Here is a 287,552-nt window from a genome sequence, read left to right as displayed (position 1 = left end):
CACAGGAGTTGAGTGCCATGCTAGAGGAAGAGGGAGAGGAGGATGAAGTGGCCCGTCAGCAGGCCATGGAGAATCTGGAGTTCTGCAACTACACTGTGGAGACTCTCACACTGGAGCAGCAGCAGTTGCGAGGTAACTTGATTTAGTGTATATCCCTCTTTCAGACAATACCATACATATTTCAAGCATAAAATACAATACACATATCATAAAACACAATACAAAATGATACAATTAAACAAGTATGTATTTGATACACTTTAACTCACTGCTGATCCAGTGCAGTGCTGATATGATTCAATTCAGGCCCGATCCAGTTACAGGATCCATTACAGGAAAGTCATCAGGACAGAGAACTTTGTGCTTTTCAGTTTCTTATTAACATGAAAAACTTTATTTTTCTCTTAATAACCTCAAGAGACAGAAATGAGAGAAGTTGGTAGTTGGTAGAACAGCAACAATAGCTCCTATAACATAATTAATTACAGGGACTAATGGTTTGCAGACATTCTACAACATCACATATAACCATAAACTGATCAGTATTATGACATATTGTTCTTCAATCCCAGCATCTTGTCTGTAGGCGACAAGAACATCAGTGAAACAGTTTTGGGGTTGTTTATTGCCTTTACACACACACACACACACACACACACATGGACAAACCAGGGAGTGTGAAATGGTTTTTAATGGCAGTTTTTTTAACCAGTTTCCTTTTCAGTTCAAACCAATGACTGTTTTCAAATTTTCAATTTTCTGATATGAATAGTGTAAAAAAAATAAAAAATAATTTTTTACTCCCCTATGATAGTCAGACCATAGATCTATTTATCTATCCATAAAGGAAGTCATCGAGTCCAGGTTTAATATAGCAGCTGCTGCACTCTCCCCCACAATATTAATAGGTGACCTGTACAGTGTTCACTACCTTGTTAGTTCAACATAGGTCAGCTTTTACTTTAAATAACCTGGCACTAGGTGGGGCTGCATATTTTGTGGATGGGAGAAAAGAATGCTATCTTTCTCACAAGTTGTTACCTGTAGCTCAAGGTTCTCAAATATTTGACACACTTCATATGTCAGATGGCAAAAAACTCTTACTTTCATTCTCAGTCAGGAAGCGTCAGTCAGTAAAATGAATCCATTATACATGTTTTGGCTCACTTGCATATCCTCTATTTTGTATTATGAAAATGTTATACACCAGAACAAAACTACACAATTACAACTACTGTGACTGGCTTGGATTTACTGGCCCTTATTCAAGTTGCTTGAAAACCAGCACAGATTTGAGCTCACAAAATACAGTACAAATTAATCTGTGTTGTTTTATGAAACTGTCATATGGCATCAAAACTAGAAATTATTTGAGCTGATGTATCAGTTTCAGATGAAACAACCTCTCACCAATATATGTCATATTCATATAACTCACCCCAATTCACCCTACATGTAATTTGCGTGAAACATGTCCTAATTCCACAGGCTACAGTCTTCCAACATCCAAAGACAGAAATGGTGAAAAATACATTTCGTTAAAGCCGAGTTATTGGTGTTTGTGGCTGAGAAAAAAGGATAAAAAAAGCATAAAATTTACTGGAATTAATGATATCATGTATACACTTATATGTACGTACACTCTACACCTGTTCATTCATGCAATTATCCAATCAGCACTACAATGTATAAAATCATGCAAACAGGTCAAGAAAACTGAGTTAATGTTCACATCAAACATCAGAGTTTACTCAAATGGTAAGTGGTGAAACTGTTTTTTTAGCCCTAGGACTTTTAGGAGCTTCCTAGTCCTGGAGCTCAGTTTCAGAAGAGTAAGCTGCTTTTTACAGGAATTACAAGATGAAGTGAAAGGGTCCAGCTCCCATGACCGCCGTAAAAGTGCAGTCAGGCTACACAGAATATGCTGAGCTTTTTTTGCATTATGCTTTTAATTATAATGTGAGAAAAATACTATATCTGTTAATGTCTATTTCAGTTTTTTGATAAAGTTAAGTAAGTAAGACTAAGAGATACATAAGATTGTTAAACTAAATCTTAATTAATTATTAATTGCTTTAAGCAAGAATATGTGAGCATGTAACTAACGTGCAGAATTACAAACCTTTCACACATATATACAGTATGAGGGCCCCTCTTGTTTTCCCTTTCATATGGGTAGAGATCTTATCAGTGTTGTCAGGGCTGTGTGAAGATCATGGCCCAGCCAGGGATCCGCCGCCGACTTTGGAGCTCTCTCGTGCAGCCTGTGATGCGTCTCACAGCCCTTTTTAGCCATGTTCTGTGGAGCAGGGCCACATATGTGCCAGGTAGGAAGATTGTTCGAAGTACAGGGAAATGTTCTGAATGTTCTGTCATGCTTTTTTAAGTCTAAAAATTACTTATGGTTGAGCTTTGAGATTTATTTTGTTGTAATAGTGGTCTGTTTTGGAATAGGCCGCTTTTTTTTTCCTTTCATTTTTTATAGTAGAATGAATGTTCAGTGATGTCTGAGTGTACCACACACATAGTCACACATGAACTGTATTCACACAGCTGTGTAAACACTTTGTTTGATAAGTGTAATTTATGCTGCGTATCCAAACCTAGTTACAAAGTGCAACCATTTAATAGAAGTCTTGAATTTATAATATCACTTATGGTAAATATTAGCTGAAGTTTTGTTAGCTTCTCCTATTTTAGGCCACTTTGACTGCCTCATACTGATTAGTAAAATTATTTGAAGTTAATAGTTGTAGGACTTATTTACAACAGTCTATCGTTCTTTTTATTTAATTACATGTTATGAATAACTGCTAGCTGACAGGTTTCTCTTTCCTGTGAGTAAGTGTGAGTATCAGTATGTGTGATTTTTTTTTTCATGTCGTATCAGGGTGTGTTTCCCTGCGAGGGAGGGACAGTAATGAATGCTTTTTGTTCAAGTGCAGGGTTGGAGTGTTCATAAAACCTCATCTAAATTCTTGAAATGGTGATAGAAAGATACTTGAAGTAGGTGAATGAATGAAGGAGAGAAAACAGAAAGAGAAAGAAAAAGGAAGAAAAAGGTAGCTGGATAATGAACATGGATAATGAGAAAAAGTTTAGTGGTTCATGAAAACATACCAAGGCAAGGGGGTGGAGGAATAGGATGACAACAGTCACAGGAGGAGGGGCGTACATGGAGAGGAAACTTGGAACAAAAAAGTAGCCAGTCCCAGAGTTGAATCAAACGCTTTTGTGTGATCTGGAGACTCTTGTGTTTCTGGCACGGCATTCTCTCTGCTGGGGCAGCTCTTCTCACAGCGAGTAGTTTTAGCATTGGGTAGAATTCTGACTCGGGTTCTGACAAAGAGAGAGAGAGTGTGTGTGTGTGTGTGTGCGTGTGTGTGTGTGTCTCTCTCTCTCTCTCTCTCTCTGGTCCACTCCAGGTGCCTCTTACTTGAACTTGTTAGGTCACTAATAAAATGCAAATGCTTATCTTGCTTCTGATCTCCAGCTCCCATCTTTTCTGTTCCTGTCGTACAGATGACACCCTTTTCAGTTTAATAGAGGCCTCTTTAACCAGTACTGAGAAATATGCCTTTGTGAAACCCAAGAGAACCTCATTAATGACACCTCCTTACCTACTGATGTGTTTGGCTGCTTCATGCTCTGTTGTGAACAGTTAGCTGTAATTAAAATGCATAAGCAAGACTAAATTTGAGGGATAATTCCAGGATAATCATAGTTAAACCTCTGGTAATTGTACATGGACAATTTTTTTCGAGGATTTACACATGCTCTTTTCTCTTAAGTCAGTGCCTCTCTGTCCTGGATGTTCTGTTAGAAAGTTTGAAACTGTAGAAAAATGACACTCATATAGCATACCATTCACCCAGCTTTTATCTACTTCATATATTCATTGGAACAGTTATAGCATTGCTTAAACAATGCTATAAACAGGATATTTGTTTAAAAGAATGTGTATTGTGTTACTCTCAAAGGGCCATGTATATGTAAATAAATGGTTTTCTACCTGTCATTACACAGCAGGAATGCTGTACCTGACCTCCCTGAACTGAGTTTCGGTAATATAAGATCCTCAGTGCTGATTAGACATCTTAAGTTTAATAGAAGAGAACAACACATACTTTCTAAATTGCCCAGCACAAAATGTTTCTTTTGTATTTGTTAACTATAAGAATCTGCAGTGCTAACACATGCACTTATCTTCTTTTTTATTTGCACTTTCTTGTACTTTCTACACTTCACTGTTTTCCCCAGATTTCTTTTCTGTAGGCAGCTTTAAAAAAAATACATTCCTAATCATTACTCCTTTAACTGGTTCAAAAGCAGGGTATATACTATACTGGAGGACATGAATAGCTATTTTTTTCCCCTCTCACACTAAAACATGCCAGAGATCAGGACAGCCCTCAACAATAGCCCATTGTGAAGTGTACAGGCACTTTAAACCACACAGCAGTCTCTGAAATAATCAGCCTGTGTCCAAACTTTCCCAGGTCATTCCACTGAAACATGAAAGCAAAGTTTCATAAAATCATCGGATTCATGCAAATGTGGGTCAGACAATTATCTGCGTGCTGCTTACATACTAGTGGGCACCTAGTGAAAGGGTTATGCTAATCAAGTCTAAACAGAAAATAATGGCATCCTACTTGAGATAAAAGCTGAATGTGTAAGTTTCTCATAGCTTCAACTCAGTGTTTCATACTGATTAAACATCTGTTAATGTAATATTATTGTTAGGTAAAGCAGTTTTGCAAAGTAGAAATTTAGGACTGAACTTAAGTATAAAAATAGCATGATCCTAAGAAGTGGAAGACGCAGTTCTGTTTGACAATGTCAAGTCTGAAAACACCTCATAGAAGTTTCTGCAGAAAAGGAGTAAGCCTCTCTCTGGTGTAAGCGCATTTCTGTGAGGACCAGCCTTTGTTTTTCTGCAAACAGAAACTCACAGCCAATCACAGAATTCCTGTAATCCACCACTCATGTGACTTCACTGAATAATTACCCTACGTTCCTCCCTCTTTCCTCCCCCCTTTTTCTTTCGTCCTCTGCCTCCTTCCTATTGGCTGGAAAGATGGAGGGAGTGAAGGATTGAGTTTCTCACAACTCAGCCAGCCAGTCCAGCTCTAGCAGCTGTGGGAGACTGAGAGTTAGGGAAAGAGAGAGTGAGCGTTTGGCCATGACCATGTCTGACAGGTGGACTCCTGTCTCTATGGCTGTAAACAGTGACTACTGGAGGAGCTAACACAGCTGGTTTTGGTGAAACAGTGATTCTTCCAGACGGAATGAATGGTCAAATGGCACTGGGACACCCTACGGTGTTTGCCCCAGTTGCCTGGGATTTTAGCAGAGCTCCTCCTCGGAGAGGAAAAAGTGTGGAGGAGTTGGTGAGTGACAGCTGGGAGCGGGAGAGGTACATCCAAATGCATATGCACTTTCAGCAACAGCAGCAGCTACAGCAGCCACAGCAGCCAATAATATGCCCACAGGATTTTGGGCCTGCACCAGGCTATTTGGAAAACCAAGCCTACCTCAAACAAGCCAGTGGTATGCACCAAACTTGCTGGGAATATGAGGACTGTGACAAGGTACCATACAGAGAGGGTCTTCCACAACAGAAGAACCAGTTCTTCTACCACACACCTGAGGCTGTCTTTCAGAAACCCAGGAGGCCACAGGAGTGGACTGGCAACCATTGCTTTTATGATCCTAAAGAAGATGTGAACTTTACTGACCACAGAGGGAATAGGGACCATGTCTGGAGCCCACAAACAAAGGAATACCCTAACCATATAAACAGGGACAGACATAACTATTGGGATGTGGATGAGTATTATGATGAGAGGGAGCGCTATAGAAGACGGGATGAAAATGCCTACTATGACCGAGACAAAAGGGATTATTATGATAAAAAGAGAGGCAATTACAGAGAAAGGGACCGTTATGAACGTAGAGACAATGATTACTATGATCATAAAGAACTGGATACATATGACCGATATAACCAGAAAGACTTGGATAATTATGACCATTATGACCACAAGGACAGCATGCGAAGGGATTACTATGACACTAGACAAAGACATAAATATGTATATAGGGATACAGAACACTGTGGACATAGAGAAAAAGAGTTCAGTGATCACAGAGATATGGATCGCTGTGATCGTCAACAGAAGGACCAGTATGACCACAGGAGAGTCGACCGTAATTACAATAGAGAGGGCGAGCAAGACCACAAGAAATTCAATCGCTATGCGTATAGAGAGAAAGACAGAAAAGATCAAAGAGACACTGACCAGTATGAGCAAAGAAAAGGGGATCGCTCAAAATATAGGGAAAAAGATATTGATGATCGTAGAAAAGTAGACCACTATAAATGCAGAGAAAACCCAGATGCTGAATACAAAGAAAAAGACTACTATACATGGCAGGATGATGACAAACTTGACCTTAAGGACAAGGATACATATGACTCTAGGAAAGATGGCAGGTACAAACTCAAGGAGATAGTCCAGTATGATCGTAGAGAAAAGGGTCTCTATGAACACATGGAACAAGGTCCTCGTGAGCAAAGGCAAAAAGACAGTTGGAGGGAAAAGGACCGCTACCAGCTCCGAGATACTGATCGCTATTATTATAGAGACAAGTATAACAGAGACCACAGATCTGATGACTGCTATGATAATGAGGTAAAAGACTATTTTGAGGACAGGGAATGGGAGGATGATCAGTATGAGCAGAAAAGCAGGAGCTACTTCAAAGTTTCCACAGAGGGATACAGCAGTGACTATGATGGTTGGAAACACAGTAAGGAATGGGAAAAAGATGTTTACCACACACAAACGGTTAGAGAGAGGGATGTGAGGAGCTACGAAGATCCTATCACTCTCACCCAATTTGATCATGAGAACACCAAGAATGGGGCACTCATTCGCCCATTCTCAGGAAGACTGGACATGGAAAAACAAGGCTGGAAAAAGCAGAAGGCGCTTTACGCAGGTTCACTGGACAGGAACAGTTTCTACAGAAGAACAGCTCCTAGTTCACTAAGGAAGTCTGAGTTTGTTGTCAACAGGAAAGAGAGGCAAGGTAAAAATTTATATTCAGGTATAAACAGTACCAAAACACCTACAGTACAAGGCAAGGCCAGAAAACATGTTTAGAAAAAATTGATGTAAAAGGATGACATGAAAAGCTGAGTAATGTGTATGTGTAAACCTGCCGAAACTATGTAGCTACATGAGTCCACATGGACAGCACCTTTATTTGCAGCCAGACTCTGACCTTCAGTCTCTGCCTTGTGCAGTATCTGATCAATTCAGGAAATGACAGAAGTGCTGATCAGACTGTCACCAGAGTAATTAGCCAGCAGTGTGTATGTGTGTGATTAGGTGCTCTGGCTCCTATTATGGAGCAGAGAAGGTTTCACTGATTCTCCAAGAAAGGTGATCTTCAAGGCAAGGCATGTAGGGTGGAGAGACTAGTCAAGCAGGTTTTGTGGCTTAATGTTTTTGTTGGCTCTCTGTTTCTCTTTTTCTGTGTTCTCTCATTTTGTTTCTACCTTGTAGTGTCTTACATCACTCCACTTAAACGTGTGGGAAACATGTTTGGGAAAAGTACATCAATGTGCAGAATGAACATAAAATGGCTTGTTTTATCTTGCAGGAACAAATATCTTGGCTTATCTTTTTTCATAGCGTGTTAGGTCATGACTTGATCCTGTGACTATGAGATCAGGTTCTGTGGTTAAAGCGGGTGAATAGGTAGGGCCTAGCCCTGCCATCATGGGGAGACAATCTGGGACTTTGACTTGGGCCTGGGTCTGGTGGGGACCCGAGGGAAAATAGGCATATTTGATCAAAACATGTTGGTTAAAAACTTATGTTTTTTCCTGGGTCCGTGTGTGCACGCATGTCAGGCTTAGGAGGATCAAATCTGTTACACAACTCTGTCAAATCTGAAAGTTGTGTTATCCACTCATCTTTCGACCCCCCTCAGTGTGATTACCTTTGTTAGTGAGCCGCTTGCGTTCATTGTCTAAGTAGCGATGGATAGTAGTGTAAGGTGAAGTGAGATTCCTTTGACCTGTGTTGTGTCTGACATAGAGCAGGTGGCCTGGGGAGCCCTGGGTAATCCTCTGAACTGCAAGGCTATGATTACCACCCGTTGGGGGAGGAAAGAGACTGGGAAGTCTTGTCTGGGACTAGGATGTGCCTAGCACCAGAGACCCTCCTTTATACAATCTGAGGGGAGCTGAAACTGCTCAGAGACTAGGGCACTCCTGAAAGGAGGATCAATCTTCCCCAGCTTGACTAACAGTCTGAGCTCAGCACTTTTGGGCTTTGGGGAAGCCTGACATCTCTCTATTTTGGCCAGAGTCAACTTGTGCTATAGATATGATACAGAGGTATGTAAATAAGTACAGAGATCTCAGCTACAAAGAGATGTATTCATGTTAATCTCATAAGCCAACAATAAAATTTGGCTTTTAAAAATCCCACATTTAACATGATTCAGAATGAGAAGCCAGCTTTAAGTGCACAGTCTCAGTGGTTGCTTATCTCAGAAGTCTGATTGGATTACTCAGTTTCAGGTCTTTTTTCATCTAACAGTTGAAGTAGGCTGCAGCATTCACCAGGTGCACTAGCTAATAAAAACAAGTAAAAAAATTTTAAAAGTTCACTCCGAGTATCAGAGGTCATTTGATAGCAAGATTTGACCAGCTGGTATAGTTAATGCTGCATGTGTCTATTGAGACACATGCTGCTGGGTTAATCCCTGTGCAGCTGCCCATGTGGAAGGTCTGGAGGGGGATTACACAGAAACCTTTAGGAAACGTTCACACAACCTTCAAATAACATTAAGCCTAGGGTCAGCTTGAGCAGCATCATGAGCCTTCTACAATATGTCTAGAGAAGAAGAAGTATTTATCTAATAATGTAGGTCAGCTACTCGGACACACAGTGCAGAAACAAATGCAACAGTCATCACACAAAATAACTCTTCACTACTTTACTAGAGAAAGATACTTTTCAGGAACGCAGACATGAATCTTATTGATCCATGTATTAAATTGCCATAGATGGCTGTTTTTTTTTATTTTTCTTTTATAAAAAAAATTAATGTACAGGTATACTGTGAACAGAAAACATTAAATAATTAAATGTAACTTGTCATTTTTTAGATCTTTGACACAAAGATGTAAAGGAGAGGATAATGTGTGCATTCATGTGTGTGAAGAGCACTAACTATTATAGTGAGTTATCAGTCAGCATACAGGCGCCCAATTTAGTGCTGATGCACCACAAGAGCAGCCTTCTGAGGATCGATGCCAGTGCAAAACCCCTTCTGTGTTTGACTGTTGAATGAGACCTTTCAGCTGTATTTTACTATTCTCTTTTGTCCTTGAATGTCTTGCTTTGTCCCATTGGAGCCCCAGATAAAGGCAGTAGACATGTGTGTATTTATAGCATATGTTTGTAATGCTAATCTGACTGTTTTTAGTGGATTACATACACCCAAATCACTTACACTGCATGGTTGGATGTCGAGACTTATCAGACAAGGGTGGGAAGGAGACTGAAACAAAATTTTGCCAAGGCAGCACTATTGGTTGCTTTCAGACTGGAAAAGATGGCTATATAGTGTGTCAGAATGTGAATGGCTTTATGCTTTTACCTCAACGTTGCAAAATGTACATTGAAATCTCAGTAAGGCTTGCACTTCACTTCAAGAAATCACAATACAATGGTATAGAGCACAATATTTAGATTAGCAAACTAGTGCCAGGAACCACACTTAACCTCTGAGTTTTTTTTTTTAAACAAATATTATTAGGTATTGTCTCTAAAATTGCTTAGATCACAAAAAAAAAACAGTTAAACAACTGGTAGACAAAAAAATAAATAAATTATTCTACCATCCAGTCAGAAGCTTGTTATGCTGAGTAATAAAGAACTCTGTACTCACTATACTCTCACAAATCATATTGCTCAGAGCTGGTTGTTTTTGTTGCTGTTCTAGAGCTGCACAGTAAATCATAATTTGATTGCAATTTAGAGATCCATGATTCAGAAGTCAAAACATGTTAATTAAATGTGTGACTCCTGAGACAGACAAGACAGTTTCAAGTGAATGCGGACTAGTTTCATGAATGCTCACATACTTTCGGCTCCGGTGTGTAATAGTGCAGGCTTCTCAACCTACACAAACTATTTGATGAGAAGTTTGACTAAGTCCAGAGGAAGTGCTGGAATGTGACCCCACTGGCTTTTGAACAATAGCAAGACAGACCTGCGCCATTCTGTCAAGAAAAAATGTTAAGTAGCTGAATATATTTCCTCTCTCAAATTTTGAAGATATTGAAGACTTAAAACACATTTGTTAAAATGTTTCTGTTAAATTTATTGTGTACTGTGTCTACCCTGGCATATACAGCAAGATTTGTGTGTATTTTCTTTGACATGTTTACCTTAGGCTTACTGTGGACTAATGCTGCGAAGCTGTATAAGTTGGACATGTGTTTATTGATTTGTTTGCCATTGTATTAGTAGGGAATAGTGAAAGTAATCTCATTTTTTCACTCCCAGTATTTGTTTGAACAGAGTATCCAGCTCCCCCACTCATTTTCAGTCTAGGTTTAATAGCAGAGGTCTACTAGTCCAGGTATCTATGGCAACTGTGCATTCTTGTGTGAACTTTGTGCGCAGTGCTGATAGTGTGTGACTTTAGACTGCTGTGATAGAATAGCTCAGAGGGCAGACTCTCAGCGTCAGCCCATAAACCACACCAGTTTCATGCTTCAAACAGAACTACCCACTCATATCATTGCTTTCAATTCTGTAACTGTCCTTTCGAGAAATTGTTCAGTGTTTTGCCTGATTCTAATTTTTTTCTTATTTGTTTCTTTTACTTTTGTATATGTGAGGCACATTATTAAGAGTACAGTAGTTTCCCACAAACATATATTTTAGGCTGTATATGGAGCTCAGATTTCATGAAAAGAGAACATCCACCTGCTTGCTGATATATCTGAACAAAGGAATGAGCACTAGGATCAAGAGAGGCCTCATTTTGAGAGATCCTTAAGATCTTGATGGAATTTAGATGAGTTGGACTTTAGAAAGGGATTGGTCACTGCGAAATCATGGACCAGACCTCCCAAAATCACTTGGCATTGGAGTTGATGACATTTGTGTGTGTGTGTGTGTGCGTGTGTGTGTGTGTGTGTGTGTGTGTGTGTGTGTGTGTGTGTGTGTGTGTAGGCCTAAGGACTCCAGCTCCAGCCTTTTGTGAATGTGTGCACCAGTGAGTGTGCTCACTCAGTTGTGTGTAATGATCATGGGTTCCCATGCATTCACATGGTAATGTGGGCCCAGAATGGAGCCTATGTCCCACAAATAGAGCTGTAGAGAGACATGGCAAGTTCTCAGCTTCACTTCTTCAGAATCAGCTTCTGCACTGCCCGTGACTTTGCCACTTGTGTGTTTGTGTGTGGTTGCCAGGGGGACAGGTGTGTTTATAGGTGTCTAGAGGCAGGCGAAACCAGAGGTTATATGATTAATGCCTTTAGAGTTAGTCTTACAATCCTGGGCAAGTGTTGTACGAGATCATTAGAATTACAAAATGGACTTTTGACTGGAGTGTCAATGTAACTGTATCATTATTGAATGAGTTTTGTTGTGTCTTATTCATTTTTACTCTTGCCATTGTACCTAAGTCTCATTAAGTTTGATCACTCATTTTTTGAAGAAGTATTTATATAGCAAGATTTGGACATGGACAAACATGGACAAACATGGACAACTTCCCTGGTAGTCTTAACCTATGGAGCAGTCCATCATCAATAATGGGGTATACGCAATACATGAAAACCATGCTTTGCACATCATGCTCTTTCTATGGAGCTTCATATAGGTAGGCAGGATGATTTATGGCCAGTGTCCATGCACTGTTGAAATGTTCTTTTCTTCGAGTTCTGTGCTCTGTTTACAGGCTCGGGGCTTTGACCAGTGTAGCCTCTGTACTGCCACCCCTGGGTGTGTGGGGGCTGCAGAGGAGACTGTCAGGACCAGCACTATGGAAGCTCAGACACAGTAGCAACATGAATTATTTCTCATGGATAAAAGTGAAAGAATGAGATGGGTAGAAAGAAAGAGACTTTTGTATATCTGCTTGGGATTACCCACTCAACAATTCACACAAACGGTTACTGTAAGAGCACACTTTCCTTTGAGTTCCACAGTCCCATTTACCACCCCCACACAAGAATGTACTTATAATGAATTATTTCACTCTTCTGGGGTGGCACAGTGGTGCAGCGGGTAGGTAGTATTGCTGCCCTACAGCTCCAGGATCACTGGTTTGATCCTGAGGTTAGGTTACTGTCTGTGCAGTGTCGCACGTTTTCTCCCTGTTAATATTGCCTGACTTGAGTGTGTAGGTAGTTGCAATTCACACGGGAGATTTTGCATGACTCACCTCTTGATTTCTCAACAGTTTTGTTGAGCTCATATATTGTTTAAGCAGAGCTGTTTGGCTGACTGCATTTATTACAGTCAATGAGTCATGACTAGGAGTGAACTTCCGGTCTGTTTAAGTTCTCATTCTCATTGAGATTCTTTGTACCTGGCTTTTGCTTGAATCTTTTTAAAATAGACCTGTGTCAAAATGTTCAAATTAAACTGATGTAGGGAAAAATCTGGAAATCCTTTTTTAAACAATGATTGTGCACATTTTGACCAAAGTATTTCAGGTTATATTGAATACATGAATATGTGTGACAGAGGGAGGAAGAGGTAAAGAGAGAGAGAAACATAAAGGGGAATCGTACTTGTTCATAAAGTTTATGAAAGTGTGGTGCGTATGCTGAATTGGACTCAGCTCGGAAGTGGGAAGTCCACGCACTGTTGAAATGTCATTGTTGTGAAATGTTATGTCATTATCAAGCTTGCTGCATTCAAGCTGCAAAGTTGAGTGAAAAAACATGGATGCTTCCATAAAAGTGTGTGTTTTGTTAGCAACAAGCTAGCCAGCTAACATTAGTGATCATACGTTTATGATGTATTTACTTTCTCAAAACAGTGCATTGTATGGTCTCTCTTATAGATCTCACCAACTAATGTGTCTGTGTTGATTGATCTAAAGTAAATACTACTATAAACTCATTTGGAGTAGTTCATTGATATTTTATTTACTGTTAATGGCATGAGTGGCCATGCTGACATGACGTCATATGTTGAACAAGGGGTTAAGGACATCTTCCCAACTTTCTGAGCAGAAATTCCAAGTTGAGTAGGCATATTCTTTGTTTTATTTGTTTTGTTCTAGTTAGAGGTTTATGAGCTTTAGTTAAACACAGTGTTAGTATGGTTGGGTGAAGCTGTGTAACCAGAGCTTGTTCTCCTTTGTGGCACAGTACACACTGACCCACATTTGATGCACAGTTTGGTAATGCATTCACTGATATAGACCTCCAGTAATATGGTGTAATAATTTCTACTATGCATGGCTGGATGAGCTGTTCTAGGTTTTTAAGGTCTAGAATAGTTTGAAAGGTTCAATAAATTATAATAAATTAGAAATGATGATAAAATGATAAAAACCATGACGTTTTAAAAGTTTTACTTCCACATTTCAGCATCATAAGGAGCATAGAATGGACTGCATTAAATTAAAGCATGTTTACCCATCTGTAGGCAAGTTTCTACATAAATTAAGTGGCATTTGGTTAGTAAGCTAATCTCTTATTGCTTTTTGAATGAATTAGCAGAGAATGAAAGTTCTGCGAATGAAAGCTTTAACTCAGCACGATGTCACTATGAGTTACATTAAATCTGGGAAGCACCAGATATTTTCAGGGCTTGCAACACATGACTGTTGTATGGACAGTTAAGCTTCTGGAGGTACACTAATTTCATTTAATGTAGCTGGTGTGTGTTGAGGTAAGTAGGAGCAAGTAAAACTGTAAACTGTGCAGTGCTATAGCCCTGGAATAGCCAGTTCCTGCTGTGCAGTGTTACTAAAGAATATCTGATTCAGTTTGGATTCATTGACTCTAGTTTCTAATCTCCTGCTGCCTGATAAAAAGCATCAAAGGGCTAGTTTGTAAGTAGACGCTGTGTCAGCTCTTTATGTTCTTACAAAGGTCCATTTTAGCCTTCATTTTTGGAGCTCACTGAAGTAGCAGTGCTGTCCTGTCTCCACCATTCCCACTGTTTTATCCAACCTAGCTCCAGAGGAGAGAGAAACAGATCAGAGGACAGTCAGACTGTGCCTTTATATCTTGAGCAACAATAAGTTGAAATAAAGCTTTTCTGTAGGAGTTTATCAGTCTCTCTGATCATTTTGAATAATTTTTGGCCCACTCTTCTTTACAACAGTTTGCTTCAGGTCATTGATGTTTGAGGGCATTCGTTTATGCACAACTCTCTTAAGATCCCACCACAGCATCTCAATGGGGTTGAGGTCTAGACTTTGACTTGGCCACTCCAACACCTTGATTTTTTTCTTCTTTAGCCATTCAGATGTCGAGTTGCTGGTGTGCTTGGGAATCATTGTCCTGTTGTATGACCCACTTTCAGCCCAGCTTAAGCTGCTGGACAGATGGAATATTTCATTATCTCAATGACTGCAAGTTTTCCAGGTCCTGTGGCTGCAAAACAAGCCCAAATCATCAACCCTCCACTACCATGCTTGACAGGTGGTATGTGCTGTTTGTGGTGATATGCTGTGTTTGTTTTTTGTCAAACATCTCCACCTTCGTCTCATCAGTCCAAGGGATATTGTTCCAGTACTTTTGTGGTTTGTTCCGATGCATTTATGCAAAGTCGTGCTGCCATATTCTTTTTGGAGAGAAGGAGCTTTTTCCTAGCCGCCCTTCCACGAATGCCATACTTGTACAGTCTTGTGCTGTCATGAACATAAACATTTAAAACATTTTAAACAGAGTTTTTCTTTATATCTCTGAGCATTAAATGGTCTGAGCTTGGACTGAATTTGATGGGGTGCCCACTTCTGAGAAGACTGGCAACTGTCTTGAAGACTCTCCATTTATAAACAGTCGTTATCACTGTGGAATGGTGAATTTCAAATTGTTTGAAAATGGTCTTATTACCCTTGCCAGATTGATGAGCAACAACAATTGCTTCTCTAATGTCATGGCTTATGTTCTTTCTTCAAACTGCCAAAAGGTCTGTTTTTATAGAGGTGGTCACACTTCTTGATGATTATCTAATCTTGTGCATTTCATTAGTAACACCTAGCTGCTAACTACTCTCTTAACGTTTGTGGAAGTAGAAAGGGTGTACTTATTTTTTTCCCACCTGGTTTATGAATGTTGGTTTACTTTTTGTGAAACTGGCTACATATTGGAATTTGTTGTGCTTTTTTTGTTGTCACCTGGCTGCATATTGTTTACAGAAGTTAGGGAAGACCACCCAATTGTAATTTATACCTTGAAAAATAAAAATATAGAATTGAAAGAGGGTGTACTTTCTTTTTCCCATGACTGTATGTGCTGCACAAAATGTTTTATTCCACTGCCCTATTTCTATTCAAGCAACTAATTAAATGATATATAACCTCCACAGTGTGATGAAAGCCAAAACCATTAATACAGGGTAGCATTTACTAGGTTTCTAAGTGTTATCATTTAAGATTTATTTTTTGTGTTCATTCAGAGATGACTCTACTGTCAGCCCAGCCTGAATCTCTAGAACCAGCTCCTGCCTCTGCAGCCACGACTGAGGATCCTGAGCAAAGGATGCTAGAGAAAAGGTCAAAGGTCATAGAGGAGCTCCTGCAGACTGAGAGAGATTACATTAAAGACCTGAACATGTGTAAGACACATATCATCCTACCCCTACAGAAAAAAGAGGTATGTATAAGTACAGCACTATGTAGTGCTATAAATGCTAGGACAGTGAAGAATTTTTGGAATTTGATTAGACGTGTAGGATACATACAATTTATAGACATAGAGTTTCTAATGATCTGGGGTTTTTTTTCTTAAATAAGATGCTTCCAAAGATTTGTATTTATGTATTCTTGGTTTTTAGCTTTTGTTCTTGTCTGAACATAATGCCTTTACATTAAGGTCCAGAATGTAGACTTTGATGGGCTCTTTGGCAACATCGAATCTGTAATTGATCTCTCCACACGTCTTGAAGAAGCACTTCAGGACACTGACTCGATAGGTAAGAAAAAAGATCTCTTAAGTTACAGTGTCGTTGCACATATCTTAATGTTAAAATCAACTGTTTAATGAATGTATCATTTGTTTCTTAGGAAAAGTGTTCCTGGACTTCAAATCAGAACTGGAGCAGGTCTACAAGGTCTACTGTCAGAATCATGATGATGCCATCGCCTTGCTGGAGTCCTATGAGAAAGATGAAAATATTCAGAAACAGGTGCTGGAGTGCCTGGAGAAGCTCAGGTTGGTTGGAGTAAAGATTTGCGCAGTTAGCCCACTGCATGGTGTTTATATATCTACCAGAGCATGTTTGAAGCATGACCATGCTAGTTACTGTAGTTGCTATTTAACGGTGTTGTTAATGGGTTGTTGTTGGTATGATACACTGTGCATTGCTAGTGCTCATGTTATTGTGCAGGAACTTTAGGCCAACACCCCCAAAACAAATGATGTTATTGATGATTCTCAATATATACACAGGGATGTTACTTGTGAAGTTGACCAAGTTTTTTTGTACAATTTAAATACGGAAGTCTTCCTTGTCATCTTGTGTTTAACTTGATAAAAGCAAATATAAGGTGCCACCTAAAGTTTATGAATTTGAGTAACGCCCAAGAGTTTAAAACGTTTGTCTTTTGGTTTTGCATTTTGCCTTATTTATACTTTGTTGTAATGTAGTGAAGTACAACCAGAGAACAGTGTGAGTCTCTCAATTTCACTCTGCTTGTCGGGCTTCTAGCGAACATATTTCTTAGTCTGCTTTAAATGAATCATGTGTTTATTTCCTATTTTCTCACCACAGTGTTTTTTTTTACTACTTGTACATTAGTGTGTTTGGCTGTTAATGGCGCTGACAGGGTCTCGCTTTATCTGGGCTTCTGTCAGTACAGGACTTGGCTCTCCCGCTGCGTTCCTTTGAGAGTTGTTGTGAGCCACGTGAGAGTTTGGGGCCATAGGAAGCTGACATTTAATTTTTTCGCTCAGTGGGGGGCTGTGTGGGGCCAGTAGTGCCTTGCTGGTTCTCTAAAGTGGGTCACTGATGCCACATGCTGCCTTGGCGACTGAAAGTTTATTAAACTAACTCAGAGTAATTTATTTTCTTTTGTATTTGTGATGGTTGCTTGCTTCTACAGTCTTGTTATTGCAGGAAGGTCAAATCACTAAAACTCATTTAACTGTTAAAGCAATACCAATATCTAATAAGTAATATCTAATGCTTTTTGTGATAGTTAGTCTAGCTAGTAGTTATGTAGTGTCTAATTTGCAAACATAGAAGCAGGTCCCTTAACCCGACATAATCTGTTTTGTCCCGTCTCTCTCTTTTTTCTCCCTTCCTCCCGACAGAGCGATATACCATGAGTGGTAAGTCTAAACGAGCTTCTGCATGTGAAGTCCCTGACAGCATGTGTGATGTTTATTAACCCTCATAACCTGTTTGTTTATGTGTGTGCAGCCAAGGGGATTGTGTACTCGGCTTGCTTTTTCTGTGTACTGTATTTTTGTGTTTTTTTGGCTATCTTTTGTTAGGGCTGTATTCTGACTTGACTTAAGTCTGCACTTTTTAGAACTGTGAGTTACAGATTTAACCTTTGCACATGCATAGTATGTCAAGTCAGAATTTAACCCCAAGTTAAATGTTGGCTTACTTTTTTTTTCTTTTTTAACTTTTTTATTTACTGGCAGCTGGCATAAAGCTGCATGGTGATATGATTTAAATATTAACACAGTCTCTAAGCAAATACCAATCCCAATTCATTTTGCTGTTTGTTTTGTTTTTTTGAGGAACTGTGGAAAAACAACTTGTACACAATTCTTCAAAAAAACGAAAACTGTGTCTGGTTACGCCATAACATTGATTTTTTTTTTCTTCTATAACTGAATGGAAAATGCAGTAAGATGCAAACAGTTCATCACCTTTGAAATGGGTTTTTCTTTTCATTCCACCAATCAGACATATTAAAGTGCTTAAAATCTCCCATTTTTAATAGCCTTGCATAACCACTCACCCCAGTAACTTGTCTCTTTTTTTATTCATACAGCTAATTAAATGCACATAATCTGATGAAACCCAAAAACTTTAGCACAGAAAGGTGGCATATACTTATTTATATATAAATAAGTATTGCTTGTGTTGTAATATTAGTTTTACTTTTCATATTTATGCAGAGATGACTCTATTGTCAGCCCCATCTAAATCTCTTATTTTGATTTATGATGTATCGTAGGTTGGTGTATGAAAAATGACCCATTGTAAAAGGATTACAATGAAAAGGGATAATGTGCGTTGAATGTAGAGAGACTTATAAAATTCTTTTCTTTCCTTTTTTGTCAGGGGGAAGACTAACTACATAAATCTGGGTTCGTTCCTGATAAAGCCTGTGCAGAGGGTCATGCGTTATCCACTGCTGCTCATGGAGCTTTTGAATGCCACACCAGAGTCGCACCATGACAGGAAGGAGCTTGCAGATGCAGTGTCATCTGTCAAAGAAATCAATGTCAACATCAATGAGTACAAAAGAAGAAAGGACCTGGGTATGTGCTTTTGTGCTGCAACCTGAACTTTTGTGCTCCCTGATTTCTTTGTGTGAATATATTGCAGAACATGTAGTTGTTATTCAGCGTTAATGCCACGCTGCCCTCTACTGTTTATAGTTGTGAAGTACCGCAAAGGGGATGAGGACAGACTCATTGACAAGATTTCCAAACTAAGCATGCACTCCATCATCAAGAAGTCAAACAGAGTGAGCAGCCACCTCAAGCACCTGACTGGAATTGCACCACAGGTATAATCATTTTTATTACAGCTCCACATCCACATATTGGCAGGCCATCTGGGAGTATTTTGTTGTTTACCCCTTTTTTGACCTTCTTCAGGTCAAAGATGAAGCATTTGATGACGCAGAGAAGCGATTCAGACTCCAGGAGAGATTAATCAAGTCCTTCATCAGGGATATCTCTCTTTATCTGCAACATATACGGGTGAGAATTCTTCTTCGACTAAAACTAATAATGGCACATTCAAACAACTCGACACTTGTTTAAATTGATTATACAAGCAGAATCAAGTGTGTCCTTGCCTGGTTAGGATGAAAACCTGCAGCCATTTTTGATATTTTCAGATAAAACTGGACATCCTTGATCTAGACATTTTTTCTGATGTTTGTCATTGTTGATTACCAGGAGTCAGCCTCTGTGAACGTGCTGTCAGCCATCAGCTTCTGTGATATCTACACAGAGCGACAACAGCAGTTGGATCCTGAGCGCTTCCAGAGAGCCCATCGGTGCATCAGTGACAAGCAGTTCACTGAATTTGTGAGTCTGGGCCAATAACATTGACATTTAATCACTTTACATAATTGCACAATTGGTATAATCAGTTTTGTAAATAATTCATCCTATGTGCATGTTGTCTTGCCACAACAATTTAATAAATTAAATTAAGGCAATAATAATAATAATAATAATAATAATAATAATACTTTTGTTTTAGTTATATTGTGCATTTCTGACATTGAGAGTTGTAACCAAAAAAAAAAAAAAAAACAATATTTTGGGTGTGTATCTGTGTGTGTGAGTAGAAGGAAAGGACGGAGGCTCTGGTCATCTCTCCCCTCACCCAGCTGCTTTCCATGTTTGCTGGTCCACACAAGCTGATCCAGAAGCGCTTTGACAAGCTGCTTGACTACGATAACTGTAAAGAGAGAGCAGAGAGGTTGAAAGACAAGCGCGTGCAGGAAGACCTGCAAACAGCGAGAAACAACTACGAGGCCCTGAATGCCCAGCTGCTGGATGAGCTTCCCAAATTTCATCGCGCTGCTGAGGAGCTCTTCACCAACTGCATGCGGGGCTTTGCCCAGGCACAGAGAGACTTCATATTTCTCACACTGGGAGAGCTCAGTCCACTCCTGCAGGTGAGGATAGGTCATGAGATAATGAGACACATGTACGACAGCAGTGCTGAGGAAAGATTACAGGGTAACATAGATAATTTTCAAAGCAAAACTGTTCAGGTGAGCTAGATGCCAGAAGTTGGATAATCTCTATGCACTAACTAGAAACACCATATCTCTACCTCAAGAGAAGTCACAAATGCTGTTATTAATGTTGAATTATGCTATAACATGTCTGTCTCCTAATAGCTGTCAAGAATAGGAGGCACAGAGGGGAACCTGGTGTCACTGTTTCAGGAAGAGCACAGCAGAGTACTCCAGCTTTTACAGAGCTTCAGCTTCTTCCCAGAGAACCTGCCCATGCCGCGCAAACCCTACGAAAAGAAAACCCTGGAGAAACAGACTTCTAAGAAGCAGCTTCTAAGTCCTGTGAGTTACACTCATTTGTAACAATCAATCCCAAACACCCCAAGTGTTAAATAGTATTAAACTCTCACCTTTCCCCCATTCTCTCATGTACAGCCAAACTGCATAATCCAGACAGATGAGCATCGGACAGGGCTCCTTGCTCTCTACGGCCCAGAGAAGCTCTTCCAGGCTGAAAGGAATTTCAATGCTGCACAGGACCTGGATGTGTCCATACTGGAGGGGGACATAGTGGGAGTCATCAAACAGCAAGACCCCATGGGCAGTCAGAATCGTTGGCTTATAGATAATGGTGGTAAGTATTTAAATTAAGAATGCAGTTTTTACTGTTATTTGTTTTATGATCATTGTATAACAAATGTTTTAGTTTTTTGGACTAACTCCTGTCCTTTATGCTTATCTCGTAGTCACAAAGGGCTTCGTTTACAGCTCCTTCTTAAAGCCCTATAACCCACGACAGAGCCATTCAGATGTTTCTATTGAGAGTCAGTCCTCCAATGAGTCAGGATATGGTGGCTCCTCCCCTGTGTTCTCACGGCAGAACAGCAACAGCACACTGACATTCAACCATGAGACATCTACCGTCAGCTTCTCTTCAGCCCACACTCCAAACCATGCATCACTACGCCTGTCTCAGGACTCTAACGCCTCCCACAGGATCTCCCACATCAATACTCCATCGCCAAACTACCCTCCAACCAATCAGAGTGATACCCTTGACTCCACCTACAGGAATTCCTCTAATCAGAAAGAACTGTCTGAGATTGCTGTTCATAATGCTGCCAATCATGGGGACTATTCGGAGCATTTGTACAGAAATCCCGCCAATTACAGAGATTCCTCTGATTCCAGGTACACTACACCAGCTAATCACAGAGACCCCTCAGACTCTTCAGAGACAGACTCTTGTTCCTCCAGTAAGAACTCTAGACATGATGCATCTCAGAGGCACACAGCCTACGTCTCTCAGCAGAGACAGAATGGCGAGTGTTCAGTGCAGAAAAGTAGGCCTCAGTACTCTGCTGATGAGTTCATAGAGCCTGACCACGAGCTGGATGGCCATCAGGTATACCATGTTTAATTAAAACAGATTTTGGCAAATGTGTCTTTGCTTAATTAAGAAAATGTAATAGGGAATGTAATTTTTATTTTCTTATTACTTACCACTATCTTTTTGTTTTACTTTTTCAGATATATTATGCTCTTTATTCATTCACTGCACGCTGCGCAAATGAGCTGAGCATTTCGGCCAATCAGAGAATTCGAATCCTAGAGTTCCAGGACATGAATGGCAACCAGGAGTGGTGGCTGGGTGAGGCCGGAGGACGGCGGGGCTATGTACCTTCCAACTACATCCGCAAGTCAGAGTACACCTGAGCATGATAGCTGTATGAGAGGCCGAGAGATATCCAGCTACCCCAGACCACCACAGATAAGCTGAGCTGCAGAGCCATGTGGAACAAAGGACAATGTTGTGCTTTTACTCTGTGAGAGATGGATTGATGTGGTAAATGAGAAAACTGATCATTGCTGCTTATGGGAACAAATGTGACTATCCACGACTGCATTTACTGACTTTATATTCTCTTTTACCTCTGATACCCTCATTGTGGCATTCTTGAAGAGCAATTAACACTTTGCATTTTGAGTTTGGAGAAAGAATGGGATGACTTGTGTAAAAGCATGGGTTATGTTCAGGTTTCTGAATGAACTATGAATGTCTGCATAGGCAGGAGAAGTCCAAAAAATTATGCTAGCACTTAACTGGTTTGCTAAAGGAAAATAGATTGTGAGGTAAGGAAATATAATGAAGTGGTAAAACCTGTGTTGGATATGTGAGCATAACACTGGCATGAACCTTTACTAAAGTAATGAGTAGTATGGGTGAATGTTCTCTGGGAGATAGTGAACAAAAGCAGTGGTGGAGCATGAAATTTTGGAGCATTTTGGAGACATCTAGACTTGCTTGTTAGACAATCAGACACATCCCTTATTCAAATGTGTATGTGAATGCAAACAATTAACAATTAAAGTGTGCAAATCTTTCATAGAACGAATAACAACATTCAGTATATGCTGAACAATATTTAAGAGTTCAAATAAAATGTGAGAGGTGTCTTTTATAAATACAGTACTTCCATAATTTTGTACTTTTTCAATTTTTGAATGCAGTGTTCCCTACAGTGACCTGTGAATAGGTTTTAGGAGCCAGAGCCACATAGGAGTTTGATCAATAGTGAATTCATCCATTGCTACCATGAGGTCCTAGAGGTCCTTTTGATGCATGCCACTTTAACATACTATTGATGACTTTCATCATATTCATCTCTGATGCTGTATAGTAACCATGTATGTACTGTACTCCAGTCACACGCAATCTATTCTTTTCTCATTTGAATAAAACATCCAGGAAAAACTAATTTAATGACTGAATGTATCTATACAATAAGGAGCCCATTTACAGATGTGTTTGGTTTCAAATGTATACATACATGTCTTCATGTATAAGCATAAATAAAGGTATGTTTAAAAAAAATAAACTGATAGGGAAAAAGTATTTGGAAAGTATTAGTACTAAAGTGTTAGTACTTTGTTACAAAGCTGTTATTGGAAATTACAGCCTTGAGACATCTATGGTAAGAAGTAATTAGCTTTTTGCCGACAATCAAGGATAGATCAGAATTTCAGCTTTCATTTCTTGATACCTAAGGTGTTAAGTTAAACAACTTAGAATGTGGCACCTTTGGTGGCACACCACTCAATTTTTAGGTGAGCAAAACTAGGAACTAGGAACAGATACTCTTAAAGTAAATAACACTTAATTTTTGGTTGTGAATCTCTTGCTTGCAACAATTGCATCAAGCCGGCAACCCACTGATATCACCAAACTATTGCGTTCTTCTTGTGTGGTGCTTTTCCAGGCTTGTACCACAGCTTCTTTCAGTTGTTGTTCATTTTGGGGGGTTTCTCCCTTCAGTCTCCTCTTCAGAAGGTGAAATGCATGCGTAATTGGGTTAAGGTCTGGTGACTGACTAGGCCAGTCTAATACCTTCCACTTTTTTCCCCTGAGTAAGTCCTATGTTGTGTTGGCAGTGTGTTTTGGGTCATTGTCTTGCTGTATGATGAAATTCCCCCAATTAGTTTGGATCCATATCTCTGTAAATTGTCAGACAGAATGTTTCTGTAGACTTCTGAATTCATTCTGCTGCTACCATCATGAGTTCCATCATCAATAAAGATTAATGAGCCAGTTCCAGAAGCACCCGTGCAAGCCCAAGCCATGACACTACCTCCTCCGGTCTTGACCGATGATATTAGTACAAGAGCGGTTTCTTTCTTTTTTAGGACATTGCAAATTTTTGTATTGGCTATGCCCAATGCGTAATTTCCCTCTTTTCTCAGCTTCAAATGGCTTGCTTTTCTCCCATAGACAGCTCTCTGGTCTTCATGTTGGTTTATCTTTTTAACAACAAATGCAGTCTTGATAGGCAAAACCCATCTAGATGTAAATATCAGGAAATAAAAGCTGACATTCTGATCTATTGTCTCATATTCAACTTTTGTCTTCAGCATATAGCAAGAACAATAGAATTGGCCTTTCTGTTCGTTGTTATAAGTACAAAGTCAAAAGACAAATGAGTAAATTTGGTAGACAGCAGAAGATTTTTAAGATCTGTTGATGTGAAAAGCAAAGATGAGTTCAAAGGGCTGATTCTGAGTAAACATGCCAACATGTGGACCTGGCCATTGACCTACAGGAGAGAGAAGTTTGTCAGAGCACATATCACACCGATTTCTAGAAATGAACCAGTAAATCCGTTCAAACCCATTTGACCCAAATTTACACCCGAATTATATCATATACACCAAGGAACAAAACCGGGTCAAAAGCTTCAAGTGCTAGTGTACACCCAAGACTGTAAACAGACTAAAGGGGGTGTGTGGTGCTTAAAGGGGCACAGGGTTGGATATGATTCCATGAAGAAATCAATGGACGAGGCTAATCATTGCCAGCTGGAGAGAAGAGAAACGGATGTATGATTCCTACATCCAAGAGCTGATCTGAACAGTTGGTGCCTACATTGTCAGGACATTGGTGAGTTCTTCCCTGTAATCCTGTGACCAGTACTGGTAGTGCCATGCTCCCACTATTGTTGTTACTGCTGAGCCTGCAGATTCTTAACCAGCCAGCAGCAGCAGCAGAAAGTGAGGTATGTAGCAAATTTAAAAATCACATTACCTAAATATTAAGTATGCATTAGACTGATGTTTTTGAAAAAGAGTACAAAGAGTGGACTCAGTTTGCGTAATGCCTTTTTCAATGTCTTTTCTTATGTCCCTGAGAAATAAATGTATTCTGCAAGCTGACACTTACGGAACTGCCAATTAATAGATATTACATTTCCAGGACCAAAGATGAAAATGTTTACTAAAATGTAGTAATTATATAGTTATACCCCATATCACACTGCTCCACACTGCTCACTATACTACAGTGTACCTTTGGGTCAGTCTATAGGTCTTTCTTCAGGGCCACCAGTACCTTTCACACTTGAGATGGCGCTGATTAATGCAGAATCTGTTAGAATGCTTATTGAATGTCGAAATTATGTACTCTTTCAGGGACTTTTATTGAAGGTCAGAGGTGGTATAGGTGAAGGTGAGGTTTATTATTATCTTATTTTAATAAAAACACTGACCCGCATTCATAAGCATCTCATTTCACTGAGCTTAAGTACCTTTCTTATTAACCCAGAGAGTTTTTTTTTTGGAAATTGTTTTAGATCCAACGCCAGTGACTAACGAGACCTCAGAAGACTACTATGAAGAATCTTCTGATAATGATCAAAATAATACCAACTCACAGTGGTTGTATGAATTCCTTGAAGAGACAGGTAACGATATGCAGGAATTTACAGTGCCATTTGGAATTATTGGAACGTGTGATGGATGCAAATGTAAAAAAGGGTTGTATGGTGGCGAAGTAGGTAGTGTTGTCAACTCACAGCTCCAGGGTTCTTGGTTTGATCCTGAGCTTGGGTTACTGTCTGGGCAGAGTTTCTGTGCATGTGCTTCTTGTGTCTCCATGGCATTCCTCTAGGTTTTCCAGTTTCTTCTCACCAGCCAAAATCATGTCAGTAAGTGGATTGGCTAAGATAAATTGCCCCTAGGTGTATGTGAATGTGTGTGGTTGGTGGACTAGCATCCCATCCAGGGTGTGTTCCTACCTTCAGTCAGTGTTTGTCAGGATAGGATGACCAGGATAAAGTGGTTACTGAAAGTATGATGCAAGAAAAAGACTCAATAAACAGTATATAAAAATACAGAATGTAACATTTACACATTTCCAGACCCTTTACTTATTAGTAGTATTTTTATAATTATTATTATTTTATTATTTTATTATTATTTTATTAGTATTTTGTTTAAGCCTCCCTGGCAGAGATTACAGCATTAATCCATCTTGGATATGAGACTACAAGCATGGCACCAGAATCTTCTCTGATTCTTTTTTGCAGAATCCCTCAAACTCTGTCAGGTTTGATGAGGAATGCTCTGGCTCTGGCTGGACCACTCAAGGTCATTTGCAGACAGTCCTGAAGCCACTCATTTTGTCTTGGCTGTATTTTTGGGGTTATTGTTGTATTGGTAGTTGAACCTTCAGCCTAATTTGAGGCTCTGTGTACTATTGAGCATGTTACCCTAAAAGGATGGCTCTGTACTTTGATCTGTTCATTTTTCCTATGATCTTCACAGGCCTTCCAGTTCCAGCTGCTCAAAAACATCCCTACAATATTATGCTGCTACCATCTTTATGTTGGATAAACCTGGTTTCCTCCAGGTATATCACTTTAAATTCAGGCCAAAGAATCTAGTCTTGGTTTCATCAGACCAAATAATCTTGTTTCTCATACACTGAAAGGTCTTTTAGCAAACTCTTTTAGCAACCAATCCAACTGTGTCTTTTGTCTGGGCGCTCTATCATAGTGGCCTGATTGGTACAGCAAACATTGCTGTCCTTCTGGATATTTCTTCCTCACAGAACCTCTGAAGTTCCATCAGAGTAATCTTAAGGCTCTTGGTCACATCTGTGACTAAAGCCCTTCTCTTCTGTTTGCATACTTTGGCTGGGTGGCCACCTTTAGCAAGAGTCTTGGTAAATCCAAACTTCCTCATTTAAGAATGTGGAAAACTATTATATTCTTTGGGACCTTCAGTGCTGCAGACATTTTTCAGTATCTTTTCCTAGATCTGTGCCTTGAGAACAAAACAGTGTCTAAGTGGTTGACAGAAAACTTATTTGACCTCATGGCTTGTTTTTGTTTTTCGCTCTGGCATGCAGTGTCAGCTGTGGGGCTTTACATAGACCAAGATGTGGCTTTCCAAATCATGGAAACATTTCTTAAAAAGACTCTCTCTCCCTCTCTCTTTCCTGTCCCCTGCTGCAGACACATTCAGCTCGTGCCCAAGTCTTTCAGTATGGTCAACAAGCTTTTTAACTAAACTGTATTTTTTCTTCTCTGCATATTTTTCTCCTTCAGTCTGCAAATCTTCTCAGTAGAGTGTACACTGATACCAATCCTCAAGGCGCTAAATCAATCTAGATGTTAAAAAAAATATTATGTAAAAATGTAAATATTTAAAAATATTTAACAAGACATATATCAGAATAACATAGCATTTTTATCTCTCTCCCTCTTGCTTTCTCTCAGATGAGTGTGAACCAAATCCCTGTTACAACAATGGGATATGTGAGAATGATGGTGATGGTGATTTCAAATGCATTTGCCCTCGGCCTTTTAAGGGCAAAAGGTGTCAAACTGGTTAGAGGCCAATGTTTTCTTACCATTCCTCCTATTTTAAAAAGATAAATAAGATAAATTGGTGCATTAGTTTATGAGTTTCTCTGTTTTTCAGTTATAAATGTGTGTAAGAATATCAAATGCGGCCGTGGTGAATGCGTTATTACTAAGGAAGAGCCCTTTTATGAGTGCAAGTGTACCGCCCCCTTCCAGCCTCCCAACTGCAGGAGACGTGAGTGTGATCAGTCTTTCTCAGTGACACTGACAGTGCTTATAAAAGTTCAATAAATGTTCATTGTTAATTCATTCATTAAAATCATTTTTTGAGAGCCACGCTGATTTTGCAAAGGAAAATTATGTGTTTATTTTTACTGCAAGGGTATTGTAAGGACAATATAAAAGCCTTTAAGTTGTTTTGTTTTAGCCTCAGCCTGTAATCCCAGTCCCTGTTTGAATGGTGGAACATGTGTAAAGGGTCGTACAAGGGCTAAATTCCACTGCAAGTGTCCTGAAAACTACAGTGGAAAGTTCTGTCAAGTTGGTAATTTGGCATATTATCATTCAGTCACTGTTTTTTAAAATTATTTAGTATCTTGTTTTCCAACATGCTGCTTATTAACTGTATTTACCTAAGGTCCTGATGATTGCTATGAGGGAGATGGGGCATCATACAGAGGTTTCGTGAGTGAAACAGTGTCTGGACATGACTGTCTGCCTTGGAACTCTCATGTTATAACATTTGCTGATGATGATACTGAGGTTAAAGAGGAGGATGGAATAGGGCCACATAACTATTGCAGGTCAGGTGTGTGTGTGTGTGTGTGTGTGTGTGCGTGTGCAAGCAAGCAAAATAAATGTAAATCTGATACAGTGCCTTACATAAGTATTCACCCCTTGAATTTTTCCATATTTTGAAGTGTTACAACCTGGATCTAAAGCTACACAAAATAACCCGTATATTGACACAGGGGGAAAACTTCAAAACAAGTCTTGGATGAAGGAAAAGTCTCTGGTATCAGGTCTTATTTACAAAAATATCCCAAATTTTGAATATCCCATGGAGCACTATTAAATGCATTATTTTTAAAAAATCGAAAGAGTATGGCACACCCACAACTCTGCCTAGAGCAGGCTGTCCATGAAATATCAGTGACATGGTAAAGAAGACAATAGTCTGAGAAGCCACCAGGTGGTAATGCTTAACATGAGGTTACCATCTCCATGCTTTAGTGTGTGGATGGTGTTCTCATGGAGGTGTGCGTTGTTGGGTTTCCTCCAAACATAGCGCTATGTGCAAGGCCAAAAAGTTACATTTTAGTCTCAGCAGAGAGCGGAAACTTCTCACACCTGTTTGCTGAGTCTCCAACATGCCTTTTCGCAAACTCCAAACAGGATTTCAAATGGCTTGCAACTCTGTAATATAGCACAGTTGTGTCCAGGCTATTGTTGTCCTGTGAACAGCTTCTCTCATCTGCATTTTGAATCTCTCTAGCTCCTTTACAGTTACCCATGGCCTCTTGGATGCTCCACTGACTTATTTCCTCCTTACCTGGTCACTGATATTTGCAGAACATTTTAGTCATTTTAGGATCACATGACAGTTTAATTGCACGCAGATATACTCCATTTAACTAATTATGTGACTTCTGAAGGAAAATAGTTGCACCAGATCTGATTTAGGGATTTCACAGCAATGTGGGTGAATCCATATACAATCACAATTTTTTTTTCGTAAATAATTTTGAAAACTACTGTATATTAATTTTTCACCACTTCAATACAATATTATATTATATTATATTATATTATATTATATTATTTGGTGTAGATTCATGGCATATAATTTCAATGAAGTCAATTTTAATACCAAGTTGTAACATTACAAAATGTGGCAAATTTCAAGTGGATAAATACATATGCAAGTCAATTTAAATGTTAAAGTATTGGACATTTCTTCATCCAGGAACCCAGATGGGGAGAGCCAGCCTTGGTGCTTCATCAGATACAATAACACATTGGAGTGGGATGACTGTAATGTAACACGCTGCCCTGAACCAAGTACACATTCTTCATTGTTTCTTTTTCTAGATAACACCCTCCCTCTGTCCACCCCCTCTACTACCCAGACACTCAGTTGTAATAACATTCTTCATATTCTTATAGGTTCAACCCCAACTGAGCCAACAATTGATGAAGAGGCATCGCCTGTAACAATTACCATGCCTGCTCCAGAAAATGAGTTCTCAGTGTGTGGAAAGTCATGGCCAAGTATGATTACATCGAGGATCTTTGGTGGGAGGAAGTCCAAGCCTGGAGCTCATCCCTGGCAAGCCTCATTGCAGGTGCGCCCCAGAAATAGCACTCAACCTTTCATTCATGACTGTGGGGGAATTGTCCTCAACTCCTGCTGGATCCTCACTGCTGCTCACTGCATGTAAGTGTTGCCTGCAGTAGCAGTGTTGCAATATTGAGACCTAGAGTTAAATATAACAATGAAACCTAGAGTTAAAATATAGAATACATTGTGTATGATGCAAATAAATGAAATTCTGTTTTGCAAATCTTGATACATATATATAAATGTGTGTGTGTGTGTGTGTGTGACTTAACAGACGCAGGACGTTTGAGATGCAGGTGGTTCTAGGTGGGGTGGACCTGGAAAAGCATGAGGCAGCAGATCAGACTGTGGCAGTTGAAACTTATATCATGCATGAGAACTACACAGATATTGATGATGTCCAGTACAATGACATAGGTCATCTACTAAAACATTTTTAATTTTTAATACACATATTACAATTTTAATACAATCATAATATTTAATATTACTTGTACATGTGTTAAATTGTGGGGAAAATGCCTTATATTAGTCAGGGTGGCTTTGAGATTCTGTGCATGTATCTAATGTTACATGAGTCAAAATGTCCATCAAATTTGCAGTTGAAATGGTTATATTTTAGTGTTGATCACTTTTTAATTAATGATGAAGCCATTCATTGTGTTTGTTTTGATAAATATCAGCCCTGCTCAAACTGAAGACTGTGTCTGAAGATGGACTTTGTGCCAGAGAGACCAGGTTTGTTAAAGCTGCCTGTCTGCCCCCTGGCCCTTTTCCTGATGGGATGGAATGCACTATATCAGGCTATGGAGTCACTGAGAAAGGTGTGGCTTTTCTCTCTCTCCTTTCCCTCACCTCTTACTTGCTTGATCATGAGCTTTCCTCTACTGGCTAAAATAAAATTAAGTCATGTTTTCTTTTCTTTTATACTTTCTTCGTTCTTGAAGATGAGAGTGGTTCCAGTCAGTTGCTGGACACAAAAGTTCTCCTGATCAACCAGAACCGCTGCATGGCTCCTAATGTTCTTGGTGAAGTGCTGGATGACAGCATGGTCTGTGCTGGACGAATGCAAGGAGGGATTGACAGCTGCCAGGTGTGTGTGGTTGTGATTAGACAGGAGAATAAAAAAAAATACATTACAGTGTAAGCTCATTACAGTGTAAGCTCCCTGGACCAATGGACAGGTCCAGATTTACCATCCGGTTAAAACTGTTAAAACTGCTGCAGTCAATAATAATAATAATAATAATAATAATAATAATAATAATAATGATAATAATAATGATTGTGTTTTTGTATTTGTATTTGTTGTGGTATGGTTGATATGACTAATGTAATCATTGTTAATTCACTGCCTGTGATATGTGGAATGATGCAGATTGTTTTGGAAAAGCAAACAAATAAAAAGCAAACTCGCTTTTATCTTATATAACAGCATGGCTAGAACATGGTTCAGCAAATCACATTATGTGGTTAGAACTAACTACTGTATTAAACTTAATATGCTGGCAGTTTTAGGGATATAGTGTGTCCATGTACTAACTGTATGCATAGATATTAGTATCATTTATTATTTCTGTAGTAATATTTCTGCCTTTTTCTCTTTATAGGGAGATTCTGGAGGCCCCCTGATCTGTAAGCAGAATGACACACATTATGTCTATGGAGTGGTGAGCTGGGGTGATGGCTGTGGCAAGAAGAATAAACCTGGCGTTTACGCCCGTGTCACCCAATTTCTTGACTGGATCAATGAAAAGATGCGCTCCACATAAAGCTGGGCCAGACTTTGATTGATGTATAAGTAACATATATTGTCCAGCTTTCACAAAACCTTTATTTTGGTTTTCCTGCCCATTAATCATACATCAAGCTGCTCAAACTTTCAGAGTTTAAACTGTCAGACATCTGTATTATAAAATCTCCACAATTCAGATCAGTTTTTCATTTCATCACTATTGTGGCAAGAATTAAAGTTTTGTTCAAGACAGCTCTCTGAAACCTGTTTTTTTATACACTACTATACAGAAGAATTACGTTTATCCCCTTGGGAATACCTCACCAGGGACCATATCCATAGTTAGGTTAGGTGTACATAGTGAGGATTTAATATGAGTATTCAGTATCCATTCAAAAAACCCTCAGAGCTGTGAAGTACATACAGGTAATTTGCATAATTTGCTGCACCAAGAAAACTGACTTAAACAGCTCATCTCTGAATGTGCATAATGTTCACCGTGTAAATATTGACTTTTGCTGTGTAACTTGGACTTAAGTCACCAACCCTATGTAAAACTGTTTAGGGAAAACAGTAGGTTCAAGATAAGTTGGACATGAACTTTTTATTTGTGCTTATGGCCTTGCCCAATCAGTTAGTAATATTTTTTTTCAAAACATTCCAGCTCACTCAGCTCACTGGTCAGAAAAAGAAAAATAGAGAGAGACTCCATAAATACACATGGGACAACAGTGCTAAGGTGTGCAACAGTATTCATTACCCCTTTAGATCATACCCAATCTACTCCCTTACAGAGAAGACCCATGCTAATCCACTCCCCACCAAGGGTGGAAAAAGTACAGAGAATCTGTATTTAAGTAGAAGTATGGGTACTGTGTCAAAATCTTACTCAATTAAAAGTGGAAGTCAAAGTAAAGTTCAGTAAAAGTCAACATATAGCTACATTTAAACATACTCAAGTATTCAAGAGTAAAAATAATTAGTTTAAATTGATTGAAAAATAACAATCCAGACATGGATTTTATTTAGATTTAGGATTAGACTTGTATAGCCCTATTTGCATAGCCTCATTATTCATGATAGTGTGATAGAAGTTTTGCTGATTGATGAATGAAAGAATTACCCATTGTAAAAGAATGACAAAGAAATCATATACATATGTGGATAAAAGTTATAAAATAAAGGTTTCCTATGTTTCCTAAACGTATACATGAAAATGAGATGTGGTTTTGTTTGCTTGTTTGTTTTTTTCTCTTTTGTTATATGCATTGTGTATTATGGTATGCTCTTCTGTGAATGGAGTTTATGGAGCTTGAATTAAACATCTGTAACTGAATTACTGTATATATATATATATATATATACACCATAATAAGGCCAATGTGATGGGCACCTAACACTGGGACTTAAATCTGATGCCCAGATTGTACCCCTAATAAGTTCTGCAGGTTGGACCCTTTGTTGTTGGGCAGTAGAAGATTTTATGGTCTGTTTATGTGTAAAGTAAAGAGTCCAAAGTGCTGATTCAGAGTAAATACACTGATACAGGCATGGCCATTGACCCAGATGAAAAATCATACACAGGCATTCAGAACTGATCGCACAGCAATCCTACCAATGAAGCATTAAATTCATTTTGACTTTCAGGCATAACAATGTAAGGAAAAACTACCCATGTGACAAATTGTACCAGAACCGCCTACACTATTAAATATTCAATGAACAAAAACAGTGGTCTGAAATCTCTAGTGGTAGTGTACATCCCAGACCATAAACAGACTAATGGGGGTGTGTGTTGTGTATTGGGGCACAGGGTTGGACATGAATCTATGAAGAAATCGATGTTGTGGGCTAATGATTGCCAACTGGAAAGAAGAGGTTCTGTATGAATATCCAAGTGATCTGAATGATCATTGCCTGCATTCCCAGGGCTGTGGTGGTTTCTTTCTTGTAGTCCTGTGACCAGTATTGGCATTGTCATGCTCGTGCTATTGCTGCTACTGTTGAGTTTCAACCAAGCAGCAGCAGAAGCAGAAAGTAAGGTATGTATCAACTTTTGCACATTTCGTTCAGTTATACTTTGTGCTGATTAAACATAAAAACCCTATTGGAAATCACATTTTGTAAACATTAAGTGATAATTAAGTTGAAGTTTTTAAAGAGGACGAATGCCTTTTTTTCAGTGTGTCCTTTCTGTTATGTGAATGTGTCGTGAGTGTGTTCTGCAAGTTAACTCATGAGACTAAATGCTTACATTGTTTATTAAATCCTTTCATATGCAGAATTTTTACTTTAATCATTGTTAAAACATTTTAGGATGGAAATTGTTTTTACTTTTTCAGGGACTGCTCTCGGACTTTTTCACTGACTTAGCTGAAGGTATAGCTGAAGGTATAGCTGAAGGTGAGATTTAATACTGTCTTCATATATATATATATATATATATATATATATATATATATATATATATATATATATATATATATATATATATATATAGTAATATCAATAACTTTTATTTTTATTTTTTATTTTTTGTGGAATCTGTTTAGGTATCATAGCAGCAATTAATGAGACAGACAATGAGTATGAGGAGGAATCTTATGATGATATACCCGAAATAAACCTTGACTGGCTGTTTGGCCTCTTGGATGAAGTAGGTGAGAAATCAAATACATTAAACACATTTTATTATGTAATAAAGAGGGGAAAACAATTTATTCTTTGATATCCTCAGAACATTGGACAATTCCATCAGTGATTGTGCAAAACATTTTTTGAATTTTTATTAATTCTTTAACAGAAAAAACTGATACCCTTGGAAAATGTAATGAAGAAAATGTTTCCAGTAATATGTGATCTAATACTGCCCTGGCACTCTAATTAAATAGGAGATCAGCACTTTCTGAAAAACTCAAACCAGCCCATCTTTTTTTTTTTTTTTTGCAATGCGCTGCTGCCACATGATTGGCTGATTAGACAATTGCATGAATGTGCAGATGTACAGGTGTCAGGTGTTCCTAATAAAGTGTACAGTGAGAACTCACAAAAATTAACAGTGACTGACCAAATTATATACACCAATCAGCCATAACATTAAAACCACTGATAGGTGAAGTGAATAAAATTGATTATCTCATTACAATGGCACCTGTAAAGAGATGGGATATATTGGGCAGCAAGTGTACAGTCGGTTCTTGAAGTTGATATGTTGGAAGCAGAAAAAATGCTCAGGATCTGAGCAACTTTGAAAAGGGCCAAATTGTGATGGCTAGATGACTGGGAGGTCTTATGGGGTGTTCCCGGTATGCAGTGGTTAGTTCCAACAAAAAGTGGTCCAAGGAAGTACAACCGATGAACCGGCGACAGGGTCATGGGTGCCTGAGGCTCACTGATGTGCGTAGGGAGAGAAGACTAGCCCGTCTGGTTTGATCCCACAGAAGAGCTACTGTAGCACTGAAAAAGTTAATGCTGGCTATGATAGAAAGGTGTCAAAACACAGTGTATCACAGCTTACTGTGTATGGGACTGCGTAGCCGCTGACTGGTCAGAGTGCCCATGCTGACCTCTGTCCACTGCCAAAAGTGTCTACAATGGGCACATGAGTATCAGAACTGGACCATGGAGCAATGGAAGAAGGTGGCCTAACGTTTTCCTTTACATCATGTGGACGGCCGGGTGCGTGTGTGGTGCTTAGCTGGGGAAGAGATGGCACCAGGATGCACTATGGGAAGAAGGCAAGCTGGTAGAGGGCAATGTTCTGCTGGGAAAAGTTGGGTCCTGGCTTTCATGTCGCTGTTACTTTGACGCGTACCACCTACCTAAACATTGTTGCAGACCAAGTACATCCTTTCATGGCAATGGTATTCCCTAACGGCAGTGACCTCTTTCAGCAGGATAATGCACATTGCCACACTGCAAAAATTGTTCAGGAATGATTTGAGGAACATGACAAAGAGTTGAAGGTGTTGACTTGGCCTCCAAATTCCCCAGATCTCAATCTGATCAAGCATCTATGGGATGTGCTGGACAAACAAGTCCAATCCATGAAGGCCCCACCTCGCAACTTACAGGACTTAAAGCATCTGCTGCTAACATGTTGGTGGCAGATACCACAGCACACCTTCAGAGGTTTTGTGGAGTCCATGCTTCGATGGGTCAGAGCTGCTTTGGTGGCACAAGGGGAACCTACACAATATTAGGCAGGTGGTTTTAATGTTATGGCTGACCGTTTTTTTTTTTGGGTGTGTGTGTGTGTGTGTGTGTGTGTGTGTGTGTGTGTGTGTGTGTATTCATTTTAAAATCAGCGTGTGACTTCTGATAATCTATTTATGACAATATTCAATACTGTTACATAAAATACTGGATTAAAACCTTTTTCTTTTTCATCATAACTGATATGAGTCCAATGGACATAATGCAGACACTCTCAATGACACTTACCTCTTTCACTTGTCATTCGGGATTGTTAACAACATTGTTAATTTTTTTTTCTCCTGTAATTTTTTTACACCCATCTCTCTTTCAATATGCAGACCTAATTAAGAATTGTCTTCCTGATGCAATTCTTTGGGACTATAACTTACAGCATTAGTGTCGATAGAGAAACCATTTGATAAAACAGTAATTTTATCAGAGAGTTCTTTATTTACATTTATTTGAGTGCTGCTTTGGAAGACACGTTTCACCTTTTTAAAGGTGTTGTGTATTGTGATATGCTCATCTGTTATTTACATTAATTTGGAATTAAGGATGCATGCAGTTTATTTAAGACTGATTTGTGAACAGTAATTTAAAACATATATGTTGTTCTCTCTCTCTCTCTCTCTCTCTCTCTCTCTCATCTCCACCCTCTTTCTCACTTCCTCTCAGATGAGTGTGATCCAAATCCCTGTTACAACAATGGTACATGTGAGAATGATGGTGATGGTGATTTCAAGTGCATTTGCCCTCTGCCGTTTAAGGGCAAAAGATGTCAAGATGGTTAGAGGCCATATTTTGTGACTGTTACTACCTATTTGAAAAGTAATTGGTTCCTGGGTCAATATTTTATGAATTTCTCTGCTTTTCAGTTATAAACATGTGTAAGAATGTCAAATGCGGCCGTGGCGAGTGCGTTCATATTAATGAAGAGCCTTTTTATGAGTGCAAGTGTACCGCCCCCTTCCAGCCTCCCAAGTGCAAGAAAGGTGAGTGTGATCAGTCTTTCTCAGTGACACTGACAGGAAACCAACAGTTTTTAGAACAGTCCTTACACAATTTCAATAAATGTTCATTGTTAATTCATTCATTCATTAAAATCATTTTTTGAGAGCCAGGTTGATTTTGCAAAGGAAAATTATGTGTTTATTTTTACTGCAAGGGTATTGTAAGGACAATATAAAAGCCTTTAAGTTGTTCTGTTTTAGCCTCAGCCTGTAATCCCAGTCCCTGTTTGAATGGTGGAACATGTGTAAAGGGTCGTGCAAGGGCTAAATTCCACTGCAAGTGTCCTAAAAACTACAGTGGAAAGTTCTGTCAAGTTGGTAATGTGGCATATTATCATTCAGTCACCGTTTTTTTAAATTATTTATTATCTTGTTTTCCAACATGCTGCTGATTAACTGTATTTGCCTAAGGTCCTGATGATTGCTATGAGGGAGATGGGGCATCATACAGAGGTTTCGTCAGTGAAACAGTGTCTGGACATGACTGTCTGCCTTGGAACTCTTACCTAATAATGCAGTTCGGTCCTTTCGATGATGATGAAGATGTAAAAGATGATGGAATCGGACCTCATAACTATTGCAGGTCAGACCTGCCTGTGTGTCTGTATGTGTGTGTGAGAGAAGAATAAGTAAGAAAACAAGCCAAATCCGATAAATATGTAAATATTAGACATTCTGTTATCCAGGAACCCTGATGGGGAAAGCCAGCCCTGGTGCTTCATCAGATACAAAAACAAGTTGCGATGGAATGACTGTAGTGTCCCACGCTGCCCTGAACCAGGTACACATCCTCCATCTTCCCCAGTCTCTCTCTTTCCAACCCTGCCCTTGTTTCTAACATTCTCAACATTCTTATAGTATCTCCAACTGAACCAACTACTGGTGGAAAGTCAGGGCCTCATGCAAAGGCGGAGTTCTCTGAGTGTGGAAAGCCATGGCCAAGTAGAATTACACCTAGGATCTTTGGTGGGAGGAAGTCCAAGCCTGGAGCTCATCCCTGGCAAGTTTCTTTGCAGGTGCGCCCCAGAAATAGCACTGATGACTTCAGTCACTTTTGTGGCGGGATTCTCCTCAACTCCTGCTGGGTCCTCACTGCTGCTCACTGCATGTAAGTGTTGCCTGCAGTAACAGTATTGTGTACCAATACAAATTGACATCTGAGCTGTAGACAAATTAAGTGGACACTGTAGTTTAAAAATAAAACACTGGATTAAGAAAGTACGTTTTAATATATTGCAAAACAATTAATTTAGAGTTGGTCATTCTTCTGCCTCCTGGCACCTGTTTTGTGTGTGTGTGTGTGTGTGTGTGTGTGTGTGTGTGTGTGTGTGTGTGTGACTGCCTATCTGCGCACATGTGACTTAACAGAGGAACCACATTGGAGATGCAGGTGGTTCTGGGTGGGGTGGACCTGGAGAAGCATGAGGCAGCAGATCAGACTGTGGAGGTTGAAGATTATATCATGCATGAGAACTACACAGAAACTGGCGATGCCTTATACAATGACATAGGTCATCTGCTAACACACCCTGCTTCCACATACCATTGATGGGCCAAGCTAACTTGCACTCATATTTTAGTGTTGATCACTTTTTAATTAATGACAAAAACATTCATTGTGCTTATTATTATTTAAATAAATATCAGCCCTGCTCAAACTGAAGACTGTGTCTGAAGATGGACTTTGTGCCAGAGAGACCAGGTTTGTTAAAGCTGCCTGTCTGCCCCCTGGCCCTTTTCCTGATGGGATAGAATGCACTATATCAGGCTATGGAGTCACTGAGAAAGGTGTGGCTTTTCTGTCTCACTCTCCATCACCTTACATATTATTTGCTTTGTCATGAGCTTTCCTCTGCTAGCTAACACAAAATCAAGTCAAGTTTTTTTCATTTATACTTTCTTTGTTCTTGAAGATGAGAGCGGTTCCAGTCAGTTGCTGGACACAAAAGTTCTCCTGATCAACCAGAGCCGCTGCATGGATCCTGATGTTCTTGGTGAAGTGCTGGATGACAGCATGGTCTGTGCTGGACGAATGCAAGGAGGGATTGACACCTGCCAGGTGTGTATTTATGTGTGGCTGTGACTGCAATGGGGACTTGTTAAAAAAACATTAAATATATATATTAAATATATAGGCTCCAATAATCAGTTATTTAACGGAATAAAGTTAATGTGTGCATGTGCTAAATAATCATATAAACATCATTAGGATGTGTAGTTTGTACTTTTATTTTGCTGCCTTTTTCTCTTTATAGGGAGATTCTGGTGGCCCCCTGATCTGTAAGCAGAATGACACACATTATGTCTATGGAGTGGTGAGCTGGGGTGATGGCTGTGGCAAGAAGAATAAACCTGGCGTTTATGCCCGTGTCACCCACTTCATTGAGTGGATCAATGAAAAGATGCGCTCCACATAGAGTTGCAATACACATTACATGCATGCATTATTGACTGTGTTTTATTAAGCTCATCAGACAATTGATAGAATAGCATAGTTTTCAAAAACCTTTATTTTTGGATCCCCTTGTCATAAATCATATATCAAGCATGTACTCTTATTTGAGCTTATATCTGTAGCTATCGGCATACTCAAAAAGCTGAACCTGCCAGGCATAATGTATACTGTATCAAACATCTCTTAAATATAACTCTTCTGCCATTTGCAGTCTAAAATAATAATAGTCCACCGGTGACATACAACCCAGCTATACATTTGACTTCCAGTGCTACAATGAAATAAAGTTTTCCAGCTATTTCAAAATAAATAAAGCTGCTTGTTTCATCTGTTAATTAATACAAAAAAAAAAAAGAAAGGCACTTGTTTTTCCATTACAGCAATCCTGACGCCTTCACAATTCCACCTGTTCTTACAGTTCATAACCTCCTCATATGTCAGTTAATAATACCTCAACAAACTGGATTAATACACTTTCATTACGTTTACTCTCCGGCACCTTCATAATTCTTCCATCGTTGTCACATTCAGATTTAATTCATTGTGTTCATATGAATATTCTTCATATTCTTCACTCCACTTCAGAATATTCTTAAATTCTCTCTATTAAATTGCTGGTAGAAAAGCAGGCGCTACATGGCATCACTATATACTGTTTTCTTTACACTACTGTAAATTATGAAATCATCACTAATTTGTAATGAATTTTTTCTCAGAGGACTGGTTGGTGAGGGACTGGTTTGTAGAAGAGTTAGATGTTACAGACTGCATTGTCATGGACTTTGTAGTTTTTGCCTGTTTGAAAGTAGTGTGGATGGTCTTCTTCCTTTTGACATGAAGAATCTCCATAGCATCTGGATTGACAGCAGACTGCTGGACTTGCTCTGTGGTCTCCTCCTGCTCTGAGGAACTGTGCTTCTGATTCTCCAACTGCAGCTGACGTTGGAGCATCTGAAGAGAAGAGAAGAGAAGAGAAGAGTTAAGCAGACATTGGCTACAAGCCAAATATCATGAATTAGAAATTGAATAATTTGTACATTTTTTCAGTTTTCTCTTTTTTGCATACAACATCTCCCTTTCATATTTGTTGCAATTGTAGATTCTAATAAGTTGTCTCACCATAAATTCTTGATACTTGGAGATGGCTTGCTCAGTGTCCAGCCCCTCAGCCAGGCCAAGCTCGGCAGCTCTCCTGGCCATTTCTACCTTATGAGAGCCTGGAGGAGTCCAGCCCACACCCTTTATCCAGTTCAGGTCAGATTTATACTTCACCTGCAACCATCCACATGAAATCAACTCCCATGTTCAAATCAGAACAGCTAATGAGATTCCATTAGTTCTGCAATACACCTGCTATCAAAAGCACAGATATTTCAAGCCCAAATAGTGACTGGAAAAAAATAACACAATAACAGTATAAATTTGCTTACAAAAATATTGGTGAATGTACTTTTTCTGTTAAGTGTCCTTAACGTTGGATGGTTCCACACACTAATCAAATCTTTTAAACAATATTTGCCATAAGGTATAGAAATATCACACAGAATGCAAAATATTTCACTCACATCACTCTGCAGCTTGTAGGCCTGTTTAGCATGTTGGACGTTCAGCTGCTGTGGGTCACATGTGTAGTTATGGAGATGCTGGCGGTATCTGATATCACTGGCCTGAGCCTGGCTCTTCCTAGCCTGCAGGAATTCTGGCTGGTCTGCATGGATCTTAAATTGAGACCGTGTCTCCTGGAACTGCTTCTTGTACTCATTGTCACTCTGCAGTTTGCCTACAGCCAGTGAATGTCTCATCTTGGGGTCATCCTCGACACTGCGGAGACCTATCTGCTGGCCCTTCTGTTTTACAAAGGCCTCCTTGTAGTGGAACTAAAGAATAATAAATAAATATTGATTTAATCTAACAGCTATTTGGTCAGAAAATGTAGTTTCTTTACTTTTATATAAGACTGATGAATGAGTAAAAGTTGTTGTTTAGACTTACATCGCTAGCGATTTCTCTAGAGGTCTTAGCTGTCTGGAAGGGGATAGCATCTAGTCTCAAGTCATAGCCTGCTGACTTCACCTGGTCTCCTGATGCCTTATAAACTTTCTGTAGAGTGAAACATAAGATAGAAAATGAGCCAATTATATCACATTTAGTAAATGAATACAGTACCTTTTTAAAACTTAGAAAAAAAAACTTCTGCCATACATCGCTGATCTGCTGTGCGTTGATCTTTGCTCTGATGAAGTCAGGGTGATCCGGGGGTAGGGTGTATTTGTGCATGGACTCAGAATCGCCAGACTTGTACAATCTCTGAAATACACAGTAACCGTTTATTATATTGTGTCAACATTTTTAACCTTATAAAACCTATATTGCATCTTTTTTTGGCATTTCTGTAGTATTCTCTATGCATCACATTAGTTGTAAACTTGCCTCACTACACTGCATGTAACTGTTCTTGGCATGGAGAATGTCAGGGGAATCAGCCACTTGCGTAAACTTCAGATGGCCAGGAAGCTGACGATATTTCTTCTGCAATAACAAAGAGAGGCTTATATTGTAGAAAACCAAACATTAAATTGCATAAACAGTTGGCTGATTTGTTTAATGCTATCGTGTTTTAGCTCTGATAGTTAAAGTGGATTTACATCACTGATTAGCTCTCCAGCTTTTCTTGCAGACTCAATCTGAGGTGCACCAACTGAGTCCCAGGCCACTCCTTTCATGAAGTTTAGATCTGATTTGTACAAATTCTGGGGGAAAAAATACACATTACTCAGTATACTCCATTTAAAACACAATACATACTGTTCTGTTCTTTGATTGGTAGACTCTAAGTCACCAGAAAAACTGTATATATTTACCAAACAATTTTCTCTCTATAATAAACTCTTCCCCAGGAAACTCCTTTTCTCTCACCTGGCTCTGCAGCTCATAAGCCTTCTTTGCCCACTGCATCTTCATGTCATCAGGCAATACAGTGTAGGAATGGAGGCGTTTCTTGTAGTCCTGGTCGCTGGCCAGGGCCTGGGCTTTCTTGGCATGAACCAGGTTGATTAGGTCTAGTCCAAGGTGATACTTCCCGCTGGTGGACATGGCATCTTTACGGTAGTCCTTGTCACTCTGCAGACGTGCCATCTGCCAGCAGTGTAGGAGGTGAGAGTCATCCATAATGCTCTGTGCTCCAATGTGCTTGCCCTTCTCCAGAACATGATTGTGCTTGTACAAGTACTGTGGAATTGAATCAATTCAGACTTTGAGGTTAGTAGTGATAATTGAAAATAGTAATATAAAAATTAATAATATTAATGCACAAGTGATATAAAGCAATTTGGGTGATGGAATCATTGTGCACTAACGTTACACACTACAGAGAAAATCGCTAGTTATGCCTGTAGCCTTTTACAGAATATGTAAAATTAGCAAGGATTGTCTTACATCGCTGGCAATGCCTGTGGATGCTTTGGCTGCCTGGAAGGGGATGTCCTGCATTGTCAGTTTATATCCCTGAGCTCTCAGCGTGTGCCAGGACTCTTTGTACTTGGTCTAGAACAAGAATGCAAAGGTAGGATTCCATAACTACATTCGAAAAGCCACAATATGACAATGCAATGAAATTAAATCAGAAAATATTGTGACTCATATAGTATAATATAGTTGAATATTCTAGAATATCAGTTTTAAAAATAGGGTTAAGTGAACATGTCATGAAGTTGGCATAAATGGCTTACATCACTGAAATTAGCAGCGTTAATCTTGGCCTGGGTGATCTCTGGTCGTTCAGCTGTGATGGTGTAGTTATGCCTGAGGTTCTCACCTTTCTCTTTGTATAGTCGCTGTTGAATTTGAACACACACATTAATTCTCCTAATTTGTTTCAACTGAGCTTCAGAAAAAAAGAAACAGTGAGGACATCAGATGCCAAAAAAACAATGTAACACACCTCATTGGTGATCTTGTTGCTGAACTTGGCATGAACAATGTCAGGGGAATCTGTAACAGATGTATGCTTAAATGCATACGGCAGCTGTCGATATTTTTTCTGTTGAATAAAGAGAAATTGAATTGTTAAATTGTTTTCTTTTATTTTCTTTTAGCAATTTTTTAGAGATTTCCCATTAGATAAGAACAATAAGACCAATATGCCATACCTCACTGATTAGCTCTGTTGCACGTTTGGAGCCTTCAATCTGTAAGGCACCAGTAGCAATCCAGGCAGCCCCACGCAGGTAATTCATATCAGAGCGGTATGCTTTCTATTACACACATACAAAGCACAAGTCAGTAATCGTTCAATAATAATTAGTCACTTTACATGTAAGTGCACATATCAGTACTACTGTATATGTCTCAGTTAACCTTTGTTACTGAGCCAATTATATGCAGCAACTCCACACACAATTTTGTAGCTATACAGTGCAAACAGTTTACAATATTCCATCAGTCGATTAAGGAAGTTACCTCACTCTGCAGCTCATAAGCTCTCTTGGCAGCTTGCACCTTCAGGTCATCAGGCAGAGCAGTGTAGTGGTGCAGGGTGAATCTGTAGTCTTGGTCACTGATCAGAGCCTGGGCTTTCTTAGCATGAACCATGTCTAACATGTCCATTGGGAGGTGGAACTGAGAGTGTCCCTTAGCAGAGTCTTTCTTATATTTAATCTATAGAGTGTGCATGAGTTAAATCAGTAAGTCTACCAAACAGATCTTTAAATGAATCTTATTTGCAGTAATAAGTACAAAATCAATGTTTTCAATACAGTGTACACAGCTGGTATACTCACATCACTCTGTAGATGGGTGGCATGCACTGAGTGGGCAATGTTAATGTCATCCTGCAATCCTTTCAGGCCAATCATCTTACCTTTCGACTTCTCAAACTGCTCTTTGTATTTTTGCTAAAAGTGAAAAAAATGTAGAGCCCTGTTACTTTGTCCTGATAAATAACAACATAATATAATACAAGATAGGATCACTCTTACATCACTGAGTATCTCTCCAGAGGATTTGGCTGCCTGGAAAGGAATAGCGTCCAAACGTAATTTGTAACCCGCGTCTCTGAGCTTTGTCCATGATTCTTTGTAGTGTGTCTTAAAAAAAAAACACACACACAGGAAGAACACATTAAATAAGTGGATATTAAGTTGAGGAGCAATGGTGGTACTGAAATAGCACAGTACATATTCAAAAATCTCACCTCACTGAGGTTCATAGCGTTTATCTTGGCCTGCACATGCTCTGGCAGGTCTCCTGTGAGTGTGTAAGTGTGCTTCTCATTCTCTCCCTTCTCTCTGTACAACCTCTGTATGATCACAAAGTATCTGATTACATCTACACAATTAGGAATGCTGAGAGAAATTATCTCATTAAATACAACCATAGTAATTAAATTGATCATTCCCTACAAAAATGTTAGAACTGAGAGTTCAGGTTCCACATAATCACCAAATTGTCATAGATTTACTTCATAAATGTATTATATGTACAAATATAATTCTAATCCTGATAGCTGTGGAATCTTCTTACATCTAGTGCCAGTTTGTTGCTGAGTTTGGCCTGCACCATCTCTGGTGTATCCTCCACACTGGTGAATTTCAGACCACTCGCATTCTGACGATATTTTTTCTGGAACACACAGGCAGCACATTGGTGCACAATTTGTTATCTACTGTGAAATAAAACAATATAAAATGATTTATGTTCAAAGAAAATGGCTCATGGGTACTGCACAAAGCTTATGTTTTATATTCCTAGGCTGATAATTGTAAACTATATTTAACACTTTTTCCCATTGTATACTTTCAAATGTGATAAAAAAAAATTATCTAATACATTCTGTTGATAAACTGATAATAAGATTGTTTAGTCAAATAAATCATCATACAGACTTTTAGATGCTCTAAATAAATATTAGTGCAATAGTTTGTAGATTATAATTGAATGAATAATACACTTTTGTGTAGTTTTTTTTCATAGCCCTAGTTTATAAATGTACATGTTGTACATGTTTTCCAAATTCTAAATGTGATCTATTAATTGCTACATGAGTTAAATAGAAATGAAGGAAATTACACTTTTTAGCTTAGTTCAGTTAGGAGCCTTTGGGGGTCTTACAAATGCTAGTAATGCTCAGAGATCAGACAGTTAATCAATACCTCACTGATGATATTGCCAGCCTTCTTAGCCTGCAGTACATCAAGAGATCCAGTAGTCTCCCAGCCAACACCCTTCATCCAGTTCAGATCTGACCGATAATTTTTCTGAAGGAGAAACCAGTTCATATATAGTCAACTGTCAACATATTTCAGTTTGGTTATACCTGTAGATCAGGCATACTTAAATATACTGTGTAGTTGTTGTAGCTGACTCTTACATCGCTCTGTTGGCCATAGGCTTTTTTGGCCCACTCCACCTTCATGTCACTGGGCAGGCATGTGTACTTGTGCAGGGAAGTTCTGTAGTTGGTCTCTGTAGCCAGGTCCTGGGCCTTTTTGGCATGACTGATGGTCATCATATCAAGTGACGCACTGTATTTGGTCTTACTGTCCTCATACTCTTTCTTATAGTTGCGGTCACTGTGGAGTTTAGTGGCCAGTGTCGAGTGGGCCAACTGAGAATCATCTGTCACAGTCTTCACCCCAATCATCTTTCCTTTCGTCATCTCATACTGTTGCTTGTATTTCACCTACAGAACAACAGATAATGGCTGTTAGTGAAACAGACACATACTCATACATTTTTTAAAATAAATTACATTGTGTTGCATAAGTATTCACCCCATTGCGCAACCAGTCACTACAAAATGTGGAAAAGTTCAAAGAAGGTGAATGCTTACGCAGCACACTACTCTGAATATTGTAGTTTCACGCTGCAGGTAAGTTTTTTACACTTATTGTACTTTGGTCACTCACATCACTGGCAAGGTCCCTCTTAGCTTTGGCAGTAAGGATAGACAGTGCATCCATGCGTAGCTCAAAGCCCTTGTCCCTCTGGGCCTCCCAACTACTCTTATATGTTTTCTGGTGAACATAAGTAGAATACAGCATTGGCTTATATTCTTAAAGTCCTCAATTATTTGCAGGGTATTTCATGAATAGGAGAGTGACACATTTGTGAATGAACTCATACATCACTGAGAAGCTCTGCATTAGCTTTGGCCTGCCTGTAGAGAGGTTCATCCTTGCTCGCAGTGTACTTATGGATGATCTGCTCTGTGCCTGCCTTGTATGCCAGCTGAGAAGAGATCAGTTAAAAATATAAGACTCACACTGTCAGTTGCTTGATTTAGAATGTTAACACGAAGTTAGACAAAACAAGTTTACAAAATTCTCTAACATCACTCTGTAGTTCCTGGCTCTTCTTGGCATGCTTGATGGATAGAGTGTCAGCTGCCTGGGTGAACTTCACACTGTCCACCTTTTGACGGTATTTTTGCTGCAAAATAGAGACGTAGAGTAAATACTCAACGAAGCTCAAATGTTCAAATCTTAGAACACATTCTCCTCCACACACAATTGACTTACATCGCTCGCAAGCTCTACAGCTTTCTTGGCCTGTGCAACATCCAGGCACCCATCAGCCTCCCAGCCCACTCCCTTCATCCAGATCAGATCAGAGCGGTACTGGTTCTGTTAGGATCAAACCATATAGCAGGCTCAAAAGGTGCAACAAAAACAAAAAACAGTTTTTGTAATCTTGTAATGTTTACTTCCACTTTTTCCTACATCACTCTGCAGGTTGTAGGCCTTCTTAGCCTGCTGCACTTTGATGTCATCAGGCAGGATGGTGTAGTCATGAAGCTTTTTCCTATAGTCCAGATCACTGGCTAGTGCTTGGGCCTTCTTTGCATGGTTTAGATTCACCATGTCCATAGACAAGTTATACTTGGTCTGAGTCTCCTTTGAGTCCTTCTTATAGGCAATCTAAGGTAATATGGAAATATAACATTTCTTTCTTTTCACAGCATATGCTCATATAGTTTTAGATTATAGTCATAGTTTTTTTTAATATCTTGTGTTGGCAGAAGGATCTTTACCTCACTGTTCAACTTGGCCACTTGTAGGCAGTGGAGAGTCTTCGAATCACTTACATTCATACCAACTGCTTTGTCCTTGTTCTTTGTGAATGTCTCTTTATATTTAATCTGCAAGATATATTCACAGTCACTCTATTGGCATCTCATGATGCTCTTATTTTGCTATTATATAGTTACGATCAAACACCAATTTAAAATATATGTGTCATGGAATTAGCAAATGAATGCATACATCACTGGCCAGATCTCTTGAAGCTTTAGCAGCTTTGAAGGTCAGTGTGTCCACACCAATGTCACATGCTTTAGACTTACTCTTCTCCCACTCCTCTTTATACTTGATCTATGACCAAGAAGAGTGTCAATAATTAAAAAATACACATCTCTAAAACTAGAAGAAAATATAAGTTTGATTATATTTTGTAATATATACTCACATCACTAATGAGTTCTGCATTGGCTTTGGCTGTCTTAAGCTGTGGTGTATCTTGAGCTAAGGTATACTGGGTCTTAGTTTTCTCATAGTTGGCTTTGTAGTTCAACTGCAAAATACATTACAGCTTATTTAAATCATCATTGTGCTTTAGAATCTAAAGTTTAGATTTTATACACTACTTGTCAAAAGTTTGGACATATTGAATAATGAATATTAACACTATCAAATAACAGATGCAGAATTAGGAATTAGACCAGGAAAAGTGTTAATCAAGACCATTTTAAAAAACTTAACATCGTCTCAGCCAGCTTTCCAAATTGGTCAAGAACTTGTTGTCTGCTTCTACTATGTTCTAAATGAATACTACTTGTTAGGGGGAATTTTTATATTCGTCTTAGATAAACATTTTAACCATAACAATAAATCAATATAATATATAATATATTCAATGTAGTTTTTCCAAATATTTACTAGTAGTCTATTATTTATTAACATAACAAACAACACATTTCACTGCTAGAGAAGAGATCAATACCTACATCACTAAGTTGCTGTGCGTTGATTCGAGCTTGAACAATGTCAGGAGTATCTGTCACCTGACTGTATTTCAGCTTGTCAATGTGCTGTCTGTAATTTTTCTGTGCAGGAAAAAGGTATATCTTTAATATGACTTGCTTCACAAGGTAATTGTTTTGCAACAAACTAATGCATACATAAAATGACTTTTATGTATTTTTTGTGCATTTGTAAATGCCACTTTCAAAAGTTTACATATTAGAAGACGCACATCTTTGAGAGGCTCCAGTTTCTTCTGGGTCTGATAAGATGGGGTGATTTCAGCAGGGTAGTTGTATTCGCCCTGCTCCTGTTCATACCCTGACTTATAAGAAATCTGAAATTGAAAAGATTAACTCAATGGGGATTTAACTCATCTATTCAAACATTATTTTCTACATAATCTGTTCATGGTGTTACATTCCTCATCATTTAGTTTCACTGTACATGCTAAATAATTCATAGTAGTTACAAAATAATCCATAGTAGTTACTATTATGCCTCAAGATAAATAACTGAATAATAATCCAGGAATTTCAAGTGTTAAATGACAGTCAGCTATAATGCCACACGATCAAGACACTATATTAGCAGTAAAGTAACAGCAATGAAGTCTTACATCACTGGCCAGCTTTCTGACTTTCATGGCATGCATAGTTTTCTTGTCAAGCCCAGTTCCTTCATAGTGGCCCTTCATGTGATTGGCATATTTCTCCTTATATTTATTCTGTAAACATAATATGATACAAAAGTATTTTAATGACAAAGTATGTAGTTAGATACACAAATGCATGTAGATATATTTTTATATTACTACAGATTTATTTTCCCAATGTCACTGTCTATGACTCTGTTTCTTACTGTGATTATCAGACATGAAGCAGTGTGACTTCTGCACAGTAATATCTCATTTAAATATAGAAAATGCTCTCACTCTTTAGGCAGTCACATAAATGCCATACTCACATCACTGGTATACTGGGCAATCTTGGACACATTTTTAAACTGTGGTGTCTCACAGTAGTTGATGCTGTGACCTTTTGTGTTCTCAAGATCCTTCTTGTATTCAACCTGAATGAAAAAGTGCAAATGGTGATCATGTATAGTGTAAACAACCATGATCTAATACCGTGGCACTCTATTTTAAACCTTTAGTGACCGTCACATTCTTTACACAAAAGCATATTTGCTCTTTGACCCCTGAACATAAATAAGGCTGAGATGATGATATGGTGTCATCAGGTATCAAAAAAGGCATTTAGACATGTCTAGGTTGCCAGTGGTCCAGTGAAATGATGTCACTTTTGTCTCCATGCTTTGTGTGAGGAGCTGAACTCAGCAGGAGAGCCATGAAAGATGAATACAACACAGGGTTGGTGCCTTTGTGTCTGACTGAGCTCATGACAGATGCCTTTTTTTAAATCGTCTCTGTCTTCCATAGCATGACAGTTTGTCAGCATAGGAACCACAGTCCATCCTGATAGCGCATGGCTTTGATGACACATGTCAAATGATGTTTCAAGAATGTTAAGTGTGCACTAGAATAGTTATGTTCTATCTGTTTAAATACTACTCCTAACTTTAGCATAAATAACTGTAGGCTGCAAATATGAGTCATATACAATGAAACATTTTTAATAAGAAGCATATTAAAAACAAGAGTTCACCTCACTGACGAGCTTGTTGATCTTGCAGGCATTCTTCAGCGCCAGGTTGTCATCGGGGGTCAGGCAATGGTAGGCAGAGGCAGAGCCCTTCATCTTATTCAGGTCCTTCTTATATTTCAGCTGCAGGTTAAAATGGGGAGAGAACATAATGCTTGTGCTACTCAAAAACAACAATATCCATGTCAGGTTGCATTCTCCTGGTGTGAGATAACACGTGTTCACACACAAACTCAGGTGGTGGCACTATATTGGTCTGCTGGGAGCTTTTGGAGTGACATCATTCAATTCCTGGGTAGGAGTCATGACAGTAAGATTGATTCCCTAACTAGGAATGAAGATTTCACCCAGAAATGACACATCAGTAATGAAAACAAGATGGCAGATAACAAAGTGTCTATCACAAAATTCTACTGTATTATTTACAGTAATAAGAGATTGTCAAAACTCACATCACTGGCCATGTCATTGGCTTTCTTGGCCATCTGGTATCCAGGAGTGATCATAGCAGGAAAGCTTCCTTTGCCTCTCTGCTGCTCATATTCCTCAGTATAGGCATGCTGAGATACAATAATCACAACCACAAAAATAAATGTACAGTGTTATAGTCTTAAGTCTTGGTGACTTATTAATAAGTGCTTAATAAGTGAACACAAACCCAGTCACCAAGACTTACTACTATTAGCCATTCAATATGACAAAATTACAAGCATATAAAAAATATTCCTATATATATATATATATATATATATATATATATATATATATATATATATATATATATATATATATATATATATATGCAGCATGCAGCATCTCCTTAGGTAAAAGCCTGAATTTTAATTCACTATGTTTAAATTTCTCTGAAGGGTATTGTCAAGATTTTTCCATGTAGTTAAATTATCATATTCCTAGCAATGAGCATGGCCAGAAGTAAAAGTTGAAGTAATTTTACATACAGATTAAATATTTAGCAGACAAGAAATTGTGTGTGCTTGCTTGGGGTAGCAATATGCCATTTAATTCATGTAAGTCATGTAACTGAATGAACAGTAACTTAAAATATGCTTAAATGTAAAAGGAATGAAGCTTGTTACCTGGCTGAACTTTTCTGCATTCTCTTTAGCCAGAGTGAACTCAGCTGCTCCAGCATCAGTGCTAGCTTTACCCTTTATCTCTTGTTCATACTTCTGCTGGTACTTCACCTACACAATATAAGCAATCAGCTGCTTATATGTGTCAAACTCTCAGTGTGAAAAGTATGCAAGTTAATAGTGAGCACTTACTTTGCTAGCCATTTCATTTGCTTTCTTGGCCACTTGGTAACCAGGAGTGAAGTGGGCAGGGAAGCTTCCTTTCCCCCGCTGCTGTTCATATTCCTCCATGTAGACAACCTGTTTTTTTTTTGTAAATAATTGATTACATTTCTAAGCATTGATTAGTCTCATAATTCTTTGAAATATATTAACAATGTCTAAGAGAGTTTATGCTTACATCACTAGCTATCTTTCCTTGACTTTTAGCCAGTAGCACCTCAGGTGTATCTGTCACAGTGGTGTATTTTGAAACCCTCTCCTCATGTCCTTTCTTATACTCGACCTGAAAATAAATTGTATGCATGCAAAATGCTGCTTGAAAAGTGTGTAACAACACATAGTATGACTATTTCAACATAATCAAATCGCAACATGTGATTTGGTCTACAGGAATCTTTATTTACATTGCTTGCAAGAGTGTTGGCTTTCTTGGCCACTTCGTATGCTGGAGTAAGCATGGCCGGGAAGCTGCCTTTTCCTTTGGATTGCTCATATCCCTCTGTGTATTTCACCTGTCAGTTAAGATCCAGAGATATGAAGGATGCTTTAAAACCACACTATCTATATTTAGGTAATGATAATGAGTGTATTTGCTGAATGCATTTAGAATGCTTTTAAAGCATTTCCCTATAAACCTTTAAATGATGCATCTCTACTGCTTCCAAAGCTTTATACTTTTGAGAAAGCAAAGATAGCATATTTCCTTCTGCTATGATATCTGAGCACAAAGTGCATTAGGAGTATCACTATGCAAAAGTGAAAAGAATGAGTATGAGTGTGAGTATGAGTATGAGCATAAGCATACATCGCTTGCCAGTGAGGTTCCAGTCTTAGCATGCAGCATCCCAGGTGTGTCAGCTACAGACGTGAACTGTGTCACTCGCTCCTCATGGCCACGCTTGTACTCCACCTAAGACCAGACAGACTTGTAGAAATATGCTTTCATGTTCCGCGATTAAAACCACCACACAATCACAATATTTATATAGAGCTCTGAGATTACTTACATCACTGATGATTTTCTGTGCCTGAGTCATGCGAACTACCTCCTGGCTGCTTACACTCCCCGAGTACCATATCTGCTGCTCTGAAAATTCAGATTCATAGCCCTATAGGACAGTTTAACACAAGCATAAGTTTCTTCATTTCACTGCTCCTGGATTTAGCAATTTAACAACTGAACTCACAGGGTTTGTTCCTTCTGTAAAGTGGGGGTTTAAGAAAGGTACTATATAAATCAAACCCCTTAATTATTATTATTATTATTATTAAATTTTTTATCTGATCTCCTACCTGGCTGGTCATTTGGCTGGCCTTGCGAGCCTGCTCTATCTCTTTGGACATATCATAGTGGAAAGTGGACATGAAACGTTCGCCATCCTCTCGATATTTAATCTGCAAACCAACATAGTGTTTAAGCATAGCTGGACCTGTACTCATCATAGTTTAAGCAATGTAAAACATAATTTATACAAAATATGATAAGGCAATGAATATAACCAAGATGTGAATAATCAAAGACCAACAGTTTCCAATGAATTGTTCTACATATTTGCAAAAACACAATGTTCAATCATGATATACACAGTGATACAACCCTCTTGTTCCGAGCATGTGGCCCGGACTTAGTTTTATAACAGGGTGCTTTTTATAACATTTTTATACTGGAAAATGGCTTGGTGATAATTCCTGGAAGTAAAGGAGATGTAATAGACTGTATACTACAACTCTAAAGAGTCTAGAGAGAGTACACACTTATGCACACTAACAGACATGAGCAGGTGGGCATCCTAGGATTAGAGAGAGAGAGAGAGAGAGAGAGAGAGAGAGAGAGAGAGAGAGCAGGAAAAGAAGAGGGCTGCTTTCCTGGTGCATAAATTTAAGTACCAAGTACATAAAGTGGATCTGAGTAGGGTGTCGAGTCGCAGTCACACCACCGAAATAGCTCAGAGCAGAAACTCAGTCCCCATTCCAAACCTGTAGAGTCACTACAGCCTCTGAACTTTCCTTAAAACAGCTTTACAACACTCATAAAAAGCACTATTATGACTTTTATTAGTCATCCCGTGGCTTATTCTTGATACTGTTGATATTACGTTAGAACCCATCAATAATTAAAAACACAACATACTGAAGATTTTGGAACATTATCTCCATATGATTATTGCTGTCTGTGTAAGCAATAATCAAAGCTATGGTGTGCTTTGTGGCATCTTGGACATAACTGTAAGCTCACCTCACTGACAGCCTGTGCCTGTTTCTTGGCATTAATGTTGACAGGGGTTTCATAGACACTAGTGAAGGTGTTGTTCTTTGGATTATGTCTGTAAATTGCACACAGGTCATAAGCAAAATTGATAGTTTGTGGCTGTGATATACATAGTTGCAAAGTTTTGTGTGAGTATCATTAAAGGAACAATAGATGCCTTAAGACAAAAATGTGTATTTTATATGAAATATAAAACAAAAATTGTCATATACTCACACTTGACAATATGGCCTCTTCTGATGACTTATATAATTATTGGCAGTGAGAACCATCTTACAGACCTCACAGTGAAAGCATGCTTTGTGCCAGTTCTGTTTATATGAGAAAGACAGATAGAGAAACAGACTGTCAATACGTATTACAAAATCTAAATCTACTATAATCAATTTTTTAAAGAGACCTAGTAGGCGATCTGTCTAAAATTCTTGGAAAATCTATAATGTTTGCTATTTTGTCTCAAATGGTAATGTGATTAATGTTCTTACATCAGCATATACTATGGAATTAGCTCACTTCTTTGGTATTATTAGATTAGTATTATTGTACAATAATCTATCTGAATATTTAAACAAAGAAAAAAGACTGAATGCCACAAATCAAATATGTATTCACATATTACAAACATCCAGACTTACCTGACCAATGAGATTAACCTTTTCAGCTGGATACACCACAAATCCACACCTGGCACAGTTTTGAATATTCATCTTTTCCCTATTAATTTACTCACTACAAAAATATATATATAAAGTACATATATCAAAAGGTTCTCCAAAATCAGTAGTCTTGGGCAGACCTCAGGGGGAAGGCAAAGCTTTCCAGACAGTCCCCTGTTCCCACTTGTGGCTTACTCTCTGACCTGTGTTAAACTGAGATCTGCTACAGGCCAGCTCTGTCTATTACATGTACTGGATGCAAGGTTCCACCCCTCTTTAGACACTGCCGGTCATGCAACTGGCTACCAAGCTGTCAGTTAGTGGAGAGGGGGAAAGAGATGCTACTGTGTTTATGTAACCAAACACTAAGTTTGCTGTTGTACATTTCGGGAGCTTAGTCACAGTGGCCTCAACATCTTTTAGTTGTGCTCAAAAATAGGTGAATGAAGTCACACTGAGCTTGCTGGTTGCACGTGTAATAGGTGTATTACAAATGTGCTTACTTTTATCATGCTTAGTCATTGTTGTCATTTCTTGAACCTGCATTCATGAAGAATAGTGTAGGCTCCAGATGTGGTTTTCAAAGTTTTAATTTTTTTAAATAAATAATTTTACACTTTGCAATAATCAACCACTATCATATCACTATCATATTATTATTATTATCATTATTATTATCATTATTATTATTATTATTCTCAAATGGATGATGTTTAACTCCAGCGTTCCCGGTTCAATCCACACTGTCTGTGTGAATTTTCACATGTTCTTCCTGTGTCTGTGTGGAGTTTCTCCCACTTATATTGTCCCTAATCATGAATGAGTCTGTGATTGTGTGTATATGCATGGTGACCTTCAATGGACTGGTGTCCCATCCAGGGTATAGTCCAGCCTCACGTCCAGTGTTCTTGGGTAGGGTCCGGATCCAATGCAACCCTGACCAGGATAAAGTGAAGATTGAAGGTTGAAGATGAATGAATGAATGTATGTATGAATACTGATTAGGTTGAACCTATATCTCAACTTAAAAACAAGTATAAATAACATCAACTAGTATTTAAGTGCAATTTTAATAAAACTGTTGAACTAGTTAATTAATCTGATACATAATATTTTGAATCTACAGTTTAATATAATATAACTGGCGTTCTGCACGTGAAAAGTTCAGGAATAAGAAACTCTAATAGCTAATCTAAATAAACGTGATGGCCTAATATGCCTCCTATTTCAAGAGTTGGATTATGTTTAAAAAATAAATCTGTGCAGTAATGATAAGAATTATAATAATTTCTGGAAATTATTTTACACTGGAAGGGGCTCCTGGCTGCATAACACTGAGAACCCCTGCTCTACACAACCTTATCATGATAAGCCTTGTACACATTCAGTGAGGTTTGGGAAGCCAGTGAATAAATTACGCACTAAATAAATGTCTTAAAATGTGGACACTGAGCACAGTCACTCTGTAAACATAAACTGTACTCTCACTGCCATTGACGTAGGAGAGTGGAGCATGTGAATTAATGTGTTTTAGTCATGAGGCTTTCAGATTGAAATCCCCTTATTAAAATGGCCAGGCTGAAAATAATTGAGTGAAACTGAGATGTGGCTATAACTGTCCTTCTCCCTGTGAGTGCCACCCATTGAGTCTATTAAAAACGCAGAAGCCTGTAGCCCATATGACCTTACTGACATGATCTTAATCTGACTTTACATAGGATTATACCTTTCTTGCTTGTGGTTAAACTCATTGGACAGTTTATCAGTTATACCTAATGTATTGGTTCGTTTTGTAGGTATACCATTACTAACTGTAGATCTTATGCACAAATTATCATGGACCTATGTCCACCACCGGATTATAGGACCACCATTGACCTGATTATTATTTAAGTGGTGGGTTATTCTGAATGTCTATGGTTTGGTACATGTATATCGGTTGCAGGAGGGTTGCTGGTGTTTTTAACCACCATTTCCACTTTATTAGACACACCAACCTTATTGTATAGTTAAAGACTGTAGCTCATCCTTTTCAATGTACAATTTATTAGACATCCTCTAGCCCTTCATCAGTGTCAGTTTCAGACCACAGGAGGGCTGTGGGCTGGATTTTTGGTTGACAGACTTTAGTGACATTATGATGTTTTTTAAAAAAAAAATCAATATGCTTGTACCAGCACCATGAACCCAGTACATTAGTGTCAGAGATAGCTATTGTGGTCCCAGGGCTACAGTCAGTAACTGAGTACCTACAAAGTGCACCTAGATGGCTGGAGTATGATAAAATCACTGATCAATGGGTATACAAGATAGCTGTACTTAATAAAGTGGCCAGTAAGTGAAAAAAAATATAAATTAAAATACAAGAATAGCAAGTAATTTTCTTTTTAAAAAATCCAATATATAGATTTTTTTTAATCACAAAAGAGTGAAAAGACTCTACTGTAACAAAAGTCAGGGGATTCTGATGTGTAGTGATTCCTGGTTCCTTGTTGTTCTGTCTAACATGTTCCTGTATCTTTAAATGATAATCAGCACAAGCCTGTTACAGCTCTTCACTGTAAACGGTGGTACTTCAGAAACTTTGCTCATATGGTCTTCTTTCACTTTCCTTCTCCTTAAGAGGCTCTGTGTAAAAGCGTTTGGAGTGCCTGAAGTCATTTCGTGAGAGAAGTAAGCCTTCATTCCTTCACTAACTCCAGTATTAGTCAGTCTTCAGCATAACTAGCTAGGTTAGCCAGGTTAAGCATACCTATGAGCTATAGGGGGTTAGCTAGGTTAAGCATACCTATGAGCTATCCAGCTAACCTGTGTTGGTGTCTAACGCCCTGTTTACTAGCATCTCAGTATTCGTGATAGGCGGTTAAACTGATGCGAGGCGTTGAAAATAATTAGCTAATATGAAATACATTGCGCTTTTAGGCTAGCTTGTTAGACGATTAACTTTGCTAATTAATCTGGTGCTGTTACAGGTAAAGTCTAAGGTTATATTGTTGTTGTTGTTTTTTGTTTGTTTTTTCTGTTTTCAGAAAGTTAACTAGTCAGCTATAGAGTTAGCTATTTCCGTATCTGCACCTCAAAAAGTGGCTAAGTGTGGCATGCACCACAAGTGAAATATAAGTTATAATATAGTAGTAAAATGCAAAAACCTTTAAGTTAACCAACTTGAATGACTTTGTAACATATTTGTAACATGTTGTTTACTTTCCAACAACAGTTGGAATCACTGATAGATATTTATTACACGCTGTCATCTGCCACATCTGTTGTCAATTTCGTAACAAATAGATGATGTGAGAATAGGCGCTAAACACACCCAGATAGACCACAGCATGGCCCCATTACCGTACTGTACACTTTTAACCTGCACAAACTTTTGGACATAATCATAATCACTGGGTTTCTTTACTGCAATAGCCACATAATGGATGAAGAAACTTTGCATGATAAAACTGAAGACTTTGAGGAAGAGAACTGCGATTCTGGTGACCAAACAGATGCAAAGCCTGATCGTAAAGCAAGATTTCTGCTCTTTGGGAGGTGAGTCAGTGTTCTCGTCACATCCTGTATGGTGTGGGGGGTAAAAGTGAAGAAGTTCTATATAGTTTTTATAACTCCTTTTCTCATGAAGAGATTGCATTTTCTGGAGGGCAAAAACAAAAATGAGAACAGAAAGAAAAAATAAAATGAGATCATAAGTCAGATACAGGAGTCAGGTTACAGAAATTCCGGCTCTTTGCAGTGAGTCAGATCATTTGGTTCAGTTCAACAATAAGAGCCGACTCTTTCGTCTCCCAAACGACTCATTTCCTTTTTTTTCCTAAACTGTACAAGATGTGCAATATTATGACTGTTGATGCTCTAATTTGCCTAGAATCATACTCTACCTTCTAATTAACAACATAACAGTGTTTATCATTTTATAAAATACTTTAGTAGTTGTTAATTCAGAAAAGAGAAAGAGTGTACTGATAAATACAGTAAAAAAAAAAAACGAGTCAGCTCTCATAACACTCATCTAAAAGAACCTGTTCAAAGAGCCGACTCTTTCATGAACGTCACTAATTTACAAGCGTAGGCCTGTTTCATCCACTAGGTGGCACAACAGTCATAGTGGTTAAACTGATCACTTAAAACTTGCCAAGTACAGTTACCCAGGTTGATCTGTACTGTAGATGCCGATTACAAACTACAGAACATTTGGATATTTATGTGATAGACATTTTTGTGGGTATTTTAATTGTCAGAACATGAACAGTGCGTGCTAGTGAGTGGCTATACATGCCTCTATATTGTATTTGCTAAGACTTGTGATTTGTGACTCATGTTTGTGTTTCAACCCCTTTATACCTACTTAAATTTCAGTATTCTATCTAGAAATAACATTTCATCTACACATCACCCAGCTTGTGGAAGAAAATAATAAACTTAATGAAAAAAGAAATCTCAGCCCAACTTAACAGATACTGATCATATCAGCCTGCAAGCAAATCACTTTTGGAGGTATTGTAAACAGGTTAAAGATAGTACAGTGCCAAAAGACAGAGTAGATGAACAAGTACATAGAGTAGATGAACTAGCCCGTAGGCCCATACAGTAGCTGCTTTGTGTGCCAGTCAACAGAGGGTCAGTGGTGCTCTGCATGACCTCAGCAGCATGGTTGAATGGACCTGTAGAAAGCTCTGGGGGCTGGTGTGGCTGCTGACTCAGGTAGCGTGCACCTTTCCTGGCCAGCACAGTCATTACTCAACTCGTTATTGAGTATAGAGCATGTCAGGATCCTAGCACCCACCACGTGCCAAGGAAAGAAATTTAACCGGAAGAGGTCACTTTTGAGGACAGTTTCAATGCAGAGTAGCGCAGTGCTAAATGATGAACCCAGGTAAGTTTGCACTCATGCCAGCTAAAAATCAGCTAATCATGTCTGTGTGTGAGGGGGATCACATGGAATATCTATGGAACAACTCTGCGGTGTGTGTTGGGGGACTCTGTTTGGAGAGATTGGCTAATGGGATGACCAGGCTCTTCTAGAAAACTTGTTCTGATTGTGTGTGCAGTGACCAGTGTGAAGAGGCCTGTCAGATGGATATTTGGAAACATGATAATGGAACCAGATATAATAAATCTGTTAGTGGCTGTTAATAGTTAATAATTATTCCTCAGGCATGTGTAAAACACTTGTACTGATTAATATATTATGTTAGCTTAGTACTGGACAGGTTTTATGTTAGTTTTTGTTAATCCTTTTAGTGCTCTTGTGTTGTTATTTGTTATCTAATTATGTAAATGATGGCTGTGGCTTTTTTCTATTTTTGTGGTGTTTAGAAACAGTTTCTGAATATTTTTATTAGGCTGAGTACCGCTGATGTTGGCTAGCTCCCCATTTTAACATTAAAAGGGAACTTAGGATATTCTTGTAGAATGTTAAATGTTTTCATGTTTGCCTTTGCACAAAATGCTGTTTTGTGCTGTATTTTGAATTTCTGTTGTTTCCTTATTCATAGTAAGAAGAACAAGGATGATAAGTTGCAGGAAAAGTTGCAGGAACAGGATCCTGAGCACCGCTACAGGATCATTTCTCCAACGTGCCAGTATAAGATGAACCACAAGCAAGTAGGAAAATGTATCATCATTAACAATAAGAACTTTAATCACGAGACAGGTATGCCTTCTTTAAATCTCTTACAACTGATAATAAAGTGGCAATCATAAGTATGAACCTAATAATAATGAAATTAATAGCAGTATGAATATGTTTATTACAGCTATGCACAAAAAAAATCTAATAGCCATTTCATTGTGTGGGTTTAAGGGATGAGTGTACGCAATGGCACAGATCGAGATGCAGGAGAACTGTTCAAATGCTTTAAAAACCTGGGTTTTGATGTTGTCATCTACAATGACCAGACCTGTGACAAAATGAAAGGGATACTAAAAAAGGGTGAGTTATTCAGACAGACAACTCTGCTGATTATATTATTGTTGATATGTTATTGTAATGATAAATATTTCTGTACAAGCTTCATAACAACAAAAGACTCTTTCTGTTGCAACACATTTTTATGCTTTATGGTACAAAAAAAATCAAGGTTCTTTGTAGTTTATAAATTTCTTTTGAACAGTTGTAGTTGTAGTTTATAGTACTATTTTTGCATAGCTCTAACCTACATTGTGATTAGCAATGATCACTATTGCTGTTTTGTTTGTCATCTAGAATCGCCAACGTCATTTTTGCCCTTTGTGTGTGTGCGTTTGTGTGTTTTTGCATCAGTGTCGGAAGAGGATCACACCGACAGCTCCTGCTTTGCCTGCATCTTGCTAAGCCATGGAGAGGAGGGCATGATATATGGAACGGACAGGGCCATGCCCATCAAGAACATAACCTCCCTCTTCAGAGGAGACATGTGCAAGAGCCTTGTGGGCAAACCCAAGCTTTTCTTCATCCAGGTAAGAGAAGAGGAACAGGACCTACATAAAACGATACATGTATATACGCAATTTTGTTTACTCAGCATGGTCACTTACCTTGCTAACTCTTTCTTGTCCGTTTGTGGAGGATATTAATGAGTTATTCTCACAGGCCTGTCGAGGTTCAGAGTTTGATGATGGTATACAGACTGACTCAGGAACAGCTCATGACAGTCTAGAAACAGATGCGAACCCAAGACACAAAATCCCTGTGGAGGCAGACTTCTTGTTTGCATACTCCACTGTTCCAGGTAACGTGATCTTAATTGCAGATGTGTTGTCCTCCATGTCATATTCCAAAAAAATTGCAGAAAAGTGGAAGTACTCTTTGTGTTTTATTTAGTAAGTAAGGGATAATACATGACAGGGTTTGCTGTTATGGGAAAATAATCAACATTGGGGTTGAGGATGATTATTTTCCTATAACAGCACATGCTGTTTTATTATGTTTTATTGTCCTTAGACCACAGCAATTTGCCAAAATATTCCAATTTTATTTGTTAAAAAAATTACACATTGTACTTTTTGTGGAATGTCGTGGAATGTCCATGAGACAATTTATTTCCTGTTATCACTTACAGCTATAAATAGTTTTTCCCCTCACCCACCTCTCTTTTTTCACTTTTTAGTAAGACAAAAATGCAGCTTGTTAGGTTACTGAAAAACCCCAAAGTTTAAAGTCCTGAAGACTTTCCCATGTCAGAAAACTTCCTTACCTCTGATAGAAACCCTCACCATATCAACGATTATATGTTTTTCTTTATTAAATTACAGCACATTTTTTAAATCAGTTTATTAGTGCTACCATATACTATATGTGCATCAGATGCTGAATGACACATGGTGCATTTCTCGTTCAGGTTACTACTCATGGAGGAATCCAGGCCGGGGCTCTTGGTTCGTCCAAGCTCTTTGTAACGTCCTCAGTGAGTCTGGCAAGCAACTGGAAATCTTGCAGATTCTCACACGTGTCAACTACATGGTGGCAACCAGCTTTGAATCCTGGTCTGAAGACCCACGCTTCACTGAGAAGAAGCAGATTCCCTGTGTTGTCTCTATGCTGACCAAAGAGCTGTATTTTAACTGATACCTACATGACCTCAGAGTTCCTTTATGGTCTTTGATTTCCTTTTTTTTACCCCCAAGTCTTTTTTAATTTTTTTCTTTTCTTTTTTTTATTTTATATGTTGCCAGCACACATTTTCACATCACAGTCAGTTAGAGTGTGACGACTGACGTACTGACTGACTGACCGACAGGATGTGACCACATGGTCTCAATATTCAGGGATGATCCAAACACAGCTAGAATTAGTGTTATTTGTGTGGGAAAGCAGTTTCTTTCTGACTTTATTCTGGACACTTAATAGATTCTTCAGAAGAGTGGTTCTTTAGTGGTGCTACATGTTAGTGCTGATTATTTATCGCTTCTGTTTATTCCATGGAACATTAATTATCACTGTTCTTTGTCCACTGGTAGTGTGAATTATTCATGTTAGGTTTTATGGCATTTTAGGTAAGGACCTGTAGCCAACAGAAGCATTTAAATATTCTTTAGTAATATGACTGTTTCCTATTTCTTCTTTTATCCTCTTTTATATAGAGCCAGATACGTTCACACCCCAAAGGCACCTCTTGCAGTGAAGAACTTGCAGGAATAACAATTGAATTTTATCCATCATAGCTACCACTATAAAAACACATTAAATAATGTGTAACTGGCTACAATGTCATATACTGCTATTGTCTATCCAGTGAATGCGGTGGTCAGTGGTTGGAGCTGGATCAGTAAATTGTTATGTTTTTATTATTATTTATAGTGTATCATTATTGGCTTATATTACTAGCTTATAAACATTTTTGTCCTTACTGTTCTTGAACCACACCATTGAAACAAATAGTACTTCACTGGCATCTGTGTTATCTGTATATGGTTCACATTGGGAAATACCTTCTTCATTAGTTGCCCTACCAGCAAGAGAAACAGGAAGTTCCTTATTTATGAAGATGATGATGCTTGCAGTAAAAGCACCAGTATTTTTTGTATTGCTTGTCATCCTAACTTTGATCAGTGCAGTCCTTGAAGTATTATTTGTTTTATTACAAATGATCAAATGGTTATGTGAAAAATTTTATTTGGAATTTTGAGAAAGTGTGGTCTATAATTTGCACCAAAACTATAAACCTAAAGCACAAGTGGCAATATATTGAATTTTAATTTATTTGAGGTGGGCTTCAACATCATCAGTGGGTTTGGAGTGAGTTAAAGCATTTAAATAGAAAAAATACTCTTATTTTTAAATTACTTTTAATTAAGATTTATTCTACAGTTCCTATTTGTGAATAAAAATAAATTTACAGGAATCTGCACACACACAGACACAACCAACAACAAACTTTAAAAGCAGCACATGTATTGTATGAAAGCTGTGATTTTGATTTTCATATTATGTTCTGTCACTTATCACTTATCTACAGAGGCAGCTACTGTATCATTAGCTGGAGGTTTTAATGAACTGTCCATTGCATAGAGAGATTTCCTATGATATACTATACAAGTGGAGAAAGTGTATTTTCTCCACCTGTGTTGAAATAAAAGGATTTCTGAAAGAAAACATTTTAAAAGCTTGACTGTTTTTAACAAGTTTATATTGTCCTGAGGACACATATGAAATGATTTGAAGCTATGAAAAAAAAAAGGAAATTGTATAATTGAGTATAAAAGTATAACTGATCTTGATATGAAATTTTATATACATAATTTGACTGCCACATGTTCTGCCCCCTTTTTTTATTTAGGGCCAAAATAGACTTAAATGACTGCATCTAAAATAATACTTTTAAGCATTCTGCTGTATTAAAACATAAATACTGTTTTGTGTGCCATGTAATTCTTTTATCTACATTTGACATCATTCAATCACACATTATACTGTACAAGGGTGCTTTTATTGAGTTCATTTTATTCAGCCTTGACGTCTCTGCCCTCTCAGGTTTTCCCATCACAGAGTGGGCGCAGACCTGGAGGCATCACAGATCAGCATTGGTTTCCAGTTGGTCCCCTGGTTGTCGTGGCCAGGACAGACGGCTTGATGAAGTACGTCTGTAAATGTGCCTACACAAAAGCTGTAGAGTGGGGTCATGGTGTCTGCGCCAAGGAAACACACCAGACCCCCAAATGAGCTTGAGAAGACCCCGATATGTTGGAATTGCCTCCCGGTTAAATGAGTGAGCTCATGGGGAACCCCATTGTGCCAAGCTGTGTAGTCACCATTAAAGTATTCCACACACCAGGACTCGGGTCCACGGCCCAGCCAGCATTGCTCCTCACGACCCTTCCTGGGGATGCTGGGATAGGTGAGTCCCAACTCCCAGTATGTTTTGCCACTGACCTGCACCTCCCAGTAATTGCGCCCTTCTTTGAAACCCTCTTCACTTATCACGTTCAGGGTGGTGTCAAAGCGGGACGGGTTTTCTGGAACTTCCTGCCAGGTGTCCGTGTATGTAACTGAGTCTCCTGCTGGGGAAATGATGAGTTTCGGATGAGCAGAATCAGGGTTCAGAACCACCTCTTGAGCATCTGAGACAGGAATACAAGACAACAAAGCAACATATCATTTCTGTATTCCTACAAAGTAGTATAATTACAGCGCTAAAGTAGTGAAAGCATACACTTGGTATAGCTTGAGGAAGAATAAGAATAAGTGATTGATGGGAGGCTTACAGCTCTGGAAGAGTTTCTTGGTAACAGGAACCTGTGAGCGGATGAACAGCAGTAAATTAATAGTTAAACTTAGCAACTGCTCGTTCTTAAACTCATCCATTTGGATACACTCTGGATCCGTCATCTTCAGAGTCTCCATTATCCTGCAAGAGAACAGATTGAGAAAATGAAAAAGATACATGGATTAGAGTGAGAATTCTAAAGCACTGTGAGAATGTGGATGGATTTAATTATGATTATTTTTCTCCTTTTCTTCATTGCCATCTTCGAGATGATTTTCTCACATAATTCACTCCTCACTTTTACTGTGCACTTTGATTTTTACAGGTTAACAACTCACTGTGTACATACCTTCTATCTGTCTCTGAAATCTGCATGGAAAAAAAAACAGATCAAGAATATGACTCACTGGAGGAAACAAGAAGTCACGTTCTAAATGAGAAGAAATGCTTTAGGATATCCCTTTTTTAGGCAGTACCTGGTCCAAGTTTTGTGCTTTGTCTTGGTCCAGCTGTTTGACGGTCTCAGACAGCTGCTCCAGGTCCTGTGTTAGTTGGTAGCACCTTTCAATGTTCTCCTCAGTGGATCTCTCCATAGCCTCCTGCTCCATGTCTAGCTGGCACATTGTGATTCGCAGGTCCTCATCCAGCACTCGCTTCATGTCATCATACTTCTTCCTAATCTTTTCTTTTAGTGCTGCTGTCTTTTCCTGAGATAGTAGATAGTAGACCAGTATAATGAACATAACAGAATTTTCTTTTTGTTGAGAACAAAACACTATTAATATAAAAAGAAACTGTGGATTTATGACTTACAATGAAATGCTCTTGCTTTGCAGACAGTTTTTTTATTCTGTAAGCAAGAATATCCCTTTGCTTTTTCAAGTGCTCCTGCTGTTTTACAGGAGTGTCCTTAAATGAAACATGTTAAGATACTGAAGATCATGCACTGAAACTGGTATCCATTCTGTGGTAATCATTTCGAATGAATATACAGCTGAGTGAGGCTTTTACCTGAGATTGAGTCTTCATAGCCACAATAAATCGTCAGCTCCTCAATGTCCAGAAGAAAGTGCTCCACAAAAATAGTCTAACATTAACTCTTCCTCTCTCCCACTTTACCAGCAAAGGATTCCTCATCACAAGCCCCCAGCCTCCAGCTTTTATATTCCTTTGCTGGCAGGCGAAGGCGGGGGTTTGGTTTTGTGGTGTCAGTTATGGTACCTACTGTCCTTGTGCCCTGGGAAATATTCCATTTCTGTCACTAAGGTCCGTAAATCTGGCCACATAGTAGTTTTAAGTGTTGTAGAGAGAACAAGCCTCTCTGAACGCTGCTGTCCAATTGTTCTTCCTTAGTGGCCATCAGCCAAACAGCTCTATTTATATCTGCCATTTATGCTAAAGGCCTTTGATGAAACTATGTGGATATGTGAGAACAGGGATCAGGGATCATAAATTGTTGATTGTTGTAAATGAGCTTGATAAGTGACTGTATCTGTATTTACAAATGTCTGTGTGTGTGTGCGTGCATGCATGTGTATTTGATTAATTCTTGACTGGTGTAACTACCCATTTGTCAGTCAACAGTCATAGTGCAGGTTTTTCCAAAAATAGCTTGTGGCCCTGACCTTCAGGGCACTTGTGAATGGCGTACACAAATGGTAGGAACGCGGGGTGTGCATGAGTGGAAGAAGAGAAGTAAGAAAGATGGAGCTGAAGTCCAGAAACACAGCCAGCATTCTGATAGAGTTCTGGGAGGCAAGATCAAGCCACACAACTGCTGACCCGATGTGTGCCACCAGGTTTATGGCTGTTTGACTGACACTACACATTTATAAGATGTCTGGAAATTAGGGCAGGGGTTCATTAAAGGTCGAAAAGATGTCCGGTAGCATTGTTGGTTCCCTCACTGTTTCCCTCCTGTGTGCAACACTAATGCGTTTAATTTCCTACCTGGAATGCACTGAATCAAATCATACAAAACAAGGAAGTACAGCTCTGTAAAAATGCCCTGTGATGAAATGGCTTTGATAATGTTGAATGTGAAAATGGTTTGACTAGATAATGAGGATGTTTTTTTTTTATTACGCCCTCTGACATCAGAGTGCAGGTTCAACATCTCACCAAACCACTTATTCCTCTGCCTCTTCTCCAGTGAGGACGATCACAACAGCGGGGACCACCTGCATCAGGTAAAGCAGCATTTTTAGCATTTTTTCTGGGGACTAAAAGAAAACCAGGAAACATTTTTCAGTGTCTGGAATTTTAGTGTCATGTAGCTCACTCTGTAGTTAATCCTGATGTTTTTCAGCCAGGCACATACACGAAATACTACAACACCCCATTGTTCTACAGAATTGTGAAATGGCATTAGGTAAGTATAAATTGTTGTATAGATTGAGGTGACTTTTTAATGCCTTTAAATCATCTTCAGTCCAGTAAGTCTAATTCTTACTGAAGATGCATTAACATTCTCATGATAAATATTGCTAGTTAAACCATTTCTTACAATGTAGGTGGAGAAAAGGAGGAGTTATGTGCTGGTTACCTGTACAAGTCCCCCCAAAAAAGCCTGTTTAAATTACAGGTAAATGTTCTCGACAAAGTTCTTTAAAAAGCAGAAGTGTAGAATTTTTAAGCTCTATATTACTAAACTGTACCAACTAATCTCTCGTTGTCTTTATCTGCTAACATTGCAGAAATCATGGAAGCGGAGGTATTTTGTTCTTCTGAAGAAAAGTAAAACTACGTGCCATCTTAAGTATTTTAACAGTGAAGAAATGAAGAAGAGTGAACCAATTGGAGCCATCGATCTGGCTCAGTATGTTCAGGTTTCCTATCACAAACTTTCTGAGAATCAACAATAAGTCAACAGCTATAAGCTATAGTGCAAATGACTTTTGAACATTTGCTGGCTTTCAGGGTCTCATTGATGTTTCTGAATCCTGAGATCCACTATATGTGGAAATGGGTCCAAGAAATTTTCAGATGCTCTCCATCCTGTGTTCTTTTTATGAAAGTGGCTGACAGAGAGTATTTTCTCATTGGGGAAACCAGGTATGAGCTGAACGAGCAACATTATTTTTCCTTGGTTAGATCCCTAGAAATAATCATATCTTTCAATCAGGCTGGTTATCAGATTGGTTTACTTCACAGATTTGTGAAATCTTAGAATCTAATATGATCAAAAGTAGCTTCTTCTAATTTAGCTGAATCAAAAGGTTTCAAATGATTAAAACCTCATTTATATTAAGCATCTACTGGCTAATTATATTTTGCAGGGTATTGTCTTTTATATGAATAAATGATAGAAGTCATATGAATAAAGTCAACTGCCAAACAGGTTAAATTCAGTGAACAGTATTCTGAAGCCTTCAGTATTCGAAAGTGTTATGGCAGTAATATCTGCTGGCTTGATTGATTAGGAGGAAGTCTATGCATGTTGATCTACAATGTTTTGTTTTGTTGTGTTTTTTTCTTTTTACCTCTCCCTGATTTTTTGCACATATAATGTTTCTCTTCAGTTCAGAGATTGAAAGGTGGTTCTTTGCCTTATATGAGGCTATGAATAATCGTCCACACAGACTGCTTGATCTTAAGGTAGAGTTTCCCTGGTCTTCAGAAAACAAAGTTCTGTTGTGCTTTTATTTTAGCATTGTGCTGTACAAATATTGTACACGGAGGCAATAATGTGCAAATGCTTACTGTCTCAACATAACTTTATGTAATTTAGGAAACTGGGAGAATCAGAGACATAAGTGCACCTCGAAATTCACTAAAGACATACCAGGTGTGTTTATTCTTCCTCTTTTTAAATGCTTTGTATATGTTATTGCAATAATAGTATAATATAGTATAATATAGTATAATATAGTATAATATAATAACATGACATACTGTATTGAGGTTATAGAGGGTTGAGTGGAGACTAGATGCAAGTTCAGACTCTGACATTCCCTCAAGCAAAGAAGATCAACATGAAAAAGAAGTAGGTAGGCACCATATACGAGCATACATTTGTCTTATTATCCTTTTTAGGACCTTCCATTGACATAATTGCCTAATTATTACTTCCTTTCAGGAGCAACTAAAGGGACATGAACAAGTACAAGATCATTTAAAGATCAAGATCATTCTGCTTTTTTTATTTTTTTTATTTATTTATTTATTTTTTTTTTTTTCTGGTGAAGTGAAGGCAAGCTGAAGAAAAGAGTCCCAGAAGATTCCCATGTGTGTACATGTTTTGAAACAATTTGACATTCTTATTTAGGTCACTGGGTTTAGCTAAATGGTTACAGCAATATTAACTATGATATTCATGTATAAGTAACTCATCAGTCAAATACTGTATGTTAGGGAATAAAAACTGGTAGACTCTCTCACAATGTATGACTATGAAATATATGTATTTATGTGTGGTTCTACTGAGGTTCCAGAACTGTTTGATGAACTAAGCTATGATCATGTGTATGATACAAATTCAAGATAGCATAAGTAAAAACTAGAATAAAAATTATTAGGATAAGATCAATATTGTCATGTATATATTAGATTTATTAAAATGTTGTTTGTTGTGATTGATTATGTCTCATATTCATTGATCTCAGTGTCTGCATCTGAAATGATAGCATTAAGTAATGAGTCTTACTGTCTTGCCCATTAATCTCTATATATATAATTAAGACATGCTAATGTGTCACCGTTGGACCATGTGATCCAGAATTGATTATACCCTACTGAAAAGTATAGCTTTGTCAGACCAAAAAGGCTTAGCTGTTCAAGCATTTATCACATCTTTCCTTATTACTGACAAATTGATCAACAAAACTTTGAGATTTTGAGATTTTCAGCTTGTTCTGTGTTTTAGCAGCTGGTAGCTGGTCACACTAACTGCTCACACTTTTTCATCAGGGTGCTTGCTTGTTTATTTTTATAAGAATAATGCTAGATCTCACCTACGTGATCTATTTTTTGAAACTTTTTTTAAACTGTTTATCTGTTTAAAAATGATTCACAACATGCAGCGTGAGGAAGACGTCCCTGTGTGTTTTTTTGGGTTTTTCTTTTTTTTCACTACATATTTGCTCTCTTGCCCGCACCTTCTGAACAGTGTTCGGAGATAACCCACAGGTTGGACCACACAAACAGGAAGGTCTATCTTAAGCAAATTCCTAACTGAGATCCAAAACAGAGACAGAAGTCAATGCTAGACATTACCGAAAAAAGAAAAAACAGTACTGTGCAGCAGAGATAGGAATTTAGGAAGTATGACTAGGCGACTTGGGTAAGCAGTGCTCAGATTGTCATTCTACACAGATGTAAAAACACAGGACTATCAGGACAAGTGTAATAATGAGCAACAGAAGTAAAGATTGATCGGGGGTGTGTGCTCAGGAGCAGGATGAACATTTTTCGCAGAGATCTGCTCCTTTTATAAGTGTCCTGTTTATTATTAAATGATTTAATTGCCCCACATACAAACAGGAAATGATGAGATTTCTAGTTATATGTAATGCAAATTATTAGTCACTTTGAAGAAACAATTGCATAGTTGTAGAACAATCTTTATAATTATAAATGTCTAGCTGACAGGTACAGTGCAAGAAAATGAAGCAATATGAAAAAGAACAAGCATATACCTAATTTACACTTAATGGTAATTTACAATCCTTTTCCTCATGGTACAATTCCCCCATGAATTCCCATTATATATTTGGGCTGCATACTGTTTGCCACTCCTCTTTAATGTTTGGTTCCCGGAGGAGGAAGTAATCTTTTGGTAACTGACTTCCTCCTACCATCAAGAGTTTAGAAACATGCACACATACCCATTCAAATATAAAAAAAAGTATAAAAGAAAACTGAATGTAGAAATATTTTTTTAATAGAGCTGAAAACAAAAATAAGTTGCACACATCTAGAGTGAATAGAAACGTCTGATTTTTACCTGGAGGGACTGCTTCCAAAGACTGAAGCCCTGCCCTGTAATGATGTCACAAGCTATAACTAAATGCCTTGGGCTTGTGCTCAGTGCCATCAGATGAATGTAGGGTGCAGAGGACCAACATCTGCAGAGGATCAATTTCTGCTTCAGGTAAAACAATGCTATAAGACAATTACTGAGAATTACTGAGCTTAACCTCACTGTAGATTACTGAGGAAATGCAATTCAGCACTGATTGCCAAATACATGAAAAAACTTGTAGATTATTTAAATAGCTTATCTCATTTACTTGGGTTACATCTGGATTTTGTTCTATCTTAGTTGGTTTATTTGGATTCAGTATACATGTGTGTAAAGTAGTCTTCACTGTAAAGCATGTTAGTCCCATTAAGTTGTGTGTTAACTTATTTCTTCTCTTTAACTCCAGTTGTCATGATATGTTTTGGATGTTGAACTCAAGTTTAGAAGTTTTCAATTAAACTTAAAGTAAAAATTAAACTTAAAGTAACTCACATGACTGTGAGTTGAAACAAAGGTTATCTTCAAGTTGAGTTTACTCACTTTTTAAGGCAGAAGGTGAACTTTTGTTTGCAATGCTTACAGTGTTTTAATGTAATGTTACATACTGAGGATTCCAGAAAAAATGTAAAAGTTCATTCCAGGTTTGTAAAAATAAAATATAACAAGTATGACACTGCATGACATAAGTTTTCAGCTAACAGTACTAGGGATGTTTTGTTTATGCACATGCTGCATTTCTGTAATCTTTGCGTTTATGATTATTATTAGTAGTAGTATTAGTAGTAGTAGTAGTAGTAGTAGTAGTAAGAGTAGTACAATAATGTTTCTATTTTATTTTTGCAAAATGTTTTGGTTTAAAAAGACACATTTTTATAGAACCAACTGAGACTATTTCAGTCACTGTAACTGATCCTGTAACTGTATATTGTTTATGCATATTTTCAAAAGTAAAGCCTCCGCTGATTAGAAAAGTGTATTATGAGATTACAAAATCACAAACATTGGAAATAAAAATGTGCTGTATATGCACTTATTATAGTATTCTGTATTATGTGTGTAAAATTTCAATGTTACCAGGTTATTATTTTTCACCAGGTTTTAGTATTGTGTGGTGTTATGTTCTGAGGAAATGTTAATTATTAAGCCATGTATTATTAATTGTTATGTCATGCAGTTATTAAATCACTATAGTTTCTTGTGTTTTCCATTCACATGAGAAGCAGATAATGAAGTAATAATTTAATAGTTAGGTGATAATTCTTAATTTCCCTCTGTAGGTTTCTAATAGCTTTGTTTCTGTTTGCTTCCTCTTTGTATTAGTTATATAAAACAGTAAATAGAAAAATAATTGAGCATTTGAATGTTGTGAATCCACTGTTATGCCTCACCACATATGAAACCGGACTGATTTTCGTTTCAGCAAAGATTACTACAGCGTCCAAATGTTCAGCAAGCTCAAGAGTTCAGGTACGTCTGCCTCACAGTTCAATGCTGAACTTAACATTAATCTTCTGGACAAAAAAGAAAACTGAGCATGATTATATTTCCCATCTAGCAAATCAAAATGCCAAGTTTTACGAAGGCCCTGCAAACATCGAAGAGGTGCAGTCTGGCTACATGTATAAATCACCCCCTCAGTCCCTTTTCAGATCCTTGGTATGCTGCATATATAACATAAGTCCTAACTTGGAATTAATCTTTAACACAGCTTTTCTGTAACAACTTTTCTGTGTGACTTCCTGCTTTTGTGAACTTCTGCAGAAATCATGGAAGCGGCGGTACTTTGTGCTCAGCAAGACCCCTGCAAATCATTACGAGCTGAAGTTCTTCAAGGACGAAAATAGAAGAGGGAAACATCTAGGACAAATCAACCTTTATCAGTATGTGCATACTCACATAATCAAAAAAACATTATTAATCAAACATAACTGTTTACAGCTGCGTATTCCAGTTTATCTAACCAGTGGATTAGTTAAAATATTTCTGTATGATTATCAGATCTGTTAACTAAATAAAGACCTAATAATTTAGTGATTTTAGGATCTTGAGCCCTAATGTTTTGACCTTCAGTAATTTGGATTTTTCATATTTTTTGGCCTTCAATAATTTGGATTTTTCATATTTCTCATACTTCTTTTTCATATTTGTATTTTCCTATTTTTACATAAAATTTTTTCCCCATTGTTTTTTTTTAATGGTGGTTTAATCAACTATTTAAGAGATACAGACTTGGTCAATAAGTGTAACAAACCTTTTTGCACCTTCTAATTCTAAAATTAGGTATTTAATATATTATTAGAAAACCTGAAAATCTAAAAGAATAGCTGTATCGGTGAGGATCAATACATAGTTATATTGTAATCATCACAATAACACAATGAATAGAATAAAACAAAATTAATAGATATATATTTTATGCGATTTGATCTTAATGACAACCAAATATTATTGTTAATATTTTTAGTAATTATTTGGCAGTAATTTATTTTTTTTATTCAACACAGCTTAATATGACTAGTATGCATACTGATCATTAATCTTTATCTTTAATATTTTTAATTCATTTTCTAATACATTCAAATACACCGTAGTATGAATTTAGTGCATGTGAAAGAATTAACAGATTTACTAATTACCATCAAATAAGAAAAAATAAACTAATTTTTTTTTATTACCATGCACATAAACATGCTCACATCCTGCAAACCATGCAAACAAGTTTTATGTAATTTTGCTAAAGATGAGATATTTTAAAATTCAGCATATTCACAAATACTACTTACAAATACAAATACAACTCGAACTTGCCTAATACAAAGGAGACCCTGGACTAGCCGGGCAGGTGACTATGGTGAATGTGGTTGGATGATGATACGCTGTAGATACCAAAGAAGAACAGGTCAAAGCAGATACAACATATATTTCTGAATATTAAACATTACTTTGGTGTAACATTTCACGCACATATCCAGTGGCTTGTGAATAACATAGTTATATCTTTAAAAACATGTCAGTTCATTCCATTAGCATTCCAAAGTCTCAATGTGTCTTTTGCATTCAGGGTCTCCCTGTTTTTCCGGCAAGCAGAGTCACACCCTATTTGGTTGTGGATACAAAAGAACTTTAGATGCTCTATATCCTGTGTTCTGTACATGAGGTTGCCAGAGAGAGAATATTTCCTCATTGGAGAAAACAGGTTAGTCATGATTTATGGCAGCAATCCATAGACCACATTATATTCCATTAAGCTTGGGAAAGTTGAAACAACAAATATAAAGCTGTTAGGGATAAATATGTTTAGCATAAAAATGAGAATATTGTTTTGGTGAGTCAAAAACTGCAAGAGGCAACAGTTAAGGTTTGAATACTAAAACAATACAAAACAGTACTTTTACTAACAAAGATCACGTTTTTATATATCTCCACAGTTGTGAGATTGAAGCCTGGTTTAATGCCATATTTAAGGCTCTGAACACACATCTCGCCCCACTGCCTGACTCAGAGGTACTGTCCACAATAAATGGCAAAAATAATCAGATCAGACATGAACTCTACTTTTCTACGAAGAAAAATAATTTTAACTGAAAAAAAATACCATGTAAAGATTTGCTGATTTGAATTGATTGTGTTTTTTTTTTTTATAGGAAATCAGAAAAAATAGGTCACTCTCTGAGCCAAGTGTGTTTTATCATGATCGAAAATGGTTTGACGACCAAGAACAGGTGAGACACTGAACACCACTAACCAGAGCATACTAATGCCTGAGAATTTGTTCCCACCATAGATAAAGGAAAACACTAGATGTCTCACTTGCCTTGATGCTAGCTACTGTAATACCTCAGCGTGTCTGCCATATTGCAAAAAGTCCGATTAAACTGTATCCCACTACTAGTCTATCAAGAGATGCTGGTCCAAACTGGTAAAACTGCTTGTATCTGCTTTATATTCAGTTGGGTCACTCCATGAAAACTGCAGCCAAACTGTGACAGCTTAAAATTCCAGAAAAAGGAATTTTGCACTTATGCTGACATTATTATCAGACATAATAGCATATGTGTCAAAAGATAACATCTCTCAAACATGAGTTATGAGGCATCACATTTACTGCATTGTGCATGTGACAAGGACACAAAAATAACAATGAATTTATCAATAAAATTTAATTTTAAAAAATAGGAAAACATTTGACAAGTCAATAAATAACATTAAAACAAAATAATTAACAATTTGGACCAATCTCAAGGTTATTAACTGTTAATAACTGTTACCTTGAATATTTCAAGATAACTCTTTAGCCTATTTTCAGTCCAGTCAAAAAGAAGGATTCAGAACAGTAGAAGTTGAGATTTTCTTGGGTACAGAGTGCATCACTAGGAGGTTAAGGTAAGACCATATCAGTTATTTTAGTTTTTATGATAATGTAGTTGCAATATATATTAATTGGGTGACTTCACTATACCCTGTACAAAACACTGTGAGTGAAACATGGCGTAACTAACGACACAAACATCACAGATTGTCAAAATGCTTGTGATCTGCCATGTTAAATAATTATCATAGGAGTTCCATAAGTACTCACGGGTGATACACATCATTCCGGTGGGGTCCGGTGGGAAATTCGAAGCTTGGGAATAAGGCTGCAGCTGTTTCGAGCGCAACATAGCAAAAACAGGACACAATAAAACTACAAACTTTAAAATGTTGATTTCATATATAAGCTAAAGCTGTGGTAATTTTCCTCTCTTTTTCAAATACAATAAATTGTGCTTGACTGACTGAGAGAGAAAGATTGTTGTTATTCATGGAAACCTTGTATTTATTAAAACAGTTTGAACGTAACCCATGCAGACACCAATGGTTACATTCACAATAACTTTTAAAAGACTTCGTACCCAAAACGGGCTGTGACCTTGAACAACCATTCCCATAGATAACTATTAACTTGCCTCTTTACCAAAATAAGAAGACTTTTATTACAGGACAGGGTAGGAATTAAAGGGGAAAAGGTAATTACTTTATTTGGTAAAGTAAGGAATATCACAATTTCCAGCACTAATTAATGGGGAGAATTTAGAAAGACATTGTGTTTTTACAGTACTTAGCAACAGGATGACAATGAAATTATCTTATGTATATCTCAAGGTGTAACACCTTAAATTAATCATGATATTTAACAATATTCACTGCAATGTTACATTTTATTGCCAATTATTTATATATATTTGAATGGCTGAATGGGGTGACCCAGTTCCATATACCACTCTCAAAAAAGCTCTTTTAAACAGACTTCAAAAATCGCTGCATATTTGCAGCTAATATACAATATATCATAAATATACATGTGGTTGATATTTTTGACTGAGACTAATTTCTGGAAAGCAGTGGTTTGTAAGTTTTGTAGGTGAATAAGCCAATATAAGTAAGCTTTCTTAGTGTGTTTAAATGTTATTCACACATCTGAATCTACTATCCACTATTTAAAATAGGTCTAAGCCTAATTATAATAATTTCAATTAGAGATCCCAGGACAGTTCTATTTTAAATCACTTAAGAGATCAGCAATAAAAGACTGTAAGTAAGAATTACATAAATCCACAAAGTAAGCTTTATGTACCATTATGCACAAATACCATTACAACATATTTATCATGAATGGATCAAATAACATACTGTAACTAATAAAGCTAATGTGATAGACATGACCTCAAGTTGACCTTAGATTGAAAAAAAAAAGTTCGAAAAGTCATCTTGTCAATCTGTTTCTGCTATATGGGTCTCTCTCCGTTCAGGCAGATAGGAGCCTGGTTATATATATATTACTGGGAATTTCATTTGCATTTTCTAATGGACATGTTGCTTTTCTTAACAGAAAGAAACTGATCCAAATCCATCATCCCTTTCAACAAGACAGTCTGCTCCTGAGTCCTTCAACTGTCAGTACGCTCATTATGATTATCCAAAGAATTACAAGATGACAGCACCGCAAGTAGGTTATATTTCACCTAAACACACACACACACACACAAATACCTACAATATTTTCAAAAAATCATTATTTACATAAAATCACAAAATCATTAACATCTTCTCTAAAGTATCTGGAAAGTGAAGACACTGAGGAAGATGAGCAAGATGAAATGAAGATAAACAAAGAAAGTGAACCAGAAGAAGACACCAGCTACTACATGGACATGGACAGAGTGTAAGTTCCTCTCTTTCTTTTTCTGATCATTTTTTTTCTGAAAAACAAAAAATACAGCTATTAATGCTCTTATTATAAACTTATGCAAAAAAGCAAATATTATTACATAAGAAATAAAACACAACGGGGTGTACTATTATAGGAAAGAATCAATGATGGAGTGGTGTAATGCAAAGTTTGTTTGTTTACAATAATCGCACATTCTCAAATGTTTTATTCCTCTTATACCACAGTGATTTTCTAACAATTACAGTTTTTCATTTCTGAAAGAGCAACACATAATACTTTTTATCCATTTTGTCTGTGAAACAGGTTAGATACTGTTATCACTTATAACAGCTATAAACATTTATTCCCTCACTGTTAGTAAGATTTTTTTTTAAAAAAAAAAGGAGTTTATCATGTTACAGAGATGTTATCTGCCCTGAAGAGTGTCCTGTGTCTGAATGTTACCCCTGACCGTTTACCCCGACACAATGTTGACACTGGAGACTGGAGACAAATGGCCTCACCATATCAGCAATTACACATATTTTTGTGTAGCTTCTGTCAAGTCCTTGTATAGGATGTTACTATAGAAATGATAACATGTCGGAATGAGACTATTAATATAAATCTAATAATATAAATATAGAAAATTAATATAGAAAATTAAGCAACATCTTCTGACCATTTGAACATTAAACAGTGTTGTGGTATAAAAGCAATATAAAAAAAAGTTACTTTTTTTATCCAATTCTTGTATCTATAACAATATAAGATCTATACTAATCTCAAAGCTGAGTGCTGTAAGTGTATTTAATGTGACTCTGAATTGACATATTTTTACATTTTCTTGAATTACCAAAATTTTCACAAGTTTTCATGCCCATGCACAGGAGAGAGGTGATGAGGCAGCCTCAGAAAGAAGATGTCTTGTATCCTCAAACAAAGTAAGTACAGTGTGATGCTCTTTTTTGTGATTGAGGTGACTACATTTTTTTTTATTCATTCATTTATTCATTTCAGGATTCATTAGAATGTTAATGATGACAAAACTTTGTCATTAAGTCAGCATTTTATTCACTGTTGTGAATGCAGTGCATTCTGTCTAATTGGTTACTGGTTCCATAAACACCTCTTCAACTTCAACTTCAACTTTATTGGTCCTCTAGGGGACCAATAGCTGTAATAATTTTTGCAGCAACATACCATGCCATAACCACATCACTACAAAATTTTAGTATTAATAAAAACAATTACAGTACAAATACAAAGACATAACAATATATACAATACAAATATAAAATTGCAAGTTACATAAGATAAGATCACCAACTTTATACAAAGAAATTATCTATCATCAGAGGAAGTAGAATTCAGTAACTCAGTGGTTGTTTTTCAGAGGATGTTTTAGCTGAAACATTGCCAGTTGTGTTTAAAGAGGGGATAGTTCAACGTTAACCTGTTCAACGAGTCTGAAAGCTGTATTCAATGATAGAAACTTGGCACTGAACTTGCATCCTCATACCTATGACATATTACACATTGTTTGCTTAATCAGTGCATCTATTTTTTATTTTTAAGGTTTTTTTGTAGATTTTACTCAAAAAGGCAAGGGGAAAATCCTTTAACTCTTTTGATTATTGGTTACCTCTAGGTAAAATGAAAATGAATTTCGTTAATGATTGTTGGTTTAGCTCAGTTAAGTCAATGGTTTAGCATGTTTGGATTACATATTACGCAGTACATAAGATTTATTAAGCCTCATAAACTGGCAAGGACAATCGAGAGCTCTCACATCACTGGTTCATGTGAATTCTGTTCAGTTCCATTTTATTTGTATAGAGCTTTTATCAACAGACGCTGTCACAAAGCAGCTTTACTGAAATCCAGATGTCAATTTAACTCCATAATGAGCAAGCCAGAGGCTAGATTGGCAAGAAAATCTCCCTGAGACGACATGAGGAAGAAAACTTGAGAAGAACTATCATAACAAGAAACGGAACCCATCCTCTTCTGGATGACACCAGATAGTGGGATAATAAATCATTACTCTTCCATAACCGTATACTATAACTGTGTTGAACGGATGTTAAGTATGACCACCATAGTCTTTATGATTACATCAGCAGTTCTTATGTACAAGTCTACGGTATCCGAATAAGATTATCCACTGAAGAATGGGTGAGATTTTGGGCATATTGTTATTGGGAAGTGCAAATCCTTAGGGGATTCATGCAGGGCTTTCTAAAGCAAGTGGAAAGGAATACTAAAACTTGAGGTCTGGTCACCTAATTGTAGTTAGTTAAAAGTTTTAATCACATTTTGCTGATATCAGTATTGAGATCTACATATAATAACATAAAAATTACAGTACTGTTCCCACATTGTTGCCATCCGTGAAAGAAGCAGGACCCCCACCTCGTAAATGTCAGTTAACCCCTGAAGATGATTCATACTAGTCTGGACTGAATGACTCAAATGCGTAGTGTCTTGTACAGAACTTTGATCAATTTGTAATTATATAACTGTTTTTGAGTTCAAGATCTTTCCTCTTAACATTCACAAATAAACACCAAGTAGTAATGACAGAAAATATTTTTGCTTTGCAGTCTGGAAGGAAATAATTTTTCGGAGAATTCATTCCTCCTGACTGGCGATGAAGATAGTGGCTCCACTGCTCTGAACAGGCAAATTTTACCAGGGAGGTGAGAAAAAAATGCAAATAACTCCAGATGGTGAAACAAGGAAATATTTCTCTGGCTTTACGAGAACAGTGTAAAATGTGACTTGGTTTCAGATGTTCAGAATGACAAGCCGTCTGCTAATGATAAATATGTGCATTCCTCAGTGAAACGTCCGTTCCTGTGGAGAAGGAAATTTGTGTCAGTCAAGACGAGCTGAAAAACAGTGTGATCATCTCAGAGGAAGCAGGCAGGCTATGGTACACAACTTGCTAAAAACTTCACACAGAGTTTTGATAATACTGACGGATCATTTATTTATCTTGACTATGATGCATAGACTCAAGATAATCTCCAAATCATCAGTTGCTGATGTCATGTCATCTGTTCCTCGACAGTGTGTCCAACTGGAGGCAGTCCTCTGGTCTGTTCCATGAGGGTGACCAAATCCTGGCCATTAATGACCTGCTTACAGACAGCCTTGCGGAGTTTCACACTTATATAAAGAGGCTTAGTAAAGACCAGGTAAAAGTGCATGTCAGATTAGGGAAGTTATTTTTTTTTTGTTACTGGAAGTGGCTTTTTTTTTGCTAATGGAAGTGTGCTTAACTTGTTCGGTCTCTCTTGCAGGTAAAACTGACTGTCCTAAGACAGCCAGGTTCCCAATCCTTAAGTGGATGATGCACATAAAGTGACCTCTGCTCTGATTCTGTGCACCTCCCAGCACTGTTCATTTGAAATACAGGCACCTGTTGGACATGTGGAAGATCAGCCATCCTGACTCTCTGCATTCGAGCAAGCAGAAGTGCAATATCAGTGCAAAAAAGGGAAAGTTGTTGTACAGTGCTGCTCAAGAGAATGTTCAAAATGATCATAATAGTTTGTTGATTTCTCTTCTGTAATACACCTACTAAATCTCGTCTGGGAAAACTGTTGAGTTGAAATCTTCGCTCTGATGAAGAAATTACCAGACTCCACCTGTCCAGAAGTGCAATTATACTGCACTCGTCTGGCTTTGGGAGAACTACATTATGAAGCCCTCTAGTGTGTCAAATGTTCAGATGAGAGAGATTTCAGATTGCACTGCAAGATAAGGCACTTAAATTTTCTGAATGCTGTGCTATTTTTCCTCCTGTACTGATCATTTTTCCAACTTACAAAATACACATGGCATATTACTTTCATAGATATACTGGAGATCCATAGGATATATTTTGATATAAACAAATTATACCTGCATTAAAACAAATTAAAACCATATAGCACAAATATAACTGCTGCTTTTCATATATAAGTCTATAAAAATGATGTTGGACTAATTACAATGAACCTTGGCTTAAACAATCTCCATGTACAAAGTAATTTTGGGGTCTCAGTGGAACTCAGGCTGATTTCCAAATATGAAATAATGGTCTTTACACCCATACATCTTTCTGTACCGCATAGACAATTTAATGGACTTCTTGCACTGCAGAACATGTGCTATTTGAGCACCTCAACACTATCTTTATGTTGATTGGCTTTCCTATGATCTGGCTCCATTAACAATTGTTTTCATTTTAATTAGAATATCAATGGCATGTTTCTTTGAAAAGCTCAAAACAGCTACAAAATACACAAACTTGTCTAAACATCAAGACTCATTATTTAAAAGATTTATTTGCACATATTTGCATATTTTAAACATTTAAAACATTCATAGACAATGATAGAGTTATGGCACAGGAAATGTATTGGAACAGAATAGTCCACCTCAGAATGAACCTCAGATTTAGTGCATTCATTACTAATTACTTTGACTGGTAACTTGAGATAAACAATGACATTTGTTTCTGTACCAGAATGAGGAATGGCACCAATGTAAAACTGCAAAGGCAACAATTTAAAAACACACACTAAAACCGTGGTTCCAAATTTTCTTCTGCATTGCTCTAAATGAGAAGATTATGCTTATAACCAGGCTTGCCTTTGGGATCTGAATACACAATTTGACTACTTGGCCAAACGCTGATCTGTGGTGAGGCAGTGATCAGTTACTATCTTGTACAGGAGCCTTTTTTATGGTCACTCCTTGGTCCAACATTTAGAGCTTTAACCTCTGCTTGCCACTCACTGAAGCAGTTGGTCATGGCCTTCCTGCTGCTCCAACTGCCCACGTTCACTGTGGGAATGATCTTCAGTGGCCGCAGCCACTGCACAAAGCGCTTCAGCTCCAGGTAGCTACTGTGTTCACTGTATGGAATACCTGTAATGGACAAACCATGATTAGACCGAAATACATTAAAAATACACGCCAAAACAAACAAGTTGGATGTATAATATGATTAAATAATTTGAAAGAAAGCAAAGCAGACATTATATGTTGAACAGTAATGCCTGGTTTCAGGTTGGGAGTGTAGCTATGACCCGAGAAGAACCTATGAAATAAGATGTTAATTTTGCTTGTGGCAGCCCAAGATCTGAAAATTAAAACCCCAGATTGAAAAACAGTAGGTAATCATGGCTCTATGACAAAGTGGAGGACCGCCAGGGCAGTTTCCTTCTAGAACTAGTGACGTTTTCCTGTGTGCTTATTTCCTTGCTGAGCTAATAGCAAAGTCACCCTCATCCTCTGGTCAACTCAACTGACCCAGATGACCTGGTCGTCCGCCGCTTGTTTGTAGAATGATGGTTACATATGTAACCTATCATTCTGCTGCCTTATGTTCTGGATCACTGAGGTGGTTTCTTTACATAACTAGTGGAGACTGCATAGCAAAGTCATGTGTTTAACACTTACTGACGCATTAGCACAATGCACTCCTTGGACAGTGACCAATAAGTGGACCAATAAGTGCCGAAACCTTTTTCTATGGTGAACGATGACCAGTCAGTGCTGATCTTGCACCCTCTTGTGGCAGGTTCTTGTGCTAATCGTTATTGAGGGTTAGATCCACAAAAGTGCTTAGAATACTTAAGTGCTGATACAGTTTCTATTGCGCATAGGAATCACTCAAGCACAGATACTCTCTACCGATGAGAAACACTCAATAGTGTACTTTACTGATGAGAATCTCTCAATCTGTATTAATACTGTACCCCACTGAGGATAAGAATCACTCAAGGTACTGCTAGGGCCATCTACTGAATTTGAGAAATCACTCAAGCACTGATGCTGATCTTAGTTGAGGCCAAAGTCCCATTACTATGCTCTACTGAGGAGGAAGTCATTCAGTGCTTATGCTGTTTTTTTTTTTTTTTTTTTTTTTTTTAAAACTACAGAGAATGTGAATTATTCAGCATCAGATAGTGTGCCTTACTGAGTACTCAAACTCCCCATAGAACACGTGTAATGATGGTGGAAAGTAAATTCCATGGTGCTGCTTCACAAATGAAGTCACAAACGCTGCTCTTAGTGCCACCCAGGAGGTGACCGTAGCACGTGTCAAATGGCATTTAATGTTAGAAGGCATCTCTTGGCACATATTCAAGTATGTGTGCTTAAGCACTTCCTTAAACCAACAGGCTAAATTGCCTAAACAGTGAGACCCTTTTATGGAGCTCCACAAAGCATACAAACAGCTGGTCAGTGACCCACAGTCTCATCTGCAAGAGCAGACAGGTTGATGGGTTTAATATAGCACAGTGTCAATATCTCTGGCAGGACTCTGGGCCACAGTGTGACATGTTTCCACTTCTCAATGCAGTGCACGCAATTTGACAACTTGCCTGGCCATAGTGATTGCCAGTAAATAAGCCATCTTAAATGAAATCCACTTTACATTGGAGTTCTCTATTGGTTTTCATAGCAAGTGCCTCTGATCCCTCGTAAACAGGCCAGTACTCTGGGATTCGCTCCCAGGGGACAGCAGGTCTGACGGGTAATGGACACACAGGGCCTGTCAATATCGTCAACAACAGGCAGAACTATAGCCTGTGAGAAATGTCTAGGGTTTCCTGGAAATGTTGCACCAAAAGACTACACAGCTTTCATTTTGAGGATACTGACATTCTGATATTGAACCTTGTTTTACTGAGCACACTGGAAAAATCCATTAGTTCCATAAAGAAACCACACTGGTGGTCCAGAACATAAGAAATTAGAACCACAGTCTCCCCAAGTCACATCAGCTGATACTGTTAACAGATTATGCAGTTTAGAAGCTGGTGAGAGATTCCCCATTTAGCAAGACCAAAAGTAATCCATACAATCAGATTACACGCAGAGTCTCTTACTCCATCACAGCACTGGTCAAAGGATTTAACACAAAGAGCAGCTACACCATGGCGAGTTAATGTTCTGGATTTCACACCATGATGTAAAAGCCTACTTTATACTTGATTGATTTAAAACATCCAAGATCACTCATGCTCCAAAAGAGTCATAAAAAGCATTGTTAGATTTTTCCTCCCAAGGAAAGGAAAAAAAAAAAATGATAGGTACACCTGAAAACCTGTCTCCTGTCATGCACATAGTAAGCAAGGACAATGAAGGTCTGAAAAATAAAACTGCATACCATAAATACTGATGTTGTCTTTGACCTGAGGTTGTATGTGCGCCACACCCACTTCCTGACTGAAGGTCCAGCCCGTGGGTTTGAATGCCACCAGCTGGTCATACGTACCAGAAAACTTGTTCAAGTATGTTTTTAAATTCTGTAAAAGGACATTCAGAAAATGTAAAAACGTAACCAACTACAGTTACTGAGAAACCTTACAGTAATTAGAGTAACACCATAAAATGCCCCCCCCACTCATTTTACTTCTACTTTTATCACCTTTCAGTAAATGTGTATAATTTGTACATTTATAAAGACTTCATGAATTTCAAACATTAACTGAATGTATCTAATATTTTATTTAGAATTAACTGAATTTATCCAACAATTACAATTAGCCTTAAAGAACACAACATAACCATAGCAGATTCAAGCAGAAATGCTTTTTATTTCCTTAAAACAAATAACCCTTTAAGAAGCTAGTGGTAGCTAACGTTCTTTATTTTTAGCCAGTGCATCTCACTGAAATAATTACAGCCCTATTCCAACAAATGTATGCTAATCATTAACGAATTATGTACACCCAAAACAAATGGTACATAAAAGTGTAGTTTTGTCACTGTTAATGCTACAGAAGAAATAATTAAAAAAAAAAAAAAAAAAAAAGAAAAACCCCTATGAACTAGGTCTAGCACATTTTGTCTCCTGTCTATCAGGGACATGACAGCATTACACTTTTTTTTTTTTTTTTTTCCTTTCTTTCTCCTTTAAAACCAGTCGAGTCAATGCTTACATCAGCATTTATATGAAAACTGACTCACAGCAGATTTGGATGCTGGAGCACAGCTCTTTTTATAATCTGGCACAGCATGTAAGTGAAAATGTCAGAATGTATCTGTGCACTGTTGCTGCATTTGCACGTTCTAATTTTAATTACAATCTGCCCAATCTTAGCACATTAGCATATTTTTAAAGATTTATTAAAAAAAATGTTTTGGGCATTACAGGATGCATACAAAATTGTCTGGCTATTAAATCCCATACAGACTGCAGCTCACCTTGAAATTGATCTGCATCATGGGAAGAACATGGATCCGAGCTGCCTTCATGTCTGTGGTAATACACTGGTAGATGTGCTCCGACTCTAGACAGCACATGGTTTTATAACGATCTTTGGACATATAGACCTTTGAATCCAGCACCTGAGAAATGGCTAATGGCAGATGAGAAGAAGAAATAAACAGAAATGCAAAGTTTAACTCAATCTTGCACAAGTTCAGTTTCAGAAGGCAGTTAAGGTAAGGAAAGTCTGGTCACAGGAGGACACTTTAAAGGACAGAGCTCCCAGCAGGAGTTCAAAATAGGCAGGAATAGGCTTGTAGACAGGAAAAAGGTTGAACAAGATGAAATTCATCTCAAGCCAAGAACACATCAGGAGAGAAAGAATTATCTTTGACATTTCCCTTTAATCCTTCCGTTATATGGCCCCGTCAGTTAATCAGCGCAGATGCTGTGTTCACTAAAGAGGATTCTTTTCTTTCCTGACAACTGCTGAGAATGTATAAATGCAGTGGCTGGGTACTAGAACAGCAAAAAGACATCACTCACCTAAGAACACCTTCTCCTTTCCCACAGAGTAGGTGCCACACACAATCAGCGTGCGAGGGTTGAGTGTGACCAGCTCAAAGGCTGTGTTAGCAGCAAAGGTGATCACTTCCTGCTGTGTGGGAAATGCATATTCTGGACTGCAGTACCTATGCCAAATAAATAAATAAAAAGATTAACACTCATTATAGAGGAGCAACGAGATTCAGTTTGAAAGTGCATGACCAACCTGTGGCTTATTGTTTAATATTTGCTCAGTATTGGATCTGTATCAGGTTCAGGTGTTGACAAACACTCAGATCTTATTGGTACCACATCAATAATGGGATTAGTGCATTAGTTACTAATGAAGGCTTGTGACATTCAAAACACAGCAGTGGCCTTCAGCTCATAGCACCACTGAATATCCTTTACTGCCCAGTGAGGCTTGCTCACTGTTGGACTGTGTAGATCTCAAGACCTCAAACTGTCTCAGTTGGTTCCTCGCACCGAACAGATGTTTGGTGGCCGAAGTACTCACGTGGTGTCCAGATAAAGTGTCTGAATCCTGACGCCCTGCAACTCCGGGTAGCGCTCCATGGACGGATGAGCCCGGAAGTCGCCCGTGTGGAGCACAGTCTGGCCATCTGGCAATAGCAACAGCAGCATGGCTGATCCTGGACAGCTAGACAACAAACAAATTGACAACTCATACAGACCCAGTCACGGACCAGTGCTAAGGTAGTACAAAGCATTTAAAAGTAAATGGAGGAAATCAAAAGCAATAAAACTCACTGATTGGCATCTAGTAGGATAACCTTTACACCATCGACTACACATTCCTCATTCATGGGGAGAGTATGGATATACTGCTCATCCACATGCAGTTTACTCTTCACCAGGTTGCCTGTTATCTACCAAGACAAATACATCAATCCACCCATGCATGACACTTCAGCAGCAAAACATCACTAAGAAACTCATTACTACTCAGGTGAATAATGAGAAAAGAAGGAACGATAAATGAGCCACAATTACGAAGCCAAGAGAAGAGCTCTATCGACTTCCAATTAATCTTTTGCATTTCTCCTGTACTCAAAGGAAAGGAACCCAGCAAAAAAAATGTGAGTTGCTCTAGAAATATTGCTTACATCTTTGAAAATGAGCATATGCATTCTTCCTCATGGCCAGTGTGCATTTATTTACACTTTGACAGATACTTACTTTATTACAATAGATAGGAAAAGTTGAGGTTTTCTTCAGTCCTCCGTAGTGATCAGAGTGGAAATGTGTGAGGAAGTAGGCCGTAATGCCTTTGATATTCCCATACTGAAAAGCATCCACAGCAAAACTCGTTCCTGGGCAAAGACAAACAATATCAAATCATTAACAGAATGGCAACAGACTCCATAAAGCATATACCTCATTAGTGCAACATGTGCAATCTAGTCATCTTAGCAATGATGTATGTCACATATGACAATTAAGAAGATGAATGTGGCCCCACTAAAGTCTTCATTCTCCCTCTGTACTAGGCTCTATGCTTGTAACATACACAGCATCAAGCCACTGCCCTTCAGGTTACAAGGTAGTGACAAAAGATGGAGGGCGAGAGTCACACAATCCGCCTCTGAACCTTTGTTGGGCCCTTGAGCAAATATGCAGCATTCATGTCAAGATAAAATGCCCGTTATTCCAACTTAAAAAACATTCAGGCACTTCCATATCATTTAATACATGAAATTAGCAAACTGGTTAAACATGAACATGTAATGAAACTATGTTTCAACAATATCCTCCTCATTCTTTAAAAAACTGGGGGGGGGGGGGGGGGGGGGGTGAAGCTTATCAGCTGTAATACAACATAAGCCGAAAGACAAGCTAAAAATTCCTAGATTAATTTTGTCCATTTATGTAAGCAGTTGCCTTACTTCTGCGTTTTCCCCTCCATATGATGCAAGTGCAACATTAGCTTTCAAATTATGGTTGAGCGAAATGAAAGGAGGAGGGGGAAAAAAGAGAAAAAAAAAAACCATCACGATACTAGAAGACATTTCCTCGATACATGATATGCATCATGATATACAGGTTTGTTAAACTGCAAGCAAAAAGTAGTGTTGCATTAAAAAAAAAATGTTGATACTTTATATCTCAATAAATTAATACTGCAAAGGAGGAGAAAGCCTAAAAAAAAGTTAACATTTTCAAAATTTGAAGATTTAAAAAAAACAATACAAAACAATCACATCAGCTGGTTTCCATAAGAGTTTGAAATTAGTTTAAAAAAAAAAAAAAAAAAGCTACAATATCTCAGAAAAGTATACTGTGACATAATTTATCAGAATATCAACACTGTATCATCAGATTGCCTAGCCCTACTTCAAATGCTCTACTGCACTGTTGGAGCGCATCCTGTTTCAAAGGTTTCTCTGGATAAAAGCACCTGCCAAATGACTGGAAGTATAGAATTTATGTCCTCATTGTTCATGCATTCAAAAGATAAAATATTAGAAAACTAAAGTTACATACAGAACCACCACAGCATTTCTGACACCATTCCAAGGGTACAGAGTGGTATTTTAAAAAAAAGTTTTTCACAAAGAACAAACACACTGAACAAATATTTCAAAGACATGAAAGGAATGGGGTCACAATGCATGCAAGTCAAAACAAACATTAACAATGCAACTAACCAGGGATTTTCTTGTAGAACGGGCATCGTTTGGGCTCTTCTGCTTCTCCATCTGTCGCTCTTGTTTTGTTCCACCTCTTCCTCCCCCATGCCCTCGCTCCTCGGCTGCCTTCTGTTTGCGTAGGCTGAGCAGCTCCTTCTCCTGCTTCTTCCCTCATCGTGGTCACTTCAGATACTGCCGTGTTCTTCCTCCGTCTAGTCTGTCGCTCTGCGGCTCCTGAGCTCTTCCCTGAAGCAGAGCTCACCTGGACTTTCTCTTCCACAGTTGTGCTAACTTCCTCTCTCTTTTCTTTCAAAGGCTTCAGTCCAAAAAAGACTCCAATATCAGTTTGCTTTAAACCAGATGCTCCTGCTTTGGTCTGGGATTTTTTGGGTGTCAGGGAAAGAGTTTGTTTCCTAGTGGCCAAGATTGTTTGAGTGGAAGACATTTCCTGATTCAAAGAATCAGACTTTACATCAACACAAGTAGAATTAAGACTTTCGAACTTTGCAGCAGTTGATATGCATTCACGAAGACGTTCCAGGACCAGATTTTGAGGAGACGGTAGCTGAGGATTATCTTCCCTTTCTTTCTTCACATGCACGTCTTTTGAGTGTCTAAAAGGGGAACTGGACTGAAGAGGTCTATCAGTAGGGCCTGCACAGCTGGAACTTGTCAAATGTTCATGTGACTCTAATGACTCTAATTGGTCACAGGTGTACAGAGACTCCTTAATGACTGGATCTCCTGGACTTCTGACTCTCTCGGTTTCATACTGATCCAAGACATCAGCAAACAGGTCATCACCACTCAGTGCACTATCATTGAACAATATCAGTGAATCAGAATGATCATCTTTCTCATTCACCTCCTCTAGTGCTGTACTGTGAAACAGTTTTTTCTTTATCTGCTTCTCTTCAGTCTCAGCAGGGAGCTCAGAAAGAGGAGAGTATGAGATATAATCATCATCATCATCTAAAGTACATGGTTCCTCTTTTACTTCTCTAGTCTGAACATCATGACTTACATTTCCTGCTTTCACTGGGGTTGACATCCTAATTTTAGCTTCCTGAGTTGAGGTGTGAGATCTAGGTCCTTTGGTAGAAGGGGACCAGCCTTTCTTTTTCTTAATATCCTCAGGCCCTGGTGAGCGCAAGAGCTGGAAGGCATTAGGACGGACAGGAGTAAGAGATTCTCTAGATCCATGAGCAGGAAAGGCACTCTGGCTGGATGCAGTGGACAGATTGACAGCACTGTCCACAACGCTATCTTTACTATAAATAATGGTATCATTATGAAACGTCTTCTGCTCCAGATGGAATCTAGGCGTGTGGCCCAGTATTGAAGATGCAGACTCTGTGGCATTTAGTGCTCGACTGTGAGCTAAAAGAGAGTGGCTGTACCACTTGTAGTGGTTTGGAATGGAGGAGGAGCACTGTAGGCCATCTGGACATTCTGGGATTTTCAAAGACAAAATGTGAAAATAATATCATTAATATCTACCATACAGGATACATTAAAGGGGTTGTGTTCAGTTTTGGGGTGAGAGAATGTTGAGTTAAGTACAACTTTATTTCAATGAGACAAGCATCCAAACCTTACAGTAAAGTCAGCAGAAAGATAAATTAAAAAAAGAAACCAAAAGAAACAAAAATCAAAGTTGTGTAATGGTCTTGAGACCTCTAAATGAGTCATACTTTGCAAAGTTCTAATGATGTTACAAAATATTACAAAAGAAGAATAGAGGAGGAGGGGCAAAATATTACAACTGAGAGGATCCTAAAGCTGTTCAGAATATATGAAAGAGACCAGAAGAAGTCTCCAATATATATATATATATATATATATATAATGTATGTGTGTATATATATATATATATATATATATATATATATATATATATATATATATATATATATACACATACATTATATATATATATACACATACATTATATATATATATATATATAATGTATGTACATATACATACAGTTGAGGTCAAAAGTTTACATCCCCCTTTCAGAATCTGCTAAATGTTTATTATTTTACCAAATTAAGAGAGATCATACAAAATGCATGTTATTATTTATTTAGTGCTGACCTGAATAAGATATTTCACATAAAAGATGTTTACATATAGTACACAAGAGAAAATAATAGTTGAATTTATAAAAATGACCCCGTTCAAAAGTCCACTTGATTCTTAATACTGTGTTGTTACCTGAATGATCCACAGCTGTGTTTTTTTGTTTACTGATAGTTGTTCATGAGTCCCTTGTTTGTCCTGAACAGTTAAACTGCCTGCTGTTCTTCAGAAAAATCCTTCAGGTCCCACAAATTCTTTGGTTTTCCAGCATTTTTGTGTATTTGAACCCTTTCCAACAATGACTGTATGATTTTGAGATCCATCTTTTCACACTGAGGACAACTGAGGGACTCATATGCAACTATTACAGAAGGTTCAAACGCTCACTGATGCTCCAGAAGGAAAAAACATGCATTAAGAGCCGGGGGGTGAAAACTTTTTGAATTTGAAGATCAGGGTAAATTTAACTTATTTTGTCTTCTGGGAAACATGTAACTATCTTCTGTAGCCTCTGAAGGGCAGTACTAAATGAAAAAATACGATATTTAGGCAAAATAAGAAAAATGTACACATCTCCATTCTGTTCAAAAGTTTTCTCAACTGTATATACATAATGTAACATCACTATCTATGCTCCTGGAATACTGACTGTCATACACATTTTAGTGTTTTCCCTGCTCTAACACAATCATTTCACCTTGGGAAGGGTGTAAATTAGCTGATTAGTTGAATCGGGTCTGTTGGGAACACAGAAAACACAAAATGTGCAGGACGGGGGGTACTCCAGGACCAGGGCTGGGATCCTGTGTCTTAACATACAGTGTTTGACCATTGCTTTGTTATTTGTGATAATGAACATCTGTCAAACACCAACACACTAAATGTCTAAGTTAAAACAACTTTCTTTGTCTCAAACATATACATAGTTTATATAATAAGGATTATAAGATCAGCTTATGGACCACTTAAACCTAATGTTCATTTTCAAGGTTATCTCTTGGTGTACAGTTATACCTTTACTTGTTTCTCCAGGGTTCTCCAGGCATTCAGCAACATGCCATTGTGCTGTCTGGACGACCAAAATGGAAAATGGCATTTGACAGACAGGACAGTAACCCCTGGACTGATCTGATGGCCCATCATGCACTTCGGCTGACTGTGAGCCGGATGGTAGGGAGGATTTGGTTAGTGGTCCGTCTGCATTGGTCACTTGAACAGGCTGACTCTGTGTACATAGTTTAGTCGCTGTCTTGGGCTCAGTACTCAATCTACCCCCTCTGCAGGATTTATCTGACTTTTTCTTTGACGCCCCTTGCTTTGCCAGCCTCCGTCGCTTTGATCCATCTTCACTAGATTTCGGAGTTTTGTCTTGTCTTTTAGTCTTCTTAAGAGATTTGTATTCCCAGATGTCGCTCTCAGACTCGCTCTGTGACATCAGTATCAGAGTTTACTCAAATTACTGAACACTGTTACACACAGGACCGAGGCGCCATGTATTGTAGAGGCAAAAGAAAGCTCTCATTCTCGTTCAAAGCTTGGCATGTCTCACGTAAAGTTTATAAGGCACAGAATAACCGCTTCAAAAGTGCACCTCTTTCATTACACACTTACCGCCAGTGCGGAAAGAAAACAAAGAGTACGTTCGCAATCCGCATTTTCGAGCACCGTTTCTTTTGCTCTCTAGCATAATTAGTGGTAATCTTTAATAAATAAATTATTTAAAATATAACTATTCTATTCACTAGCAAATACATCGTGAGATGTGCTAAGACAAAGAGTGAATAATTATAAGGCATGACGAATGTGCTGATACGGATATAGTCCTATGAATGTGCCTACTTCCGCTGCTCTTGTCGGAAACATGGCGGCGCACAGCAGTTTGACGGCTCTGTTTCCCATTCAGAGCCAGTTAGATTACGCCCTGGAAGACGCAGTCACTCAAGAAGAGAAGGAAAATCTGGTATATCAGTATTTACGAAAGTTGGACGAAAAGGAAGATTTGAAGATTCCTGATTTTGAAAAAGGTAAGGGTGTGTATTATGAATTATGATTAATCAGTTAATCAGTTTAGCTTATCAGCTAGCTAACTTTGTTTTGGGTGGAGCTTTTCGTTTTAGATGCTGCAGTTTGTGTGTGTGTGTGTGTGTGTGTGTGTGTGTGTGTGTTAGTCCTGACAGTTTAGGCCACACTATCATGTGTCCGACGTGTGTGTGTGTTAGTATTAGTGTTAGTCCTGGCAGTTTAGGCCACACTATCATGTGTCCGACGTGTGTGTGTGTTAGTATTAGTGTTAGTCCTGGCAGTTTAGGCCACACTATCATGTGTTCAGCATGTTCTGAAACCTACTATTCATTACAAGCAGCAAAGTGTGTGCATTATGGGAATTCTGTATATTTTAGGTTACACGTTGGCCACTATTCTATTGCAATGCATTGTGGGATTTCATCAAAGTACTAGATATTTCCACTATGCTTTTGAACAGATGTACAAAATGCCCAAATTCCCAAAGAAGTGCACTATATATTAAAAAGCGGTGTGGTTTCAGTCATATTGCTTTTCAGAATCCTGACTGAAATGAATTTGAAACAGTGACATGTTCTGTGGCTATACAGTGTGAATGTCTGCTTATTTCATAACACAGTAATAGAGAGAAAAAAAAAACAAATCTCTGGTGTACTGCAGGGCTGGAGTGGCTAAACACTGAGGGACCGCTGTCTCTGCAAAGGGAATTATCAGGCAAAGTGGTGGTGCTGGACTTCTTCACCTACTGCTGCATCAATTGCCTGCACATACTGCCTGATCTGCACCAACTGGAGCAGCTTCACACTGTTAAAGGTACACTTTCACATATGCATACCACCAATGTGGACACCACCAGTCTATGATTACCCCTTTTACCATTCCTTTTTGATGGTTAACTCTCTGTAATATAAAGGCATATCACAAGGAAGTATTAAAATATAAAATATAATGTAAAATTCCCCACTCATATGCAAAGTGGAATGAAAATATATATAATCATGCAGTTTTTTTGGGATTATGCAGTAATATAACCCCATATGTTTATTTTAATGAGGCATTTCAGTTTAAAAGACAAAACAAGTGGCAAAATTCAAGTTTAAAGAAGGAAACAGCTCCTCCTTTTTGCCACAAACTCAGCACAGTAGTGAGAATATATAATGGTGAAGAGTAGAGGCGCTGTTTCCCTCTTGACAATACCCATGAACTTGTGGGAGGAGGTATCAGTTACATGCCTGGCTATTATAAGGCTCAGTCAGATAAGTAACACAGCATGTAATTAATGGCATTGTGAGTCTGGGTGCTGTCTCACAATCTCTGTTGAGAAAGATGAAGATTGTGGACAGTGATAGCCAGATTTGTTCGTGCCTCTAAAATGAAAAGCCTCTAAAATGACCTTCCTTTGAGAAGGATGTTAATCACAAAGCCATGTGTAATATTGCTGACTCCCTTTAATATACTATTACTTCCACTTATTTTTTATTACCATTGTACAACAAAGCCACTGGCCTATAAAACATTTTTTACGTTAATTATGATGCAAGGTAAGAGAAGAAATCAGGTTCAGTTTTATGTATAAAGTCTACTGACCTCAGTTTTCTTGGATCTCCTGAGGGCTGTTCCTCCTCAGTCTCTTCACTCTGAGCTCTGGACTTGATGAACCATTAAATATCAGAGAGAGAGCATTCATCATGGCTAGACGCACTGTTCTACTGGCACGTGGCCTATTATAGCAGCTCTGTGAAAGGTGCTATCTGCTCTAGCTGTCAGTGGTCTATCATTACCCTCTTTGTAAGGAGGAAGTGGGCCAAGCCATGCAGCCTTTATCCTGCTTACTGTCATATCTCAAACTTTACAGTGTATCGCTGGCACAGCTTTTGGTACATTCCGTTACCAGTGATCAGAACATACCCATGCCCCATGCTGCCCCATCAGATCCTTTTTTTTAAACAGCCGTTTTTTTTGCTTGGAAAATGGTTTAAATATTGCAATCACAGCTTTGTAAATGAATCCCACATCACTGTCGTGCTCTGCTGATGATTATAACCATATTTGCCATGTTAGCTGGGTAGGCGGGTGCACAAATTTACATATGTTGTTTATTCATCTAGGTCAGATAAATTTCATGTTTGTTAATGAGAAGAAGGGAAAGAACCTACTAAACAAACCTCTTAATCATGGTTTGCACTTCTCAACTGACAGTATAAATAATATGCTGATGGGCATCCAAACCTGGAACATTAAAACTGCCATCTGTACATTTTATATATTGTGTAATGGCTGTATTTCACACCCTGAGGACAAAGAATGAAAGAATGTCACTTCTAGTGATAGCAAGGAGAAGTTCTCCTGACATTTCACTTCGACTGAGAGGGAACAGCCGAGAGAAATAAAATCAAGTTAATGTAAAGTAGAACCTTGGTTGTAATGGGATGCCTGAGGGCTGCATAGGAACTCAGCACAACATGTAGCTTCCCACTCATGGGTTTTGCTCTCACATTTGATATCACCCCATCAGAATTATTCACAAACTTCACTGTACATTGACTATACCTCTGTGTTGGCTAACATGTATGTTCCCTTATCACTGATCAAAAAAAGTATAGCTTCTCTTTTTTTCTGAAAAGTCTTTATTATTAAACAAGATACTATATAAAATACTAAAAAAAAGTGTTTTATATATGAGTGACAGCTCAATGATCAGACTTGGATAAAACCAATTAATTAAGAATCCCTCTTTATCTCCAGCAAGAAAGCACTTCCTGGCCGTTTGTCAGTTCTAAAACATGAACAGGTTTAGAATAAAAATAACCCTTAAATGCACAAAGACAAAAGCCATTTTAAAAGGCCGTCAACCAAGGAAACAATTTGACAGCTCAGACAAACAGGATGTATTTGTCCAAAGATTGAATAAGACATCCATCAACACATCACACATCCATGCATTGTTTGATGAGAGTCCTCTATCCAGCTTTGAATTTCTTTTTATCTACGAAGAACAAAAGTAATTTGTTGACAAAACGTCAAAGTAATGCTGCAATATTTCACTTATTACTGAATGAAACTTTTATTTTTCCTACTTGGTCACTAAAATACCTTTTCAAATATTTTGGAGACCCATATTTCTCCCTGGCTGCTTCAATATTTCATATATTAACCTCTCAGACCTACAGGCTTTCATGGGGAAATCTCATTTCTTTTGCCTTCACCTACTTTAGTACGAGAAGTGCACTTTAGTGCAGGGATCTAAATAGGCTATTGATTAAAAACTCATATCTTATTTTCTTTATAAAGTGTATTTGATAGTGATGGTGTTGTGCAGGATAGTAGCAGCCACAGTACCTGCATATATCAGCGAAGAAAAGAGAGGATGGTGTTTAAAATCTTTATAACAGTTTTACTGGTTATAAAGGTTATACTGTGGTTGTAGAGAGGAAGCTTTGGTTGCCTGCTGTGTCCTATTCTCTTTCCAGGACTCCTGAGGAAACAGTTGGCCGCATGTCAACACCAGCGTCACACTTTGGTTGGGTTGTAATATGATTTGCAATGTCCAAATTATCAGAAAACTAGAATTATTCTTCTTCACTTGCCTCTTTTCCTTTTCTCTCTTCTCTTCTTTTTTAGATGGCCTGGTTGTGGTAGGTGTTCACTCTGCTAAGTTTCCCAACGAGAAGGTTTTGCAGAACATTTGCAGTGCGGTGTTGAGGTACGGGATCACTCACCCAGTGGTGAACGACAGCGACGCTCAGCTGTGGCATGAGTTGGAAGTGTCCTGCTGGCCCACCCTGGTGATTCTGGGACCCAGGGGGAACCTACTGTTCTCGCTGGTGGGTGAAGGGCATCGAGAACGCCTCTTCCTGTTCACCGCTTGTGCTCTCAAGCACTATGGACAGCAGGGTTTGCTCAAAGACCATGCTGTGGAAAAAAAACTCTTCAAGGACTCCTTACAACCTTCCATGCTGTCATTCCCAGGAAAAGTGGCAGTTGATCCCAAAAGCAAGAACCTGGCCATTGCAGATACAGGACACCACAGGGTTCTGGTGGTGTCTAATACTGGACAAGTCCTCTACTCTGTGGGGGGTAAGAAGTGTTGAACTGTTTCACCTCACTGATTCAACACCAACCTTTATGTATCTGATGTTTGAGAACAGGCAGGCTGCTATACAGCAACATGGTTAATCTCTTTCTCTTCTTCTTTATTATGGCAGGGCCTGAAAGTGGAAATCGGGATGGGGATCTGTCTGAGGCACAGTTTAATTCTCCTCAAGGAATATTCATGAAAGGAGACACTGTGTATGTGGCTGACACTGAGAATCACCTCATCAGGAAGGTAAATGGATAATGAGCTCTGCACTGCAGCTGCAGGCTTTGACCTACTTCTCTGACTTCAGCAGACCGGTCATGCTGTGTTGTATGTCTTTTTCTCTTTCATCAGATTGACCTTTCAGAAAGAAGAGTTACAACTTTAGCCGGCGTCGGCATGAAAGGCACAGATATAGTAGGTGGAGCAATGGGACTCCAGCAGCCAATCAGCTCCCCCTGGGACATAGTCCTTGGTACAGCAGGTGAGGATTTTAACCAAACATTGTGCTTGGAGAAATTGCCGTATCAGTGGTTATTAAGGTTCTGAGCAAGAGATCAGAAGGATGACAGTTCAAATCCCAAGACTGTCAAAGAGCAAACTACTCAGATTTGTAAATAGCATTTGATGTAAATAGAATAAAATGTTACATTCTAGTCATCTGTCTTCTCCCTCTGACACACACTACAAGGTTTATTAACTCATATCTGATATTAAAATTGTGTGAAACCCCAGCTGTAGTGACAGATTTTTCAGATATTTGTCCTTGGTTATCCCGTAGTCATCATAGCCCCCACTTTGACAAGAACGAAACACCACACACGTTCAGATTATGGTGATCAGATGGTTAGTACCCTCAGGGTGCCAGCACACTACAGGTAAGGCCAGCCATGACTGGTCTGTGATTAGATCAGTGGAATTAAGGTTGAATTATACATATTCCATACCACAGGATGATCTGGGAAGCGAATCATCTAAGACCAGCCTGAAATTGGGACATATTTTGTTGATCATCAGGAGAGACAAACCACTTTAGAATAGGTCTGAGTGTCCTGTAGTGTAGGCCAGGCTTTACACTGTTCCCCACTCTCTGTGTTCTGTGTTCTCTGTGCCACTGGCTCACAATCGGTTTGGATATGCCATATTTTCTAATCTGATCCACTGACATATTTTATGCATTGAATGCTTGTTGTTTTGACTGACACAACACAGATCTGATCTCAGTGTGAATGTGCTTTGTTTTGTTTTTGAAAATAGAATGGGCTTGATGCAGATTGCAGTCTGTATTAGCAATGTAGATGGAGTAATTTAATATGTGTATTGTTTTCAATACTGATGTTGGCATTCATGTAGCCAACTACACATAATCAACAAAATTTTCCATATGTAATTAGTATTGTGGTGTTTTTTTAACATATAATTTAAAATGGCTCTTCATCAAAGCCTTCGGAGTAGACAGTAAAGCAGTAGGCTTCAATCTTATCTGCACAGGCCTGGTGTGGCTGCGGGCTCTCATTAGAGCCAAATTGGAGGCACACTTGATAGTTGATTGGAGACTAAGATGAACTGATTAAACAAGTGAAATTAGGTGGGGCTCCTGTTTGGTTGGAATGAAAGGCTGTAGCCACACCAGCCCTGTCTGGATAAGATTGAAGACCCCTGCAGTAAAGCGTGACCCCCAACTACAAAGCGATTCAGTGCATTTTCTTATAAAGTCATATGTTTCCATGCAACTTATTCATCTTTTGCTTTATTGATTTCTATTATTGTGCTTGTTTTTCTTCTTACTTTTTTCTGCATAAAGACGGGTGTATTCAATTTTTCACCACTAATTTACTTTACTGTATTACGAACCTTTTGTTTTATTGGCAAGAGAGATAGTAAATAAACCTGCTCTCTTCAGTCTCTTGTGATCAAGTGTGTTGATGCCTTATGACGTGAGGGTCACACGGTAGGTGGTCACGTCTTTTTCCTCCTGCGTACATTACCCATAGCTGTCGTTCATGGCTGTCAGCTGAGACATCTGAATCTGAGACGCCTCCTTTCAAGCAAAAGTATGTTGATGTGTAGTCTTGATTGGAGTTAGAGCACATCATAACCTGTCCCAGAGTAGGTTAGTTCTGGAGAGTAAATGGCCATGATTGAGCTGGCGAGATACTGAGCCGCCATCATGATACCATTAATACAGATTTAATCATGCTTTATGGGACAAAAGGGAACAGGACAAAAGCCTTAAACAGTCATTCTTAAGTTCATTGAGGGGATCATGTGGTGTTTTGAGGTAACGGGACCAAGAGGTCGTTGAAACACCCTGCCTGGTTCTTGCTTCCGCTGCTTTAATATTTCTTCTCTTTTATGTAGCCTTTCCTTGCATAGGAATTACAGTCACTTAATCTTTTTCTCGCAGTATTACTCATGAAATTTAATGTCTTGTATAAAGCCTGAGTTTATTATTCTGCCAGGAGCAATTTTATTCTGTTTTATGGTCTTTTTATTCATCTTATTCGCCGCAACGTTGTCTCTCTATCAGTCCCATCTGCCTCTTAATCATGGTTCCTGGAAGTTCTTGGAAGTTCTGAGTGTAGCTCTGGTTGTCGATACCATATTTGTCTTTCATGCCACTTAGTGGTGAGTGTAGCTCGTCAAAGTGGACCTTTGTTCTTATAGAATGGACTCTTGTTGTTTGGAGCAACCCACGAATAAACAGCCAGGTCTGCTGGTTACTAGCGGCAGATATTAAGATGAATGCGTTGTCTGGGCTGAGTTCAGAACGCGATAAGATCAAAAACGCTCGTGGGTGACCTGCAGCTTCAAACGGAACTTGTCCCACTTGAAGGACTGTAGCAACTTTCTTGAACAAACTGCTTGATTTATTTGGCTTGTCTAACTACCCCACACAGCATTTTATAGCATTCTGTCAGGCAACTAATCTTATGACCTGAAATGCAATGTTTTTACTGCTTTTAATTGAGCTAGCATTTTTTTTGTTTAGCATTTAGAAAACCAGTTGACAAGCAGAATCTATGATACATGGGATCAGATGGCATTCCATAAATCTTAAGTCATTGTTGTGGAACGAGATGAAATAACCAATGCATCTGAAACGTGGGCATTTGTGTTTGTCATGCTGTTTCCCAGACAATGAATACACAACAGATCAGAAGCCTTTGCAGTTTTCTGTGATTGTGTTGTGTAATGTCTGTGGGAATGTTTGGAGTGCATTCTTGGCCCCTGTGGTGCATGATAACTTGTTCCTTCTCCTCAGTCAGCTGCTTCTTCACTTCAGTCTGACCTTTAGGACACACAGTGCTCATTTTGGACGTAGTTCAGTGAAAAATTTGCATCATTTTCCAAATGTAATCAGGCATGTTTAGTGTGTGAAGTCTGCTTCCTTTAGCCACCAGTCTGGCATAATCACACATGTTTGCTGCATGGTGTCTAAAACTGTTTGGCACACTGTTTGGACAAAAGCACTGTATAAAAACAGTAGTAGTGGCCATCTTGAAACCAGAATCACTTTCCTTTTCTGCTCATAGTATGATTCAAAATTCGAAGGCAGAGTTGTACCTTAGACATTAGTGATTCAGATGGTCAGCTTTGACAGTAGCACCAGCTATAATCCAAATCACAGATTTACTCTATACTAATGTGCTCATTTTAATGTTATCATTTCTGTAGTGACAGGGACATGGCAGACACTCCAAAAAGTCCAATAGTAAACAGATTAAAAAGGTTTAATGAAAAATCATATAATTGTTGATATACTCTCTGTATGGAGATGTAAATTTAACATTTATGGAAGGGGGGGTACAGGAAAAGCTGTTCAGAGCTGTTATGATGCAAGTGATAACAGGAACTAACTTGTTTCATGAATGCTCCAGAACATTAAATGTCTCTATACTATAAACTGATTCCTTACTTATTTTGCTATTTATTTTCTATTTTATTACAAATTTTATTACAAATTATATTAATGAGCCAAACAGTGTCTTTGAGACAAGTGTGAAATGATTTAATTATGCTATTTGCACAATGCTAAACTGGCAGCTACAGTAGATATAAAAAGTCTACACACCCCTGTTAAAATGGCAGGTTTTTGTGATGTAAAAAAATGAAACCAACATAAATTTCATTTCAATTTCAAAATTCATGTCAGAACTTTTTCCACCCTCGATGTGAAATTACGACATATAAAAATTAAGTGAAAAACAATGAGAAACATTTTTAGGGTAAAATAAAAAAAACTTGAAATAACCTGGTTTGCACATCTAAGTGTGCACATCCCTAAACTAATACATTGTTGAAGCACCTTTTGTCTTTATTACACCACTCAGTCTTTTTAGGTAAGAGTCTATCAGCGTGGTACGTCTTGACTTGGCGATATTTTCCCAATCTTCCTTAAAACATTCTAGTTCCATCAAATTGTAAGGGCATCTCCTGTGCACAGCTCGCTTCAGGTCACCCCACAGATGTTTAGTTGGATTCAGGTCTGGGCTCTGGCTAGGTCATTCAAAAACATTGATCTGCTTTTGGTTAAGCCATTCCTTTGTTGATTTGGATGTATGCTTTGGGTCACTGTTGTGCTAATAGGGGAAATCCCTGAAGGTTTTGCACTAAAATTGACTGGTATTTGTAGCTATTCATGATTCTCTTCACTTTGATAAAAGCCCCAGTTCTGGCTGAAGAAAAGCATGATGCTGCCACCACCATGCTGCATCGTGGTTATGATGTTCTTTTGCTTTTTTTTTTTTTTTGAAACAAACATACCTTTTGGAATTATGGTATTATTATACCTTTTGGAATTGGTCTCATCAGACCATAACACATTTTGCCACATAGTTTGGGGTGATTTAGTTGAGCTTGGATGTGTTTGTGAGAAAAGGCTTCCATCTAGCCACCCTGCCCCACAGCCCAGAGGTGTGAAGAATACGAGAGATTGCTGTCACATGCAGACAGTAATCAGTACTTGTCAGATATTCCTGCAGTTCCTTTAATGTTGCCGTAGGTCTCTTGGCAGCCTCCCTGTTAAGTGTTTGTCTTGTCCTTTTATAAATATTGGAGGGATGTCCTGTTCTTGGTAATGTCACTGTGGTGCTCCATTTTCTCCACTTGTTGATGATGGCCTTCAGTGTTCCATGGTACATCTAATGCTTTGGAAATTTTTTGTACCTTTTGACAAAAACCCGCCATTTTAACAGGGGTGTGTAGACTTTTTATATCCACTGTAAAAGCATTAGTCTTGTATTCCAGTAAAAAACTAAAGAACCAGGCATGTTTTGTGTGGTTGGCTGCATTTAGGATAAGCGGAAAATTGTCATTCTATTTCATTTCTTGTGTAACTCTTGCTTTAAGCACATAAATCTTAAAAGCTTTCTTGGATAGCATATGAGATTGAATTTAAATGATGTTTATACAGTATATGTTTTCATAATGTAGGTCTATGTAAAACCTCCTTCAGTACTGCCATTGTCATTTTATTTAATACCTACTGCGAAGTTTGAAGTTGATGGATTTCTGCATTAAAGGTCTGGATTCATCATTTTGTCCATCCAATAGATGTCTTGCATCCTTACCTTTTATGTTTTTTTAATTATTTTAAAAGCTGCATGTGGAAAGATTTACTCTCAGGCCATTGGTTCCTCTCTAAATTTTTCTTTGCCATTAATGCATGTACTGGGCTTTGGGCCAGCTAAAATTGTCTCAGATAAACAGCACCATTAGCTGGCTATTGTTAGACATGAGTGCAATGGCCCTCATTGTCCATTCCTCTCATAAAAAACACACACGGTGTGGTCGTGGACATGGACACTGCTGAATAGGGTTTAGCTAAGGTCTAACTGGAGTGTGAGTGCTTTAGTGAATGACTGTAGAGACTGAATGCTGTCCATGTTGGGAACTGAAAAACATTCACACACTGTTACACTCTCAGTGCTTTGATGTACACGAACGCTAATAGTATAGTACTGAACACAGCCTAAATAACTGATCCCACTTGTGTGTGCTGTTGTCCCTGTAATTATTCCCCATTTCCAACAATGACTTGATGGTCAGTTTTTGACCAGTGGAGCCTAATGCCTAATTCATGTTTTAAGAATTCTAAAGGATATACTTTAAAAAGAGTGATTTGTTTGAAATTCTCTGAAGAAGAAGTCAATCATCAATCAACACTCAAGACAAAAATGGTTAATAGCCCTATAATGAGATAAATATCAACTTGTGTGTGTGTTTGTGTTTGTGTGTATGTGCGCGCACACGCACGCATGTGTTATCACAGGTGGTACAAAGGATAACGTGTTGTGGATCGCAATGGCAGGGACACATCAAATCTGGGCTCTGTTCCTAGAGGATGGGAAGCTGCCCAAAGGAAGGTAAGCTGTTCCCTGTCGGTCGACTAGGGACATAGCCACACACACACACACTCGTCACCAGTATGATGTCATTCTCTAGGGTACAGCATGCTGTGCTATAAGCTGTGATTATTTTCACTAATGAATTAAGCTAATTCTCTTCCAATGTGGTAGTAAGCGTACGCATTTGTAGATGACACTATTTTTGTCTTTCATTTTGAAATTCTAATGCATGATTAGCATGTTTCATATACAATGGTAAGAGGCCAAAGTTTGCATTCCCCATGATTTAATAATAGGGGGAAAAGAAAATGTACCTCTATTTTACAATTCAAAAATGTTAAAAATCTGGGTGTATCCTGTAACAAGAACACAATATAAACTTATTAGAGAAAATTATTCTAAAGAAGACGAAAGACAGGCGGATCCAAAAGCAGTTCAGAGGATACAAAAGTGGCCTAAAGTAATTGTAAAGGCAGAGGGTGGGCTTACGAGTCGATAGTACATATTATATCTCTTCAGAGAGATGTAAGAAGGTATCTTATATGGTTCTTTAGTAGCTGTGTAGCATTTACGCATTAACATCTGAGAAACTGAACATAGTCAATAATTTGTTATGAATTTTGTTTCCTTCGTTATTTTATCCTAAGGGTATGCAAACTTTCACACTTGACGTATATTCTTTGAAAGTTTCAAAAATGAATAAAGTTAATTTTTGTGCACGTGCACTGTAATAAAATATAAACACTAATCTCTCATTTTCCTCATTATGTGATTGCAGTGAGTATAAAAAGGGCGAGTGTGTGCGCTTTGCAGGCAGTGGGAATGAGGAGAACAGGAATAACGCGTACCCTCATAAAGCTGGCCTGGCTCAGCCGTCAGGTCTGACCTCTGCCCCTGAAGAGCCGTGGAGTTGCCTGTTCATCGCCGACAGCGAGAGCAGCACCATCCGCAGCCTTTCTCTGAGCGACGGAGCTGTCAAACATGTAGTCGGAGGGGAGAGAGACCCCCTGGTGAGACCTATTTTCAGCTTTTAAAGCATCTCTGTGTGATTCACTAAAAAGAGCTTGGCAAAGTTTGTGTATCTGGATAAACTTCAAAATTGAACAATATCAAGAGCCTGCAGTGCTGCTGCAAAGGGAAAGATTGTATCTGTGTCATTTAGAACCACGTTCCTGTGAAATGCAGCTTACACGCTAGGATTGAATATAATTAGAAAAGGGATTGAAGTTTTGCTCTGGGCTGCTGAGGGTGGTCAGATGAGAGCAGTGTGATCTCTTCGACTGTCAGTCCATCCGTTTCTTTCTAAACGCTAATCAGCATTGCTTTGTGCTCTCTGTCCTGCAGCACGTAGTGTTTTCCACTCAGAGAAAAAAAGGCCCACTTGTTCCCAGAGGCAGTTTTTTTAAAAAAAAACACATACACAAGATAAAGATTTACATTTTTGTGGCTTCATGAATTAATCAGGGTGCAAAGTATTATAACACGGTCTGTTAAATTTTGACAGACGGGAATGCAGATTTTTCACAGTGCTCTCTAACACAAAGACGATTAATAAATGAGGTCAGGAGCCACCATGATCATGTACTGAGCTGAGACAACCTAGTGGAGAAAGTACTTATTCCAGTTCCAACCTGAAAGGGAGACAGATCTGGGTAATTTCCCTCTCACGGTTTGTGTTTTCCTGAGAATTAGAATGGATCTGATTGCCCTGTTTGCTAGTTAGATTTGCGTGTAATTGTTCTTTCCTGCCTTGTTAGAGGACTTGATTGCTGAATTAGACGCGACTAACTGTGACTCCCATGGAGTGAGGTGACGGAGCAAGCTTGATTCTAATTTACCCTTTGCAAAGCCGCACTGCAGCGTGAACTCAATGGCCTGTATTTGTCTAGAGTACATGAAATGATGTATGAATGTATCTGCGTGTAACTCATGAAACTGTCGTATGACAAAAAATGAGCAGTGATTCAAGCACAGATGATGAATCAGCTTCATCTGCAGGGAAGCTTGCTCCCATCCATTAGTCAATTATTTGCATGTTGTATAAATATGGATATATGCATATACAGCTTATTTACATAATACATATTACATAATACATATGACTCTTACTTATTACTCTTATATACATCTTATTTACATAACACATACCCTAATTTATGCAGTTGTTGCAATAGTGAGCCAATAAAAGGAAAGGATTCAGAAGGCCAACCAGATCCAAGGGAAAAAAAAGAGTCCTTTTTGACTTTTAATTTCAGTGAAGCTGAGTTAGAGGTAATTTTGTTCAAATTTGCTGCAAATAAAAAGACAATTATGGAAGTGTAAGCTTTTTTATAAAGCCATTCATGGTCATAATCAGGTAAACCAGCTCTATGTATACCTAGATTTTATGTATTATAGATAGAAAATGTATATGAAGTCAGATTTAATTAAAGCTTCAGTGATGAAGCAAGTTTCCATCCAGAACAAACAAATCCTTATTTCTTATAAATGAAACACTGAAAGAAATTAATTTAAAAAAGATTAAATGAATCAAATTTAAATATGAAATAATAACTTAAAAAAAAACCTGTGTTGATCTGAGTGTCTGAGTGTTTGCCCAGTTCTCAGCATTCAGGTCAGTGCTTTGTCGCACCTCTTTTTCGCAAATGGCAACATTACTCAACTGAGGGACTAATTAGCTGATAAAGACTGACGAATAATGGCCATTATCTTGGCTTGGTTTCTTTGTACTGAATACTACATAATGTAAGATTTTGGAATTTGGCCCTCTTTGGTAGAAAAACGTTATTGCAGGTTTTTTGCAGAAGAACTTTTCTTAATGTGGGCTGTGTCCCAAAACTGCACAGTGCATACTAAATAGTATACCTAATTAATAATCACACAAATGGTGTAGTGACTATCATACTATTCAGTAGGGTAGTATGCAGTTATGTATTAACTAATACATAAGTTAAGTAAATGCCTTAACTATTCAACAAGAAAAAAGCCTAAACTCCATTAGTCCTGAATCCTTTACTCTCGCGCTCTCTCTCCCTTTCATGCTCTCTCTCTCTCTCTCTCTCTCTCTCTCTCTCTCTCTCTCTCTCTCTCTCCCTCTCTCTCTCTCTCTCTCTCTCATTTGGCTGTGGCTCCTGCCAGTCACTGTGTAGCTGGACTTCTGTTGTGCCTGAAGTTAGGTATGATAATGTTTTATATATCTGAGCTGGAGTATGATGTATGCGTATAATTTAGATCGGACACCCCTACACAGCACTGACTGTGAATTACTATGACAGGTTTGTCAGGGTGACTCACAGAAGCTCAGGAGCATATTATAGAGATTTTTTTTTCTCTCCTGATTCAATCATGTTTTTTTTTTTTTTTCATTTTAAAGAAAGAAAAAAAATCCTATGACCTGTAGCTTTATTGATCTAGCAAGCTGAAGGACAGCAGCACAGCCCACCAGTCTCAACTGTGTATATGTTTTCTGTTTGTTTGAACAGAATCTGTTTGCGTTTGGAGATGTGGATGGGAAGGGGGTGGATGCTAAGCTTCAGCACCCTTTAGGAGTGGCCTGGGATGCCAGTAACAGCCTGCTCTATGTGGCAGACTCCTACAACCATAAGGTATTTTTTTTTTTCTCAAAAGGATATCATTTTTTCTGCAACTTTTAGTGGAAGAAGTGCTCACTGGATTTGTTCACATTTGTCATGCGGTGACTAGACACCCAGTCTCATTATACGTATTAAAGCGTGACTTCCCATTCTAGATCAAAGTTGTGGACCCTAAAACTAAGCAGTGTAGGGTGCTGGCAGGCACTGGGGAAGCAAGCGACACATTTGGCCCAAGCTTTGCAGAGACTAGTTTCAATGAGCCTGGGGGTCTCTGCATGGCCGAGGGGGACACGCTGCTCTACATAGCAGACACCAACAACCATCACATCAAAGTGCTGGACTTAGAGACCAAAACAGTGTCTAAGGTCAGTGTCTGTCTGTCTGTAATCTCAAATCACTGATGATGGTTATACCACTTAATGTCTTCCTACAAACAGAGAATCCCTAACCCTTCCCTTCTCTCTACCTCCTTTTTATTCCTTCAGTTCCTCCTTTCAGTGGTAGAAGTTGATTCTTGCTTTGCAACCGCTCCTTCTACTGCTGCAGTTGTAAAGGTTCCCAAGCTCCCGAAGTCGGCTCCAGTGCTCAGCATGGCTACGCTGCCTGTGTCAGCAGGGCAGGTCATTGATATTCACCTCAGCCTGACTCTACCTGCTGGAACCAAACTGACCAAGGATGCCCCCAGCTTCTGGAGTCTCTCTGCTGAAGGTACTGAGTTGATGACTAAGTTGAGTTAGCAGGAAAGAAGGATTTAAAAATCATAGCAACTCTCTGGTCTCTCCTGGACAGCTCTCTTCATCTTGGTTTATCCTTTTTAACAACAAATGCAGCCTTCACAGACGAAACTGAGGACTCAAACCAAGAGTAGACATTAGTAGACATCAGCACTATTAATTATTTAAACAATCAATCTAACAGGGCTTCTAACTTGCCTTCTTTAACACATCTAGATCTAAATATGAAGAAATGAAAGATACAATTCTGATCTATCATATCATCTTTTGATCTCAATCCCAAATGTCTTGAGTGTATAGCAAAAACAAAAGAATCTGCTTTGCTGTTCCAATACTTTTGGAGGGTATATTGTTATTGATTTCAGGCTATTTTTTAATCTGTTATTTGTTTTTTTATTTTTTTTTTCTGTATGTGAATGAATCCATTCAGAATCCCTCTGACAACTATATACACACACACACACAAACACATGCACACTGCATAATCCTGGTTCATTTGCATGAAGCAAAGGTGTGCATTAAACAAAGCTGACGTTAGCTTGCTTCTGTGTTAGCCATGCAGAAAGACACAGATGCTTCTCCTGAACTGACATATGACAGAATGTACATTGAGATGAGATGGTAAACTTTACTGTCCCACAGGGAGACATTTTTCTTGGCCCTTCCAATCATCTGCTTTAATCTATATTGGCTCAAGAATAGCAGATGTCACTGATTAAAACCTGTGTCCTCCAACAGCACAGAAGCTGATTGTAATGCTGAAAACATTTATCTTTTTTTTTTTTTTTTTAAATTAAAAATCAAGGGTATGACTTCTAGGAAGGTTTTAAAGTATTTATTTAGCAGTAAAATTAAAAAAATCCTTATTTTTAATTTTTATAATTGTTACCTCATTACAAACCTGGTGTTAAATTGCACTTTAAGTGTAAAAAAAATTCTTAACTAGCATAAAATTTGCTTTGAGAATACCTGTAGACATCCCATTCGTAGGATTTTTGTCTATAGTAAATGCATCCTTGAGATAATGGATAGTGTTGGATTGAGGCATTGCTGCAAGAGACATTGCTGGAGTGCTTTGTTCACACATTTTCACCAGGCTGCAGGGACCAGCCGGCCACACTGGGACCCAGTCCAAGGAAAAATTCACAATTCCTCTGAGATTCAGAACACACAATCACATACTCGCTAGATCTCCCACTCCCTCTTCATATCCTCTCTCTCTCTCTCTCTCTCTCTCTCTCTCTCTCTCTCTCTCTCTCTCTCTCTCTCTCTCTCTCTCACACACACACACGCACACACACATTTTGTCACAATGGCGAAGACAAAGAAAGAATCAGTGCAGCTATCAAAGCAATAGCAATTTAAGCCTAGCTGTTTTTAATTCAAGTCCTCTGGTTTCATCCACTATACATATATGTTTAATTAGAGCACGTGTAATTTTGCTTATTTACAATAATTGCCTTACTCAGGTGGCTATAGTTGGGATGGCAGAGGGCCCCTAAAGACTGACATTAGTGAGCGTCCATAATGAGTTTTGTGCCTGCAGGACTCCGTATGGCCCTTGTTATTTGATGTAATTAAATGACTCCATAATTAAATGGGTTTACTTAGTGTTAGAAATACAAAGTGCTGCGTTCCTTTACTTACCCTGTGCACTTGTAAAAGCACAAATGTCAGATAAAATCATGGTACAAAAATCAGTACTTTACTTTGACTGTGTATGTTTTTAGTCTGGCTCGATTCCCTCCTGTGGTCCCATGTGTATGTAAATTGTGTTTGGATGCTTCCCTAATTCAGTTTGATGCTTGTCTTACTAGCATGCCCTTGGCTCAAGGCTAGTAACACACACACACACACACACACACACACACACACACACACACACACACACATGCATATAGGCACAGCACTGACCTCTCTTTGTTCAGATCACATCAGTCAGTTTATAAAGGTGAGAGCAGATGAGCTCCCCAACTGATAGCAAGGCTGTGGGCATGCTGAGAGACCTCACCAGCTGAGAGAAATAATCCACTGCGTGCACACACACACACACACACACACACACACACACACACACACACACACACACACATGCACACACACTACACTCTCAGTAGCCTGTCTTTTAAAAGAATCGTCAGGCAGTAATTTTAGGATAATTGCTGTTGACTTGCAGCTGAGTTCAGTGTGTTCCTGTCCTCTCCAGGTAATGAATGGTTACTGCAAGGACATGCTGTGACGGGAAGCATCGCAGATCTCTCCCAGCCGCTCTCCATTACCTGCACGATTCCTCCTCGACCGCAGACCCCTGACCCTGCACTGACCCTCAGTGCCTGGGTCTACTGTTGTCTCTCAGAGGGAGGAGCCTGCATGATGAAGGCTGTGTCATTCATACAGCCTCTGCACATTGACTCCACTTGCAAAGAAGGCGCTGTAGCTGTGACATTAGCACATGTCTTCTGAAACACACTCGCTTTTTCAGACTTTCTACGGACTGTGCATATTCAGTGTTTTCGCTACAAATAGCGCCAGTACAGATACTGTTACACGTGCAAATGCTTACATTAAAAGCTTACGTTTACACGCGTATACTGTAATGAATTGTAATGACAACATGGGTGCTTGTCCACTTGAAACATATGCAACTATGTTATTCTAGTAACTATTGTACTAGTAACTAAATTAGCAGCTCCAGCACAAGGTGCCTTTTTTTTTTTTTTTTTTTTTTTTTTTTTTTTTTTTTTTTTTTGCTCAGAAGCACTTATTACCTAACTGCATCAGTCCTGCTTGGCTCAAGGCTGTGTGCAGTCAGGCACTCAGATCTGTTTTTCTCTACATATCTGATGTAGCTTATCTTTTCAGCAGAAAAACTACTTCTACCAGCATTATTTTTCAGCAAATGATCGCATGTCTAAAACACAAATCTGAAAAGATCACAAATCTGTTTGGAGCATACCACTATATTCCTAATAGTATAATTTTGCAAGTTTATTTTAGATAAAAAGTTACATGTTTAACCCAATATAATGACTATATAAAAAGCCAGTATACACTGAGCATTGTTTTTTTGTTGTTTTTTTTTTTTTTTTTTTTAAGATCAGAGTGCACTTAGATGACGTATCTTGAAGTCTCAATATTATTAGTCATCTTAATTTGTGATTTAGAATCATTTAAACAGTTTTGAACTAGATACAAAGCTGCCCCTTGTTTTTTGTTTTTTTGTTTGTTTGTTTTTTCTCGGGGGGTTGTGCTTCCTTTTTTATACCCAGTACTTAATTATTAAAGGTATAAGGCAACACAGTATAAATTATGTGACATATAAGGTATAAACAAGTATTTCAATTTGTGTTGTTTTTCAGAAGGAGAAACAAAAAAAAATGCCATGATTGTTCATAGTTTAGCCCATGGATCATGCTTTTAGAGTGCTTAAATGACGTTTAATCCAGATTGAAGTTTGGCATCCTCATGGCAGTGGTAAAGACAGGAGCCAACGTGTCTAACTGGACCTTTGCATCGCTCAAATTTAGTGTGTTTTCTCATTCTCCTCCAAAGGCCGCTGTTCTCTACACAGCATCTAAATTCTGCACTTTAACTCACTGAAAGAAGTAATATAATAAACGTTATTTTACCAGTTTGTAAGTGTTCAGCATTTCTGCATCTGTTCTGCCTGCATCTGTTGTCTCTTCTCTTTTTACCTGTGCTGCTCAGAACAAAACTGCATATCATCTTGAACATAAAAGTCTAACTTGTTATGACCTCATGATCTGGTCCAAATGCACCTTGCACGACATTAGGAAGAGGACACACTGAGATTACTGACCATCTTCATTAATTATTTAAAACCTGTAATACCGACCACTCACATTATCCCTTTACCCTTGATAGTGTCCTTACAAAGCTTAAAATAGCCATGCGATTTCTTTCATTTTTTTTAAAGGTCTAGTATATTAGCTTACATTTTTTTTTACAAAATATTTCTAGCTATATTATGTGTTTCAAATTACACATCACTAAAACTAAGATCTTTGTCCAATTTAGTTTATTAACTTTTCCCCCCTGTATTTTCCATGTTGATTTCCAGATTATTAAAATATAACTGTAGTTATACTTTTAGAAAAAAAAAGAAGGGCTTCTGAAGGGGTTCTTCCTGAAATAGTTAAGCGTTCACAGTTTCCTAAGGGTTCTACCCGCAAGACTTTCTGAAAGGAAGTGTTATTGATCTACATAGAGGCTTTAAGGGTTCCCCAAGAGGAACAAGTCAAAGAGCCCTTAAGGGTTCTAGATTTAACCTTTTTAACATACCTTTTGTGTTCACATTTACAAATGTTGCTTTTAAAAATCACTGTGATCAAATCAGTTAACAGTGCAGCAGGGATTGAATGTTCCTTAAGTTTTCTTAAAACAACAAAATGATTTTCCATTAAAAGTTTTATTAATGTAATTAAGATACGTTAAGTCCATATTATTTCTAGTTAATCAATGAATAAAATGACTTTATGTATGCGTAGAACTTCACCAGCCCAACCACACGCCATGCTATATGAAACAAAACATAATATACACTCACCAAGCACTTTATTAGGAACACCAGTGCACCTACTCATTCATGCAATTATCTAATCAGCCAATCACGTGGCAGTAGTGCAATGTATAAAATCATGCAGATGCTGGCCAGCAGCTTTGGTAATGTTCACATCAACCATCAGATTGGGGTAAAAATGTGATCTCAGTGATTTTGACCATGGCATGATTGTTGGTGCTAGATTGACTGCTTTGAGTATTTCTATAACTGCTGATCTCCTGGGATTTTCACACACAACAGTCTCTAGTGTTTACTCAGAATTGTGCAATAAAGAAAAAACATCCAGTGAGAGGCAGTTATGCAGACAGAAAACCTTGTTGATGAGAAAGGTTAACAGACTGGCAAGACTGTTTCAAGCTGACAGAAAGGCTACAGTAACTCAGATAACCACTCTACACAATTGTGGTGAGCAGAAAAGCAGAATACACAACATGTCGAACCTTTAGGCAGATGGGCTACAACTGCAGAAGTCGGGTTCCAGTTCTGTCAGCTAAGAACAGAAAGCTGAGGCTGCAGTGGGCACAGGCTCACCAACACTGGACAGTTGAAGACTGGAAAAATGTAGCCTGATCTGATGAATCTCTATTTCTGCTGAGGCACACAAATGGTAGGGTCAGAATTTGCACCAACAGCATGAATGCATGGACCCAATCTGCCTTGTGTCAACAGTCCAGACTGGTGGAGGTAGTGTAATGGTGTGGGGAATGTTTTCTTGGCACACTTTGGGCCTGTTAATACCAATCAATCATAGTGTGAATGCCACAGCATATTTGTTTCTGACCATGTGCGTCCCTTCATGGTCACAATTTACCCATCCCAGTCACTGAAACTGAATCCAATAGAGCACCTTTGGCGTGTGGTAGAATGGTAGGTTCGCAGCATAAAAGTGCACCTGAAAAATCTGCAGGAATTGCATGACGCAATCATGTCAACATGGAGCAGAATCTCAAAGGAATGTTTCCAACATCTTATGAAATCCATGCCATGAAGAATTGAGGCTGTTTTGAGAGCAAAGGGAGGCTCTACCCAGTATTAGTATAGTGTTCTTAATAAAGTGTTCAATGAGTGTATCAATCTGATAATGTGGCTCAAAGGCACTATATGATTAAAAAAAAAAAAAAAAAACCACTGCAACAACCTGCAGAACATGAGGAATAAATGCATCACATTTTAGGATTACTTTACAGGCAATCTGCGAGGAGTTAGATAAAAAACAAAAGTAAGACCTTTGAAGCTAAGCACATAAAGATAACCTTTCATGCTAAGCTTTGTTGATTTCATCATGTTGATATGTATAGCGTGTGTGGGTTTTTTCATCACTTGAATCCACTCTGGTGACCCTGACAGCATCCCCATGCGTCTCCCCAGGCCATGCATGGTTTAATCCTGCATTATTGCTGTGTGTCTCTTGCAGCTTCTTGCAGTCGTCTTCGCTACCCTTCATGCTGCCCTACAGGCTGGAGCTTAAATCTGCTAATGTGCTGCAAAGCCCAGCCAGCCATCCACTAATCACTTAGCAACTGCTATTCTGAGATGTACTGTCATGGCAAGAGGGGAGACTCAGTTATAGTGTGTGTGAAGTGATTTTCAGTGTACAGCATATATATTAACTGAGATACATATATGTGGGACGTAAGAGCAATTTGGACACCTGTGAACAGCTGTGAGTGTACATTTGTCTAATGTATATGTGTGTGAAAACACAGACATGTTTTCTGGTCAGAAGTGACTACAGAGATCTGTGTGAGCCTTTGCTAATGCCTCAGAAAGTGTGCTATCTCTCATGATTTTAATTACAAGATACAATCATGTATAATATAAAATTGAACATATGGAATGTATCTCACATATGCTATGTTCGTAATAGGGTCAAGTGGCATTCTAGGAAAATGCAGGGATTGTGAACTATCACTACATATAAATACTTACTTAGTTCTGCCCAGAATTGATTATTTACTCGATAGGGTGTATATACAGTATATGGATTGGTCGCAAATCTCTTGGTGTCATGGAAAGCAGCACTGAAGCTCCCCATCAAATATTATATATTCAACCTCAGTCCTGGATGTCTAAAAGCATTATTTATTCAATTATTTACAGTGATAAGAACTGATTGTAGCCGGAAATTGGAGAAAACAGATAAATAATGAAATGAGTGGGTGCAGTCTATGGGAGAGCAGTGAAGGGGAAAATCAAAATCATGCTTTTTATTCTGCAAACGTTTGGTTGTTTGTCTTTATGAAATTTAATGGCGTGAACCTTAAGGTAATGAGATCCAGGTGGAAATTTAAGAGGCTTTATATTTGATCCTATAGAGTGTGTGTATATATATATATATATATATATACATATACATATATATATATATATATATATATATATATATATATATATATATATATATACACACACACTCTATAGGTAGATGTGTGATCATATACATATATATATGTGTGTATGTATGTATGTGTATATATGTATATAAGATAGCAAGATATATATATATCATGGTGAATAAAGCTTTAAAAGCTGCTGTAAGCAATTTTATCAGCTCTTGCTATCTTCTTCCAGATTAGGAAGCTTTACAGTGCCTGAATTGAATTTTTCGAATTAGTGAGGTTTTGGTTTTTGGGTTTCATCAAAATTCTGCAGCAGCAAACAACATTTACAGCTAAACTCCAGTCTAAGTGTTGTGTTTTTCTAGCTACTCGTGTAGCTAATATAGTGAGATATAACAAGCAGACTGAGCTATAAATGTACAGATAATGTTACTAGTTAAACATATCTAGCTAATTATGTCTTGTATGTTAAGTATTTGGGAGGGCAGCCATTCTTGAGAGCATATTAAACTGCTCTAGGACCTAAAGGACCAAAATAGTGCTTCATTTTCTGTTTGCATACAAAATTTCCCTACACATGCAAAATAATTGACATTGTCTTCTCCTTGAAGATCTATTTTCTTACAGAATTTTCTTTATTGTTTAATATAGCCTAAATATGTTGAAATTTTAGCTGCAGATTACACAACTCAGTCAGACATTTGTTTCCTTAAACCATCTATTTTGATGATAGCTATCAGTATGTAAAGAAAGTTTATAGGAGTTGTCCTTTATTGTTCTCAACAACACACATAACGACATTTTTCACGTTTAATTATTTTATTCAAATAGAGAATTATTATAAAACTTAGCAAGGCAGGAAGGAGAAAGGAGCGAGGGATTAAGAAAGAGATTTGACATTTATATTTGTCAGCTTACTTAATCAAACCTTTTAACGAGTGAAAACAAGACTTTCGGTTAATCAGTTATGAATTCGATGTGTAGCATTGCCAGGGTTCCTGGGTTTGATCTTGAGCTTGGGTCTGTATGAAGTTTTGCATGGGTTTCCTCTGGTTTCTCCAGTTTCCTGTTTCCTCCCACAGTCAGAAAGGTGGATTTGCTACACTAGATGTGAATGTGTGTGTGTGTGCTTGGTGCGATGGACAGGCGTCCTATCCAGGGTGTATTCCACCTAGCTCTCAGTGTTCGAGATAGTCTCCAGATTCACCGTGACCCAGACCAAGATAAAGCAGTTACTAAAAATGAATGAATTATGGATTCAGGAATAAATGTAACTCAATGATCTTTGGCCAGAATTATGAGCAGCTTTGCACTTGAATAAAAATGGAGATCCACGTGTAGGATTCATGAAAATGAGTGACAAGACAGGTGGTGGAAACTCATCACAGAAAATTACAGTGGTAGGAAGGGATTATATTAGATAGGATGGAGGAGTTTCAGTCGTAGTCTTTCTCCCAGTTATTGCATAACTCTGCTTGCCTCGTTTTCATGTTCAGTCCCTTATGGCTCCTGAACCTGGAAGCTGTTAAGATGATAAAGTACTATTGGCCTTTGTCGTATCCTCCATGCCAGTGCCAGCCCTGAGTCACCCACCAGACACAGCACAGTGCCATCAACCCTGCCTCAACAATATTCTGATTTATTCTCTTTTACTCACAGCAGTAAAAGACCTGGTTCAGTTCCTGGCCAGCATAAACTTAGGAGTGAAAAAGAGCATATGGATTTCAGTGTACACTTCTCAAACCTAAATGTCTCTTAGTCTTTCTCAGTGATTCATCTCTCATTCCTAAATGACACCTGGAGTTTCATAAGTTACAGCCCATTAGTCAGACTCTGAAGCACTTACACAACTATATACACATCCTGCAGTACAGCATGAATCCAGACAGCAAGACTGATAAAGAAATAATAAAGCCATTTTATTCACAGGAATCCCAGCACTTTATCACATGGATCAGTGATGTAATGCATACACAATCACTGAGGTTTTGCCAAAGCAAGCCTCAGACACACATATTACTTCATTATATTGTGTAATCTATCAAATTTTGAATAGCCAACCACCATTTATTTTTATAAATATGTTTTCCTCAGACACGTTGTATAGTGTGGTAAGATGAGAGCTGCTGGTACAGCATTTATGGTTCATAAGTGAGTTCGAGTTGTATGTGGGTCCCAGACTAACACTACTGGGGCCCAGTGTTGGAATGCAGATGTGAGTGAGACATTATCCATGGCTGCCCTGCCAGCCCAATCTGCTTGCGCCCCTGCTATAAGGAGCTGCAATTATGATCTTATCTACAGTAACAGCTTCCCGCTGCTGGAAAAACATCTCCCGTCGGGCTGTTTAGGTTCCATAAAGAAAGTAAGCGGCCTGCTGCAAGCTCTTTTTATAGCTGGGGTAGTGGTGATTTATCTTGGGAAAGTACTAGGGCATGGTGGAAATTATAGTTAACTGAATCAGGCATTGTGAAGTTTGCAAGGCTGCACCCTATCTGTACAAAAGCAAAGTAATTGCTTCGTTCTGTCTCGCCCTGCTGTAATGTGTTTCCCTCCATGTTGCTATGCCAATTCCAGGTTTGCTTCAGTGTGCCACTGAACCATTGATTAGTGTGTCAATTTGATTAGATTTTAATTTGATTTTCAGTATGCCCACTTTATGATCACAGGTTGCCAATAACTCCATAATAAGTACCGAATTTTTCAGTACAGCCAGTGGTACAATGTCGGCTCCTGATAAAAGTAGATAAAGGAAGCATGCCTAAAATTGTTTTCAACTTCACACAGATGAGCTTTATCAGACTTGTGATGTTGGGTTAAGCTTTGTCTTTTGTCCTGTATGTCCTGAAGGAGGAATGTTTTTTGAAGTGTCTCTTTTAATGATGGAAAGTACAGGGAATGCATTGTTTTACTTTTGTGATCTTTGTGCTAGAGGTTTACAACTGATTTCCAATTTTAGTTCTGTGTGTTTATTATTTTACAATTTCCCATGAAAGTAAGTTTATAACTGTAGCTCTCGTAAAGAATTTTAGTTTAACAGTTTCTAGTAACATTTGACATGTTTTTAATGTTTTGGTTTCTTATTTTCTCATTTTATTTGTAGTGGTCACAATAAAGTATCCAGACTTGTATGCGGTAAAGTTATATATACAATATAGCCTCTATCAGCGTGTTTTATGAGCCTTAGATTCTTTATTCACCTCGACACACCCCTACAAGGATTCTTCCAGGCTTTTGATAATTGAGTGTTTTTAGTTTCCTTTAAGAGCCTTGTCTGACAGGGAAACAATCAGTTGTAGGATGCCCTCTATGGGAACTTGAAGAATCCTTCCAGAGGAACATCTGAAGAACCTTTAAGGGTTATAGATTTAAATGTAAAGGTGTACAGAATAAGCAGCTATTAGACCTAGAGTTCAATTAGTATGCAAACTAAAAGAGCTTTTCTTTTTTCTATGCTTGTGTAATTAGAGTGATTATTACTTTAATTTCCTGCGTGCGCCCTCGTTCCATAGCAGGAAATAACGCCCAGGATTGGCTCAGCATCCACAGGAGATAAAAGCTTACTGAAGATGACTACATGATTTAAATGTATTTTATAATAATAATAATAATAATAATAATAATAATAATAATAATAATAATAATTTTGTTTGCTATGCTATTGCCTCTCACAGTCTCCGGAATGGGATGCACGGATATAAAACCTTTTTCACACACGAGGTGACCTTACAGATCCCACTGTACTGACAATAAAATGACGTTAAGACTCGTGTTGACATTTGAATCACAGTAATTTTGGTCTACAGTATGTGGCTCCATGCGTTGCAGCGGTGCGTAAAATGCGTTTCCATGGCTGTGCGTTACAGTAGACGTTTCTAAGCGAGCGTTATTTCAGGAGGTCGAGCGCTCGGAATGGGATCCGCAATTTGGGCAGCATGTGCGATTGGTTGATAACAGCAGTGACGTCACTGCGCCGTTTATCTTCGCGAGCGCTCCGGTGGCTCTGACTGGGAGTGGAAGCAGGAGCGGGATGGAGCGCGGCGCGTTTGGAGCCACGGCGCGGCGGCGCGCCACCGAGGAGCCGAAGTTTGGATAACTTACATTTGAAAACCAAGTTTCCTCACAGAGCCCAGACACACCATGGGGGACGGGTTACCGTCCATGAACTATACCAACGACACCACACGAGGACGAGTGGATCTTAACGGTCCGGACAGCGGTTTCTCGGAGCAGTGGGTCGTAGCTATGGGGATAGTCATGGCTCTGATTGTGATCATCACTGTAGTGGGGAATATACTGGTCATTGTGGCTATAGCGCGGAATCAGAGGTTGCAGACGCTGACCAATGTGTTTATTGTGTCTCTAGCGTGCGCTGATCTGATCATGGGATTGCTGGTGGTGCCGTTTGGCGCAACGCTGGAGCTCCGGGGCGCGTGGCTTTACGGCTCCTACTTCTGCGAGGTGTGGATCTCGGTGGACGTCCTCTGCGTCACGGCCAGCATCGAGACCCTCTGCGTGATCGCCATAGACAGGTACATTGCCATCACGTGGCCGTTTCGTTACCAAAGCCTTTTGACCAAGTCGAGAGCTAAAGGGGTCGTGTGCGCCGTGTGGGCCGTGTCAGCGCTCGTGTCGTTTCCGCCGATCCTGCTGCACTGGTCGCGCGACAGGGACGAGACGGAGTGCTACGATGACCCGGAGTGCTGCGACTTCATCACTAACCGCGCTTACGCTGTCGCCTCTTCAGTCATATCCTTCTACATTCCTCTGGTGGTTATGGTGTTCGTTTACGCCCGCGTGTACCGGGAAGCCAAGAAGCAGCTCCGGAAAATAGACAAGTGCGAAGGGAGGTTTTATAACAACCACGGCGTCTCGGCGTACAAGCTGAACCGAAAGCGGCCGTCCGGGATTGTGGCCATTAAGGAGCAGAAGGCGCTTAAGACTCTCGGCATCATCATGGGGACTTTCACGCTCTGCTGGCTGCCTTTCTTCCTGGTCAATGTCGTGCGCGGATTCTGCGCCGAGGCTGTGGACAAGGAGCTCTTCGTCTTTTTCAACTGGCTCGGTTACGCCAACTCGGCGTTCAACCCACTCATCTACTGCCGCAGCCCGGACTTCAGGAGGGCTTTCCGCAGGCTGCTCATGCCGTGCTGGCCGAGGCGCGCTGATCACGGACTCACCGTCAGCTCGTGTGAGCTGTCGCGCTGCGCAGTGGAGAGCCGCGCGCTCGCACCATGGACCGACTGCAACGGCACCCGGGACAGCAACTGCAGCCTGGACCACAGCAGCAGAGTGTCTCACACCGAGTCTCAGCTGTGACCTTCATATGCGGATTTATTTCCCATACAGATTCAATTCTAAATGTAAAGATGTGCGGTCATCATTAGCCTATAAATTAAATCAAGTCTTTTAAACATCTTCCATTTTTTTTAAAATATATACAAATATTTGCCAAAACCAGTGGGCCTCTTAGAACAACCACAACCTATACATATACTTGCAGTGAGGAGAGTCGAAAGAATACAAAAACACTCGTTTTGTTTTCAGCATCTTCACAGTATGAACACTTCTAAAATGCTAAAATGCTATAGAAATTGACATTTCCATAACCTAGAATGAAATTCCCAAACCCACACTGTTATTAACAGCTTTATTCTGTGTATAAGTGCAACTGTGCACAAAGAGACACTGTAAGAGTTCATTCCTAATTTATGGGTCGTTATTAGACAATAAATAGAAACATATCAGGTGTGCCATACAGCTAGGCTACTTACAGCAACCATACCTGCAGTGAGGGTTCTAAAATGCCAAAATAAAATGCAATAACTTCCCCAAATCCTCACATCTAGTTTATATATGAATCCAACTGGGCACAACTAAACACCACCAGTTAGTTCATCCACTGGTGTGAGTCATTATTAGACTATAAACAGGAAATGAAGAGCCAAGAGATGTTTTTAACATTTGCCCTACATACATGACTGTGAGAAGAGAAATTTGCATCTGTTGTGAGCACTGACACTGCATGAACTTTTTTTTTTTTTTTTTCATTTTTAGAGTCATTTTCACCAATCCATCATTTGTCATATTGTACATAGGAGTGTGTGACATTTGACTTACAGCATAATACAGGAATGTGCAAATTGTACGAAATGAAATTGTTTATATTAAACAGCCATATCAAACTGTACAGTATTTATTCAGTACCATGTACAGCTGATGGAGAGTTTTCAGCACGTGAGCATATGAAAGGAGCTGTGATTCAGTGCTTCATGTTTGCACCTTATATACCGTCTAATGTGAGCTGCTTCTTTTCTCGTTGAATATAATATTTAATATTTCAGTATGCTGGTCTGCCTGATACTGAAATGGAGGCTCAGTGATTTATTTACTGAGTCACTAATAGGTCTGGTCCTGTTTTATTCAGTCGATTTTCCTGCCCAGGTCCATATATCTAGATTTGTCATTAATGTACAAGCGCCTCATATAATGTATAAGGTGGTCACATTTATGAGTGTGCAATAAATTATCCAGATGTAAATGAATCCTCTATCATTTATTTGTTGTTGCAGTGAACTAAATACAGGCAATCTCACCAAATCATTTGCATTACCTTTACAGATATTTTATTTCCGACCTCCCTGACTGAAAATCAGAAAAGTCAGACAATATTTAATCTGTATTTGATTAAAAATTAATGCAGACTCCCACTACAGTCCAGTCTATCGAAGTGCATCAATTACTGCATCTCACTCAATGCATCTGAAATGTAGAACCTATTTTACAGTCGTAACCACATCATTAGATTGGTGAACTGAATAAAAATTGTGTTATGCCATTTATATATATATATATATATATATATATATATATATATATATATATATATATATATATATATATATATATATATATATATATACATATATATATGTGTGTTTGTGTGTGTGTGTGTGTGTGTGTTTCTACCCTATTCTAATACATTCAGGAAGGATTAAATGAAAAGATGCATGCTTAAACAAGCCTGTGGACAGTCATCTTAAATGTTCAAATATTACCCAAATTCACGAAACATTGTGAAATATAAAATAAATTTCCATGTTTAAATGCTTCTCGGTTTAAAGTAGAAAGTAGAAAGTAGTATGAGTATTAATTTTATTGGTCTGAAAATTATATTAAACATTCGTATAGACACAAATGATCAGATTAAAGGAATTGTTGTAAAGGTTGTAGGGAAGGCAGGTTACAGTGAATATCAGATGTGAGATAAAAAACTAAGCATTTTTCATTCCTCCTCACAGGCCATGGGACTTTTTCTTGTACTGCAAAACAAGACTAGGTGTGATCAGCTGTAAAGGCCTGCTGTTTTGAAGTGGCTTTCAAAGGAAACTTTTTTTTTATTTGAGCCCACAGCTGTGCACTATTAATCATAATGGAATTGGATGCTTTAAAAATGCATTAGTATTTTCAGTACTCCCCCGAGCCCCACTGAACACTTAAAGGTGATCTAGAAAGACCGAGTGGAATATGGCCATGATTTAGCACAGCCGACATCATCGGCACGCCTCTGGCGTCATCGCATTTTGTTATTAGTAATCATTGTTTGGCAGGAACCTTTATCCTGGCTGGTGGTGGGGATGCCTAAAACTAATAGTGCAAATACATACATGTGATATTTACCTGCTAGAAGAAATGTCATTCTGTCTCACTATCTTGGCTATGGTGTGTAGTGCAAAGGCAATTGGTAGGTATTGGTTTTGAGGAAAACTATTTGCATTTTAGTGAGGATCTTGGCACCATGCAATCATGCGTTTTCATCTAATATACACTTCATAGCCAAAAGTTTGTGGACACCTGACCATCACACCTGTAAGTGCTTTTTGAACATCCCATTCCAGATTTAGTCCCCTTTTCCTGTTACAATTATCTCCACTCTTCTGGGAAGGCTTTCCTCTAGATTTTAGAGCATGACTATGGAGCATGATTTGCTCATTTAGCCATAAGAGCATTAGTGAGGACAGGCAGTGATGTCAGGCGAGGAGGCCTGGGGTGCAGTTGGTGTTCCAGTTCAGTCAGAGTTCTGTTACTCCAACCTTGGCACACCATGTCTTCATGGAGCTCGCTTTGTGCACAGGGGCACTGTCATGCTGGAACAGGCTTAGGCCTCTTAGTTCCAGTGAAGGGAAATTGTATATCTACAGAATACAAAGACATTCTATACAATTGTGTGCTTCCAACTATGTGGCAGCAGTTTCGGGAAGAATCACATATGTGTGTGATGATCAGGTGTCCACAAACTTTTGGCCATATAGTGTGTGTGTGTGTATATATATATATATATATATATATATATATATATATATATATAAAGTTACAAAAATAAACTAAATTCTAGTCTTTTTGTATTATTATTTCAAGCTTGCTCTGTTGGCAGATAACTTTGTTTACTTCATTCTTCAAATTAGAAAAATCAAGAAATAGGCTTAATAACTATATTTATTGTAATATCAGAAATACTAGATAAATTCAACTGTATTTAAGATATTTTCACTTGATATTTTTGCAGTACGTAAAACAGACTTCTATTACAAGACTCTTGCCATGTTGTCTGGGTCAACACTAAGGTCTACACACATTTTTATTTCATCTGCTTGCTTCAATTAACACATGGAAGATGTGACACTGCTGTTTTTCCTGCTTCTGCTGACCAGAAGCCTAGAGGCACTATGTATATCTGTGATGAAATGATGATGATGAGAGGGCATGCAGAATGTGTTCCTGCATATCTGCCTCGCTTCCGAACATTTCTCAGTTTCTGAGATTCATTAGGCGACATGACCACAGTGCGCTGGTATGAAGGTTCATGTCAAATAAAGACCATATACACATTACTGAATGCTTAAAAGTTAAAACAGCTGTCATTAGATGTGTCATTAGATAACAGAACAATTGCAGTGTTATTTTGATTGAGGAATGGTATTATATTACTTACATAAACCATCTGTTTGCTACATGTCTTTTTTTTTAATAGTTATTCTTCTAAAACCTTTTGATATGCACAGGCGTATTAGTAATGCGCAGTGACAGTACTGGTGCTATTGCCAAGATAACCCTGATGGAGAAAGACATTAAATGTGGCTTATGAATTCTCTGAAGGTCCTCAAGCTTTATGAGTTTCATAGTGCCTTATCAGGAGGAACTAAAAATAGCCTGGCAGCTGGGTTTATGCAATGTCCCACTGGCACCATCAGCATGGACAGGATCTCTTAACCTGGCATATTTCACCATGTCTACTAGCCACGAAAATATCACAGAATTGAGCTGAATTTCAAACATTGTTCCCTCACTGATTCACTGACGCAATCGACTAATAAGAAGAAAAAGAGGCTGTCTGATCAATGACTTATCGGTAGAAGCTAACGTTTGGTTTGCCTTGACTGAGATGAAAATCCCTTAGTAAAAAAAAAAAAAAAAAGTAATCCTCCTTACCACTGATACAGTTCACATCCATTTAATGAGCTTTTGGAAAGTAGATGTGAAACTTTGCTTGCTGTTATCTTGGCAGAGCATCTTGGGCATTTTTTTTTTTAATCTGTTTCCACACAATACTCTTCCAAAGATATTTCTGTTTATACAAGTGATTTTTCAAATGACACAAGTGTGATAGTATCTGTTTTACATACATTCTGCCTGGTGTAAACATAACTATTTTTAGTACTGGCTGTTATCACACAGGAAACACACCAATGAAATGAGTTTTAAAAAGAGTGACCACCAAACATTCAGTGTCCTGTTGAAGTTTTGTTGAGAACATTAGCACCTGGCAGAGTGACAGAGAATTCCACTTGTATCAAAAGAACTTGAAACACACTGCATGGTCACTGAGCAAAGAACAGTGGTGCAGTGCTGCTCCCTACCGCTGGGATTCGATCGCGAATCTCACCTGTCTGAGAACGTCATTTGCTGCGTTTTTTCATGATGCAGTGCTACAGTGCAGGTGATTGACGATACAAGTGTTGCGACAAAAAGCAGCGTAAAATCAGTTAGGCCACACTGCGTGTTTTAATATTGCAAGAAGGTAAACATGACCCAGTAAAAACACTGATTTGTACATCACCCAAGCTTTGTTTTAATAAAGACTGTTAGCTGTTCCCAATCATTTTGTGTTCTTGTCATATTGACACTACTATTGTCATATTTATATATTTATTTACCTTCTCATACATTATGCTATCAAGCTGCTGTAACATTTTAATTTCCCCATGAGGGATTAATAAACATTTATCTTATCTTGGTAAGCACATACACTGGATATGACCTTTCCATAATTTTCATCAGGACATGCCATCTTTTCCATCAGCCCCTTCGTTGATCTGCTGACAAACTCAGCAGAGATTGTGGAAGCAAACTCTTGGGAAGAAACCCCATCACAGCATCCTATGTAGCTCAGCTATATTTAAACTCTCCCGGTATAAACACACTGACCTGCATAATTGAATACTTGCTGATGCTTGCCCCGATGCTGCAATTCGCATAAAAGGGCTCTGATGATTCACTAGGGAAACAACTAATATCCAATGATTTACTTGAACTATTTTGTGCAGTGATACAAAGAATGACCTAATGTAAAAAAAAAATAATAAAAAATCTGTTTCAGGGAGTCAGTTTTCATTTTTTTAATTCCTTGTAAGCACCATATTTACATGAAGGAATCCAGATTCATATCTTTAAAAACAATTTACCATTTACATCACTTCATATCTACAAGTTTGTATAATCACAGTCTGACTACGTTAATTGAACAGAGCACAGACGACAGATCAGCAAGAGATTCAACAGCATTTTTGCACTTCATCAGTTTTGATCACCACTCACATACACACATATTTCAAAAGATAATTCTTGTCATTTCATACTTAAGAGAATTTAACAAGGAGATTTATTATGAAACAGAGCCTTGAGCAATTATTGACAGTGTTTATCTTGGAGTTCAGGCTCCAAAGCAAATGTTCCTCTTTCTTTTTTTTTTTTTTTTTTGCAGGGAATGTCTCTGGTGTGTCTAGGATGATGGAGTGTGAAGAGGAAAGGTGAAGATCCCACCATTGGCCTCAAATTGTATTGTGGTACATGGTTCTTAATCGCTCTTTGCAGCTTAGGGGCAAAGGTTTACAACTCATATGTCTGGGCTTAATAATTGGAAAAGGCTGGCAGGTGAAGGCATGGTCCCTGTACATATTGCCACATCCCAAATAATCCTTCACTATTTACCTTCTATAAGCTTAAGAATAAAGACAAAAGGAGTCCACGAGCAGCAGCTAATGACATTTCTTTCTAACTCTTAAATATGCAGAGCAGAGATCTCTAGGCCAGCAACTCCCCAGGCAGTCCGAATACAGCTTGTAGAAAGCATACAGTCTGGCTTCAATCCACCAAAGGAATTTGCCGTCACAAATTCATTCTTTTTAGGGCCTTAAATGGGACAGTTGCTGTGGGGATCACAACTCAGGCCTGTTTTAGGGGAAAACAAGCCCCCCACCCCTCTCTGCCACATAGCGAAGGAAAAAACAGAATTGCACTTATTTCCTCAAAATACTAATGTTAATCTGCCTTTTCCACTGATCCCTTAAAATTGCCTCTTTAATTAAGCCTCCCAATAGCTTTACACAATACAACACAAACAGCGAGAGGGAGGAGAAAAGTGAAAATATAAATGCTGACAGTTTTTCCATATAACAAATGGCAGACATTGAATTCCTCTCAGTAGGTAGGACAAAAACATAACATTGATTTTATAAGAACTTAATTTAGACCAGGATAAAAAAGCTCACTTATCAAAGACCAATGCTAATTATATCCAATTATCCCCACTGTAGTTAAGATTAATCTGCTTTATACTGTACCAAGACACCTAATATTGGGGGAAAAAAGTGCATGCAGTGTAATATCTGGCCTTTTTTTTAAGTGCTTCAGTCTGCAGAGAGAAAATGGCATCCGGCTGAAAGAAAACCTTGTGGCAAAAAATGTCCCCTTTCTTAAGCCACCATGTGGGAGTATGCATTAGTGTCTGCACTTTACACACATTCAGTAATTGGCACAAAAGCATAAGGGGCCAGAAAAAGAAGTAGTGGCCCTTATGCAACAAGATAATGATGTGGAGCAGGTCTGAATATGTCCTCTGTTTCGAAAATGCACCATTACTCGCTGAAGCCTCTTTTTCTCAATCATTAGGGTCAAGCTCTTGGAAGTACCTTCTTTGCATACATGTGTGCTCAATCATTAATTCATTCATTATCCAGGCTTTATACATTTACAAATCACTGGGCTGAAGTGTGCAATTCTTTTATCTACAGTAGTTACATTCGATGGAGCCGCTCACATCGGACAGGTGAGTGATGATGGTAGGACAATCTGACACCAAGCAGATGGAGAAGACTCGAGTCCTCCAAGAGGTTGCTCACTTTGTGGTATGCCTTCCTCCTTTCCCAGCTTGTCACACTGAATGTGCCTGTATGTGCGTTTTTTCCTTGTCAGCCTCCTGGGTTAACCACAAACCCTGGTCCTTCAGAGCACCTGAACGCTTGTAAACTTCCACATTTTTGATGCCCTGTAGTAGTGACTCCACCAAGAGCACTACTGTCATTTTCTTCTGACACCGGGTTCAACTGGTCGCTGTTGCTGAATCAGTCTCTCAATCTCTGAACCCAAGGTCTGGAGATTCTCCTGTAGAGGAAGACATCACATTACTGTGAGGCATTTCTGTGCTACAAGCAGCAAAGTACGATTTCAACCCAGGCTTGCAGAAAGAGAAAGACAAAGGTAGAGAGATAGAGTTGAAAGAGAGAGGAAGACAGTATTGCTGCTTTACTCTAATGCCATGTATTCACTCTATATTTTAAGCCCTTTTTTAAAACCTGACTTGGGTGTAGCTGAACAATCTTCAGAGCTCTTCAGAGAGTGAACTGTAGCTGCAAAGTATAACTGCACAAATGAACTCCTCTGATTGAGCTGTCAGGCAACTGGATCAATGTCCAGCATGTATGGCTGTCTTGTAATGAACCAGTCTCTCAAAATCAAGATTTTCAAAATTTAACTGCACCTTGTGTGTCCAGCATGTCAGCAATAATAATATCATAATAACAGAATGTCACAGAGAGAGCTTGTTGTATAGGCATGGCATACGCACATGCATTACCCTATAACGACCAGCAGGAATGAGAAAGCATGTATAATCTGAGTGCGAGTAGTGTTTTTCCTGGGTGAGCAGTAAGCACTATGCATATGTTCTGACAGATCCACCGAGGCTGAGAGGAAAGCATATGAACTGTCGAAAACTGGGCATGTCCATTGGACTGATTATTTCCTTACACTGCATGCAGATCATAAGCTTTGGCTGTACAAGAATGGAGAAAGTATTTCTGATGATTCCAGTTACAACCGAACACGTATTCCTAGTAATCCACCTTGACCTTAGTGCTGATACATTTCCACATACAGCAAACCACTAGTCTTTAGTCTGTATAGGGTTGTGTCAAAGACATGGAGCTTTTCTTCTATGCTGCTGTGTCATGTCTAATGTTCTTACTTACAGCAGTCCATCCAGTGTGGGAATGTACTATGCGTCATTAGTCAATCACTGCTCAATGTGCTTTGTTTATGATAGCTATCGCCTTCCCAGCCACATAAAATTCTGCGATTACATCAGCAAATACCAAGAGGCAGCCGAGCGATATCAGTTCTCCAAGCGAACCATGTACAGGCAAATTACCACATACAGAGACATAATTGCATGCTACAAATCATGCATTGTGAGAACCAAGTAGACGAGAAACAAGTAATTGTTTAGGTTCCATGTAGAGTATGTGCACTGATTAAGGCTTGTTACCTTCAGTGTGATGTTCTTGAGCAGCGTGTCCTCCAGCACTGCCTGGAGCTTCCTGTTGATCTCCAGAGAGAGGTCAAGGGTGAGTCCACTGTCAGCGGGGTGTGATGTGTACAGAGAGGCCATGATGCCCCCTCTCTTACTCAGGTGGGCTTTATTAAAATCTGACGCCTCGGATGACAGCGCTCCAGACTCCTCCCTTAGCACATAGCTCTGGATAATTCTGCGGGACACATTATGGCAGAGAACGTCACCGCTCCGGTTCAGTTACAACATCAGAGCATATACATAAACATACACATACACTTGTTCACAGCCAATGATACATTATAAAAGCTCTGTGATGGCTGTTGTGCTACTAACACCTCTGAGGGAAGAGGCTAAGCTAAAGCCACTAATGAACCAGGACACAGCAGAAGTCACCGAGCATTAATCACCAAATCAATGTACCACATCTCTTTCTCTTCAGGACACAGAGCTGCAATAAATTGCAAGTAATCCAAGAACTCCAGGAAGCTATCAGTTTTTAAAATTGGCGAGCTCAGTCAAACCCACTATCATGATTAAACCCATATAGCAAGAGTGGCTTTCTAAAAGTGTTGTGATAGCAGGAAGCCTTGCTTTCCATTACACAAAGGCATAAGCCAATATATGATGAAAATAAACGCAAAGAGAAAATGCAATTTCTACTGAGGCTGTTTGTTTTTGTTAGACAGACCGCCCAGGTGAGAACTCCAAAAATAACCATCGCATCTTCTGAGTGCATTTTAATAAAAGGATAAAATCTTCAGATTGAATTATACCCTAAAAAAACTCAAATCATAAAAGCCTAATTTATTTTTAAGTGGCTCAATTTGAAACTGAATAGAGAGCAGCAATGTGCTGATGGAAATCTGAAATCATTATTGTTACTGCCATTATTGCTGACTTTTTAATATGTAGAAAATGAAGATGAAAAGCAGCATCTCTCCCATTTCTCCCTATTCCGAACCTTTTTTAACCGCAGTGACGCATGGCCCACATAACGCCCAATTCAATTTTAATGCTTTATTCAGACCATGTCTCGAGACAAGGACATTAGAGGGCATAAATGTATAGGGTGAACTCAAGTGATGTGGCAATGACAGAGTTTGCAATTAAAACACATAATCAGATACATCAGAGAAGATGGTGCTTTTCAGTAACCCAGCTATCTAAAACAGAGAGGGAAGGGACTAAGATTTCTTATTCCATAGCACAAGCTAAAAATGGGAAAAGCACTGATAAGTAGGTTGTGCAAAAACACAAAATTACATCAATAAATCAATCAATAAACCAATCAATAACTCACTCACTGCTACAAAAACAGATTGGCTTACCTTAAACTTATCTAGGGTCCATTTGGACCCAATTTCCATCACGGCAGTATTTAACAGAACAAAATAAAAAGAGATTAAATTTGGTCACGGCTTGTATGCACATGAGGAGAGAAGTTCATTTACGTTTAGTATAGTCAGGTTATCATCCACTTCATTACTATTTGACATCTGGTAACACTGCTTTCTGATGATAGCTCAGAACCGGTGGTGATATGTCCTGAAATTATTTCACTCTCTGTTACTATATAAAGCCAGGCCAGGATGGCACTGGCCTGATTCTCCGCTGTAGCAGTAAGAGCAGCAGGGGGAAAGCAAGGACAGCAGCAGGGTACTTAGAAGGAAGTGCATTTTAGAAACTAAACCACAAATATACAAATGACAAAATTTCTATTTTAAAAATTAAAAAAATTTGAAATGCACATGAAATGTGACTTTTATTTACATACCAATGGAAGCGGCTACATACTTATCATGATCTTTTACTGTGTAAAATATAAAAGCTATAAGAAGAACTTTCAGAAAAGATCTCATATATTATTCATGCCAATTTTTAGCCATTCTTCTAGCCTAGCATATTTACAATTCAATTTAAATGAAAGCATTTGCAAAATCAAATATGCCATGGAAGAGACTAATATCTAATATCTGACCCTTTGTAACATATCGTTAGTTTATCTCTTTGGAAAAATGTGGCACCATGAGCTGAATGCACTCACTGGGGAATTGAACCAAATCAACTGAAGTTTAATTCTATAATCAGTTTACCATACAGCTGTACTGCAACCAAGTACTTCAGTACACTCACATCTTCAGAGCTAGACACAGAAACAGGTACTGTGAAATATCTCCATATTTCTTTGTCCACATTTGAGACCCTATTCTGCGTTTTTAAAAGGTATATGATAAGGTATGAGGCATAATTAGGAATCTCTGGGATACATTATTTCCCCCTAACAGACTATATACACCAATACATATGAAGCAGTTCTGTGTTTGGGGAACACTAACCTCTCTAGATGTCACCTTGTTAACTCACGGAAAATAAGCAAGAGGAAAACGCACATAAATAGTGGGAAAACAATGTAAGAGTAAAATAAAATTCCAACAGCAAGACAAAAGGCTGTTTCAGTGTCTTATAGTAACAGGCAGAAGGAATTAGGACAGAGGAAAGCCTAGAAAGAGCGGAGCAGCTTTATCCATGTAAACATGTAAAGCCAAAGCTGTGAATGATTCTGACTTCTACAGAGCGGGCCAGCGGTTACAGTAGCAGTCAACCAATGCACCGAATGCCTGATTTATCAGAGCATCATCTGAGTCTTTCTAGCATTGACCAATGAAATCCCAGACATTGCTGGCCATGGGACACTTCATATAAAATTTCAGAACACAGAGATAAATGGCGGGGTGTTACTAGCCCCCCATCAACAGACAATTTATCTATCTTTTACACTTATTATCATCTTATATTGCAATAATTTAAATCTGGATTTCAAAAATAAAAACATTTTGTCATAAATAAAAACATTTTTCATAAAAACATTTAGTCAGAACAAAACTTCCCAAAGAGGTTTGCCTCTATTGAGCTAGTCTCTTTATTTAATCAAACATTCTCATCTATAGTTTCCAATTTTACACACAAAAAAGATGACACTTAAACAGAATATCACCATAACTACATAAACACAACATGCCCAAATAACTACATATCAACATAACTTTAAACAACACTTGGAAGACTGTAAACTAGATTTTCAGTTTGGTAATAAAATAAGTAAGGAACAAAACGTGACATGGCGTTCTGTTATAGGAAAATCGGAAGCGTTTTAATCATCTTATACCACAGCAATTCACCAATGATTACAATCTTTTTACTTATTAAAGAACATCTCATCATACTTTTGTGGTAACATTCCTGTTACCACTTGTCACGGCAGCTAAAAATAACCATTCCCTTACCAGTCTCTCTTTCTTCTCTCCCTTGATGATAACAAGACGAAAAAAAATGCAGCTTGTCATGTTACTGAGAAACCGCAAAGCATAAATGAAACAATGCATTCACTGGAAGCTGAATGATCAGTTAACAAAATTTCTACTGTGTGCCAGTGAGGCACGAGCCTCCACCAGTGAAAAAATGAGTGTACACTGCTTATCCAAAGTGAAAACTGAGTGTGTACCAGCAAAGAGCCTCCATGATCACAGCACTCATGACTTTACACTGCCAATAAAACAATCAAATGGAGTCATGTGGTTGGCATAAACAGGGAAATTAAAGTTTACTTTGCCATCCATGCATCTTATGCACGTGTCACAGTGGATTGAAAGGCACGTGGACTGTAATCTGCTGTGAGTGTTAAACACGTCAGAAACACATCCAGTGTTAATTGGTCTTTGATATAATCATTGACTTCCAATACCGAAATGCATCACCTAGTGTAGCAATCAAGTACAAAATGTTAAATAAGGAGGTGATGGAGAGTAAAGACAAGACAGGTAGAAGACTGAGGACATAAGAGAAGATAAGCCAGTATGATTTCTTCTCTGCTGCTACAGTAAAAATGTGGAATAAATACAAATTGTCACCATTATGAAACTATAAATATAAGCTGTAAATTGACTCATGATTATAATAAGTTTAAAAAAAAAATACATTAGACTTAGTTTATGGCCCTTCACAAAAAAGCCAACGTGCCCCTGGCAGAAATTGAGCGCAAGATCCCTAAAGGAAAGAGTATATAAGTAGAAGACACGTCAAGAGAAGTCAGTAGTAGTAACTGAGTGTACACGGCGCTCAGCTATCTTGAGGAAAAGGAGTCGGCAAGGGATAAAAATGGAAAGCAAGTAAGGGAAACAAACAGCTGCTGTGACATTTTGGGATGCTGTTTCGAGACTGGAAGGTGATTTGTTCACAACTATATTAGATTACACGCTATCTCACTCACTTTGTCTTTTTCCTGATCTCCTCCACAAGCTGCTTGATGTGGTCCTCCAAGAATTCGATTTTCTCATTCTTGCGTGCATGGGCTTTCTGCAGCCGTACGATACGCTCCACCAACACGGCTTTGTCCACCTCTGGAAAGCTGTCCACCACCACCACAGAAGAACCTGACTGGTTCTCAGGCGAACGATCGTCCATACTGCTGCCTCGAGCATTAAGAGAGCCTGAGAGACAGAGGGAGGAAAAAGAGAGAAAGAACAGAGAATGTCACCTAAAATGCACTGAGAAAGAAAAGAAACAAAGTCTCGCCGAATACACTCAAGTGACAGTCACACCATACGGGGAATAACAATCAGCCTCACACAGCAGATGGCAATCACTCACACCAAGAATCTAAGACCAGGATGTTTCAAGAGGTAGATGAAAGGCATACAGGCTCACAAGCAAAAAGAAAGAAAGATAGAAACAACTCTTATGTGAGCAGAATAACCCACAACTTCTGGACTTTTCACAAAAAAATATGACTTATACTTTGAGCATTATAACAGTGTTGTTAAGATTATTGGAAGTAGAAAATGAAGATGTACCTGAGGAACTGGAGCGACTGCCCATGCTGCTGCCCTCCCTATCACAGCCTCCATTCTCCATCTGATCCAGCTTCTTGCGTGCTATTACAGAGAAACAGACAACACCTCAAAACAAGCACGTGAAAATTTCCTCATCCTCCAAGAGAGAGAGAGAGAGACATTTTACTGCTCAGACTCTCATTCCCTGGAGAGCGAGAATACAGCCTACCATCACAACACACATATCCGCACCACAGTTTGAATACAATCAAATAATATACTTCAAGGTAAAGGTCTGGGCCTTGAGCTGAAGAAAAGTCAACAGGCACCAGAGAGAAGGAGCAGAAATAGAGCTGCTTAAAAATACCTTCACATTCTCCACAATGTCCTCTATAGGAACAAATCCCCAGACTCTCTAATGTTCCTTCCTTCTCTCTTGTTCTTAGCGAAGTGTGGTGTGAACATGCACTGTGGCCTAACCTAGCTTTTCCTGCAGTCACACTGAGGGATGAATACATTACCTCAATCTGTCTGATTCTGCAGCATAGCCCCTCCACCAGCCCCCTGAGAGCTCCAACATGGCTTTATAATTACCAACAGTGCCTCAGGAAGCCAGGGACTTCAGAGAAATGCTAATCCTCCATTAAAATAATGAACGAAGCACCATTAAAAAGGCTTCGTCTACAACGAAATTTATAAACATTCACACAGATAGCAATCTGTTGATGTTTTACGGTCTCCGTGTTTTGTGATTTTTTAAAATTTTTTTGTTTAACCAATGTTCTGGTTTCAGGCCTTATCACTCATTCCAGATAGTTTATTGCTAAGGCTCTTTCAACAGGTTTTCTCCCTGAACTCAAAATCTGCTTCCTACTTTGTGAAAATAAACACTTAAATAACAAACTTGTGATTGCGGGCATGAAGGCCCTGACAGTAATTAAAATAGAAACTATTAACACCCAAAAAGAGATCTCAAATAAGCCTAAGACTATTGTTATGGCAGCATTTACACAATAACACGGCACAAAAATAGATGCTTAAATTGGATTAAATTGGACTCTGTCTTTCTTAGTTTCATTAACGTCACATGACAGAGTCTTACTGAATTAAATATATAGTGGCCCAACAGCAGCATTAGAAAACTTCACATGTTAACTGTGATACCCTCCTCTGTGTCAAAATGCATTATTGGAAGTCTTTATAGAAGTCTTTGTCCTGGTTGAGGTTATTACAGTGGCACGGTTAGTCCCGATGTATGATCAGAGAGTTACATCACCCGGGCCTTTTTCAATAGTGATAAAAATACATATCCATCTATTATCCTCTACCTGCTCATTTATTTTACTCCAGTGCACTCCAGTGCTTCTCATCTCTTGCATCCAGTTGTGGCTTCTCAAAAATTTCCCCCTCACACCAGACTCACCTTAATCATTTCTCCACTCAGCAATGTAGTAAAAATCCTTTGCTTGTATAAACTGCTACTGTTGTAAACATTTTCTTAGCACACTTTTGCTACTTCTGCTGCCACTCCTAGCATGTTTGTAACTTCACCCTACACTATGGCTAGCAAACGCACAAAAGAACATTGCTGACCAGAACTAAACAAAATGACTGACTATTTTTGGCTGAGAGGCACTGCCACGCTTGTTTAATTTTTTTCCCTCAAAAATATCTTTCTAAGAAAAAAAAGAACAATTAGAGCATTTGATCTTTTCCTTATGGGTGGTTTGTACAAAAATTTTATGATAAACTTTTCCTTTATTTTTCACCAACAGCTTGTGTGTTTTTAAATGGTTGATTAATACCATGAAACCATGATATTTTTAGACTAGGTTATCATACCATGAAGATTTCAGACTAGCCATAGTGCTAGTATTACTTCGCTTCTATTACCTTGTGTGAGCTGCTTTGTCAGATCCTTGATGTTGGCTGCTTGCTTCCTTTTCTGTGTAACCAGCTCGTCTCTCAGCTCCTCTACTCTTGTCTTTAGCTGTGCAGTCTCTGCTTGCAATGCAGATCGCTCATTCTGTAGAGCCTGGACTTCTTCATGCAGTCGCTGTTCCTCTCTCTTCATCCTCGCCGTCTGAACACATGCACACACACACACACACAAACATCAATCTAATTCATACCCAAGAGAGGCATACAATTCATAATCATTAAATCAGTGTGTTCTTTTCTACCGAGTGAGTGATGAGGCTTCTTTTGTGTTGTAAAAATAGTTCAATTTAAAGCAGCTCTTTTAATGCAGGATGCACTCTCAGTATCGATTTAGGTAGCTGTGGGGCGGAATGGATAACAATAAAAGTATTTATACATCCATAGTTGGATTATGTGCTCTAATGTGATCACGTGTGAGCGCACCGTGTCTGTCAGGGCCCTCTCGGTCTCCTCCAGTCTGTTCTGTAGCTCCCTGGAGTTATTGGTCATGCGGTCGAGCTGAGACTGCAGGCCATTGCTCTCAGACTGTAGCTGAGCATTCTTACTCGTCATTTTCTCTGTGAAAGCTAGGAGCTCAGCCTCCCGCACTCGGCCACCCTGTACATCTTTGTGTAGGTCTGCAATCTGTAAGTTCAGACTCTCCACCTCCTCTCTCAGAGACTCCATCTCCTGCTCATCTCTGTTAATCAGTACACACACAAGAATACAAAAATGATAACAAACACATATGCAGATTTAAGTGATTTACTGTAATTTCCATTTCTGAGTCAAAGCCATAGTCAAAGCCATAAATAATTCCTAATAATTCCTAGAAGACATTGAAATGATGACACAATATCAACTGTCATATGTCCTAATGACTCAGTGGCAAACCCCCAGAGACTCACACACCCACACACACATAAATAATTCTGTTAACTCTAGCAGAGGCCCTGTGATCACACTCCAGTGGGCACAGAGCCACCCTTGCATCTCTTTGTTAGTAAGAATATAACCCACCGCTGAGAACTGACACATGGACAGGCTACATTAGCTGCATTTTTGATGTCCAGGAGTGTTCAACTGAATCATCATACCTGATGCAAAGCCATGCCCACTGATCTGTGATAAGGTCACCATCACATTTGAAAACTCTTTCCTAATGCGATCCCAATTTTGAGACACTTGCACCAGATTGAGACACTTGCACCAGATGGGAAAGTGGAATGCTCCATGGAACCAATACTACAGTAGCTATGGGCTTCTTTGAGTCATTAAGGGCACTGCGAGTGGTATGATTAATTGGTCTGGGTTAGTGGTTTGGGGGTGCCTCCGTTACCTCTGATGCTGCTCCTCTAATCTCTGAATGTCCCCCAGCTTCTCACGCTGGTTCTGGATCTCAGACTTCTGTCTGTTAATGATCTCTCTGTATTTACACAGCTCATCTTCCCATCGAGGCCTTTCATCCTCCAGACATTTTACCTGTATGTGAGAGAAGGAGACGTACAATAAATATTCAAATATTCACAAATAATTATGCATACTACATTTATACATAGTATATGTACTTAGTATATGATTTTTCTTTTTATCTCACCTTGGTTCTAAGCGTGGTAAGCTCATCCATGCCTTCTTTGAAGCTCCTCTTTAGATCCTCCAGCTCCTTAATCTTGGCTCGATGCATCTGTCAATCACAGTGGAGAAAATGAGCCTTCTCCAGAGCTAAAAGTCCCATTAGCCAATTGCTTCGTTCTGCCCTTTCTAATTAGCAAAGTGATGGCTGGGAGAACTTTCCAAGTAACGTTAAAGTTTATTAAACTTAATAAAGATGCAAATAATACAAATAATGCTTCACTGAAAAAACAGTACTTAACAGTGGATCTATTAACATGTCACTACTAGCAAAAGAAACAAGCTAATAGCTCAATATGGCCTCAGAATGTAAATATACAGTATTTCACAATTAAAACAGCCACAAAATTTAAGTAAAGACATATTGCAGTGCTACAAAAATAGAACCTTAATACCCTATAAAGGGTCTCAGGTTGCAGCACTGTTTTTGATGTGTTTAAAACCAGCCTTGGCGAAAGGTTGAAAGGGACAGACCCCATGAGACAGGTGTAAATTTAAAAAAATAATAATAAGAGTTCACCTCCAGCTGGTCTGTCTGTTCCTGCTTGTGCTTCTCCAGCTCACCCTTTGTTTCCCGCAGCTTTGCATCCAATTCATTAGACTTAATTTCCTCTGACTCCTAGACAGTGAAAGAGAGTAATTTAGTTGTGCATTAGAAACCTGAAGCAAAATAATTAATTTCTTCTTACAAATGATAAGGAACTCATGTCACTCCTAGCTTTATTTTGCTCTTACTCTTATAGCTTATAGATATAGATTTGTGCAAATGGGTGGAATTATACACATACCTAGACAGTATACTTTTGTACTATACATTCACATTATCAGAAACATATAGTGTTAGAGTTGCACATTTTTTTCAAAGCCTAAAAAGAATATATCAGGATATAGCATGTTCAGAAATCAAGGGCCCGCAAACTACACAACAGTCAATACTGTCCTCTAGTGGATATTTCAAACTCTCAAGTAGTGCCACCTGGTTAGCACATTTAACACACATTTTCCAATAAGCATCCTATTTAGACTTGCCTGATATGTACGAATCATGTCTTGGCAATTCTTGCGGATCTGTTCAGTCTCCTCTTTCGCTTGGGTCAGCTTGGCAGTCGTTTCTTTTAACTTGTCTTTTGTTTCCTGTTTAGAATACCACAAGATAAAAAATATTGATAATTGAAAATAGTACAATATATAAAAAAAAAAGACACAATAGACTGACAATAGGACTAGGACTGGGACATGCCGTATGTCTTTATCAAATTACACATGAAAATGTGAGGGTTTTTTTTTTTAGGTGAAATTTCCCTTTACAGAATTTCATCACTGTTAGCAGGATTATACAAGTTACCTTATGAGCATCCGTCTCACTCTTTAATTTGTTCTGGGCCCATTTCACTTTGATGATATGAGAGTTGATCTCATCTTTGAGCTTTTCCAGTTCCCGAGACAGCCTGCTCATCTCATTCTCCTACAGGAACAAGAATGAAACACACTGAATAAATGACAGAATTAAAAAAGTTCAGCCAGCCTTTACCATCAGCCAGCTTTTATATTTTATATCCCAAATAGAATAGAGTGTTTTTACTTTGGCATCATGTAGCTGCTGAAGCCGTCCTTTCTCCTGTGCCAGCTGGTTCCCCCTCCTGGCCTGTTTGTCCACCTCTGTTGTAGCCTCTCTGAGCTTTCTCTCTAATTGCTCCTTTTCCCTACGGAGGTCCAGTGCCTCTTTTTCCCCTCGCACATACTTCATAACCATGGCCTCCTTCTCCTGGCGTGCCTCCTCACACTTCTTACCAGCCTGAAGAGGGTAAAACCACATAATAATGCAACATCATAGGCATGTATAATTGCGTTGTTTATCATCTTCATCTACAATTTTTTTTGTAGAGTTGCGAGAAACCTGTCGTAATGTGGTGCTGTCAGTATTCAAGTTGGCAAGTTTTGGTGTATTTGAGGTTCCCGTTTGCAGGGAAGAGAAGAATGCTGACACTGTTGTGAGAATTTTGCATGAAAGAGAAGACCAGTTGGACTGAATCTTTCTATAATAAGTAACACTCATTCCACCTATCTACAAAATCTAGCTTAACATTAGACCTTGATAACTGAAGACAGGCTCAGAGTTAAACACCAGAGTGAGAGATAAAGACAGGCAACAATGCCACATTCTATTGGGAAATGAGACATGAAGGATGAGGGAAATAGAGATTGAGAACCACAGTCTAGTCATTGTTTAGAAGTAATTGATCCACTGTGGAAGAAAAAAGAGCTTTGTGTGAGAAAGGGGGAAGGGTGTCATCTTGGACGATTGTTTCCATGGTACCAGTGGCAGTGGTCATAGTGATGACCTCTAACCTGCTCAAGGCGGTAGGACATCTCCCTCTGCATCTGCTGAATGGTGTTTTTAGCTGCCTGGTCCTGGTGAACCAGTTTGTCCTTGGATTCTTTCAGCTCCTTCAATAGTTCCTCCACCCTGCTCTCAAACTGGTAAGACATAAAGAGACAGTTACATTGATAAAAAAAAAAAAAATCTGCTTAGGAATGCATAGGGCAAGGCTAATCATGAACACTCCCTGTATGACGACACAAAAGCTGGTTTGACCGGGCAGAGTTACTCAAAGATAAAGGCATTAAACACCCAGGAACAGCACCATGACTCAACATCAAAGACTGTGACCATATGCATAGTGAGAGTTGCGCAATAAGCACTACAAAACCCACAACAGACCATCTTCTAGCTAGTCAGTAACTTAATTTTTAATAACCTTGTAAGGATGGCTAAATTTATTACCTACAGCCTCTCTGTATCCATGACCAAATCATATGTGAGTGGGCTTGGATTTAAAGCAAACTTCTGCCTTTTTAATTACAAAGGAAAACACCTAAACAGCTGCCAGATTATTACTGTCCTTACAGACAAGAAAAACTGTAGCGGTGGACAGATAATAAATGTATTAGCTATCCCACAGGACACGTAAAAGCTCCTTTGTGCTGCCCAGTCCTATGTTTTGGTTGTTGCCCAGAAAATGAGTAGGCTACAATAAAGCAGCTGACATAAGATAATAATGTTGAGCTAGTTTGCTAGTTAAGCCATTTAATACAGACTAAGGGACATGGACAGATACATGAAATTTATCTGCTTCTAACAAAGCTCCTAATGTAGCACATTGTGATTGTGCCTTTGACAAAATGTCAGCAACATGGCATTCTGCTATGAGGTGTGGCGTTCTGTCCGCACATCACACCTAAAAGATGGTATTCAAATCTGGTTAGTATCTTCTAGGTATTTTTTTGCTGATGTTTAATCACAAGGTGACCGTATATATTATGACTGTGCCAATCTTTATTTTGCTGGGTTTTGTCAGTGTTTCCACATACCTGCATGTTCCTGATTCTGAAAAGATTGTCTTAAAGATTGTCATCTGTACAAACACCTAGTGAGAACTGTTCCACTGACAGCCAGTTTGTGTCTCGGCTGATGTGTGTGGAGCAGGCAGTGGGATTCAGAAGCATGTGCTGTAGTTACAGCATTGTGGAGAGTCGCACCACCATGAAGTGTGTTAAGTTTAAACATAGCTACACACCAAATGTTTTGTGAAAGTCAATAAGACGTTTTTCCACTTTTTCAGGTTTGTTAAACCTACTTCTCAAAGTTCAATGCTCAAGGTTCTTTATTTGTCTCACACATATAACATACATGTGACATATTATTTTCCTTATTGCCTCGTCTCACAGTGCAACAGTGATACATAATAAACAGAATATAGTAAAAGCAGAATATAATGAATAAAATATAAAAATAAAATAGATTAGAATAGAAATACAATAGCCACGCACCTATGAATAAAAAAATTGTTAGCCTGGACACGAAATCTGCTTGTCTTGGGGACACAGGTTTCTTATTTTTCCGCCCTCTGTGTCTGTCCTAAAGAATGACTCTCACTATCAAAAGTGGGTGTAAGAGCTTTATAATTGGTTTCGTTCATAGTGTTGATTGTTATCTGAGATATAGAGCATAGCTAAGATTGCATCTCTGTCCCTTGCTCTCTCTCCAAGGAAGGAGGTAGTTAATGAGCCTGATAAGACACTGGTGCGATGATAGAGCACAGATGCCCCTTCTAATTCAGCCGTGACGAGAAGCTGTGAAGGTATAGTATACACAGCAGTTTCCTGTCATTACCATGATAGCAGATTATTGCTCTTTAGACACAGCCTGCCTCCTGGGCTACTGTATGATTTGCGTTATTTCCCTCTGTGACAAAGGCCCCCGCTGGACTGAACTAGATTGCAATCTCGCCAAACCCATGGCTGGTCTCAAAGAGGTGTTCTTACTCAGCACCAGATGCAGGCTCTTCAGTAAACATGCACATTAATCAGTGAGGAGAGCCTGAACTGGCTATTCAGGTCTGCCATCTGAACTGGCACGAGCAGGCTTATTTAGCTAAACACAGTGCCGGTTACATTTATCAGTTGCTATTATTAGCCTTGTTATTGACCATGTCTCAAATAACAGTGGTCATTCTGGAAAAATAAATAGAGCCAATGGTAGTGTATATAGAGTGCAAATACACATTGATTATCATCACCAACATGCCACTTTATGTCAGAGCAAAACGCTGCGTACTGCTTAACTATAGCTTAATGCCGAGTGATACTAAGTTACCTTCTTAATCGTGCAAAGATGCTGTTTCTCAGTCTCCATCCTCCTCTTAAGCTCCTCCCTCATGTTGTCTTTCTCAGAGCAGATGCCCAGAATCAACTCCTGGTGTTTCTTATTCTCATCCAGCAACCTGTCACACAATTAAAGCAACTGATATTGTAACAGCTTTACAAACATCCCTTAGTTCCTGCCACTGATTTGGTCTACACCATCTGGAAGGGTTTCAATTTTAACAAGTATCCAAAAATGATTACTGATTAGATCCTAACACAGTTCAGTGCTGGACTGGCTCCAGTTTCTAGGCAAAGCAGGTGTTCATATGAAATTTTTTTTTTCCCCAATATGAAAGTAAAACCACAAGGCAATGTAGCCACATACAGTGCAAACACTGCAGATGATAAGACATGTTAATTCTATAATGACAGGGTACTTGCAGGTTTGGGCAAATTCAACAGAGGGTTGCAACAATAAAATGACAAAATGGAAATGGAAATGATTCTCCTTGCTCAAACACAACAAAATTAATTTAGCTTCTGAGGATGGATATTTTTTTATATTCAAGTCTCAATTTGAGAGACTTGAACATGGTTTAAAATGCACACAAGAGCCTCTCACAGCACTGAGACCTATTGGTCCATTGGTCTCACTAAAATAAAAAAAAAAGTGTGTGGAACCAGTAAAAAATGTACAGAATACTGAGACCATGTGTTAGTCTGGTTTGACAAAAGTGATCAACATACACAGTTGATAATATTCTTATGCCATGGCAGACTGTCTGATGAGTGTCAGTAATGTTGTATGGTAAATAGTGATCTGTTATTTAATTAAGCATAGTTAAGAGTTCTGTAGTCATGTCAGTTGACTGAAGATTTGGAAAATTTGTTATTCATTCATTCATTATTCATATCATTAGGCTCGACAAACGGTAAAAAAAAAAAACCCAAAGCACTGTACGTGAACGCAATATCTAGTCTTAATTGGATGAGGTCCACCAAGTCCAAGTGTTACCAGTGGGGTAGGACAAAAAATAAAGAATGAATCAAACAAACAAAAAACCTGAATTAGTGTAGTCAAAGCACCACTAGACAAAATAAAATTATTAGCCAGATTTAAAATACATTAAAATAGAACTATAACAAAAAATTTGGCTGTTGTTTTGGCATGTTATGTCTGCCTTTAGCTAAATATTCTATCTTTATTCTATATTCAGGGCAGTTGCCACCATGTTGGCTTTAGTAAAAGGATTGTGGAGATATTTCAGCTCTGTAACAAACCACAATTTATTTTATTCCTGGAGCACTAAGGTTTTTTTAATATAACAAAGCCATATAGTATACATACAACAAAAGATATATCACAATTGCAATATGTTATAATATGCCTCCCCATGATCTCATATACACAAAATATACAACTTATGAAATAACATCACATCTAAATTATGAATGGTTTGTCAAATAAGCATGAGAGAGGGAAAAGGAGGGAAGGGGAGTCTAACTGTGCAAATCAGGTATATCAGGAATGCTAATCTAATCTAACCTGTCTTTGAGAAACAACTGTTGTGTTGCTCGGCAACATTTTTGTCAGGTAATGGAAATTTTTTTTGTTTTTGTTGGTGGAGCAAAAAGATGATCCCAGCATACCAGAGCAGACTGATATTACACTGTTCGTCATCTGATCATCAGGGAAAAAAAAAAAAAAGTTTGTTACACAAACTTTGGTTAGACTACCTAAAGCAGGGCTTTATGAAACAAATCTGTGACTTTTCCATAACAAACTTCCATGACTTTTTTCTTATTTGTCAATAAATCTTCCAAAACTGGAAATGCTAGAAGTTAGAGCAGACGTACTGGAGGAATGATCCTTAAGCCCCTGTCTGACACATTTGTCCTCTAAACCAAATCCTACAGAAATTGCTTTTTTTTATATTAGCTACTTTAAAGTATTATGATAATATTGGGGCTAATTAAAATTTCATGACCTTTCCACAATTGATATTTTATCAAAACTTTACCAGGTCTGGAAAGTGAAATTTAATGTTCTGGTCCAGAATTTTCAGGACTCTGAGAAATCTGTGCTAGACAAACATAGAAATATTTATAACCCTGGTGAGGCATTTCTTCCTTTTTTTTTTTTTTATTTTCCCAAAATTTTACCTTCATTATGACTCACAGTGACACTGCTACACTGCAACCTCTCTCTGCAGCACCATGCTAACCACTAACCCAGTGATACACAGTAGAATATGTAAAAGATAAATATTTTCTAAATACTCAATACCTTTTGATGGCCTTTTCCTGTTGCGAGTACTTGTACTGGACGCACTTCTCGAACACAACCATGGAGCCCTGATCCTTGGGCAGACCGTTCGGAGGGCTCGCTCTGCTGATGCCTTGCTCCCGTACCTGACAGCTCAGCAGCTCTGTCTCCAACTCATCCAGCAGAGATTCCTGAGACACCGAGCGCTGGATCTCAGACATTAGCTTCCTGCTGCAGTCTGTATCATACAGGTTAGCACTGGACACGGAGTTGGAGTGATTAGCCTCATGCTGTGGCGAAACTGCTGAAACAGAGTTTGTCACTTTGCCAGTTTGACTGCTTAGACCTTGAGGTTTGGCAGCATCCCCTGATGGACTTACTTCATGTGAAGGTGTATTGTTTGACTCACAAGATTCACTTGCATCATCTGGAACACAAGAAGAGTCCACTTTTTGGTCCTCAGGATGACTGGAAGGAAGCAAAACCTCTACCGCCCCATCCAGAACAGCAGGTGCTGTCTCTACAAGTCCATTAGGAAGAGCGGGAGGAGTCCTGGTATCATCTATGGAGGCGGTTCCACTGTCACAGCTGCTGTTGCCATCTCCCTGTCCATCCTCTACAGTCGCTCCTTCCTGGTCTGGTGTGGAAAAGTCCAGTCTCAGCTCCACCCTCTCAGCACCATCAGACTGAATGCTGTCCAAGACACTGTCCTGTTCAGCTTCAACATCCTCCTCCATAACTTTTAGCTCCTGTCCAGTACCATCTCTGATGACTTGCGAGGACCCCGTGCATGCTGAGCTGACGTCTGTGCTGTGAGGAGGATCGGGACTGGGGTGCTGTTCTCCCTGAGAGTCACACTGCTCCATGCTCTCCTAAAAGTCCACACCTGAAAGGGGCAAGCAAGTATTGCCATGCACAGATCAGCACTACTTTTCTGCTACTTCATTATTGATAAACAGCATTACATTACATTACAACAATTCTTTAATTTGTCACGAAATGTGTTGCAAAAGGCCACACCGATGCAGAACTGATTTGCATTATCATACTTCCTTCCTGCAAAGAGGACAGTGAGAAAGTCACTTCCTCCTCCTTCTGACCTAGCTCAGGCTGTGGCACTGTCCTCAACACACCAAAAGAACGGAAACTTCCTTCCCTCTTTCACACACAGAGTCTACTGCTTGAGTAAATTTGAGCTGCTATTCATCACACTGGATTCCATTCAGTGACATACTGACACTGCAATTGTTCTCATATGAACTTGACTGATACTGCTATAGACATCAATCGCTTTAGAGGAAAATCACGTGCTACAAGTGCATATGAGACTTTTCTCTGAAAACAACACTCCCAGAAAGTAAGAGTGAGGGCAAAATTCAAAAGAGTTGAACTTTGCACGGAGTGCATTAAATCAAGATATGGCATACTGTAAAGTGACTTTAAGTCATGAGACTGTCTGGTACTCCTTGGAAAATTTAATACTGTGTATTATACACAGCTGAGTAATAAGAAAATATATGACAATATAAAAACTGATTTGATGTAAAGATTTTAATGCCCACAAAGGGAAGGACTTGACCATAGTTGTTATCCTTTGCTAATTGTTTGACGACACGTAATCTTCTTGTCTTAGGTGCCCGGGCTACCAAACATAACTGTTTTGATGACAGTTTAGCACCTAAGTATCTTGTTATGATTATATATATATATTCTAGGGGTCATGATGCACAGCCTCGGAATTATATAGGCTACACAATCCATTGCAAATGCATTGAAACATTCAAACATACTTTAGTATAAGCGTAAAGAACTAGACAATTAGGTTAGAACTAGACAAAAGTCTTTATGACTGTGCAGCAATAATTCTCACCTGATTTTCTAGCTAATATGCAAACTACACAGTTAGGCTACAGGTTCCCAGCCCTGGTCCTGGAGTACCCCTTGTCCAGCACATTGTAGTGTTTTCCCTGCTCTAACACACCCTGTTCAACTCAGGAAGAGCTCTTAATGAGTTGATTAGTTGATTCGGATGTGTTGTGAGCAGGAAAAACACTAAAATGTGCTGGATTGGGGGCGGGGGGTTGGGGTTTACTCCAGGAGACATATCCAATAGTCATTTTAATAAAACTGAATCACATGATTAAACAGGTGGAATCAGGTGTACTATTGAATAGTTTGAATGAAAATGTGAAATCTTAGAATTTTTGCAGATAAGATTAGAGATCCCTGTTCAGAGAGATCAGTCGACACTGAGCAAATTTTGTATTTCCAACAATGTGTTGGAACAGAGCTAAAGGAACTGTTGACGTTTATGAATCAGCTATTAATCAAGCTCTTTCCAGAACTTAGTTGAAATATTGATAATCCCACTTATCAAAATAATAAGTAATAAGGCTTGCTAACTGCTGATGTTGAAGATGAAGAAAATACCAAGGTAAATGGTGAGAGAATGAGGAAGAGAGAATTTATCATCATCACTCATGTTAGAAGTGAACTTGGGTTTCAGGAAATGTTGTGTGATCCTGTTTTATAACGTGCTGAACAAACCTGAACCTGAACAAAGTGGATCACTGAAATGGCAAAGTTTCTCTCCTGAAATTCATTCAAAGCAAAAGAACCAAAAGTCAATGATCTGGAAAAAGCTGACGATTAGAAGCTCGCATATCTTTGTTTGCACTAGCTATATGAATCATTACTAGCTGTATGAATCCAGAGGCTTCACAATGGGCTAAGAAAGTGGGTCTGATCCCAAGAAGATCAAGAAGAAACAAAAGGACCTGTGCTTTTGAAATCGATACCATGGATGTAACCACAGCTAAGCTACTGTACCTGTCAGCTGCATCCACAATCATTGACTTCTCCTAAATAAACAACTGGACATGGCTAAAGATAGTGGCCAAAGCCTGCTCTAACTAAAGCTTAGCTATCTTCGTTAAACCACGAGAGATTATAACATAACAGATCAGGTATGCTGCTAGAACAGAAGATTTATCCACCTAAACTAGCCAGCAGGAATCAGGAGTTAACGTTAGCCATGGACTCTGCTGGAAAACACCTGATTAGCCTGCTAGCTTGCTAGCTAACGCAGCTGCCGGAACTGCAGTGTGTCTGAAGCAATGCTTCACCCCAAAATAAGCTCTAACGTGACATTGAACTCACCCGTTATGTTAGGTCCATTCAGTACGACTGTTATAAAGGTAGTCCCAACACAGCTTGTCCAAAGTCCTTATGTTAGCTCCTGGTGAGGTGACACATCAACAAATATGGCCACTGCACTGAACCGACTGCAGGCAGTGAGACACCAGTGACTGCGCATGCGCAGTAAGCGCAGGCTTATTTTTTAATCTTTGCTGAAATAAAAAGTGAAATGGATGCATGAGAAATAGTAGGATTCCGCGGGATTTGTACTAACTTGCCTTGGATAGGCTAGGAGAAAACATGTGCCATTTGGTAAACCCATATTTCATTGCTGTTTTTTACTAGGTAAAATTAAAAAAGTATTTAAACACAATGGGACAAGTGGACACAGACATCTGGGGTAGTATTCACACTAAAACACTATCAGAGTAGGAATGTTGTGAATATACTGTATATTATGTATCATATGATATATTATAATATTCCAAGAGGAAGGTGTGTGTCTTGACTGGTGAAAAGAGTACTGAAAAAACACACATATTTCTTGGGCCATGAAATGAACAATCAGGGCCACTTCACAGATTTCACTTCACAGCCTGGACAATTCACTGACACACAATTCACTGACACATGAGCACAGACTACACTCCTGCAGGAGTGGGATATTATATTTCAGCAGGGATTTTCTAGCTAAACTACTCCCTCTTATGGAGGCAGTAAGACTTAAAAGGAAAGATTCAGTCATCTAGAGTACATTTTAACAACTAAAGTTATGGCATGTTATATCCAGCTGTCAGATCATTTGGCCTAGACTATCTGTAATTCTCTACTTTCCAGTCTCATTACAGTAAACCCACAGAAACTTACCATCATTTCTGAATGAATATAAACATGATGTAATCTGGAGGGAAAAGATTCAGATCTTATATAAAAAGTGTAAGTGTTGCAGAGATAAACTGAGGTAATCTCTTCATATCTGATTTGAGGGGGAAAACAATGTTTCTCCTTCCAAGCATTTGACCATGCAACAAGCAAACAAACAAACAAACAAACAAACCACTGGGTTTTTATGCTTAATCTGGGCACAGGAGTATTTTTACAGTCTCTCTCTCTCACACACATGTGTGTATATAGTGTGTGTGTATATATATATATATATATATATATGTGTGTGTGTGTGTGTGTGTGTGTGTGTGTGTGTGTTTGTGTGTTGTGTGTATGAATGAATGAATGAAGACCTTTACTGTCATTGTATATCTTTGTATACAGCGAAATTAGGAGCACTGCTTCTCTCTCTCTCTCCTCTCTCTCTCTCTCTCTCTATATATATATATATATATATGTATGTATATATATACACATACACACACAGAGGCAGAAATGACAATAAATACACACCCCACATGTTAATATTTATTTATTCTAAATTTCTTGAACAAAAAGTAATATTAGATTGAAGATCATGTTGGCTCTGTGTTGTGGAAATTCAGTGTACACACTGTAATTCTGTAGTCTGGTGAACTGATCTACAGGTATGATTCACACTGAAGTTCCATACTTGAGTGCCCTTGACCAACTCTTAGTTAAATGGCATCGAGTGCACTTGGAGAAGTAGCTTAATTAAAAATGAGAAAGGGCCTTTTTGTAGCGAAACGGTGTTCACGGGCTCGCCTGTCAATTGCGCATGCGCAGTGGTAACGTCTGTTGAATTGGTGGTCGCCACGTGCGCTCAATCTGAAATCATAATTATATGTGAGGTAAAATTTACTGAATTCTTCGAGAGAAACCAAATTCGCTGATATTTATAAGCGCAAGCTCAATGAGCGGGAAGTGCTTGACTGTGTTATAGGGTCAGAATGCAGTTTGACATGTAGCAAGCTGAGTTATTTTTTAGCTTGGGTTGCGTTAGTCTGTTTTCTTTCTCATTAGTTACTGAGCTAAGCTAGGCTCCAGCTGCGGCGGTGCTAACGCTAGTAGTAGTACTTCATTTCCATTAAATATAAAGCGTATTCGGCCCATTTTAAAGCAATTACTGAAACTAATGTGTTTAAGTATGTGGGAGTTAAAACTGGAGTTGTTTACTGGCTGTAACGAGCGGCTTTATGTAGCCGGCTGATGCTAATTTAATCGTCTTGACTTCAGCTAAATTGAGTAGCTCATGTCATTTATACACCTGGCTAAGAGTGGAAGAACATCTGTCTGTCTGTCTGACAGCTAAAATATTAATTCACGTTAGCTAATTATAATACAGAAACACAAAGTAGTTGTTTGAGGTTTTTCTTCTTTAGCACACAGTGGGAATGGTGGTGTTTCACTGATGTTCTTCAGTGCAAAAGCCAGTGCATTAGATTAGACTCACAGAAGCATGAGACTGATGTGAAATAAATGCACTGCCAATGTTTGTGTATGAAACTCACCAGATTTCTACAAGTGTAAATTTTGACATTTTTTTACATTTCATTATTAAAATTGGTATTATACTTTCCAGCTTATCATTTAATGATGTGTTTTAATCATTATTTGGATACCTCTCTATTTTAGAGATTGAGAAAAAACAAGTGGTTGCCGGTATAGTTACTGATGTTTAAATTGTTCTTCACAGAGTAGTGAGGAACGTCCAGGATGAACCGTGCCTTTTCACCATCGCTGGTTAGGCCGACCCTGCCTCTGAGAAGACCTGCATCAAGTCCAGGTTTAGTGACCCCAGGCAGCCTGAGCCCTGTAATTAACCACCAGGGCACCTGCGTACCCCAAGAACGGTCTCTGTTGACTGGCAGCTCAGACGGTATACTGAAGACCATAACAAAATTTGTATAGTGCTCTTAAATATTTAAAATATTTAATAACATCTTTATAATTTCAATTTAGCTCTCAAAGCTGAAGGGTGGATGCCTGCGAGAGACAACAGTCCTGTGTGTAGCTGGTCTTTTATTTATTTATATATATATATATATATATATATATATATATATATACATACACACACACACACACACACACAGTGCATTATATTTTTAAAACTCAAACAGCTGTTTATGTCTGTAATTTGTTGCCTTTCACAGAGAGCTGGACCCATACCTGCTCCAGTAACAGTGAACCTGTGTAATTACTGCAGTAAGCAAGGTGGATGCTTTTGTTTAAATCTACACGTATTTCTTCCTGCTTTGAAACGCCATTTAAAATGCTGTGCTATTTTGGGGTGTATATGTCTGTAGCACTATGCTGATACATTTGATCCTAGGTAATCTTAGGTGCACACGCTGCAAAAAGACTTGCTACTGCTCGGTAGCTTGTCAGACAGAGGACTGGAAGGCCCATCGCCACATTTGTAAACTGAGTGCTACTGAAAATAGTGCAAGGTATGATTTAGAATATAGAGCTGGATATGATTTTATTTTTTTTTTTTTATGTTTTTGATTCTGTATGTAATTATATTGTTTTATGTTGTTTTCAATCAGTGATAAACCAAAGGAGTCCCTGATCCTACCTTGTGGAGATGGAGCTAGTGTTTTAGAATCCAAAGTATAATTTATTTCAGTTTCTTATTGCATTGCTATGTTGTTAAGAACATAAACATGCATATGAATATCTCATTGCATGGAGCTTTATAAGTTTTATTTTTGGCCAGGTGAATAACAGTCATGTGGTTGAAACAAAGAGAGTTTTCCTGCGAGATTTACGCAAGAATAACTTCTCCAAAGGAGATGAAGTCCAAGTACGTTTTTAATTTAGTCTTCTACGTATTCCAGTGGTGTGTTTTGTGGGCTATTTTTCTGGTCAACTGGTCAATTCTGTCTGCCTTCAGGGATCTGTGGTGGAAATGAGGACCCCTGGGAAGTTCTTCATCCACATCCAGTCGGTGGAGATCTCTGAGATCCTGAAGAACATCACTCTGAATCTACAGAAGACCTACAGTGGTTCACTTGCATCTGCATATAAGCCTGAAATTGGGGAAATCTGTGCTGTGAAATTCTCTTTTGATCAGGTTAATCATATATTGTTGAGCTTTTAATAGTTTATATTAATAGAGATAATTCCTTACAATCTCATTCTAATTAAGTATCAAAACAGTGTCTGTAGATGGATTTCCTTCAAAACTCTCAATTCTACACAGTGTAGTTTTTTCCTAGCTAAAATACAGGTGATTTAGAATTGTAGCTGAAGCAGATTATTTAAAGCCATATTTCTGTAATATAGGAGATGATAACTGAGCTGTGCTGCTCTTTGTCTGCTCAGTTAATCTAGGACTATTTGGAGCATGTTGGATCTTAATACTATTAGCATAGTTTCTGTATAAACACAGTTTAATTATTTCTTGTCTCATTTCAGAATTGGTATCGAGGTGAAATAGAGTCTGTTGATTTGGATCACCACACTGCCAAAGTGCTCTATATAGACTTTGGAAATGAAGAGGATGTCAAATTTGACCAGACACGCCCCCTGTCAGCAAATATTGATGCTGCACCACCATGTGTAGGGTTTTCTGAATGTCTGATAGCACTTTTCATTCATCGATTGTATGATAACTGTCATCGTTCCAGCTGCTGTAATGGCTAACAGGTCTTATATATTATGAATTAAATTTTGCAGGCTCTACAGTGTTGTATTGCTGGAGTAACTGCAATCACGAGCAGTTGGACAGGCGAATGTTGTATTGCGTTGAGGCAGCTGGTTGCTGGAAAAAGCCTGACTTTCACTGTGGTTGATGTCCTGAACAGTAGCACTGTGCTTGCTGTAGATGCGTCTTTGTCCACACTTGGTAGAGCAAAGGCATTTGCATATGAAAATGGAATATATTGCAATATATTGCCAGTTTATTTTCAAATATAATCATATGGGTTTAATGGTCAATCGCTAATTGTGGCATAAAATGCAGCATTCATGAGTTATAATTTGTCCACAGGTAAGAATCTCAGTACGTTCCTAATTGACCAGGGCTATGCGTTGAAAGAGAACACTTCCACAAAGCCACAGATCAAGCAAGATATCAGTGAGTTATTTGTAAAAATCCAGGATGTAAGTGCTTGGTTAATTTTATTCTTTCATTCAGTGCCATTTGTTATTCTTTTTTAAGATTCTTTAATGACTGCATCATTTGAAAACTTCAAGCGTTTGTCTGATGGGAAAAACGAGAACACTGAGGCTCAGCCACCAGAGCCCTTGAGTCAAGGAGTGGGAGACACCTTCACAGCTATAGTCACCCATCTTCAGTCCCCTTCCGAGATCATCTGCCAAAAGCTAGAAAACGCCAGTAAGAAAACTAACCCAGTATAACTGGTTAAAGGCAGCTGAGCCAGTGAGAGCCTTAAATATATAAAACAGCTTTGAGGAACTGCAAAAATAATGTTAGTGTCTAGACATTATCATATGCCATCATGTGTCGGTGTCATGTGTTGGTTGTTCTTTTGTTTTTCCTGTGTAGGTGTTATTCAGCAGTTACAAAAAAATTTGAGAGACCACTGTACCAAGACTCAGGCCAGTGAGAACTTCCGACCTGCTCCTGGAACTGTCTGCTGTTCCCTTTTCTCAGGTGAGGCTAAAGCACCAGACCTGTTTGAGTTTCCTGATTAGTTAAGGGTATTGTGACCTTGTTCTGACTGTTAGTGTTCAGTGGTGTACATGTTATTTGTCTTCACATTCCTTTTCAGAGGACAATCAGTGGTATAGGGCCAAAGTCTTGGCATATTCCTCTGAGGATCGGGTGTGTGTGGGTTACATAGACTTCGGGAACTCGGAAGAGGTGTCGTTGAATCAGTTGCGTCCTATCAGTATGGAGCTGTTAGCTTTGGCTACTCAGGCAATCCCATGTGCCCTGGCAGGTAAAGCAAAACTTTTCAACTACTGGGACTTTCTGGAGGTGCTCACTGTGATTAATTCAAACCAGTAAAAGCCGTGTTTTATAGACATTGACAACGCAAAATGGCTCAGATTTACACAGAGCAGTAATCTGTAGCTTGGCATGTTGTAAATCGGCAAATAAATTAAAAATTTAACTTTAATTGAAAGTATATGCTGTATCTTTTTTGTTTCCAGGTATTAAGCCCACTTCAGATGTGTGGTCAGAAGAGACAGTTGTTACGCTGAAACAATTGGTCTGTAACCGCTTCATCCGTGTGGAGATTCTTGGAGAGCAAGATGGAACAGCATTGGTCTCGATGGTTGATGAGTCCAGTGATCCTCAGACTAATGTAGCCGAGCTGCTCGTTGCTACAGGCCATGCTACTGTAGGAAATATGGAAACGAAAAAAGAGGAAGCATTTGAAAGCCCTGGTAAGTCTAAAGAATAAATTTAAGTTCCTGTCTTATTCAAGGTGTATACATTTCTGCACATAGACAATATTATGATATTGTAATCTCAATAATATAGTGATTATTTGTGTGTGTATAGAGTAAAAGAATATCTTTCATATTTTTTGACAATATATTGTTACACCAGACACAGTTTGTACATCATGAGAAGTTGCTCCTATGTTGCACAAATTGATTATCTGCATGAATTGACTTTTTTGGAAGGAACAAGGCTATTTACTAATAAATGAGCTCAGTATTTTGCTGATTAAAACCAATCATATTGCACATAAAGCAGTTGCATTGCGGTTACTCATGCCAGGGTAATGTTATAGTCTGAAAACATGTTAACTCGGTTTCTACAGTGAATAGGTAACTAAATCAGAAAGCTACCTAGTACATAAAGATTTTCTTCCCAGTAAATATTAATTGTTTAATTTAAAAAGGTAATTTTTGTACCACTAGTTTATTTTAAAAAGTCAATTGTAGTATTATGCTAAAAAACAATTTAGCATGCATTTTTTTAAAAATAAATTATATTGTGTGTCATGAAAGGAGGGCAGTTACTACTACTGCATTGTGATATTGCACTGCTATGTACACTGTTTTTCTTCTCCTGGTAGATGGTCCTGTAGACAAATTGGAGTGGTCTTGTGCAGAACTTCCCACCGATGGCCAGAAGGTGGTGCTAGTGGTCAGTGTACTGGAAAATCCTGGGCAATTCTACTGCTATAATTACAATGCAAAAGGTATGGTTCTTCCTGTCTGTATGTTTGTTGTTTTGAAGAGCAGAGTTGGGATGTTGATTGTCATGTTAACATTATTACTTGTGTGTTTGACAGGCATGCAGTCCCTGGCAGAGTTGTCCACTGCTCTAACGAAGCACTGTGAGGCTGATGGGACTCCTTTCAACCCTACTGTTGGACAGCCCTGTTGTGCTCGCTTCAGTGGTCAGACACATGTCTCATTCATGACTTGGGCTTACTTAACAATATCCCTGTTAAGTAAAGACAGTCAACATTTTTTTTTTTTTTTTTTATTTATTTTTTTTGCTTGCCAAAATTCTATGAGGAAATGTAAATTTTAACTCGCTTTGCTCCTTTACCCTTTTCTGTGTATCCATCAGATGGTAGCTGGTATAGAGGCACTGTGCAGAGTCTTGAGGGAGATGGAAATGCAAAAGTGTACTTTGTAGATTATGGAAACACTTGTAAAGTACAGGCAGCCCATCTAAGAGCCATCAAGCCTAGCCTCCTCAAACACCCTTTCCAGGCCATATGTTGTTGGCTTGCAGGTATATCTTGTGTGAAATGTGTGTGTTGCGTGATTATGCATATATCTGGCACAGTGCTTGTACCAGAACAAAAGAAACTTGGGTGTTACATGGCAGGTTTATGTATTGCTTAGTTAAATATTGGCTTGTTCTGTCTAACCCCACATCCTGCAGGACTTGAGCCTATAGGGGCGGAGTGGAGTAAGGAGGCAGTGCAGAAGTTCCAGACTCTGTGTGTGGGGAAGCAGCTCAATGGCAGAGTGCTAGCCGTCACTGAGAAGGGTTATGGAGTGGAGCTGGAGTGTAGTGGCCAAAACATTGCTGCTGTACTCGTTGCAGAACAGCTCGCCAAACCTTCAGGACAGGAGAACAAGCCTGATTCACAAACAGCCACGTTCACTGAACAAGCAGAAGTATCTCCTGCACCGATGCCTGCTGAGAATCACTCTCACACTGAGCAGCTAGCTAAAACCACTGGACAAAAACCTGCTGCATCACAGTCCAGCACATCAAGTGAATGCACGTTACATTCTGTTATTTGAATTTCTCCAGACAAATTATAGTAAAAAAAAGAATGTTCATAGAATTCTCTATTAGCAGCTGTAGTTCTTTCCATTCTATCAAGACAATTACATTACTATTAAATTTTGTGTTTTAAATCATTTTGATTATTGACTGGTTGTAATTGAATGTCCTCCTACATAGCTGCTTCATTTCCTCTGGATTGGAAGACAGTGGAGTTGCCTCGCAGCGAGACTTTCCAGCCTCAGGTGGCAGCAGTGACCAACCCAAGTCTCTTCTATGTGATGAATCCTAGAGAGGGTGTGAACTTTTCACTAACATTTAAATAATAATTTTAATTGTTGGAATCCTGCGATTGATGGTTATATCGGTATCAACAAAGTTTGGGATCGGACAGCTGGGCACTTTTGCTTTTGTCCTTTTATCTCAGACAAAACTACATACTTTAATATTATGCTTTATATTTAGAGTGATTTTCGTTTTGTCTAAACAGCCTAAAGTTGCTCTGGGTTTGCAGATGCACTGTTGAATTGTGCAGATATTATCATAGAAATAACAGATCTGATTGTTTTAATCAAGGGACAACTGTACTGTTAAATGTTTTAGTGTTTTATTACATGTGCCTAATACAGTGAACATAGAGAAGTTGCAGAGTGTTATGACGGATGTGACGAGGTATTGCAGCAAGCAGACCCTGCCCAACCAGAACATGCCTTTACCTGGAGCAGCCTGCTGTGCTCAGTTCTCAGGTCACTCACTGAAACTTTAACCATTACATTAAACATGATCATGCCAGAAAGAAACTACTAACAAACTTCCAAGACTTGCAATAACTAAATGCATCTATTATACACAGGGATGAGGTCTGGTAAAAAGTTTCCACTAATCATTGATGAAGTAAATTTTTTTCATAATCAGGGATGAAGTTGTCTTAGGCCAGTGTTTTTTTTTTTTGTTTGTTTTTTTTTGTGTGTGTTTAAAAAAAAAAAAAAAAAAAGGTTGACTATTAAAACACCAGGTGACACACTGGAAAGACTCCATTGTAAAACTACAGTGGTGGAATTCTGGTTAAAGCCAATAATTCCATGTCTGTCCTAAAATAATTACACACTTCCAGCATGCACCTTTGCTCTTAAATTGGTGTGGAGGGAAGGAATTTGGCAAGAATTCTGTTGTGCTAAATTTTAGATTTTATGTTTATATTTGGCATTGATTACACAGAAGCGTGACCTTGAAGCTATCATGAGGACACTCCCATAATTTAATTAGCTTTGAAGTTATTCTATAGCTAGGTTAAGATACTGAAGTAAATGATCTCTTTAAATATCTTTTTAATCAGGTGACAAAAATTGGTACAGAGCTGTTGTGTTGGAAGCTACAAGCACATACGCGAATGTGATTTATGCAGACTATGGGAACATGGAAAGGGTTCCTGTCTCTAGCCTCCTGCCCATCCCGAAAGCACTTCTGCAGCACCCATTTCAAATAGCTAGATGTGCTCTTTCAGGTAGGAAAGTGTCTTTTTTTTATCATCAATCAGGGCAAATAATGCCATTAAAGCAGCATTACAGGTTACTTGTAAACTACTTTTTCCAGGTAAAGAACACTTCCCAACTGTGTGGCCTCCTGAGATCCTGGAGCTTTTTGGTATACAGCTGAGTGGCAAAGTACTGGCCTCCGTAGATAATTTTGATGGCACCTTTAACCTGCTAAATGTTACCGAGCACTCAGCCCAAGGGGGCAGCAACATCAACGCCATCATTTTAGGGGCACTAAAGAAGAAATCTCCTGGCAAGCCTAGCACTAAAACGCTGACCCAAGACACACAGGCCCAGGGACATGGGCAGACACAGGCTGCTAGTGCATCCTCGGCTTCAGCTCATAATTTATCTGCAGACGCTGCAAAGCCCAAACCTCAAAGTCACGAAAAAGGTACGTGTCTGGTAGTCACACACTGATGTTGTTGTGAATCAGTTTTATTTGGCCTCACTGATGTAGTGCATCAGTGCAATACAGTGAGTGACAAGGAAGTCATGTTTCTTTGAAAATTAAACAACCGCTCCTGACTGTAGCTGGCTTTCATGAGTCCTGTAGTTCAACAGCTCAACTGTGTAACCATACAAATTCCACAACAATAATAAATCAGCTATCATCTATCATTAACAAGCTTCTCACTGTACCAGAGAACAAATAAATGCCTAACCTATTCTATTTAGGAAGGGGAAAAAACTCACTTCTAGATCTGTTTTCCTGATTATAGTATCACTTTCCACACAGTTTAGTTTGTTTACTCTCAAGCTCTTGCTCTTTCTCTCTGATGATTAGCTGAGAGCTCTTGTCTATCACCATAGAGTTGGATTTCATGAAGACATTTGACACTTTATTTTGCAGTGGCTTCTCTGTGCTATCTAATACTCTGAGTGAAGTCTGATCAGCTGATCAGCTTATTGTGATGAAGCAATAAAGATTTTCTTAAATTAGTAATAAATATAATTTTTTTAAAGCTGAGTTTATTACTAACGATCATTTAAGAAGTCTGATAAAAGTGGAAAAACATTTTCTTGCTTGAGTGCACAGGTGCTGTTCCATCTGTATTTTTTTCCAACTCTGGCCCAAAGCTGTTATTTAGCTAGACAAACCTCGTCATCACATAGAGAAGTACAATTATGTTTTGTTTTGTTTTTTTTCTTTGTCTGATTTCAGAAAATATGAAGACAGCAATGGCCAGCATGGAAAAGGAGGACCCACAGGCCCCTCCAAATTCAAAGGTTACCAGTAACGGTGGGTATCGGCGACAGCTTGGGGGCCTACTAACTGTGGTAGATTGTTGGTTTAGGATATTTGTGTGAAAGTGATTGGATTCTACTGAATCTGAAAATGTTGCTTAATTTGCAACCTTCATGTTATTGGTTTATTTTAGCAGCTCCGGCTTCGTGCTGTTGTGTGGTCCTTGAGCAGAAGGTGAAAACTGTTTCCTCTTTGAGATGCAGATGCATTCATTTTTACCATCTAATCACTTTTTTTTTTAACCAATTGCCATCTAAAAACCTTACGTTTTTATTTCTTTCCTTATTCTTTTCCCCCAGATTGCCCAAATTGAGGAGTTGCTCCTTCTGCTTGTCAAGCAAATCGGTGGAAGACAAAAGTAATTCATGTAAATTATGTTCCAGTTTTTCTAAACAGTTTGTCATTTATAGTTTGTTTAAAGCAAAAGTTGCTTACAATTTCATAATTCCTTATACTGTATCTTATTTAAAGTAGAGTATTTTTACATAAGTATGCTTTACATTATAAATGTAAAATGATCAATGAGACACTCAGAATATTGGAGCCATATTTTGTGTTACTAAAAGCAGTTAGTAAAAGACATTGTGTGAGAATAGAGCAGATTCATTCTGTGTCGTGTTTCTCATTTATTTCTTTTGTTCTTTTTACTATAATAGTTTTGCCTAATCATAAGCATTCTCATTTCTAAAACATTTGTTCACAAGGCTTGGCTTGTTGTGCTTTGTTACAGTTTTAATAAAGTTATTTGCATTGTATGGATTTTTTGGATTTTTTTTGCATAAAGATGTACAATGCTGAGATTTAATATTTTATAAAGCTTATCCATTAGTGGGCAGTTTTGATGAGGCTATCTGTGTACAGTACATCATTTTATTATCCCAACAGTTCCCCTTTCATTACCCTTACTCTTCACTACTCTTAACGTTGCAATGTGCAATCTCTAACAAGTTTTTGTATTTGCGAAGAGAATTCGGAGCAATTTCAGTCGTTCAGTAGTTTCAATTGATTCAGGTGTCTCAAGAAAGGTTCTAGTGTAAGAGGCCAGCAAGTCACATTGTGGGTTTACCAAAACGTTTTACTATACACCAAGGCATTGCATGCACACAGTGGAGCAATATACACCGACCAGCTGTAACATTAAAACCACTGACAGATTAATTGAATATGGATTATCTCATTACAATGGCACCTGTTAAGGGGTGGGATATATTAGGCAGCATGTGAACAGTCAGTTCTCAAAGTTGATGTGTTGGAAGCAGGAAAAATTGGCAAGTGTAAGTCTCTGAGTGACATTGACAAGGGCCAAATTGTGATGGCTAGATGACTGGGTCAGAGCATCTCCAAAACCGCGGGTCTTGTGGGGTGTTCCCAGTATGCAGTGGTTAGTACCTACCAAAATGGTCCAAGGAAGGACAACCGGTGAGCTAGCAACAGGGTCATGGGTGCCCAAGGCTCACTGATGCGCGTGGGGAGGGAAGACTAGTCCATCTGGTCCAATCCCACAGAAGAGCTACTGTAGAACAAATTGCTGAAAAAGTTAATGCTGTCTATGATAGAACGGTGTCAGAACACACAGTGCGTTGCTGCTTGCTGAATATCTGGCTGTGTAGCTGCAGACCGGTCAGAGTGCCCATACTAACCCCTGTGCAGAACTGGACCATGGAGCAATGGAAGAAGGTGGCTTGGTCTGATCAATCCCATTTTCTTTTACATCATGTGGACAGCCGGGTGCGTGTGTGGTGCTTACCTGGGGAAGAGATGGCACCAGGATGCACTATGGGAAGAAGGCGAGCTGGTAGAGGCCGTGTGATGCTCTGGGCAATGTTCTGCTGGGAAATGTTGGGTCCTGGCATTCATGTCGCTGTTACTTTGACACGTACCACCTACTTAAACATTGTTGCAGACCAAGTACATCCTTTCATGGTAGCAGTATTCCCAGTGACCTCTTTCAGCAGGATAATGCACATTGCCACACTGCAAAAATTGTTCAGGAATGATTTGAGGAACATGACAAAGAGTTGAAGGTGTTGACTTGGCCTCCAAATTCCCCAGATCTCACTCTGATCAAGCATCTATGGGATGTGCTGGACAAACAAGTCCCGTACCTTGCATCTTACATGACTTAAAGCATCTGCTGCTAACGTGTTGGTGCCAGATACCACAGCACACCTTCAGAGGTCTTGTGGAGTCCATGCCTCGACGGGTCAGAGCTGTTTTGGTGGCACAAGGGGAACCTACACAATATTAGGCAGGTGGTTTTAATGTTATGGCTGATCAGTGTAAGCAAAATTAGTGTTTTATACCTGTGGCAGAGCTGTTAAGTGCTGAATGGGCGTCTTATTTTCGACTCCCACGCTTCGTGTGTGTGTGTGTGTGTGTGTGTGTGTGCTGGTCCTCACAGTGGGATGAGCTCTGAGAACGCCGGCGCGCGCGCGCGCACACACACACACACACGCACCCGCGCGAGCGATTGAGACAGGACTAGGACACGGAGTGATCACAGCAGGTAAGAAGAGCTCTTTGCTGTGCTTTAATCCCAAGGTTTCGACAGCATAACATTGTAATCGTGTCTAAATTAGTTCACGTAGCGATATTTGGATGCGACTGAGATTGCGTTGTAACCTGGTCGAGATTTAGCAAGTGTATAAATGAAAGAACAAACTTTTAAACCAACAATAGCAGCCTTTTTCACAAAGTAACACACCTGAGTTAGTCAGCGAGTGAGTGCTGTAAGTGTAAAGCCCAGTGATTAGTACTGAACGCTAAACCTTTGTACTTCCTGAAGTGAGTTATTTGACAAACTGAAGGCAGTGTTTACAGATGTTTGCAGATGTTTACAGATGGATAGAGCTTTCTCTGTGAGTTTGTAATGAGCTCTGCTTCACATCACTTAACCATTATATAAGTAACTAAACCCTTCTGCATCATCACTCTTCTCTCTACCTCATGTCTCATTTAGTGCTGTGGATTACCTTTATGAAGAGCTTTCAGCTTCCTTCTCTTCATAATTTAGCTGACATTTCAAAGAGATGTGGTTTAAAATGAACGAGTGAGGATTTGTTCCTAGTACTCAGCCTTGTGATTACTGGGTCAGAGGAGCTTCCAAGGACTTTCTGTCCTGATTATTCTCTCTGAAGGCGACCTGAGTTCATCTTCAGTTATAATAATAATAATAATAATAATAATAATAATTATTATTATTATTATTATTATTATTATTATTATGAGCTCGGATTACTGTCTATGTGGAGTTTTGGAGTATGTTCTCCCTGGGTTTGCATATGTTTCCTCCGAGTTCTCTACTTTTCTCTCACAGTCCAAAAACAAAAGTCCAAAGCCAGTATGTGGATTGTCTAAGATCTAAAACATTGCCTGCTCCTAGGTGTGAATGAGTGTAAGAATGTGTGTGTGCATGGTGCCCTGCAATAGCCTGGTGTTCCATCTGGGTGAATTCTCCAGCCTTGTGCCCAGGGTTTCTGGGATCTCCTGATGCACTGTGACCCTGACCAGGATAAAGCGGTTACTGAAGATGCATGAATTTATTATGATTATTATTATTGTAAAAGCATTTTGCAGCAATCTACTACATGGCTTCATCGTGAAGAGTATTTTTAGTTGGATAAAATATTCAGAAAACTGAACAGATATTTGCAATAATATTATATTGATATTCAGTTAATTAGCCTAAAGTGACTCTTATAAAGATGGACTAGGACCTAGATACCCACGTTGCTCATACCCAAATAATTATACATTATATCAAATGTTCAATATATACATGTCTTAAACACACAAAGATGTACAGTGGATGTAAAAAGTCTACACATCCCTGCTACACACCCCAGGTCTTTGTGGTGTAAAAAATGAAACCAACATAAATGATGTCAGGAAAAAAAAAGAACATCACCAAAAGAACACCATACCCACGATGCAGCATGGTGGTGGCAGCATCATGCTTTTACAGCTGCTTTTCAGCCAGAACTGGGGGTTTTATCAAGGTGGAGGGAATCATGAATAGCTACAAATACCAGTTGATCTTAGTGCAAATCCTTCAGGTGTGTGCTAGTAAGCTGAAGATGAAAAGGAATTTCACCTTTCAGCATGACAATGACCCAAAGCATACATCCAAATCAACAAAGGAATGGTTTAACCAAAAGAAGATCAATGTTTTTGAATGACCTATCCAGAGCCCAGACCTGAATCCAACTAAACATCTGTGGGGTGACCTGAAGCGAGCTGTGCACAGGAGATGCCCTTACAATCTGACGGATCTAGAATGTTTTTGGAAGAAAGCGTGGGAAAATATTGCCAATCAAAAGGTGCTTCAACAAAGTAGCCTATTAGTTTAAGGGTGTGCATACTTATGCAACTAGGTAAGTTTTTTTTTTTATTTTTCCTTTTTTCCCTAAAAAAAGGTTTCTGATTGTTTTTCACTTTATTTGTATACTTTGCAATTTCACATTATAGGTGGGAAAAGATCTGATATGATTTATCTTAGTTTCATTCTTTTGCTTCACAAAAACTGCCATTTTAACAGGGGTGTGTAGACTTTTTACATCCTCTGTAGTTTATACACTTCTCCAACTCTGATTTGTGATATGATTGAGTGTTTTATGGTCATTCTGACTCTCATCTGTCTCGGTTGTCAGTAGTGGATCAGTAATTCTCTTAAATACCACTGATGTTGTGATATATGATGGTAGTTAAGGAAGGTACATGAAACATGCATTTAAGGGAAAAGCCTAGCTTTAGATAGGAATGTAAGAAATTCATGAAAACAGCTCCCTATCTAGACGCACACAAACATATCACTGTCTCTCATTCTTGCACTCTTACGAGCCCCACTAGTCACAATGTGAATGTGATAGCTATCATGACATGGCTTCATCTAGCTTTCCCAGAGGTGGTGCTGTGCTTAGAAATGCCTATCAGTCATACAGACCACAATCTGTATGACCTGCAGTCATAATGCTGCCTGCTTCCAGCCATCCATTAATACGAAGGAAATACTGTGTCTTTGCTTATCAACCATAAGAGTTCATATTCCCTTCTGCATCTAAAACCAGGATTCCTCAAATCCTTCATAAAGAGATCTCCAGTATCCCCTGACTCTTCACTCTAGTGATTTGTGGATATGGTTCCTGCTGTTTACAGACTCTTCTTATTTACAGAATTCTATTTGTGCATCTAAGGGTGATTAAGTACAAGTGGAACAATTATAAATTCTCCACAGAATAGCTTATTTGAACCAATATTTTTCACCTCTAGATAAGAGTTGGTTTTCAGCTACTTTTGGAATGTGGCCAGTCCAACACACCAACTCAGACATAACACGTCTTTTTTGCACTTCTTATGTTCTCTTTTTTATCAGTGTGTAGTGCTAAGAGCTAAGAACTACATCAAAAGCAGACTACATAGTTTCATGATTGCTATCTTTGGAACAGACCTGTATAACACTGTGTGTGCCTTTGAGGTGATAGAGACTAAATGTAGATAAGTTGATCACATGGTTCTTATAGTGACAGCTAGTTATTGTGTATTTTGACTCCTCTTAAGATCTGTAGTAGCTGGTGGCATGGCTATTAAAGACTGAAAAACTGTTCTAATAATGGTTCTAATTTAGTTGAACTGAAACTCAGTAATAATTTGAAACATCATGAACAAAAACAGAACTTGTTGCTCTAAACGCTGCTGTACTTAATGTCAGGTCATTAACTAACAGGTCCTTTATAGTTAGACAGTTAATAGAAAATTTCCTATAGCTAATAAGAAGGCACGTGCATCAGCAATCTCTTGGGGAATTCTCCACATTTGCGTATTTTGCAAAAAGTCCTAAGGGCACACAGTCTGTTCTGATGTTGGCTATATATCACCCTTCTAGACAACATCCATGTGTTCTAGAAGAATCCATCATGACCCTTACCAAGATAAAGTCATCGCTGAAGATGAATGACTAGGATTTTTGCAGGATTTTGATTACATATTGCATGCTGGAGATTTTAATATTCACTTCAACAAAAATCCTTTTTTTTAAAAAAAATCCTCCTACTAATGATTTTATAAAGCTATTACACTCTTAATCGTACACAGCTTATAAGTGGCTCTACACACAAGGCCATGTAACCTTAGATATAGTTATTGCATGGTTTAGACATTAAGGTGCCAGACATAGCTGTTGGAATTTCACCACCAATATTGTGTCTTCATTGATATATCTGTAAAAATACTACCAGACAATTATTACCAAGTGCTATTTTACTGCTGATTCCCTTTCAGCATTCTCAGATCTCATATTCTCTTTTGATTGCTTAGTTTACATCAAGATACAAGGAATGCATTAACACTGTTGCCCCAGAAATTTTAAAGCCCAGTTGAGAAATTCAGAACAGAAATGGAGGCACAAAGCTTACAGTCTATTATGACATTAATATTAATGATGTGACATTATATTAAAAATCATCTGAAATTGTTTAATAATCAAATTAATCTTGTGAAGAAAGCCGGCTTCTCCAGCATAACTGACAGTCATAACTCAACAAGCCTTTTTCCCCACAGCTGATGGAGTGATTAACCCTCACCTCCAGTAAGTCCAAGCTCTCAGTGGGGCTGAAAGCTCTATGTCCACCTTCTAAACAATTAACCATGAACACTTTCTTTTCACTACTGAAATGTGCCAGTTGCCCTCTTGACACTTTACCCACCATTTCCCATTAGGCAATGACAACAAATAACTGGTTTACTCTCAAATGACATTCTGAATATTATTAATCATTACAAAAAGGAATTTATCTGCAGAGTCTCAAAACAGCTGTTGTCAGGCCTCTTGGGAAAACAAGTAATCTTGACCCCTCTTAACTCCCTTCCTTTTCTTGGTACCTGCTCATCCAGTTATCATACTTCATCCTACAGAGTTCCACAGTGTTCAATTTTAGTACCAGTACACAGATGACACACAGCTTTACATGTACCTGTCTCCTGAATCTCATACTGTGGGTCTGTTTGCTCTTTATTTGACTGTTTAAAGGACATCAGGTTTGGGATAAGTCTTTTTTTTTTTGCAGCTAAATAAAAACAGAAATCTTTGTTATTGGGAATGGAGATCAGAAAAGACATGCTTGATTATTTAAGGATAAAAACTTGTGTCAGAAATCTGGAAGTAATGTTTGCAAGATCCAGACTTATCCAAACATAGAGAGTGCAAAATGCTGTGGCACGATTCATATTCCACCTGTTCTCAAACAGCTGCATTGGCTGAATGTGAGCTATGTCCCAGCAAAAGCTCTAAGAACCCCAAATAGAGGGTTGTTGGTTATACACTCTACCTAAAGAGTGGTGAAGCAGCTTTTTACTTATTCTGGCCCCAAACTCTGGTTGACCTGAGAGCTCTTTGTAATCTGGCCATATTAAAGAGGAGACTAAGGCTTTGTTTATTCTGCTTAGCTTTTAATTAAATTTATTCTTGCTAATTTTATCTATTACATTTTTTACTTAGTTTTATTATGCTATTTTCATTTGTATTGTAATTTCATTTGTATTTTATTGTTATCTATTTTCTTTTCTGATATTTCATTTTACTGTACTTCTTCACTGCTTTAATTTGTATTAATTATTCTATTGCTTACAAAGCACTTCATAAACTTTGTATTAAACTTGGTGTTAGTGCTATAATAATAATAATAATAATAATAATAATAATAATAATAATAATAATAATAATTTTATCTACAATCTTTAGAAAACCACAAAGAATGTTCTGTTATGCAGTCAATAAGTATTTCCTGTATATCAACATATAAACTTACTAAAGAATTTGTGGTAATTGGATAAATAATATTGATTATTGTGACCTTTTAATGAATCAAAACAACATTCCATAACTTTCCTTTGTCCATTTTGAAAGACTTCACTTTCACACTTTAAGCTGGAGAACATAACAGAAGGCACTGAGATAAAAAGCATAGATTACAAAAAGTATGTGCTCCCATTCGCTGGTCTCATCTGATGAACGTGCAGTTGCTTACATGCCTTCACTTTAATTCACCAGTTTGAAGAAGAGTTTTAAGAAAGAAGCTGGAGTCAGAGGAGGGTCTGAGGGTGTGAGGATGAGATGATTCATGCCATGCTGTTCCTGTCATCTCTGTGGCTATGAGTCGCCCTCGGTTTCACAGTAAACACACACAAGTTAATGATTAATGAACTCTGGCGACAGCAGGGCTCATTCTGTAAGCTCAGAGCTTGGCCACTGCCTGGCTGAGATCTCTGCCGTGTTCCTCACTTGAGGCTATATTGAAATTTGTGATTTAGAAGCACATGTTTTCTCATTTTATGTCATCTGTGTTTATCAGAATTACCAGTTGAATTAATTATCCAATGTATTCATTTTTTCCTGAAATATCCTGACTAACTACCTTAAAATGGTCTCTTTTTAGTCTGGCCTGTGACCATTTTAATAGTCTATTAAAAGCCTTGCTCTTACGTTAAACTCCCCAGCATATTGTGCATGCGTCTATATTCTGAGAAAGGTTTTCCTCTTGTTCTTCTGAGACCCTTCATGGACATTCACAGCTGCTCCTTCCCTCATTAGTGGTCTCAGAGGCTTTTCATGGTCACCACTTAAAATCCAGTTTCTGTTTGGCCTCTTCAAAGGATGTGTGGTTCCTGAAAGAATCTCATCTCTATTTTAAATGATTCCTGTTTGCTCCTCATTATAGGCTCCCCAAAATGTGCCTGAGCAGCCGAATACAGCTCCTCCTAGCCATCTTACTCAGTCAAGGTAAGAAAGACTGACCAATTTGCATAAAGCATAGCCTCATTACCTTGCATGGGATTAACTCCAGAACAATCTGGTTTCATACACATGGTTAATAAACCTTATTGCGCAATATAGGCCGGTGCATCAGTCTCCAGTCCTGGAGTGCACCAACTCTGCAGATTTTATCATTATTCAGAATTTTATTATTCAACTCACCTTCTAATTAACAAGGCCTTCATGAGCTGAATTTAGTGTGTTATAATAGAAAAATACAAGTATCATAAATGAGAACTGGGTGGCCAGATCCACGTTCACTGTACTTGTGTGTTAGTTTTGGTATCGGAATTATAACAGAATATCTTCTGACAAAAAAACAAATGATACAGTAAACCATTCAAATTAATGAAAAGAATGCATGATCAATTATATCTACAAAGCCATTGTGTATTGAAAGTGGGTTGAATGTTTTAAAACACTTTTGTGAAATTTATGCTTCACTCACATGCACAAGTGAAAAAGAAACATGGAATATAATAAAATATCACATCTCAAAGGTTCCAAAAGCTTGCCGAGCAAATTATAAAGCAAAGGGTATATATATATATATATATATATATATATATATATATATATATATATATATATATATATAAGATTCAGAAAGGGAGATGCAAACTTGTGAAGTGTATGATTTAGATTTTCCACTGTTATAACGTGCACTATTTGACTATTTTTGTTACCCGATGGAAGATCTGTGAAACTGAACCCAGCTGAAAATATGTTTTGTTTTGTTACGTCTTATATCTTATGTTTAATCTCTACTGGATTAATCTGAAAGATCTCCATTAGGCAATGACATTTATAACTCATTTGAACATTTGAATATCAAAGTGTTCAATTCTGTTTCTTTAATTTGAAAAATCAGCATGAAAAATGCATTTCCCAATTAACATCTGAAAAAAAAACATCTCTTAAATCCCTGACATAGGGTTTTGTACCTGAATTTTATTGTCAAGCCACAGTAATACACTCATATCTAAAGCATCTGCCTTTGGCAATGGTGGAGCCACATGGTCGAGACTACAGCACAGAATTGTGTTAACTGTTTCTTTTTATGAACTGTGTAGTAATATTCTTCAGTATGTATTATGCATTCTTAAACAAAATGGTATAACCAGCAACACATAATAGTGTTTACAGAACCTCGTTACAGACTCAGTCCATGCTAGACTCACATTCTGCAGATTTTCTTCAAGGTCACTGCACCTGACAGCTAAGATATGATATGGGCTTCTGCATTAAGACAACAGGCTGCTGTCTTCCTCTAGTCTTCCATCATTTCCTTTCACGTACAAGAGACACACATCATAAATCAGAGGAAGGACATTCAGTGCCTCCTCAGGCAGCTCAAACGAAAATGTCTTCTAGTTCAAGGTGTAATGATTGTTATGAAGATATACATTATAGAATTTCTAACAATTTGATATGATGTAATAATATTTAAAAACATCTCTATACAGAGTGTCTATATATATATATATATATATATATATATATATATACCCCATATATATAATCCCCATAGCCACGCTCCAAAATCTAGTGGAAATCCTTCCCAGAAGAGTGGAGGTTATTATAACAGCAAAGAGGGGACTAAATGTGGTATGAGATGTTCAAAAAGCACTTAGGCTGTGATGGTCAGGTGACCACAAACTTTTGGCTATATAGTGTCATCAGGATAGGCTGATGAGAGAACAGATGTATACAGCTGCTTAAGTGATAAGAGGAACTAATTTTGCAGATGAGAACTTATCTATAAATGAAAAATCTTATGATGTGACATTCTTTAATGAATAAAAAAAAATAGTCCTCTGTAAATTATTGTGGTCTAAAAGATGTAAAATACATCAAGGCATGCTGTTATTGGAAAATAACCAACATAGGGGTGGTAATAGCATCACACCACTGTGCCATTGATTAATTTCCTATAGCAGCATGCCCAGTCATCTTTAATTCATTGTTTAGTCAATACTTAATGTTACCAAATATTCCTATGAGATTCTGGATGGGAGTTGGGGTGATGGTGAGAGAAGGCTTAGGAATGACAGGATTAACATATGCCAGCCCACAATATGGCCAAAGCCTCCACATGAATGGGATTAAAAAACATTTATGAGTTGCTTTTATGACCTCATAATTTTGCCTGCAGGGGTTTGAAGCCTGGGGTATCTGAATGTTTCTCTGGTTGAATTGTGTCACCATGGAGACCTTTGGAAAATGCTGTTGCTCATAGCACAACTATGAAGAGACAAAAGTGTACGATTAAGGTAGAACACACTCCACACTACAGGAGTTAACTGAGAGAGGACACAGGGAGTCAGAGGGCTGTCCCCCTTCTTAGCTGTTCACATGGCCCTTTGTACTCAATCAGCCATTGTGTGAGAGGGAGAGCATTACCGAGTTCTGCTCACTCAAGCGGTGGCTGCAAGCCCAGCCCCTTTTGAGGCAATGGCGCCTGTTTTCCACCCGTCCGGTAGGCGTTGTTGGAATGCCGAATGCTCTAAATTATCACTCTAAAAAAGGGCTGAGCACCAGGTGTTGGGACACAGGGAAAGAGTTCTACACAGAAGTGTGCCTGGGGCCAAGGTCAGCTCAGCTGCGCTAAAATAAGGGGTTGTCATTTCACGTGTGCACTGTGTCTTTTACTGTATTGCTTGTAGAAAAATAACCAATAGCTATATTACAACATAGACCTGTGCTGTGAGGTTCCATTTGATCTTATTCATTTATAGCCTTACTTTAACTCTGATGAACTAGTGGAAAGGTTCTGTGTTCTCTTTTTTTCAGTGGACTGCAGCTTTGCTGTACAGGAGATCCAGGCTGATCATGAAACCCTCATGAAGATCAGTGCTGCAGGGGAAAGTGAGTACTCTGTGTCCATCATCACTGAAAACTGAACTGTCACTTACAAGAGAAGTACAGTGAAAAAGGAAATAGTTTTGTATAGTGCCACTTTTAAAGAAGCAGTGTGTTATTTTTAGAGAATGGAATAAAATTTTTTAATGAAAACAAGGCATCTTCAAGGAATTTTTTTTTCCCACCCCCTCAGCTTAACCCCCTCTATGCCTTATTACAGCTGTCTTTTAAGATGATAGGGCAGTGTTGAGCAGCTCTCTTTCAGCTGGAATCAACAGTAATTTCACAGAGAGAAAAATGTAAATAGAAGCCTAAATAATAATAATAATAATAATAATAATAATAAAAAACGTGGTCCATATTAGAATCTAGCCAAGCTCAATACACATAGCAATGTTGCATGTCACCAGCTTTCTAGGGTATCTGAAAATATATAATAATTATAGGTCTGTAATATAGATTCTTAACCTTGGAGTCATGACCCCATGTGGGGTCACCTGAGATGCAGATGGGGTCAGATAATAGCAACCATTATAATGAGTTCTGTTTTAAATAAACCAACATTTCATAGCCTAGGGCATTTTTCTTTTCCAATTGGAGCCCCTCATAAAGCCATTTTACATCAGACTTCAGTGGCGCCACATCCAAAAAGTTGCCAAGTTAATCAAAGTGTTTTTTAGACCAGCTGCTTGCAGCATGAGGAGTGGTGCAGTTCACATGCGCACAACACGTTTTGCAATCATGGTCTGTGCCACGCTGCTTCAGTTCTGTGTGGAAAGCAGCATATATCTGAGCAAAAAATCTCACTGTATTAACAAACTTGTGATCATATACAGTGACAATGCATGGTTATAATAATTTGATGGTCAGTACAGATATTTGCATGTATATTTGCTAAACCAGTGTAAGAAAGCACTGAAAAAAGCCTCAGGCTGTGTGTACTTGTGTAAAATAAAAATATTAAGTGAAATGCACCATGTGACCCTGAGTAATCCCAACCCACTTACTTGAGTGAAGCAGGAATTGTGTGCCATTGTGTACATCAAATCAGAGTACCCATCTAGGTTGGACATAACAGCCATGATGATATTTCAACTAAATTTCCTAAATTTGATAAGCTACAGTTCAAAACACAAGCCCAGTCCCTTCATTAGAGGCTATGAGTGCAGAGTGCTAGCGTGCCTATGGTTATGCACAGCATGAAAGCATTGTTAAAAGTGTAAATAAAAAGAACCCATGAGCTGTCTTTATGACACTTAAAATTTATATGTTACCTTGCATGTGCAGGAATATGATATATATGTAAGAGTTTTTATTTGCAAACCTAAAACTTTGATTAATTGATTAATTGAAATGATTTTTATTGAAATAAGAAAGTTGTCTAACATTCTATGGATTGAAGGAGTAGGCCTATAATTCTTGATGTACTATTAGTTTAAATAAAATTTGAGGAAAACTTTAGGTCAATGGCCAAAAAAAAAGGTAAATCCCTGGTCTATAACAATAACCTTATAGTAACAGACCTAGATACATCCTACATAAGTAAGCTGCCAATCAACTAAGTTCATAAAATATTTGAGATATTTCCATCTTTCAAAAATTTATGGCCGTGAGAAACTAAAAATTCATTTGTTGTGGCTTTTGCAATTTAAAAAGTTCTTTAATTTCTCCATAAAATTATAAGAAGGTATTTAAAGAGTGTCCAAATGCACAGGTGTTTTTGCAAATGCTGACATTCTGTCTACATAATCACCCTCTTTATGACAGGCTGCGGGTTCCAGCATGACAGCTACACACATTATAATTTAACCTTTTGCCTAACATACCTAGCCTAAACGTGTCATTTCTGTGTGTGTGTGTGTGTGTGTGTGTGTGTGTGTGTGTGAGAGAGAGAGAGAGAGAGAGAGAGTGAGAGAATGTTTTGGTAGAGAAATAAGTATGGACATGCTACAAGCTATTCATCAAATTCAGGGCTGTAGTAAAAATAGTTTCCAGGAAGAAAATACATAATTTGTAATTGGAAATAATGTTGCATTTCAGCCAGTGTGATTTATTTGTTATATGTGTGCACAGTGATGAGATGCTCCGCAGCTATGGATGTCCTCTTTTTGATGGACGGCTCGTACAGTGTTGGGAAGGGCAGCTTTGAGAGGTCCCGCCACTGTGTACTGAAACTGTGCGAGGCTCTGGACATCGGTGCAGACACGGTCAGCAAACAACATCCCATCAGCCTGAAGCTTCCACAATAGGTGCAGGTTTAAAGCGGTGATGTGTCTCAGGTCCATGTACTTTTTATAGATGCTTCCTGTGTATTTCTCAGGTGAGAGTCGGAGTCATTCAATTTGGTTCGACTCCCAGGATGGAAATCTCGCTAGGCTCCTACAGCAGCAGAGAGGAGCTGAGCAAACACATCAAGAAAATACAGTACAGGTATAGTATGAATACACATATGAATTCTGCTGTAAATAAACATTTTATGTATATTTCATCAGTTTAGCATACCATTTAAACCGATCAGTTTTACATTAGGTGTGTGACACTTGATAAGGACATCTAAAATAGTGTATAGTATACTATTAAAATTATTATTTTAAGGTCCTGCAGATCCATTCAAATATACAGTAATACAATTAGGTGAAAATTGCTTTTCAAAATTTCAAAATATTCAATGAGTGAAAAGGAAGTAAGAGGAAGAATCCTTGAGAGGACCCAGTCTCAAAAGAGATCCCAGCCTCTTCTGATTGACACTAGGTGGTGGGATTATAAATCATTCCAGTATACAGCTGTGGAAGAGTAAAGCAAACAATACTAAATATGTTGAAAGGATTTGTTTGGAATAGAAGTTCACAGTAGGACTTTATGATTTTGTGTTGTCCTGGTATGTAGAATCCTTCTGCAGAGAATTTCCTTTTCAAAAAAGGTTCAAAATAGAGCCTGCTTAGAAGGCTAGAGTCATTAAGTATCTAAAGTGATCATAACTGTCTGTGCACTTAGGGTGGGAGGGATCCCCTGTCAGAGAGCCTGTTCACTCATGTATATTGGAAAAGGCAGTTAGAGATCCACTTCAAATGCGTTTAGCTGCCCTATAATCTTGCAGTTAGATACAGACACTGTACAGTAACTTCATGTCTTGGAGGAAGAATGTGTTAGCCTTTTCCACTGCTAGGTTGGTAGCTGGTGTGCAATACTGTGATCGTTAGCATACCATGAATTTTTCTTGTTTTGTTTCTCCCTCTGCGTGGAATTCTCATCTCCAGGCCAGACATGGTGGCCGTTGTTTATACTTCTACACTCTGTGTGTGTGTTTGTGTGCAGCTGTGTTTGATGAGGTGTTATGGCTGAGATAATGATGTACATTGATGTGGCTACTGCTGTGTTAGTATGCCAACTAACAGCTTTACACCCATCCAAGATGCAGACAGCTGGCCTGTTCCCACACCATTCAGAACGTAACATTTTCCCCTGGCGGGGCGTGAAATTACCATTTGTGATCGCTCTCATAAAGACATCAGCACTTGTCAGCCCCAGTGAACAACTGCAGCTCAGAGCTGGTAGGAACCCTGCTGGCTGCGTGCCTGATTTTCCTCTGATATCCTGTCAAGATCTCCAAAACCAGCTGCAGGAAGGAAGAAATCACGGATTAAAGTGACACAGAAGGACATTGTCAAGTGTGTTTGCGCTTTAAATATGTTTGGTTCAGGGAAATTATGTCTATCCTAAAGTGTTGAGATGTAAGTATTGATATGGTGCGGATGTCTCACTTAACGGGTGCCTAAGAGAAAAGGAACCTGAAACCGGGGACTGCTGTAAGGCGTTGAATTGTGTTCGATGAGCTGCAGTGAGAGCAGGGTGTGTTGAGGAAGGCTAAAGGACTAAGTAGGGTATTGTTTCAGGGACTGGGAGGTTTACTGCGGTCAAATTAATACAAGATTAGTGCAATGATCATTGGAAGCTAATGTTACATACTGCCATGGAATCAACCTCTTTAATAAGATTTTGTGGGGGATTCTTAGGTCAATAAAGTACACACACACACACACACACACACATTCATTATGTTAGAAATCAACATGTCTGCAACAGAAAACAAACATATTTAAAGTTACAGTTTAAATATACATATAAACTTATTAATAGCAGTAAGACTATCAGGCAAAATGAATAACTTCCATAGTCCGTATTGTAGACATGGAAAAACGACAAGCAACCTAAAAACTTCAGGTAACTGCTAATCTCTACAGACAGAAAAAACAGCAATATTTTAGCTTTTTAGCTCATGCTGTACACTGTCTAAAATCCAGAGCTTGCAAGAAAATTTGGGCAACTGCAGACAAAATAACATATTCTACCAGGAAAGCTATTAAGAAATTAGCAATAAAGCTATATTAACATATTCTTCAGAGTGGATGCTAATTTCTGTAACTGTTTGTTCGCCAAAAATGAAGTATGGCTAGTGTTAACTACATTATGTTTTGCCAGTTTTCATCCTTAATTCATCATTATTTCCACAACTTACCTTACTGTTCATTCCTTCTTCTTTCCTCTCCTTCTTGTATACTCTTTCTTCTTTTAACTTCCTAATAAGCAAGTTCTCTATATTTTGACCATGTGCTCATTCATTTCACCAGAATCACAAGTCAAAGGCATGCTAACGAGATCCTTAGGTCCTTAGATGTTCCCCACATTTTAACATTTCACATCTTATTGGACTGAAGTGAGACTAAAGAGTATTCAAGCATGATATTCTGTGCATCTAACTTCTTAATCCTGTTAAAGCCTTGTTAATTAGCTGATTTCTTGAGTCAGGTGTGTGAGAGCAGAGAAAAGTAAAAATATATAGTGCAGGGGGAATTGTGGAATAAAATGGGAGTAATTGATTTAATAAATTAAATTTACCTCACTGCCTCCATGCATTGAGAAATAAAAGCTGTTTGAAGTGTGATCTTTATTCCCCCAGAGGAGGGAGCACACAAAGCGGTCTGGCTTTCAAGTATGTGATGAGGAAGGGTTTCCTCGGCGGTCGGAATTCCCCTGTGCCTCGCATCGTCATCCTCCTGTCTGATGGAAAGTCCCAGGGTACAGTGCACCCGGCTGCCTCAGACCTCAAGCAGTCTGGAGTGATTCTGTTTGCTGTGGGCCTTCGCTATCCCAGGTATCATATACAGCCAGGTGTATTTATTACACCAAATAGGGTATTCTTTTCACTCTGTACCATTACTATCATGCAACAGGCTACTGTACTTGTGTATGTAGATTAGTGGTGTAACACAATTTTGCTATTTGTGTCTGTATCTTTGCCTGTATCTGTACCTTTTAAGTGCTCAGGATTTAAACTGAAAGTGGAAGTGGCCTGAAGTGGAAGTTTTTTTTTTTTGTTTTTTTTTTTATAGATAAAAACTGGACTTTTTTTTTTTTTTTTTAACAATTCTGCTTTCACAGTTATTATTTTTGTTTGTACCTGCCCACAATATTTTCTAATGAATTTATTAACCAATTAACCACTGAGCCACTATGGGATATGTTCATTTGTGCTTTTTAAAGCTCTAATTTTAATATCAGTATCAGACAAACAGGAAAAGAAATAATAATAATAATAATAATAATAATAATAATAATAATAATATGAAGGTTGCTACAAATAATTTAACAAGATGGCGTGAAAAAATCCCAAAACTGTTACTTTGCTATTTTACATTTCATTTTTAGTATTGTGTAGCATCAATCAATCAATTCTTTTGAAGAAAAGGCAGTCATGTCAGTACAGCACCATGAAAGAAAGAGAAAGGGTAGGAAAGAATACTCCAGTGTTTTCTGCAGAAATGATAGCTGAGCATCTGTGCTCTCAACCTGGCAAACTGTAGAAACTGTAGACATGTCTGATGTCAAACAACTCAGTGACAGTGCTGAGAGAAGGCAGTAAAACTTTGTCCTGCGTGCTTCAGCTAAAAATCACAAAAATGCATGAATGCCCCACAGACATGATTTGTGGTTCTTAAGCATTTTAACTACAATTTTTTTTTCTTCTTCCTGCACCAGCTGAGCAGTTTAATAAAAATAATGATTTCTTAGCATGTAATGCTCAGTGCCTCTAGTTCAGGAGTTAGAGCATACACACACTCTCTACAACATATCAGTATAGCAGCCCACCTGTTCATGAACTGCAATGTTGTCAGAAACCTATCAGCACATCTGCTGTCTATGTAAAGTGGAGCTCATTCCATTCTTATTATGCTCAGCACGTAATGTCATACAGTGTGACTGGAGGTCTTTCACAATGATTTAGTTCAGACTACATTACGAATGTAACCCAGCGCAAATACATGATTCAGAATGAACAGATCATATGTTCTAAACAGATACAAATAGAGCTATGAATAGGAGGCACATTATATGTGTGTTTTTTTTTTTAGAAAGCTTGCCAGAAAGGTCGCAGGGCATCTGGTTAAGACTAAAGGTGTGCATCAGGACTGGGATCCTGTAGTACACCACAAAAAAGTCATGCAATCAGAAGGCTTTTACTTTCATGTGGGCGACCGGTTCAGATACTATATCCTGTGTCAACTAAGTCAGTTTAGATAAAAATATAAACACAAGCCCTTTGACTGTGTGTCTCAGATGGGAAGAGCTCTACTCTCTGGCCAGCACTCCCACAGAGAGCCATGTGTTCTTTGCAGAGCATTTCAGTGATACTGTAAATGGACTGTACACGAGCCTCACCACCTCCTCTATCTGCAGTGCTGTTCCCTCAGGTACACTCTCAACTCTGAAGCATCCATACTCCCCATTCTCCTAGTGCTTCCTGAGAGTTGGTGATTTATGTGTATGTCTGCAGGCTGTCAGTTGGAGTCTTTTCCTTGTGCACGAAAGACCCTGGAGACGATCAGAGAACTGCAGGGCAACTTTATGTGCTGGAAGGGATCGAAGGGCAACTCGCCATACACCTCGTTATGTCCGTACTACAGGCAAGTGCAGTTCATCTCCCTCAGTAAAGGCTTGTACACATACTCCTTTCTCCATCTAAATAGATAGTCGACTTCAGAATTATTAATGATGGAGTAAAAAGGTCTGAATGGCAGAGGGCAGTCCCTCTGTAGAAGATCTGTAGAGTTGAAATCCCACTACATGTGTCTCAAACATTGTTAGATTTTACAGGAGGAGACTGTTATTCTCAGGAGGCTGTCTACCAAATATCAAAGTATTAAAAGGACTTATATATATGGATAGAATATACATATATGTATATATAATATACATATAGCCATACAGTGGTTAATAATTTTGTATGTTACAGATATACCAGTGCTTACAAGGTACTCCCCACAGTATGCCACAGAACAGTATGCTCAGGTAAGGTTTGGTATTTTACACAAAATATACTGCTACAGTATCTAATAAATGAGTATGAATATCCTGAGGTGTAAATTATATATATTATATATATAAGTTTTCTTCTTCTCATTTTTGCTTAGATCCTTGTGATTCCCAGCCATGTCAGAATGGTGGGACGTGTGTGTCTGAAGGGCTAGAGAAATACCATTGCCAGTGTCCTCCAGGCTATGGAAGCGACCCCAACTGTGGTGAGCTGCTCTTTCTATATCCCACCACCTAATGAATCACTCTCTGATTTACATTTAGTATTTAGCTCATTGGTCTAATTGTGAAGCTGCAGCTGTCAGGCTTGCCTGTATGCATGTGTGTCCATTTGCGTTTACTTAGGCAGGCAAGGTTTTCAATTATTGTTGGGGTCAGATTTCAGGCTGGGTCATGGTTGACTGAAATATACTCCAATCCCTCAGAGGCGTTATGTCTCCCTGATCAAAAAGGGCAGTCTAATTTTGCTCTAAGTGAAAAGCACAGGCTCCTCATCTCTAAGTACTCCCACAACAGTCTGCTTTATTGCATTGTGCAATAATACACAACAGACCCTGTAACCCTGTAACCCCATAACAAAGCCAAGAAACTGAACCCAGTTCATTGTCCTGTACATGTCATTCTCTTATTACTCCTCCATACTCTCTCGCTCTCTCTCTCTCTAGCTCTCTCTCTTGTTCTCCCTCACTCTGTCTCTCTCTTTATCTTTCTCTCTCTCACTCTCTCCCTCCCTCTCCTATACACACACACACTCACACACACACACACATTCTTTGTAAAGTCTGGTTAAGGGAAGATAATGTATCTTTGAATGAGAGACAAGAATAAATGGGGCGAGGTAATGAACATCACTGATAGAAGCAGTCAGCACATTTCTCTGATCTAAGAATACACAATGGTGTGGTCAGTTAGGAAGTGATGACACTCCTAGCCCTGTCCTGTCCATGACACATCAGAATGAGCTCAAAGACTCTGGTTTGATCACTTTACCTCCCCCGGGAAGATGTTTTCTATTCTCAGGATTACTGTTCATTCATGTTTGTTTTTTTAAACAGAGGAGTGAAAGGGACAGATAGAGTGATCGTTGTATTTACCACTTGACAGTATACTGTGTTCCTGATCTTAGATATGAAGGTTAAAATAAACATAGAATGGTATGTTGAGAATGTAGCAACAGTGTGGTTTTGTGCCTAGCATGGGACCCAAGGTCATGTCAGCCAATGCCTAAATAATATCCTCCTGTTTTCCAGCTCCTGTGCTGTCTTTGGACTGCTCTGTGGATGTGCTTTTCCTGGTTGAGAGCTCCACAAGCCTGACTCTGGAGGGGTTCCTGCGTTTCAAGTCCTTCCTGAAGCGCTTTGTGCAGACAGTTCTGAGTTCAGACACTCCCGTGAAGATTGGCCTGGCCCAGTATGGCAGTGATGTAAAGGTTGAAGCCAGGATTGGGCAGCACAGAGACCCAGTGAAGCTGCTTCAAGCTGTGGAGTCTCTCCAGTACCAGAAAGGGGAGGCTAAAACTGGAAACGCATTGCGCTACGTCACACGACATGGCTTCCAAAGCGCCCCAGTGTATGCTGATGTTCAAGATGACCTGCCTCGTGTGGTGGTGCTCATCACTGGCACTCCATCTGCTGATGCTGTACTGGAATCTGCTAAATATGCAAGAGACAGAGAGATCTTTATCATCGGCGTGGGGCCTGATAGGATGAAGGCTGAGATCAACAACATCACAGGAAACCCTCAGCGCACCATCACTTACAGTTTGCCTGACAGGCTGAATGCAAAGATCCCAGAACTCAGAGCCAAGATCTGCAGTGTGGATAGCCAGGGTACTGACAGTCTGTTTTTTTTCTCAAACTCAGTCACCTTATGTGGAGTGACTTTACTAAGTGCTCTTTTATTACAACCTTTCAATGTCCATTCAGTAATGTGCTACCACTATTCTGATCAACAGTGATATAGGCCTTTTATCCTATAATGCCATAGTGCTTTCCTTTCTGTTCTCTTTGACATCACATTGCTTTATTAATGACCCATTTGATACCTTCCATGATACCTTCATTATAATCACAATGCGAGCTGCCACTGATTGAACCTTTGTATGTTGCAGGGTGTCTGGGTCAGGCAGTAGACCTGGTCTTTGTTCTGGACGGCTCAGGAAATGTCGGGAAGGACAACTTTGTTCACCTGCAGGAATTTGTGCGCAGCACCTCCGTGCAATTTGACATAAACCGTGATTTGACTCAGGTGGGGCTGGTGGTGTACAGCCGGTGGCCTGTCTCCGTTTTCGAGCTGGACTCTCATGCTTCAGGCTCTGCTGTGCTCAAAGCCTTGGGAGGGGCATCCTATTTGGGTGGAAAGGCCTCTACTGGCTCAGCTCTGCTCCATGTGCACTCTCATAGTCTGACTGTGGCCAAAGGGGCACGCCCAGGTGTCAACAAGGTCGTAGTCCTGCTGACTGATGGTACAGGGGCTGAAGACGCAGCGGTGCCAGCTCAGAAGATCCGGGACGATGGTGTGTCTGTGTTCGTGATTGGCACTGGAGATGTGCAGCGCGAGCATCTCCTGCGCATTGCTGGCTCTGAGGATCACATCATCACTGTGCCCTTCTATGAGGACCTGAAGTACTTTGAAGATGTCCTGGTGCAGATGGTGTGTGCAGGTGAGGCACAGTAAATATTCATATGTTGTATATAGTTTTACAAGACTATTTATAAACAGTGAGGTTAATATGTCACACATAGCTTTTAGCTATCAGTTTCAGTGAGCAATCTAGTCTAGTGAGGTATACAGCCTGGCGAGAGAATGATCAGTTATATCGGTTTGTGTATGTAATTAATTTAAAAGGAACCAGCATTTTCTCTCAAATAACAAGTTTCTTTTCAGTGATTGATGTTAGTGTGGGTTAATTTATTAGATAAACCTACATTGCTGGTCTACTTTGTAGGTTCGTTAAAGACTAAAGCTCACATTGTTTGCACAATTTGTATTAATCCTTCTCTATCCCATTATCGGGGCAGTTTCTGATCATAGGAATGCTGTTCACTGGCATTCCTACTTTCAGCAATATGCTGAAAAAGATCCATCTCCCAAATAATGTCTGGTTCTGTGTTCGTCCCTTCTCATTGATGGACAGAGCATTGATGGTTACTGACAGAGCAACATATGGCACATATATACAGAGTCATGTCCAGTCAACATAACTATTATTAATATATTAATTGTGCATCTAATGAAATGTTAAAGTTATAAATTGCCCAGCTCAAGACAACACTGAGGTGCTCAGCTATAACCGTGAAATGTTTCATGATATTAAAAACATCATCAGCTAATAACAGACATCAACACTCTATTTCCTAACCCAGTGATGTCAGATATAGTAGTCCCTATGAAGCTTTTCACTCAGTTGTGACCTCTTCATTTCTCTCTACAGATATGAAGAAGCCTGTGAATCTGTGCAGGCCTAACCCCTGTATGAATGACGGCGTGTGTGTCCTACTGAACAGAAGCTATCGCTGTGAATGCCGGGGATGGGAGGGACCACACTGCGAGACACGTCTGTACCACCATATCACTTTTCATTTAGTTACAACTGGCCACCTTCTCTCTACAATATCAATCATACATTATATAATTGCACTTAAACATACTTCAAGTCTTTTAAGACTCAGCTTTGCTCAGCTTTGGTTGATGGCAATCATTACTGATCCATTACATATTGTGTTTCCCTGCAGGAAGCAGGCAGCAGCCCTCCAGAGGAGATCTCCCGAGACATGCAGCATTGAGACGCCGCCAGAGGAAGAATGTTAGAGAGCTGCAGCAGCGCTACAGAGAACACCGCAGGAGACATGCTAGCTGATTACAGTCATAGGACAACTAGAGCTGATACACACACACACACAGGCAATTCCATTGTTAGTTACTCATTAGTTTGCTAAACATGAAAAAAGGGAAAGACAAAGATGAGGTGTGTGTTTTTTCACATTTAGAAAGGCTTACTATAAGCTCTCTACTACAGGAAACTAGAGATAACGGGGATCTCCAGATTCCCTGCAGCTCCTATTCAGCACAGACTGTTATCATTACTCTAGACGACCAAACATATCATTACACTTACAGTGATGGAGTGGGAGCAGCCTGCACCTCTTTTTGGTGATCTTAAAAACCTGTCTTTATCAATCCTATTTGTACTGCAGCTGTGAAAGCAACACATCATTATTGTAACTCTCTCGAACGAGTATACAATCATTTTTAAGTAGTGCCTTATGTCTGTAATTTTATATAAATATTCTACATTTTTTCATTGTGGTCTGTTGTCACTTAATATCAAGTGTGTTCAGAAGTCCTTGCTTGATTTCTTAAGATCCATTTCAAACAAATGTATACTTTTAGTTCTGTTTATGACCTTTAAATGTTTGATGTTCAGAAAACTTTTGTAACAAAGCCCCTGTTAGGAGGCTCGTTTTTAAATATTTATTTTATATGCTTTAGAAAAATAATTAAATTCCTTTTTTTTTTTAGTCAAATGGATGATTTGTGATGTATATACAAATTATGCATGTGTGTTCTGGTGCCATCTGCTGGAGACAAATTCTTTTGAAAACTGTCAGCATTATCATCAGTACCAACATCTTTAATAATCGCAACAGAATATGGCATTTTGGTGCTGTCATGCAAAAACTGAAACATTTCAGAACTGATTTTTATTGGAATAAAAAAGTGCATGTTTTATCTAGTATACAGCCAAATGACCCCCATCGGCTCTGTATAAATGTATTTACATCTAGTCTACCAGCATATTTAAGAATTTAAGCTATAGTCTAGACTGCACCACATTGTTAACTATATGAGGCTCTCTGCTTTCTTCTTTTCTGTGCTGTATAAAAAAATGCCTTTCCAAAATGTACTCTTCATTGTTATAAAATACATATTTTAAAATATTTTATAAAATATGCTAAATATGGAATCCCTCCCTTTTCATATAAAAAAAAATATTAAATAGATTGATTCAGCAGTGTCCAGTGGCATTGGTTGTTGGGTTAATGCAGGCACCAGCAGGGCTGCCTCTGATAAGCTGCCTGTGGTAAGCATTACCATCACAGTCGTTCACTGGAGAAGTGGGAAAAGGAAGTAGCAAATGAGGGCTGAGGAGTAAAGAGTACATGGTCGAAAAAAGCTGCTTTCCCTGGCCGAAGTAGACCTTGAAGCCTGCATAGGCTTTGCATAGTTGCGAGTTGTCATCATTGTCACGTTGCTCTTGTTCTCTTCATTTCCATGCCTAGTTTGTAGATTTCTTCTCCCACTCCTGTGCAGAAAGGGAGTGTTTGTGTTAACCAGGTCCACTTCAACTAAAGTCAAATATTAATGCCATGCAAATGAAAATAAATCTCATGATGCATGGTGCAGGGGGAATATACATAGCTCACAATTTCATTATTCTAAATTATATTTAAGAACCAGTGGTGTTAGTGTATAGCTTCTAAGACACAAATATAAAACTTGCCATGGGCATGTAGTGCACTATGTTAGTAATAAGCCAGTGGCAATAGTTTTGGCTATATGCCCCAGTGCATGTTTCTAAAAAAAATTAAACAAAACAATGTTACTTAAAGCGTAGCATGTCAGTTTAATTCCTAGATATCGACATTTGGGTGGATCATATAGTAATGACAGATCTTTTTATATATAGAAGTTCCGTTTCAGGAGATGATTACAGTCTGCCAAATGTAAAAATGCAAATACACCTGAAACCTGCAACCCATAGAGACCATCACACTATGGTGTGTGTTTACTGACACCAGGCCTGATACAGATATTTTCACTTCCTGCTACTTTTGAATTTTCAGTATGTGAAAGTGATTTTTAAATGTGCGTGAGTCAAAACATAGGTTACATAAGGACTTCACTGTGTGTTTCACAGTGAATAAGAACATTTGTTGCTTGAAAATAACAGGCTCAAAATCATGGTTACTTGAAGTCTCTTACCTTGGCTTTCTGCAGTACATTTCCTTTGCTGGGTGCCATGATTGATAGGGGCCTATTTTTCAGGGCCGTTGCTGAGTTAACAGGTGAGAATTCGCCGTTGTTGATGGGAGCGGAGGGGGCAGGAGTGGTGATCTTGGGCTAGAAAATAAGATCAATACATCAGCATCTCCAACATTAATCAAATCAGTTGTATATCGATAAGGGGCTGCTGATGTGGTTTAAAACTTTGAGTAATCAGTAAGGTAGTAATGCTATAATTTTAATATCATAATTGATTCAGCCTCCATGTGTAAATAATCAGTACAGCAAACCTCCAGAATTAGACCATGGTAAGCACACTGACCAAATGCAAATCCAGTACGCTGCTGTCCACTGTGGTGCCCAGAGTAAAGGGTCCAGCCTCCACCTTCCTCAAGCTCTCCTTTACCTCCACCAGCCTGAGCTCCACCTCCACTCTCCTTTGTTCCGCCTCCCGGCATGCCTCCTCCTTCTGCTTCAGATATGCCTCCAGAGTAGCTTGTTTAGAAGGATCTGTACAACGCAATGAAATAGGACAAAAATCAAAATGTCAAAATTACACTGAATATTTTTACCACACAATATGGCCTGTTATAATTTGTCCTGTTATAATGGCCTGTCAGAATTTGTCATAAGTTGCACACGCTTTTAAATCACACATATACTCAGATCCTGCTGCTGTTTATTGTTGACGTGTTGAAGAAGACCGTTTTACACTAGAGGGCGCTGATGTACCTTGACATGAACTCAGCTCCTCTTTCATTTCCCGTCTCTCCTTCCTCAGTGAGGCCAGAGTGGTCTTGACCTCCTCCCTCTCTCGCTCCAGCCGGTCTTTCTCATCTGTGAAGCGTCGCACATCAGCCTCTGTTCGGTTCTTCCCCAGCTTCACCTCAATTGACCCTGAGCACACTACACAGAACAGAATGTGGAGGAGAGTTCCGCTTTGTCCAAGCTCAGATCATTTAGATACTGAAAGCAAATTCTTGAAGTGAATGACCCGAAAATAGTACAACAGCATTAAATAAGTGAAACTATATATGAAACTAATGCTGGCCTGGGTTTCTACCTGCTAGAGATGGCTTCAGTCTGTCATGGACCCTATCAGCGCTTGCAGCCCTTACTCTTGAGGTTGGGGGACTGTGGGGTGTGTGTGAAGGTGTAAGGAGCTGACTATGTATCTGACTATGAGGTGAAGGTAAGGACAAGCCCTTCTTCTGGCCTTCTTTACTCAGGAGGCTGACCCGCTGGGACTGGGGCTGGTGTTGCTGGGTCTGGGTCTGTGCTTGGGGCTGAAGAGGAGGACTTGGGGAAGTGCTGGTGTCCACATCCAATCTTGCGGGAATGGGTGGAGGATCGGGATGTTCTTTGGGTGTAGGTAAAACGGCTTCATACTCAGACTCTGCAGATACACCTTCCTAAGAATGGGAGAGACATTAAGCTTTTAGAAATGCAGGCCTAGCCCATTGTAATGCTTCATAATGAATAGATGCATGAATAGATCTCATATTCTATCTAAAACCAACTGACTTAACTACATAGCTTAACAATACCTTTATTTTATTTTTATACAGCTTACTGGGTCAGATCAGAGACGAGGGAGGTGTGTTCTGTTAGTCCTTACCTCGCTGCCAGGGTCAGGTTGCCTATTACTTGGAGTTGGAGATGGATTGAGCTCTTTCTTTGTTGTAGGGGATAAATGGGGGGACACTTGGCCTGAATTTGTGTGGAGGAAGGAGCGGACAGGGATCAGATCCAGATATACCCTGTCCTTCTCATCCTGTTCTGGATTTATCACCACCTCACTGTCGCCATCTTGACTCTCCTGTATGGCAAGAACAGATGAATACACATACAATGCATCATGAAAACAACCCTTCTTCATGCACAAGGTTACATGAGTAGCTGCCACCCCTGAAATAATCTAAATTTTGAGAATTTTACAATTACTCTGATATAATTCATACTGACACATTTCTATTCTTAAAAAATATCCTTAAAATGATTCTTAAAAATTAGTCTTAGAATCATTGTTTAACCTTTGGAATTTTTTTTTTTTTAAAAAGGGTTTTTTAATAGAAAACCCACCTTTTCTTTCCATTTCAGAAAAGGATCCAAGTGGAATGCCTTACAGGCTACAACTGTTAACTATCCACAGTCCCCCTATTACTTACTCCAAGTATAAAAACCTAGACACACAACTGATCATCTGAAAACAGTGAAAGCACAACCCTGACACAATGGTCTCTTGCAGACAGTGTGGGCATTTCTGCACTTTTCTTCCATGCTACTTATGCCAAGCAAACGCTTAGAATAGACATCACTGCTGACTGGTATGTCTAACACTAAAACAGTATTGCTCACCTCCTGTTCATTCTCTGTGAAGGCCACATCATCGTATATGTCATTAGAGCCACTGTTGTTTGTTGGGAGACTTTCGGTGTACATATTTTGCTCTGAAAATCTCCTCTGCATTAAGCTAAGGAATAGCCAAAAACATCCACGATGAACCACAATGAACACACACACACATTCTATGCATGTTTGCTGGCAAAAAAAAGAAACTAAACTCACTACAAGGAGGTCTTGGCTGCATTGACTATACTGGATATCCTCTCAGAGTTTACATAGTCGTAGGTGAGGTCCTCTGGGTCAGTTTTGGTTCCTGTCTGTGAGAGTAAGAGTCCTAGCCAATGGCCCATGTCAGCAGATGATTTAGCCTTGAAGATGTCACAGAAGAGAAATTATATAAACATACTGTACAGTATAGTAAAATCACGCTTACTATTTTCTTTTTCTATACTGAAAATGTAGACAGAAAATAAATGCTGGAATGTGAGCAGGAAATCAGTTGTTTATCTATCTACTGAGAGTATTTCATCACAACGGCTTAATAACCACATGTTTATGGACATAAAAGGCAAAATATAAATAGTACATCCACAACATAGCAGTTTTAAAATCTCAGTTTAAAATTTTTAGATAAATCTCAAACAGTATAAAGAATAGAGCACATCAGTTTGGAGCCTGGGGGAGAGACCAGCCCCATCAGTTCCCAAACGCACGAGTAAACGTTGGCTTGCTGAACTTTATTGCAGCAGTGTGAGGCTTTCCGATACGGAGCGTGGAAGCAGTACACCATCAGTATAGCATGAGGAGTGCTTACTTGTGGTTTCTAAGTACATCCTCTTTGCCTTGCCAGACAGGGTAGCATTGTGTGGTATGACGTATGTGTGATTAGATTACATTAGATAGATTAATTAAATAGCAATATGTCTCTCTCTCTCTCTCTCTCTCTCTATATATATATATATATATATATATATATATATATATATATATATATAAAATATATATATATGCACACACATACATACATACATACATACATGCATATATACATATATACACACACACACACACACACACACACACACACACATACACACACATATATATATATCAGATGTGTGAGTTCAGGGGAAATCCAGGGTTTTGTAAGCTTTTATTCAGGCCATACTGTTGCTCACTGTGTTTTTAATGGCCCAGCTAATTAAAAGATTAAAATCACCTCTAGGATAGCAAGCTCCTCTCCATCCATTTGTATGCGAAATGAGTAGAGGTGTTCTGGGCTGGAATCAGGTAGCACCATACACCCTTCCAGAGGCACAGGCTGCTGGGCAACCTTAGACTTGCCCTTATCCTGGTAGAACCAAAGCTTACCATTCTTTATCAGACACCAGCGTGTCCGCCACTGGCTGTTCAACAAGACATTCAGATAGCCTGTTACAAAGAAGAAGGTGGAGACATTAATTTGTAGAGAGTTTTGCCAAATATTTATAAATGTTGATACTGAAGAACACCTGAAGCATGTCTGCAATAATCTACCTGATGTCTCCACACATTTTTCAGGACTCTCTAAAGACGAAATCTTCTTCTTCCCAATGTTCATCAGATTACTTAGTTTCAGGCCAGCACCGGATTTCTTCTTAACTAAACAGAAATTAAATTTTAGCATTTAATGGGAACAATAACCCCCTGCATTTAGTAGAAATGGAAGAAGTCTCACCATCTTTAGTCTCAAGGTTCTCAACATGGCTGTCTGTGCTGCTGCCACTCTCTGATGCCATGGAGTATCTCTCACTAAGCTCAGTCTGTGGACAGACAGTTACATTTACTGAGTAGCTTAAAACCCCAAATTACCAGGACATATTGTTTGTCAGTAATTGATCATACACTCTCAAAAATGGTTCCTCAGATGTTCTTTGGATGGTTAATGGTTATCCAAACAATTTTGCTTGAAAAACTTTTTTCATTCTTTGCATTCTTTTGCTCTAAAGCATTCACTGCACCTCAAAATGGGTCCTCAAAATCCTAATTGTTTCTTGTTAACTACCCACAATTTATAGACCCAATTATGTTAAGTAGCTATCTTTAAAACATGGCTATTTAGGCCTATATAATTGTCCTGTAGCTCTTGATTAAGGTTCTTTGTAGGACATTTGTTGCATCAATAAGTAGAAATTTTATTTTTATAGGTTCCACTTGGAACCTTTTCTGAAAGTGTTTTTCATTGAACCTTATGTTACAAGGTTCTGCACTGAAAATTTAGTGGGATAAGCCAATAACAAACAACAACATTTAGGATGATAGATGGAACTTTTTTATTAAAGTATATGTAAAACAGTTTCTTATCTTCCATTCTGTTCCTTACCTTAGTACAGATGAGTCTTGGCGAATCAGAGACATCAGGGCCCTCGGTAGATTTGGGACTGATCTCTTGAATGACCTACAGTAAACAACAATACAACAAGTAAATCATGACCTTCCAGTCTGAGAAGGATTCAATGCATTCTTTTCTAATAGATGAGAATATCTGCAGCCGTGCCTTCAGCCACTGTTCAGCCTGCTCTTTGCTCTGCAGGCCCAGCACAATAGCCTCACCACCCTGGGGGATGATCTTCAGCTTGTGTTCTTTCCTTTTAGGCTGCTTTTCTTTGTAGATGACGCTGCAGCCCACCAGACTGACGTCCAACAGTGGGGTCTGGTCTTTTGAGCTCTTGTAGCACTGTGCGTACAAATAAAGACATAGAATCCATTACTGTCTATGATATGGAACTTTAATAAGCTGTATAGCTGCATAGCAGAAAGAAATGTAGATTTATATTCCTACATTACATTCATACTGTATTTGATTATGCCATCTGACAATGGGCACCAGGAGCATTATATAAATCAGCCTATATATAGGAATTGTGTGTGACTAACTCATCACCAAGGCCACCTACAAGGAGACGATTTTCTCGGATGACACACAGCTGTTTGGCCCACTGGCCCAGCCACTTCTTTCTCCAGAGGAAAGCACAAATCCTTGCATCCTTCATTAGCTCAATGGAAGCCTCTGTGGATGGCCACTGGTGCTGCGCTGTACACTTGCCCTTCGGCACTTCCTCCTCATCGTAGGACTCATAGGAGCTGCTCACTGCATCACCATCATCTGAAGAAGGAAAACTCAATTAAGTTAGTCAGGATAAAGTGCAAATAAAAAGAAGATGGGCCTGGCTGGAAATTGAGAGTCAGAGTCCAGATTGTGATTAAAGTTAAGCATTTCCAAGTAGATTTTGTTATTTTACTGGAAACACTGCCATGGCCATGTCATGGGTAGTGTTGCTGCCTCACAATCTCAGGGCCCGCAGTTTGACCTTAAGCTTGGTTTACTGTCAGAGTTGTACATGTACTTCCTGTGTCTGTGTGGGTTTCATTCAGATTCACCAATTTTCTCCCACTTCCCAAAATCATGCTAGTAGGTAGATTTGCTATGATAAATTGCCCTTAGGTCTGAATTAGTGTGTACATTTGTGTGCATGGTTTCTTGGGATGAACTGGAGTACCTTCCATGGTGTTCCCCTGCATTGCACCCAGTGTTCCCCTGATTGGCTACCCAGACCCTGACCAAGATGAAGATGTTACTAAAAATGAATGAATGAATGAATTAATACTGCCATGGCTCATTTTGTTTAGATATGATAAGGTAGAAAACATGCAAATCAGTGGAGAGAACAGACTAGAGAAAAAAATCCTTTGTTTTTTTTCTCTCAGTTAACAATTAGAATGGTTATTAAAATGCCTGTTTTGTAACACCTTAACCATATTTCCTTCTTCCTAAGAAGACGTTCTCACAACTTAGCCAGGGAACTCTATCTCTCATCACAATCTCCTTCAATGTTGAATAACACAGCTGCTTGATAATGTGTCCAGACATTTGCTGAAGATGTAAATCATTCACTGATCAGGGTGCACTATCTACCCTAGGCCTTGCTTCAGCTGGCCCCCATTTCCTAGGCTCATGGTTAATGTTCTGTCACTGTGTGTGTCCAGTGCCAGAAGACCCATTGCAGAGAAACAAAGAGTATCACTGTTCTGTGCTCCTCAACCACAGGGTCCTCTGTGTTATGGCCGTGTTCAGAGAAAAGACACCGTCCAGAAATCTGCAGCCCAAATTTGGGAATCGTAGCTCTCAATTACATTAAGTAAAAATTTCATGGCAGCAGTCAGTGAGCTAAATCAGGACACTGAATGAACAGTGAGTTCCCAAAAACAGGAATGGCTGCAAGAACTGCGAAAACTAAAGGTCATATACTGGTCTGCAAAACCAAGATTTTTTAGACAAAAACATTTATATGTTATGTTGATATATTGTAATGTATTGTATATGTAAATTTGTGAATTAATGTGAATGTAATATAAATAGTAACATAAATTCAAATTTTTAATGTAAATTAGTGGACTGAAAAAACAAAGTAAGTTACTAAGGCCTAGCTTAATGAAAGTGGCACATTCTGTGAAATAATGAATTTTGTACTATCGCATCTGTGTCTTACACTACCACTGCTATCACTGCTACTACAGCCACCAACCCCACCACCACCTCTACTACTACTGCTACTACTACTAGCACAAATAATAATAATAATAATAATAATAATAATTTCAGTATATTGAACCTGATAACTCTCAGGACCAACTCAAATAATATGCTTCATGATGAATAAATAATTAGTAATCAGATGATGTGGGTTTTACAAAATAAAAGATTCAAAAATTATGAATAGGCCAGTTAAACCAATATATTTTAATCCTGATTTTAAAATTACCTATAGATACCACCTACATTCAGTATATACCTAATGTTCTCTGAAACACTGTTCCAGTGTCTAGGGGAAATATAAGAAAAGCATCATCTACTGGCTGATCTTTGTAAGATCCTCAGGATTAACAGTAAGTAAGCAAATACTGCTTCTGGAGATCAGCAACATATGGTGGTCCAAAATATTTTGGGCTTTATGCTTCATAAACAGCAATATAAAGACAATTTGAAACCTTTCAGGCAGTCAGTGTAGGCTGACAATGACTGGGATAATATATTCTGACTTTATTTTCTTTGAAGAAAAGAAACTTAAGAACCTTTACCGACCAGAGCTTACCATTGATGGCTGAATCATAGGGCTGTGCCTCCTCATAGTAACTCTCTGGAGAATCCATACATGCCGGTGCTGGAACTGGTGGGAGAGAAAATGGCTCCCTCCTTACTATGGGCTAGAGAGGGAGGGGGAGAGAGAGGGAGATTATAGCTCCTGGATAAAGATTATGTTCATGCGTCATGTATTACATATATGACGCAAAAACCACAGCTACACCCTCCCTGCTTTTGCACTGAACCTGTTTAACATCTTAAATGCAATAAGTCAGAACCAGGAGCTTTTAGTTAAGCACCTGACTTTGCTCAGGCCTCTGCTCTCTGACTGACGGGGAATTCCTCCACCCTGAATCTGAGCTCCCTGTGACCTCAGCTTTGCACACTTCAGACAGGAATTCCACACATGTTTGCCTGAAAAAGTAATGGTTTTAGCTGGGTGTGGATTGGCTGGTGTGTTTCCCGAATCCTTCAACTCAAATCATCACTAATTCCCGACAACTGATACCCACATTGTCATTTCTGCACTGAACTGTACGAACTATTCACCACCCACAAACAGACAAAATGGGGTTCCAGATGGCCCACGTACCATGATGTTGATTTATGTTGATTCATGGTGAGTTTACCCATTCAGTATTCTCCTTTATAGGAACTAAATGCTTAGTTTACAGACCCCTCCAAAAGTATTGGAACAGCATGGCCAGTTCTGTTGTTTTTGCTATACACTGAAGACATTTGGGTTTGAAATTAAAATATATACATGAGACAACAGATCAGAATTTCAGCTTTCATTTCCTGATATACACATCTAGATGTGATAAATAACTTAGAGCATGGCACCTTTTGTTTGATCCCACCCCTTTTTCAAGTAATCAAAAACATTGGAACATGTGACTGACAGGTGCTTCTTGTTGACCAAGTGCCCTGTTAGACTGATTGTTTAAACAATTAATAGATCTGAATGGACACTCTTGGTGTGAGATGAGTTTCACCTGTGAAGACTGCATTTGTTGTTAAAAAGGATAAACCAACATCAAGACCAGAGAGCTGTCTATGGGAGAAAAGCAAACAATTTTGAAACTGAGAAAATTAGGAAAATCTATCAGAGCCATTGGACGTAACCAATACAACAATTTGGAATGTCCAGAAAAAGAAGGAAACCACTGGTGTACTAGCAACCAGACATTTAATAGGTCATCCTAGGAAAACAAAAGTAGTTGATGACAGAAAAATTGTCAGAGCCACAATATTTCTGGAACCAAGATTAACCTCCACCAAAGTGTAGGAAAGGCCAAAGTGTGGAGAAAGAATGGAGCTGCTCATGATTCAAAACGTACAAGCTCACTGGTCAGGCAAGGTGGCGGTAGTGTCCTGGTTTAGGCTTGAATGGCTGCTTCTGGAATGGGCTCACTAATCTTTATTGATGATGTAACTCATGATGGTAGCAGCGGAATGAATGCAGAAGTCTACAGAAACATTCTCTCTGCCAATTTACAGGGAAATGCATCCAATCTAATTGGGAGGAACCTCATACAGCAGGACAATGACCCAAAACACACTGCCAACACAACAAAGGAGGAGGAAGGAAGAGGAGACTGAAGAGAGAAACCCACCCAAAACAAACAACAACTGGAAGAAGCTGTGGTATAAGCCTGGAAAAGCTTAATGAACAAAAAAGAATATCACAAAATAAGAATGCAACAGTTTGGTGATGTCAGTGGGCTGTCGGCTTGATCCACTTGATGCAATTATTGCAAGCAAGGGTTATGCAACCAAATATTAAGTGTTATTTACTTTAATATACTTTAAGTCTATCTGTTCCAATATTTTTGCACACCTAAAAAGACTGCCATCAAAGGTGCCATGTTCTAAGTTGTTTAACACATCTAGATGTAAATATCAGGAAATAAAAGCTGAAATTATGACCAATCATCTCCAATTAGCCAATTAGGCCCTGGGTCTTGGTGAGACACAGGATATTGTGACTAAAAGTTTGCTGTAGGCTTTTTTAGGAATCAGCAAAATGGTAGGCAGTGAAGTGGAGTAAGGGACAGATATAAGCAGTAAAAGGGAAAATTAGGAGTTGGTGAGAACAAGAGCAGCCTTACACCTCAGAAATATCTCGACTAAACTAAATGGAATCTATTTTTCTTACAGATGTAATACCACACCCACCAACTCTGTCTCCTGACTCTCTGACAGTCTATCAAGGAAATATGCTTGGAGGTATGAAAAAAGGTGACAGTGCATCTGCCATTGATTAAGATGATAGAGCAGGCCATTATTCCTCCCTCTCAAACTCAGTATCTGTACTGCTTCAAGCACAGCCAAAGATAAGGACCAAGAGCTGAGGACCAGTCCAACTTATCCACAATAGCAACATACTCACTGCTGCTTATGTAATTGGATATGTGTGTGTTTGATATGTTAGCACACTCAATCACACAGTGATGTGTACTGAACCCCACAGAAACCCCATTTTGAGCCTACTCCCCTCATTTTTGTTGAAATAATCAAGCCCCCATTTTCATTACCATGGGAACACCAGTCTGAAAAGAAACTAGATCAAGAGTCAGACATAAATAAGGAGAGAAAGCCAGGCTTTGGGAAAGAGGAAAAGGACAAGTGGGAAAGAGACCAAACAAACACCCAAAACATGGAAAATCCCTGGTTCTGGTGCCAAGAATCCAGCACAGTGAAAATACAAGTCATCTGGGCCCTAAAACTGTTTGGGAAGACAGGGTAGCAGATAAAATAATTAGCACTGGTAACAGACATATTGGGTTTACGAACAGCTATAGGACTCTGAACAGCTGTCATCACTTATCTGATCTTCCTTAGAAGTCACTTTTGAGCTAATGGAGACTCTATACTTGATTAGTCATCTGATCTTCCTTTGAACTGTCTTTGACCAGTTGAAGACCCTGAAATAAATTCTTTGTTTGTTCAGTCACTTCTTTTTTGTGCAGTCTAGTTTTAGAGCCATGGTTGTATTCTTTGATAATCTCTTCTGATCATACTAGCATTGCGATATCATGAAATACCTTTCAGTGATTACAAAATGATGTGATTTTTGACAGTATTGGTGGGTTTAATTTTTGTGACCTATTTAGGATCATATTGTTTACTCTATATTCAACAGGCTCTGTTGTGTGGAAGCCACACTCCCTGTCCTATTTGATGCCAAAGACCAACCCTTATGCTATCTTTAGGATGGCTCTATTTTGAGTAACGGCAAAGCAGGGCAGAGTGACTGACGCTACAGTGCTTCTCAAACACTTATGTTTAGTGTCAACTCTGGACTAAAACTCTAATTTGGTTGGACCTACTTTAAAGCTTGCATAGTGGATGAAATACTAGGTAAGGAGAGGCAAGCTGGAGGAGTTATGGAGCCTCCCAGCAGCTCAGGGCTGGATACCGTTATTGTGCCCCAGTCTGAAGCTTCTGACCTGGTGGAGAGACAGGGGCTGACACACTCTCTCAGAGTGCAAGTGGATGGAAGTGTTTTCACTGTAGACAGGGCATTGCTGGCCCTGAATTCGGAGTACTTTCGTGCTCTTTTTCGTTCTGGGATGAGGGAAAGCCATCAAGATGAGCTCTATTTGCAGGGAGGCCTGAGGGCAAGGGGTTTCCTCATAGCTCTGGCTGTTGCAAGGGGTGAGCAGCCAAGCATCAGGGACCCTGATGAACTTGTGGAAGCTGTGGAGTGTGCTGCCTTCCTTCAAGTAGACACCTTGACGCAGTATCTTATAGACATCATAGACACAGACAACTGCTTCCTCCTGTACCATACAGCAGCCATGTTTGGCCTGTTGAGATTGTTTCACAGCGCAGCAGTATTTATCCGTGATTCCTATCGGGATCTGAATGAAGCAGCACAGGTTCTGCCAGAAGAGATGATTCATTACGTGGAGTCTCTCACACCTGCTTCTTTCATTGCTATGGGAACACATTCGCCCTCAATGAAAATCCTGCAGGACTCCTCCAGGACCGTATGGTACCTGAAAGAGGAGCAAGGAGTGTGGAAGTACCTGACTGACCTTCCCACAGAGGCCAGCACCTCCATGGCAGGGGTGGCTGTGGTGGAGAACCGTCTGTATGTGGTGGGAGGTGTGCGAGGGGTGAGCATGGAGGCGGTGGACTTCAGTTACTGCTATGACGCAGAGAGCAACTCCTGGAGTGTGTTTGATGGACCTCAGCAGCCTAGATACAACTTCACACTTGTGGGTCATGAAGGACACTTGTATGCCTTTGGTGGTGAATATGATAAGAGAATAATGTCTTCCGCAGAGGTGTGTGACGTTTCGAAGCGCAAGTGGACTTTTGTGAAAAATGCCCCATGTCCCATGGCAGGAGCAGCAAGTGCTGTGGCCCGAAGGAGGATCTTTGTGTGTTTCTGGAAGCCACCTAATACTACAGATATCTATGAATATATACCACTCAGGGATGAGTGGATCCTGACTACAACTATGATACATTATCAGAGTTATGGCCACTGCATGGTGGCGCATGGTGACAAACTGTATGTGATGAGGAATGGTCCTTGTGATGACTTCTTACGCTGCCTAATGGACTGCTACAACATCACCACAGGCCAGTGGACATCCATGCCAGGGCATTACATCAACAGTCGTGGAGCCCTGTTTACAGCTATGGTGAGAGGGGACTCAGTGTTCACAGTGAACCGCAATCTGACACTGGAGTACCTGATTTGTGGTGATAACTGGAAACCACACAGACAGATGATGGGTTTTCCAAAGAGTGGATCACTCTGGACATGCATGCTCAGACTTCCCAGGACCGAAAATAAAGAGGAAGTTATTACTAAAAATCACCAACTGGAGACTGCTACTGATGATCAAAACAAAGATGACAATGTGTAGGTTAACTTATGACAATGTAATATTTTTATATTTGTAAGCAAGATATTTGTTATTCTCTTATAATATATAATGTATTAATACTGTGGTTAGAGAGGGCCACAACTTATTCAATTATCAAGCCACTTTGGATATAATTCAAGTGGACAAGAACAGGGAAAATTGTTCAAGGTGTTCTAGGGAAAATCTCTCCCTTTCTATCACTACTTCGCTTACGCACATGAACAGCACATCCACTCTAGCAGTGGTTTTCAAATGGCTGATGCAGGTGTTGTTAATCACTGGCAGCACCCTGTGGATCTGTAGATGGATCTGGAGTTCAAAGACTTCTCACTTGGCTCCACTAATTCTCTCCATCCTCCTGTATGTCTATCCGCCTGACTACAGCAACCCACAGAGCAACAACACACTTAAACAGCACACCCTCTCTGCATTTTGCACTTAGGATGGGGATTAATACCTTGGTACTTAAAATGATTACAGCACCTATAAAACCAGAATTTATTAGAGATATATAGTATCCCTAATGGAAATTTACAGTCATTCATAAGGTTTATGTAGAAACATGGGCATGTCTTTTTTATTAAACTAAGCGTTAGAAATAAACTCATTCGGCTGCTACATAGGTTCAAGCACACACTAAAAAAACAGCAGATAACACAAGCAGAAGTCACTGTTATACAAATAAAATATGACTATATAAAACATTATCATGCAATATGCAATATAATGTATAACCCTGCAAATGGTCATTTTCTATAGCCTGTATAGTCTAATAAAGTAATTGTTTGGGTTGCTTTTAAACATAACAGTTTACAGGTGAAATACAGTGGAGTGCAAAACTTTGTATCCCCCTTAGATTAAAACTAAATGCAGTTATAAAGGCAAACGTTAGAGAAAGGTAGATGCTTTTGAACTGATACAATTTTATTTTTCTTCACTAATATTTCTTAACATACACTCTTTCACCATTTTTTCACAATGCAGCAACATATATGAAACCCAAATCACACTAAATATCTTGTTTCCTATAGATTACATTTGTTTTCTTCATCTTTCTTAAGAGGATGCAAACGTTTCCTGAACTGAAACTGAAAGCTGAAAATAAACATTCACACTCATTATCCATCAAGACAGGTGTGTAACTGAATCTGTCTAAGTGACTGAGCAACTTTCTGTTATAATGATCATATGTTATAATTATTGAGTGATATGCCTGCTGTAACAGAGGCCTCTTACTGTTCTGGGTGGAGGAAGCTCTGGAAGACTCTTCTGTGGTGCACAGACATGCTTTCCTGCACTTTCACTGGCCTCTGTTTCTGCTCTGTGGTCTGATTTCATATGGGATCAGAGGAGAAAAGGAGAAAAGTCAAAGCTTTGGAACATGTTTCCAAAGTAGAGCAATATATAACAGCGTACATACACACAGCACATATACACAATGTATCTGCTTTGTTAACACACACAGAAAGAGATGAACACTCCATTTGTTTTGTTAAACAGTTTGTATAGGCTCTTAGTTCATGTCTAGTAATTTATGTGGCCTATGTAATATTTTAAGAGCCAATAGCCATATGCAAGTACTTCCTATCAGACATTCCTCTGACTTCCTCTTCAAATGCTAACATCTGGTTTGCTGTAAGATGAACATTAAATTTTCACAGGAAAAGTCAAAGAGTCAGAAAAGATAATGGCAGGCATGAATTTCTTAGCTTCATCTCTACTCCTTAGTACTTCTTTTGTTTCTGTGCAACCACAAATGTGTCTTTTTACCGGACCACCTGATTCATAATGATTATTACAGATTCAGCAAAGATGAACTAATACTATGCAAATATTATCATTAGAATGGGAGGAATACATGTTGTCAACACCAGCAGATATCAGATAGTTACATTTTCATTGTTCTAAACCACAAAAGCCATTTCTCTTCAGTCTATTTTTATTTTTGATCTCCATTGACAAGGGGTGTTTTTCTAAGCGATTAAGGTCTACTGGTTACATCTAATACACATATACGTCTTGTGGTTTAGATAGCTGTGAAAGCTCTGTTTAGTTTTCTGCATGTTTCATTCTTCAGTGAAGTCTAAACAAAGCAGCCAGGCCTCAGATGGAGGTCTGGCTGTGAAAGACTGAGGGGAGCTTATTAAGAAATAGACAGGAAATAGTGGTGGAGGAGGGGGGCAACACTTACTCCACAGTGTATCACCTCGCTGAAAATTAGGCCAGCATTTTAGCAGGGTTATATAAAAAGAGCAATCAATGATAATAATACTCGTTTCACTGTTGCAAAAATGCATGAGAAACCTCTGACTCATGACCCTATTTGCATCAGCAATTTTCTCAACAACATGTACTAGATCTGCAAGTATATATCTTTTTCTCTGCTGTAAAATAGAGATGGAGTTCTGAATCATACACTCACTCACCTTTGTCTGTTTTGTCTTTGTTCTGTCCAATAACAAGGACCTTGTTCATATAGATATACTCTTCATCCCCACCTTAAAGATAGCGGAAAGAAAAAGAGTCTTCAAGAATAAATTACATATATTTGACCACACTCTACCAGATCAAACTTAAAACAGCAGGTATTCATAATGATGAATTATACGAAAATTATACACTCCTCTATCACTCCTTTCTATTCTTAAAATCTCAGACATTCACAGAATCTTTTTTAGCATACAGTATAATTTTGTCAGAGTGAGAAAGGGACAGTGTTCTGTGCTATGTGTGCACCTCTTGGGCTTCCACCCACTATACACATTAAAGCAAGGCCTGTGGGAGATGCATGGGGTCATATTATAATAAACATTCCTGCTACAACCCCACACTGCATGAATGCCTTATTGAAATACTCACCAGGAATGCAGTATTTAAATTTTGTTTTAATTTAATTTGTCAAACTGCTTAGAGGAAAACGAGCAATTAAAACTTATAATTTGCAGTAAGAGGCAAGCCAGATCCACGTGGGGCACTCTGCATTTCATAAGTTCATGAACAGAGTAATAACACTGCTCCCAGCTTAAAATTTGTTTTAGTGTAAAAGACAGATTGGGATTTGGAGGATGGAAATGAAGGCTATTTATAAGCTGCTACTCAAAGGAAGTGAGTGTCCCTGGAGGATAAAAGCAGCCTTGGAAAATGATACAGTTTAGTGCCAGAGGAGGAAGTAGAGAAGCCCAAGACCAGAATACAAAAACTGACTGCCATGTGTATACAAAAAACCCACACATAACAAATGGTTCACTTTCTGTAGGAAAGAACTGCTGGATTCTCCACAAGAAAGGGCAATATTGCCCAAATCAATCTCCCTGCACAAAGGTCAACAATGGGCATGAAGAAAGAAGTGTATGTGGGGTACATTCTTGTAGTACAGAGGTCTACACATGTTGTATACTGGTATGATGTACCGTTTGAAGATGTGTATGAGTGCAGCAGGTCGGTAAGCAGGCTCTTCTGCACAGTGGCATTCCCACTCAGGTTCTCTCCATCCAGGAGCTTCAGGAAACGCTGCAACTCCTCCAATAGCTGCTCCAACACTGCAACGACATACATGACAGTCAGAACAGACACTCACACTGGGTAACCACACTGTATAATGAAATAAGATTAACATACTGTCCATTAACATACAATCCATAAAATGGATTAAACTGCCTTTTTGGCAATCAATCTACACACAATAACCTATAATGACAAAGCATCCCTACTTTAAAGCTAATAGAATTTCTAACAACAGCAAAAATTGTCTGTTTTTGATCACTGTTGAACATTCTCTCACCATATACTATATATCATTTCATAGATCCAGATCATAGAACCAGACCAGTTTGTCTAACATGTCATGTGCTAGTGAATGATGCTTTTGTCTCCTGCATGTTTTTATCTCCATGTCATTACAGAGGCTTGCTTTCATTTGGCATCATATCACATGCCCAGGGGGCTTTTGAATTGTATTGTGCTTGCTTGTCTTACGTCTCCTTGAAGCTGAGGAGGCTGTAGACTGGGGGTGAGTGATAGCTCAGAGGTCATGGAGGGGAATAAGGTGTGGTGAAAGAGACCACTTTGTCACCCAGTCTGATTTCACACCCACACATCCTCCAGAGGTCAAAGCTGAACTGGCCTACGTGCCCCAGACTCTAAGACTGTGCCTCTTTCACTGTCATGAATAAGTCGGCTTCATGCCTGAGCTCAATGTATTCAAGAATAGAATTAGAGGGAAGTGGGCCAGGTTGTCATGGGGGAAATCGGACTCATGAAAACACTGAGGAAAGCAATAAAACAATTGTAGAGAGCAATAAAAAAAAACATGGCAAATTAATCTCGGACATACAATCTGGACATATTCCAAACAGAGTAGATAATATTTTGTCTTCTTTTTGCCAAATATCAGTCAATGAATTTCTAATGGTAACTTTCACACCCCTGTAAATAATTCATGTTTGCCAGCCACTCCCAGCTCCCTACCTGTTCCCTGCTGATAATCAAAACGTTTTAGAGAATCACACCAGGCACTTCAAAGAGCTCTGAATTGAAACTTTTCTGCAGCGTAAGGCAAAGGAAACTGTAGAAGCTTTGCCTTTAGGACAGCAGAGACCAGTTTTCACTGAGCTCCACTAACCTCGTCTTACTGCTGAGTCAGCTTACAGCATAAACTACTACATGTCATTACTTTATATGATGCCATTTGGCTCACATAGGCCTGCAGAGTCATTTAAAGCAACATTGTGTTTCTGTATTCCCTGTGCTTTAGGATTATGTATACTTGTGCAGCACCAAATCATGTAAATGCTGAATGGTGATTAAATTGCCTATCAAAACCCATTCAAAACTACTGGCAGGTACAATAGTAGCTCTAATGCAGTAGAAACAATGTCTGCTTTAGCAGATAGTGTCATTAAAGAGCTCTGGAGTAACTTAATTACAGCTACTCAATCCAAAATGTGTCCTTTAAAGTTACTCAGAACCCCCATCAGACTCCATAACATAGTCAACATACAACAAGAAATCTGTTAAAAATCTAACATTTTTGCAGTTTTTAAAAAAAATTTGAATTGAAACACTTGTGGTCAAGTGTCTTGGTTGTCAGTCACAATGCTGAACAACAAAACAAACCTTTCAGACTAAGCATGGTTGGCACCTACATGTTTTCACTTTGTCTAGAGCATGCAAAACTTTTCACACATGCAACCACTGTGTGGTGGTGAGTATGTTCATCACAACTCAAGTACAATGCTATCTACGTTATATTCTTTCACTCTGACATGTCTATTTTTGCATTGCATAAAAGCTTTATTAAGATCTGAGATCCACTTGAAACAAGAAATGCTTCTGATACTGGATACTTCCCATTGTGTTGTAACCAGAGCTTTCTTCTCCCAACATTTTTCCTGCCATGTGTTTTCAGACTGGACTTTGATGCTCTTCTCCAAAGGCTTCCTGGGAATGTGGAGTCAGCTGACTTTAGACCAGATTGGGCTGAGTTTCCATGGCTTATGGCTTGGCCACATGCCAGCTCCCAGTCCTTCAGCCCAACAACATGAAACTACAACATTAGACTCCTGCATGTGCTGTAAGTCTTCCCACTTCCTCAAAATAATGAAACCTGTACATACTTCATACTCCATACTTTCCCACACAGCTCCATGTATTCCGTTTTATCCATAGGTCTCTAGCCAGCTGCATGCTGTAGTTCTAAAAGTACATTCTTGTAATTCAAGTAATTGCTCAAGAGTTTCAGTGAGGTTCCTGCCTCAACTAGCCATTTCTACCTATGCTTATGTGATAAGGGGATTTCCTTTTAACTAAACTGCAGCACTTCCTCATTCTCAATGAAGATAAATCCCAGATAATGCTCAATTCTTTGAAAAGAGTCTTTTTCCTCTTTTCATGCCATCACTCAAAGATCATGGTTACAGCACGAATGTTTCGCAGCTTGATATCATTGACAGATGTAAGAGACCAGTGCTTAGAATGACAAAGGTGTCCATTAACTCCGTCATATCACTGACCTATCAACTCAACTAATCATGTTAGAATTACTCAATTTCTTGCAAGTAGTCGTTATCACTTAATCTAGGCAAGTTATTTGTAAAATTTGTATGAAAATCCAAGTGGACCCATTATTTTAGGGGGAACAAACTCAGCAAAACATGCTGATAGTTTTTGCTCATTTTATTTGTCATTAAAAAAATCCAAAATATGCTTCGCTCATGCCATTTTGTTCACACAACACTTTATCAATGCTCCTTCAACCTGGTCTACAAAGTCGGTGCAGTAAAAGTGATGAACAACAAGCAGTTATTCCTCACACCCACACACACCGGATCCACCGAGGTGTGGAAGGGTTATATGTGGTTCAGTGACATTTGGTTTGGGTATTTTTGTTTGAAACCTTTTGTGTTTTGGCCCACAGTATTTGTAACTTATACATAAATTTAGCAGCAAATAAACACCAATTTTGTTGAATATTTGTTAGAATCAGTACAATGTTTGTTAGAATCAGTAAAAAACCCTCAAACATTTGACATCACAATTTGCTTGTTTTTTTTTTATTTTTTATTAATTTTTTTTGTTTTTGCAATCAACACAGCTACCCTACGAATCCTAGCTTTAAGAGACGACCTGTCATCCCTAGTGATATTTCAGATGATTTCTTCAAGGCGTGTTTTGTAAGTTAAGTTGTATTTTGTATTTTCACTCTCACTCAGTTTGTTGTCAAGTTTAGTAATATAATATTGAGATGACGACAATAGGACTACATTCTTTTTCTGAGCAACCCAGAGCAACTCGGTAATTATAGTAGACCGTAGACTAGAAGAGAGCTAGGCAATATCACTAATATTCAATGTAGTCTAATTATTCCTCATATGGATTCATATAGAGTCAGCTGTATAAACAGAACAATGTACTAAAGTGTCTATAACATGAGTTAGAATTTATTGTGCACTATTTCTGTATACTTACTAGGTCTCGTGGACCTAGTCTGTGATGCACGGCAAAAAAAAATGACATCATAGCAAATGGAAATATCATAAATATTGTCAAATTTATATATTTCCTATTATAAGACAACAATAAACCAAATATATGATTATTAAATGTACTTTTCACTAATTTCAAGCTTGAAATAGTCTTATAAGTCTAATTGTTCTAATTTTAAGCATTTATTTCTAAAAAGAAGCAAAATTATCTGCCAATACAAAACCATTTCAAGCTTGAAATTAGTAAAAAAAAAAAAAATCTAGAAATAGGTTTAATAATCCTATATTTGCTTTATTATAATCTTCTAATAGGAAATATTAGATAAAATCTATTATGTTCAGGATATTTCCACTTGCTGTCATTTTTTGCAGTGTTAACAGATAGTTGCATTTTCCTTAATTACCATTGCTTGTACGGCAGGGATATTCAGATCCTAAACTTCACGACCTCCTTCAAGCTATGTACCTTTTGTTTGGACTCGTCTACGCATTAACCTCAACTACCCAAAGTGTATTTATCCAGCGGGTATTGCTCAATTTCGGCCAGAATTACCTGAAACCAGTGTTACAGTCCGTGTTAAACAAGCTGTTTGTCCAGTTGGAAATCAAAAATGATCTCTTGGAAAAATTGTACAATATGTTGACAGAGCTCAGGATAGGAATTAGTCAAAATATTTTGGAACTGATAGCATAGTGTTTTGTGGGTTTTTTCTTTTTGTTATTTTAACTTTTTTCTTCACTTCTGTTTTATTGAAAAAAATTTTGCTTTTTTTTCTAACATCACAGAAAAGTCTATGCTGTGGACTGACAAGATGATTTTTTTTATTAATTATTATTATTTTCCATTTCAAATTTTGGTTATTTGTTAAAATCACTTGGACTAAATTAAAGATTTGATTCACAGCATTGTCCTTTTTATGTTAGCTCTTGTAATATCATATGTATTGACATGTATTATGAAAGAATTTGATAGTAAACTCAGTATGATGTATGAAGTACAATAAGCTATGTAATATTAGTTTTGAGAAGTTATAGATGCTTAAAATTCTGAGTGATCACAACTTAGGCTTTGTCTGTTGCACCTGTATAAACTTGCTTGTATTCAACTTGATATAAAAATACAAAACAGTTTTGAAAAGTCTGATTCAAAACTTTTATTTAACAAAAATCTTTATTCAAAATTTTATTTGGAGTAATGAATTTCCTCAAATGGGTCGAGTAAATTAAACTTAGGTGCGAAAATCTTAGAATGTTTAATAGCACAGTTATGTTACACATCAGCTATTTGATTCCATAGTTGAAGCTGCACTCCTGAACAAATGGGTGGCATGCCACTACTGTGACAGTGTTCATGGAGGATGCAGGCTTAGCTTACAAATTCACACCCACAACTCAGTGAAACAGGACATGTCAGTAAACAACTCACAAAAACCATGCCACAGTCCACAACTCAGTAATTCACAGAAAACTTAACATATTCCAGTCAGTGTGCTCCACATTATCACAAAGCACAGTTTGATTTACTGTCCTCCAAACATGTGTGATTACACAAGTGTGAAACAATTTAACTGTCTTTGCTATTGGCTATCTGCTACTCGTATAAGCCTGTATGAATCTTTTAGTATTTTCTGCCTAGTTGTTATATTCAAAAACAGTTGCATAGGGATGACATGATACAAATAATAACATAAATATACAAAGCTTTTTATGCTGATTCTTTAACAGCAAAAAGTACTATGTTAAAATTCATGTAAAGATGTGCTATGGTAAAAATAGGCCATATTTCTGTGTTACACAATATTTAAAAATAGTCCAGTTGATGGGTCAATAGGCTTTGCTAAATTGCACCTGATGAATGAATGAAATATTTAATAGGTCAAAACCTTTAACCAAAAATAAGAATTGAAATATGATAGTAAAGCTATCTGATCATAAACATTTATTTATTTATTTGGTTGGTTGGTTGGTTTGTTGGTTGGTTTGTTGGTTGGTTGGATGGTTTATGGGTTGTTGTTTGTGCAATTTATACAGCATCTTTTTAACACCTTTTTTACACTCATGTATGCCAACACATTCTTGACTATCTGCACATTATATGCAGCCACGTTTATGGAATCTAAGAGTTAATCACAGTGAAATCAAATAATTGGGATCAGCTTAAATGAATTGTGGTAAGATAATTATGCCATATTTGTGTAAAAGCTTTTCTACCTTATCTTAAAATTATATTTGGTGCTAAAATATTAGCACCAAATGTAATTTTAAGATTAAAAAAATATATTTTAAAAAAGCCCCCAACAGGCTGTTCCTCAAAGGTAATTTTTTTAAACTTTGTCTTTAGTTATGAAATGACAAAGATATAAGGGCTTACCCAAATAAACTCACATTATATATATACATGCCAGTGGAGACCATTATTCCTCTCAGTTCTACTGAGTTACCATGGATGATGGATGATAGATAATCTGTCGATACCAAGAGTATTTCATCTCTCAGTAAACATTATTAAAAGACTGATTATCAGAACCCACAACATAAAGAAACACACTATGTAGAGGTGACAAGAATTAATCATGAGTAATGATAAAGTTTATAGAAGTCCTCAGAGACACACCTTGCTTATAATGTATGACAAAGACCTGGCATGATGAACTGTCATTCAAGCTCAAATATAAATATCAATGTTTGTGGCATCCCCGATACTGTACAGCCTACTACATGCCCACACTTTGAGCAACATTTAGTGCCTGTGCTGTGAACTTGGACTGTGCTATCACGGTCTAGCTCTCTGGCTCCAGTCTACATAGGGTTAGTTTGTTTATGTTAAGCAATCAGAATTAAACCACTTACTAAAGAAAATCAGATTTCACTGAAAACTGCAACACAAACGCAATTTCCCACAATTACGCCTTATCAAATGCAGCCATAATATTCTCTTTGGCCGGGATCTGCATAATGGTGGGTATCACTGCCAAACACATCAGCACTTTATTTCATCCATAGCGCAACATCTTTAGTAGGGACTGCCAAAACACACACGAGAGCTATACAACATCCTAACACTAAAACAGACTAATTTTACCTATGGGGCTACCATTCTTGTTAGTATTATCTAAAAATGTCTGAATGCTTTACAGTGTAATTTATGTCATAAAACGGCTTAGACCACATGTTTCTCCATTTAGATGAGGAATCAGTATGTTCTTTATTGAAATATGCCTAAGACTGAAATATAAGCTAGACCCTTGAGAAAAAAGGATACCTGGCCAGTTCTGATTAAATTTTTCAGTATAATTCTGTGTATTTATGTGCTACTGAGAAGCAGTAGAAGACTCCATACAGTAACTGAAGAAGGCTGATATACTGGCTTGAGGGACCTCTTTAACAAATGCCTCAAATGTGCTGCTGTGCTACTCAACTACTGTAAGTAAATAAGACATTTACATGAATAAAAGTCTAATCTCTCTTAAAGGTTGCTCTGTTCATGAGAACTGGTCTATTCTGACAGAACTGCACACTTCATTAACATAATATGTGTGTATGTTTTTGCCACTATTAGTGGGAATGTGTTGTCAGAGCATGAGGTCAGTGCAGGTCGGTAGCATTGGTGCTTTGGTTTAAGCTGGTCAGGGACATGAGTTCTGGCTGTGCTGTGAGCTCAGGCCGTGCTCTCTGAACCTACTCCAGCAGTGCTGCGCTGCCTACAGGGGAGCAAAACAGGAACAGATGCTGCAGAACGCCTCCCACTCCAACAATAGCGACCTCACTCAACCTCTCCCTCTTCTCCTTTTGAACAAGCACTCCATACACATAAAAGCCAGAGGCTGGATTAAACCACTGCATAGTCCTCTTCCGCTGAATCTTTTACAAACACCTCTCCAGCTCGAAAGCATGCATGCACTCTCTGCTCATGCCTGTTAGATTTCTGAAGCTACAGTAAGCTTTAACAAAAAATGCTTTTTACAAAAGCTTTAAAATCATTTTGTCCATTAATTCTTTTTCTCACTGTGAGCTTGCATTACATTATCCTTAGTGGCCGTTAAAAAAAAAATGCTGTATATGCTCTTGACTGACACTGATGATTGCAGATGATAATAGCAGCTTTCACGAAGATGTGTTTAAAAGGGAGCTGAGATCATTTCTGTGAAATCCATTTACTTAAGCTGCAGATAAGTAGAAAACACTGTTACCCAATGCACCACCGCATGCCTCTCTGTACATACGTGTACTGAGACAGCATGGTTAAGCTACACAAAACTTTAACATGTTGCAATAATGATGTAAGTTCAAACCGTAAGAGTTTTTAAATTAATTTTTTTTAAATTAATGAAACACTGGGAAAACATAAACCCAGAGGCACAAATACCAACACTGTGAATTCTTGCTCTTCGTCACTCCGGTTAATAATTAGTCTCAACTAGAGATGTGCACAGGGCTTTTTTTTCATAATCCTGCTCATGCATTTATTATTTTTGTTTGCACATACCCACAATATTTTCTAACAATTTTAGTTTGTTCTCATTCCCAAAATGTAAACAACCTAGTATCCTACTTTAAAGTACCATGGCACTAATCAGACAATTACTATGGAAATGCATCACTCAGGGATGCATGAGCTTCATATATTACTGCTTTTGCCTGCATGAAAATAAAAACAGCTTTTTATTTTATTTTTGCATCCCAGTGCACACCTCTAGTCTCAACCACATGCAACAGAATGGTGTGCCTCCTATTCATATTTGTATTTGTATCCATATAAAACACATTATCTTTTCAATCCAAATAATGTATGCAACTGTAGACAGAGTACTACTTCTGTGTAGTACTGTAACTGTATGCGTAGTACTATAATACATACGTATATGTACATATACAGGTCTCAGTCCGCTAGCACTGCTCGATTGAACCCATCATCTCTCAGGGTACAAGGAAGACCTGCATCAAGGCTCTTCTCTGTCCTGGCACCTAGGTGGAACAAACTTCCCCTGGCTATGTGAACAGCTGAGTCACTGGCTGTCTTCAAACGACAACTAAAGACCTACCTCTTCAACTTAAATTAGCACTTTGTTATTTTAAAAAAAAATGTGTCATTGTCTTGTGTGTTTTCATACTGTACTATCCTCTCAACAGGGTTTTTAGACTGATGCCAGGCTTAGTCCCTGACTGAGTGAATCAGTATGAGGATGGGTTTATTGATAGGGACTGCACAGCACTTCTGTAAGTCGGTCTAGATAAGGGTGCCTGCCAAATGCCATAAATGAAAATGTTAATGTAAATGTACTATAACTGTAGACACAGTACATTAACTGTAAGCATAGTACTCTAACTCTAGACAAAGTATTGTAACTGTATGCATGGCAATATATCTATAGAAATAGTACAGTAACAACTGCAATTGTATGCATAGTACTGTAACTGTAGACATAGTTATTGTATGCATGGTATGATTATTGTAAGCCTAGTATTGTTGTTGTATATATAGTACTGTTAGTGTGCGCATAGTACTAAACTGTTTTTGTATTGTATTGTATTCAGTTGTGTATTGAATGCGCATTCACTTGTTTTCATTTGTATTCATTTATTCATCTGTTCAGTCAAAATAATGTATTCATGTATGCAACTGTAGAGATAATACTGCAACTTTAAACTACTGTAACTGTATGCATAGTACTATAATTGTAGGCATTGTACAATATCTGTAGACATAGTACTGCAACTGTAGACACAGTAATGTAACTTTAGACTTAGTCCTGATTCTGAAGACATAGAACTGCAGCTGTAGATAGTACTATAATTCTAGATATAGTACTACAATTGTAGTCAGAGTACTGTCATTATCACTGGGCGGTTTACTGAGACACCACACTCTCATTTTAAAGGTCTGCTGATTATGTATAAGTTTGAGAGTGATTACTGAGTGTATACCCACTGAGAGTTCATCTGACTGTATACTGTTTCAGAATAAAGCCTTTAGAATAGAAGATGTGAATGAACGCAACAAAACAATAACAATCATTGTATTCCCACACATGCCAAATATTTTTATCCCACTTATACTCCACAAACACTACCACTGGTGCAGTCATTACTCTAGACAAATCACCACTGACCTCTCTATCAGTGGGAGGCAGTGAAACAACCAAACCACCTCTTGTGTTGTCGGCCCTCTTGCATGGCTCTTGAAGCCTACAGTGTGCATGTCAGTGTGCTTAGATGCAGCACTATGTCCTTCTCCCCAAGCCTTGAATCCTGTGTAGACTAATATTTACTAATGAGAACAGTCTTCACACTCTTAAATCTCCTCAGAAGTCAGAATAATGCAGACTACTGCCTTGCATCTCCCTCAAAACTACCCTTTAAGTCTGAACTTCAAGTCAAATGGTGCACATCTCCTGTTCCCGAACTTCAGAGTTTTATTCAGATGTGCACCAGGTCAGCTATAAAGCTGACACACTCAAAGCTCTGGCCAGAGCAGCAGGGCTCATGGGTGGATCAGGAAAAAATGGTATCAAGCAGAACCTCAGGGATGAGATCTGGTTGCCTGCACTCCTCTGAAGAGCAGAAAGAGGCGGAAATAGACGAAAGCGACAGGATAAAAACAAACACATCATGGATTAATTTAGAAACGTTTTATAAACCATTCAGCTGCACAATAGTGTGAGCTATACTTGCTACAGATTAAACTTGAAAGGGTGTTGTCTCTTTTTATGAAAGTTTTGTATTGAAAAAGGAATTCTTAAGGGTTTCTATTTACTCTATAAGTCTATAATAGAGTGTATTATTAGCAATTAGCAATATTATCTCAACACTAGAAATCAGAATCCATGCATCTAAAAGCTTGTTTCTGTTAACAGTTTTATAATCATTTAACTAAAAATACATGAACACTGTCTTTGGATTTTTGCTCAAAACTCTGCAGCCACTTGGTGTTGGTTTATTGCTTTTTTTAATCTGATAAACTATGGTGGTTCACCCAAGATGATGTTTGAGTTACTGCTTGGTTTCTCCATCCTTTATGTCAAATAAAAATAGATGCCTGATGTAGAAGAAACCTTACAGGCAAATCTTGAAACTCATTTAAAATATACACATATAGTGCAGTTAAAATACACAGAGACAGGAGCTATAACCATTTTATTTGGCTGCTTACCTTGCATATAAGTAAGTCTTTGATTATAAGAACAGTAACTTTAAATTAACTTTAACAGTCTGTTATTTTTGACTATCAGCCATACAGAGGATACTTGTTCCTCTAAAGATGGCTAAAAGCACCATTTTAGGGAACTGGAACCTCTACAGAGTTTTACTGATCTGATTCTTGCATAGGTGAGTCAGTCTTTGTTGTGGTGTAAAAAGACAAGTAATTTCAATCTCTCACACGGATTTTTAGTTAAAAAGCAGTCTGTATTCTCATGGAAGCTCAGCTGCATCTGTTCAGTGTTCTGAAACCTTTAACATTTCATTAATATGTATCTTGCATGCATAGCACTAAATATTACCGTCATGTACAGCAACTATTCTTAGCAGAGTGTGCCAGAGCTAACAGTGAATGTTTCCCCTGTAAAAAAAAGCCAAACCCAAAAATTACAACCAAAGGCTTAAGACTAAATTACAAAACCCACAGTTCAAACCAAATTTTTTCATATGGGCTTCAAAATGATACCGAATGACATTAATCAACAGTGTAGAATTCACATCATGTGAATTCACACCAATTATAGAATTCATTGTCATGTGAATCCTGGTGTAAGTACTGTGCTTCATCATGGAAGATATTATGCACAGCTCCTCAAAATGCCACCCCTCCGTCCATCCTTCCCCTCCCTCTAGCTTCTCCTTCCCTCCCTCTCATTCTTATCTCACAAAAACAAAATTCACAAAGGCTGTCTAAGAGGCAGGGCCCCTGACCACAACAACTGCAGTGTTGTCCCTAACAGCACCCGACTTGTAAGAACAAGTCATAAAATAGCCAGACTTTAACTACTTATGGCACTGAATCATTCTTATGTTTTAAGGGCCCCTGAGCTTCTGGGACTAATATAGCTTGGCTGGCTTAGAAACAGAATGTCAGCATGCCCGTCTCAGCAAGTTGACACAAAGTTTGAGGTAGACAGGAAGTTTCATGACATGGAAGATCTCATAACATTTTCATACTCAATGGTTAAGGTCCTCTTTGAACACTGCCGTTTTGTCTGCCATTTTGACTGCTGACTGCCTGTAATCAGCCTCCATGATGCACATGACCCACTGAGTTCAGAGACATAGAAGGTCACTGTAGTTTTAATATTTCAACATATGTGTTAGTCTTGTAAGCAGTTCTTGTTTTGTTATCATTGTAAGTAAATGTGTGACTCAGCAGGACTTTTACGGATTATGCAATTGCGTAACAGGGAGGTAAAATGACTGTAACTGCAAGAATCCAAGATGCACAAAACCAAAAAAGTGGAAGCCACTTTAAAAACAAACAAAGATGGATTGCCATGTGGTATGTTTTCTGGGAATAATCAAACATCAAGGCCTTCACAGGAAGTGCAATTATGAACTGATACTTATATATGAAAGCCATTATTGTGGAACAAGCCAAGTCTTGTTTCACTACAGAGTTTGTTTTGTTCAAGCTCTACTAAATAGCAGTTCCACAGAGATATCTGCAGGTCATTGTAATGATGTTAGAAATGCTGAAGAACTACTGACATTTCTGTTTTCCTTTCTTTCCTTATTTTTAACAGACATAACAGGTTGGTATTGACAATCCTAGTGGCGTCCATCATGACTGTCAGCATCCAGTCCTAGAGATAGAAACACACCAAATTCAGCCTTCTAAGATGTTGGTGATTAGCTGATAAATTTAATCAAGTGTAGTAAATGAGATAAAATTGGAAATCCTCCAGAACTGCGGTCTGACACTCCTGCCTTACATTATCAGTAGGAAATAATTCCAATGCAAAAACAGAAATCAGAGGCTGGGAGCCTGGGCAGGCTCTGAACGATGTAGCTGAAGATACTGCAGTAGGATGGACATTAAAAGTCGGCCTGGTGGTGCAGTGGGTAGCATTGCCACCTAACAGCTCCAGGGTTCCTGAGCTCGGATTGAGATGAGGCAGATTGGGTATGCTAAATTACCCCTAGTGTGTGTGTGTGTGTGTGTGTGTGTGTGTGTGTGTGTGGTGCCCTGTTCAAATCAGTTTAAACCTTGTTAATTCCAAATTAATGTAAATTGCAAATGTAATAAGGCCTACAGCTCATCTGAACCATGCAGTACAAGTCTTATAGTAATAATATAGGAGATCACACCAAATCTCAACTAATTCAGCTAAAATTGAAAGGCATGCCAAAAATCCAACCTGATAATACAGCATATTAATATTAGTCCACAGTCCACCTCCTGTAGATTACAACACCAAACCACAGGCATCTACGGAATCCTGAGAGAACAGCTGTAACTTCAAAATCTCCCATAACTACTGCTAGTTACTGGGTTTTTTTGTTTTGTTTTGTTTTGTTTGTTTGTTTGTTTTTTCTTTATATATTTTTTGGGGATACGGGATAGGACAGAGATTAAAATTCTCTTCACATCTATTGAAAGGGAATCAGTGAAAAAACAAAATAAACATTCATAACACAGCCAACTCTTTTGTAACTGAGACTCTGTCCAAACACAGCCTGCTAAATGCTATCCAAACATGCATGCAATCAGAATCAGATTAAGTCCAAACTGCAGACTACTGCACTAAAACTGCTTACTATTTTGACACACTGCTTAGTGCGTAGTGTGCAGCACGCTGTTTGGGACATAGCCTTGTTGACAGAGCTGTCATATCCCGGAGTTTATTCATGCATTAAATGAGCCTGACTGGGAGGATGAGGAGACTCGAGATGGTCGGATAGTGCAGATAGGATTATGGTTATACTCAGACTATGGTGTCGAGTGGAATCCGGATTTTTAAGCAAAATATACAAGTTTTGGAGAATGTTCAAAAGGAAATCAAATGAACATAAACGCATAACCCTTAGTGGGATGCCTGTTTATTGTCTCATGTAAAACTTTACCAGTGATGAATCTTTTCTGCTTTTATATCCACTGACCTTAATAATGTAGGATTGCACTCAAGTCTGGGCGCGCGCCCGTCTGAACTTGAACTTGAGCCAGAGTGTAAGAGCGTCTAAACTCCAACTGAATACATTCACAAGCACTTCAGAGTTAACCTTCAGCAAACAGTGAGCGAAAAAGTCATGTTCGCTTACCTTTGTGCTTGTCCATGATTGTAGAGGCGGAGATGGACACTCCGGAGCTCTCTGTGGCTCTGGGGCTGAGTAAAGCGATCCAAAGCTCTGTGATAAAAGATGAAGGAGAGAGAAACTCGACAAAAACACACACTCTCACACAGACTCTCACTCACAGCCCCGATTAGTCAGGCTAGTGGACAGAGTCTCTCTCTCTCTCTCTCTCTCTCTCTCTCTCTCAGCATCAATCACAGAGTCACTTCTCCCTCTGCTGCTCTCACTAATCAAACCCACTGAGAACAAAACTGTGAACTAGAAATGCAGAAGTCCAATCAAAGATAAATACTAATGTATAGATTGAGGACATTTTGAAAACAAAAGGCTGAGTTATAATGATTGGAGTGCCATAAACTTGGAGACATTATTTTAATTATGAGATTATTTCAAGGTCTCTGGATAAACAGGGGGTCACTTCTCCCCAGCTGGGGGCTGAGAGGATTGACCTGTCGGACTGCTCAAAATTTCAACTAGGGCCCCTATTTGTGATTATTTTAATATGATGGTTAGTTGAATATGAACTCTGTATATAAACATCTTGTCTTATGTAATCTTTTGATCAGTTGTTCGACTGTTATCCATGCTGGTGATGGGTATTGTATATCTGTTGTTTTTGCACTGTGTATTCCGTTATACAGTCTATTTTTTTAATCTAAAGGAAGTGGAATTGGGAGGTATTGTTATTTGATTATTCTGGTTTATTTCTTTTCCTCAGATAGATCTTTAGATACGAAAGGAGAAAGCACATGTTCCCAGACTACATTTTCCCACGGGAGGTGAGTTGTCTGAACCTAAATCTGACTGAGAGGCTCATGGGAGCATCCTGGCCTGAGGAAAACATGACAGGAATGTGCTGTGTATATGTCAGGAAGAGTGGGAGCACAGGAGCTGTGCATCAAATAATTGTCCGATTGCAAACAAGACGAAGTAAACCAAAGTGCAGCATGGAGCCAGGGTTGTTTTAAATCGAAATTCAAGACCTTCAGTGATAAATAAATACATTTTGTTCCCTCGGTGCTGCCTTCATTACGATTTCAGAAACCCCTGTACATTCCTGAAATAACTGAGCTCTGTAAGGGATCAGCATGTTTTATTTCTTTCAGGCTTCATCCAATCTTCTTAAATTTATTCTGGACAGGGCACGAAAGGCAAATACTCAAATACAAAACACTCAGATTCAAGATCTCAAAAAAAAACCAAACAAATAAACAAAAAACCCAACAGGTAAAGTGGAACAAGATTGTTGTGATATGACCACAGGCGAACATGCCTTGGCACGAATAGCAGGGTTACATTCTCATCCTGTTATCATGTGTCTGTTGGTCAGTAGTGTGAGAACTGCGCTTTCTTCCTCTGTGAGCTGGGTGAATGAGAGTCACATGCTCTGAGAAACTGACCTCTCTGCAAAGTCTCATGGGGCGTCAGAAGGTTTCCATCCCAGCTCCCCCGCGCCCAGCACTTTCGTCAAGATTCGTTCAGAAATAGTATTTGATGCATGGAGAGCATGGATAAGCAGGTCAGTTGCTCAAAGTAAGCAAACATGTGGTTTTCTTATTCCCACTGGGTAAACCACTTTGTAATTCCCACTTTGTAAACCACTTTGGACACGCTGCTAGTATTAAAGAACCGATAACACCAGAAATGCTTCATGGTCTCTGAGTGATGACTTCTTTGCTAACTCCTTTAAATTCCAACATATTAAATAATTACATTGAAGTATTTCACAAAGTCCTCAGACCCAGTTGGGACCTTCTGTCACAGTCTGCTGAATACAAATGCACCACTGTGTTCATTGTGTAAGTTTGAATTGCTCATAGACTGGAAACCCCCAAGTACTATTAGTGAGGAACATGTCACAACCCATTTCAAATCTGGGGTCTCAGAGTAAAATGTACTGGGACTAAGGGTGAGGAGGTGAGTTTGCTTTAGCTGTTTCCCTTCAGTTACTCACCTTACAAGAGGGGTAATCCCCTGACGCTGAGTCAGTATGGAAGCAGTTCTGAGGCTCCCACCATCCTGGTCTCCATGCCAGGCCCACCAACCCTGTAGCTTTGACTTTAAACACGTGGATAAAAGGCAGTCATAGAGTTGTATGGAAAGAAGGGGGCTGATATAGAGAGTGACCCACCCTCCTAATGGTCTGTTTTCAGAGAAGAGACATGGGAGTTGTATTGTCCCTGTTCATAAGGCATGAAAGTCATTACACGTGGGAGCAGAAAGCACTGTCTTGTTACAGATATTAGTGGACTCTGTTTCATTTAGGCCCCAGAGTTGGAGGAGTCTTAGAGCAATTAAAAAGACTGATACATAAACAGGAAATGTCAGTCAAATGCTTCAGATTCACTGGCATATTGCTGTGGGAACGTTGTTTGTGCATTGTGTATTAGCTGGAGTGGGTAGGTGCAGACACTGGCAGATTATCTCGGCTGCTGCTGGTTGGAACACAAAAAGCATTCCACAGCTGTGACTAAGAGGGCAAGGGTTACGGACTCGGCCCCATCTGAGCACTAAGCCTTTTCATTCAGGAACCTTTCCCATATAAAACACACACAGAGTTATTTTCTACAGTAGTTTTATACAAAGAGGTGTTGAGTGTACGCCAAGTGTGTCTAAATAAAGAGCAGTGATGGAATGACGGTGATCAGAGGTAGTTTCTCAGTGAAGAACTGAGATGCTGTACAATGTAGTGTTCATCTACAAGTAGATGAAAGCATCCTCACTTTTTATGTGTAGGAAGTTCACATAAAATAAGTTGGCATGTTTATCCAACACATTTTATAATCTCTAAATTTCTAAAATGACAGAGCACTTAGGCTCACACTTCTGCAATCCACAGAGTTACAGTTTGCAATAATAATCTGCTTTCTTAAACTTTTCACACCTTTTCAAGTTAAAGGAGCCTTTGAAGAGTTTGCAAAAGAGGGGCACCTGTTCAAACTTCTCACTGCTGCTCACCAGGGTCCTTGGGAGGTAAGCATTATGTCATGAAACAATATTATTCCACCACTCCTTCACATAGCAGATCAGATCAGTTAAAACAGGAGAGAGCAGGTTCCTGAACAACCTCGTGTGAGAGAATGTAACTAGAAGACTGGGCTTGGTGTATTGTGGCAAAACCTCTCATTAACCCAGCATTTTTGTCCTGTTTCTTTTGCTTGTGTGGTCTAAAATGCAAGACTCAGACACTAACATTAGTGCCTACTGGGACCTGTAGACACCTTACATTAGAATTGTCTGCAGGGGAAGGCACACCACTAAGTGCAAATTTGGTCACAACCAAAAACAACTAGGGCATAGCTTTGAGGTCACAAGATTCTGCACAAAGACTGAAAATAATGAATTGTTGTCCTATACAATGAACCAAACCATCCATGATAATGAGCTCACAGGATGTGTGCATATGTGTGGTTTTGTACTTGAGGTTCATGTCACAGTCTACTGAGTTCTCAGAATGTTTCTTTATTACTGATTGTGGGAAACGTGGTGGTGGTGTGTTGCATAGATACACTAATAAATTTTCTCTAGGTGAAACAGCTCTTCCATTGTGTAAGATTAGATTAGATTAGATTAGATTAGATTAGATTCAACTCTATTGTCTTTGTCTTTGTGCAGAGTACAAGTACAGAGCCAATGAAATGCAGTTTTTCGCAGTTTGAATGGATATACTAATAAATTTTCTCTAGGTGAAACAGCTCTTCCATCGTGTATGAGCATACAAAACAGATTTTAATGTACAGTATTTGCAGCCAACCCAAAATTTTACATTACTATTTAGTACCTCAGTGTGGTGGTGTTTGTGACAGACAAAATGATTCACCAGGGACATAAATATCTGAAGCAGAGTTTTATTACTCATTTGAGTTCTTACATCATTATCATGATGGGTATCAAAACTGGAATTTCATCACCATATTCTCATCACATTTTTGTTGTGTCATATAAACCCCGTATTTTTTTTCTATTTCCTAGTCCTCGGTCCTTAACCCTGCAGATAACACAGGAAACTGCTGGGAATTAACAGTCACCAGCAGCCAACAACACTACTGCAAGCACATCCAGTGATATGGGAACAACACTGTCTGGCAGCTTTGTACGGAATGACAGATATGGCCCTGCTATCAAACCTATTCGTGACACAGATGCTATGGCTACGGCTCCATCAGTCTCCCAGCAACACAGTGGCAGTTTGAAATACCTCAGCTTTATAAAATGCAGTAATATCAAAGGTGTTTCTTTTCAAATGCAACTTTAGTCAAAGTGATATGTTGCTAAAACATATATTGCAGCTTAGATAGTGGTCAAAAGGAGAGGATTGTCAGATTCCAATGACAGAGGGGTCTGAAAAGTAAGATGGGGGGTGCCTCAACTGTCCCTAATGACACAAGCCTGACCTCTAGTGGTGAACAAACTCGCAACTCTTTTTAAGAGGAAGCAGGAGGTCGGATTTCATTTCCGAACATTTCACCAGCACCTTGTCTGTCAAATGCAATAGTTCCATTAGTTTTAAATTAAAAATAGGTAACGGGGCTTAAAAGGGAGCTACCAAAGAGCACTGAACTCAATAGGATTTTGATTCTAGAGAAATCATCCTAAGCCATTTTGGTATTAGCTTGACGATTGAGAGGAGATGGCAGGGAGGAGCATTACAGCAGATGCGTCTTTCTGTCACCTCAGGTTCTAATATGTTCCAGAAGCCCGGATGGTCTTTTAAGGCCTTCCCCGCCACAGGTGGAGCCCAGACCTCTTATCTTCAGTCACATACAGTAGCTCTAACTTCCCCCCATTAAGAAACATCAAGGCCCTTGTTAGGGCCACAGCAGCAGGGGGCTGCTGGAGCTCCTCCACTTCCATCACCTTAATAGCCTGTTTAGAGGAAGAACCCTGCAGATAGCCTTCAGCCCCCTACCACTTTCCCCCCAAAAAAGATTACAGTCCTGTTTTATGAGAGAGCAGGAAGGAGTGCAAGGGGAGAAAGCTTTGCTCGGAAGTCGGGTTTCACGTGAGTTAAATGTGAGAGATAATAACCAGTCCTCACTCCTCTGGTCTCTGCTGAGTGGTTAGATCGCAGATCTCTTTAAACCTACTCAAACGAAAACTCTGCCTTGGGAAAAAAAAGGTGTGGTCTTTGTTTTGAATCAAAAAAGTAGATAATTTATGTCCATGTGTATCAGACTGTTAGAAGCAAACAAAAAAAAAAAAGAAAAATAAAAGGGAATAAAGGAAAAGCAAATCAGAAAACTACAGCTATAATACATTATTATTGGAGTGACTGATAAATTAAAACATGCACAATGTCTTGGCTAGAACAACTTGGCCTTCTTCTTCATATCATTGCGCTTCCACAGAGGAAGTTTGTCAAACTCTTGGATCTCCATTCCAAAGACATCAAAGAATACTTCAGGGGCCAGGTGACGCTGAGGAAACAACAATGTACAGGTTAAATAACTGCATGGAGAAAGGAAGGTTGAGGAGAAGGGAAGCAGAGAAAGTGCAGCATCAACACATATTATTCCCACGCCACCACCTAGAGTGCGGCTTACAGCTTTGCCCTCTAATTACCTCCAGTCTCGTCCTGTCCACGTCCTTTGGGAGCTTAGTACGCCCTCTGTTGGTGACAGTGAGCATTTCATAGGGATACACCTTTACAAAAGGAGGGATTGTCTTGTTATGGAGAATGCAATGCAAGACATTTGCCAAAGACAATGAATTACTGAAAAGCAAAGCTGGACAAATGCACATGCTGAGAACACAACCATTCAGTCACACACAGAGACGAAAACAGACAAAATGCTAAACTGCACAGAGATCGGGGAGAAAAGGGAGAGAAAAGGGTAAAAGCAGACTGGGGCATAAACATTTTTTGTGAATTCTGTGTGAATACCTTTAAAAGAAAAATATTTTCAGCGTGTCACATCACTTCCAAAATAAAATCACAAAGTGAGAAGAGGACATAAAGTGAAAATGGCCAAATTAAGATAAAATGATGTGTAGATGTTATTAAAATCATCATGTCCAAATAAAAACGAAGTGAATCTGCTATGTCATTCCAATTTTAACACTGGATGGAGGACATATATCTTTTCTACTAGGAATATTATTCCTTTAATTAACACAATAAAATATGGAACAATGAATGATCATGTTAAGATTGTGGGGACTATAGCAGCACCTTTAAAGAAACCAAGAACATGCAGCTCTTAAGCCTCTTCAGCCAGATTTAGGAAAGGTGGGGATCAATGATCTGGAAAAATGTGTACAGCTCAGACACAGCAAAGCATATCATTACATCATTTCACAGCACTGGAAGGCTCTAGTCTTCTCCCTTCATCTCACTGCCTATAACCTGTGAGGCTGTGCCAAGATAACCTACTTTACTCTAACGAATAATCTGGGTGTTAGGGGGGTGGATGTTAACAGAACAAGAAGGAACACCATCTAAATCAGAGAGAGAGGAGAAATGTAATTCTCACAAAAGCAAAACAAAACAAACAAAAACACATGGGATACTTGCTTTATGGTCCAACATGTTAGGCATTGACATTCCCCTGTCCATTCTGGTTAGGGGAACCTGGCCATCGTGGACGAGCTATAGAACAGAACACATACATGCAATGTAAATGAAAAAGAAACAAAAAGAGGATTGGTAGGAAAAGGAACCATGGGAAAGACTTCACAACTAAAGACAAACACCTACTTTACTTTATCTGATACTATGAGGAGGGAGTAAGACTTTAGCTACCCTACCCATGGGGATAACGGTTACTCCTTTAATCTAACTATGGCTATGTACAAACTTCTCAGGATGTGCGTATGTAATGATGAAATCCCTTGTCCATGCTCCCCCCCTTGCCTGAGCTGTTTGTAACTCAGGCACAAGCGTAGCAGGGTGTCACATGGAGCATGAGTCCACATTCTCATGTACATGATGGCTGATGCTCATGCTCAGTGCAGCTGATCAGGTTATAGTCTGTATCATTCACGTACCTTGAAATCTGCATAATGATAGGGAGAGAGGAGAGGACAGCTTAGTGTGAGCATATGTTCCAATTTATCCAACGACTACTCTAAACATGAAATGTAAGGCAGTTAAATACCTCTCTGCCCTCCACACACATCCCCGTAACTGTTATACTGAGAGAATTCTGTTGACTGTGGATGAAAAGACAGACCAAAGACATGTAGTAATGTGTATGTGTGTAAATATTTTTCTTTTTACATAATTGTAAAACTCGTCTAAAAAGTAATCAGTAATCATTAACAGTGAGGATTATAAACCTTTATGAATATGACTTAAAAATCCTCTTAGAAATCCTGTCACTTATGCTCAGCTAGCAAGTGTTAGCAATTCAGAATACAGAACATTTTATTACATACATCCATAGAAATGATGCTAGCAAACTATGCTAACTGGCTAGCAATTAAGCAGTGAAGTTTGTTAACTTATATGAATAAATGAACTAATGAATATGAATTTTGTGTTAGCTACAGTAGCTGGCTAGCCCTTGCAGTAAAAATTATTCACATATAAGACTTATTAGGCAATAGACCTCAAATGAAATACCCACGTTTTTATAAATCAGCTTAAAGAAAGACCTACTTTGGCCTGCTCTCTTACCCGAAGAAGGCCGTTGCGTCCATATCCTGGCAGTGAAGAGGTTTTAGACGTGGGAGAGTTGGGATCTGAAGATGAATGATTAATCAGTAAGCGTGACAGTGCCAAAGCCACTTGCAGCTTGAGGAGCTGGTGTATAGTGCAGTACCTGCGGTGAAGTTGGAGTGCTGAGGCTCGTACCGCTGGGCTGCCACACTGCGAGCATATCTCTCTCTGTTCATTTCCTTCTCCATCTCCTCCTTCAAAATGAGCTTTCCAAGACCAGACTGGATCTGTAGTATTGTAAAAAGCCATTCCAATTTCAGTAATCAGAGCTACGTGGATCTATTCTATGAAAACAACGTGCTGTCAAATTTTGCACAATACTTCCCATCTCTGTAATTTTCTGTGATTGCTTTCATTTCCTCTAATATTATAATGAATGTTTTGTGCTAGTGGCCCATCACCTTGCTAAGATGATCTTCTTGGAGTTGTCTTCGTTTTAATTGTTCCTCCTCCTCTTCATCTCGTGAGCGACTCCTCATATCTGAACCTGATTGCACAATGAATATTAATTTAAAAAAAAAATAGTGGATTAGTGTACACAATCTTCATTACTCTTTGAATCATTATCCTTTGATGAAAACACCCAAGCTTCCACACATCATAATAAAAACAAATGGAAAGGAACAGTAACAGTGTAATGATTAGAACTGAGGAATGGTGTCTGGATCAACGATGTGGATGATGCAATTGATTTAAGATTGTTTATATTCCCTAACCGACCTGGAAGAAAAAATCTAAGGGATTCTATACCACTCCTCACAAACTACTGCTCTTGCAACTGAGGAAACGTCATATTGACAAAGCATACGGTATTGACATTGCCAACATCATTCTTTTGCCTTTGACTCTGCTTTCACATGCTTCTCAGTAGGCTAGTCTTCCTGGAGGAGCCAGGAGAAGGTAGAAGCCTACCTAGGGCTGCAAGGGAGGGAGGGCAGGGCCAGTAGTCAGTCTCAATCTTTGCTGTTTCATCCGGCCGGGGAGCTTGAGCAGCAGGGAACTTGGAAGATTTGATGATGTCGCCAGCAAACTTGCTTTGGGCTGCGAGGGCAGCTGAATCTGGATTGGTATTTTGGGGAACTTGACTATCAGTGGTTGATTGACAAAGGCTGGAAGCAGATACAGTGCTGCCCAATTCATTCAAAGCAGGACATTGCATAGTTTCTGATTCGATTTGTATTCATTGGGCACAATATTTACAAGGTACTTTGTTTTTATAATGCTTCCAAAAAAAGTTTTGAAGAATGTCACATGCTTTGATATGTTTATGGCCAGCACTGTAGTTTAAACAGAAGTCTGCAGAGCAACATTTTATTTTCGGAAAATTATTTAATAAAGGAATGCAAAGTGTAAGCTTTCAAACTTTATTAGTGATTCCTGTGTGAGTCTGCATTTCATAACCCCATGCAACCGAAGGCAAAGGTGTTTTATAGGGCACAGCCAGAAGAGGTGTAGTGATTTTAGTTTTCAGGGCTGAGTGAGTTGACAATGAGGAAAGAGAAGAGAGTAGCAAAAACAACTGTCAGAGAGTCCGAATTGAGCTGAGCTGAACAGTACTTACATGTGAACATGGAATATGTAGTCACATATGCCACAACGAAATGTTAATGGCAAGGCGGTGTCAACATACACACGAACAAACGTAAATATACAAAACTTGGTCAGAGAATGCACATTTACACAAAAATACAATCACTCTCACATGATGTTTTAACATGATTAAAGAAAGAAAATCATGATCCAAACCATTTAAAAATCTGTCTCATTGTACTTACCTTACTTGCAGTATATCAAGCATTAAAATATTCTTTATGTGACTCATACCATGATTGTGCTTTACTAATCCATTTACACATAATGAGAAACAAATGCTTAACAGCCAATGCACATTTAAAGCCACTGAAGTAAATGCAGTGAAGCTGATATGTGTTATAATTATAAATGATCAAATGATCAATCAAAAACAAAATAGCCATACCATGTTGTTTGTAGATTGGTGGCTTTCTGTACATGTTCATGCCTTGGTCTAGAATAAGAAGTAAAAGCAAAAATATAGCTCAGAAATCTCAGATATTAACCAGCTGAAGAACATGGATGATGGTCCATAAAATGATCCGAACTGGAATACACATGATAATACAAGAATAATTTAGACTGAAGGAGTGGGTTGGGGAAAACACACACACAAACACACATACACACACACATATGCAGGCTTGTCAATACTCCTGCTCCTACCTGGGATGTGGAAATGTTTAGGGGTCAGACAGAGGGTCGGGGTGGCCGAGCGAGAGGACAAGGGAGAACTCCGGCCACTCGACGGCTCAGTGCCTCCAAAAAAGAAGAGTGGAAGAAGCAGGAAAAAGGAAACAAGCATGAAAGGAAGAGGGGAAGAAAGAAAGAATAAATTCTTGCTTATGTAAATATGGACAAATGAAAGAGGATTTAAGTAGAGAAGGAAAGTGTGATGGATGAATCAAGTGTGACCTCTCTGTACAAGAGAACAGAGCTGAAAGACATAGATAGGACACCAGAAACACAGCATGCAAATTCTTCACAATGACGAACACTACAGCATCCAAAACTAAAACTTACACTGTACATCTACAACACTCAAGATGCCCTGACATTCATTTATAACAAAAAACAAGTTTTAAAAAAGTTTAGTAGTTCATTTCAGTGAATTCTCTACTGTGATACTGACTGCCAATAGGAAAATAAATAGTGGCAGCATGCAGCATAAAGTGTTAGTGGAGGAACATCATGTCATATAATGCTGAATAATATGATGCTAAATAAGATGAGAGATGAGACAGAGAGAGGAGAGAGAAACAGTCATAGAAGTTGTATGCCTAATGCCTCATGCCTCACAGCTGCAACAGACAAAAGAAAAACACCAAACAATCAGAATAACAGCCACAAAGCCAAGACATACCTATGCAGAAAGAATCTGTAGGGAGGACAGAGGCACATATGCATTATATACAGGAATGTGTGATTAGCCGGCCATGCTCAGTTTGCATGAAGCTTGCGAGCAATGGCCGTCCCAATGCAGCTTTCAACCTAACTATATCAGAAAGTATACATGCCATGCTGATGATACAAATTCAGAACTTCTAACTCCCTTCAATGACAATGTCATAAAATATAGAACAAGAACTCCAGAACTGTTTAGCTCCTTTTTGTGGGCAGTGCTAACATAAGTGGTTAAGACACTGGCCTACGGGTTGGAAGGTCATGAGGTCAAACCCCAGTGCTGCCACTGCTGGACCCCTGAGCAAGGCCCTTAACCCTCAACTGCTTGTATAAAGACCCTCTGCCTAATGCTGACTTTTTGAAACAGTTTGGGAAGCCTCGGCGGAAACACACCTACTGACACTACTACTGGAATGTAATGCCTTCACTCCAGTCAGGGAAGATGTGTGGGTCCCTACCTTTGTTATGGGGTAGGAAGTGATGTCGGAAAGGGGAAGTAGGACGGTTGTCACTGTTGCTAGAGCGCAAAGAGGAGCAGAGCTTCAGCATTCCTGCCAGGTGCTCAGACAAAGAGGAGGATGAAGAAACAAGGGTGTGGGAAGAGAGATGGGACAAAAAGAGGCAAGGAATGGCAAAATGAGCAAAGCAGGAAAAGGAGAAGGAAAGTGAAAAAGGGTAGATAGCCTACTGCAATGCCGCATACACTCTCAAACACACATACACACACACACAAGCACACTACTTCCATATGTAACAGTAGCTGCTCCCATGTGTAACCTAACATAAGTAAATGCAGAAGTGAAAGAAAAGAACCTCACTCTCACCTGGTCTGTGGAAGTGCTGCGGTGTCTTAGACAGTGTAGGTGTGTAGTTGTGTCGGCTGTACATCGGGGAGCCGATGGAGCCCTGGCTGGTGGATCGTTGCATGATTCGTTCTCGAATGTCATAACAGCCCTAATACACAGCACACACAGACACACCAGTTTACATGACACAGTTTTCCAATGCTGTGGATGCTGTGCTATGTGCAGAAGCCCTGTGAGCACTATAACTACAACTGCTTGATGTTGTGCATCAAGATTCGTAAACCTACTAGAACAACACTAACTGCACTGATGTCAGCATGTATCTATGATTTAGTATGGAGCAGACTCTAACCTCAGCAGATGGGGTAGGAGACAGTGTTCTTGGTGACTGGAAAACAACAACAACAACAACAACAGGGAGAAAAGCTCTGTGTAAATTTGACTAAAAAACAAATTCTTTAGACAGAGTAGAAGAAATAAGGTAAGTAGGTCTAAAACATGGGAAATAACTTGATTAATTGAAGCAGAGAAGAGCAATTGAGAATAACACTGTAAAATGTTGATACTGATTGAAACAATATGTGAATATTTTAACTAGTTTTTTTAGGCAAAGAAAGCAGAGAGGAGACAGTCTGCAATGATTTTTAAGGCTATAAACACAAAGATAAAGACAAGACAACAAACTGCGGTTCACATGCTTACACACACAGGTGCCCAGAATACATATACAACAGATGGGAAAAGCAGAGAGGAGAGAAAAGTTGTGCAGGATAAAAGTGTCCTGGTGAAGATAAAATCGTGCTAGTTTCAAGATTCAACATTCCTGGCCAACTTACAGTCTCAGCTGACATGGGGGAAGGGTCTTGTGGCATGGTCTAAGAAAGTGGATATAAACCATAGTGTCACTATCAGCAATGCCTTTCAATAGTCCCATTACATTGTGGTCCCAATAATTTGACTGAGATTATGGTTTTTCAAGCAAGTTCTATTTGTTTTTGTTTTTAAGAATATAAAGAAGAAATTAGGAAAAGAAATCACAGTGAAATTTTTATTGCAATGCTTTATTGTCTGACCTCATTAAGATCATTATTCTCAGACTAATACTACTACTAGAACGTGATTAGTTTGGTTAGAGATTTAATATTTGGTTTGGTTATCATATTGTTGCTTCATAGTAAAGTTTATTGGTTAGTTGGGTAAAAATAATTCAGGAACTTGTTTGGTTGTGCTACAAGTGTTGCTTTGGGATTAGAAAAGTCACTGGGCATGCATTGCTGCAATCCTGCACACACTCACTTTAATATGGCCTCTGATGGGGGATTGGTCACCTGTAGTAGTCTGGCACTGTAGGAAGGAAGCACAGCCTACAGTTACAGCATGAGACTGCTTAAATCTGATGGTTATTACCTCATCATATAACACTACCAACAAGGAATCAGGCCTGAAAAAGGGAGTGATTCACTGTGTGTCGTTGAATGAACCGAGTCCTCATATGACAATAAAACCCTGGGTGTGGTCAGCAGAGGGCACTGTAACACTGCGATCTAGACCCAGACACAGCACAGGGAGATCCAGGTACAACTTGGCAATGTTTAATATGAGAGCAGCAGTGACAGTAAAAATAAAACATTCAACTTCCACAGACATGGAATGATAGGACAGTGTTCAATACATGTGTGATACATGATATTAAACAGTCAGTGTAACAAAGATATAAATTCACACATTACTACACAAACACACACACGCACACGCACACACACAGATCATTTCCAGGGTAGAAGGGCTAGGATTACTGTTGGGGTGAGGCTGGGTATATGGGGCAGTGGCCTGGAACACTGGCGGTGGAGATCCCAGGTGGGCCATGGTTCATTTAAACAGGGGACTGTTAAAGCAAAACACATTCGCCTAGATGCCATAGGCTATTAAACGCAGGGGTGATTACCATTCTATATCTACTCTGACACCATGACCAATAAACATTTCAAAATTGAAGCATGTTCACGTAAATACTCTTAACAAGTATTAATGAGGAATGGATCCTGAGAATACGCATGCTGCAAACTATTTAAATGTTTTACCAGCTTTCACAGAAAAGATTAGAGCTAATAGTTTGCCATCAATTATTAATCAGTCCATGTAATATACACAATACATAAAAAGCCATTTTTGCCTTTAACATGAACTGATTTTAGCAACTGTATAGTCCAAGGGTCTCAGCCCATTGGTTCTAGTTTGTGACTATTTTCTAAATCAGAATGGTCTTGCTCAAGCTTTTACCCAAGAATTCCTGTTTATAATTCTCCCCCTAGAATATCAGTGTACCCAGTAGGGATGTGCGGTATACCGGTACGGGAAAAATACCGGTATATATTATATTTCAAACGGTACGATATCATAATTTTGCTCAGTTCAGTATTTCATTCGCTGCTGTTCTGAAGTTCAGCACTACGCGGCAGTGTTACACAAACTGACCCGAAACCGGCAAGCGTGAAAAAATCAAACAGGTGAAACTCACTCTACACGTCCGAAATGAATAAATCAAGAAAGCGGTAGAAGTGAAAAATGGCATTACTTTGCCTACAAAAGTGATGAAAAAGGTGAACCAACCGACCTTAATTCACCAGTCTGCCAGCGCTGCTATAAGCCCTGTGCTGCCCCGGGAGGCAACACACCACATCTCAGCAAACTTCTGTCACTCGCTCATCCTGATTAGTTCAACGAGTTAAAAGATCGACAGGTGAGTGTCTCTTTCAACTGCTTTAATTTAGACTTTTATCTTAAAGAGATCATTAATATTATTTTCAGTATTAGTAATAGTGATGAAGGGCATATTACTGCTGTGACGACCTCTAAAGGGAAGCAGCTGAGTGAGAGAGAGAGAGAGAGAGAGAGAGAGAGAGAGAAGTATAAATGAAGAGTTTGTTTCCAAAACGCGATAAACGCCATTTTTTAAAAAAAAAATTGAGTTCCCGCCAAAATCAGTATTGTATCGGTATTGAAAAGTCGAAAAGTCAGTTTTTAATTTGACGCAGAATGCGATATCCGCCATGTTATTGTCATGTTTTCTCCTTTTCTTTCCAAACCGCGACAAACGCCAGTCTCCCTTTTCTGCAGAATGCGATCCATCCGCTCAACCAATCACAGCGCGCCATTCACGCATTGTAAACAGTAATGGCGGCGCTTTGAATACACCCGGCATCCTAGTTTTCCTCATCTACTTTATACTCTGTGATCAACAAACAAACAAAAAAATGAATAATTTTGACGGCATTGATGAACCTGATTCTGATACATTTTCTTTGCATCATTTGATAAAGACTGAAAAAATATAAAGAGATGATCCTATTTTAATTTCATCTCTTCAGTTTTTTTCTTCCAAAATCAAAATTTCAAAAATGTTCGATATAGGTTTTTTTTTTTTTTTTTTTTTTTTTTTTTTTTTTTTTACATTTTCTTTTCACAATTGTTCATGCAGAGTTTCAAGCAGTGTGTTTAATAAAATTGTTTTCAACTCACTTATATATATTGAGGCTGGTTATTTGTCACCTATGGTATCGATACCGAGGTATTAGATTCTAGTATCGTACCGAAGTTAAAATTGTGGTATCGAGTCATCCCTAGTACCCAGCTGTATGAGCACTGCGTGATTAGATGATAGTAGCTCTGTATTACCTCTCCAGGGCTTTGTCTGCCCTGTCTCTCCAGGGTAGAGGAGGTGGAGTGCAGAGACTCGTAGGATATCATGTCTGGACGCTCTATGTCATAAATGGCCTTGACTCGGGGGATGGCTGCTAGGTCCTTGTAATCAATGATCTCATTGTCTACTTTTGCCTAGAGGGAGGAGAGGTGGGACACAGGAGGAAGGGAATCACACAGAGGGAGAGACAAAGGGAGAGGAAGGAAGGTCATACTAGGGGTCAAACAATTCCACATCACATATGAACAGAGTTACAGCACATCACACGGGTCACCACAAAAAATAAAAACATGAAGCATCCTGGGCTTCATATATGGCTATGGTTCATTGCAGCTGTGCCTCCTATTATACTGAAGTTCTCTTAAACAGTATTTATATAGATTCTGTGTGCATGCATGTATGTATATTTACTATAAAGAGATGGGTAGATATTAAGAGCTCAACGCAAATGTAACTGTTTAGAGAGAAATAAGAGGAAAGAAAAGAGCAACAGATCATTCTGCGCAGCCTCTTGCAGCCACAGACTCCATTTGAGAGTGAACGGTGACTGGTTCAGGGAGCGACAGGGGGCGTTGGCGAGGACGACTCACATAGATGGTGTGACCAGGAGAGCCAGGGATGCTGGAACCCGGCCGAGAACAGATACTCTCCGACGAAGACCTTGTGGGCTGCAGATGAACGAGACTTTGTGTTAGTGATTAGCCAAGCATAAACATGCAGGCACATAGACACACAGACTCACATGTAAGCTCGAATGACAGGATCAGTGCACAAGTCAAGATTACAACAGCAGCATTAACAGCTTCCCATCCCAGCTTCTTATATAGAAACATCCACAAGCCATGTCAAGCTGCCATCCACAGGCCATGCAGCATGGTTCTCCAGATATGGCTCTTTGTGAAAATTTCAGCAAAGCTGCTAAAATCAGAATGATATGGTTTGTAAACAGATGCATGTTTATTGCTATGGTGATGTATTGTTGAATGGTATTTTTCTCCCAACTCTGTCCGGGAGCTCATATCTGAGTCAAGTTTCTGCAGTGAGTCTGACTGCCTTCACTGATCTGGGTCAGAGGGCAACAGCCACATGCCCACAGTGGTGAAAAGTGTAATGACAAACACACAGGTCGTTATGAGGTCATAGGCTGGTTGGGTGTGAGTATGCTGCCCTCAAGCCACTGACACATAGAGCGTGCGCCACTCTGCTGCCAGTAGCAGAATACAGTACCTGCCTTTCTGATTGGTGCAGTGAGGTTACAGAGGGAGGGAGAAGCTGTGGAGGGAGGAAGAGGGGGTCACAGGAAATCACACACTCCGACACACGTCTGTGTGATTCACTCACATACTGTTTACATCAGTGGTTCCCAAAGTGGGGTCCCCCAGGGGTCTATGAAGTATAACCAGGGGGTTTGTGATATCTTTATAATGTTACAGTGAGATGTTAGACTTTCACTGGTCCCTTGAACTGAGTTTAATTCTATATATTCTCTATAACTAAAAAACTGTAGGGCTATAAACAACGTCAAATTAGACGTAACATGTTCTGTCATTCAAAAGTTCAGGAACAAAAAGCTTTAAATAACTGAAATCTGAAATATAACTGTGCACATTCAAATAAAATAGTTTATTATATAATATTATGACAGTAACATAAATCTGTACTGACAGGGTCTGTGTGGAATTTATTTTACAGTTAAATAGGTCCCTGGGTGCAAAAAGTTTGAGAACCACTGGATTATATGATGGACAACATGACAGTGAAGCCAAAATGTCTCTGATCCCCACTTGTGGCTGACAGCAATACATTTTTAACCTCACAATTATCCACATTGGTGAATAGAGCAAGCATCCAACAAACACTTGTCAGTCCTTGCCTTTACATTAGATCTTCTCCAAACATTCTTCTTTCTGATAAATGCATTTTTCCAATCATGAGAACAGGTTACTCTCTGGGTGGAGTTTTGTATGTTCTCCCCATGTCAGCACGGGCTTCCTCCTTTCTCACTTGTAAGTAGCTTTGGATAAAAGCATCAGCCAAGTGAGTGATATGTTCTCTGATTACCTTCCATCTCCCAAAAACATGCCTGTAGGTGGACTGGCTAAATTACCCCTAGGTGTGAATGAGTATGTCAGTGTGTATGTGCATGGTGAACTGGTGTCCCATCCAGGGTGTATTCCTGCCTCACACCCAGTGTTTCTGGGATAGGCTCCGGATCAGGATAAAGTGATTATTCAAAATGAATAAATAAATGCATTTTATAAAATATTAGGTCATTGCTTATGAGGTGACATTGTGCATCAAGGACTTGCACTTTCCATCACTCGACAGCTTCAAGCTTTAATGTTAGAGCTTCTCTATCACCTAACACTACATGTCATTGTATATGGAGCTTCCTTCTCTGTCACCAACCAGCACCATTATTAAGGTTATTACCCTGCATTTTCACTTAACAGCCTTAACTAGCAGATCATTAATTGCAGTCATTATCAATGTAAAATAGTCTGGTGTCTATCTCAAATTGTCATGACTACTGTAAACAAAATGAAAATTTTATCTGGGTTAAAGCATAATTAACCTCTGTTTATATATTCACTTCATTTTAGAAGAAGGCATGTTTTAATAGGCCCAACTAAATGCAATTAGTGTACATACCCTATAAAAAAGTGGCATGTCAATAATATGTCAGGCATCAGAAGGGAACACTACCCCACTTTCTGTCTTTTCTGTGCAGTCCTTGGTTATATTTTTTATTTTTTTACTACATTTTTCTTCCAATTTTAGTCACTGTCACTCGAGAGCTCAACAGAAGCCCGCCAACTCTAAATGGAGTTTTCTAAATGCAGTTTTCAGTTTGGTGAATTTTTGGCCTCATGAGGGCACAACAGAATTAGCAGAGCCATGTTGTCCACCAGATATACAGTCATTAGATCCGCCTCGGCATGCATCCGACTGTCTCTATTCACCGTGCCCTCGCAGATCTACTGCAATCCACCTTCTTTCACATATCACAGACATGTTTTGTCTCTCCGGCTCATTTTCTCATTCATGCCAGTTGTTCAGAAAGACAGACGTGCCGATTATTTATTACATGACGTGAAAGACAGGATTCACCAATTTCTTGCTCCTGTTGTTATGAAGCCATTTAGCACAAGACAGCAAGCTAACCCTCTATGCTTGCATTGTCTGGAGGAAGCACAGTGTGTATCTGGAGTGTTGCCCTCTCTGTTCTGTAAATACACCAGTGAACTTCACTGTCCTAAAAGAGACACAATATGGTCTGGCTTGCAGGTGAAGCAGGACAGTGAGTTGAGCTGGAAGTGGTGCAGGACAGAGGGGGGAGACAGGAGACTGCAAACCTCCGTCCTGCGCAGGGGACGCACGCCTCGAGCAGAGCCACCCTGGCCCTTCGTCTTACACTGAGACTCACACTTAGACAGGGGCAAAAAGATATCAAAAGGACGGGGCTTTCTGCCAGGTCGCTGTCCTGCTTCCTACAGAGGAGAACCAGAACAGAGGACAAGCTGACACACACTGACACACAGACACCCACATATCACCTGGTTCTGAGAAGTACAACCAGCAACTCACACTCAAACAAACACTAGGACAGACACCACACTAAGTTCTGGGAAAATTTGTAGAGAAAGGGGAAAGGTGTTACACTGTGTCACCTGTCACTGGACTGAAGATGCAAGTTAAAAGAAAGCTGAATGAAAGATAGTGAGGACAGAGAACCAACAGTGTGTGTGACTGGTGTGTGGATGGACAGATGACTCATGGAGCTAACACTCACCCTGTACTTCTCTTCTACTTTGATGTTGCTCTTACAGTCTGGATGCCACACTGTAGAGCCTGTTTTGAGAGAAAAAAAGAAAAAAACAGATATTATCACAAAGCAGCGTTACAGAAACCCAGATGTAGGTTGAGATTTAGGTCCCTAATGAGCAAGCCAGAGGCGACAGTGGCAAGGAAACACTCCTGAGATGACACGAGGAAGTAACTGTGAGAGAAACCAGACTCAAAAGGGAACACATCCTCTTCTGGGTGACACCGGATAATGGGATCATCAATCATTACAAAGTCAAACAGTACTAAGTATGTTGAAAGGAAGTTCAGTGTGAGAATTATAGTCTTTATGATTAGAGCACAGGTTTTATCGACAAGTCTCTAGATCCACTGAATCATGGTGAGTCCTGGGCATACACTGTTTTTCGGATATGCAATTCCTTAGGAAAAATGAAGAAATAAAATTCACAGCAACACAACATTTAGTGTGTTAGGTTTCACAGAATTATTATCATAAATAACAAAAGTGGAATACTATTTAAAATATTAATAAAAAAACCCCAAATGATATCACTTCAAAAGTTTGCATCTCTCTACTGGAATGTAATGAATAAAGAAGCAAGAATGTTCTCTAATAACCTGTATGCCTTCCCCTTTTTCTTTCAAAACTGCCTCCAATGTATTTTGTACTATTTTGTTTGTCCTTAACAGCTTTTGGATCCATCCCTTCCTTCACGTAACCCTCTACCACCACCACCCCACGCTCCCAAAACCAGTTTTAACATTTTGAAATTCTATTTTAATGTTTGACAAATTGTTAGGGTGCACACAGATGCAGTTTTCCTTTCAAATGCCACTTGCAATGCAAACTTTTGGCTTCAGTCAATTATAATTTATTTATTTGAAATATTTTTTTTCTTGGTTGTTCATGTCCCTACTCATATTGTTCATGGTTTATATAAAAATTTTGTTTTTCATAATCTGTATTCAGTAATGACTTTTCCCCCACTTCTAAACATCTGATTTTCATTACATCACCACACATCCACAGGCAGGAAAAAATAACTAATTAACCAATAATATAATGTCATTTTTCAACTTCCCTTTCCCGAAATCCCAGTTAACATCAAGTCTGGCCATATAACGTCCACATATCATGTTTTACTCAGAAATATAACACATTACAGAAAAATGGATTCTGATTTTCATTCCACATCATCTTACAGCCACTAAAGCATCCAGCAACTGAGAATACAGAGTCACTGTGAGAGTGAAAAGCACGGATGGAAACATTTTGCATACAACTAAGCAGTTTAGAAGTCAGGTGCAAATCCTTTTACATTATCAGCTGTTTTACGCACCTTGCAGGTACATCTCCTCCCCCTCTGTGAACATCTGGTTGCACCGGCTGCATCGTGCACAGCTGGGGTGGTAGTGTTTATCGCCTGCCTGCAGAGCCGAGGAGGCAGAGATCAGTGTCGTTCCTCAAATACTGAATGTGCAAAAACAAATCTCTCAGGGTTCAAAGTAAATACACACATAAAGTGATTAATCTTTAATAAAGTCTACATATAATATATAATATAACGGCCTGTGGGAGGAAAAGCAGATGTGCTATCTCTTCCACTTACCACTGAGCCCTCTGCGTGTGTGTGTGTGTGTGTGTATGTGTATGTATGTTTGTGTGTTTTCCCTGTGAATAGGCCTCTGTTTAAGGCTTGATGGTTACACAAGAACTTGCTTACTTTTTATTTTATTCATTCAGTAGTTGGATAAAACTCCGCTTTGCTAAGACATTGTCTTATTTTTTGTATAGTTTTATTATTGCAATTGTGCTGTATAGTCACATATTCATTAAACATTCATTGATAGAATTTACCTGCCTTTAGACTTTCATTATAAAAGAGTAAACAAGTTTTCTGTTGTTTTTTTTTCAGCACAAGGAGAGATATGTGTAGAAATCTCTATGGTACTTACACACACTACAGATGGCATGAATACAGACTGAAAAAAAATGCTAGCATGCTCCTTTAATATCTTCATTACATTAGTCTGTTCTAGTGCAAGAGCCTGGAATTGTGAAGCTGGAAAGGTGACATATTTACTGATACATTCATCTTTTTATTCCACCTACTGTTCATGTGTTATGTGTTTCCTGAGTCCATGTTGTGTAGTGTTCATAGAACACAGCTGTAAGTCATCTGCAGTGCTATCTCGTCATCCTGCTGTTTTACATTAGCTCTAGGAATGCTGATGAGCTCCTGCGCCTCCAACATCTCTCTCTTTCTCTCTCTCTCAGCTATTTCTCTCTATCTCTCTTTCACCTCCATCTCTTTCCACCTCCAAAACAATTATTATGCTTTCTCCATCAATAACTCTCATTTTCTCATCTAAACTCCAAACCACTCCAAACTCCATATATGCTTTTGTTTTTCCATATAAGCATATTAAACCTTGTTCTCTAATCACTCTTTTCTACCCAATCATCCCGCCATATTTTTCCCCCTTGCTCTTCAACAAATGCAGCTTCTTTTCAAATTAAATGTGCTTTCATTGCTAAATGATGTCAGAGGTATTCCACATAGTGTGTTACTTCATTATAAAGGGAATGTAGACAGTTTCCTTCATGTGAGCACACCCACACATGCATGTATGCACACACACCCACACGCCCATAATATGTGCGCACACACACCCACTCACACGTAAGTATGCATGCAAACACATTTTAATTTTGATGGTGCTGGAGATCACCTGCAGTACTCTGGCCACTGTTCCATGTTCCTCCCTTGTCCAATGAACTATGAGGCAATGCAGCAGAAATGTTTGATTTCACACAGATGTGACCCCGTCCCTCCTCCCAGCCTGCCTCGCTATGGCAACGGGCCCATGTAACACTCTTGCCGTAAACAAATATCTCTGCGACAGTGGATGTTCTCTCTAATTTCTCTCCTGCAAGATGGCTATCCATCATTCCTTATTACATCATACACAAGAATGTTTAACTGCTGAGAACCGTGGAGAAAACAAAGAGTCATTACTGGCAAGTTCAGGGGGAAATAGAGGGGGCTCCAGTTCCAGATGGAAGGGTGTAGGCAGAAGAAAAAGCCAAAGAGAGGAACTGTGAGGGGTAAAGAAAAAGGGAAAGGGAAAATGACGAATGTAGTGGGGAGAAAAAAAGACCACCAGAGAGAAAGACAAGGCCCTTAGAAACAGAACAAACAGGCCTGTAGTCATGCTAAGAGCATACGTAGAAGGGTTTTAAGGCTGCGTAAAATGGGTGTATGTCTGTGGAAAGGTGGAGCTGGTTTCTGTGTGCTAATCTCAGAAAGCTGAGCCACCTGGCTGCATGTTGCCTCAGAGTGCTCCCTTGTGCACTTTCAGTACTTCCAGCCACAGTAGAGATAAACAAACAGAGAAAATGGAGAAGACAGTCTAAACTATTATTGCAGACTGACTCCTGTTTCTGTCTGTGTTCTCTCCACTGGTGTCCTATAGCTTTAAACCCCTGATGCTAGCTCACCCAAGCTTCCCCATCCTACCCGAGGGCAACAGCCAGATCCCGCACTGTATACTGAGGCACAAGTTACTCTCCATGCTTAAAGACCCAAGAAAGACATGCATCAGGACTTTCTCCTGTTCTGACATCCAGGTGGTGGAAGGAACTTTCCCTGGTACTCCTGCACTGTCATCAAACACACACTGATGACCCATTTCTTTGATATGCACTATTTAATTAATAGTAAATATACACTTAAAAGACTTATGCATGTGTTTTCTTATGTAAGTATGTATATATCAGCAGGGAATCATGTTTCTGGCTGGTATCTTTATAGACAATCTGAACTAGAATTAAGATTGTCATTACGTTTTCTTAATGAAAACAACCAAGCAGTTTTATAAGCCGGTCTGTAAAACAGCATCTGCTAAATGCTGTAAATTGAAATAGAAATATAATTTACCAGATCCTTTAGTGCAGTTGTGTGTGTGTGGGTGTGTGTTTGTGTGTGGGTGTGTGTGTGAGTGTGTGGTACTAGGGGGTCAGCTCTCTGTAATATTAAACATTTCACTCTCACAAGACACTCTATTGACAACATGCTAACGAGAGTGAGACACCATCATCGTCAACGATTCAAACATGCCAAAGCAGTGCTGCATCCCTTGCGTTTATGGATGTAGACACTCTTAACAATGCCATCTGTTCCTCTACAGGAAATTCTACACAATCCTGCTTGGACATATATAGAAGTGTCTACTGCTTTAAAGTCTCTGTGGCCTCACATTGATAAGATTCCACTGAGTTTTTCACCACCATATGAGGATACATAGATTTCTATGAATAGCATTCACACTACAACTGCTCTGTCTGGGTGGGTTTGGTTTGAGACACAAAAAGAACAATGTGTGTAAGAAGTGTGCCACAGGACAGCTTCCTGTTAACATTTAGTCCAAAAGTCAAAGGGTGTAGTGGAGTTCACAATTCTGTCCAGTACATAAAATCAGCATTCATCATACAACAACTTCATACATTTTCATCACCAAGAACACATGAATGAAATACACACAGATGAAGTGATTCAAACTACAAACTCTATTATCATATACATCTCTCCTATCACCTGTCCTATTAAATGTCCAAAAAATTATGCTGATCGAGTCTGAAAACATCAGGCACTCTTACCTTTGGCAGGCGGCTCGTGTGGACCCCCAGCCCTGCGGTTTAGCAGATAAACTCCTTAATACACTTACTCTTTTTTGCACACTCTGTCTCTCAATCTGTCTCTCAGACTTTTCCTGAGAACTCCCAAACTCTTCATCCATTTCCCCCTCCCCTTCCTTCTTGCTCCTGCTGGTCTCTCAGCCTATCAGATGGACGCAGACTCAGAGCCTGCTCTGTCTACAATGCTAGGGTGGGACTGTGGCATCCGGCCAACTGTTTCACTGCTCGTTTGGTGCACTTTTCCCCAAGGGCTGGTGCTGAGATCGTGAGAGTGCAGAACTCTTCAAACATGGAAGTTTGGCTATGTCAAACTGGGTGCTGGATGATGGTCATAACATCACAACATGTGTGTGTATGTGTGTTTGAGCGCTTGTAAACAGATAGACCATCCAGCTGCAGATGTTCAATGAGAGCAGTATAGTAGACTTTCAGTCACAAAACACAATACAGCTATAAAACTAAGAATAATCTGGGAAAAAAAATACCCACAGCACGCTGAACAACATGTTAAATATTTTTTCCTTTGCAGAGATTTAACTGTAAGGATGAGAACAGGTGCCAGATCCTCACCTCCAGAACCCTCCCTGTTATATACTGATGACAGGCTTCACACTGCACACCAAAGTGGATCTGGTAGTCTCTCTCGCAGTATGGTGCACCATCCCTGCAAAACGGGGTGAGTAAATTGTTACTCTTTAAAAAAAAAACTCTGTATTCACCTTTTATACCTCACTGTCACTGTCACCTCACTATACCCTTTCTATTTCTTTCTTCATACTTACTGAATAACTCATAGTAGTTGAGGTACAGTATAACCGAATAATAAACCAAGATTTTAGGGGATATAGCAACAATGACAAAAGATCTAAAATATATATAATTAAAAAATGACTAAAAAAAGTGAAGTGATTAACATTATTTATCCCAATACAAACTGAATTAATTTCATTGACTTCCTCTTCAAAATCAACTTGTGTACTTTGATCCAACATGCATTTTCTTATGCAAATACTACCAGAAGCATGAAGAAGAATAAATTGATTAAAAACCTGATACTGACATATTAAATCAATATAAAACCACGTCATAGTGGCATAAGAGCAGCATAATGTTTAAATATAAGTACCACAGTAAAAGGGAGAATAATGCCATGGTCAAGAGTGTAACAACCATCGTTTAGTAGTATTACAGTTTAATGTATACTAAACATAGCTACACAGTAACGTCCTGGTAGCTTCTGGTGTTGCAGAGTTTGAGGTCCATGAAGTACCGTTAAAACATAGATAGCTATAATTGAATCTTCCAGAGGATAGACAAAAAGTGCAAGGACACACACAGAGTAACAGATAGTGAGAGAGACATGCTGATGAGATTTACTCACTTGCTGATGTACTCGCCACTCAGCACTTTGCCGCAGGCCTTGCACTTGAAGCAGCCGAGATGCCACTGTCTGTCCAAAGCTAGCAGAGCCTGTCCATTTTTAATGTCCCTGCCACAGCCTGCACAGTCTGCAGAACACACACACACACGCACACACATATGCTCAATTACAATCAGGTAAACAAACATCAGTACCAGTAGCCATCTAAACATCATCATTATTTCTGTGCATGCAGACATTCAAACAAAAATGCAACCTAGCCACTAGGTGGAGGTGCATGATTAGAGAAACACAACAGCCTGAGACTCAGCACTGCCTTCTCCACATGGAACATGGGGAGCTAACTGTGCATGAGTTGTATGTGTAAATGTTGTGTCCAAAAATAGGCTCTAAAAATAGCCCAGACTTATAATTTTGGGTTTTGACTGGGATCCAAATGGTTTATGAGGATTTTTTCATCCTAATCGCTCTACTGCATCAGTATATTCTGTGTGATTACCGCAAACCGTAATTTTGACATTTTCTCCCATAGTGCAAACACATTTTATGTCAGCCATTAAGATTTTAAGGGAACTTGTTGGGGCGTTCAATAACCATACAGTATTTATGGTTAATATTTTTTTTGCAGAGTGCCTTGAGTGCATGAATTCATCAGTTAAAAAGTATTTGTAAATTAAGCAATAAATCTGTGTAACTCTGTATAAAGCTTTATACAGTATACTGTATGTTCCTTCAGAGGTGGGAAGAATTTATGTTACTGATGTAGACACAAACATGGAAATACTCAATTTTCGCCTGATGGCATGTGTATGGCAAAAAACAAAACTTATGGAAAGTGTAATTAACCAGAATTACTTTTTACTATAATTCTCCATTGTTTAAAAGTTAAATAAAACTACCTAAGAACAGCAGCTAGACCCTTCTTGCTTGAGTGTAACAACTGGTCAACAATGCCCTTAGACTTTCAGTGAGTTTGAATAAACATCCTTTACTCAGTACAGAGGCAAGTATAAGGCGTGTGTGTGTGAGAGAAGAGAAAGAGAGAGAGAGAGAGAGAGAGAGCGAGCGATTAGAAGGGAACCAGCAGAGAGCAGAGACATAACAGTTAAAAAAAATAAAAGGAGACCTGTGTTGTCTCATCCTGTCAGCACATTAAAGTCTTTAGCTTCTCAGAACTCTCAGATGTGTTTTAGAAGTGGAAAGACTCAGGATTTGGCAAAATCCACCTAGCCATGAATAGGCATGGATTTTATAATCACTGCCTTCCATGTGCCCATGTGGGCCAACAAATTTCATCAGTGACCATTCAATTCTCAACTGAAAGACAAATCATCAGTCATGCATGGCACAAAGGTTCATTCAACTCCAAAAAAAAAAAAAAAAAAATGAAGGGAATGCATGCTTGTGTATGTGTGTGCATGACAGTGAGAGGGGAGAGAGAGAGAAACTCAATTATTACAATGTTTTCTGTATTTAAACTAAAACAGCCTTACATTGAGTTTCCCCAATCTCCATTTTAAACTAAAACTGAACCTTACTGACATGATTAATCTGCTTTACTCTGTAATCTTTCATCAAAATGTAATAATGTTTTCCTGACTTTGAAACATCTTCTGTTTTCTCATTATGTTGCAACATGTACAGTAGGTGGGTAAAATATTATCAACCAACAATATCATGTTTTTGTTCACAATCCACTTCCCCAATCACCAGCTACAATTGAGCAAAAGCACTGAGTCTGACTCATTATTCGGAAATATGTCACATTATGAAGGATAAAATTTGTACTAAAGTCATGCCATGTCATGTCGTTGTTCCTCTTTCGGCTGCTCCTATTAGGGGTTGCCACAGCAGATCATTGGTCCATGTACTTGATTTGGTACAGTTTTTACGCCGGCTGCCCTTCAGACGCAATTTTATCATGCTTGGGACCGGTACTCAGAGCACACTGTTGCACACAGTGGCTGGGGTTGGGGTTGGTTCCCTGGCCGGGAATCAAACCCAGGCCACAGCAGTGAGAGCACTGTGGCCTAACCACTAGTCCTCCAGGGACCCAAAGTCATGCCATGTCATAAACTTCCTTATTATAACTTGAGTGAAAGCATTTGAACGTGGCTATGTTTAAGTCCTCAAACCATTCAACACAGAGAGGAATGACTGGCATCAAGAAATCTCAGTGAAATTGGGATGCTCGAATTATAAATCAGTGACAAATTAATAGAGTCAGGCATGTTGAATAGAAAGACTAAGCCTTATAAATCCTAATGGATGACTAAAATCTGTAAAACAGACATGAGCACAAGATGAATGGCTGGAGAATGTTGGAGAAGAGACAAAACTGGTTTTCAAAACTTTGAAGTCCTATTGGTCAGCTGTGAGTTTCTCTTTCCCTCCCTGTTTGCCATGCATACTGAATTACAAAACTTTCTCTGATAGAAACTGAGACGAAGGAAATGAAGGGAAAAGAGAGAACAAGTTCTTATTTGCTTGAGAGCACAGGACTGGATATTTGGGTATTTGAGTCAGCTCAAATAGCATGACATCTGCTTTGGGCTTGAAACCTGATTAAACTGCACTTTCAATTACTAAGTTATTTAAGAGAGTGAGAGTGAGAGTGAGAGTGAAACTACAGAAAAAATAAAAAGATTTCAAAGAACTTAGGCTCTGAGTTCTGAGCAGCTTCGGCTTTGCGCAACAGTGGAGCATCATGGAGAACAGGGAGGAGATAAAGCAGAAGATAACAGGATTACTGGAAGAACACTGGTTTGGAGTTTAGTGCACATAGGCAGAGTGCAAAAGCATGCTGTGACTCACTGCTGGAAGCACTGATGTCTTTGGGAGGAGGAGACATTGGCTGGATGCAGCTCTGGCAGAGACAGTCCTTTCCATTGAAGGTGACACGGTCTCCAGCAGGAAATGGCCGTCTACATAAACAGAACATCATGAGGTTAAACATAGAGACATGCAGTATAATTTGGTACAACTCACTATTATCTCAGCATGATCACTTTCCCATGATCTCATAGTGACGTCATGTGCTATTTTGTGCTAGTAGACTAATAAGCAAGGAGACATTAGTCCAATTATTTGGTCTGAAGATCTACGAAGCATCTGCTAATGATCAGGTATATGGTGCCAACAAGAAAATTTGATCATTAAATGTGTTATAAGATGATACTCTGTCTGTGTCAGTGTATTAATCTTATAGTAAATTACAACATTAATATTCATATCCAAGTCAAATCCAAAGTCCCCAAAGGGACTCATATCCAAGTCAGGTGCTGGTTACCTCAGGCGAATTGGAGTGTAGTCAGTAACACTATTCAGTGTTGAAGTAACAATTATTTACATGGCTTATTTAGGGGTCGTCAACTGGCCGACCATGGTCCAGATGTGGACCCAGCACGGTATTTCACATATAATGTAGCAGAGATGATAAATGTCTGAAAAAACTGGCTGTAGTTCAGTGACTCTAGTTTTCTAAAAATGAGCTAGCTCAACTTTTGCAGCTAATCCTTTATAATGGCTTATCCACAGGGCTATAGACATTCAGTCAGAAAGGGGAGAGTTTTCACATGTTTTCATAATCTGGTCTGATTAGCAAACTGGCAACATGGCTTAATTAATAAAAAGATGAAAACACAATGTTTAAAAACTAATGTACAAAGTGATATGCATTACTTTGTTACATTCAAACCAGACGTCTCAAAATAGAGTCCATTGCACTACTCAAAATTAGTAATGTGAAGCACCATTATGAAACAAAACATAACCACTTCAAATTGTCTTATTTATAGTCATAAACTAATCTGTAAAGGTCAATCATTAAAAGGTAATTGTTGTCAATATTCAGTCATGGTAGTTGCTTATCTGGACCTTTGTAACCAAGGAATTTTATGTAACTGGACCTCTACAAACTTTAATTCAATACCACTGGCCTATTTACACATCCCAGCAAGCAAAATTCATGCAAGCGCAAGTCAAGTTAGAAGTTCTGAAAATCAAGACTAACATTGGACACCATGCAGCATTTGGACCAAATCATATGGGAATAATCATAATTACCACCTTCCAGCTGGGAAAAACTATTTAACCTCTAATCAGTGGCTCCAAGTCTGAATTTTGTGAGCTTTCATTATGGCTACCAATATGACCATGGTGTCAATCCTTAAAATCATTTTAGTTTACATTCCAATTGATAGTGAACTGAATTAATTGTTTTCCTGTCCTCCAGTACTACATCACTGTATGTATTTGACCATGAGATAGTGTGTAGATGGTGATGTGAAGTGTGTGTGTATGTACATGAATTGATTGTACTAGTAGTAGTAACATTAGCTGTATTAATGATTGGGGTTTGAATCACTGGACAGGCTAGTAAGTGTCCATGCATATGCAGGTGATGGCTGTATGTGTATGCCCTGTGTTAACTCACTTGCAGATGGTGCAGACGAAGCAGGTGGGGTGGTAGGTCTTCCCGAGCGCCGTCACCACCTCTCCTTCAACAAAGTTCCCACAGCCATGGCAGCGTGTTCCATGCAGCCTTTGGTAGTCCACCGTGCACAGATACTCACCGTTCTTCATGAAGAAACCACCTTGGGCCAGGTCGCAGCCACACACTGGACACACACACACACACACACACACAGATAGTCATGCAGTATTAATGTCCATGTCTAATGCAAAATTCACTCATCAAAAAGAATAAATTTAAGTGAAATCCTTTTAAATGTCTGTGTGAGATCTCCATGTAAAAAAAGTAAATAAGGCCATAATGGCTTTCATGCTTCATGACTTGTGGTAGCTTTAAACACTGTTTACTAGATGGGATCAACTAAGATAGAGAACGGCCGTGATCTCTTTTCTATAAGACATTATAATACTTGGCTTCCCTCCATTAGAGTTATGGCTCCTCAATTTACAGAGTCCACTGGTTGACTTTAAGCATTTGGCACTAGTTTAGATAGTGTGTGTGTGTGTGTGTGTGAGTGTGTGTGAATGTGTGTGTGTGTATGCATGTAGGGGGAACTGCAATAGTAGATCTTTTTGCCTAGTATGTACGTCTCATTTGAATGACAGTTCTTTGGCAAGTCAGGCCAATGTTGGACATCGTCCAGCATATTTAATGCCGTTTGATATTCACACTCATCTATCATTTTTTTCAATCTGCAACCCTTAACCCATCTTTAGACCTTCACTTAGTAATGCTCTACTGAGAGAGGGGAGATGTTTATAAACAGACTGGCTCTGTCTCCATGTTGAAAACTCATCTACAGATGTGTGTGGGAGGCAAAATGTAATGGTGCCGTATCTGACACGAATGATGTCCCATGTGGGGTGCAACACTTCCCCTAAGAAAACGGTCTGAAAAGCTGTATATAACTTTGACTTGGTAGCTGAAAGGGATTAGGGTGACTATAATATCACATAATAATTCAAAGGAATTAACTGAAATAGTACCCCTTTCATAGCTTTAGTATGTATAGTTTACCTGGGAAGATGCATGTAGTTTACCTTTAAAGCTTTACTCTAAACATAATTTAAGGTACAGCTGTGGTCTAAGATCCATTTTCATTCATTCATTTTTATTAGCCTCTTTATCCTGTCAGGGCTGTGATCAATCTGGAGCCTATCCTGGGAACATTAGGAGTGTGGTGGGAATACCAGTCCATGTCAGGGTACCATGCACACACATTCACACACTCATTCACACCTAGAGGCAACTTAAAGTGACCAACTCTCCTAGCAGCATGTTTTTGGGAGGTTGGAGGAAACTGGAGAACCCAGAGGAAACTCACAAGAACACAGGGAGAAAATGTGAAACTCAGCACAAACAGTAACTTAGCTTAGGATCAAACTGAGGACCCTGGAGCTCTGAGGTGACAATGCTATAGGCTTCATTTATGTACCTCAAACAAAGCTTTCCAGGTGAAAGACACATTCAAAAGAAGTACCGCTGATGGAACCACCCCAGAAAATGAAGCACCTTCAACCTTTATATTGTTTTCTATATTCATGGCGATATTGCATACCCGCAGATAGAGTAATACAGAACACACACGAACAACCGCGATGCAAACATGCAGACACAGAGCATTTTGTTTCTCTACAAGAGTCAGGGAAGTGTCTAATGTATGACGCAGGAAACAGCAATTACTGAGAGACAGGTGGAGGCAGAAACTGCTGTGTGTGGATGGCTGACGTAAGTGTAACAGCATGTCTGTGTTCAGCATAGGGGTTCTCACTTCAGGCTCAGTTACATCCTTCATCCTGAAGCAAACGCAAATCCACTTCCATAGCACAGAGTTACTCCATGGAGTCCACTGAGGCAGAAGTGAATGATTCATTAGCACTAGAGAATTATAACCAGAGCAGCTATAAAGCAGTTTGAAATTTTTGCATCTCTGCATCATTTCATTAATATTTCACTGGAATTCCCAAGAATGCAGTTCCCTCCTTCAGTACTGCTGCACTGCTCTGTGCTACATTATTTGCACTAAACAGATAATGTTCTAAACAAATATACATAGATATGAATATGGAATCTGGTTAAGACTAGAGGTGTGTATTAGGACTGGGATACTATGGGAAACAACAGAAAATCTTGTGAGCAGGAGGTTTTTAGCTTCATGCAGGCGTGAGCGAAGGGTCAGATGTGAAGCTCGTGGGACATAAAAATCTTTAATGTGCAGTGCTGCATGATGCATTTACACCATTCTTAGAAACTGCCTGGTCAGGTTCGTGGTGGTTTAAATTAGGCTACATGTTTGTTCATATTTTGGGAAATAGAAGCAACTAAATTCATTAGAAAATATAGTTGGCATGTAGAACATAAATAATAACTGTGTGAGCAGGATTTTTTTTAAAAAGAGTACCATGCATATCCCTATTTGAGACCAGTTATGAACTCGAGTGAAGTAGCTGAGGTTGAGGAACTGTTAGAGGCAGAATTCACAGACTATGCTGACAGTGGTGGCATTTCTACATTTGAGTTTTTTCATTGATTTCCAGGGGCGTAATATGGTTCATTAAAAAACAGCAACAAAAAAAAAAAAAACATGGAAACCACCCTTCCTGTTTAGGCCACACCCACTTCAATTTTAAATCCAAATACATCTATGGATATTTGGAGCACTAAACAGATACAGACATGGGCATTGCATTACACCGTTCCACCCCTGTGTTACATGCAGCACTGCTGCCTCTACTGCACCCGTATGTACTGTATGTGGTACATGGGATAACTAATACATGGGATGAAGCTTTGGTCCTAATTATTCCCTGCATGCTGTAATGATCACAGTGGGATATGCACAATTAGTCAGAATGCATGCTGTGAGAATGAATGCCCCATCAGTTGAGCTTCACACTGTAACTGTATTAGTGGCGGCACTTTCCTGAGAGGAGTGCACATCCAGAGCTCTTAACAACACTTGGTAATTCTTTGTAGTCCACCAATGAAGAGGACAAAATGATGGCTAAATGAGACTTTTGGCATGAGAACATTCTTGGCATGTCATTTTGCTTTCAGTGCTCCATCATTATCTGTGTGGAACTAGAACCACAGTCATCACCACAGTGCAGTGCAACAGCGTGATGTGCCTGTCCAACTCCATTAGCCTTGACGGCTACCCCTGACTGATGGTTGCCAGGATGTTAGCCTAATGGCACGGCTGTGTGAAACTTGCACACGTCTGCCAAATAAGCATTCTTAGTGTTGAGTTTTTTAATATTTAGTCTGGTTTTCATGTAAAATGTTGTGTGACAAGCAGAACTGGTTGAGTAAACAGGTTTTAACAAGTGGGTGTGGCCTTTTTTGAAATAGAGATGTATGCAGGACTGTTTTTTATTCCTGTTTGCACAGTTATTATTTTTGTTCGTCCCTGCCCATGACATTTTCCAACTAATTTAGTTGCTTCTAGTTCCCAAAATTTAGGCCTAAACAAACTATTAGCCTAATTTAAACTACTGCTACCCTGACCAGACAGTTATGAATGAATGAATGCTGTAAGTTCATCGCTGTATATGTATTATTGATAATGATACATTGTTAATGATAATGAATATGGTGTTTCTTTATCCACTCCCACAAGCTTCATATCTGACTACACACCCGTGTGTTTATAACACCTTATCTGTTCATTCGGAATAATGAATTCATATTCAGTAACATCCCTACAGTATCCCTACAGGGAAACGTGTTGAGATTCTTGTTTGTGGTAATCACCCATATGCTACAAATGCAGATTAGGTTAAAAAAAAAAAAATTAGTTCTTTCTTGAGTTTTAAACATGCACTGTATTCATTACACCAAATGAAACACAGCCTAAGGTAGAAACCACATACCCCTGATGGAACCACCCCAGTGACATGCATTTCTGACTAGAATTCTGACTAGATTATGATAGAGTGTTAATTAACTGTATCTGGGATATACGTTTCCATAACGAAAAGTTAATATCAAATCTAACTTGTGAAGTTTCTGAAAACTATTGAATTTTATGCCTATCAAACTAATTGCCCACAGTGACACAAAGGACGAACAAAATCTAATCAATACAGCATACATGGAAAAGAAAGTAGCCTCACCAATTCCAGTAATAAATAAACTGTAGCATTAAAGAGGCCACTGAGAATTAATTATATCTTTACACCCTGAAGTATACAAGCCATTGCTCGAAATAACTCAATATCTTATACAGCAAAGGCCTTGTTATCTTTAACTTGCACTTGTTATCTTTAACTTGCACTTGTCTGTAGCTCTGAATAAAGAAAATCCAGCCTCTATGTCTAGTTTTTAAGCTTTCTATAGATGGCTAATCTTTAGTTGGCAGGTTGAGGAAGATCAGGAGTGAAGTCCATTCAGGGCTTGGGAAATCCTGAAGCCTTTAGTTAGTGAACAGCCGCAGGGTGACCATTGGTTAGACCCATGATGAGTGCTCCTCCCTATCATTTTTGCATTATAGGCTTTTGGCCTTGTACATTAAGGCAACGTTTGGAGCAGCTATAAATGTTGACCACATATGTATTTGTCACATGTATCCATGGCAACCTGGTGAAATAATGCTGAGTTTGTGGTAGGAGAGGAAAAACAGTTATGGTGAGTGATTATAAGATGAGCTATAACAGTTTTTACAACAGTCCAATCCTAAATTTTAAGAGGGGGAAACAAGCCATGAGTAAGACTGGCTATGTCTTAAACTTTCAGCTGTGTGTGTGTGTGTTTGTGTGTGTGGTGTAAGTGTTTGAAAGAAGAACTATGGAATGGGAGGAGGGCTGGCTGAAGTGTCTGTGATGGTGACAGCTGCCAGGAAAATCCACTCAACTATTTTTGTAAAGAATGCTTTAAGTGTATCCGCCATCCTTCAGAAGCAGCTTCTTCCATCACCTCCTCCATCACCAAAACCTCCTACCAAATTGTGCCAACACTAACATTCGGATTTGCCAACTTTTAGCAAATACACTGTGAAGGAATTAGTCTTCCTCTCCCTGCTCTCAGTCACTCTATGTGAGAGAGTTCAGTATTCACGCACTTCATACACAGTAAACCTGACTGAGTTCCCACCAGTCCAAAGAGCTGAAATCAGTGTATAATGTGGGATGGATTTTGATGTGGGAATTTCCTGAAAGCATAACATGAAAAAAACAACCATGAAGATTTCTAAATTGAGGCTTTAAGAACCTATTTTCATATTCAAAGTAAATAATTTTAGTGTATGTGAATGCCCAAATACACTGTTATAGACAAGTATTAAGTGCAATGCAACAGATGCAACAGATATTAATTTCATGCAGGATTTGTTTGTATTAATTTCGTGAGCCCCTGCACTGTTCACAGCTTAATTTTAATTGCAGTTATGAAAATTACTTGCATTGCTTGTGGGTGGTACAGTGGTGCAGTGGGTAGCATTGCCAGCTCATACCTCCAGGGTCTTTGGGTCAAATTTGAGCTTGGGTTACTGTCTATGTGGAGTTTCATATGTTCTCCCCACATCCCTGTGAGCTTCCTTTGGGTTCTCAGGTTTCCTCCCACCTCCCAAAAACATGCCAGTAGGCGGACTGGCTACATTAAACTGTCCCCCATTGCTTTGCAATGTACTGGCATCCAATTCAGGGTGCATTCCCACCTTGTACCCAGTGTTCCCAGGATAGGATAAAGCACTTGCTGAAGATGAGTAAATGAACGCTTGAGTTATTTCAAATTAGCTGATTTTTGGTGCTAGAACTGGATTGAATTTGCCACCAAGGAAGTGTCTGTATTGCAGTGAAAAAGGGTGGAACAGTTCAAGATTACACACTAGCTCTGAAAAAAGCTGTGGCACCTTGTTGGAAGAAAAGCACTATCAATCAAGACCCATGAGAATACTAAGAGTATCACACCCATCCCACTCATTTTTCATGATGTTATATTCAATATAATTTAATGTGCGATCTATATACCATGCAAAATAATGAATTAATGAGTCTTAAAGCTGGTGACATCATCCTATGGGAAAGCTGCAGCAATGACATATTGGAAAAATATCTCAAGGCATGAAACCCTGTATGAGCGTGAGGCTTTGCCACTTTCTCATTAATGTAAATCCACAGCTGCTGAATGGCTGTGATTCTTGACATAGCAGCACAGTACACATACATGGTGTGTAGAACCCCTCCCTAGCTCCTCGCTCTCTCACAGCAGGATCAGCAAAGCTATTTCCAGTCACATGGGGCTTTATCGGCTCCTGAAGACTGTGCTGAAAATAGCGCAGAGCCTCTCGGACTGACACAGCATTCAGAAAGCAGAGGGTGGGGGTGACAAAGAAAGATGGACATGACACTAAAGAGGATGAGGATACAAGTGGAATTCAGAGTGAGGAAGAAGGAATTCAGAGTGAGTGCAGGAATGAGAGACAGTATGGAGGGTGATGGCTAATACACATGCTCAGTGGTGCACACGATGTGAGTTTGCTCTAACTAATCTGCTGTAGCTAATGGAACAGCAAATAGAAGCACAGTGTATTGGCTCAGATCATACACACAGTCAAGCCATACACTGCCAAATCCCAGCTGCTGGCACACACTCTCCAGCCACGTATTTACAGACACACTTACAAACATTTGTAATGGTTTGTTATGTAAACCTCTGTATCCTCCTTTCCAGGAATAGAGCTAAAGGTTACACTTATAGATAACCAAAAAAAGATTATGGCACACTAAAGTTCTCTGGAGAATCAGTACAGCCATTCTTGGGGCCTGCAGGAATTTACCAGAAAATGACACACGGATCTATAAATAATTCAATGTGCAGCACAGAGAACAGTGACAATATCTAAACCAGAAAATAAATAGATATTGTAGGTCCAAGAAATTTACTGTGAGAATGTGTTTTAAATATTTTACTTGCACTATGAGCACCTGTATATTTTAGAAAGTGTGTTTCTGATCACATCATTAATTGAGATTCTGGTTATTTTTACATCCTAGCTTTTAATTTACTCTCAAAATAACACTGAAGATTCTTTATATGACCGTATGTCATACCGCTGTTGAATTCTCAAATCTGATTAGTCAGAAGGTGTTGATTAATTTTTTATAACAGCAGCTCTGACAGTAGCACTGGCTCTAATGCAAACTCATTCTAATACGTTATTGTTTCTATAGCAATTAATTTACAGGGATCTGTATGGTGGATGCTCCACATAAGCTAGTAATAATAATAATAATAATAATAATAATAATGGGAAAAAAATTAATTAAGGAGTCTCCAGTGTCAGTGCTTCATAACATTTAGAAGTAAAGCTGTTAACAGGAACTAACTTGTTTTGTGGACATTCTTCAACATTAAATGTAATTATAAATGTGTAAAACTATGTGTACTAAATTAAAAAAATAGTAATCATTTGCAAATTGCTGTGGTATAAGAGTAACTAAACACTTCAGGGTGTGCTGTTGTAGAAGATAGTCAACTTTGGTGTGGTAATGAAGTAACACAACCCTGTCGTTGACTATTTTCCTATAACAGCACAACATGCCATGTTTTATTCCTGACATGAATGACTTGATCCACATCGATGGACACCTGAATTACAGTGCAGGATGGGGAGGTTTATACTGACAGGCAATATGACAGACACACCAGTAGAGACATCTCCTTGTATGCTGATTGTTCTGATTGCTTTTATGAAATCGCTGACCCAACTTAAACCATTCCAGGTTTTTCTTCCAAAAAAAATCACAAACTCAGATATAATCTTAGTTATATCTGAGTATGTTAATGTGGAAGCAGGTGTGTGATCAAGCATAAGCTGCAGATGGAGAGGAGGCGGGTTTAACCAACAGGTAACGTGTGATGATTCTCACCTGTGTCTTATTACCACCAGCCTATTTATGTGTGTTTCTTTGTGCTTTCAATGACTGCTATGAGCCAGAGAGACAGAGAGTGGCATAGCTAGAGGAGCTTGCAATGCACACACACACATGCACACACTCATGCCCACGCACAGAGCATGATCTTAACCTTGAATGAGGCGAAAGCAGTGAGCTAGTGACAGCCCCTTTTGCGTTGCATTTCTGTTAGTTTGTGTTTTTTGTTGAGTTTGAGAGTGCACTGTACAGCTGAGGAGAAATAAAAGTGAGCCCAGAGCTCTGCTGAAATTCCGCCTGCCTCCCGAGTATTCCTCTGTACCAATACACACTGGGTTCAACAGTTAACAATGCAGTTATCAACATTTCGGACCATGCTATTATTTAATAATAAGACTGAATAGTCACTGTAGGTTTATTTAGTTAACATTAAATAAATGTCCGTTAACTTCTGCTTTAATACATCTATAAGGAGTCATTTATTTAGGATTAATGGAAGGAGTCTCCAGTGTCAGAGCTTTGTAACAGTTTTCCACCATGGGAAAGTCTTCAGGATGCTTTGCAGTTTCTCAGTAACATGACAAACTACACTTTTCTGTCTTATTAAGTTCAAGAGAAGGTGAGGGGATGACTGTGACTTGCTTATATAACAAGTGATAACAGGAACTAATTTTCCTGATTATATATGATCAAATATAATTCCCATAGTTCCTAGGTTCAATACTAGTCAATTATGTAAGTACTGGTACTAATGACAAAACCAATACCAGAAATGTCGGCATTTAATTATCAGCAATACAATTTATTCTGGTCACCAGCAAAACCAGCATACCATGCTAATGTTTTCTTTTAACAGTAGGGCTTCCTGTCAAGTGCTGAGCTGGAAATGTATGCTTATCTTCACTCTGAGAAAAGCATGGAGGAGGCTGTAATGATTAACAGTGATACAGAACAAAAGAGGAGCTCTGCTGTCACGAATGAAATCCACAGACCTCTGCTTTAGAGCACTTAGTATGGTTTAAACTATGAATACACTGGCAAACATGGTTTCTCAGATTGTTATGGCTGCCATGGCAAAAGCTGTAATGTTACGTGTAGACAGAATAAAGTGGCATTACAGTTGTCCTTTTTCTGAGACAGTTTACATTAAGATTGTTTAACTGGCATTATTAAACAAATTAGTTAACATGAACGACATAGTTTAGCATTAATACACATGAGTAACATTACTAAAGTAACTATAACTTGTATTAGACTATGTCTATCCCATCCTTCAGTAAAATTAAGCCAATGCTAATCAGCATGAACTTACACCTTAATGAACATGTTTGTGGTTGTTATCTGGCAAAAAATTCGGAACTCGGGCTAAATGCTAAGTTTCAAAATTTACACTTGAAGACCAGAGGTCAGTAAGTTATCAACATTTAGGTACATGCTGTAATTGAACAATAAGAATGAATAACCATGATTCAGTGCATGTGTATTTAGTTAAAATTAAGCAAATGCCAGTTAATACGTGCTAACTTACATTCTTACTTTGTTGACATTACTTCTGGTTTATTAACGCTGACATTCATGGACTGTTAATGTTAAAGAATGTTAACTAGGGGAACGTTAATGTAGAACCTTACCACTTTTACACATTCATAGAACTTCAATTCTACTATGAACAATGCTGTTTTTCTGAATGGAGTTTCTCAGACTCAGTGTGGTGATGGGCGAAAGCTGAATGATGTAGTAAAATGAGGACAGTGCTCTCTCTCTCTCTCTCTCGTTCCCAGAAGGTAATGAGGGAACGTTCTTTGTACCTGGCAAGTTGCCACTCAGAATAAATCTCAGGCTCTCTTATACAATCCAGTGGCTCAGGTGGTCAATCCACGCAAGTGTTGAGAATGGATGACCATGGAGCCAAGTACTCTTAAAATAAAAGAAAAGGCTGTTCAGAGTGCCATGGAGATACACATCTAAGTAGTAATAAGATTTTCATACTATTGGCTGAAGTTATTGCAAATTAATTCTCACTCAGAATCAGAATATTATGAACTCTTTCTTCTTCAAGCATAACTGGTGAGATGATATACTAATAAAATTACTCAGGCTGCAAGGAGGATTTGTTATAAGTATTTAATCCATGGGTAATAAAGTTACAGGTCAACTTCAAAAGCTGCTGATTTTTTTCTCAGGTCCAACCATAGTACATCTTTGGCACTTTGCTTTGAATTAAAGTTGTTCTCTATTCATATATAAATAATTATTCAAATTATTACTAATAATTTATTACTAATAATTATTATTATCAACATACGACTGAACTTTTTCCACATGTGACAGCCATGCACACATGACATGACCGTGAGCAATCCCATGATGAACACGTTTTCCCTTTTCCAGTCTAAATTAGATCTGGTTAGCAATCCATTCTGCACTGAAGCAGGTGCATGAACAGAAGGTCTTACCTTTGCAGGTGAAGCATTTGATGTGGAAATGCTTGCTCTGCACGCGCAGCACCTCCCCCTTGCATGGCTCCCCGCATTTGTAACACTGGATGACCACTTTCTCCGGGGGCCGGTGTGCTTCCTGAGGATGGGCCACTGTGAGAGAGAGCACAGAGACATTTTCAGTAACAGGCCTTACCAACAGGTAAAAGGAGAAAACGCGAGAAAGTGGACAGTCATCCAGCTGCATAAAATTTACTATTAAACACATGTACAGCTGAAATGTAGCTAATGGACAAACTAACTCCACATGATTGATCACGAACCTAGGGCATAATCACACTCAGGTCAAACTGCAGAGTGTGCAAATATGTTTAGGCAAATATCTTTAGGCTGGTGTGCACCTGCCCAACCTTCAGGACTTGTACAAGAAATGGGCAGGTAACATCATCACAGACCCCTCTCACCCCGGCCACAACCTGCTTGCACTCCTCCCTTCAGGCAGACGTTACAGATCTCTGTGCACTAGAACATCTAGGCATAAAAACAGTTTATTCCCCCCATGCCATCTCCATTCTTAAACAGCTAACACAGGAATCGTTACCTGTGTTCTGTAATTCATTCCTGTAATTCATCCTCCATTTCTAATTACTGCCTCTTTCTCAAGTATTATGTAAATACATATACATATCTCTTTATTTATACAATTGGATATAGAGTAAATAATGCATAAATCTGTACATAAATCTTCTGTTCCAGATTCATACACATTATTATTTTTTTTATTTTTTATTGTTAAGTCTTACTATTGAAATGTTTTCTGTTCTTATGTAAGATATGTACGTATGTATGTATGCATGTATGTACCAAGAGCACGTTAAAAAACCATAACAAATTCCTTGTGTGTCTGGGCACACACTTGGCGAATAAAGCTAATTCTGATTCTGATTCTGAAAAAGAAATATGCTACAATGCACAGGAAGATCATTGCTACCTCAAATATTAACAGAATTGAATAATTGGGTGGCTTTAACTTTACTGAAGAGGCGAAGCATGTATATAATATACTGTAAGTCTAAAGAACTAAATACAAACTCAACAGACTCAGCCTGCTAAACACACAGCATAATGCTGGAGTGTTTCTGCACCAGCTCAAGCCCACACCATAGGTGATGGCACACTGTATGTAGGTGTGAGTGGTGCATCGTGTTAGGATGTGTGTGATCTGTATGGCTTGATGAAATACTCTGTTTATCAGAAGCACATGGAGAGGTTTTGACCTCCTTATCCAACCTCCTACCCACCCAGCTATTTACTCACTTCACACACTGATTTATTGTCTATAAATCTGAGCCACTCATCCCAAATGTCACTTGGAGTTCTTTTTTTAACCTCTTGCATAAGAGCAGACAATCACAATTGCTTGTACTTATTTAATTGAAACACTCAAGAGTGTAAACACACACACACACACACACACCATGCACGCATATAGACACTAAGAAACAGAGCACTGAAGGTGTTACATCTTGATAACTGCATGGCCCAGGGAGAATATGGGAGCTGATAGTAGAGAGAACAGATAGGAATAGCTAATTACTGCTCTCTGAAATGTACTGAGGCTTCACACATCACCTACCTCTTCGTCTTTCCCTTTCTATCCGTCTCTTTCTCATTGCCTTGCTTAGTGAAGGTTATTAGGGCCAAAATGTTATCTCCACATACTTCCAGTCTGAGGTCCTTCAATACAGTAATCATGCTTTTCAAAGGAAAGCTTTCAACTGAAGCTCTCTTCAGGCTTTCTATTCCTGTCTTTTTTTTTCAACCCTCCTCACCTTCTCATGATCTCTCATTTACTGTCACTCTTCTCGTCCCCTTAATAAATGTTGCAAGGACCAAGTCATCCCTTCTGAATATGCAGCCTCCCCCTTCTCCATGACAGAGTTGATCTGTGCCTCTCCGATCTAATCGGCGGCCTCTTGAAAGCTCTGCGTGAGATTAGTGTAGGAAAGAATGTGTCATATTGAGAGCGCACTCTTTATCAGCCAGTCAGGTTACACAAGCCTGCTGCCACAGAGCCTCTCCACTAATCAAACAACTCATTTTAAAAGCCCTGACAGCCATTCCCACGACAAGCTGCTTACAAAAACACACTTCTGAATCAATTAAGTGCCTGCATTGTCTCTCTCGCCGTCTCTCTTCTCTCTCTGAGTCTCAGGCTGGGCCGTGATTTCTCAGGAATGCTCCTATTGCAGCACAGACGGAAGCACAAGGATTTCTCACAGACCAGTATTCACCGCTGGAGAGAGCTGTTGCCATGGCGACCAGATTTAATGTCACGACAATACAGCACGGGGAAAGTTGTATAATGTAACGAGAGAATGAGGCTGCAGTATTTTGTCAGGCTGACACTGAGTAATAGGCAGGTGGATTTATGCTGCATGTTGTTTTCCTGTAGCTGCAAAGCCACTTACAGATCTTACTAAAAATACAAGGCAGATAGTATAAAAATGCCTAATTGCAAAATCCACATTGATGTTATTATAAAATGTGTCCATGTGGTGAAGGAATACAATTCAAATAAATGCTTCTCTGAATCAGCCATTCATGCCAGATGTTTTACAGATATACCGTGGAACTGTTTCTGTAACAAGGCAGTATGTGCTGCACATTTAGCAGCACTGAGCATCACCCATTTATGCAAATCATCATATGGACAGGGATCTCCTTGAGCATTATGTGTTACTCATACTGAGTGTGAAGCATAGATGTGGAACACATTCCATGCCTGACAGAGAATGGAACCAGATGGTGTGAGAAAAACACTGTAGGAAGGTACACAGCTTTATAATACCCCTGACCAGAGTCATACAAGCAGTATAGGTATGGGCTGAGTAAAGCTAATCAGCAGGTTAATATATCACTTACAAGTGCACGTTCAACTTCCTAACACGTACTACTAGACACGGCGAAATAATCAGCTATCAGTTTTAGGTTAGAAAATCATTTTCAGAATACTATGATTCTTAAGAGCATTTTGAAACTCTTAAAAGTCCAGAGTGTTACTCTTATTCAGATTTTCATTTTGAAGGGTGTTATTCAGTAACTGCTATGAATTTGCCAGTAGCTATAATGAAGCTAATAAGAAAGGCGTGTAGTTATTAGAGTAGGTCTGCAGGGTGGACAAGTCATAAATTCATTAGCTAGCATACCAGGCATGCGGAAGCTCTTGGAAGACATGTGTTTCAGTTGCCCACAAACTGACTTGGTTAAAAAGTGATAGCTAATGTAATGCAACTTACATCTAGCTAGTTAGCTAGGTGATATATGAGATTAATAAAAACTAATCAAAATAAAAAACAAGTATAACAAAGTTTCTAATGTAGTACATGGTGTTTGCACCCTCAATAAAAAGCTGGGAAGTCACTAGCCAATGTTTTTCGGCTATGGTGCTCTGTCCTTGTATTGCACATAAAGTATATTATTTGATTCTGGCTTCAGTGTTTCCTCATACCTGCCTATTCCTGATTATGAAACAACCATCTGTCGTTCAGGCACACTAATTAATTAATTAATTAATCTGCTTGTAAAATCCCATTCTACCATCAGCCAGATCACACCTAAGCCAAAGTGTGTAGTGCAGCAGGCTGTGTGATTCGGAATGAGTAGAGCACTACTGTGCATCAAGTTAAGTTTAAACATAGCCTTTTTTCTTTCGCGAAAGTCAATATGGAGTAGGTTTTTGTCTTTTTCTGGCAGTTGAAGCTACTTATCTCTGGGGCAACTTCAAAAAAAGTAGCTCGGGTATGAAATCTGCGCGACTGATTTGTCCAACCCTGGGACTGGACCTGCTAACAGATCCTGAGAATGTAACAGGTTAAAGATCATGTCCTTCTCTTTCCACGCAGTCACAATCTCATCAAACAAAGCTAACCTTTATTATAACACTCTACGCATTGACTAAACTTCTTTTCTTTCTTATTGATTATTTCCCTCTTTAGCACTGTGCTAAGTAAAGTCCCAGCATTAGTTCACCTCTGATCTCTACACTGAACAAATGGCTGATTTCTTCGCCCACTCTAAGCAACTCTGACCTCACAGGACACTACCAAATTATTCAAACTGCTAAACTGATTAGCTGCTTCACTAGAACTATTTGGGCTGAACAGAAGTCATGAAGCACTCCTTTAAATGGATACAGGAGATAAGCCAAACCTTATGATATGAATCTTATGAGAAAAATGTTAACTAGATTACAATAATACACTTACTGTGTGCTATAATATGCTTATTCACTATCTTATCAGTACATAAGTTTGAGTGAAGCTAACAGAAATGATCTGAAGTGGAAGTAGATCTCATTAAAAAGGCTGAATGAAGAGCTCTGAAAAGACAAGATAATGTAAATATAAGACAGAACAGCATAAAATGGATATGGACAGTTTATCAGCGACGGAAGGAGAAAACTGGGAAAGGGTTTTAAAATGTTAGTGGAGAGATCACTCAGTCGAACGTAATGGCACTTTAACACCTGGACAAAAGACAGTCATAAATACAGCTGTCAAAATATTGTAAGCTAATCGGCAGCACTGGAGTAATGGATAAGGAGACAAGGTACTCAAGTTATGAACATCTATAGACTGCATATTAACCTGAGAAACACATGGACGTATTACAGAAAGAAAATCCTTCACGTCAAATCCGTCGAATGTATGATGCAAGAGTTTCGAAAATATTCTGGACTGTTCTGTTTTGCTTTATCTAGCTCAAGATTATAAAAGTGGTTATTTACTGCATGTAATGACAGCCAGTGACAGCCCACAGAACAGATCCAATTAAAGAAGTGGGCAGCCAGCTTGTTTGTTCTGTGTGAGGATTAAACACTATCACCCCAAAGTATGGAGGACATGGAGTCATCTCACTATACAAACACTGACACAGATACAGCAGAACCAACAGTGTGTGCTTAGGTCTTAGTTTGCTATTAACAAAGCATTAACATCATTTCTGACAGGCAGACAGCTGTTATTTTAACCACTCTTAAAGTCATGAAACATCACTGCACTATTGAAAGCCACAGTTTTATCCATGCTAGAGCACATACTCGATTATCAGTACTGTGTGTCTTTGACAGGAGTCCAAATGTCCTCCATTGTGCACTCTGATATCACAAGAGTGTATGGCGTCTGGAAGCTTCTAGAGAGTGTGTGAGGCTCCGCTGCTCTTTCAAATACATGGACCTGATGGACAAACATAAGCTTTTTTATCAAGATCAAGCATGCATTAAATATATTGAACTTCTGAATTCTACCTCATACCTATTCTACATCAATCAAATATATACCTGTACCTTTTATTCATGAGGTGTATGCAGAAGCCTCACACACATTTGGACCAAGTTGTTGCCAGATCCATGTATAATTGAAAGAACAAGTGTGTGTTAAGTTGAAATACATGCATGTTTGTGCAGTGTGTCTAAAGAATGTATGTCTGATAGTCTCCAGGTGTTTGTTTGTGTATTAGGTATGATTTTAGGCTATGATTCACATGATGTAGTATACTCTCACCAGCAGACCACTCGTTGCCTGGTTGCCATGGATACCGTGATTGGCTAAATACATTATTGAGACTAATCTCTCTCTCACTCGCACACACAATCATATACACACATTCTGCACAAATCATTTAGGAGCTTCTCGTGACTCATGATCTACTTTTGTAGTATTCCTGAATCATCCACTTTGGTGCAGTGTTCCTTCAAAACCCGCCCGGCATCCTATCTGCTTCCATCATCTAGCTATGGCAGGAAAGGTGTATGGTACGGGAATAGTGTGTTTCTCTCTGAATTGCATCCCAAACGTTCTGCCCAACTCAGGACCCCTTTGTGCATTTTGTAAATAATTCAAGGCTATTCAATACTTAAATACTCTTACACAACATTCTAGCTGGAAATAGTAGTCCTCCTACATGTAGAGTGCTTCTTCTACCTATGTTGTTTAAATCAGGTGTTGTGGAAGAAGGCAGTACAGAAGCATTTGTAAAAGGGGCATTAAGTACTTAACAGCTGTTTCTGTTCTACTTGCTAGTGCAATTTCACACACCAGAGATTGCTGAGATTTTTACTGGTCCCCATTGACAGACACACGCATATGGTTGTAAAACGTTCTGCATACACTTTAGTATACATACAGACACGGCAGAATGCATGCACGCTTAATTCTGTCCACAGTAAACCTTTCCTCAGCTGTGAATTTTGAGACCCGTTGATACTGAAACACAGTTATAGCTACGCTAGTATCTATCATATCGATGGTCATGAATGACAATAACCGATACACAACACTAATCTACATCTACATAAAAGCGTCCGCATCAAAGCCTTGTGTATACAGACTCTCTCTCAAATTCCAGCATCCTACTTGCACGCACGATAAACACACCTACTCTCCTCAGACAGGAAGTATCTTCTGCACAATCACATACTCTCTGGCCTACAAAAAACTGGTGTGAACACCATGCCAACTACCTTTCTCCTTCACCATGACCATTGGCTCCTTCTGGGGCTTGAGAGAGGAGAGACGCTTCTGCTGCTGTTGCTGCTGTCTGCCTTCGATGGGTCTTCCTGCACTCTCTACCTCTCAGTCCAAAGGAGAAAGACAGAGAGAGAGAGAGAGAGAAAGAGAAAGCCAATATAAAAAAAGAAATAAAGGAAGGCAGAGGATCAGAGAGAGAGAAAGAGAGAGAGAGTGCTAGTCCTGTCAAACTAGGCAGCCAGTCGGCACTGTGTGACTGCTCATTTGGTCTCCGTTTCTTGAGCCTTCCCCTTTTCTGCCAGTGTGTGTGTGCGTGAGAGTGTGTATGTGTTTGAGGACTCTGCCGTCGCTGTGCTGAAATAACCAGGTTGCAGCTGCTCTGTGTGACAAATGCAGATTCCATAGTCATAATCCCTCCCAGTTAGAGACACCACCTTAAATTCTTCAAAAGGACCGAGAGGGGAGGGCAGTGTGCAGCACATGTGACTCTATTTTATATTCACTGCTTCTCTCTCTCTCTCTCTCTGTCCCTCTCTCTCTCTCTCTCATTGTTTCTCCCTGTCTCTCTATCAGCTGCTCTTTTTTTCTTCATTGTTCAGCATAGTTTCTAGTTTGCTATACATACATCATCCCCATACAGACTAGTGTTTCTATCACTAAACTATGTACCCTGGCAGCTTTTACACACTTTTCTACAAAACAATCACCACTCACCGTCACCACAGTTACGTCAATTGTATAGTGAATTGATGGATAACAGTGGATATGTTCATATTCCCTCAGAAAGAATATTCATACTTAAATACATAGGACCATCTGTGCTATAGCGATATAACCCTAGTTTTTATGAGACTGCCAGGGCCTGGTCTGGTCTATTGTGGCACCGTGGCAGTAGATTATAGGATTACTGGGCGTACAATTGAGTTTGCAAGTTGATTGAGAGGTGTTATTAATACCCAACCGCTGTGCTGTGCATCTCTAAGGGGGAATTATGTGCTGAGGGAATGAGGCAGCTCTGAGGAATTATGAATAGCGTATCCCACTCAGTGAAAATGGGTAAGATTCCTGCTCCCCATATCTCTGTCTCCACTAATCCTTTTCTACTGTGCTGATTCCAGAGCCAGGGCCTAACCTGAACTGTTCCACACTGTGCCAGGACATGAGAGTTGTGCTTCAGAATTGCTTCAGCTCCAGCACCAAAATGACATCAAAGTCTTGGGTTGGCATCACTGCCATGATGACAACATGACTCGACTATTTTCAGGACTGCAGTAAAAAAAGAAACATGTGGAAGGGATGGGGATGTGAAAAATAATATATAAAATTACTTAATCGCTCACTCACTTTCACTAACTACTTTGTCGTTGTCTGGGTCGCAATGGCTTCAGAGTCTATCCCGGGAATACAGGGAATGATGTGGGAATATGCCCTGGATGGGATGCAAGTCCATCATAGAGCACCATGCACACACACATATTCACACACACTCATGTCTAGGAGTAATTTGTCTTAGTCAATCCACCTAGTGGCACATTTTTGGACAGTAGGAGGAAAGTAGAGAACCCAGAGGAAACCCATTCAGTCAGCCGAGGTCAGGATCAAACCCAGGATGCTGGAGGTGAGGCAGAAAAAGAACTTTCCTGCAAACTTCAAAGAACTAAATATGAGCTACACTGCTAATGATACATCTGATACATTTGTGCTGCATATAGATGTTGGATAAGGGCAAGATATACCTGCTGGAAAACTTGTAGAAACCATTAGAGATCTCTAGTCGTTCCTTTGTATGGAATAACACTATGCTGTTATATAAAAAAGAATTCACGTAAGAGTGGTGAGAAACAGCATAACACAATGTGGCTCATTTTTGTATAACAGCACAGTCTGGAGTGTGTTATTCCACTTATACCACAGTGATTTGCCAATGATTACAATTTATAAATGAATGACTCTTTGCACTTTTTAACCGTTTATAGTTAGATTTAATGTTATGGAACATGTATGAGACAAGTTAGTTCCTGTCTCCTAAGAGAAAGCTTTGCCATATCAACACATTTTCTTTGTTTAAATCTATTTAGTATTAGGCTTAGTTTACGTGGAGCATCCAACAAAAAAGGCCCTGAGAATGAGCTGTTCCTATAGAAACAGTATTATTATAAACCGATCATTTACGTTACAGATGGATCCGCTGTCAGTGCTGTGGTATAATGGATTTTAATGTGTTTCTGGAGGTTTGTAATGGTGGTTTAATGGAATATATTGTTCCTAGTTATTCCTCATTGCTTATTTAATTTCCTTCTGATGGTAATCATCTACCTATTAAAGAGGGCCATATTGGTTCTGATGGTATCTTATATGAACCAGAACATCTCTCATGGAAAATTTCAGGATGAAACCTACCTAACGGGAACCAAGCCAATTCCCATTAAAGTGACATGATTCCCATTACATGATGGAAACTGTCAGACATTTTTCTAATGCATTATTATATTGGGGTTTTTTTTCGTAAGGGATGTTATCAAAGCCAGATATATAATTTGTAAAATCCTTGATTATTTTTTTTATATTGCTCAATAAATTAAAAGAAATATTAATTAACTGTATAGTAACTACATCACTAATGCTAATGGTAACAAGGCTGTCTTCAGCTACACATTCAATAACAAACAAGTAAATGCAGTAAAAATATATATATAACTTCCCTTTTGTGATTAAATCCTCCTTAGATGTTTGTAGACTGTGCATTAGGAGACTCCCACCTCTGATTACTCAGTGGTTCTGCTGATAACCTAGTGAAAACGCAGACTGGTTCTTAAAAAGGTTTGGTGGTGTCCAGAACGTGCATCAGCCCTCGCAACTTGTCAGTGAAAAAGGGGTGCATCTCTATTGCGGTAGCATAAAGTCAGAGCTAATGCACAGCGAATGAAGTCTACTTCGAACCAGGCATATTTGAATCTGTCAGAGGAGATGAGCTGAATTTCAAACAGCAGATGTGTGTGTGTATATATGTATGGGTGTGCGTGTCTTAGATTATAGAAAAGCCTCCAAACACATTTTAGAGCAAATCCTGATTACACCTATTGTGTATATACTGTATACTGTATATACAAAGGGTTGTGTGGGTGTGTGTGTATATGTGTATACATATATGTATGTATATATGTGTGTGTGTGTGTGTATATATATATGTATATATATATATATATATATATATATATATATATATATATATATATATGTATGTATGTATGTATATACACACACACATTACTCCATTTTAAATTGATTCAGTCTGCATTTTGTAATATTTAAGGTGTTTCTATTCTAGGCAATACACATAATCATCACTAACTGCAATAATAACATAACTTTAAAGATAGCTTAGTAAGCCTTGCAATTTTATTTTGTGGCTTTAGAGTTTTGCAATGCTATTTCTTTATTTTAGGCTTCTGTTTAATTTTTTTCTGGTGTAGAAACGAGCAGCTCTGCTTGCCCCTTTTCAGTAAAACAAAACTGACATAGCACACATAGTTATAAGAGAGGAGGTGGAGGGAAGGGAAAGGTTTGACAATGTTTTCGTTGCAGTGAAATGCATCTTAGAGAAGAAGGTTCTAAAAATTACAAGCGACTACTTTAACCGCTTAAATGCTGCTAGTTGCACTGACTCAGCAAATTAGGATTTCTTACTCTTAGCAAACTGATCTCAGTGTCAGTAAGCATGAACTCGATAATACAGCTTGAGCCAAAGAGAAGCAGTGCATTTCATAAAAGTGAAAGAGTGAACAGTGTTATATCAGGGGTCTCCTTTGAATGGTAGACTGTTGATTTAGTCATGCGTGAGGGGTGCAGTGACTCCGCTCTGCTGGTAAATGATTGATCGGGTGAATGGAGATATGAGCACAGTAATGTGCTGGTTCTATTCTATGAGCCTGCTTCAATGGAGTGCATGCGTCAAACAGTAACAACACAGACCTGTGCATCCATGTGAGAGAGACTGAGAGGCACTGCAGTGCTGGAATCATCTGTCACGTGGAGTTGTACACTACAACGCTCCACTGGACTACAGCTTCTAATTCCTTTCCAGAAACATTTATTAGAAAAGCCAGCAGAGAGCTGGAAAATGCAGAATAAGAATGCAAAGATATTGCAGTATGCTATTGTGTTCGGATGGATAGCATTGCTGCTTCACAGCTCCAGGGGCTTGAGCGCAGGTTACTGTCAGTGCAGAGTTTCAGATGTTCTCCATGTGTTTGTGTGTATTTTCACACACCTCCCAAAAAACACTCCAGCAGGTGGATTGGCAGCTCGAAAATTAACTCTATGTTTAAATGAGTGTTCGAACAAGTGTGTGAATGTTTGTATGGTGCCCTGCAACGGACAGGCTTCCCATCTGGGCTGTGAAAAAAACAGTCAACCCATGAACCATCAGACTTGTATGAAGCAATTAAAACAGAACACAGAACTTTTGTTTGTTATTAGATAAGATCGTTAATGTTTAATAATGTTTTAAATAATGTCTAATAATGTTTTTTATGTCTAATAATGTTTTTTTTTTATATGTACAATTGACATATCTCTCAAATGAGACACCTCAAATGCCCTCAGTTATTCTTCCTATCTGGACATAATCACTAACTTTTACTTCTTCATAACACCACAGAAAAAATAAACAATAAATAAGAATCCAGGCACAGCATATTAATCAGCAGATTCCATCCTGAATGTGGCCACAATAGCAGCGCTAAAACAGCAGGTGACACCCACCCCCATCTCAAAAGATATTATTCAGCATAATCTCTAGCGCACGATGTATCTACCACACAAACACATGAAGAACAACCTCATCAGCTGTGGTGAGGAGGACCACATTTCCCATACCACATCTACTGGCGTAATATAACACAAAGCTCTTCTTCAGCAGAAATTCTTTAAATAAAGCTGTGATCATTATTTTTTTTACTTTTCCTGAAAGTGAAATTTAAACATACTGACTTGTAAACCTAGCAGTGAAAAGGCACCATGTCTGTCATGTGCATTTCACACAAAACATTTTACATTTAATAGACTCGAATGAACACAAAAAGTGTCGAAAACAGTCCTACACAGACTACTAAAATCATCCATCCATAGTTAACTTAAAACAAATAAAACGAATTAAGAATGAGGAATAAAGAAAATAAATAATAAGGAATATTAATAAATAAATAGAAGAATCCCGTGTAGTGACACTGATGACAGAAGGAAAAATATGGATGTCTTGAAACAACGCGGTTAGTTTGGGTAAAACATGCTGTTTTGTGTTGGATCGTCCCCTCATATTTGAGGAGAATGATATAATTGCTTAAAATATAATTCAAATTATTTAAACTGATTTTTTTCCTGGTGCTCACAATATAATTTTTCCACCATCCTGTAGGTGATTCACTTCACTTCACAGTTAATGTAAAAAAAAAAAAGAGTGGAATATTAAAATAATAAGATTAAACTTACACACAGATCGCTAGTTTAATTTTGCCTGGATTACTAACAAAACGAAACCTGAACTAGTTTGTACCAAAAATCGTGGCCCCAAAATGAAAACCATAAATGAAGCATTAATCTGCTATTGTCTCCAAAGTAAATATATAACATTGCTTTCTTCTTTGGATACTACACATTCCCCATTTTCCATATGTAAGCTCTCTTACCGGATCTTATGTGAGGAGGTGCCATCTTCTCCAGGATCACATACTCGCTAGGGTCAAGGAAGGGCAGTTGCTCCATCATTGACTGTTTGGGAATGAGGTAGAGCACTTCGGCCACATTCCCATCCTCAATGATAGACATGCGGCGCACAGAGTTCTTGCGCTTGACCTGGTCCTGAATAATGATGTCATCGCTGTGGCTGGAGCCACACAGCTTGCCCAGGGAGCTCAGGTTGGGCATGGTGAGGTCTTCTACCAGATGATGCAGATTATACACTAGTGGGTGGGGAAAACACCACACAGCACTCGGATACAACTCACTACACCAGGACTATAGAGTCCGAGGAGGGCAGAGCCACATGTGGTGCATGTAGTGCTTCTCCTCGGATGTGAAGAGATGCTGCATTTATTGGCAAAGCAACTCTGAGCTGCTACAGTGAGCTCATTCCTGGATGCTATAAGCAGCTTAGGGCTGATGTATTTTTAGTGACTATCTTCCCATGAGGGCTAACAGAGCACCTGGGCCAGCCCGAGTCATGACTGATGACTTGGTGTCCACACACGGCAAGACAAGCAGCACTGCTCTGAGAAAGACACATAACCAAGTTTAAGCTCTTTCATTAGGGAACTCTTTAAGAAGATTACAAAGCTGTGTATTCTAATGTTATTTTCCTTCCAAGCTGATCGCTCAATCAATCATTTTAATAATAGTCTAGACAAAGCCGTAAGTTGTCCACACACTGGTAAACACACTGCTGGTTGAGATTTACATAAACCAAAGAAATTCACTATTATTATTATTATAGGCCTATGAGATCTTGACTGAATATGTAATAAAAATATGAAACTGCTAGGCAAACAAAAAATACACTTGCTGTTCAAGTGGTTAAAGTTGTAAGAACGCCATTGATACTGACCTTCGGAAATGTAAAGCCAAACTAATGCAAAACATGAAGGCTAACATCATAGCTAGCTAGAATGCACCTATTAAATCTCTTACGCAGTCAATGCAAAGGGATAATGATAAGACAAAATTGACAGCAATGTCAAAAATTCCCTTAGAAGGGTTGGTAAATTACAAAATTACAAAATTTATCTTTGATAGCAAACTGAAATGCCATGGGTTCTGCCATATTGAGAAATGTCAACGCTGTATTACAACTCAAATTTTGGATATAATGTATGAGAATATTTTTTTGCTTTCCTAGTTAAGAAAGTAGGCCAATCATTATCTTGTGATAAAAAAAAACAGTAAACCCAGCTTAAATATAGCAACAGTTAAAGTATTATACAACAGTTCCAGTATAAGGTTTTAATTGGAAAACTAGATGATTATGGGTTCAGGAAAGGCACTGTGTTCATGCCCAGATCAATCCTAAACTGCACACCAGCAAGTATCTACATTTAACTTGGAATTTCACCAAGACAGCCACCTTGACCCTGGGTCATTAAGCGCCATGGCAGAGCTGCTGTACAGCTTCTGTGAACAACCTCATTTAAAAAAGACTCTTTTATGTGGGTATGATTTGTGCAAGGCCCAGATCACACATAAATCATCAAAACTTTTTCTTCAGCAAAACCTAGACGACATTTAATTGTTGAAACAACTCACCTAGGGACCTTATTCATCTGGCTCATTAAACTGCTCATATAATAATGGTCTTCTCAGCTGGATTTGTGTAATATCTGTTCCACCAAGTACAGGAAATGGTACAGGACTTTACAACAACTCAACAAAGGCATACACACACACCTAATGATTCTGGGAAACAAAGGCCAGAGGGCATGATGTCAGATGGATTATATAAGACAACACAAAAGGTAATTTTATCCTGATGTAAGCCAGACTGAAAAAAAATATGTTGAAAAACTTTTGCTAATCTAAATCCAGTATGGAAATAAGCCCGGGCAAATGTTTTAGGTTAGCAGAAGGTTTTTTTTTAAACCCTAAACTTTTACTGCAGAAACATGATTAGCTATTCACTACATGACTCTGTCTTCAAGCCTGAAATTGATAAGATGCTGCAGTTTTACAAACATGCCTATGAGTTTTTCTAAAGGTCTCCCAACTGCTGTGTATCTCTAATATGAGTGATAATAACTTTGGCATCACAGACTGTACTGCTGCTATGCTAATAGGTATGAACTGTACAGACCTACAGCAGGACATGGAAATAGTGTGACTCATAATGCTGCTTGATCATAGACTATTATCCAGGTAACCTTTTCCCAGACTGCTCACAAGGTGAGACCATGTAGACTATGTAGAATCACTGCCCTGGACAACATAAGGTCCTGTTAACTGTCATTAACAAGCAGATACACAAGCAAAAAAAACAATGTAAAAGTTTATAAAAGTTTTGAATACATTTATGAAATAACTGAATAGTAAATGGTAAAACATCTTTGAGATCATACCATTGATGCATTTTTGATGCATTGATGACCACATTTATTTATTACTACTATACATTTTAAATGGTCTCGATGACTGCTGAAAGCGTGCGCGCACACACACGCACACACACACACACACACACACACACACACATTGGATGGGCAGTAAAATACAGATGACTGGCATACCATGCACAGTAGAGGGGACAGCAAGTCCTGTGTCCTCTTGACATTTTGATATGTTGAGTCATTTAACTACTGACCACTGTGCACAAGCATTGTAAAGTATTCAGTACCACTGACCCCCACCCTCAGAGTCCCTGACACACAAGGTTAAACAAACACAAAGTATTCGAGTTATTTAGAGGAGAGGTGATGAATGCTCTAACTTGTGCTTACACACAGCCGCACCCATGAATACTTAGTTTACTAATTGGTTCTGCCTCATTCAAGTTTTTTTTTTTTTTTTACATCCAGGCTAACATTCATAAGCCACTGACTCCTAAAAACATGTGTTTTATCTTGGGAATCAGTGACAAGACATGAACTAAAATAGGAACAGGATGCTCAGTTGTCACAAAGGAAAACATGAAATATGATCTGTGCTGGGATCAATGAAACACGCAGCCAGAACTCATTTATAGATTGTAATTTTAGATGCATTCAGCATTATATGGCTCATCCAATCATCATCTTTTCCACTCACAAGAGAACCAGCAAACCTATTTTTGAACTGGTCCACAAGTGTGAGAACCGAACTGTTACGTAACCATATGTGGGAGTTTCCTAAGGAACGGTGTAAAAATAATAACACCCATGCAGTTTTACCTGTCTTTGAGAACACATTTTACCAAACCACAGCATCTATATACAGCACAGAGCACACTGTCTATCATAGACAATAATTACATGTGAGATAACGGATACGGGTTTATACTGCTTTTAGCTATTTGTCTTGTGTGTTGGTTAAAAAAAAAGGTTGTGTTGGAATTATGATGAGCAGTGTAACACTTATTTAGTTGCAGGTGCCAGTAAATAATTGTAAGTAAGTAAGTAAGTAATTGTTTCTTCCACTGATTTAAGGGTGAAATACTTAATATCTAATGCTGCATCATTTTAAATCCTGTATGTTTTTTTTTTTCAGTTGATCACTTTTTGTCATTAGCACAAAAAAAAAAAAAAAATCAAATGATAACATTTTTTATCATTTCAGATTAGCAGAATATGGTGTTGAAGCAGATAACCGGCTTTTTTGCAGTGAAAAATGAGGAACAGTTTGAGATTAGGCCCTGGACTCTGGAACCAGCACCAACACAATGCCGATGAGAAATCACTATGAATTATAATTTCGATTTCTGCAAGGTCAGCACGATCAAGCAGCTAGCACAGCAGTGTACTCCTCAGACTGTTCTTATGTACTCTGACTGTGTATTGTGATGGATAGCACTCCCACTGTGCCATCAGGTCCACCCTGTTCTTTCATAACCACATACATGACTCTGGTCTCTTCAGGTCATTGCTTTATTGTTTACAACGCGCACAAACACGAAAAGCTGAAGGAGCTTTGTTTGCAAGCAGCCTAGTTCACCTGTCACACAATGGAGTGTACTATCTGCTCCCGAAACAATACATCACACATCAGTCCTCCTTTTCTGTTCAACCTGGGCCTGACACACTATAAAGGATCTACAGAAACAGAATCCAGATATTTTTTCAAGCCAAAGCGCACTGCTTCATGATGATGAGCAAATTACTGTTATATAACATGATCCATACTGCAAACTCCACACATTACATGCAGTCAGTATTTCATTGCAGTGTGTCTAAAATTCCACACCAGGGGGAACAGATCTTAATTCACTTGAAGTGTTATTTCTGTGTCTCTTTTACAAGAGAAGATTTTATAGGATGCTTTTAATGTCTCAATCCTGCTCCTGTTTCTGAAATTCTCTTCTCTTTCTGTAAATTCACTGTTCAGTCAGGATCAGACAGGATGTGAAAGGCGATGGCCCTTTCAATCTCTAATCCTGTCTGATCCGGACTTAAGATATGTGTAAGACAGACAGGAGCAACATCTCCAACTGATTAATGCACACGCCCCCTGGTGGTGTTTGATAGCAATGGTTAAGGATGCATAGATCCTTTTTTCATTTTGAATACAATACCAATTTCAAAGCTCTGTATATTAGCTGATACCCACTACTTATCAGATACTTACATCCTCTTAGTAACCGCTCCGACTCTGTCCAAGGTTCTGTTGTGTGATGGTATGCAGATGTGCGTAAAGCTGTGCCCTGAGTTCACATACATGATCTGCGCTGCTGCTTCGATCAAAATCACACTTGTTCATGCCATAATATTTGTTATGGAATCATATTGAAAAGAGTACTTTTCCAGCATTTTAGGGTCATCAATTAAGTGAATCCACAGAAAAAGAGGAATTTAGATCACAGATTAAAGCAGCAGGTTATAAACTGAAATGAAAACATAGATAAGACTTTCATTTGTCCCCCTATCAACGCCTTCTGTTAAAATTACCCATTCCACATAGATTGCCTTGTAAAGAGGAGACAACTGAGCACCTCTGGATTTGCTGGGACTGAGGCTATTTCTGGCTCAGAAAATTGTAATTAGAATCCTGTAACAAAATATTCATATCCACTGCATGGCAATATTGTGAATAACAGAATTCTAAACTATCTTTGAATTTTTGTGATAATTATATGTCTAGAAACACTTTTAAAAATTACAAACTGCACCTTTAAGTTTAATTGAATAATGCACCCGTAGTCACAGCACCATTTGATGCCTCTCATTTTGTGCAAGCTCTGTATGACAAGCACATTAAAATATATTTAATTCAGACTTTTCACACCATGTTGTAAACTGCCAAACGGTTATATCCCAAGGCTAATATCTGAAATCTCCATGTGTATGTTTTTTTTTCTGAAAACATGACCCAATTCAATATCCCTAATGGAATTTAAATCAACAAGAATGTTGCGTGGTAAAAGGCCATGAGTCGAGGGAATATGAGAGAGAAAATGAGACAGACACATAGAGAGAGAGTGCGCGCGAGAGAGAGACAGCGAGAACATTCATCTATGTTGAGAAATCTAGAGCAAGGAGCTTGCGTCATTTAGGTACACTGCACTAACTCCCTTTCTCCCCAGTCTGCTTCCTCTGAGAGGCCTGAATGGTGCGATTCCTATATCATGTCTATACTCCCTACACACAGAAGAACAAAAACACACTCACAAACACAGATGTGTACTTCCTACACATATGTAATGTGTTTGCACATCAGGGACCAGATAAAATTTGCTCATCAAGAATTGCAGAGTGGCTGACGGAGCACCACATCTGTTCTGAGGTCAGCGTAAGTGCATTTTCACACATACAAAAGGGAGAGAATGAGCACACGATACACAGTTTAGGACACAGTTCCCTAATTCTTATCAAGCAAATAGAAACTGCTTTCACTCCAGAGGAAAAATAACAAAACATCCTGCCTGCAATCTTAAGCTAACAGCCCCACCAATACTCACCGGGAGCCCTGCTTTGCCTCAGTGCTGAGAAAATCTCAAGCAAATTCTTTCTTAATGTTGTCATTTTTTCCACTTTTTTTTTCTCATGCATTTTGTGTAAGCCTGGTTCAAATCAGAAAGTTAAACCACTACATAAAGTTTCTCATAAAGTTAAACTAGACTTGTGTCCCATAACCCATAACATATGCTGGCAACTTTGCCTGGTAGCAAGAAAGACTTGTTTATTGGTTAGATAACCTTCATGTGAAAAGTTTATGACCCTTAAGAGAGACACTTCAGGGAGGATGCACCAACATCCAGCCAAGTCGTGTTATGGTAGTTATGGTACTGACTGATCTAGCTCAAAACGGCACAAATAGGCATATAATGCTTAATGCAAGGTTAGCAATGTATGGCATCACTGTGGAAAAAATATGGGAAAAAATATATGTAACAATACGTCCTTGCAAGAGATAAAGGGACCATTTATTATCTATCTACATACGCGCCATGGAGCCATGACTCCAGCACCAATGAAAAAAATGACCGCAATTAAATTGAGATTTTTCAATTCTATGTAAAACAGGTATGACAACTTAATGAGAAATATCCAAATGATTTAGCTCAAATGATTCCACAGACCAAAGCTATGACTTGTGTGGTCTGAAATTTATTCAACCAAAACTAACAACTTTAGCTCCTACATGCATTTAGTTCCCATTACCATGTGATATGCAACAATAATAAAACTTAACTTCATCTTATCCTGTCATATATGACCTCTCATTAAATGTGTATAGTGACATTATGAAGAAAAATAAAGCTTGGACCGAAGTATCAGAGACTGTTGCTAATACAGTTAGCGTGCTTCACTAATCTGCCAACAAACTAGTATGAAGCCTAGCATGTAACATGTAAATCAAACAACCAATTTTCACACTGATTAGTGCGGTATCTGTGTTTAACTAGGTTTAACTAGCTTTAGTTGCTTAATAGCTACTACTGATTCTCACTGGAACACTGAGCAGTGTGCGGCCACAAGCGACCACATTAGCGGCTCACTACACACCCACAAGAGACAAACTACAAGCGACAGGAATGACTTGTGACTTGCTGTTGTGAATGTAGGGTAAATGTTCATGATGTAGTTTCACTAGACACTCCCTAAACCAAAGGCTTAACAGTATTGAGTTAAGGGCAGATTTTATAAGTGAGCTATTAGGCAATCAGTCAGCAGCAGGGATGAGTAGTGTGTGTGTGTGTGTGTGTGTGTGTGTGTGTGTTAGAGAGAGAGAGAGAGAGAGAGAGAGAGAGAAAGAGCTTGAATATCTCTGAGTTAGTAACACTTTAACCACAAAGGCTTTAAAATTGATGTCAGCCAGCAGCAATGGTCTTGTCCCATGAGCACAGTCAGATTCTTTGCCTTGACCCAGTGCTGTTCAACCCTCTTTGTAACTCACTCTCTCTTATGTAAGCACTGTTTGGTGCCGCAGCCAAGACCAGGACACGTGCCTATCCGCAACACGCTTCACACAAATGAAACTCCAGGCCCTATTGCAGACTCCATTCACCTGTGCTGAACCTGTGCTTTCTGTGCTAACCATTTAATGGTATCTGATGTACTGTTCTCTTACATCACCCAATCACCACTAAAAGAAAAACATGATTTAGTAGAATTATGTTTTTTGTGAGAAATGTACATATGTTTACCGTGAAACATTTATACATGTTGTAATCTCAAAGATATTTTCAGTTAGAAGTAGCCTTTATTTTGTCACATATTCATTACAGCACAGTGAAATTCTTTTCTTTGCATGTCTCAGCTTGTTAGGAAGCGCAGGGTCAGCCATGATACAGAGAGGGTTAAGTGCCATGCTCAAGGGCCCAACAGTGGCAGCTTGTCGGTGCTGGGGCTTGAACCCCAACCATCTGAACAGTAATTTATATATATATATTTCATATAAAAAACATATAATAAATATATATATATCTATTATATATATCTATATATAATATATATATATTTATTATATGTTTATATATATATATATATATATATATATATATATATATATATATATATATATATATATATATATTATATGTTTTTTATATGATATTACAATTCACCTCCCAAGCAGCACAGGGCTTTTAAAAACTACGAATAGTGTCTTTAAATTCTTGCTATAAAAAGCCATGAAACCAATATCTGCCCAACATGCCTTTTAAAACAGCTCAAACCATTGTTCATGCACTTTTGGCAACACAAATCCAACATCCCCACAAGTAAAGAACAGAAGGGTGACTGACCACAGCTCTGTGCTGGAGAAATAAAACAGACAAGGCACTGACCTGAACAGAAGAGCTGTGAGTCCATTCAGTCTTTGTTGCCGAAGCCCAGTCTTTAAAGATGTTATTAATTTAATTGCACCTTACTAAAGCGTAATTAATGTGACTGCAAGCTCTTTCTCTGACAGGAGGCTTTTGAAGCAGCAATTAAGTCCCCATACTGTCGTGACCTTGTGTACGCCAGTTCCGATCAAGAAGTCACCATAGCAGTACTGCTGTTTTTACCCAGCATGCTCCACAATTAAGATTACAAGTCTTGCCATTCTAAACCAAATCTGGCTTTAATTTGCCTGGAATGGAGTCTTGCCAGTGTACACACAACATTCCAAGGCTGCTGAAAGAGTTTTATTGTGATGTTACTGGAATAATGATCAACCCAATTATAGACAGGGGGTTGGCAAACTCCCTTGCCTACGTTTAGTTTGTTTCGTGAAACATTTATGTTAAATAAAAAATAGTTGCTGCTTATTTTTGCTTTTCACCCAGTGTCCATGCACAATGAGAATACCCGTCTGAGAGGATAAAGACTATGCTATGCTTTTTTGAGCCACCCTCCATGATCAGTAATATTGTTTAAACCCTGAACTCTGAAAGGCATCACAGACTCCCTGCTATGAACAGAGAATGATAACAGTCAAATTTATGCTGAGCTGTAGATGTACAGTGTCCTTCATGCTTTGTATTTTTTTCATATTTGTTTTTATAGCTGTACTTCTCAGAACAATGAGAAAAAAGAATAGAGATGGCTCGAGGAGAAATGAAGGGCATGCACTCTGATGCCAAAGAACAAGAAGAACAAATTCCTGAATAAAGAATAAATCTTAGGTTCTGAAAATTCCAAACCATACATCTAGTTGTTCCTCTCTCTCTCTTTCTCTCTCTCTCTCTCTCTCTCTCTCTCACACACACACACACACACACAGATACACACAACTGTGATTTACTGTGTGCGTGTGAGTGTGCGTGTGTGAGAGAGAGAGAGAGAGAGAGAGAGAGAGAGAGAGAGTTTTTTTTTTTTTGTCTCACCACACTCCCAACAGGAAGAGCAGTGTTTTTTTAAACTCAATAAATATGAACTGACAGACTAGGTAAGACAGGGAAGCCATAAAGTTAAAGGTCAAATGGTTCTAGAGTCTGTGATTACTTCTTGGTCACTGTACAGGAGAAAATGGCTCTTTGTTACATGAACGGGTCAATGGGTTTGCATATAGTCCATTCTACAATAACAGAGGAAATAATTGAAGCAAAATTTGTCCGACTGCCAATGACTAAGATGGCCGTTTCCCTGCAGGACTTCAAGCAGATTCTTGTCTGTGGTGCGATCAGTGAAAGGAAACTGAACACCAGAGTGCACTGGAGAACGTGGCCCCAAACCATTATAACACCCTGTGAGATAAACTGTGAAATGAAGCAGAGCATTTATTTTCAGCGTGCAAGCAGCTCTGGAGCCTGATGCTGATGGGTGTTTGTCGGTACAGCAGTTTTTTAGCACAGAAACACAAAATCAGCAGCCCAACGGGAACACAGGAGTGTGTGCTCAGCTAGAATCGAAATGACGTGTTCTATGTGGTGCTCACAACACACCTGCGTGTACATGGAAGGAAATATATCTTATCTAAACGTTTTCTTTATATGTTTATCCACAAATAATATTTTAAAAAATGACCTATCAGATGGAAGAGCAAAGTGCCGATACCTTTCAAAGTGACTGTCTGACATCGCTCTGTATAAAAATGATAGATAGATAGATAGAGAATGTGAAATGACTTGAGCATATGCTCTTTAAAATACCCGTGAAAAATCCCATTCTTCCTTCCCACTGGCTTTCATGCTACAGAGCTCAATCATCAGTGACATTTATAGCAGCGTCTGATTGTGTGAAGTAGGTCACATCGTCGAGTCTGGCAGTCTGGTCCAATCTGAGGTTATCACCAAAATCTCACACACACACACACACACACACACACACACACACACTGTATATCAAATATCAAACAGAATCTCCATAGTACCTTGGAACAGTACAAGGAGGAACACTGAGGTATGTAACACAGCGGCTGACAGGTGAAAAATGTTGTACAAAGGAACTAAATATTCAGGAATCTGGAAGCAAAACACTGGAAACTTGCAGGAGTGAGTTCAGTATTTGCTCATTTGTCTTATTTTCTAAGCTCTTTTACTTGTCACCATACGACATACATTACCAATCAATTTTCTTTTTTTAATTTTTGCCCCATTTTCTCCCAATTTCCTGTTTGCCAATTCTTGCACAAATGTAGCTAGGTCTACCTGACTGGCATATACCTGGCATATATCTTCTCCATGGGTACATTTTCAGAGCCTTTGTTTATCTTCTAATTCTTAGTAATTCACAATTTAAGTGTTTAAGCCAGCATTTCTTCTTTAATGGTTACCTGTCTATACAGCGCAGTTAACGACAGACATTTTATAATACTGGGTTGCACAGCAGGTCGCTTCTGCTGTCTCACACCTCCAAGGTCCCCGGTTCAATCCTGAGCTCAGGTTACTATCTGCGAGGAGTTATGCATGTTCTCCTTGTCTCCGGGTTCTCTGCTTTCCTGACGTGCAAGTAGGTGGACTGGCTGTGGTAAACTGCTCCTAGGTGTGAATGAGTCTCCCATCCCTTCCTGCCCAGTGTTCCCAGGATAGGTGACCCTGACCAAGATAAAGGGGGTTATGAAGATGAATGAATTACTGAAATTATTTCTCTATAAATAGTGTGAAACTCTAATACATCATCATCTTTATTATCAATATGCCATGGTGTGATTTACATTTCATTATAGTTATATTATTAATTTATTATATTTTATTATAGTTATAGTACTGGCAGTCACCCCATACCTCTTCCCTCCCACCCCGAAGTCCCTCACCTCTTTTAGCTGCTATTCATGGAATGTCTTAGGACAGGTAGTCAAGGAAGAGAGAACTATCTCCCCTCCTCCATATACCAAAGTTAACATAAGTCCATGATTAGCTAGTTTTGCTCTAACCAATAGGAGAATAGCCATTAGCGCTCAACAACAGAGCAATTGCTCAGGCCACTGTACCGCTAAGGATCCTCACTGGATCTTCTCTTCCTCATCTCTGTTTGTGCGGCTCTGTTGCAGTGAGAAGAATGCAGTAGGTTCAGGCCTACAGAGATGGGAAGAGGTACTTCCTAGCTGGATCAAGCCTGATTAAGCTCAAACAACAGCAACGTTGATTTCACTAACCTCAGTATGAATCAGTATGAATCATTTTATATTTTTATGTTCATGTCAAACACAGGTGAGGGAGAGTCAGTAAATACTGCGAACAGAGAAGTGTTGCTGTTTTACTTAATATGGCAATGATAGCTCTGAGAAACAGCGTATAAGGAAAACTTGGTAACGGGAAAAAAAGCAAGACAATCAGGAAAATATGTGTACACTGATTAAATCTCTAAAATAATGACTTCTGAAGGCTTTTATGGATATTGTTAGAGGAGGTTTATTTTTCAGATCTTCACACTAATTGAATCTGACAGCCTAAACTGGGTTTCCCTGTGGGTTGACACCAATCCAAGATCAGAGGGAGGGAAAGAGAGACAGAAAGAAAATAAGGGTGATGGGGGTGGCAGAAAGAGAGAGATGATATGTGATCAGATAAATGTCCAGTAAAGTCCAAAAATGTAGCTAAGAAAAAGGATTTGTATGTATTATTGTCTAAAATTTCACTATATAGTTCACTATATTTCAAGTTTTGCCACTTTGTAATCATGCCTGAAAGCAAAGCAGAGAATATTCAGTGCACTCGTGAAATCCCACAATGCACTTAGGTTTAGTGTCCGAATGATGCATACTAGAGGGTACAGAATACCCATAATTCCCACCTTTCCATTAGATAATAGGGAGTTAATAGGTAATAGGACAGTAGTTCAGACACAGTGGGTTTTCTGATATTCTATCAGATGCATTACGGTTAGGAGTTAACTAGATGTGTGTAAAGAGCTGCTGATGAATGCAGGGCACACAGGTTACAGGGCCAAAGGGAACCATGTGTGACCCCTTGACTTTCTGTAACCAAAAAATCTGGGGCACTGGGAGAAAAACTCGGAAAAGTACTTGCAAACACCACAGAGGGATGTATGTAACTGGGGCTTTGTCCAAACTAAACATTTCAGAGAGAAATTAGACTCTCCTGAAATTAAACATTCTTCAAGCCAAAGCTCAGTTCTATGACCACAGTGAAGTCTCTCATACTGTGTATATTAATATGAGCATGTCACAGGCATGCAGTATGGTCAGTTAAAGAAAACAATGATTCAACACCTAACCCTGTTTGACAGTTTTTCACATGAATGTTAAGATTATACGTGGCAAACACATCTTACAGCTTTCTGACTGATAACTGTGAAACAAGAATGTGAACAGTGGAGCAAGATCTTTGCATAAAGTAACTCATAAATAAATAAAATGGTATAAGAAAAGATAGATGAAAGTCAATAAAGCAACATATTGGAAAAATAGTGCCTTTCAGATCATACTATATTTAGACAAGTTCCATGCTGGCAGTCACCTCTTCTTCCTTCACTGTTCCCCATTTCAGTGGCATCCTCGGTTTGGTGCAGATGGGGACTCTTTCTCTCAGGGCATTCTCTGGGTATTTATGGAATGCTCTTCTATACAATTTAACAATATCCACACTGAAGCTTTTGTGTCTAGTGTTGAAACCTAGTAATTATGAGCTGTGCAGGGCCACAATCATGCAGAAAACCAAGACAGCAATGTAGCACATATGGGCATAACTATAAAAGTGGCTGGAAATGAGACATGATCTGTCATATATCAGTCATAACCTTCCAGTGACAAGCCAGAAAGACACTCTGGACCTTTGTATCACACTTACACCAGATTAGACACCTGTCAGGAAGCAGGAACGTATAGCATGTTTGTTTTAGGCCAAAAGTTTGTGGACACCTGACCATCACACCCATATGTGGGCCTTCCTGAAACACAGAGTTGGACACAGAGTTGGAAACACACAATTGTCTGTAATGTCTTTGTATGCTGCAGCATTAAGATTTCCCTTCACCGGAACTAAAAGGTCCAACCTGTCCCAGTATGACAGTGCACAAAGCGAGGTCCATAAAGACATGGCTTAATTTGGAAGAACCCAAATGGCCCAAGCCCTGACCCAGCTCACTGAACACTTTTGGGATGAACTGGAACGACCACTGAACCCCAGGCGTCCTCACCTGACATCAGTGCCTGACCTCACTAATGCTCTTGTGGCGGAATGGACTAATCCCCACAGCCATGCTCTAAAATCTAGTGGAAAGCCTTCCCAGAAGAGTGGCGGTTATTATAACAGCAAAGAGGGACGGAATCTGTGTCAATGCCCATGGTTTTGGAATGGGTACATCTGGGTGTGATGGTCAGGTGTCCACATGCTTTGGGCCATATAGTGTACTCTGGATAAAGAAACTGCTAAACCAGAGCAGGGCAGCACTTAGGTACGCTAGATGTCAATGCCTCCTTACGGTTCGATCTTGACTTGGTTTACTGTCTGTGAGGAATTTTCCTAGTTCTCCCCATGTCTGTGTGGTGTTTCTGTGGGTTCTCCAATTTCCTCCTACCTCCTAAAAGCATGCAGGTGGATTGGTGACTCTTAATTTTCTCTAAGTGCGAGTGAGTGTGTGTGTGTCTGTGTGTGGGTGTGTGTTGCATGGTGCTCTGAAATGGTGCCCATCCATGGTGTATTCCCACGTAATGACCATTGTTCCTAGGATAAGGTCCAGATCCACTGCAGCTCTGACCAGAATGAAGCACTTACTAAAGATGAATGAATGACTGACTGAATGAATGAATCTGAGCTGCTGGTGATAATAGATGTAAGGGGGTGTGGCCACAGGGATGCCATCCTTGACATAAGCCTTGCCACCCCAAGTAAAACCCCAAGTTTGACTTCGAAGCATTTCCCAACTTTCATGCTTCATTGAAAAAAAAAAAATCACATTTATATAAATGCAACTTTGTTCCATCCACAGTGAGATAGTTCCAGCTCTGTCCATATCTCTTTACAAAGACAGGAATGAAAGAAAAACTAGGCTTTTTTTAACATGACAGGTGATATATCAGTCTATCAGAATGTCAAGCTGATACTGAAAACAGTTCCTGACTAAATGAGCCAAGTGATTAATGTGAAATCAGCTGACAGCACACAGATGTATTTAAGCCATATGAAACAGCTGGCTTGAAAAGTAACACAAAAGCCCTTACCTCTAGCTGACATGGCGCTGGGGAGCAGAGCAGGGAATTTCCACCTTTATAGAAGTAGCCTTCAGTAGCCTACTGATTTCATACGAGCATACTGTATGCGAGCTGTCCGGATCCATACACACACACACACACACACACACAGCGGCGTGGGTTAGTACACACTCCGCGCTCACTACACATCAGCAAAGGGAATAAGAGCAGCACACACTGCACGGGTTTCCCTGTGGGCGGGACTCTCTCCTCTGTGTGTGTGTGTGTGTGCGTGTGTGTGTGTGTGTGCGCGCGCGCTTTCAGATCAGTTCTATAAACATCCATTTATCATGCACTCAGATACTGCATTTCGTGCTCTTTCCTCTGTAGGCAGGTTTTCACCCTAGCTTACTCAAACAGAGTTAAATCTTCATAAATAAATCATGAATAAATATACTCCAGTGTATTCAGCATGTAAAACTCCTGCAGCTGGAGAGATTTGTGCTATTATGGTATTCCAGCATGATTCTGTAAGAGCTATAGGCAACTTATCAAAGCGGGTAAACAGCGCCCCCACATGGTCTGATCACTTACCTACAACCAGCCTCTTTATAAAACACCGTACAGTTTGTGTGTGTGTGTGTGTGTGTGTGTGTGTGTGTGTGTGTGTGTGTGTGTGTGTGTGTGTGTGTGAGAGAGAGATATTCAGCAGAGGATGTCATTATGGATGTAATTAGACCTAATGTTAAATCCATCTTCTGGTTTAATAATCATAGAAAAATAGCTGATATGATAGTTGCAGTTGTTCTGTGAGAGACAAGTTTGAGAATGAAAAAAACTTTTGCGGCTTCAATAACAAACAAACAAGCAAGTAAACAAACAAACAAATGGATAAATAAATAAATTCCTTTGTATGTTTGTTTGAAAGAAGGAAGAAAGTAACGAACAAATAAAAAACAAATATACGAATAGACAGACAGACAGACAGATAGATAGATAGATAGATAGATAGATAGATAGACTGATTGATTGACAGACAGATAGATAGATAGATAGATAGATAGATAGATAGATAGATAGATAGATAGATCTGTGTGGTAAATACAGTATTTGCCTAATGTTCATAATATTATTTATTCTTCATTTATTCTAATTGTTCATAATATTATTTATTTATTTGTTTGTTTGTTTATTGGACAAATTATTTTCTGTGCTTATACATTTCTGATCATCAATAAGGCACGTGTTCGCCTCTCACTGGAAAAAACTACATATACCAGAGCGTGAGGTGTTTGCTGACGTCATCTTCGTGCGCCTGATAGGCAGGAGGAGTGACTGCGAACGGCATGGCTGCAGTAAACAACGTTAATTTAACAAAGTTACAGTCGTTAAATGGCATATTCGCCATATATAAGAAAACGGGGCCGACGTCTGCAGACGTGTTAAACACGCTGAAGCAAATGCTGTTAAAAGGTAGGCAGGGTTCACTACTTACCCACAGAGCAGTTCCTATGTGTTTAACTAACAGGCTGTATTTTGAAAATACATGTAAGGTGATGTAGCTGAAGGGAATAGGTTATGAGATTAGATGATGTTAATGCTGTAAGTGTATTCTCTCCTCAGAGGCTGGTGTAGATAAACCAAACCCTCGAAAAAGGAAGAAGCAGGCTATCAAACTGGGCCATGGTGGGACCCTGGACAGTGCTGCTTCTGGTGTTCTGGGTACAGCACAGCAAAATCACACAATGCACACACACATCATGAGCAAATGGCATGATATTAAACCAAATGTGACTGTCTTGCAGTGGTTGGGATTGGTGAAGGGACCAAGATGCTCACCTCCATGCTTGCTGGATCAAAGGTAGACCAGAGGGTTTTCCTCTTTACAGCAGTGTATGTCTGAGTATTTGTTTTGGATCAAGATGCAGGTTCAGTGATGCTGTAGTGTTTGATTTGTTCTCCACAACTTTCCAAAGAAATACACAGCTGTAGGAGAGCTGGGCAAAGCAACCGACACCTTTGATGCTACAGGAAGTGTTGTTCAGGAGAAAAGCTATGGTATGTTGTATTCTAAATATTTTAACTGTAGAAGCAAGCATGATATCCAGACATCATGTGCATTTTTTTTTTAAACTAAAGATCACATAACAAGAGAGGCTTTTGAAGAGAAGCTGATGCAGTTCACTGGTGAAATCATGCAGGTGCCCCCTCTGTGAGTCTTCAGTTCATTCTGATGTCTTTATCCTTCTGATGCTTTGCACCATGTATGACTTTTTGATGATACAACGCTAATAAACGTCACGTGTGAAGTTGTTCTCCTGTCAGAAATAATCATATATATATATATGCAATAGTGAAATCATAATTTTATGATTTACAAATTCATAATCAAGTTCTATAAATTATATTTTATATATAATATGGGTGGCAAATGAAAAGAAACTACATTTGTGTATTAGACCTTCTTCAGTGCACCTTGGCATAGATTCTGCAAGTCTGTGGAACTGTACTGAGGGATTCTTCCAAAAGATATTCCCTCACTTTGTAGTTTTGATGATGGCGAGAGCAGTCCAAAATCTCCCATACATATGTAAATGGGTTAAGATCTGGAGAAGGCCATAACAAATGTTTTACATCATTTTGATCCTCATCAAACCATTCAGTGAGTCCTCATGCCCTGTGAATGGGGACACTTTCATCCTAGAAGAAAACACTCCCATCAGTACGGAAATGTTTCGTCCCAGCATAAAGGTGATCAGTCAGAATAATTCTGTGTTCATTTGCAGTGATCCTTCCTTCTGAGGGAACAAGTGGACTGAAATCATTTCAGCAAACTGATTCCACAGTATAAAAGACACTGTTTTTTCCTTTAATTTGTCACCCATTTGTAAACTGGTTCTCTGGAAACTTTATATATGGAAAGACTTTTTTTTGCCAAAAAAAGACAGAACATTATCATTTCAAGGTCTTTTGAGATTTTAGATTGACATGAAAATGCTGTATTTTACAAATTTGCTTTTTTCATGTTAGACAGGAAATCTGTATTCATGTCAGTATTTTACATTTGAACATGTAGGTACTCAGCACTGAAAAAAGATGGCAAGCGCCTTTCTACCTTGCTGAAGGAAGGTCATGAAGTGGAAGCTAAGCCTGCACGTGCAGTTACAGTATACAGCCTCTCATTACAAGACTTTAATCCCCCACTTTTCACTTTGGGTTAGTAGTGTGGACTTCAGTCATTTGCTCCAGTTATCAATAATGATAAATGGAGGAAATATTTTTGTTAAATTTTTAATTCTATTTACATATTTATTGTATTTCTTGGCACATTAGTACTGTCTTCTTGTAAAGTTGTATGTGTTAAAAAATATGAATATGGTTTGAATATAAGTGTTTTTCTAGACCATCTCAGTCTCAAGTAGTTGTTAAACCAAGATTTTGTTCTGTCATTCCATGTTTCTTGAGTGTTTGAAGAATCTTGTTTGCAGTTAACCAGAACAATACATTGAACTTGGATATCAGCCATTATATTAATCGTTTTAATGTGATATAGATTATGGAGACATATAAACAGGCACATAAAGTATTTTCACATAAACGTAATGTGAATGCTCACCAGCCACTTTAACTGAAACTCTTGATGTGTATCTGCATGATTGTATGCATTGCACTGCTGCCACCTGATTGGCTGATTGGATAACTACATGTGCAGTGCTACAGGTTTTCCTATTAATGTTCAAATGAAACATCAGAATGTGGAAAAAATCTTAGTGGGCTGAGACAACAGCAGACTAATTTGGCTTCCAATCCGGTCAGCCAAGAACAGGAATCTGAGGCAACAGTGGGAACAGGCTCACTGAAAAACTCCTCTGACCTCTCTCATCTACGAGGCATTTCTGTCCGCAGAACTGCAGCTCACTGGATGTTTTTTGTTTTTTGCACCACTCTGTGCACACACTGTTGTGTGTTAAAATCCCAGCAGTTTCTGAAATACTCAAACCAGCCCGTCTGGCACCACAGCCATGCCACGATCACAGTCACTGAGATCACATTTTTCCCCATTCTAATGTTTAATGTGAACATTAACTGAAGCTCTTGACCTGTATCTGCTTGACTGTATGCATTGCACTGCTGCCGCCTGATTGGCTGATTGGATAACTGCATGAGTGTATGTGTGTATGAGTAATAGCTGAGATTATTCAGTCACTAGAAGTATGTAATAGTATGTAACAGTGTTATTGTGCTTGTCATGTTAACAGATGTTGAGTGTGGTGGAGGCTTTTATGTCAGAAGCCTGGTGGATGATCTGGGAAAAGGTAAATAGCTGAAACTGTCCATAGTCAACATTCATATTCATATTTAGACCATCATATTACATTTACAAAGTTTTATCATTCTGGGTCTGAGGGGTGTGTGTATGTATCTGTGTGTGGGTGTTTTCCCTCTGCAGCGCTGTCCTCGTGTGCTCATGTGCGGGAGCTGACCCGGACGAAGCAGGGGCAGTTCACTCTACAAGAACATGTGTTAAGGGAGGAGCGCTGGACCTTCCACGACATTTCTGAGGTATTACAGCCCTGCTCAAAGCCTGCAGCTGTGCACAACACGAGCAAAAAAAGCAAAAAGCAGGACGCGGCCTCCCAGCTCGGCTTGGAATGCGCTGCTAAAGATCTCCATCACAGCAGACCTGATAATGTTGGTGAAGACCATAAAGACAGCAGTGATTAAAGAGTACTTTGTTGGTGAAAGTCTGAAAGAAAAGTGCTCAGAGCACTAGTTCTGAACATTTATGTACATTTCTGTTGATTTGTGAATTCTTTGTTACATGCTTTATTTAGTTCGTGACAAATGGCAACAAAAAGGTTGTCATGTAATTATTCAGTGAGTAATGGAGAGAATCAGCTTCACCGCATCAAAAAGCCCTTCTGAGTTGCACAAGACTTCCTTATGGTGGAATTGTTTTATAACAATGTTCTGTTGGCTGCCATCCTCATCCACCGCATGTTCCAAAGGCACTGATACTTGTTTTTCTTGAACCTCAGGCAATTTGTGGCGAGTCTAAACTGCTCTGATACTTTTATGGCCATGTGCCATTTGGCAGCTTTTTGTGGTTGTTATGGTGTAAGAGAGAAATCGACATACTTGCAGTGTTTTTCCCCGCTCCTTAAAAAAAAAAAAAAAAACAAAGTCAGCTACAGAGGTGGTGACCTTTAAGCTGAACCTCATTGGTAATTAGAAGCTGGCCCAGATGGTAAATGTTTTAAATTATAAAATAAAAGAAAGTACTTGGGGAAAGAACTGCATTTTGTTTTGATATAAAACAGAAGTGGAACATAGACCACAAAAATACCATTTCAACACTGACATCTGCAGTCATAAGCAACTGAATCATAGTAATGTGAGAATTCTGCTGTTAATGAACCGCCAGCTGAAATGTTGAGCTAAAGGGAAATTCAGGCTTATTGTTTTATTTGTCAGTTGGGGATTTGTAGTAGGGCCAGGCTGATGTATTGTTTAACTGATATGATCGACTGATGTTTAAGTTCTACAGACTTGTTGGCATCAGCAGAAATAAAGCCAATAATGAAACAATAGTGTCTTTTATTATTGTGTTAAATGCTGTATGAGAGAAACACATTTTTAAATGAGACACTACTTCAAACAACAGCCAGAAATACACATAGCACACTAGGGAGTGTGAATAGGTAGGTTTATTCACTTCACAGCTGCACTATTCAGGTATGAAACACAAAGGAATTGTTAGAACTTAAGCTTTAAATGATCTGTTTCGAAAAAGATAAATGTACAACGTAATCAACAAAAGACACAGGCTTTAATTTTCCATTACTTGTACTTTTTTAAGGATTTGTTTTAGTATTTTAAGACCTAGTAATTTTCTGCATTTCATTAAATACCTAATTAACAAAACTAATATCTATATAATTCAGCCGTATAGAATGATTAGCCATTTAAAATGATATGCTAGTATTTTTGGCTAGCTTCTTAAAATCAATACTGTTATTGGTGACATCTTTATATTGGCCAAGTTCTGATATTGGCTTGTGTGTATGTTTTGGTAGGAAGTCAAATTATTTAAATTATCTAATTCATTTGGCCCAATTCATTGCTTCATGTTATAGCTATTAAAAAATAAACATCTGTCTGTTTCTATCATTGGTCTACCATCAGGATGCAAACTAGTACCTCTTGAATAGAAAGCAACAAATAAAAGTTATTAATTAAAAGCATTAATGTAATTTGGGCTAAAATGGCATCAGCCCTGAATATAGGGTCAAACTGATTACCAGCTAAACTGACCAACAGGATGCTGTAGTGTTTAAAATAACTGGCCAGATTTTGTTTATGAAGCAATTGGTATTATTGCTGCTATGGCAATTGGTGTTAAAAGGCTTTCAGGTGAGTCAACAAGTCTTGAGCGAGGAAAGTCAGGTTAGGTTTGCCACCTGGTGGCAGTACTGAGCTGCACTTTCTTTATTCATGCAATCTCTGACAAATGTTGAGAGATTTTCATCTTCCTGTACTATCACAGGAAAGCAGTGATCTTGCCTATGTTCTTAATTATATCACTGATTGATCTGTCTGACAAACAGTGACACATCAGTAGAGACCAGTACTGCCTCTGTAATCTCAATCTGAAACTGAGAGATGGAAACATTCACTATCAAAAAGCACTTGATAACTCATTATGAACACAAAGCTCTAGTTCCAGCACTGGCTCTTTAACACAGTGCTTTGTTGGTCAGGGGGTCAGAGCAGAGAAAAGGTGACCTTCAGGGGACCAGGGGTCAATGCAAACTACATATACTGTAGTTGGGATTACTGTGAAATCTGAAAACAAGTTTCAGCTTGTACAAAAGAAACTCAGTGACTGCTCTAAGACAGAACAACACTGTTAATGTTCAATATGGAAAAATTTACATACAGTATTGGTCTGCAGTATTCACTAGCATTGGAAGGTTACAGTGTTTAAGTTTAAGGTAGCCGTCTGAACACAATGGTACCAAACTATTGGGACTGTGTTAGCTCAGTGTTTAAGGTTCTGAGCTAAGTTTGAAACATGGGACTCTTGAGCAACACCCTCAACTACTCATCTATGTGCTTTGCTTGTATTCCAATTCAATTCTACGTTGGATAACAGCATTAGCCAAATGAATGTAAATTGTATTAATCTATGGTTTGGGCAGCGTTAATCCACATTTGTTCTGCATTTCCTTGCATTCTAGTTCTCCCTACATTTATTGGCTTAAAACCTGGCATGCTAATATCCCTCACATGTGAGAGAATGGATACACTAGTTGAAGCAGTATTGGTGGTCGAGTATGACTTGGGGTTGGACAGAAATTTGTCAGATGCTTGGATTCGGATTCAAACCTTTGGGCCGAGTTGCTTTGGGTTGGGCTCAGAGAAAACGTTCTTGAGCTGTGGTCATGTTTAAAATTTCAGGCCTGTTGGTGGGTCCACATGGAGCATACTAACATATAGAGAGAAAACACTGGACTATTTACTACTTTACAGAGAAATACAGACAGATAATTAAATTAACTAACCTAAAAGAAAAGATTAGGAAAGAGAGAATGTATAATAAAATGGGTGCAAGACTTAAAGTGACACATATAGCATTATATACATACAGTGTACTATATACATTCATATAGTATTACAGACAGTATAAAGTTAAGTGCTATGGGCATTTCTACCATGATACAGAAATAATAAACAGGAGAAAAGTCTAATAAAATTCCAAACTATTTAGTTAAGGTTATTAAAAAGTACACCTAAGCATTTCTCAAAAGAATCCTTCTTAATACCACATGCAGCTTTTTACAATGTTTTTGTTTTATTACTTTTGAGAAAACATATTTTAATGCCTCAGTACCTGGAGTATAGTTCATTCCCATCTATGTGCTCGAATTGTGTTATGATAAAATGAATGACATTAAATGCCGAATTACACGTAATGCATGGGTGTAGAGTGCTCTTCTTTATATGTGACTAAATTCTAACAGAACCTTCACGGCCCCCCTGCCACATGCTTTTACCCCAGTGTCCAGTTCAGGTTATTGCTACATCTCACTGTCAGTACTTCATTTGATTACATGCATGCTGTATATTTATTCCAAATAATCTGAGCACTGGGGGGCGGCACCATACGCCACTCTTGTAGGCCTATGGTTCTAATAATAGCATAGTGGCATAGAAGCAGCAGGGGAAAAATGCTTCTGTGTGTGTGGATGTTGTCATGCCTTATTGTGGTTGCAATTATGGTCTTAGCCCTATAATGTGGGTGGTGCACAGGCAGAAAGAGCAAAGAGTGTTATTACTCAAAGACAGCTGAAACCTGGTTAAATTTGATCATTCTCACAGGCCTCTGTTGAGAATGTAAAAACTGAACACTACTGAATCGTAGGGCTTCATAATTAATTTGATGATGCTTGTAAATGATAAGTTCAACAATTACATTTGAGTGCAAAATTTTACACCCCCATGGATGCTAAAAAAAAAGGAAATGTTCATCTGAAGTGCGTTGTACTTAAAGTGGAGGAAAATCAACATATTTTCAAAAAAAAAAAAAAAATTTAAGTTGTGATTGCATAAGCATTCACCCCCATTGCTGTGAAACTCCTAAATTATCTCTAATGCAACTATTTGCCATTAGAGATCACATAATTAGTTGAAAGGAGTCCTCTTGAGTGCAATTAAAGTGTCACGTGATCTGAATATAAATACCCCAGACTTTGTTAGAGAACATATCCAAATAAACAGTATCATGAAAACCAAGGAGCTATTAAAACAAATCCAGAACAAAGTTCAAGAGTTTGCTTATTAAAAAAAAGCCCAAACATATCAGGGTGAACCATTAAAAAAAAAGGAAAGAATATGGCACTCACCACAACTCTGCTGAGAGGAGTCTGTCCACTAAAAGTCAGTGAATGGGTAAGGAGTGCATTAGTCTGAGAAGCAAGCAAGCAAGCGGTAGTCTTAACATGATGCTACCGACACCATGCATCATTGTGAGGATGCTTAAGGGTTATTTTGTGTAGATTCATGACATATAATCCAAATTAAATCCATTTCAGTTCCAGGTTGTAACATTACAAAATGTGGGAAAGTTCAAGGGGATGAATAGTTATGCAAGGCACTGTATTTTAAAACTTGCAATTTACACCACTGTAAGTAAATTTAAAAAACTGAGTACCCCCTGGCTATATCTCATGGACCCCTGAGAGACCCTGTACCCCACTTTGAGAGTCACTGTTCAATGGGTATGAAAATGTGCACTTACGTATCTGCTGTAAGCAAACAGTTAATAATGAATAAGGTAATCCTGTGAAATAAGGGATCCGATTTAACTTCAGTGATATAGAGTCACAAAATGTTTATTATTCCATTCATTTTCTGTACGGCTTATCCTACACAAGGGAGCCTGGAGCCTATCACAGGGAGCTCGGGGCACAAGCCTGGGGAAACCGTGGACTGGGTGCCAACACATCTCAGGGCACAACTGCACACACAAACACACCCATCCATTTTCTGTACCACTTATCCTATGCAGGGTCACCGGGTAGCCTGGAGCCTTTCCCAGGGGACTCAAGGCACAAGGTGGGCAACAC

At 38.9% G+C, this 287,552-nt stretch overlaps 18 protein-coding genes and 1 long non-coding RNA gene across 50 annotated transcripts in view; 12 read left to right on the top strand and 7 right to left on the bottom strand.

Annotated features, from left to right (window-relative positions):
• dnmbp (dynamin binding protein) overlaps window positions 1-22,937 on the top strand; it is a 39,212-nt gene extending 16,275 nt beyond the window's left edge. Inside the window, exons 4-17 of one of the 4 annotated variants that reach the window (XM_026915162.3) lie at window positions 1-132; window positions 15,690-15,886; window positions 16,106-16,205; window positions 16,297-16,444; window positions 17,546-17,563; window positions 18,534-18,733; window positions 18,854-18,984; window positions 19,076-19,180; window positions 19,382-19,513; window positions 19,780-20,112; window positions 20,341-20,520; window positions 20,614-20,812; window positions 20,925-21,583; window positions 21,709-22,937. The exon at window positions 1-132 is cut by the window's left edge and continues 2,028 nt beyond it. In XM_026915162.3, the coding sequence (XP_026770963.3) occupies window positions 1-132; window positions 15,690-15,886; window positions 16,106-16,205; window positions 16,297-16,444; window positions 17,546-17,563; window positions 18,534-18,733; window positions 18,854-18,984; window positions 19,076-19,180; window positions 19,382-19,513; window positions 19,780-20,112; window positions 20,341-20,520; window positions 20,614-20,812; window positions 20,925-21,583; window positions 21,709-21,894 (2,720 nt within the window). In that variant the 3' untranslated portion in view covers window positions 21,895-22,937. Of the gene's footprint in view, window positions 133-714; window positions 2,328-2,394; window positions 7,099-15,689; window positions 15,887-16,105; window positions 16,206-16,296; window positions 16,445-17,545; window positions 17,564-18,533; window positions 18,734-18,853; window positions 18,985-19,075; window positions 19,181-19,381; window positions 19,514-19,779; window positions 20,113-20,340; window positions 20,521-20,613; window positions 20,813-20,924; window positions 21,584-21,708 lie in introns of those variants that run through there. The other 3 variants (XM_053238677.1, XM_026915163.3, XM_053238676.1) reach the window with 3 other exon arrangements.
• Window positions 22,938-24,282: 1,345 nt separating this feature from the next.
• Window positions 24,283-31,645, top strand: LOC113527341 (hyaluronan-binding protein 2-like). Its single transcript, XM_026915032.3, has 13 exons — window positions 24,283-24,728; window positions 25,141-25,177; window positions 25,302-25,412; window positions 27,231-27,341; window positions 27,436-27,552; window positions 27,745-27,861; window positions 27,955-28,120; window positions 29,284-29,378; window positions 29,484-29,754; window positions 29,933-30,075; window positions 30,342-30,482; window positions 30,606-30,751; window positions 31,269-31,645. The coding sequence occupies exons 1-13, from the start codon at window positions 24,657-24,659 to the stop codon at window positions 31,428-31,430; spliced, it is 1,689 nt and encodes a 562-aa protein (XP_026770833.2). The 5' UTR covers window positions 24,283-24,656; the 3' UTR covers window positions 31,431-31,645.
• Window positions 31,646-33,211: 1,566 nt separating this feature from the next.
• Window positions 33,212-39,369, top strand: LOC113527340 (hyaluronan-binding protein 2). 2 transcript variants are annotated; one of them, XM_026915031.3, is made up of 13 exons: window positions 33,212-33,435; window positions 33,736-33,784; window positions 33,946-34,053; window positions 36,266-36,376; window positions 36,466-36,582; window positions 36,802-36,918; window positions 37,012-37,183; window positions 37,287-37,381; window positions 37,459-37,708; window positions 37,969-38,111; window positions 38,248-38,388; window positions 38,514-38,659; window positions 38,856-39,369. In XM_026915031.3, the coding sequence occupies exons 1-13, from the start codon at window positions 33,373-33,375 to the stop codon at window positions 39,015-39,017; spliced, it is 1,674 nt and encodes a 557-aa protein (XP_026770832.2). In that variant the 5' UTR covers window positions 33,212-33,372; the 3' UTR covers window positions 39,018-39,369. The 2 variants fall into 2 exon arrangements, with proteins under 2 accessions (XP_026770832.2, XP_026770831.2); XM_026915030.3 differs by having other exon boundaries at window positions 33,213-33,435; window positions 33,736-33,796.
• Window positions 39,093-54,226, bottom strand: nrap (nebulin-related anchoring protein). The gene is made up of 43 exons (XM_026915025.3): window positions 53,957-54,226; window positions 53,538-53,632; window positions 53,289-53,376; window positions 52,346-52,447; window positions 52,060-52,161; window positions 51,858-51,962; window positions 51,457-51,564; window positions 51,231-51,335; window positions 51,023-51,130; window positions 50,834-50,941; window positions 50,189-50,296; window positions 49,740-49,859; window positions 49,039-49,143; window positions 48,692-48,799; window positions 48,305-48,409; window positions 48,057-48,155; window positions 47,519-47,623; window positions 47,317-47,424; window positions 47,085-47,192; window positions 46,774-46,971; window positions 46,573-46,677; window positions 46,385-46,483; window positions 46,178-46,282; window positions 45,961-46,068; window positions 45,423-45,734; window positions 45,205-45,309; window positions 44,576-44,674; window positions 44,247-44,351; window positions 44,032-44,139; window positions 43,834-43,947; window positions 43,514-43,711; window positions 43,204-43,308; window positions 42,996-43,094; window positions 42,784-42,888; window positions 42,491-42,598; window positions 41,972-42,283; window positions 41,701-41,805; window positions 41,486-41,584; window positions 41,258-41,362; window positions 41,048-41,155; window positions 40,621-40,932; window positions 40,175-40,327; window positions 39,093-40,006 (listed from the first exon to the last, which is right to left on the bottom strand). Exons 1-43 carry the CDS (start codon window positions 54,026-54,028, stop codon window positions 39,746-39,748), a joined length of 5,487 nt encoding a protein of 1,828 aa, XP_026770826.1. The 5' UTR covers window positions 54,029-54,226; the 3' UTR covers window positions 39,093-39,745.
• A 716-nt stretch (window positions 54,227-54,942) lies between these two features.
• On the top strand, window positions 54,943-63,059 carry casp7 (caspase 7, apoptosis-related cysteine peptidase). Of its 3 annotated transcripts, XM_053238679.1 has the most exons (8): window positions 54,943-54,961; window positions 56,601-56,650; window positions 57,395-57,517; window positions 59,482-59,639; window positions 59,790-59,918; window positions 60,249-60,424; window positions 60,558-60,696; window positions 61,306-63,059. In XM_053238679.1, exons 3-8 carry the CDS (start codon window positions 57,402-57,404, stop codon window positions 61,530-61,532), a joined length of 945 nt encoding a protein of 314 aa, XP_053094654.1. In that variant the 5' UTR covers window positions 54,943-54,961; window positions 56,601-56,650; window positions 57,395-57,401; the 3' UTR covers window positions 61,533-63,059. The 3 variants fall into 3 exon arrangements, with proteins under 3 accessions (XP_053094654.1, XP_053094653.1, XP_026770838.3); XM_053238678.1 differs by lacking the exon at window positions 54,943-54,961 and having other exon boundaries at window positions 56,464-56,650; XM_026915037.3 differs by lacking the exons at window positions 54,943-54,961; window positions 56,601-56,650 and adding an exon at window positions 56,686-56,949.
• A 312-nt stretch (window positions 63,060-63,371) lies between these two features.
• On the bottom strand, window positions 63,372-65,534 carry si:ch211-28p3.4 (probable E3 ubiquitin-protein ligase TRIML1). Its single transcript, XM_026915034.3, has 6 exons — window positions 65,182-65,534; window positions 64,984-65,079; window positions 64,647-64,877; window positions 64,520-64,539; window positions 64,169-64,311; window positions 63,372-64,024 (listed from the first exon to the last, which is right to left on the bottom strand). Exons 1-6 carry the CDS (start codon window positions 65,197-65,199, stop codon window positions 63,447-63,449), a joined length of 1,086 nt encoding a protein of 361 aa, XP_026770835.1. The 5' UTR covers window positions 65,200-65,534; the 3' UTR covers window positions 63,372-63,446.
• On the top strand, window positions 63,664-69,522 carry LOC113527345 (pleckstrin homology domain-containing family S member 1). 5 transcript variants are annotated; one of them, XR_003402868.3, is made up of 10 exons: window positions 63,664-63,801; window positions 66,271-66,359; window positions 66,479-66,541; window positions 66,684-66,754; window positions 66,867-66,988; window positions 67,090-67,224; window positions 67,692-67,767; window positions 67,901-67,957; window positions 68,074-68,159; window positions 68,249-68,296. XR_003402868.3 is itself a non-coding variant. In XM_026915040.3 (10 exons), the coding sequence occupies exons 3-10, from the start codon at window positions 66,532-66,534 to the stop codon at window positions 68,369-68,371; spliced, it is 669 nt and encodes a 222-aa protein (XP_026770841.3). In that variant the 5' UTR covers window positions 63,664-63,801; window positions 66,271-66,359; window positions 66,483-66,531; the 3' UTR covers window positions 68,372-69,522. The 5 variants fall into 5 exon arrangements, 3 of the variants coding, with proteins under 3 accessions (XP_026770841.3, XP_026770839.3, XP_026770842.2); XR_004579236.2 differs by having other exon boundaries at window positions 68,074-68,155; window positions 68,249-68,279; XM_026915040.3 differs by having other exon boundaries at window positions 66,483-66,541; window positions 68,081-68,155; window positions 68,249-69,522.
• A 645-nt stretch (window positions 69,523-70,167) lies between these two features.
• Window positions 70,168-80,534, top strand: LOC113527342 (pleckstrin homology domain-containing family S member 1-like). Of its 2 annotated transcripts, XM_026915033.3 has the most exons (14): window positions 70,168-70,261; window positions 71,553-71,599; window positions 71,688-71,788; window positions 71,894-72,012; window positions 73,194-73,328; window positions 73,561-73,636; window positions 73,777-73,854; window positions 76,002-76,118; window positions 76,228-76,334; window positions 77,213-77,266; window positions 78,929-79,024; window positions 79,168-79,260; window positions 79,399-79,525; window positions 79,631-80,533. In XM_026915033.3, exons 2-14 carry the CDS (start codon window positions 71,575-71,577, stop codon window positions 79,679-79,681), a joined length of 1,179 nt encoding a protein of 392 aa, XP_026770834.3. In that variant the 5' UTR covers window positions 70,168-70,261; window positions 71,553-71,574; the 3' UTR covers window positions 79,682-80,533. The 2 variants fall into 2 exon arrangements, with proteins under 2 accessions (XP_026770834.3, XP_034165324.2); XM_034309433.2 differs by lacking the exon at window positions 73,194-73,328 and having other exon boundaries at window positions 79,631-80,534.
• A 106-nt stretch (window positions 80,535-80,640) lies between these two features.
• On the bottom strand, window positions 80,641-91,590 carry dclre1a (DNA cross-link repair 1A (PSO2 homolog, S. cerevisiae)). The gene is made up of 9 exons (XM_026915026.3): window positions 90,837-91,590; window positions 87,756-89,189; window positions 86,287-86,420; window positions 85,858-85,976; window positions 85,604-85,747; window positions 85,087-85,232; window positions 84,537-84,691; window positions 83,497-83,635; window positions 80,641-81,245 (listed from the first exon to the last, which is right to left on the bottom strand). Exons 1-9 carry the CDS (start codon window positions 91,255-91,257, stop codon window positions 81,037-81,039), a joined length of 2,901 nt encoding a protein of 966 aa, XP_026770827.3. The 5' UTR covers window positions 91,258-91,590; the 3' UTR covers window positions 80,641-81,036.
• A 56-nt stretch (window positions 91,591-91,646) lies between these two features.
• On the top strand, window positions 91,647-110,624 carry nhlrc2 (NHL repeat containing 2). The gene is made up of 11 exons (XM_026915028.3): window positions 91,647-91,846; window positions 92,505-92,657; window positions 95,466-95,921; window positions 96,050-96,171; window positions 96,277-96,406; window positions 102,197-102,290; window positions 103,051-103,282; window positions 105,755-105,877; window positions 106,021-106,230; window positions 106,351-106,573; window positions 108,806-110,624. The coding sequence occupies exons 1-11, from the start codon at window positions 91,648-91,650 to the stop codon at window positions 109,060-109,062; spliced, it is 2,199 nt and encodes a 732-aa protein (XP_026770829.3). The 5' UTR covers window position 91,647; the 3' UTR covers window positions 109,063-110,624.
• A 6,680-nt stretch (window positions 110,625-117,304) lies between these two features.
• adrb1 (adrenoceptor beta 1) lies at window positions 117,305-120,328 on the top strand. The gene has a single exon (XM_026914754.3). The coding sequence runs from the start codon at window positions 117,661-117,663 to the stop codon at window positions 118,837-118,839; it is 1,179 nt and encodes a 392-aa protein (XP_026770555.1). The 5' UTR covers window positions 117,305-117,660; the 3' UTR covers window positions 118,840-120,328.
• A 3,853-nt stretch (window positions 120,329-124,181) lies between these two features.
• ccdc186 (coiled-coil domain-containing protein 186) lies at window positions 124,182-146,026 on the bottom strand. Its single transcript, XM_026914892.3, has 16 exons — window positions 145,883-146,026; window positions 142,745-143,609; window positions 140,468-140,594; window positions 138,160-138,288; window positions 137,393-137,605; window positions 137,156-137,275; window positions 136,840-136,944; window positions 136,331-136,429; window positions 135,776-135,862; window positions 135,518-135,660; window positions 134,623-134,878; window positions 134,152-134,341; window positions 132,280-132,360; window positions 131,697-131,916; window positions 127,403-127,622; window positions 124,182-126,240 (listed from the first exon to the last, which is right to left on the bottom strand). Exons 2-16 carry the CDS (start codon window positions 143,587-143,589, stop codon window positions 126,157-126,159), a joined length of 2,919 nt encoding a protein of 972 aa, XP_026770693.2. The 5' UTR covers window positions 143,590-143,609; window positions 145,883-146,026; the 3' UTR covers window positions 124,182-126,156.
• A 1,468-nt stretch (window positions 146,027-147,494) lies between these two features.
• On the top strand, window positions 147,495-157,486 carry tdrd1 (tudor domain containing 1). Of its 7 annotated transcripts, none has more exons than XM_034309074.2 (26): window positions 147,495-147,618; window positions 148,464-148,646; window positions 148,730-148,773; window positions 148,924-148,984; window positions 149,103-149,220; window positions 149,317-149,383; window positions 149,490-149,576; window positions 149,667-149,846; window positions 150,191-150,334; window positions 150,452-150,620; window positions 150,765-150,851; window positions 150,936-151,112; window positions 151,284-151,391; window positions 151,510-151,680; window positions 151,895-152,131; window positions 152,773-152,898; window positions 152,992-153,099; window positions 153,276-153,443; window positions 153,597-153,941; window positions 154,128-154,244; window positions 154,577-154,693; window positions 155,284-155,451; window positions 155,541-155,876; window positions 156,648-156,725; window positions 156,865-156,905; window positions 157,031-157,486. In XM_034309074.2, the coding sequence occupies exons 2-26, from the start codon at window positions 148,484-148,486 to the stop codon at window positions 157,091-157,093; spliced, it is 3,480 nt and encodes a 1,159-aa protein (XP_034164965.2). In that variant the 5' UTR covers window positions 147,495-147,618; window positions 148,464-148,483; the 3' UTR covers window positions 157,094-157,486. The 7 variants fall into 7 exon arrangements, with proteins under 7 accessions (XP_034164965.2, XP_034164966.2, XP_034164967.2 ...); XM_034309075.2 differs by lacking the exon at window positions 147,495-147,618 and adding an exon at window positions 147,623-147,711; XM_034309076.2 differs by lacking the exon at window positions 147,495-147,618 and adding an exon at window positions 147,750-148,293.
• Window positions 157,487-159,122: 1,636 nt separating this feature from the next.
• Window positions 159,123-179,957, top strand: vwa2 (von Willebrand factor A domain containing 2). Its single transcript, XM_026914982.3, has 14 exons — window positions 159,123-159,237; window positions 165,443-165,504; window positions 168,331-168,405; window positions 170,473-170,606; window positions 170,720-170,829; window positions 173,357-173,551; window positions 175,015-175,148; window positions 175,232-175,361; window positions 175,691-175,746; window positions 175,869-175,976; window positions 177,021-177,599; window positions 177,881-178,432; window positions 179,204-179,326; window positions 179,505-179,957. Exons 2-14 carry the CDS (start codon window positions 165,453-165,455, stop codon window positions 179,627-179,629), a joined length of 2,373 nt encoding a protein of 790 aa, XP_026770783.2. The 5' UTR covers window positions 159,123-159,237; window positions 165,443-165,452; the 3' UTR covers window positions 179,630-179,957.
• LOC113527319 (uncharacterized) lies at window positions 170,600-173,347 on the bottom strand. The gene is made up of 3 exons (XR_003402861.3): window positions 172,916-173,347; window positions 171,882-172,015; window positions 170,600-170,797 (listed from the first exon to the last, which is right to left on the bottom strand). It is a non-coding gene; the product is annotated as an uncharacterized LOC113527319 (long non-coding RNA).
• A 501-nt stretch (window positions 179,958-180,458) lies between the features above and the next one.
• On the bottom strand, window positions 180,459-211,539 carry afap1l2 (actin filament associated protein 1-like 2). The gene is made up of 19 exons (XM_026914981.3): window positions 211,359-211,539; window positions 197,541-197,669; window positions 196,557-196,628; window positions 195,367-195,458; window positions 189,255-189,366; window positions 187,059-187,267; window positions 186,659-186,838; window positions 186,485-186,559; window positions 185,840-185,924; window positions 185,659-185,763; window positions 185,342-185,553; window positions 184,345-184,490; window positions 184,135-184,249; window positions 183,395-183,595; window positions 182,840-183,188; window positions 182,509-182,682; window positions 182,099-182,286; window positions 181,756-181,893; window positions 180,459-181,075 (listed from the first exon to the last, which is right to left on the bottom strand). Exons 1-19 carry the CDS (start codon window positions 211,372-211,374, stop codon window positions 181,049-181,051), a joined length of 2,625 nt encoding a protein of 874 aa, XP_026770782.3. The 5' UTR covers window positions 211,375-211,539; the 3' UTR covers window positions 180,459-181,048.
• Window positions 192,486-195,359, top strand: LOC113527317 (kelch repeat and BTB domain-containing protein 13). Its single transcript, XM_026914983.3, has one exon. It carries the CDS (start codon window positions 192,634-192,636, stop codon window positions 194,128-194,130), a length of 1,497 nt encoding a protein of 498 aa, XP_026770784.1. The 5' UTR covers window positions 192,486-192,633; the 3' UTR covers window positions 194,131-195,359.
• A 3,686-nt stretch (window positions 211,540-215,225) lies between the features above and the next one.
• On the bottom strand, window positions 215,226-278,177 carry ablim1b (actin binding LIM protein 1b). Of its 15 annotated transcripts, XR_008303093.1 has the most exons (28): window positions 277,954-278,177; window positions 274,105-274,366; window positions 251,222-251,356; window positions 240,856-241,039; window positions 239,235-239,344; window positions 236,421-236,547; window positions 235,610-235,703; window positions 231,681-231,768; window positions 230,327-230,385; window positions 229,890-230,024; window positions 227,761-227,805; window positions 227,124-227,201; window positions 226,509-226,667; window positions 224,130-224,177; window positions 223,670-223,708; window positions 223,186-223,221; window positions 222,852-222,981; window positions 222,486-222,578; window positions 221,987-222,001; window positions 221,290-221,382; window positions 221,030-221,077; window positions 219,964-220,110; window positions 219,453-219,538; window positions 219,155-219,278; window positions 219,010-219,074; window positions 218,489-218,543; window positions 216,954-218,386; window positions 216,741-216,808 (listed from the first exon to the last, which is right to left on the bottom strand). XR_008303093.1 is itself a non-coding variant. In XM_053238865.1 (26 exons), the coding sequence occupies exons 1-26, from the start codon at window positions 263,656-263,658 to the stop codon at window positions 216,695-216,697; spliced, it is 2,466 nt and encodes an 821-aa protein (XP_053094840.1). In that variant the 5' UTR covers window positions 263,659-263,850; the 3' UTR covers window positions 215,226-216,694. The 15 variants fall into 15 exon arrangements, 1 of the variants encoding a protein (XP_053094840.1); XR_008303089.1 differs by lacking the exon at window positions 274,105-274,366 and having other exon boundaries at window positions 277,954-278,176; XR_008303080.1 differs by lacking the exons at window positions 274,105-274,366; window positions 277,954-278,177 and adding an exon at window positions 263,421-264,444 and having other exon boundaries at window positions 219,964-220,104.
• A 1,040-nt stretch (window positions 278,178-279,217) lies between these two features.
• On the top strand, window positions 279,218-283,107 carry trub1 (TruB pseudouridine (psi) synthase family member 1). The gene is made up of 8 exons (XM_026914732.3): window positions 279,218-279,396; window positions 279,547-279,645; window positions 279,729-279,784; window positions 279,900-279,981; window positions 280,063-280,135; window positions 281,000-281,139; window positions 282,183-282,239; window positions 282,374-283,107. The coding sequence occupies exons 1-8, from the start codon at window positions 279,270-279,272 to the stop codon at window positions 282,646-282,648; spliced, it is 909 nt and encodes a 302-aa protein (XP_026770533.1). The 5' UTR covers window positions 279,218-279,269; the 3' UTR covers window positions 282,649-283,107.
• The last annotated feature ends 4,445 nt before the right edge of the window (window positions 283,108-287,552 follow it).

Source organism: Pangasianodon hypophthalmus, chromosome 12, assembly GCF_027358585.1.
Source record: "Pangasianodon hypophthalmus isolate fPanHyp1 chromosome 12, fPanHyp1.pri, whole genome shotgun sequence".
NCBI classification, from domain to species: domain Eukaryota; kingdom Metazoa; phylum Chordata; class Actinopteri; order Siluriformes; family Pangasiidae; genus Pangasianodon; species Pangasianodon hypophthalmus.
The sequence above is the reverse complement of the archived record's forward strand: the minus strand, read 5'-3'. Positions and strand labels throughout refer to the sequence as shown.

Coding starts and splice junctions, on each gene's coding strand:
- LOC113527317 (XM_026914983.3), top strand. CDS start 192,634: ATGGAGCCTCCCAGCAGCTCAGGGCTGGATACCGTTATTGTGCCCCAG.
- nhlrc2 (XM_026915028.3), top strand. CDS start 91,648: ATGAATGTGCCTACTTCCGCTGCTCTTGTCGGAAACATGGCGGCGCAC. Junction 106,231..106,350: donor AGACCAAAACAGTGTCTAAG/GTCAGTGTCTGT, acceptor TTATTCCTTCAG/TTCCTCCTTTCAGTGGTAGA. Junction 106,574..108,805: donor CTGGAGTCTCTCTGCTGAAG/GTACTGAGTTGA, acceptor TGTCCTCTCCAG/GTAATGAATGGTTACTGCAA.
- si:ch211-28p3.4 (XM_026915034.3), bottom strand. Junction 64,540..64,646: donor AAGCACAAAACTTGGACCAG/GTACTGCCTAAA, acceptor TTTTCCATGCAG/ATTTCAGAGACAGATAGAAG. Junction 64,312..64,519: donor ATTTCAGAGACAGATAGAAG/GTATGTACACAG, acceptor GTTCTCTTGCAG/GATAATGGAGACTCTGAAGA.
- casp7 (XM_053238679.1), top strand. CDS start 57,402: ATGGATGAAGAAACTTTGCATGATAAAACTGAAGACTTTGAGGAAGAG. Junction 57,518..59,481: donor AGATTTCTGCTCTTTGGGAG/GTGAGTCAGTGT, acceptor CCTTATTCATAG/TAAGAAGAACAAGGATGATA. Junction 60,425..60,557: donor CCAAGCTTTTCTTCATCCAG/GTAAGAGAAGAG, acceptor TTATTCTCACAG/GCCTGTCGAGGTTCAGAGTT.
- adrb1 (XM_026914754.3), top strand. CDS start 117,661: ATGGGGGACGGGTTACCGTCCATGAACTATACCAACGACACCACACGA.
- LOC113527341 (XM_026915032.3), top strand. CDS start 24,657: ATGCTCCCACTATTGTTGTTACTGCTGAGCCTGCAGATTCTTAACCAG. Junction 25,413..27,230: donor TGAATTCCTTGAAGAGACAG/GTAACGATATGC, acceptor GCTTTCTCTCAG/ATGAGTGTGAACCAAATCCC. Junction 29,755..29,932: donor CTCACTGCTGCTCACTGCAT/GTAAGTGTTGCC, acceptor GTGACTTAACAG/ACGCAGGACGTTTGAGATGC.
- ccdc186 (XM_026914892.3), bottom strand. CDS start 143,589: ATGGAGCAGTGTGACTCTCAGGGAGAACAGCACCCCAGTCCCGATCCT. Junction 135,661..135,775: donor TTACCACGCTTAGAACCAAG/GTGAGATAAAAA, acceptor TCTCACATACAG/GTAAAATGTCTGGAGGATGA. Junction 127,623..131,696: donor GAGATCAGGAAAAAGACAAA/GTGAGTGAGATA, acceptor TGTGTCCCGCAG/AATTATCCAGAGCTATGTGC.
- LOC113527345 (XM_026915040.3), top strand. Junction 67,958..68,080: donor ATTCACTAAAGACATACCAG/GTGTGTTTATTC, acceptor TTGAGGTTATAG/AGGGTTGAGTGGAGACTAGA. Junction 68,156..68,248: donor AAGATCAACATGAAAAAGAA/GTAGGTAGGCAC, acceptor ACTTCCTTTCAG/GAGCAACTAAAGGGACATGA.
- vwa2 (XM_026914982.3), top strand. CDS start 165,453: ATGTGCCTGAGCAGCCGAATACAGCTCCTCCTAGCCATCTTACTCAGT. Junction 165,505..168,330: donor AGCCATCTTACTCAGTCAAG/GTAAGAAAGACT, acceptor TCTTTTTTTCAG/TGGACTGCAGCTTTGCTGTA. Junction 179,327..179,504: donor GGGACCACACTGCGAGACAC/GTCTGTACCACC, acceptor GTTTCCCTGCAG/GAAGCAGGCAGCAGCCCTCC.
- tdrd1 (XM_034309074.2), top strand. CDS start 148,484: ATGAACCGTGCCTTTTCACCATCGCTGGTTAGGCCGACCCTGCCTCTG. Junction 149,384..149,489: donor CTAGTGTTTTAGAATCCAAA/GTATAATTTATT, acceptor ATTTTTGGCCAG/GTGAATAACAGTCATGTGGT. Junction 149,847..150,190: donor TGAAATTCTCTTTTGATCAG/GTTAATCATATA, acceptor GTCTCATTTCAG/AATTGGTATCGAGGTGAAAT.
- afap1l2 (XM_026914981.3), bottom strand. Junction 186,560..186,658: donor AGGCTGAACAGTGGCTGAAG/GCACGGCTGCAG, acceptor TGTTTACTGTAG/GTCATTCAAGAGATCAGTCC. Junction 183,596..184,134: donor TCACAGAGAATGAACAGGAG/GTGAGCAATACT, acceptor CTTGCCATACAG/GAGAGTCAAGATGGCGACAG.
- LOC113527340 (XM_026915030.3), top strand. CDS start 33,373: ATGCTCGTGCTATTGCTGCTACTGTTGAGTTTCAACCAAGCAGCAGCA. Junction 36,377..36,465: donor GGGCAAAAGATGTCAAGATG/GTTAGAGGCCAT, acceptor TCTGCTTTTCAG/TTATAAACATGTGTAAGAAT. Junction 38,660..38,855: donor GAGGGATTGACACCTGCCAG/GTGTGTATTTAT, acceptor TTCTCTTTATAG/GGAGATTCTGGTGGCCCCCT.
- LOC113527342 (XM_026915033.3), top strand. CDS start 71,575: ATGTTCAGCAAGCTCAAGAGTTCAG. Junction 73,855..76,001: donor GGTTTGACGACCAAGAACAG/GTGAGACACTGA, acceptor TTTTCTTAACAG/AAAGAAACTGATCCAAATCC. Junction 79,025..79,167: donor AGGCAAATTTTACCAGGGAG/GTGAGAAAAAAA, acceptor TGCATTCCTCAG/TGAAACGTCCGTTCCTGTGG.
- ablim1b (XM_053238865.1), bottom strand. CDS start 263,658: ATGCCCAACCTGAGCTCCCTGGGCAAGCTGTGTGGCTCCAGCCACAGC. Junction 227,202..227,760: donor TGCACCAATCAGAAAGGCAG/GTACTGTATTCT, acceptor GTTCATCTGCAG/CCCACAAGGTCTTCGTCGGA. Junction 223,222..223,669: donor CCCCCATGTCAGCTGAGACT/GTAAGTTGGCCA, acceptor GTTGTTTTCCAG/TCACCAAGAACACTGTCTCC.
- nrap (XM_026915025.3), bottom strand. CDS start 54,028: ATGAATATTCAAAACTGTGCCAGGTGTGGATTTGTGGTGTATCCAGCT. Junction 52,162..52,345: donor CCAGCCAAATGACCAGCCAG/GTAGGAGATCAG, acceptor ACTGTCCTATAG/GGCTATGAATCTGAATTTTC. Junction 49,860..50,188: donor CCAATGACATGGCCAGTGAT/GTGAGTTTTGAC, acceptor TTTAACCTGCAG/CTGAAATATAAGAAGGACCT.
- trub1 (XM_026914732.3), top strand. CDS start 279,270: ATGGCTGCAGTAAACAACGTTAATTTAACAAAGTTACAGTCGTTAAAT. Junction 279,785..279,899: donor CCATGCTTGCTGGATCAAAG/GTAGACCAGAGG, acceptor AACTTTCCAAAG/AAATACACAGCTGTAGGAGA. Junction 280,136..280,999: donor ATCATGCAGGTGCCCCCTCT/GTGAGTCTTCAG, acceptor TTGAACATGTAG/GTACTCAGCACTGAAAAAAG.
- dclre1a (XM_026915026.3), bottom strand. CDS start 91,257: ATGTCACAGAGCGAGTCTGAGAGCGACATCTGGGAATACAAATCTCTT. Junction 89,190..90,836: donor CCCTGGAGAAACAAGTAAAG/GTATAACTGTAC, acceptor TGAAAATCCCAG/AATGTCCAGATGGCCTACAG. Junction 85,748..85,857: donor ATCCTACTAGATGCCAATCA/GTGAGTTTTATT, acceptor TTTGTTGTCTAG/CTGTCCAGGATCAGCCATGC.